We start from the raw sequence: 243,793 nt of genomic DNA on the forward strand, positions 1-243,793 counted from the left end.
TCGATATTGAGGAGCCATGCCTCCCAGCCTGCAGATGCTACAGCGGCTTGCAGAGTGTGCAGAAAAACAAGTATTTACTAACTTCTGAGAAACCTGGATTTGAATCCAACCCTTCTCTCTGGATTGTCAGTGAAAGAGTGGGTCTCCTCTCTCAGGAGTGAGCCCTTGGCCTTTCCTTGCTCCTCCACAACTTTCTGCCATAGATCAAAAGGCATCAACTTGCTCCTTCATGGAGCCCAAGGAAGTCAGGACAGATCCGTTAGTGAGGAGGGCACACCAGGAGCATTATCCCAGCAATAGCTGAAGGCTGAACGGGAGACACCTCAGCTGTGTAGGGTCGGATTGTAGGCTCTCAAATTCATGTCCTTCCTGGAATTTCTGAATGTGGCCTTATTGGGAAGTATGCCCATTGCAGATAGAGTTAGTTAAGTTAGGATGAGGTCATACTGATGTCAAGTGAGCCCTTAATCCAATATGACTGGTTTCTTTACAAGAAGAGGAAGAGACACAAATAGACATAGGGGAAGAATGTCAGGCAACAGTGGAGGCAAGGACTGGAGTGGTGTACCCACAAGCCGAGCAACGGCAGGCAAGGGTGGCCACCAACCTCAGAAACTGAGAAGCAAGGCCGGATCTACAACCTTGAGAGGGCACACAGCCCTGAGGATACCTTGATAGCAGACTTCTGGCCTCCAGAATTGGGAGAGAATAAGTTTCTCTTGTTTTAAGCCCCACAGTTGTGATGATTTGCTTCAGCACCCTAAGACACTGACGCATTCTTTATTCTTTAAGCAGCAAGATGAGCATAGACGAGCAACTTTGATGGATCATCCAGGCATCAGGTCTAGGCTGGGCTTTGAGAAAAGTGATTAACAAAATGCACAGTGTTTCTCTTCTCCTGATACAACTATACGGGGAAGACAGACACCAAATAAATAATCACGAATAAATCTATACTTAACAGCTTTCCTAGGAACTAAGATTAACCTCCCAAGAGAGTGTAACTGAGTTATGGGAAGCAGGGAAGCCTCCTGAGGCAGCGCCATCGTGCTGAGATCTGAGGGAGCAGGCGCCCGGGCAGAGGGGAGACTTACTCAGCAACACATGTGTTTGTGTCCTGTTGGGGTTTTGAATGCTGCCCAGGTAGTAGATGGAAAACACAAAGCCAGATGTTCTCCAGGTTAATACCAGGGGAAAGCTCTGTAGGCACACGAGCTGTGTGCCTGTGTGTGTGAATGTCCTAAACAAAGGAGCAGGATGCAGGGAGGAACTGAAACTTGAGAATTTGTTTAGAGCCCAATGACAGATAAGAGACTAAACTCATGGAGGCTACAGAGGCAAGTGGGGGAGAGGGTCTATAGGACAAGACCTCCCTATGTCTGCTTCCCCTTCATCCCATGGTCATGCACTCAGCACGGACGCTGAGCTGTCAGCAGAGAAGCTGCCCTTCCCAGCTAACATGGCCACACCCAACAAGTGCGCTACATGTAGGCACTGCAGGCACCTCTGCTCCCATCGTATCACAAGGAACCCTTTCTTTCAATCTAGCTCTCTGCCCTGCTGCTGCTGCTAAGTCGCTTCAGTCGTGTCCGACTCTGTGCGACCCCAGAGATGGCAGCCCACCGGGCTCCCCTGTCTATGGGATTCTCCAGGCAAGAACACTGGAGTGGGTTGCCATTTCCTTCTCCAATGCATGAAAATGAAAAGTGAAAGTGAAGTCGCTCAGTCGTGTCCAACTCTTAGTGACCCCATGGACTGCAGCCCACCATGCTCCTCCGCCCATGGGATTTTCCAGGCAAGAGTACTAGAGTGGGTTGCCATTGCCTTCTCCGAGCTCTCTGCTCTACTACTTGGTAAATACTGTTTATTCCAACTCATAAAAGCTGAAAGTAGGGACACCTTTATCCTTATTCAGTGCTCAGAGTGTAGTGTAGCACAGGTCTTCCTCACCACATGCCCTGAAACAGCAGCCCAGTTTAACACATAGTCATCTACTAGTGTTTTACAGATGATATTTACATCTACTGGTCCCCTTAGAAGTGTGACTGTGACTTATCACTCTATAGACCCAGACAGATAGCAGCTGAAACTTGTTTTCCATCTTAGCAGTCATAACATGTTTCCCCATCTCCTGGAAATAGGTAAAGTTAGTCCCTCCCCATCTAGGAAAACTTACACATGCAGATTTTGCTATGGCCTATTGAGAGGCTTCTCATTAGAGGCAGACGGGATTTTGCCCGAGGTTATGTTATGGTTAAATTATCACCAGTGACAAATCCATATCTATTGAGACTATGGACAAAAGACATGGATTTACAAAAAAACAGCAATCCTTCCCAAATCCCATATTAAAATGTCACACATCAATCTTCCCTCTAATCTTCCCTAAGCTTCCTGTCTGTGGACAGTAGCTCTCAGGAAAAAAAGCTATGTCTCTGCCCTTTTCTTTTACATGGAAAATCAAAACCAAAGCAGCACTGATTGCTCAGTCCTTTGAAGGAAAGAAACAATGGTTCACAATTTGAGGCTGCAGCTTTCCATGCAAAGGTGTGACGGCCTCTTCTCTTAAGCTCCTCTTTCATTTCTACATCTAGGAAATGGACACTACAGCACATGTCCGAGGCAGCCAGCGTCACTTCTATCTGGGTCTCCCTCCCTTCACTGGCCTTGAGGTGGCTTAATAGTGCCTGGCATGTTTCTCGCAATGGTTGTCTTACTCAGGGTCTTCCTGCACATCTGAAGCACTTGCCCCTAATTAACCCTCCCCTCACATGCCAGCCTTTCCAAAAAGACATTTGGTGTGCTTGTAGGCCATAATGAGGGCATCCCTGGTGGCTCAGTGGTAAAAAATCTGCTTGCAATATAGGAGACTTGCAAGGGATGTGGGTCCCATTTCCGGGTCAGGCAGATCTCCTGGAGGACGAAATGGCAACCCACTTCAGTATTCTTGCCTGGGAAATCCCATGGACAGAGGAGCCTGGTGGGCTGCAGTCATGGGGTTTCAAAAGAATTGGACACGACTGAGCGACTGAAGGACGACAGCAGTAAGCCAGGATGAAGGGGAGGCAGCCTCTTGTGTGCTCAGAGCACTTATCATACCTTGTGTGAACACTGATCGTTGGAAGCTTCTGAGGCAGGAGGCCCTGTAGTTCTTCTCACTGGGATGAACAACTTTCTTTTCTCCCCCAGCCCTGGTTCACACTTCAGAGTTGATGCCAGTATCTGAGTCCAGGGGATCCCCATTCAGGTAACCAAACAGACCGGGCAGCACTAGCCATCCCTCAAAGGGGAAAATAAATATCTTCAAATCCCAAAGCAGGAAAAACATCACTTGAATGTATAGTTACACATTCTTGCTGCTACTGCTTCTGGAAATAATTCTGCATTGTCCCTGATTCTTTACATCACTGGCTCCCAGTTTGGGATGTCAGACAAGTGATTCTGGGCCATATAGCCTAGCAGCAGGGAACCTGGAAAGGCAAATTTACAAAATGATCAGCTTGTATGAGGGTTGATTCTGGGCTAAGGGAGCCAATAATGGTGCACAAATCTTACTAGGTATCAGATATATTATAATGCTGTAGGAATCAGAACATAACAGCTTTAGGTGAGGAAAAGACAAATTAGTGAAAGGGAATAGAGTCCAAGAAAAAAGTAGCTCCTCTCTGTTCATGAAATTCTCCAGGCAAGAATACCAGAGTGGGTTGCCATTGCCTTCTCCAGGGGATCTTCTGGACCCTGGGATTGAACCTAGGTCTCCTGCACTGCAGGCAGATTCGTTACCATCTGAGCCACCAGGGAAGCCCACAAATGAAAAAAGAATAATGAAGTAAATAGAACTAGCAGAATTAGGTATCAACATCTGTGTAACAGATCAAAGATGGTTATAAAGTCCTTGATGCTCTTCCCATTGAGAGGCGGAGTCTCTGCTTCCACTTGTGAATCTGGGGTGGATTTTAACCGCTTTAACCACTAGAGGGCGGCAGGAGTGACGCTATGTCCGCTGTAGTCCTGGACGTTTAAGAGACTGCTGGCTGCTGCCTCTCTCCTGGAGCCCGGAGCTGTCGTGTGAGAAGTTTGATACCCTGCGGCAGACATGCTGTGAGGAAGTCCATGCTCACCACATGGACAGCCAGTGAGAAAGAGAGGTGGAGGAAGATCCTGGGTCAGCCCCCAGCTGTATGAGGCATCCTAGCTGAGTTCCCAGACATAATGGACCAAGAAGAAGTCATTGCTGCTATGCCCTGTCCCAATTTCTAATCCCATAATCAGACGATGTAGTAATAACAAATTATTTGTTTTGGCCACTAAGTTTGGAGATTAGCTTGCCATGCAATAATAGCTAACTGGAAGACTTTAGGGTAGGAGGGTAAAGTTAGACCTCTAGTCTATAATGCACTCCAAAGTTAGTTCCATAGGGATTTAAATAACTTAAAAAATAAAAGATTAGAATAAAATTAAGACTGACAGTTTACACTACTAGCGAGGAAGTGGGGAAATGGCCAGTTTCACACATTGCTTGTGAGACTGTGAATTCCCATGATTTTTTGGAAAGAAATACGGCCACATCTACTAAATCTATCAATTCTGAAAACCCAGCCTGTGGAAATCAAGGCCAGTGTGTAAGACTCTCTGTAAGAGGAAGCGCATCACAGCATCACTGACAGCAGCAAAATACCAAGACAACCCGAATGGTGGATTCAGCTGCACGACATCCACACCATGAGACAGAGCTGCGAGAAACAAAAAGGCTCGATCTGCGTTTAGGAACCCCGAAGGGTCTCAGACAATATTTTTAAAAATAGTTTCACAGTCTGGAAAATGGAAAACGGCAAATTTTTATAAAACTAACCATGCATTACCATACGACCCACATCTTTTCATTCCTGGGCGTTTTTCCAGAGAAATCAAACTCGTGTTCACACAGAAACCTGTACTCAAGGATTCATAGTAACTTTATTCACAGTAGCCCAAAACTAAAATCCAAACCAGATGTCCTCTAACAGGTGAATGTTAAACAAACAGTGGTCTGTCCATTCTATGGAATCCTACTCAGCAGTAAAGAGGAAGGAGCTATTGCGAGACCCTGGATGATCCAAAGAATTACGCTGAGTGAATAAAGCAATCCAGAAAGCTACTACACTGTAGGTTTCATTTATATAACGTTTTGAAATGACAAAATTATGGGAATAGAGGAGTTTACTGTTGCCAGGGGTTAGGGACTGGAGGAAGGTGGATGAAGTGTTGCTGCAGGGAGCATGCAGGAGGGAAGCGGATGTGCTAATAAAAGGGAGACAGAAAAGGATCCTGATGGTGATGAACTGCTCTGTATCTTGACTGTGGTGGTGGATACATGAACCTGCCCCGTGGTAATGTTGCACACCACACACACAGAGAAGTGCAAATAAAGCTGGGAGAAGACCCCTGGGTCATCCTTGGAGCCACTACCCCGGCTGTGGCACTGAGCAGCTTTGCAAGATATTACAAGATATCTCACAGTTTTGCAAGATATTACCGTTGGAGGAAAATGGATGAAAGATACACAGTACTGTTTACAAGTACATGTAAATCTATAGCTATCTCCATTAAAATTTTTATTAAACATGTTCTTAAAGTGCAACAACAGAATCTATAATAAATAAAGCTTTAAAATTAGTTTCAGAGATATTAAAGTGCCATCTTCCGATTTTAATAAAAACAAAGCAAAATTAAATCCCATAAATCTGAATTTGCATTGGAGAAGGAAATAGCAAGCCGCTCCAGTGTTTTTGCCTGGAGAATCCCAGGGACGGGGGAGCCTGGTGGGCTGCGGTCTCTGGGGTCGCACAGAGTCGGACACGACTGAAGCGACTTAGCAGCAGCAGCAGCAGCAGCAAGAGAAGGGGTGGAGAAGGTAATGGCAGCCCACCCCAGTATTCTTGCCTGAAGATTTCCATGAATAGAGCCTGGCAGGCTACAGTCCACAGCGTTGCAACAAGATTCGGACGTGACTGAAGCATCTTAGCACTCAGAAGAAGGGTGTGGATGACCTCAAACTGCTAAGGCTGATAACCTGAAGAAGTTGACCTGGAAGTAAAAAGGGAAGGATTGTTAACTTATCCTGTGACACGTCTCTGTGTTGACTATTGGGGTACATTAGGATGCATTCTTTGACGTGAAAAATTGGTATTTTAAAAGGCTAAATAAAAAAGCCATGAAAGCTTTAGGGAGAGAATTATTTACACAACTTTAGGGTGGGGGTGCCTTTCCACAGAAAGGAAGATTCAACACCCAGAATCCATAAAGGAAACAACTGTGTAATCTCACAAAAATTAAAACACATCATAAAGAAAGTTTAAAAAAAAAAAACAAGCATTTGGAATTTTCTAGCAAGCACAGGATTCATAGCCAAAAACAACTCTTACAAATCACACAAAGAAAACAATCTGATGGAAAAATAGGTAAAGGATTGGAAGAGACCATTAAGACGAAGGCGATGGTGCTGGATGCTCCAGGGGGCTCTTTCTTTCTTGGTTTGTGCAGACGCCAAAGGTCGAGCACAGCACCGTGGATGCCAACTACCCGCCAGGGCCCAAAGGCTGGGTGCAGAGCCTGCCAGAAGTGCTTTCTAATCACTCATTTCCCACCCACCTGCGAGGCAGAGGGAGACAGGGGCTCGGTCCTGGGCTGGTAGGGGCAGGGCAGGGCGGGATGGAGGAGTCTCCAGAAGAGAGTAAGCAAAAGAAGATCCGTGGGCTACCCAGGGTGTTAATCCAGTCTCTCCCGGAAGTTTCCTAAATGACAGCGAAGGAGGGAAAATAAGGTGAGGACAAAGAAACGGAGAGGAAGCAACAGAGACAAGAGCTTGGAACCCGGAAACCAGCTGCCTGAGTGGCCGTGATGCAGCAGATGTGAGAAGCCGGAAGCCTACCCAGGTGACAGGCGGAGCCTGGAAGCAAAGCAGGGTCTGCCAGTAAAGGATCAAGATCCAAGCGGCAAGTACTTCTGCAGGTGGTAATATGAGTGAAACCAAAAACAAAGGGCTAGTTAAAAAACAGTATGAGAATGTTTCGGCCCATGGTCCCTTGCCCTGATTTGTACAGGTCAGGAACTACTTCCCCGTTATCCTGGCAGAAGATGGGGCTCTGCTGTCTAGCAAGAGGGAACTGGGGGCTCTGGATTCAGGAGCCATGGGCGCAGATGCACGTGAGGGTACCAGGCTGACCACAGAGATAAAGTGAACGTGCTGAATGCTGAAACTCACACCCTATACCTCTTTCTCCTTGAGAACTAAGAACTCAGTGGGATTTTGGATGACTTTTCTCTTGGGGATACTGGGCCAGCCCAATAGAATCTATTCAGAACTGGCAATTCAATCCCTCACCCCCATCCAGTAAAATGGCCCAGACTAGTCTTTCTCCAACAAAGCCCCACCCAGACACACAGAACTTCCAATGTGTTTGTTACAGCCTTACTATTACATCAAGTCACAGGAGAAAACTATCAAACAGCAAAAAAGAACTTAGAAGAAACAGAGACACCTCAAAGAGTGGGGGAGAAAAAAATGATTAATATATGTAAATTACAAGTGCTATATCCAGGAAATAAGAAGATAATTCTTGTATCCATGAAATGAGTGAGCAGGATGCTTACAAAATAAAGATGGTTTTAAAAGAATCGTTCAGAATTTTTAAAGTGTTTTTGGAAATTAGCATGGCAAATATGTAAAACAAATTAGCATACAATAAGCTTCAACAGAAAGGTTAAGCCATCTTTCAAAAGACAAAACACAACCAAAGAGATGAAGCATAGGAGAGAAAAACTGCAAACTCTAGAGAATCAGCTCAGGAGGTCCATGACTATGAAGCAGAACGGGTTAGAAATGAGAACCAGAGAGAAAAAATTGGGAGGATGAGCTGGAGGGGTAGAAAATAATAAAAGAATATTTACCAGATTGTGAGTAACAATCATGAGTCTCCAGTTTGAAAACCCCCATGTGAAATGATACCCCACACCCGAGCAGCACAAGAATGAAATATCTGAAAGATTTCAGAGAGGAAACTGGCCTGAAGAGAACAGCCTCTGACTTCTCAACAGCAGCTCTGTGAGCCGGAAGGCAGTGGGTGACAGCTTCAGAGTCTGAGGGTCAAGCATCTCACCCAAGCTGCCAATAAAATGTGAGGGTAGAATGGCTAAGTTTTGCCTGAACAAACTCTCAAAACACTGTATTAACATAAAACGTTTCTCAGGAACCTCTTGGAGGAGGCAGTTCATCAAAACAGGAGAAAACCAAGAGACTCAACTCGGGGAAGTCAAAGGGGTGCCCAGGACCCCAAGACCATGAGGTGGAGGGGGTCAGTACAGGGAGTGGCCAGTCCACGCTGGAGAGCACATGAATCTGTACAAAGAGCAAGGAGAGCCTCCTTGAGCCCAGAGTCTACGAATGACTAGTAATCAAACACTAAACAAAGAGAAAGCTTGGCAACTCTTTATTCCAAGCAAAACAAAATGCTGTACAAGATAGGAAATGTGCTCTACATGGTTTAGCTGTGAATAATATGAACATAGTCATAACTACATAAAACCGAGTATTGATTTGGCCAAAAATCACGCTATAACTACCGTGACGGGAGGATGAAGAGAGTGTGCATTTGCAGGGGGGGAGAGGTGGAGGGTGGCTTTAGAGTGCTAAGTCCTCCTCTTCTATAGTCAGAATTCATCAAATAACATTTAAACTGGAAAATCAAGAAATGCAAGTCTAAGCATGTTATTTTAAAATTAGAAGGAAAGCACCAGAAGGATTCAAAGTGATGGCCTCTGGGGAGGAGGGTCGGCAGCGGGGAAGGCAAATGCTGGTTTTCATTATAAGTCATGCAGAACCCTTTAACTTTTAAAACTATGTACATGTATGACTTTGATAAACATAAATTAAAAAAAAAATCTACCAAAGAAACAACAAGGAAATGATTAAATGGGTGAAGTCAGCACATTTTGAACTTTTTATCCAACGAATCTCTAGTGAATGAAAAAGTCACTTGGGGCATTTGGGGCACAGACAGAAAGAAGCAGCAATCCAGAAAATTATTTGAAATCTTGTTTATAATCCTTAAAATTCATGCACAAGTTTCATTCTCCCTCATGATACATCCCTGCTTGTTTTTATAGTATGTGGAAGATTTTTTTTTCTTTTCTTCTTTCTCCTCTTCCTCTGAGTCAGGAACACACCAGGCTAGGATGACAGAGACGGACACTTGGTTAGCATAATAAGGTCCGGGGGCTGGCGTAGGGGAGCTCCAGGTGCCTGGAGGATTGCTCACCAGGGAGAGTGAAATGTCTGAGCATCTTTCCATTGCTCTCGGCTGAGTTTGACTGCTCTGCTGGCCCACACAGTCCCTCAGGTGGGCTGCCCCTCGATGTGACCATGTGATGGGGAGGATGCTGGCAGGTGCAGACAGGTGAGCACCCCATGTGGACTGCAGAGCTAAGCCTGCTGTCCATCAGCAGGGCCGCAAGGGTGCCATCGCTCATCCACTTCTCAGTTGATCTGGCCCCAGTGTCTCATTTCTCAGTTGGATGTGAGCAGAGGAGGAGCGTAATGGTGTGTTATTTATGAGTCCCTTAAAGCCTCAACAGCCATGTGTCAGGCACGGTGCCTGGTGCTTTATAAATGCAGCATGTCATTGGATCTCCACTTCTCTCAGGGGTCAGGATTAGTACCCTGTGAATCAGACCCTCGGCCTCTGTGATTCCCGGCCCCACTCTGTCTCCCCTGCACTGCAAAGCCTCCCAGTGGGTACAGGCACGATTGCCTCTAAGGGTCTGGTGAGGAATCACAGCGACATGGTTTGGTGTGAGGCCTTTGTCACCTGGAGAGCAAGGAGCAAATGCAGGCTCCAGCTTTGGTTGCTGAAGAACTGATGATGTCTTGACAGGGGACGGAGGCGGCCGTGGGGGCCCTGTTCCCTGCTGGTCTCAGCCCACACGTTCCCCTTAGATGATTTCATCCGCCGCATGGCTCCAATTACTGTCTATCTGCTCAGAGTTATGTCTCCAGCCCAGACTGCACGTGGGGGTCTGGCTACAAGCAGCCCATCTCACTCGGCAGATCCACAGCGACCGCCTCATCCTCATTCCCAGGTCTCCTCCACTCCAGCGTCCTCTGTCTCAGGATATAACCCCATATCTCTCTGATGCTGTCCCCTGTCTAAGAAGCTCTCCTGGCTCTGTCCATTTCTCTCTCACCACACTGGCCAACATGCTTTCCTGCCTCGGTCACTGCGGTGTCTCTTAACTAGTCTTCCATATCCACTCTTTCCCCTACCTGACCCATTCTGGGCATTAGCCAGGATAATATTTTCGAAACACAGTCCAATCATGTCCACCCCTCACTAAAGCCTTTTGAATATTTCTGGTCCATTTGGAGAGAAAGCAGAGCCCTGGTGCAGCCCCTGGCACAGCAGGGCTGGCCCTGCCCCTCCGCAGAGCCCTGTGCACAATCACCCGCTCTGGACAGCCACCCCCTTGCAACTTGAGCTGCAGCCAGACTCCTTCTCTCTGCACCTCAGAGCCCCAGCCCCTCCCTGCTCAGGGCCTCCTACAGATCTTTTTATTCCCCTGGCCTCTTGCTGCCGCTCTCTTGACCTGAGTGACTCCAACCACCCTTCAGGTCAGATGTCACTTCCTTGGGAAAAATGCCCTCATCCTGTAGACTATTTCGTGTCCCCCGCCCCCACCTCGCTCATTATTTCTGTGAAATACAGATAACTGAAGAAAACACTTATGGCTATTATGATTATTTCGGTTATTTTCATTTCTGGATGATGGTCTTTCTGCAGAATTATATTGTGACCCTAGGAATCTCTTCAGCCTGTTTCTTGACTATGTCCCTTGGGCCTCAGAGACCGATTAATAAATATGGATTGAATGAATTACTTAGAAGTGGCTTTTAAGCATAAAATCATGGAATATATTGTTTTTAACAGCTTTTTATTTTTTAGAGAGGTAGGTTCACGGCAAAATTGAGCCGGGAGTAATGTAGAGATCTGCCATGTGTTCTTGCGCTCATGTGCTTACCATCCCCATTATCGACACCCACCCCAGCAGAGTGGCACCCTCATTACAATCGACGAACCTATACTTACACATCTGTCACCCAAAGTCCATGGTTTACACTCGGGCTCACTCTTGGTGCTATACATTCTATGAGTTTGGACAAGTGTACACAGGCATATCGTGTTTTATTGCATTTCACAGATACTGTGTTTCCTACAAACTGAAGGTTTGTGGCAACTCTGCAATGAGCAAATCTATTGGTGCCATTTTTTTTCCAACAACATTTGCTCACTACTTGTCTGACATAGTTTGATGATTCTTGAAATACCTCAAACTTTCTGATTATTATTATATTTGTTGTGGTGATCTGTGACCAGTGATTTTTGATGTTACCGTTCTGACTCACTGAAGTCTCAGATAATAGTTAACATTTTTTAGCAATAAAGCATTTTTAATTAAGGTATGCACATTGTTTTTTATACATAATGTTATTGTACACATAATAGACCACAGTAGAATGTAAGCATAATTTTTATATGTGCTGGGAAACCAAAAAATTTGCGACTTGCTTTTTGCAAAATTTACCTCATTGCATTGGTCTGGAGCTGAATACACAGTACCTCCAAGGTCTGCCTGGAATGACATGCATCCACCATTGTCAGTCATCGGATCTTCTCTAAAAAGCCTCTGTGCTTCCCCTCTTCATCCCTCTCTCCTCAGAAGGCCCTGACAATTACTGATCTTTTTTTACTATCCCCTTTTCTACAATATCACTTTCCCTTTTCTAGGGTATCACTTGGTTAGAATCATACTGTATATACAAATTTTTGCCCATTTTTACTTGAGTTGTTCACTTTCTTACTGTAAACTTTTAAGAAGTCGTTGTATATTTGACATTGTCCTTTATCAGATATGTCTTTTGAAAACATTTTCTCCTAGTCAGCGGCATGCATTTTCTTACTGTTGTGAGAGTTCCTTGTATAGTGTACATAAGTCTTTTATTAGATATACCTTCCAGTCATAAGCTTGTCTTTTCTTTTTCTTGAATTATATTGATTTTTAAAGACAAAAATAACCTGAAACTATTTTAAGGAATTTATAAGAGATATAGATCCATAAAATATCTTCAGGCCTTCTCCCTCGCTCTTGAACCCAAGCACAAACACAGATTGGTACGTATTCCTCAACATGAGAGAGCAGGTTTGTCGGGATTACAGAAATGTCTTCTTAGCTCCCCTGGTGAAGCTGAATAACGAACATGGTCAAGTCCATCTCACCTGGCCTGCTAAGCCACTGTCATCAACTCAGGCTAAGGCTTTGGAAAGACTGAAAGTCCTTTGAATAGCGATTCCAAAGTGCACAGGGATGGCAATCCAAGATCAATGCCACAGGTGGCCTTACCTTCAAGCTAACAACACTTGTAAGCCAGGCTCTGAGTTTGCAGGAGCCCCTTTCAAGGCCCTGTGTTAGTCGCTCAGTTGTGTCCGGCTCTGTGACTCTATAGACTACAGCCTGACGGGCTCCTTTGCCCATGGAATTCCCCAGGCAAGAATACTGGAGTGGTTAGCCATTCCCTTCTCCAGAGGAGCTTCCCAATCTAGAGATCAAACCCAGGTCTCCTATATTGCAGGCAGATATTTTTACCATCTGAGCCCCCAGGGAAGCCCAATACAAAAAGTGAGATTGCCTTCTCTTTGCACGGGGGATGCCCCTTTGTCACGTACATCCCCACCCCCACTACGTGGCCCTGGTGGGACTCCAGGCATTTTCATATCCAGCTAAGGAGAGATTCAATTGGGAATACATTGTTTAAATTATAATTTAAGAAGGCATCTTAAAATGTTGCAATAAAACAAATAAGTTATTTGTACAAATAAATTTTTGTACTTAAATTTTTAATTAAGAAACTTAGAGATGAGGCATACTCACGATATAGAAAACAAACCAGTAGTTACCGGTGGGAAGAAGAATGCAGGGGCAGGAGAGCAAGAGGCACAAACTACTAAATAGAAAATAAGCTACAAGTAGGCATTTATCAGACAGCATGGGGAATATAGCCAATATTTGATAATAACTATAAATGGAGAGAAACTTTAAAATTGTGAATCACTATATTGTATATCTGTAACATATAAAATTATACAGAAACTAGACTTCAATTTAAAAAAAAAAGAAACTAAAAGACACAGATGTATAGAACACTCTTTTGGACTCTGTGGGAGAGGGAGAGGGTGGAATGATCTGGGAGAATAGCATTGAAACATGTATATCATATGTGAAACGAATCGCCAGTCCAGGTTCGATGCATGATACTGGATGCTTGGGGCCGGTGCACTGGGATGACCCAGAGGGATGGTATGGGGAGAGAGGTGGGAGGGGGGTTCAGGATGGGGAACACGTGTACACCCATGGTGGATTCATGTTGATGTATGGCAAAACCAATACAATATTGTAAAGTAATTAACCTCCAATTAAAATAAATAAATTTATATTTAAAAAAAAGAAACTAAGAAAAATATCACATTAAAAAATCAAATGGACTATGACAAGTTTTAAAGATGTGCAATGGAATCAATAAAAATATTGTTAATCATATTAAAATTTTAAATGTTCAGGTTTTACCATGAAGAGGAAGAGCTAATTCTCTAATGAAAAGCATAAATAGGGTCTTGGAATGTTGAAAGGAGTGAATTAAAAGCAGTGAATCCCAGGAAGATAATGGGAAGATATTTAAATTTCCTGCTGAATTCACTAAGACTGACAATGAAAAAAACACAAAATAGTGAAATGCGGCTATAACACGGACGAAGATGCGAATATCATCATCCAAAGACTATTTAAGAATAAAAACCATGCAAAAGCTTGCAATGCCCTAAAATTTTATTCCTCAGATACAAACAGAAACATAAAACAAATATTCCCCAAATCTGATAATATCCTATAATTTACATATCATTACCAGAGAGTTATGAAATTGAAAGCAATTTTTCTAAACTACTCAAACACTTTTACTATTTTTGATCAGCCAGGCTCTGAAGAAAGACTAAATTATCTTTTTATTATGACTATAGAAAATCATTGTCACGTGACGAGAACAAAGACTGCTCAGCCAAATGTAAGGAAAGTGTTATAGAAGGATGGCTAGAAGTGAGTCAAAATTATGTGTTTGAAGGGCTTAATGGTATTTATGTTATTTATCGCCTTTTAAAAATGTCTGATTTATTGTGATTCTGGTCACATTGGAAACGTTCATTTTTTAGATCTAATTTTGTGCTCATACTCCTGTGTTTTTTCTTAAAGAAGTTTCCCAAATTGAAGAAGAACTACTAGAACCCAGGTCTACCGTGACTGACATGGCCGGAATGGGGCTCACTTGCCCCCAGACTCGCCATCGCCTCAGTCTTTCGTGGGAAGTTGCCTGGTTGCCAAAGGCACACAGAGCCAACCTAAGAACCTGCAGAAGTGCAGGCTTTTCTACAGGAGGCCAGCTCTCTGTCCCTGACACTTGAGCAGAAGGACCCCTGCCAGGCAGCTCTGCGTCACGAGAGGATCGGATTGGCATCAAGTCACTAGATAACTAGGCACCAGGCTCACTTCTGAGTCATCTCCAGCCCTAATCCTTTCTTAAAGACTGGTGGTGGTACTATCACCCTCCTGGAGACAAAATAAAGTGGCTCACACTTTCTGGAAGACAAATTGGCAGGATATAGTCAACATGTTCACACCCTTCAGCCCTGTGATGCCCCTTCCAGGAATCTATGAACAGAAATGATTAGAAATGCAGGCAAATATGTCAGCAAAATGAAGCTCCCATGGCATTACATGGCACAATGGCGATATGATAGCAACAGTGTTTTAAAAAATTCCTCTCCTGTGTGCAGTTAGGTGTCTAGAACTAGAAGAAATTTACCAGAGTATTGCTAAAATGCTTCTGAGTGCTGCCATTTGTGATTGTTGATTTCTTCTTTATTTTCTATCTGTGTGTGTGTGTGTGTGTGTGTGTGTGATGAGCATAGGTAACTTTGATAATTAGAAGAACATGCTTTATTAAAATGAACCAGTCATAGAAGGAAATCAGACACCTACACTAAGAGACTTACACATCTGCTCCCACAGGAATGTCTGTCATCTGTCTTTCTTTAAAATAAATTTCTTTAGTCATCAAAAAAATGATGACTAAACCCATCTCGTTTCTCCAGGATACCTGAAGCCTTTGCCCACTTTGATTCAGCAACTCAGGTAAGTTAGGAGCCACTCTGCAAGATTCCTTGCTTCTAATGTGGGCTTTCCCCACTGTAGGTAACCTATTGAATGCAGCCCCCAGGCATACTCTTGGTCATCACTGTCACAGGAGTTATGGACATACCTGGATGGGAATGTCTAAGAGAATATAATCTGAAAATGTCTTTCAGCTGTGGCGTTCTTTAGACCTTACAAAGACCAGGAAGCAGAAAAAGAACAAGAGCCCATGTGATGGACCTCATTCCCCTCTCCGTAAAGTGAGGGACTGAGTTATTTCTGGGAACCTGGCTCTGCCCCTTTGGGTACTGCTATCACAGTGGTACATCATGGTAACTATAAAGCGAGGACATAGACTCCACCCCGTCCAGTGGGATTCTCATGGCTCCATTTTAGGTTGAATGGTTCAATATTATTCATCCCAAACTCAAACTAGCTTCTCTAGGCTGCTCAGTCTTTAGAAATAAGGCTGGGATTATGGAAATATATAAATTAAACATGCTGTACAGTTATAAGCTTTTAAACAGAAATAAGCAAGGGGAAAGGAGGCAAAAATCCTACGTGTCTTTGTGTGCCTGGTCCATGAATGGCACCTGTGTACGCGTGAGACGAGCCCATGAGCTGGCTCATCGCCCCTGAAGCCAGGGAGGAGATGGGCAAACACGGTGGTCAGAGCAGGGGTGGAGCTGGTGCCACTGGCTGGTCCTGCCATGGGCGCCTTTGTGCAAGGGCCAGCCATGAGGAGATTCTTCATGGGACTCAGGGCCATAGGAAGTCTTCACAGGTCAGGGGAGTCCTGGGGCCCAATCCCAGGAAGAAGGGGCTCCAGAGGGAAAAAGGGGGGCCCAGAGAGGTCAAGCTAGATGCACAGCTCTGCCAGGTACAGAGAAAAGCCAGGAAACCCCAAGGGCAGCGTGGGCTCAGGGCACTTTGAGGCCACCAGCCAGGTGCAGCCCGGGAGGAAAGCCCCCGGAAGTGGGTACCTGAACATGGTGTGGCCCACAGACCCTGTCCTGCCAAAGGCTCTGCACCCACACCCTCTGATCTCCCTTATCCTGGTATTCATACAAAAGGAGTTTCTATATGTCTACCCAGCTAGCAAAGGCCATGAGCAGCCACAGAAATGAGGTGAAACAGAGCCCTTCCAATGCCTGTAAGTTCTTTGATCCTTTACTCAGTGTTACTCAGGCCGGTTCATGACACAGGGAACCATCCACTGCAAAGGCTCTACCTCCAGGAAGCCTTGGGTGCCTCCTTCGAGCCTGCTTGGAAGAATGTCCGCATCACAGAAGGTTGGCCGATGTCTTGGAGAAGCTGGGGAAACTGAGATCCACGGGGGGAGGCGTACCACACAGTCCCAGCTGGCCAAGGCAGACTTGGAGGCAGCTGGAAACCACACTGAATAACCATGGTCTGTTTTGGCCACAACTCCCAAGAGGGCATTCCCCCCACCCCAACATGGCCTGCTCGTGGGCTTCCAAACCATCCACTTGGAAGCGCCCCCCCACCAGCATCTAGTGAAATGCACTCAGCGTTCCCAAGCACGGCCCCACCTTAACCGATTGGAGCAGCCCCTGGTCCAGGCCACACACAGCTGGGGGCAAGCCACTCCGGCTGGTGTGCTATGAGATGCCGGGAAATGGTCTGCAAAGCTCTGATATTTATTACTTTCCAAATTTATCACAGCTCAGTCTTCCAACACAGAAAAATATGGTTTTAATTTTGTCATCAATGCCTCCCAAAACCTCTGTCTGTGGGTCCTCAACAACAAGCCCCTCTCGGTGGGCAGGGCCTGAGACTGGGCTCAGACAGGTTGCCGAGCCTTCCTGCCCAGCCCAGCTGCTTCTGAGGACAGCACTGGCCTCGCCCGATCTTACTGGGCATCAGCAGAACCCACACAGCCCCCGCGGTGCTTTCCCAGATGCCTGCAGGCTGGCTGAAGCTTCCCTGGTGTGCTTTCCCTGGAGGGCAGGGATCTCCTAGCAGGAGACAGAGCTGCAATCATCATAAGGAGAGTTCTTGGACACCTGGAGCACGCCAGCATCATTAGTACAGGACAAGCCCTGACACAGGCCACGAGCCAGGCCTTGGAGGGGAGACGAGAGGACCAGCTGTTCTCAGGTCTTCAGTGCAGAGGGGTGGGCCCCCAGCTGCTCCCAAGTCAGGTCGAACCGACAGGTCCCAAGAAGCTCATTCAATTTCCTTTTCTTTCTTGATCTAAATCTATGTCTCCCTGTCTCTGCAGATCTCTGTCTGTCTCCATCTCTCACCTGTGTCTCCCTCTGTCTGTCTCTCTGTCTCTCTCCCTCTCCCCTTCTCGCTCAGTCTCTCTCTCCTGTCTCCTCCCCACCCCGTCACCTTCAGGCTCATCTCTGTGCCCGGGGTCACCTGGGGCCTGCCATGGTGGGTCCGGCTGCGTTGCTCAGCCCAGGCTGACCCAGCGCATGCCTCTGTTCCTGACACCAGGGAGCTCTTCTTGTGCTTCCCAGGCATGCCTGCCCCAGGGAACTGTGGAGCTTCTTCTCCACATTCCTGCCTCCCCCTCAGCTTGGGGTTAACAGCAGTTGCTCCCATGTCTGTTGTCTGTCCTGGAAGCTTGTGATCTATCTGGAAGCTTCTGGAAAGTTTAGGAGCCTCTTTCTGCCCTTTCCCTTCACCTCCCCAGAGTCAGTGGAGCATTCCTCCCTATCACTGTGACTGGGGTCACTCAGCTCCAGCCTTCTCTCCCCCAGAACGAGAGAATCAGAGGTTGAGCCACTCACAGGGTCCTGGGGTGGTTCCTCCCATCAGGGTTTCCAGCCCAAACCTGAATCATTAGTTCTGAGGTGGGGAAGCCCTCTCTCACTGCTCCCCCATTCACTCCCTACTCTACTCTGGACTGCTGAGACCAATGACCTTGGGCACCTGTCACCACCCCCATACTCCTCTCCAGAGCAACTAGGATCATAGATTGAGGGTCCTGGGGAGGGGCCAAGGGCTGGAGGAGGGCACCCCATCCATAGTGGGGGCTGCTAACAGAGTGGTCCAGTGGGGGACATGTAAGCAGTGAAGAGGGGCAGTACAGAGAGCAGTGCGGTCTGCAGGAGCCCTTTCCCCAACTACAGAGGCTGTCTCTTCTCTCGCAGTGTGGTTAGATCCTCCATTTTTTCAAGAGAAACTTCAAACCTGGATTTTTTGATAGCAAAATGTTGGGTGGGACATAACCAAAAATTTTTTGAGACGCACTCTGTAAGTGAAATCAAATACCTTGACTCGACAAATTTGACCTGCACACTACGTTTATGCCCTACCTCCGTTTGGTATCCCCTAACACCCATCCCCTAACCTCTAGACCACCCTGAGGATTGGCAGGAAGGCTCCTCACATATCCCACACTCTTCCTTTGCCCCCACCTGGGCCTCATGCCCTGTGCCCCAGAGCCATCGAGGTACTCAGATGCTCCCCACGCAGGGACCAGGACAGCCTGCAGCCTCCAGGCTGCTCAACCTGCCCTTGGCCTGCAGACCCCTGGGCTGCTCTTCCTGCCTCTCACCCAGCATGGCCGACCACAAACTAATCCAAGGCAGCAGGATGGTCCAGGGCACAGGGGGTCCCTGGAGGGCCAGGCTGCTGATGACATGCTTGCTTGGGTTTCTTTCCCCTTCTTTGCTGCTACCAAAGATGATGTTTAAACGCACAGCTATCTTCTGTCTCCACTCAGGCAACCAGGTCTGAGAGCCTGCCAGGGGCTGAGTCCCACAGCACTCGAAGCTGGTCCTGCCACGCACAGCTGGCCCCAGCGAGGCCTACCCCTCAGGTGGTGAGAAGCGATGTATGTGGGTCAGTTACCAGCTTTGCTGAGCTAAGGCTGAGTGGCCAGGGTAAGTGACTAAGCTCAACTGACCTTCATCTTCATCCATAAAACTCATGCTAGATAAAAAGACACAAAATTAGATACCATACTTAAATTTCGTCCCAACTTCCTAACTTGCAGAAACCCTGGAATAATAATAATGGTTAGCATTTGTTGATCCCTACTATGCGTGAGGTGCTGATGAGTGATTATGAGTGTCTCATCTAACCTTCACAACTGCCCTGTCAGGCTTTATCATCGCCCCACCCTACTCCCATTTCCCGTTTACAGTTGGAATTCCCAGCTCCAGAGAAGCTGGCTAGTTGTCCCTGGAAAGGCTCAGATTTGAAAGTTTAGTTTGTCTTAATGTTGACTCTAAAAATACCCAGGTAGGATTCGGGACCACCCCTGCTGGCTTCAGTGATCAGCCTCCATCCCTTCCAGCCCCCTGGTCCTAGGAGTGAGCCCCTCCCTGAGACTCTACCGTTGGTCCTGGGGTCCACCATGTGTGAGTTCAGCTGCCTGAGCGCCCCATGGCGGTGGTTGGCCTCAGCTCTTGGCACGGACCTGTGACCTTCTACCACCTGCCCCCAGCCACCCGGCTCATTCTTCCTGCTTGTGCAACACAGGCCTCGATCGTGGAACGCAGCCCAGCCAACTCTTATTCATCCTCCAGAACACAGTTCAGACAGACCTTCCACCGAAGCTGTGCCTGACAGCTCCCCCAACCCCCAGCCGAAGTGAACCCCTCCTCTGGGCCATCTGACACCCACACTTGCCTTGTTGGTGCATTCTTCATGCTGCATGCACTCCAGTGTTCTTGCCTGGAGAATCCCAGGGACGGGGGAGCCTGGTGGGCTGCCGTCTCTGCGGTCACACAGAGTCGGACACGACTGAAGTGACTTAGCAGCAGCAGCAGCATGCTGCGTGAGTCCACAATACAGTGAGTACAAAATTAGCAGAGGCCAAGCAGCCCCCTCCAGGTGTGACCTGAGGGTCCCAGCAGCGTTCCCAGGGCCCCATTCTTACTGTTTGCCACTCCCAAGAAAACCACACCCTGCCAGGCGGCCCTGAGGCCCCCAAATCTGGGAGGACAGAGGCCTGGGTGTCCTGCTCCAGAGAAGCCCCTGGCCTTCAGGCTCCCTGTTGCTCCTCCTGTGTGGATGGAGGACTTCCCTTTCTCTGACTTTATTTCATACACGCTTCAGATGCCTTTTAACAGGGACTGTCTGTCCCTTCCTCAGGGCTGAGAAGGGTTGAGGGGACCAGGAACCCCAGGCTGCTCCGGGTGCGACATCCTGTGGTATTATTAGCACAGGAGGCAATGAGGTGTGGACGGCTTGCCAGCTAGGACGGGAGTTAGATTACCATCCAAGCGATGCCAGAGATGGGCACCCACTCAAAAATGTAAAAGTATGTATTTCAGCTGTTGGAAGTGTTTCCTGGAAAGATTGGGGGGAGGGGCCACTCAGTGGCATAGCTCCCCCTGCTGGTCATGATGAAGATGACGCTTCAACCTTGGCCACAGGGAGAGACGAGTGGTGCACACATACACCACTTCACTCAATCACACACACATCCGTCTTGAGCACCCTGTGCCCACTGGCACCACAAACCAACCAGTCACATAGCCAACAAGTCTCTAAGAACCTACTGCATGCAGACACTGCCCCAGACTCACCGTGTCTGGGGTGCCCCCAGCCTTCACTCCCTGTCTTCACTTTGCTGTGGGGTCCCCTGGCCCTCCTCCAATGGCCCCCGCCCCACAGAACTGGCCCTCAGCCTCTTCCTTCAGGCCATCGCCCTCACAGAAGGAGGGCCTGGGGCCCAACTAGTCACCCTGCCTCTGCGGGCTTCTGCACTCCACCCCACACTCCACAGGCGTCCGCTGCTTCCTCCCAAGCCTTGAGGGCTCCCCATGGCAACTAAAGCCTTGCGTCCTGAGACCAGCCTGCTCACCGGCTTCCTACTCGCTCACTCATCCACCCTCCACTCAAACCGCAGCCCTGTTTCCTGGGAGCACCTCCTACCCACAACCTCACAGACACGGCTCGCCTGCCAGGCACGCCTACTTTATGCACCCCTCACAGCCCCCAGCCCTGCTGCCCGCAGACAGACTCACACCGCTTCTCTTCGCTGCTCTGTGCCGCGTGCGTCCCCCTCCTCTCACCTTTCTGCGTAAGACCCCTGCTCCCAGAAGTCCTTTTCCCTGACACCCTCTCATGCCCAGTCTCTCCCCTGAGCTCAGGGCTCTGCGGAGAAAGGAGGAACATGGGGCAGCATGAAGGTCCCAGGCCCCAATGCCCAGTTTCCCAGGAGGAGACTTTCAAAGGCACTGCATTCAGAGGGCAGTTGTTGGCCGCCAGGGCCCCTCATCCTGGTGGTGAGCCGGGCAGCCAGCAGGACCATTGTTCAGGCCTCAGCTGCTGGAGCCCCTTTTCCATTTGTAGAGGCAGTGGGAAAACGAGACCTTGAACCCAGAGGCCCAGGGGCGCGTTTGAGCAGCTCTCCTCAAGCAGAAGTTTCCCACATCGCCTTCCAGCTGGGGCGTTGCACCAGGCCCTCCTGCCTCCCCAGCAACGCCCGCCTCCAGCTTGCTTGGCCTCGGCACTGGGCCCATCAGAGCAGGGAGGGCTTGGGAGAGGTGGGTAGGTAGGAAGGTTTAGCAGCCTGGCCGGGCTCCTGGATGGTGGTGGTCCTTTCTGGCCCCCAGACCACCTCTTCCCATCACCCAGAGATACCTCAGCCTGCATGGGCTCGAGGGGTGCACAGAGCCAAAGTCCACATTACCGGGTCCCTTCCAAGCCACTGTGTGACCCCAGTCAAGCGAGGGGACCTTTCCTGCCCTGTCTCCTCACGCTCTCCCCACTAAAGCAAGCTGGGAGGGCCCACGTGGAGATTCAGAGAGCAATCTTGTGTACAGGCCCCAGAGCAGCATCTGGCACCAGCGAGAGCTCCTTCTCAGATATTTGCTTGCCCAAATCTGAGCATCCTCAGCACTCAGAGACCCCCACACCCAGGTGGAACGGGCTGCTGTCTCACTTTCCCCTCTGGGGGCTCTGTTCCAGCTACACTGGGGAGGCTGTGTCCTCAGCCCTTACAGTGCCCACTGCCCTTGGCCTGCGAGACTAGACGCTGGCTCTCTGTGTCCCCACTCTGAGCCCACCTCTTTGCTCTGGTCGCCCCAGCCCACTTGGCCACCCAGGACTTCCTCTGACAGGTTTGCCTCCAGCCCCAGGGTCTCACCTCTACACCCAGCCCCTCAGCAGGGCCAGGTTGCCTCAGCAACAGCTTGGCAGAGGGCAAGGTGGGGGCCTTTAACACACAGATGCCTTCTGTGTTACACTAAGGAGAGGGGACCCAGAACGTACTAGCAAATCAGCTTTCTTGTCCCCAGGCCCTTTTGGAGAAACGCTTTCTCCCATGGGATATCTTGGGACCCATCCCCCATGGCTGTTTCCCATTCAAGCTGTAACCTAGCCATCCCAGTGGGTCCTTGGGCTCCCTGAGCCCATGATTACATGGAGGCCTGGCTGCTGTGATCCTTGGAGGCTCAGGATCCAGGTGCCGAGAGCTCAGGGCCACCTCCTGAAGTTCTCTCTGCAACGGTTCCTCCCATCAGGCCTGCCACATGGGTGGCTATTCACAAGAACATAGCCAGGCTATTCCTGCCTGGCTGGTCCCAGGACCTCTGAGCCCACCCCACCTAGCCAGGATCAGGAGGCCCTGCGATAGGCTAGAAAACTGTGCTCCTCCAGGGTCACCTGTCACCGTGGGAAGTACCACCTGTGAGTGCCTGGCGCACAGTGGTGCTCATTAAATGCTGGGAAGTGTCCACCAACTTGAGGTCAAGCGGAGGAGTGAGACCTCCCTTGCTGGCTCGAGTCCCATCTGTGCCACGCCCACACGTGTGCCTGCCTCATCTAAAGCCGAGGAGGGAATTGCGTCCGGACAACTGGAAGGTTTCTCCCCTGTCCACGGCCAAGTGGACTGATGCCAGAGCTGCGATCCAGGGCATCCCTGCCAAGTTTCCAGGCTCTTGTCATATCCCCCTCTTACCCAGGAGGAAAACCCCTGCACGTTCTCACTTCTTCTGAGACAGATCAATTTGAAGAGAGTTGGCTCGCATCTAAGATAAGGCCTATTTTTTCTATACCTCTTTTGGAAGAGCGAACAAATTATTTTCCTTATTTTCAATGGGTTGCTTAGGATGGGCTCTGGGGCACACATTCCAAGGCACCTGTCGCTAAATCCCGGGGCTGGGAGGAGATAGTGCAAACTGCCAACTGCCGTGGGCTTTGGGATTAAAGAGAGAAGGAACCACTCAGGTTCTCTGTAGTCCAGCAGCAGCATCTTTCAGGAGATATGGCAGGGGTGCCCTGAATGTGCAAGCTGCAATGATGAGGCTGAAGGGCAGGTCTCCACTCAGCCAGGAGACCCTGTCTTGGGCCCATAAGAAATGCACCATAGGTCAAACCCACAGTGGGTAGAAGCAGAAGTGGGGTTTGAACCTAAGACTATCTGGTTTCAAAAATGCACTTATGAACCACTTTGGTTCACAGCCAGATGGTGCTCTCCCGGGCATCTGTCTGGCAGGCATGGGTACGGAGGCTGTGCTGGGCTGGCATGTTTTCATCCTGCCCACCTACAATGGACCGTTGATGTTCATGTCACAGCTCTAAAATATTATCACTGGAGGCCATGAGATTTCAGAAAGAACTTCCTTTCCAGAGCCACGTTGCTGTCTATAATTAGCACAAGTTTCCATAAGCATCAAGAAGAGGTGGGAACAGCTGCCCCACGAGCTAGGTTTGTTAATGTAAGGCATTCCTGGGGCTTCTGTGCAGTCCAGGCTGTGCTCTTCCATCCCTCCCTGCTTCCCTGGCCCCTGCCCTCAGCAGCCACTAGGCCCTCATTAAAGGATTAGCAACATCGGCTGTGCAATGCCTTGGCCGTGGACGCGAGAAATGCTGGGCTTTCTGCTCTGGCCCTTCTGCCCCTTATCAGTAATCCCTGAGCCATGTTTGTGCTGGAGAAATCATAGCAGGGCTTGGGCGGAAATTATGGACAATTGGTGTCACACACTAATTAAGCACTCCAGGGTCAAGCATCACGGAGGGGACCGGACTTCAACCTCAGTCCCTCTGCTAATGGGATGTTGAAAAGCACAGCTGGGGCTTCAGACTAAGAAAGCCCACTTTGCCAAGTGAGAAAGAGAAAAAGGTGATGCAGCCTGCTGTGCCTCAGGAAAGATGACAGGTCTTCCTTAACCAAGTCCAGAAGAGGGGCTCTCCTACCTGGACCCCATGCCTGGGTCACAAAGGATGCCACTGCCAGAGCCTAGCCACATGCTGCGAACACCACCACCGTCAGCGGCCCTCTCCTCTCAGTGCAAGGAGACTGGAGGGGCCCTGCGGGATATTCTCACGTTGATCACAACACACTTATGACCTAATAGGATACTTGGCGGAGAAGGCAATGGCAACCACTCCAGTGTTCTTGCCTGGAGAATCCCAGGGATGGGGGAGCCTGGTGGGCTGCCGTCTATGGGGTTGCACAGAGTCGGACACGACTGAAGCGACTTAGCAGCAGCAACAGCAGGATACCTGGGATAATTCTGAGGGTCTATATCGCTGTCATTAAAAACAAAACAGATTAAAATTCAAGGACAATTCTGAATAATGGGAACTAGCCAAACATACAGGGGAGAAATAAAAATGTAATCCTAAATGGCTTCTCTTGTTGGTTATTTCCCAGACTCTCAGCCCCCTAGATCATGAGCAACTCCATCAATATGATCTTCCTCTGTTCCTATACCCAAGAAGGGCAGGTGAAAGGTGAAAGCCTGGGGCCAAGTCAGTTGCTGAGCACAAATCCTTGCACAAGGGGTGAATAATACACCCAGGTATCAGTCATATCTCCTTTTGCCTCCCAAACTCACTCAGTCCTTCTTGTGACCGGGGGCCCTTGCTCGAGCCTCCTCCCAGCTCCCAGCCCTTGCTCTCATCTTGCTCTTATCTTGCTCCAGATCCCAGCTGAGGACAAACGGACAGAAGACTCCTTTGCTGATTGCAAAACAAAGGCTATAAATATGAGACCACTAAAGTTAAGACCTGGCAATATCAGCCTAGATGAAAGAGTTGGCATGAGCTCCTGCATAGAAAGTATTTATATGTTCAGGAACTAGCTCTAAAGTGTCCCATGGGCCCGGAAAATGTCCACAGGGCATAAGCAAGGATGAGCAAAGATGCTCACTTCCAGGACAAGGTAGCACGGGCAAGGGTCCAGCTCAGATCCCCTGCCCCACTCACTGTCCTCTGGTCAGGACTCCCAGTGGTGGCACTTCCGTTTTGGAGTGATGGTCAGCCCTGGCCCAAGACTTATCCCTACTCAATGCAGCCATGTGGCCAGCCTGCATCTACTGGCCCAGGATATTCTCCAGCCTCTTTCTAGACCCCTGTAGGAGAGACAGCGTTCAAGTTAGGCCTGCCTGTGGCTGGTGGTGCTTATGTGTCAGGGCAGATGGTCTATGGTACAATCCAGTCATTCTTGAGGAAACCTTCTGAACCCCTTTCTCTTCCTCCTGCCTGATCTCAAGCCCCACTTTTGTTGAACACGTTATTCAGCTTCTTTATCATCCAATTCAGCTTCCTCTGATAGAAGGGACCTCACTTTTATTCAACACCTACTATTTTCAGTCAACTAAGGCCTGCAGGTTGAATTCTGCCCACTGTCGTTTGTCAGTCAAGTTTTATTGGAACGCAACCAGGTCCATGTTTTGTCTTTGGGTGCTTTCAGGCTACAACGTCAGGATTAAGTATTTGCGACAAAGACCGTATGGCCTGCAAAGCCTAAAATATTTCCTATCTGACTCTTTACAGAGAAATTTTGCCAACTTTGTTCCAGGAAGTTTACAACAATGGTTTTGTTGTATCTTCATAGTCACCCTGAACACTAGACCCTGATTTCTATTTGGAGAGACGCCTCTGAAGCCTGGCAAAGTCAAGTAAAACCCACAGTCAGTAAGGAGGGGACACAAACCTCAGTCCACCACACTCTTGGCACTTGGCTTTTATTTTGTGTCTTTGGTAGAACAAGCTGAGGGTGAACAGTTGCCTTGGTCTTGTTTGGGCAGCTAAAACTATGGCTCACAAACCAGCAAAATGTCTGGTAGCAGACTCCAGCTTTTCTCCATGGAAATCTTAATTAAAAGAAAAAGATAAATGACCTCCTAATTATCTCCCAAGATGCCCAAATTAATCACCCAGATGACTAAGTCCCTCCTTTTACCCTTGGGTTTGTGACATAAAAGTCAATCAATCAATTAGCCCCTTTCGTTTTCCCTCTGATCCAGGTATTAGGCATTTGGACCCCAAACCAATTGGGTAAGGCTAGGCCACACACCCCTCAAAATCTTCTCCGGGAAAATCAGAGGATTCCCCACGGGCCATGAGACTCAGCCTGAGGAAGTTGATGGGGAAAGGGCCTTCAGGGCACCCAGAACCCTTCAGACCTTATCTTTAATCACCAGGGTCCCCAGAAAACATGTGAATTGACACCAGGCTGCTTCTCATTCTCTCAGCTGGCTGCCAAGCCTCTGGATGCCCTTTCACGCTTGGAGAACCGGCCTTGGCCTGAGGCTCAGGGGACGCAGGGCACAACCACCACTATCAAAACTGAGCAATTCACGCACAGCTCTTCAGCCTTTCTCCTCCCCGCCCATAGGCCATGTCCCCACACTCCTCCAGCCAGCAGTGGGAAAGGGCGGGGGCGGCAGCACGGGGCAGTGGGGCCAGCGTGGTGGCAGCAGTGGCCTGGGCCCACACCCTCCCAACCCACATGCCAAGGTCATGTAGCTGACCTTGGCAGCGCCACCTGCCTTGATTCCTACCTGTTCTCCAAGCCCATGCACCAGGCTTCTTTGGCCCTGGCCTGATCTCTTCCAGTAAATTCAACTTCTGCTGAAGCTGACTCAGGTCTGCAGAGAAACAACTTGAAGAGAGTAGATGTCTCTCCAAAGTGACACCAATAGTAACAGGTGGATCTGGGACTCAGTCCCCCAGCTTCTCTGGACTGAATAGGCCATGCCTTTCCTCCAGCCCACACTGCCTCACAAGGAGTCACACCACTTACTGTAGAACCTTAGGAACCGGCCACCACCCAGATAAGGCTGGGACTGTCTCATGTCCCTCCTCACTCAGCTCCCAGCCACGGCCTCCCTAACAAGTCTTTTCAGGTCCAGGGCAGCCTCTTGACCTAACTCTGGACTTCTCAGGAAACACAGTCAAATTTCTGGACTACCAGGTAGGTTCCAGAAATGAAAATGGAATTTTTAATCATGTTTGGAATGATGAAAGGAGGGATGGGCTTGGAAAGTACCAGTTAGCTTCAAGATCGGCAGCCTCACCCACGGGCAACAGCCACGGGAGGAGCTGAGTGGGGGATGGAATTCCTGGAGGGCCTGAGACCAAGACAAAGCGTGGAGAAAGCGAGCCTGTGGTGGCTTGTGGTCGTACTAGAGCAGCATGATCAGGGCTTGGCCACTGGGTGGGTTGTGCAGGTCGGGAGCTGAGAGTGACCTGGGCAGAGGCCACAGTGGCTGCATGAGACAATGCCTCTGGCTTGCACCCCAGCAGGGCCCCTGTACGCCAGGAGTCTTGGGACTTCGGACATTTATTTTTTTTAACCCTCTGAGCCTAAGTTGTGCGGACAGGACAGGTCTGGACTTTATATCGTTCCTCTTGCTCTTGTCCAGACACTGTGGTAGGGGGAAGGGTGGCATTCTGGCTTCTAAGTTTGGGAACCCATGGGCATTGATTTTGCTGTCCAAGGCCAGGCATCTGGGTCTATTGGATTTGACTATGTTCGCTTGGGGTGCTCCCTCAAAAGGTGAGCGTGACAGCCCCATGCTGAGTACTTCACATAATTACATGATGGATCAGACAGATATATTTGCTGGTCTTCTAATCATCTCATTTTTATATCACAAAAGTGAAAATAAATAGGCTTTTAAAAAAGAATTTCCTTATCTTTGCACAGAAACTTAAGAAATGATCACACTACCTCAGGCCTCCAAGTTGCCTTAAAATTTCTGTTGGAAACTTGAAAGGGGACTCGTAACATCCTTGTCAGACTGACCTGATTAACTCAACATTTTATTTAAATTGCAGTTAGCACCTGCCTCCAATTACTCGGCTCGGGGCAGAGAGCAGAGTTCTGAATAAATGCTTGGCCCCGTTTTTGCACACCATTACCCCAGGCGAAGGCCCGGCAGAGGAGGCGTCATCTGTCTTCATCAGGCCCGTGCTCCCACGCTCTGACAGCAGCTGCTCAGGCGGTACGAGGACCATCAGCCCTGGGAGGCCGAGATGCTAACGACAGCCTCCGAGGTGGCCAGGGAGCGATTTGTATTCATTACTGTTCCCCCCAATCACTGTCCCTAGGTTAACGTAGAGAACAGACCGCAAAGACAAGGAGGTGGGGAGGTTAATGACAGCAGTGATGCTGATGATGGTGATGGTGAGAGAAGGTGGCGGCCACCGACGCCAATGCCCATGAGCCCTGTCACTTCAGGGGCACCTGCCATGACCAGGTACCATGGCCATTGTGTGGTCCAGTTCTTCCCAGGTCACACCCACACCAACTCTGTGGGATTAGGTTCTTGGGTTCTCCTTCCATTTTATAGCCAAGAAAAGGAAGATGGGTGCGTGATCACTTCCCTGGACAAATTCAGCCATGTGTCTTGGCTTGGAAGCCCAACTGAAACTGCTTCAAAGCCTTGAGCGCTTGAGCCTGCCCCTCATCTTTTCCTGCCAGAAAGTGATCCCTGGGCCAGTGGGGCTGGCTTTCTGAGGTCACAGAGAAGCAAGTACGCTTGGTGACTCTGGTCACAAGCTGGCCCCTCAACCAACCACTTGTTTCTTGATTCAAACAAAGCCGATTGTTTAGTGTATTCAGTGTAGTTAGGGTGTGTGTGTGTGCGCGCGTGTGTGTAGCTGCATTTAGAGCTTCAACGCTGGGAAGGCTGTGGAATGAGTGAAAAACATCATGATTCATGAGAGCAACACAGGTTGGAGGCAGAGCTCTGCTTTCAACACTGTGACCTTGGGCAACTCACCCCTGACTAACACCTGCCTCAGAGCCATGCCCAGGAATGAAGCCCCAGGGCTCGACTCTACCACCAAGGGAGCAAAGATCTTTCTCTAATCTTCCAGGCCAGATTATGCACGTGAGGAGCCAAGCTTCCCATCAGCTTCAGAGTACCGCTGGCCCCACCTCCTATCTCTGCCCACCCTCTCCTCTCCTGACCCGTTTCCACTGACCTGGTTGCACCTTCCTTACCCATTATCTAGACCACGGCTGCTGAAGCAGTCTTGAGAAAATGCCCATGGTGCCACTTCCCTGCAGAAAGTCGTGGAAGAGCTCTTGTCTCCACCAGAGCAGAGCGAAGCAGGGCATGGGGCACGTCACCTCACCTCTGCCCCTACTTAGCCCCTGGCCTCCTCTTTGCTACTTCAGTCACACTGAACCACTGGAAACTCCACAAACCTGCTTGAGGGCTCCACCACCTGCACATCCCAACACCAACTACTCCCTGGCTTGGAAGGGTCTTACTGCTTTTATTTATCCATCAATTATCAGACAATATCTAAGCACTCTGTGCCCACCGCAACCCATCCACCACACCAACCCTAATACCATGCTTTCTGCCTGCTGTTTCCCGTGTCCATGTGTCTCTCATCACCACCAGTCTAGAGGGGCCAAATATAGGAACTGTGACACACACACGTCCGCATGTCTGCTCGGCACATGCCTTCTCAGGGCTCCCGGCTCCCGACTGGCCCTGGGCCACCCTTGCATCACATGCTGCCACTTAGCACGTTCACCTCAAAGCTGTATGAATGGCTTTGGAATTGCCTGTGCCCCCTTCTTCATCCTCAAAATAGTCACGGGATGCTTATCTCCCAGTTTCTGATTTCCTTTTAATAAAAAGGCCACTAAGCAAATATATCTGGAGAACCAGAACCATAACAAAGAAGCAAATGAATGGAAAGAAAATAGGATCAAGTCTGAAACCCTTGGCCCTTCATTCGGGGAAAGCTGTCCCAAGGTGCCCTCCCAGCCAAGAGCCATCCAGTAAGCTGTCATGACCACCACGACCAAGACCACAACCTGGACCACCTTGCCAGCCAATACTTGGTGTACAGCTGCCTGGAGAACGAGTCACAGAACCACCCCCTTCTCAGCGCAGAGGCAATTTCCAAGATCCATCGGAACCAGTTCCTGCAAGAAGGGCCACTTCTGTATTATCCCCTAAATGGAGTCCAGCTTCTCAAGACATCCCTGGGGGACGGGGTCCTGGGAGGGACTGCAACTCCACAGTCAGAAGGCTCCTTCAAAGTCTTGGCAGCCCCCTCCTCTGGCTGCCTTCTCCAGGAGGTACAGAGCCACCCAGAGGAAGTGCCACCAGGAAACAGACGCATCGGCTCCCTCCCTTTACCCTGCTGTGTGGGCAGCACCATCCACTCAGCCACTACACTGGGTGGGTTCCGGGCCCTTCTCTTTTTCTCTCAGGCTCTTCTGGGACACCACCTCTGTGGGGCCTGAGCGGCCCTGAAGAGGCCCCATGCCCTCATTCGAGCGGTTCCACCTCTATGGATACAGCGAGCATGGGGATGGGCTTCTGGCAGCCCTGATTCACACTGAACCTCGTCTTCATCCCCCGGCCCCACCCAATCAGAGGAGCAGAGCCTTGCTCCCCAGCCTCCACACGAGATGTCCCTGACCCTTTCACATCCTTGAACTCAAGCCACAGTAGATTTGGTGACGTGCAATGGTCTCAGGGGCTGTGCTTACAGAAGGCCCAGCCAGGGGCCCCTGCTCAGCTTATCCCTGACACTCCCGGGGGGTCCTCCCACCTCCCTCCACACCTCCAGCCCATCTCCTGTGGCGCCAGACCTGCATTTCAATCCAGAATTTCCAAGGGCCGTTCAAACTCACCATGTCCCAAACTGAACTCATTACTGGTTCTTCCAAACTCACTCCTGTTCCTTGCTCCAAAGAATGACATCACCACCACCCAGTCCCCTCGCCAGAAACCTGGGACTCATTTGAGATGTCTACCCCACCAGTGAGTTCACATTTACCTAATTTTTCTCAGCTCCAGCCACCCTCTGCCCTTCCCACTGCGCTTCCCCTAACTCAGACTCTCGTCATCTTTGGTCTGGATTATTCATGCACCAGCCTTCTAACCGGTTGAATTCCAATCTGGATCCCCTCCAAGTCACCCTCAACACAGTACTCAAGAAGCTGTTCCTAAATGTCCAGCATGGACATCAGTGGTTTCCCATACATTTCAAGGAAAGTAAACTTGCTAACCTGGCTTTGCGCCTGCTTCCCTAACTTGGTGCCTTTCTTCGCTTTCCCGCACTCTTAACTCTCTTTTTATTTCCCTATGACCCACTTTGTCCTCCACCCTCAGCACGGAGCACGCTGTAGGGAAGTGACTGTCAAACCTAAGCGTGCATCAAAAGCAACTGTAAAGGCCTGTTAGAGCACAACGCTGGGGCCGCTCCTGTTCACGGTTTTTGATGAGTGAGTCTGGATAGTATCTGAAAATCTGCATTTCCAACTTCAAATCTTCTTAGTGATGATGCTGGTGGCCACATTTATAGCAGCACTGCCCCAGGGCTTCAGCGAACACTCAGAAAGGACTCAGAAAATGTCAACTGAGTAAATGAGTTGCACACACGCTGACCAACTCAAGTTTTTCAGCCTATCACGAGGACTCTATTGATCAGGTCTTACACGTATAAGTAATCTGGGGTGGAATTTCTGAATAAGTTAAAAGAGACAAACTACATCATGCCCTCTCCACATTCTGGAGGGCTCATCTGAGTTTCTATGATTGGAGCCTTGCTGTGTGCCTGGAGGAGTCAATATCTTTCCCAGGCACAGGGATGGGAACTGGAGGGTCTAGGCCTGGGATCTGTGACTGCTTCCCATTACACCATTTGGAATTCTTTATAGACTGGAGAGCTTACAACAGCATCATCAAAACACGTTTTTGTGATTTTCCAACAGCCCTGATTCTTGCTACCGTGTCCTGTTCCCATTTCCAGCCCACTGCCAAGCTTGGAGGACAAAAGCCAGCAAGCCTCAGAGCTCTCAAATGCCCACAGCAGTCCCTTCTCATGGAGGGAGTCTGGAAAACAGGATGTGAAAGACCCAGAAAATGCCAGAGAAGGTTCTTTAGTGAGCCAGCCTGTAACCACACAAGCAGGAATTGTGCAGACACCATGCCTGCCAGAGTCACGATCAGTTTAAAGAAGACCTCAATGTCCAGAATAGCCATGCCAGCCAGGCAGGTCCCCTTGCTTCACTCATCATATGCCCTCAGTCCCAAGCTGGTCCACTTTGATTTTGAAACGGTAAACCTAACTGGAGGGACATCTGTTATCACATTCCTCAGTTTACCTTGACTCCAGGTGCTGCCAACCACCCTGGGACTTCACAGAGGGTGTGCGGGTGTGGCTGCTGTATCCATGGCTGCGTGTCCCCTGGGCACCACGCAGCAGTCACTGTGGGAACCCTTTCCCTGGCCTGAGATTTAGTGCTGAACCCTGGGCAAAGGGCGCTTCCCAGGTGGAGCAGTGGTAAAAACATCTGCCTGCCAATGCAGAAGAAATGAGAGACAAGTTCAGTCCTTGGGTCGGGAAGATGCCAATGCAGAAGAAACAAGAGACACAAGTTCAATCCTTGGGTCGGGAAGATCCCCTGGAGTAAGAAAGGGCAATCCCCTCCAGTATTCTTGCTTGGAGAATCCCCATGGACAGAGGAGCCTGGGGGGCTACAAAGAGGGGGTCGCAAAGAGTCAGACATGACTGAGTGACTGAGAACATGAGACTGAGCACTTGGGCAAGGGAAGCCCTCCCCAGGGAACTGTCTCCGTTCTCTCTCCCTCCTCCAGGTAACTCCAGATGACTCTACCACAGAAGGATGTGTTGCCCTTGTGCTCCCTGATTTTTCTCCCGTAATACTTGGGAGTTCACTTTGCCTCAGGATGGCACCTGGATCACACACCAGTGTGTCTGGAACATCGTCATGGAGGGGATGAATGAAGGCGGTGAGGTTGGTGAAGAAGGCTGCAGGCTTGCACCGTTCCAACACCAGCTCTCCACATTGATGGGGTGCCTACAATTCATTTCATTTCTGATGCTAACTGCCTAATGTCAGAGCAGACCCCACAGGATAAGGATAAGGACTTAGTCCCCCTGGACTTCCTCTGTTGCCGATGCCGGCCCCAAGTTGGCAGGTGTCCTTAGGCTACCCGCACTTCTGCTCAGCAGACCACACACTGGGGATTCTCGTGAACCACCCCCCAGATTTGATACTTTGCTAGAACAACACAGAGAACGTGGGAAAATCCTATGCTGCTAATACAGTTTAGAAGCCACAAATGAACAACCAGAAGAAGGGCACAGGACAAGATCGGGGTGGGGGGACGCAGGGGTCCAGGGGTCCCTCATAGCACGTCCACATGTTCACCAGCCCACAGACTCTTCAGGCTGCCTTGGTTCAGGATCTTTTCTTGGGGTTTCATCACATAGGGAGATTGAGCAAATCACTGCTCAGCCCCCCATGCCCACCCTCCAGGGGTCAGAACTGGTAGGACTGAAAGTTCTCAACCTCTAATCTCTTGCTTGGTCTTTCTGATGGCCACCCCCCCACCACCACCATCCTGTAACTCTCTTGAGGGCCCACCAGGGTGCCATGTGTCTCCGAGACATAATGCCAGGTACAGTCAAGGTGCTCTTTACAAATAACTAGAGACATTCCTATGCTCGGGAAATTCCAAAGGTTTTAGAGCTGTGTGCCGGGAACTGGGGGCAAAGTCCAAATGTATGTCCAAATTTATTTTACCTCAAGGCCCCAAAGACAAATGTCGGGGGCTTCCTTCCCTTGCAGGGTGACCTCCCAGGTCCTACCACAGCCTGCACGTTCCCACTCCTTGACCCCCTGGCAAGGCCCATCCAAAGCAGAGGCAGGAACCCCACTGTGGCTCATGGCTCAGATGCAGACCGCCCAGGCTGCTGGGATGCTGGGGCGGGGCACAGGCTGCAGAGGCAGGCAGGGGCCAGAGGGCCTGGGCCTTCGGGGCCTGGAGAGACGTGCTAAGGCGCCCCCACTTTAGATTCTAAGTGGCAAGCAGCCCTGGGAGCAAAGGTGCTTCAAGTGCAGAAAGGCCCCTTTCCTGCTGCGTGGGAACCATTCCTTGTGGGAACACGGAGCATGACTTCAGGACAGGTTCCCACTGAAGCTGTCTTGAGTGGAACTGGCAGTTAAAGCCTGAGAGAAGTGATCCTGGAGTTGGGACACCGACTAGGGAAACGTCCCCCTGTTCAGGCAGAGCGGTGGGGAACAGAGCGAAGGGACTGCAGTGTTTCAGTCAGAAAGCCAGGCATAGCTGGACAAACGCTGTCGGGGGTGGGCAGGCAGAGGGCACTCCAGGTATCCAGCATGGGGCTCTGTGACAGGCCCTGGGGACACAGAAGTGCGAAAGGAAGGGTGGCAGTGCAGCTTCCTTGCAGACAGGCTGAGGATGAGGAAAAGGGACACTGAGCTTGGGTGGACAGGGCCAGGGGAACAGAGAGCCTCACACGGAGACCTGAGCCAGGCGCTTACCCTCCTCCAGGGCAGTACGTGATCTTCTGTTGTCCGAGTGAGCCTGGGCGGCACCCTCCCCACCCTTCCTATGCCGTCCCTTCCTGGGGTAAGGTGGCTCCGTCATCAGGTTTCTCGCAGGAGTTAGCCAGGCAACCTGTCCTGCACACCTGGCTCAGAGGTGGGTGCAAATCAGGTGTTCCCTCCCCTCCTCCAGCAGTGCTTGCTCAGGCTGGGGCTGGGTCCTGGTCACCCACCCCCCTCTGCCCCCTGCCATCCAGCCACCTTTGCTCATCTCAGGCAACTCAGGGGAAACCTGGATTCCCTGACTAGGGGACTGCAGAGTCTTCAGAAACGCAGAGGGATCAGCCTGCCTCTCCCCCTCCCCCAGCCCCCACCCTCAAACTCCCCAAGAGCTCCTTCCCAGCTCCACTGCCTCTGAGCCCAGTCTGCCCGTGTGTGTCCCACTGGAAAGGGTCCTGCCTTGCTAGACTCAGGACTTCAGAACCGTGTGTCAGGGGCTTGAAGGGCCGCCCATATGGCAGGAACTAGCAGCTGTGGAAACACGCTGGGCAACCCTAGGGCATGCCCATGGCTTCTTCCCCTTAAAGAAAGAGGCCATTAATGTCCACTCACACTGCTCTGGGCTCACAAGCCCTACAGGCACTCCCACCCCAGGAGGCAGAGGAAGAGCAAAGCCCTGATCACAGAAGCCCCTCCGCCATCTGGCCTCAGTCTTCTCTTGGCCCACGACCCTCGATGCGCCCACAAGTTCCCTGCCCTGCCCCCAGCACAGCCCCCTCCACTGAGCCTGGAGCAGGACCAAGGTGGGGCCATAGGAAGAGACTGAAGGCAGTCCAGGTTTCCTTCACCTCCCGGCTGTGTGACCCTGGGCAGCTGCTGAACCTCTAAACCTCAGTGTCCTCACTGGACAGGTTATTTGTGAAGATCCAAATCAGTATTGCCTGAAAAGTGCTTTCCTGGTGCAAGTGAAGACTTCCTTCCTCCCTGAAATTAACAAGTGCAGCACTGGGAAGTGGACTATTAAGCCCATCCTCAAATAGAATTCGGGTGGGTCTGATGGCAGCAATTTCCAGATGAGGCTCATTTGTTGGCCACAGACTTCTGACTGGGAACACAGCTGGGAGCACAGACCTGATACGCCGCAGTCAGGACTCACCGGCTCTGGCCCTGAGCTGCGGCTGCACAGGCGCGCAGCGCCACCTCCTGGATATAGTTGGCACCACGCATCAGTGCGCAGCTTTCTGGGGTGGGTGTTCTAAGCACCCTCCTATCCCACCTCTCTCACGCGTGACAGGCACACATACACCATAGCGAACGCTTACCCCAACCCTTCCCCACACCTGCACACACACGCAGATGTTTCCCAGCCTGCCCCCTGCTGGGTCTCGCCTTGGGGCTGGCCATCAGCATCTGTAAAACAATGCTTCCTTTTTCTATCCAAAAACGGATTCTGGGACTTGTGAGGACAGCCAAAGTGTCTGAAAGGGAAATGGGGTGAGGTCACATTTGCTAAGGGCCTAGCACTGCCAGGCTTCAAGCCGTGACGTAGGCGTCACCATCACACAGAAAGGACGGCTTATCCAAGCCCACCCAGCCAGGGAGGGACTCCAGACACCGGGCCCTGCAGCTGATGCCGCCGCTCCTCTGAGCTCCAGAAATTACTGCATTTTCTAAAATGTTGCTAGGGAGCCTATAACTTCCTTCTTGAACTAATACTTTTATTTGTGCTTGGCCCAGCATCCTATTTTTGGTCCCAAGGTGATTTTCTAAGTGACAACAGAACCCCAATTCTCAGTGCTCATTGCTATAGCTGCCTTGTCCTCAGCCTCCTCCTGACAACGGGGTGTGAGTGTGAATGTGTACATGTATGTGGTTTGGTAAGTGTGTGTGTGTGTGTGTGTGGTTTGTGTGAGTATCTCCGAATGTGTGTAGGTATGTGTACATGCAGATTGTGATAAGTGTGTGGTATGAGTGTGTGGTGGGTGGGGTGGGGTTTATGGCACAAAGGCTGCAGTCAGAGACAGGTGGGGTCAAACCCAGCTCTGGCTCTGGGTATCCTGGGTATCCCATCTCCTTTGTGTAATTCCTCTCCTTGAACAGAAGGTGCCCCTAGTGATTTGCTTCTAATGAAGAGAATATGGGAAAATGATGTGATATCACTTCCAAAATTGTTACAAAAAAGACTCTGGGTTCCATCCTGAGTGCCCACTCTTGCTTTCTCGCTTCCTTGTTCTGAAGGAAGCCAGCTGCCAGGCCCTGAGCTACGCTATGGAGAGGCCCACGTGACAAGGAACCTCACAAGAGGGGCTTCAGTCAACAAACAGCACGTAAGTGAATGGTGCCAGCATCACTGGGCGAGCTCGCAGGCAGGCCCGCCCCAGTCGAGCCTTGAGATGATACCACAGCCCCCGGCAACACCTGAATGAAGCCTGTGAGAGACCTCAGCCAGGGGCCAGCCAAGCCACACCTGGATTCCTGCCGCACATAGCTGTGAGCTGATAAATGTTTAAGTTGCCAATTGGAGTGATTTGCTGCGCAGCCTTGGATAACTAACACCTGGACCTTTCCTTTGCCTCTCTAGTGCCAGTTTCCCTGCTACAAAATAGGCATTGGATCAGAGGACACATTTAGCACAGTGCCTGGCACGAAACAGACTCAACAAAAGTTTCCTTTTTCCTTTCCACACCGAAGCCTGGCTTGGTGTATTGCTCTCCCAAACAGCTTGAAGTGATGGAAAACTCTAAATCAGACCCTGTTTGGGGGCTGGAGGCTGATGGAGAGCCCACCTCTTCCCAGCTGGCGACTGGAGTGCAGACTGCCATCTCTGGAGAATCAGGACCTGGCAGCCCAGCCGCCAGGAGAGCAGATCTGATGGTGTCAGCATGGGCCTCCCTCCGCTGAGTGGGGCTGTGGTGTCGCCTCCAGCCACAGACGCCCTTGACCTCTGCCCTTACTGGAGGCAGCAGGACCCTCTCCAGGATGAGGATGGGGCCAGGGCTCCAGCACTCTGATGGTCTGCTGGGAGTCCCCTGGACCAGGTGCTAACAGCCCCACTAGCGGGCTGACTCTGCCTTTCTCCCAGGGAGCCCAGGGATGCACTCAGTCACCACCCACAGCTGTGGGAGGCACACCTGTCCAGCTTCTACTGCCCCAGCAGCACTCAGGCATCTCTAAGTCCCTGTCTGTCCTCCTGGCTAGAGTGGGAGAGTGGGAGGAAGCCTCCCAGCTTCCACCTCTGCTGCTGCTCTAAAGCAGCCCACTGGCACGCTGACCTGCGGCCTCTCTGCAGGCATCCCAGGACGTGGCTCTCCAAAACAGGCCCTGGGAGCCATGTTCAAGGCGGCTATTGGGTCTCCCCTTGTGCGCGCCTAGCCAAGCCCCTTTTCTCCTGTGGCCCCTCGGATCAGGTGCAGCAGCGGCACAGCTCTGCAAAGCGCAGAGAACTCGCCTCTGAGTCCCAGGCTCCCAGACGGGGCTCGCACCAGCTTCGTCCTTCCTCCCAACAAGAGGAGGAAGTGTTTGTCCTCTTTTCTAGATGAGGTTCAGAGTCTTTGGCTAGGTCACACAGCATGGGTGGCCCTTCTTAAACAGTCTTTGTTCCCCCAATTTTATGATACTCCTGGCACCTAGAGGCTGGGATTCTGCCCTCTCTCCTTGAATCTGGTCCTGGAATGGCTCGACCAAGAGAACGGGGCAGGAGCAATCCTGTGCCAGTTCTTCGGGTGGGCTGCAAGGAGCTGGTAGCCTCCACTTCTTGGAATGTTGCTCTTGGAACTCAGTCACCATGTGTGAGGAAGCCTGAGTGGATGCACAGGAGGAACCCAGACCCCGGGCCTCAGCTGCAGCCCGGACCCTGCCACCAGCCAGCGCCTGCTCATCAGCCACAAAATGAGACTCCTTTGAAGCTGACCCTTAGTCCCAAGTCAAGCTGCCCCTGCTGACACCTCCATGCGGAGTCCTGTCCCAGCTCGCCCTGCAGTGTCCGAGCTAAATAAACATTGGTCTTCAAGCCAGTAGGTTCAGGGTGACTTTAAGTAACAGATACAGCAAGAAGTGGTGAGCACAGCTCAGCTGACAGCAAGGTCCAGGCTTCTAGATTCCCAGCATGACAGGAATATCACCAAAATCAAACTCCACAGCTCACCAGGGGCCAGGAAACTCCTTTCTGGCTCAACCTGACCATTTCACCTCCAAGCCCTGTGGGAAGGGTAGAAGGCCGAGGTGGGCCTGAAGCCCCTTGCCCTGTACAACCTCTGTCCCTTGAGTGTGGGTAAGACTTGTGACTATGATGAAATACCCCTCCCTCGATGAAGTTACTTATATGGCAGAGGGACTTTACAGATGGCACTGAGGCTGCTAATCAGGTGACCTTAAGACGGAGACTTGGAGGGATCTCGTCAAACCTAACATAATTGCCTGGGACCTCTAAATGCGGTTTTCTCTGGTTGGTGGGAGACAAGGCACTCGGAGAGGTCTGACATGTAAGGGGGCTTAGGCATGAAGGAGGGGCTCCCTTGCTGAGAGAGAGGAGCAGGGGGCCAGGACCTGAGGACGGTTACTGTGAGCTTAAAGCAGAACCCAGATCGTGGCCAGCAAGAACATAGGGACCTCAGATGGAAATTCACAAAGACCTAAATCCTGCCAGCAACCTGAGACAGCTGGGAAGCAGAATCCGCCAAGAGCCTCCAGATAAGACTCTGGCCTGGTGATTTCAGTCTCGTGGGACCCTTGGCAGGTGACCCAGCAGAGCCCATCTATACTTCTGACCTACAAGAACTAAGATATGATAACTGGGTGTTCAGTTGCTAAATTCGTAGCCTGTTACACAGCATAGATAATTAATATACCCCATTCCTTTAGCTTCCAGACTCTTCCTTCCCTGGAAGTAGCCTTTCTTTCTTCACTGAAAATGGAGTGTCATGTAGGCCTTCAAGCATTGGCTGGGGTGGGGATCTACCCCACCTGAACCAGGGCCCCTGAACCAGCTCTCAGGAGTAAGTGGTTCCACGCATCGGTGGGTTCAGGCGTGGGCCCAGGATGGAACCCGTTAGTGTCCCAGGGCCAAGCCTCTGTGGCCTGGCAGGACCTCAGGGGATGGTAGCATCAAGTCCGCTGGCCTCCAGCTATCAGGCTCCCAGACTTCCTGTTAGGGTGACTAAGTCCAGCCTTAATTAGCTGGGCTCTGATGACCTGGACACTCCCAATTCCCTCATTTCCAGGACAATAATAGCTCCCTGTTCAAACCAGGCTTTCCTCCCAAAAGACCAATTTCAAACTCTTGGTATGGCTGATTTATTCTGCTCCCTGTCTAACTAATCCAGCCATGATTTGTCTCGTACCTTCTGTGAACACAGTAGCATTCTGGTCTGAATCCACAAGAACATCTCACAGCATCAGGACACTGGCATATGCATGGAGCTTAATGGGCTCAAAGCCTATTCCTTTCCTCCCCTCCTCTTGCCAGTCTGTACTCCCAGTTAGCAGACCACACACGGTTCCCATGCCCATTTTCCAGATGGGAATCCTGAGGCTCAGAGCACTAACCCAGAACATGACACTTAGCCTGCCACCCAGACAGGTTTCTAGTTACTTCATGTCAGTGCCATTACTTCTTAGGTTTTGAAGGACAGTGATTTTTGTCTTCTGTTACCAAGAAAGCCATCTCCATCAGAAAGAAGTGCCAGCCTGGCTGTCCACCAGAGTTTTCAGAGAACTGCCCCAACAATGATTCCAAGGTGGCATATTTATTTATCAGATTATGCAGGGGGATAGTGTTTGGATTCTCTGTCTACTAATTTTCTTATCTGTTTATATAGAAGTGAATTAAAATCTTACATTATGGTTATCGCTTTGCAATTTTTTATCATTCTGTTCGCTTTTGCCTTATGCATATTGATACAATATTGGTTTTGATACTCCAGGGCTATGCTATTCAAGAACATCCAGCTCATAATTGCAGACAATTATTTTAGGATAGTGAATTCCCATTACCCCCAAATGCCATTTGCCTAAATTCTATTGTATCTGTGATTAATATTGCTTCACCATCATTATTGAGGTTTACATATGCCTGATATGTGTATTTTTTCTATCCCTTAATTTTCTGCATAATTTTATTTCAGTTCTGTCGCTTGTAACAGCATATGGATGGATTTAAAAATTTTTTAACCTGATGGTATCTATCTTTTAATAAGTAAGTTAATCGGTTTGCTTTTTTGTGATTACTGATGTAACTTGGACTTACTTCAGCCATCTTATTTTATAGCTTCTTTTTTCCATACCTTCCTATTGCTTCTCTTTTTATTTATATTTTTCCTGCACAGGCAATTTTTGCTTTCTTGATGGTTTTGAAATGATGACATTTTTCTGTTCTTGCAGTTGTTACCCTGGTCTTTCCAATCTGTATCCCTGACTTACCTTCTCCTTTGAGCTGAGAATAATCTGCATTGTTATTCATCTCAATCCTTCCTCTCAAGTACAATACGGATCTTGCCAGGCTCAGCCACCCAGCCATGGAGCCCTTGTCTTCAATTGGTTATTTTTGCCGAAGTCAGTTTTACCTCTTATCCTGAGATATAAAATATGACCTTTAATTTTTATAATCAAAAGTGCATTATAGACTCTGACATGCGTTATAGATTCCATGCTGTATGACTGATGTGTTGTTTAAATTATTACCAGTTTCCTGGCCCAACAGATATTCTTAGTACTACATGTTCACATTTTCCTAACCATTAACTCTTGAGCCTTTTGAGATTCAGGGGAGGCCTGAAGCAAAGGCTTTTACTTCAAGAGAGGGGGGATGTGGTTGGGGGAGAAGTATTCTTATACCCAAGCGTGTCGCAAAGTGTCCTGTTCAATTTCAAAGCTAACACATCTGAAAACTAAAAAAAAGAAAATCTTGAAAGCAGGGTAACAGACATTCATGCGTATTAGACCATGCAAAGTGAGGGCTACATGCACTTTCATGGAGCAAAATTGGCCTGAAAGGGACCCTTGGGGTAGCGAAGACTTAGGTGAGCATAGAATCTTAAATAGTAAGAATCACTCCATCACCAGTCCCTCTGATGTAACCCTCATTGACCACAATCTGCTCCTACTTCCATCTCTCCCCAGTCCTCCTTCATCTGCTCTTTATCTCCCTAAAGATCACCCATTTTCTCATCCCACAAGTTCCGTTCGAAATCAGTTTCAGCTCTAAGCTCACATATGGTTCAAAATCCCTGGCTCTCCTGGCATTTTGCCATTCCCACCTTGCCAGGCTCCAGCACCGGCAGAGCCAGCACCTCGCTTCCCCTGTGCCCCTTGGTCCGTGCAGCGCAGAGAGGGAGGCTGTGGAACTGCACGCCTCGGCTCAGCAAGCCAGGCCTTGCAAACCTCCCGGGTCCCTTGAGGCTGCTGCATAACCCAGTTTTTCCTCCCTTGCTGGCCTCCAGCAGGTTCCTCCAGCAGCTGTTCCCAATCTTTCTCCTCTCTCCAAGCCCACACACGCACCCCCACTTCCTGAGGAATGAGCTTCGTAATTTATTGAGATTTCATCTGATAATGACGTTCTTACTTTCTCTCCCCTTTGCCTCAGAATGTCTCTATCTTCCCCCAGTGGGTCTTTATGGAGAAATAGTCTTCCTCTTTTCAAGACAAACTTTTCCTCCTGGACTCTGGATCCCTCACCTTCCTGATTCCTTCTTGACCTCTTTCCACATTTCTGTCTTATAACTTCTTTTTTTCTTTTTTAGCTTTACTGAGATATAATTCATATACAAAAGCATGCATATATTTAATTTATACATCTTGATGAATGTGGACATATGCATACTCCTGTGATACGATCCCACAACCACAGCACCAAGGCACTAAAAATACACATCACTTTCAAGAAAATTTCCTTGTGTTCTTTTTTTTCAGTAAGAATATAACATGAGATCAATCTTCTTTACATATTGTAAAGAGTACAATACTAAGGGGCTTCCCTGTTGGCTTAGTGGTAAAGAACTTGCCTGCAATGCAGGAGATGCGGGAGACCCAAGTTAGACCCCTGGGCGGGAAGATCCCTTGAAGGAGAACGTGTCAGTCCACTCCAGGATTCTTGCCTGGAGAATCCCATGGACAGAGGAGCCTGGCAGGCTACGGTCCATAGCGTTGCAAAGACTTCAACACAACTTGAAGTGACTTAGCAGCAGCAGCAGCACGCATACACACACACACACAATACTATATTGTTAACTAACAGGTAAGATGTTGTATAACAAAATCTCTAGAATTTATCATCTTGTATAATAAATTCTATACCCATTGAAAACAACTCCTCACCCCCTCCTACACCCCAGCCTCTGACAACCACCATTTTACTCTCTGCTTCTCTGAGGCTGGCTATTTTAGACGGCTCATATAAGTGGGATCATGCAGTGTGTGTCCTGTGACCAGCTTACTTCATGTGGCATAATGTTCTCTAGGTTCATCCACGCAGTCACAAACGGCAGAATTTCCTTTTTTAAAGATTCAGTATATACATATATATGATACATATCATTTCTTTGTCCATTCATCTGTTGATAAACATTTGATTTGCTTCCATATCATGACTATTGTGTATAACGCTGTAGTGGACGTGGGGATACAGGTATCTTTTAGGCTTCTTGATTTCATTTTTTTGGATATACACCCAGAGGTGAGAGTGCCAGATCATAGTTCTGTTTTTAATTTTTTTGAGCAATCTCTGTGTTGTTTTCCATAGCAGCTGTGCCATTCTACATTCCCACCAACATTGTATAAGCATTCCAATCCCTCCACATTCTTGCCAACATTTATCTTTTGCTTTTGCTAATTATCATCCTAACAGACATGAGGTAATATCCCACTGTGGTTTTGATCTTCATTTCCTTGATGACTGGGGATATTGAACACCTTTCCATACGCCTGGTGGCCATGTGTACGCCTCCTTTGGACAAATGTATACACAAGCACTCTGACCATTTTCTAATTGGATTATTGGAGGGGGTTGCTGTTGAGTTGAAGTAGATGTTTATGTTTGGGATAACCCCCTGTTAGATGGACGGTTTGCATGTATTTTCTCTCATTCCATAGGATGCCGTTTCACTGTTGTCTGCTGTTTCCTTTCCATTTTTCCACTTTGATAAAGTCCCACTTGTCTGTTTTTGGTTTTATTTCCTGTACTTTTGGTATCAAATCCAAGAAGTCATTGCAAAGACCAATGTCAAGAAGTTCCCCCCACCCCCACCAATGGTTTCTTTGAGGAACTTTATAGTTTCAGGTCTTACACTTACATATTTAATCCATTTTGCTTTGATTTTTATTTATGGCATCAAATAGAAGTCCAGTTTCATTCTTTTGCACGTGGATATGGAGTTTCCCCCGGAGAAGGCAATGGCACCCCACTCCAGTACTCTTGCCTGGAAAATCCCATGGACAGAGAGGAGCCTGGGAGGCTGCAGTCCACGGGGTCGCTAGGAGTCAGACACGACTGAAGCGACTTAGCAGCAGCGCAGTTTCCCCAGCACCATTTTTTTTAAAGAGACGATGCTTTCTCGCTATGTTTTCTGTCTTGTGACTTCTCTTCTTCTACAAAACTCAGGAAAACCGAGTTTACCCCCTTGAAATAAACTATGTCCTTAGGCTTGTTGCCTTTCGGATTCCTGCCCATCTCCATCCCAGCTTCTCTCCGTGATTCTAACGCTGAGCAGTGAGCTGTGCAGTCACCACTTCCCACTCTGCCTTCTGCGGCTGTGCTCACTTCCTTTGGCTTCTTCACGAATTGTTACTTTTGTAACTTTCCAAGTCTCAGTTTCTCTGATGTGACAAGTTCTCCCACTTCACATTGACCCTGTTTCCTTCTCACAAATCTCTAGGATTCTGCCGTTGACCCTCCTCTTTTGCTCCATATCACCTAGGATTCTCAATGAGGAGACACGGCCCTTTAAAACTTATCATCCAGACTGGGACACTTTGGAGAATTATAGAAATTACGTAGAGCAATAGGTGTCAGGAAGGACTGTCCTGGTCAGACTACCCATAGAGCTGTGTAAGGGTACTGGGACTTGTTTTAATCCGGTATGATAAGACACGCAGACTTGGAAATGATTGTCTTGAAAGACTTTGTTGTATCCACAGATCCCTAGAAACAGGAGACACAGCCTGCCATGTAGGGCCACCAGGGTCAATCAGGAGGCAGAGGAAGGGGGAAATTGTGGGCAAATGCCTCTATTGTGGTTTTCGTGGGAATGACTAGACAGGGCAGAATGAGGTTGCTTAGGATTGGCTAGTTTGAACAATTTTAGTAGTTCTGGGGCATGTTTCAAGTATGTGGCCCTGGGTGATTAGGGCAGATGGATACTGGCCCAAAGTGTGAGAACCACTGAAGGAGGTAGTCGGGTATGGGCCCTGGGCTGGTTGGTTTGCAGTTGAAAAACATACTCTCAGGTAGGTTGTTTACTACCTTTGGGAACTGGCAGCAAGGTCCCAAGGTGTCCAAGCATCAGAATACAGAAGCTAAAAGACAGGATCAATAACTTGATTCTGGGTTAAACAGTTACAGTTTTGCTGAACCACGACTTCTCACAGCTTTAGCTACCAAGGAGACTTTAATAAAGACAGTCCTCCCAAGGAGAGAAAAAGGGAGTTTGGAGGCTGTTTTTGGTTTTTGTTTGTTTGTAATTTCCTTGGCCTTTTTTCTCAGACTCATGGGATTGATGATTCTGAAAAGCACTCTAGTCTAAGAGCAATGCTCTCAGGAGGCTGTGGGGCAGGTGAGTCCTCCTGCATCCTGCAAGTCACATCAGCTGGACCAGTTCACTGGCGTGCAGTCATCCCCAGCCTCCAATTAAGGTGACCTTTATCCTGAGAAGCTAATATGACCCATCTGTTCCTTCTCTTTAGTTACCCTCGGGACATAAACTAAGCCAGCCCTTCCCCCTCATCCTTGGCTCCAGTCAAGCTGATTAGCTTGCAGTTTCCAGAATGCAACACATTTCTCTCTTCTGCTCCTTTTCTCATACTACTTGCTTCAACTAAAAAAAAATATACATATATATGAAGAGCATAATCTTAATATATATAAAATCTAATATATATAATCATATGTGTTCATCTGTATAAAGAACCGTATATATGAAGTTTGAGGTGCACATACATATGGAGATGTTCAGAAAAGGAAGAGAAAATGGACTCTGCTATGGACCCACATTTCAATATCCCAAAGTCCTGTATTTCACACCCACCATGTCTTTCTTGTCAACTTGCCCTCCTGCTAAACTCTCCCACTGTGTACAGTCCCCCTCACTCCAAGCAGATGACACTGCCCCTACTTTCCAGGAGGAGCCTTCTGGAAAGGTTCCAGGAGAAACTGTCTGGTACACAGCCCCCAGCTGAGCCCCTGAGCCCAGCCACTACCCTCCCTCAGCTCTCACCCGCCACCCTTGCTTGACTAGCTGCACTGGTCTCTCAATTCCCTGGACACAGCTCGCTCCCCCTGCATAGGCCCATTGCAGGCAGCTCTGTCTCTGCCATTTGCCACATCTGGTGGGCCCTCAGCAAACTAACTCTTATTTGCGCTGCAGATCTCAGCTCAGACGTCACTGCCCCCTTGTCACTAGCCCTGAACCCTAAGAACGGATCCCCTCCCTCTGTCACATTCTCCAGGCGCCTGCTTCCTTTCATACCTTGCATCTCCTCAAATAATCATCATGAGACGATGTTTAAATTATAGGCATTGTAATCTTCCTGAAGTGTTTGAAAGCACCGTGGGAACAGGCACCTATCTGCTTCTACTGCTTAGGCTGTCTCTGACACTTAAGAAATACTCAGTAATCTTTATGACATGAAAGAAAAGGAAAAGAGAGTAAGTCAATGAATTAATGAATGAAAGTAAAGTCTTTAATACCCATGTTGGAGAATCTTGATCTGATACGAAATAGAAGCTGTGGCCTGGCGGAGACTCCCTCCTTAACCAGACTGTAGCCAGGCCCCTCCGAGCTCTCCTCTGGACTAGGCCTTGTCTTTGGCTGGCAGAACCTAGGGTCATGTGCCGACAGACTCTGAATGGGATGAGGAGACTCGGGACCAAATTTTGGGACGAATTTATACTCGCTTACAGTAAACCCACCTGTCACGAACCCAAGATGGCCCTGGAGAGAGAGCCCTGGCCTCTTTCTGCCCCAGGTCTGGCTGGCCCTGGCCAAGCAGCCAGCCTGCCAGTTCAGAAGGTGCCTGGGGACCCGTGGAAATGGCCGTTCTCATGCTCTGGTAAGGCTGACTGGGAGTGGAGATGTATCAGGCTCCAAACCTCACCTTTCAAGCTTTCCTAGAACAGAGCCTCTGAGGCAAAAACACCTCCTGGTTGTTCTCATTCCCTAAACGGCTGTGTTTTATGATGTGTTAAGTTTGGGGGGAAAAAAGAAAATTCCTCCAGCTGTGCAGTTATCCCAGCTGAAGGCCTTGCAGGACGGTGATTTATGAACTGCTGAGTGCCAGCAGCGTGCTCAGCTCCACGAGAGAGCCCGAGAGGGGAGGCTGGGCCAGGGTACTGCACTGCACCCTGCTCAGCAGGTACGCCCTCCATGGAGACCCTTCAGCCTGAGCGGCCCCTGTGGGCTCAGGGCTCTCCGCACACTGGGACTGTCTCCAGGCCTGGGAAACTATTGGAGACCCTTCAGCCTGAGCGGCCCCTGTGGGCTCAGGGCTCTCCGCACACTGGGACTGTCTCCAAGCCTGGGAAACTACTGGCTATTCCAGTCACCCTGAGAGTCCAAGCCTGGCCTTGGTTCATGGCGCTTCTTTGGCTTGAGCGATGGCCTCCTGAGCTGAAGGCCCCGTGGGCAGCTGTTCCTGGCCTGGGGCCCTTGCAGCTTTGCCCCCCTCTCGGTGCCTGGGCCCCGGGTAAGCAGGGCCTGTTTGTCCTGGAGGCTGACCTGGCGACCTCAGAGCAGACTTGGTTTGCCAGCACCCCATTTCCAGACCTAGATGTGAGGGCTGCTGTCGGCCAGTTTCCTTCCCCAGGAAGCAGAAGGCTGTGCCAGTGGAGAAGGCTTCACAGTTGGCCTACCCAGCCGGTTTGGAGCTTTCTGGTTACATGGAGGGGAGCCAGGCCAGGCTTTGAGCAGAGTAATATCATTAGAGGTAACAGACTCTCCTAGATGGGCACACACTGTGACTGCTGGCAGGGGTGAGTGGGTGCCCTGTGGTGGGGGGATGACAAAGGTGGGACTGCCTTAGTGGCAGGAAACCATTTCGAGGTGGTTATAAAGGATCCAGGCAAACACTGATCCAACGGCCTCCCACCTTCCTTCTTTGATAGAGCACATCCCACCCTCTCAAAGCTAACTGTAGAAACTGCCTGTCATTCCAGGTCAGCCTTTACCAGGGAGCGGGCTGAGCAGCCCAGAGGGGTGAGAACGTGGGGCTTCCGGTCACACAGAAGCCACCTGAGTTCAAACAATAGGTGCCCTGGGCACTGTGGGCTCTGGGGGCCAGTGCTGCTGCCAAGTGGAAAATCAGCCCACACAGGAAGTGTCAGGGTGGCTGTGTTTCTGTCCAAAAGGAGGCTCATTGTCAGCTCCAAATCCAAGCAGAAAAGCAGGGAACCCTGAGCCCCAGTGAAGAGCTCAGGGAGTGCAGAGGGACGGAGAACCGTGGGGCCGGCTCTGGGTATAATTCCATGTGACTTAGAGTCTGCCTCTCCAACAAAGACCAATTAACCTCTCTTTCGGGGGTTCCTTTGAGCTTCAGATGGGGTAACAGACCGAAGCAGTCCCTGTGCTGGGATCTTGCTCAGCAAGGAGACACTGCTATCACACTCCAGGGTGGCTGTTGCTGCTCTCCCCGGCAGGTCACACAAAGAACAGGCTTTCAACTACATTTAAAGTTGGAATAAACTCACCTCTCTGCCTCTTCTGTCTTTTATGCAACCGCTCATTTAATTAACGCTTCGGGGCACAGAAAATACTTTAAGCACTGACAATACAGAGTGAATACAATGAAGTTGGAAATGTGTTAGACCAAGGTTAATCCAGAGGTGAGCAGTAAAATTATCACTCCAACAATAAACTTTTAATATTGTGGTCTGTTTTGGTTTTTTTTTTTCTTTTCTGTCCTCAGGTGGGATGGATTGTTTTGTAAGAGAAAAATCACATGGAAAATTAGAGCATAACAATTCTGAGAGGAGCTGTGTCTGTTCTAAGCCTGACCCAGTGCTGACCTATCCTCTCTGAAGGGACCCTGAGTTAGAAAGAAGTTGGGAAACAACCAAGAAACAGACAAATGACAGCTGATCCCAGCAACCGGGGCCTGCCAATTCTGGTACCCACCCTTCCTTTTCAGCAGCCTGGAATACAATGATGGCTTGTTCTCAGCTTGGATCTCTCAAGCCAGGAAAAGTCAGTACAAGGAACAGGCCTCAGGGTCTCACTACTGTCTGTGGAAAGATGAACAACCACTTCCACTTAAAAGATGGCCGTGATCCTCCTCTCGTAGCAGGAGGAACGACATATGCACCACACCCATGCGAGAGGACGCCTGCACTGCGCCTGTGCGAGGCCAGAAGCACACAGCCGGGCCGGCGTGGACAGTGTGCCGCAGCCAGCAGCAGGGTTCTGAAGGGGCCTGGTGAGCCCCTGTTCTGATGCAATCCTTGTTTTCCTTCTGATCATTCTCTGTGAGTGAGTCATGTCTTCCCAGGTTCCAGGGTGAAAAGGGCTCTGAATCAGAAGCTCACCTTCTTACCCCTGTTTCTGGGACGCACAGGGCTAGGCACTTTCAGCATACCCAAGCACTATGCATGTGGAGAGAAGACTCTGGGGTTGACCAACACTCTGACTTATCTTTAGCCAACAACCTTTGCTTTACCTGTTATCAACAGAAAAAGCTAAGCAAAAGGGAATCCCCAAGTCCAGAAGGATTCGCTTAACAGTGGTTCCCAAAATGCCTTATACAAAAGAGCAGCAGCAGTCAAGATGGTGGTTGTTGTTCATTGTTACCAGACTGCTTCTCTTGAGAGATGGTCTGGGAGATAGTGTCAAGTGTTATCTACTAACAATTCTAGTCTTTAGCACTGCAGCATGAGAAGGCAACATCTCTTTTCACTTCATGAAGAAGGAGAACTCCTGAGGGCCCTCTGTGACAGCACTAAGCTGCTTATTCACTTGGTTTCTCTAACAGTAAACGAGCGTTTGTGGTGACTGGCTTCACCGAAGCATTGGGAAAATGCACCCGAAAAATAAGGTATGGACATTCATTCACTCATTGAAATATATGAACTACTTGAAATTGAGGAGCAGGGACATACGAGAAGTCAGCGCCAATAAGGACAAGTTGAGAGGCAGCAGAGTGAAGTCCAAGCTTCCAGCCCTGACGATACCCACACCACCCTTGAGTGTTCACTGTAGACAGCAGGGTTTCCTGTCCAAGTGGAAAGGAGCGACCATGGGAAACATTCAAACACCAGAGGAGAGGAGACAGGCAACCAGCGGCTGAAGAACACCTGACAGATGAGAATCACGGACCCACAAAACAAGAATTAGAGGAGACAGAAGACCTCAGAGAGGAGGAGGAGGAGGAGAAAAAGGCCATGGGAGAACAACAGAAGTTTAAACGTGAGTACATGGTGCTTGGGGGAAAATTTCGTTTCTTAAACCCAGCCAACCCTTTTGTCTTCCTGCTGGTCTGGCCATTAATAAGTCAAATGGAACAATGAAATATGTTACCTGTCTGTTTGAATGAGAGTTATGTTTTCAACACAATAGCTTCCTCCATAACAACATTCAATGCTATGCGGTTAGGTGCATATCTACAAAATGTCTACAAATCTCTACAATATCTACAAAACCCTCCAAATGAGAAAGGAACGACATGTGAATTTTATGCAGACAAACATCATACTACACGAGAAAGACATTTTCAAATATTCCAGACATGGAATATAGAACTCATGAGCCCCTCTTGGGAAAAGCGATTGGAGGATAAATGCTAATAAATGCAATAGAATTCCTATGTAACCACTAAAGAGACAAAAGTAAGTTTTCTATTACAACCCAATATTTAATTCATTCATCCTTCTTCCTGTAATCATAATTTCATACCAAAGATCAAGAGAGATGGCACTTTCTGTGTGCAAGTCCTTCTTCTGGTCCATCTGATGCTAGTATACTAATCTGTACTATGGAACTCCTGCAGAATGAAGTTAGTCACTCAGTCATGTTCGACTCTTTGCAACCGCATGGACTGTAGCGCCCCAGACTTCTCTACCCATGGAATTCTCCAGGCAAGAATACTGGTGTGGGTAGCCATTCCCTTCTCCAGGGAATCTTGCCAACCCAGGGATCGAATCCAGGTCTCCTGCGTTGTACGCAGATTCTTTACCAACTGAGCCACCAGGAAGCCTATGGAATGCAGTATGTCCCAAGAACTCTTCTCGTATTGACTCTCATGGGACTGGTCTCTGTGGAATATGCCTAAGCATTTCTGGATAGTATGCTCATGTCATAAACCAATGCCTATGATACGAACATTGCTCCAGAATACTGACATTACATGCTAGGTATGCAGACAACTTTTCTGTTCATCCATTCTCCATTCATCTGACTTTTACTGAGAACTTACTCTATTTAGGCATCACACTCGGTAATAATGACTCAAAGCAGAGGAAAGCACAGTTGAGCCTATGACAGCTCATAAGAAAGTCATCCATCAATAGTTGTGATGTTGTGTTTGCTGTAGTATATAAACAAGCTGTGATATAAACAATCACTCTAACAGTCTAGGGGTGAGGGTGAGAAAAGTGTGTAATGCTTTGTAAGTCTGCACCTATTTCAAGGAGAGGGCTTTAAGTGCAATATGACACTGTCCCTTCCTGCTCTGCTCTGAAGAAAGGTGGGTGGTGGGGAAAGCAGAGAAGTACCAGGAGATCACACCTGCATGACACTCCATGCATCTGGGTGTGGACAACTAGGGAACTTGTGAGTGAGAATAGACAGAGAGGGCACTTCAGTTCAGTTCAGTTCAGTCGCTCAGTCGTGTCCGACTCTTTGCGACCCCATGAATCTCAGCATGCCAGGCCTCCCTGTCCATCACCAACTCCCAGAGTTCACCCAGACTCACGTCCATCGAGTCAGTGATGCCATCCAGCCATCTCATCCTCTGTCATCCCCTTCTCCTCCTGCCCCCAGTCCCTCCCAGCATCAGAGTCTAGTAGTGTACACTTGTGATTCTCCAGCAAAGCAGCCTACTCAGCAGGGTGCCCCCTGCCCACAGATCTACGGAGGCTCTCTCGCTGTCTCCCAGCATTACCGCTCAGGTTGCTGCACTTCCCCAGACGCCTTCCGAGTAGGACACCATCCTGGCCACAGGCACAGATCTAGCCCTGGCCTCGGTATTACAGTGATGAGCAGAGGCCTCTTTTCTTCTCATTTAATGAATCCCAGCAAAGGTGTATTCCCAGATTATTTGTTATTATTGTACTGCTTTCTATGACTTGCTTTTATAGCTTATCTTTTCATCAACATACTTCCCCTGAAGGTCAAGAGCCAGAGGAGATGTGAGTGACCCTGCTCAACCCCAGGCCTCCTTACAAATGCCTTACTCAGGCTCCTTGTCTCCGGCAGGAGCCTGGCAGTCTCTCTGCCCCCTCTCTCCCCCACAGGACTTGACCAGAGGAGCTAGGGGGTGGCCACTGTGGCCAAATGCCATCACTCAGCTCTGAGGGTAGCAGTTAGTGCCAGTGGGCAGAGACATTGTCTCCCCTTAGAGGTCATTAGAACACTCATAAAAATAAGCTGCTCACAGTAGTATGCCAGCTCAGGCATCCCGGGCAGGCCACAACAGACCCCGATGCTCAATGACAGGCCAGCTTGGACAGTCCCTAAGGGACTCACGCACCGTTTTGTTTTGTAGGGCCAGAACTGCTCAGACTCTGACTGCTGTGTCTCTTTGATCTGGCCCTTTGTTGCAAACAGCTTTAATGTTCTGCTTCATTTTCTGCTTCATACAGGCGGAATTCCCTGTAAACAAGCACCCTAACACTACAGTACTGAGCTCTTTAGATGTATTTTTTGAGAGAATAAAAACACTAACAGGCATTTCTGTGAAGTAAGTTTTCTACGTTGGATTTGTGAGAAGATTGGTTCTGGATTGCTGACATCCCAAGTGCGGATACTGAGCAGAAAGGATACTGTTTGAGAATATTAATGCTGTTCTATGGTGTATAATTAACCAAAGCCCTCAAATATCTAGAAAGAATCATCAGCAGTAAGGAAGGCATGATCTTTCCCGTGAAGGGACACTGAGTCATTTCCTTGAAGCTACTATCCAAGCGTGACTGTGTGGCGGACTCGGTTCCCCAGTTCCACAGCTCCCCAGCATTTCAGAAGACAAGTCCGAAGCAGCCCTTGACTTGTCGGAGGGCAGCCATGTCTTACTGTTAAATGAGCATTTCCTCTAACTTTGCTGCATCTGTTTGCTAGCAGATTAAAGCAATTCTCTTCGGTTCCTAGTTTGCTAAGAACTTTCTTTTTAAAAATCAAGTGGATATAAAATTTCATCAAAATTTTTTTCTGCATTTATTGAGCTGTGTGTAGGATTTTCCCTTTTAATCCATTAATGTGATGAATCACATTCATTGATTTTACATTGTTAAACCAATTTGGCATTCCTAGAATAAGCCAAATTTGATGATGATTCTTTTTATATTGCCATGAAAATTCATGAAAGACTTTGAAGTGGACCAAAAGGATTACTTGGTGTTCTCAATGGAGGTTATAATCCGTTTATATTAATAGTTATTGTAAAATATTGGCTATATTCCCTGTACTATAAATTTATTCTTATAGCTTATATTTTACCTAATTATGAATGATTTTTTAAATTTTTCCTGAGAACTAGGTTAGGGGTTCCCTATCATTAATTGATAAGATAAACACACATTTTGACTTGTGTATATTTTGTAATTAAAGTAATAATTACGCTGTCTTTAAACTGTCTTCTAACAGTTTTTTCCTGGGCTCAGTTTGCCGCCACTTTGTCTCGGATATGTGCATACATGTTCATATGTCAGACTGACCTGGTGAGTTCTCATAGTTCCTTTCTGGGTTTCGCTAGCAACGTTATGCTAATCTTTTTTTCTATCAGAGAACTGGATAAGATTGGAGAAATTTCTAATTATTTTTTTAGAACTTGCCAGTGAAGCCACCTACCTGGTTTTTATTGAGGAATGGTTCTAATTAGGAATCTGTTTCTTTGACATTTTAAACCTACTTACTATGAATTTCTATTTTGATTATTAGTTTTAGTATTTTTCTAGGAATCTGTCCATTTCAAGTGTATTGGCACAAACTTATTGATATGCTTTCATTTTCTTTTTTCAACATTTTTATTGAGGGATAATTGACATATAACATTATATGAGTTTTCAGGTATACAACAAAATGGTTCTGTATTTGTATATACTGCAAAATGATCACCAGAACAAGTCTAGTTAACATCCTTTACCATATGTTTAAATTTTTTTTCTTGTGATGAGCACTTTAAAAATCTACTCTCTTAGCAGTTTTCAGATAATTTATTGGTGACCATATTATTATCAATGGTCACCAAGCTGTATATTATATCCCCATGACTTATTTTATAACTGGAAATTTGTACCTTTGACCCCCTTCACTCATTTCGTCCACCTCCCAGCTATGGCTTCTGCTGCTGCTGCTAAGTCACTTCAGTTGTGTCCGACTCTGTGTGACCCATAGACGGTAGCCCACCAGGCTCTGCTGTCCCTGGGATTCTCCAGGCAAGAACACTGGAGTGGGTTGCCGTTTCCTTCTCCAATGCATGAAAGTGAAAAGTGAAAGTGAAGTCGCTCAGTCATGTCCGGCTCTTAGCGACCCCATGGACTGCAGCCCACCAGGCTCCTCCATCCATGGGATTTTCCAGGCAAGAGTACTGGAGTGGGGTGCCATTGCCTTCTCCGGCTATGGCTTCTAGTAGACACCAATCTGTTTTCTATATCCATGAGCTTGGTCTTTGTTTTGTTTCATTTTTTAGATTTCACATTTAAGTGCGGTCATGTAGTATTTGTCTTTCTCTGATTTATTTCACTTAGCATAATGTCCTCAAGGTCCACTCATGTTCTTGCGAATAGCAAGATTTCCTTTTTTGTTGCTGAATAGTATTCAGCATTGTGTGTATGTTTATCTGTGTGTGTGTGTGTGTATGTGTATCTCACATCTATATCCATTCATCCATCTATGGATGAACACTTTGGTTGTTTCCATATCTTGGCTATAGTAAATAATGCTGCTGTGAAGATGAGGGTACATATATTTTTTTCAAATTAGTGTTTTAATTTTCTTTGGATGAATACCTAGAAGTGGAACTGCTGGATCATAGAATAGTTCCATTTTTAACTCCTTAAGGTGTTCCCTTGTGGCTCAGCTGGCAAAGAATCCACCTGTAATGCAGGAGATCTGGGTTCAGTCCCTGGGTTGGGAAGATCCCCAGAGAAGGGAAAGGCTACCCACTCCAGTATTCTGGCCTAGAGAATTCTATGGACTGTATAGTCCACGGAGCGGCATGGCAGCTGGAGCTGCAGCTGCATGGTGCTTGAGCGGTGGCTGTGCAGCGCTGGAGTGACTTGAAGGAGATACCCCATGTCCAAGGGCAAAGGAGAAGCCCCAGCAAGATGGTAGGAGGGGCGAGATCACATTTAGAGTCAAACTCCATACCCACCAGAGTTGCTCAGAGGGCTCAAACAAACCTTGTACAAACCAAGACCCAGAGACCCCACAGAGACTGAGACAGAACTGTGTTTGGGTGTCTCCTGAGGAGGTACGGGTCAGCAATGGACTGCTGCGGGGGCAGGGGCTCTGGGTGAAGTAGACCTGGGTATGGCATAAGCCCTCTTGGAGGAGGTCACCATTAACCCCACAATAGATCCTCCAGAACTTACACAGGACGTGGGGAAACAGATTCTGGGAGGGTACAAACAGAATCTTGTGCAAATCAAGACCCAGGAGAAAGGAGTCGTGACCCCACAAGAGACTGACCCATACTTGCCTGTGAGTGTCCAGGAGTCTTGGTGGAAGCACGGGTCAGCAGTCGCCTGCTGCAGGGTTGGGGGCACTGAGTGCAGCAGTGCCTGCATGGGACCTTTTGAAGGAGGTCTCCATTATCTTCATTACCTCCACCATAGTTTGTCCAGGTCAAATAACAGGGAGGGAACACAGCCCTGCCCTTCAACAGAAAATTGGATTAACGATTTACTGAATATGGCCCCGCCCATCAGAACAAGACCCAGTTTCCCCCTCAGTCAGTCTCTTCCATCAGAAAGCTTCCATAAGCCTCTTATCCTTCTCCACCAGAGGGCAGATAGACTGAAAACCACAATCACAGGAAACTAACCAATCTGGTCACATGAACCACAGCCTTGTCTAACTCAATGAAACTATCAGCCATGCCATGTAGGGCCACCCAAGACAGACGGGTCATGGTACAAAGTTTTGACAAACATGGTCCACTGGAGAAGGTAATGGCAAACCACTTCAGTATTCTTGCCTTGAGAACCCCATGAACAGTATGAAAAGGCAAAAAGATAGGACACTGAAAGATGAACTCGCCAGGTCAGTAGGTGCCCAATATGCTACTGGAGATCAGTGGAGAAATAACTCCACAAAGAATGAAGGGATAGAGCCAAAGAAAAAACAACACCCAGTTGTGTGTGTGACTGGTGATGGAAGTAAAGTCTGATGCTGTAAAGAGCAATATTGTATAGGAACCTGGAATGTCAGGTCCATGAATCAAGGCAAATTGGAAGTGGTGAAACAGGAGATGGCAAGAGGGAACACTGACATTTTAGGAATCAGCAAACTAAAATGGACTGGGATGGGTGAATTTAACTCAGATGACCATTATATCTACTACTGTGGGCAGGAATCCCTTAGAAGAAATGGGGTAGCCATCATGGTCAACAAGAGTCCGAAATGCAGTACTTGGATGCAATGTCAAAAACAACAGAATGATCTCTGTTCGTTTCCAAAGCAAACCATTCAACATCATGGTAATCCAAGTCTACACCCTGACCAGTAATGCTGAAGAAGTTGAATGGTTCTATGAAGACCTACAAGACCTTCTAGAACTAACACCCAAAAAAGATGTCCTTTTCATTATAGGGGACTGGAATGCAAAAGTAGGAAGTCAAGAAACACCTGGAGTAACAGGCAAATTTGGCCTTGGAATACAAAATGAAGCAGGGCAAAGGGTAATAGAGTTTTGCCAAGAGAACGCACTGATCATAGCAAACATCCTCTTCCAACAACACAAGAGAAGACTTTACACATGGACATCACTAGATGGTCAATACCGAAATCAGATTGATTATATTCTTTGCAGCCAAAGATGGAGAAGCTCTATACAGTCAGCAAAAACAAGACCAGGAGCTGACTGTGGCTCAGATCATGAACTCTTTATTGCTAAATTCAGACTTAAATTGAAGAAAGCAGGGAAAACCACTAGACCATTCATGTATGACCTAAATGAAATCCCTTATGACTATACAGTGGAAGTGAGAAATAGATTTAAGGGACTAAATCTGATAGAGTTCCTGAAGAACTATGCACAGAGGTTTGTGACATTGTACAGGAAGCAGTGATCAAGACCATCCCCAAGAAAAAGAAATGTGAAAAGGCAAAATGGTTGTCTGAGGAGGGCTTACAAACAGTTGAGAAAAGAAGAGAAGTGAAAAGCAAAGGAGAAAAGGAAAGATATACCCATTTGAATGCAGAGTTCCAAAGAATAGCATGGAAATATCAGAAAGCTTTCTTCACTGATCAATGCAAAGAAATAGAGGAAAACAATGGAATGGGAAAGACTAAAGATCTCTTCAAGGAAATTAGAGATACCAAGGGAACATGTCATGCAAAGATGGGCTCGATAAAGGACAAAAATGGTATGGACCTAACAGAAGCAGAAGATATTAAGAAGAGGTGGCAAGAATCCACAGAAGAATTATACAAAAAAGATCTTCATGGCCCAGATAATCACGATGGTGTGATCACTGACCTAGAGCCAGACATCCTGGAATGTGAAGTCAAGTGGGCCTTAGAAAGCATCACTATGAACAAAGCTAGTGTAGGTGATGGAATTCCAGTTGAGCTATTTCAAATCTTAAAAGATGATGCTGTGAAAGTGCTGCACTCAACATGCCAAAAAATTTGGAAAACTCACCAGTGGCCACAGGACTGGAAAAGGTCAGTTTTCATTCCATCCCAAAGAAAGGCATGCTAAAGAATGCTCAAACTACCTTACAATCACAGTCATCTCACATACTAGCAAAGTAATGCTCAAAATTCTCCAAGCTAGGCTTCAACAATACATGAACCGTGAACTTCCAGATGCTCAAGCTGGATTTAGAAAAGGCAGAGGAACCAGAGTTCAAATTGCCAATATCTGTTACCATAGACAAAGCAAGAGAGTTCCAGAAAACCATCTACTTCTGCTTTATTGACTATGCCAAAGCCTTTGACTGTGTGGATCACAATAAACTGTGGAAAATTCTTCAAGAGATGGGAATACCAGACCACCTGATCTGCCTCCTGAGAAATCTGTATGCAGGTCAAGAAGTAACAGTTAGAACTGGACATGGAACAACAGACTGGTTCCAAATAGGAAAAGGAGTACATCAAGGCTGTATATTATCACCCTGCTTATTTAACTTATAAGCAGAGTACATCATAAGAGATGCTGGAATGGATGAAGCACCAGCTGGAATCAAGATTGCCGGGAGAAATATCAATAACCTCAGATATGCAGATGACACCACCCTTAAGCAGAAAATGAAGAACTAAAGAGACTCTTGATGAAAGTGAAAGAGAATTAAAAAGTTGGCTTAAAACTCAACATTCAGAAAACTTAGATCATGGCATCTGGTCCCATCACTTCATGGCAAATAGATGGGGAAACAGTGGAAACAGTGACAGACTTTATTTTCTTGGGCTCCAAAATCACTGCAGATGGTGACTGCAGCCATGAAATTAAAAGACGCTTGCTCCTTGGAAGAAAGGTATGACCAATCTAGACAGCTTTTAAAAAGCAGAGAGATTACTTTGCCAACAAAGGTTCATCCAGTCAAAGCTATGGTTTTTCCAGTAGTCATGTACAGATGTGAGAGTTGGACTATAAAAAAAGATGAGCACGAAGAATTGATGCTTTTGAACTGTGGTGTTGGAGAAGACTCTTGAGAGTCCCTTACACAGCAAGAAGAACCAACCAGTCCATCCTGAAGGAAATCAGTCCTGAATATTCACTGAAAGGACTGATGCTGAAGCTGAAACTCCAATACTTCGGCCACCTGATGCAAAGAACTGACTCATTTGAAAAGACCCTGATGCTAGGAAAGATTGAAGGCAGGAGGAGAACGGGACGACAGAGGATGAGAATGTTGGATGGCATCACTGACTCAATGGACATGAGTCTGAGTAAACTCTGAGAGTTGGTGATGGACAGGGAGGCCTTGTGTGCTGCAGTCCATGGGGTTGCAGAGTCAGACACGACTGAGGGACTGAACTGAATAGTCCATGGGGGTGCGAAAAGAGTCAGAAATGACTGAGCGACTTTCACTTTCACTTTAAGGGGCCTCCATGGTGTTTTCTGTGATGGCTGCACCAATTTACATTCCCATCAATATTTTACGCAGGTTCCCCTTTGTCCACATGCCAAAACTTATGTATCTCTTTGGTAACAGCCAATCTGCCAGGTGTGAGGTGGTGTTTCACTGTGGTTCTGATATGCGCTTCCCTGACGATTAGTGATGCTGAGCGTCTTTTCTTGGACCAGTAGGACATCTTGGGTGGAAAAAACGTCTGTTCAGATCATCTGCTCATTTTTTAAAAATCAGCTTCCTTTTTGGTTTGTTGTTACTTGTTTGTTATTGAGTTGTGTGAGTTCTTTATAAATTTTGGGCATTAACTCATTTTCAGGCATGATTTAGGAATATTTTATCTCTTCCTATAGGCTGCATTTTTCATTTCGTTGACAGTTTTCTTCGCTGTGCAGTAGCCTTTTAGTTTGATACGTCCTCACTTTTGTTTTTGCTTTTGTTGTCTTTACTTGGAGCCTGCATTTTCTTTCTGTAAAGTCTCCAGATTCTATAATAATTTTTTCTCCATTCATGCTCTTCATTATTTATGCCTTCTCTCAGCTTTCTAGATGTCTTACTATTAATAGAATCAATGTTGATCAAGCTATATTGATTCCCCTTATTATATATTTGTTATGTCATTTGTTTCTAGTCTTAACTTCCTCCAACTTTACTTTGGCTAATGTTGCTGTCCTTTAACTTCTTGAGATTAATGCTTGTTTATCTTACTAATTTTGCCCTTTCTTTCCTAACATATGTATCTAAGGCCACAAATTCCCCTCTAAATATTGCTCTAGCTCTCTCAAAAAAGTTTTTCAAGTTTCCTCCTAAACTTTGTCACTGCATCTTACAAGCTGATATTCTTTTGTTTTCATTCATTTCAAAATATTTTCTAATTTCTCTTTTTTGTTTGACTCATAAGTTATTTAGAAGTACATTGATAAATTTCCAAATACCTTGGAATTTTCAAAATACTTTTATATTGTTGATCTCCATTTAATTCCATAAACATATAGTTATTTTCCTTTTAATTATATTGAGACTATTTTTAACCCCAAATATAATCTGCTGATGAATATTCCACATGCACTTTAAAAACTGTGTGTTCTGCTATAGTTTGGTGCAGTGCTCTACAAATGTCAATTAGGTGAAGCAGGGTGATATTGCTCCACAACTTTTACAACCTTACTGATTTTCCGTCTACTTATTCCTATCAACTATTAAGAGGTAAAACCTTTAACTATAGTTGAAGATTTTTCTATCTTTCCACTTTTGTCAGTTCTATCAGTTTTTGGCTTCATATATTTTGAAGCTCTGGATTTGAAATGCCATTTTTCACATATGATATGTATTAAATGAAATGGGTTTCTCAGGCGGTGCTAGTGGTAAAGAACCTGCTTACCAATGCAGGAGACTTAAGTGATGGAGGTTCAATCCCTGGGTCAGGAAGATCCTCTGGAGAAGGGCATAGCAACCCACTCCAGTATTCTTGCCAGGAGAACCCCATGGACAGAGAAGCCTGGCAGGGACGATGATCAATAGGGTTGCAAAGAATCAGACATGACTGAAGCACCTGAACGTGCACACACATGCATTAAATATTCACAAATACATATGAGTCTATGGAGTCTATTTTTGACTATTTTGTCCCACTGAACCATTTATGTATCCCTATACTAGCATCACATTGTTTTAATTACTGTGACTTTGGACAATACCTTGATTATTGCTAAGGCAAACCCTCTCCCTTCCTCACAATTGATTTTTCTTTACAAAATATCATGGTTCATGCATTTATATTCATTCAGAATATCAGCATTGGTTGGTCAAGTTCCCGCTAAGTTTAATCTTCAGTATTTTATACATTTTATAGAATATATAGGATACATATCCCTATTGCTCAGAGATACTTTTCCCATTAGAGATATATATCCAAGGTTAGCTAACTTCTTCTTTAAAGGGTCATGATGATAAATATTTCAGACTTTATGGGCCATATGATCTCTACCACCTTGCCACTGCCATTGCAGCACAAAAGCAGCTACAGACAATATACAAAGAAGAACTCTATTTACAAAAATAGGCAATAGGTCAGATTTGGCCTGCAGGCTAATTTGCTGACCCTTGATATGCTACTGCTGCTGCTAAGTCGAGTCAGCCGTGTCCGACTCTGTGCGACCCCATAGACGGCAGCCCACCAGGCTCCCCCATCCCTGGGATTCTCCAGGCAAGAACACCGGAGTGGGTGGCCATTTCCTTCTCCAATGCATGAAACTGAAAAGTGAAGGCGAAGTCGCTCAGTCGTGTCCGATTCTTCACGACCCCATGGACTGCAGTCTACCAGGCTCCTCCATCCATGGGATTTTCCAGGCAAGAGTACTGGAGTGGGCTGCCATTGCCTTCTCTGGACCCTTGATATAGAGAAAGATTAATTTTTGGTGCATAGATATTTTTTATCCATACTTCATAATGAGTTTTCTAATACTATACTTGAGTTCACTATTTCTAGGTGGGCAAAATATCCAAACAAAAGATTATATGTTCCAATTTGCTAACATTTATGCCAATTATACCATTCTGCAATCTTATTGTGTTGGCTGGATAACTGTAGAGCAGTTCTCACTATAGTGCTAACAGGAGGTTCTGTTTTGTTAATCAGAAGACTCTATTTTTTCATCTCCAAATATGATGTTGCTTGCTAGTAGTATTTTTAAAATGTTGAGGTTTCAGATATGATGGTTACATCAGATATCTTTTAAAATTCCTTCTAATTCAAACTGTCTCATTATGAGGTCATTAGTATTGCTTTGTGATTGTGGCAATGGACAAACTGAGTGCTCCCCTGAATGACTCATTGTCCCATCATTGACCTATTTAATGAATACTTTCCAATCTTCTCGTTTAGTTACTTGAAATTCAAGACAACATTGAGGAAAATTAATTTTTTCTGGAGATTAAGAAAAAGTAAGTAGAACATGAAACTTATTTGTTTTAAAGTTATTTAAGCTGTTTTCCTTGAAATTTTTCAGTATAAATAAATCACTGAAATGACCTTTGAGTAACAATTGTAAACTTAATAAAAAATTCAATAGTCCTTTAGACAAATTGGGGGTGAAAGGTCTGCCGGGAGCCAGCATGAGGAGCTCCGCCCGTGGCAAAGGTCATGAGGAAGGAGGCTCGGCATACGCAAAGGCGGGATCGAGCCTCAGGAGTCCCCCTGGAAATTCTCGAGCATCTACCCCCAAAACCAGAGTCTGCCTACTTTCTGCTTTGTGCTCTCACCTACACCTCTGACTTTACGGGGGGCTGTCCCCCACTACCTCTCTCTGAAAAAAGAGTTAACTTACAGCTCCAGTTAATAATTCCTGGGTGTGACAGTGTTTCAACCTACAAACTCCTTTGGAAATCCTCTAGCCTGCCTGAATAGGTTTTTCCGGCCACATGTGATTGTTCAGAGCCTCCCAACTGTGAGAGGCATGAGGTGTTCTAAACTGTCTGAATACAGATTCCTTTGAGCAGTTAAAAGATTGATTAGAAATTGTATTGGTGAAGGGTTTTTCACTTGTTGGGCCAATGTTTGCTGCTAAGTTTCCATATCCCTTACCTGCTGTGTCCCTGGCAGTGTATTGATTAATATAATTGGTGTAAGTAGTAGCTTTAATGTTTGTAACCTGGGACCCTTGAGTTAATTCTTTTTCTTGTTATAGCCCACCACACCTTTGCCCTGTAGGAATGCAACTTTATCTAATACTTTTGGAGGGTGTCGCCTGACTAATCACCTTTAGAGAAAAATAAGTTTTCTGAAGAAAGGGTCTTAAAATGTTAACAGGCCTCCGGGCCAGAAGATGATGCAAATCACTTAAACTTTTGCATATGATAAGTTTGCAGGAAGAAAGCCTGGCTTGCTGCCTGACTCTACCCCTTCCCCCATTATCCTCTATGCATAACTTAAGGTATAAAAACTACTTTGGAAAATAAAGTGCGGGCCCTGTTTACCGAAACTTGGTCTCCCCATGTCGTTCTTTCTCTCACTGAGGCTGAGAAATTATTCAGCCTCTTTTCTCCACTGAATTTCCTCACTGAGCTATCCTTATTTAACCACTCTTTATATCTTTAATTAACATTTAAATAAGCTGTTGTTTCCTGATTGCTGATGCTGCCTCCCCTTCGAATTCCCTGGATCCACCGGGGCTGGACCCCGGCAAAGGTGCAAAAGAAAAATAAATTGGTGAGACTTACATGAGCATAAAATCTACATTTATTCCTGAAAAGTTCCGGTCCAATATATAAATTCACCAAGAGCATGTGATTTAAACTATATTTAAAGTTGAAGCTAATATGTACATATATGCTTATATTTAAATGTTGTAAAAGTTCCTCTAAATAAGCATTTATATACTCATATAGGTGTTAGTTAGGGCTTTCCTGGTGGCTCAGAGGTTAAAGCGTCTGCCTGCAATGAGGGAGACCTGGGTTCAATCCCTGGGTCAGGAAGATCCCCTGGAGAAGGAAATGGCAACCCACTCTAGTATTCTTGCCTGGAGAATCCCATGGATGGAGGAGCCTGGTGGGCTACAGTCCACAGGGTTGCAAAGAGTCAGACACAACTGAGCGACTTCACTTTCACTTTCATAGGTGTTAGTGGGAGTTTCATATTCATATCCTAAGGCAAAAATTGATTTATTATTGGCATAAAACTTTGTATTTCAATTAGTCAAAAATTTTCAATTTGGGATTCACTTCCCCAAAATGAAATAAAAACAAATGCAATTAGTATTTTCATATTTACTTATTTCCCTCAAAAACTAAAAATTAGTCCAGCTATAAAAATATGAGGCAGACATTAAAGAAGAGACATGTTTCCATCAAGAATTGTGGAAATTTTCTTTATAAGAACATTTCAAGGCCCAGATAATAAAAATACTTCAGGCAATACGTAGTAAATCTTTCAATTTAAATAATAGCATAGAATCCTTTTCATAAATATTACTGTACATTATATTTATTACTTTACTATGAGAGAAGAGAAAATTAGTAATATAAATATTAAACGCCAATCATCAAAATTAATGTTTACCACAGATTATTATTTACAAAAATAATGTAAATCGGCAAAATCAATTCATTTAATATAAATTACATTTCCAGCATTTAATTATTTTTAAAATGAGAAGTAGCAATTTTAATTCAACGTATTCAAGTGTTCATTCAGCTAAGGGAACAAAATAAGCTCTTAAAAATTCAAGACTTATGGGTTAATATTAGAAACCTTCTCAGTACAATGCAAAGACTTCTCTGATCTCAACTGAATTACATCATAGAAAGACATGTATCACTTGCTTTATAATCAAGTGTAACTGGTCACTAAAAGTCCTTGACAAAAATATCATTATAACTGTATGAGGCAAAGTCCTATAATAAGATGAATTTAATAATGGCCACATCTTTTGAAAAACAGAATATGGAAGTTTTCATTTTCACAACTACAAATTTGGTTCTCCAGAATCTGGTTCCCAAAGCCAACTTCTAAATGTCACGGCAGAGGTGGGGCAGTAATGGAAATAAATGATTTAATGGAACACTGAAGAAAAAAATAATCATCATAGATTTTAGTTTGAAAAATATATCTGGCGTAACAGATACCTGGAAGTACGTAATAAAGCTTATATCAAAGTTTATTGCCCTCTAAAGCTAAAGGGAAGAGATTAAGAGGCAAGTAAGATGTAATGTTTGCTTTTAACAAAGCAGACTAACATGTAAAGTGTTAGGGTGGGATAGGAAAGAACTCAAGAACGGGCAAAAATTTCCTCTTGGACTTTCTACATAAACATCTATTTTAGTTTTGGACTGTCCACCAGTGTGCTCAAGTGATGGAGAAGAGGAACTCTGCCCACCCATGAAAATTCCCAGACCTTGTCCAGCTGCTCTAGAAAGGCAGCTTGTCCTTTGAGGTCCCTGGGGCTCCACAGGAGTAGAGAAATACAGTGAAAGGGAATCCAATTTGCATAGAAAGTTGACCCTTTCTAACTGGGTTCTTTAGTGACTTAAGCTATTCAAATACCACCTAAAAGTACAGACTCTAGTTAAAAAACATGGATACGTATCTGTCTTGAAAATGCTTGTAAGAAATCATGATATAAGCTCATGATCTTGTGATCCTGAAAATTCTCAGCTCCCTCCAGCTGTCTTTCCAAATAAAATCTTAAATAACAGAGTTTAAATCCTTTACTGGGTTCTGTAATCTCTTCAACCAAATAGACGGAAGTCGTTTTACATAACTTTCATTTCATGGGAAAATATGGGAAGGTATTTGATATCACCTAAGTAAGATCAGTGGGTAAACACCATTTACCCCAAACCAAATGGCACTGCCTTCAGGGAACTGTCAGAAAGTCAAACGATATACCAAGAAAGCACATTTGTATAAGCAAAGCCCTTCAAGCACAGCTCGAACGTGTTCTTTAAGAGGAGGCTCCAAGCCACTTGCTTATAATTTCAAGTGTGAGGCAATAGTTCTTACTTTACAGTCCAAAGCTTCTGAAGAACTTCAAGCACAATTTTATAACAAAACATATACTGCTCCTAAACACACACACATGAAAACAATGGGATGTCAATTGAATACCAATATCCACTTTCAGAAAAGACATTTGTACTTGTTAACCACAAAGTGCCTAAAAAGAGTGCCTTAACCTAAAAAGAACTGCCTAAAAAAGGTTAACATTTAACCAAGACCTTCTTATATGAATACATTTTTTAAAGCATCAGGAAGATAAACGGTAATAATATAGTCTTTGGTCTAGAATTAGTTAACTGAACAGAGGGGAATCTGACTCAATATCAGTCTCTTTATACCTTCATTGGATGAATCAAATTTAAACTTTTTAAAGATGTAGCCTCAGATCTCTTAGGCAACCCTAGTTCAAAGGAAATACTTCATATCACTGAACATTGCCTTAAAAAACCATAAAAAAGATTTAGGGGTACCTGTCTGTTTTTATTATCCATATTCTCTTGACCCTTCAATAATTAGTATAACTAATACCTGTGATATTTATGCTATCTTTTTTATGACATGCCAATGACTGATACTTTAGTTGCAAATAAATGTCCTAAAATTGCCATTCATAAATTTATGGAAAATAATTTAGATATGTTACTTAAATAACATGGTATTATGGACTAAGCATGTGTTTGGGCATTAGGAGACTTCAGTTTCAGATTTGGCTCCTACACTTGCTCTCTGATAAAACAAACTTCATTGCTCTGAACTTGAGGTAGGTCATCAGTAATGTCAGAGCATAACTTATGTTTACCTCAAACAGTGAGAATTCAATGAAATTGTGTAGGTAAAAGAGCTTTACAAATTGTAACATGCTATACAATGTATGTTACAATGTAATATTCATCTTTATATCATTATTGTTCTTATGAGAATTTATGTGGCATGACTTACCTTTGTTTGGACCATTCCATGACGCTGTTCTCTCATTTGGCTCACTATATTCATGATGTCGAACTGTAACAGGATGACAGTAATTTTGTATTATCCAGAGAGGGGGAAAACACAAAACCCACAGATGCCTAAGGAGTATGCCATACTTCTTTCCAGTAAAAGATATCTCAAGATTTAACTGGCAAGTTCTCGTTTTCAGTCATAAGAGCATGTACTATGTTTAACCTAGTCTAGTGGATAAGGAAGACTTGTTCAAATGGGTTTCCAGGAAAAAGCAGGAAGCAATCATTTATAATAAGAAATGTTCTCCAAAAGAAATAACAACAAATTTGCCCCTGTGTATACTTTTCTGTTCTCCAAAGGGAGAACTTAAAGCAGCATTGTGATTCTGCAAGAGTCTGAAGCATAGAAAACCTTTTCTGGCCACAACAGTAACACAGCTGTTTCTCATATAAAGAGCCCTCTCAACTCAAATGGAGACCCTGAGCAGCAGCTGGCCCAACCCCAGATTCTGCACCTGTGCGTGGAGAACAGCACTGCCCAGTGTGGTCACCAAGCTGGGGCAGGTCTGCAAAAGGCTGTTGCCAGACCAGAGTGAGCTAAGTCCAGAAACTGGTAACAAGTGTTTAGAAAATCTTAATGGCAATCTGACAGTGGTGCCATGCCAAGCAGCCTCATCAGTGCAACAGGATATAGACCAGCTCAGGTGTTGTTCAACTTGCTTGAAAAGTCACACGTGGTGCAAGCTGAGGACCAGACATGTGCAATAAGACCACATGAAATTTAAGATTTGTCAACTGTCAACTATCATCCAAAAGCACATAAAAATCAGAGAAATGTTAAGTATGCCTTTATTTTTACAACTTTGTGTTACTATAACTTAAAAGTTTAATTACTCCTTTAAATATTTTTATATTGAAATAACTATAGATACATAGTAAGTTGCAAAAAATGTACAGGGATAGTCTGTGTATCTTTTCACCTAGTATTATACCAATTAGAGTATAATATCGAAACCAGGAAATTGACATTGGTATAATTTACTAGCCTTTTCATATTTTGCCAGTTTTACACGCAATCATTCGTCAACATAGGCATACATGTATTATTGTATACAAAGTTATCACACGTGAAGATCCATGTAACTGCAGCCACAACCAAGACGCATAACTATAGCACCATAAGCCTTCCTCCTGTTGTCTATTAGAACTACCCACCCGCTCCAACTGCCTCAACCCTTGGCGACCAGTAATCTGTTCTGAATCTCTACAGTTTTGTTATTTCAAGCAGATTACATAAAGGAATCATTTAATATCCAATTTTTTGAGACTTTTTGTTATTGCTAATTGCTTTGAGATTCATGAAAATTGAGTATATCAATAGTTCATTCCTTTTTGTTACTAAATAGTATTCCACAGTCGGAGAAGGCAATGGCACCCCACTCCAGTACTCTTGCCTGGAAAATCCCATGGATGGAGGAGCCTGGTGGGCTGCAGTCATGGGGTTGCGAAGAGTCGGGCACGACTGAGCGACTTCACTTTCACTTTTCACTTTCACGCATTGGAGAAGGAAATGGCAACCCACTCCAGTGTTCTTGCCTGGAGAATCTCAGGGACGGGGGAGCCTGGTGGGCTGCCGTCTCTGGGGTCGCACAGAGTCGGATACGACTGAAGCGACTTAGCAGCAGCAGCAGCAGTATTTCACAGTATGGGTGTGTTGAAGGACATCTAGGTTGTTTTCCAGTTTAGGGGGATGATAAATAGATGTGCTATGAACACATACATACAGGTTTTTACATGAACTGAAGTTTTCATTTCCATGGAATAAACACCCAAGAGTATTATTGCTAGGATTATATGGTAAGATTAGTTTAATTCTGCTTTTGTTTTTTTTTTCTAAGAAATTTAAAAACTACTTTCCAGACTGGATGCACCATTTTACATTCATTCCTATAAGCAATGGATGCTGCTGCTGCTCACTCGTGTCTGACACTTTGAGACCCTATGGACTGTAGCCCACCAGGCTCCTCTGTCCGTGGGATTCTCCAGGCAGGAATACTGGAGTGGGTTGCCACTGCTCCTCCAGGGGATCTTCCTGCCCCATGGATCAAAGCCATGTCTCCTGCATTGGTAGACAGAGTCTTCACCACTGAGCCACCTGTGAAGCATAAGCAATGTATAACTAATCCAGTTTTTTTCAAATCTTCATCAGCACTTGGTGTTGTCATTATTTTTTGTATTGGCCTTTCTAATCAATACCTAGTGATATTTCACCATGGTTTTAATTTCATTTTGTTGTTGTTGTTCAGTCGCCAAGTTGTGTCCGACTATTCTCAATCCCATGGATTGCAGCACGCCAGGCTTCCCTGTCCCTCAGCATTTCCTGGAGTTTGCTCAAACTCATGTCCATTGAGTCAGTGATGCCACCCAGCCCTCTCATCCTCTGTCACCCTTTTCTCCTTCTGCCTTCAATCTTCCCCAGCAACAGGGTCTTTTCTAATGAGTCAGCTGTTTGCATCAGGTGGCCAAAGCATTGAGCTTCAACATCAGTCCTTCCAAAGAGTATTTAGGGTTGATTTCCTTTAACATTGACTGGTTTGAAATCTCTTTGATTTCATTTACCTAAAGGCTAATGAAGTTGAGCCTCTTTTCATGTCATTGATTCATCCTTATCATTGAAACTTCATGTCTTTTACCTATTTTCTAACTGAATTGCTTGCTTACTTATAAGGTTTGACGTCTTTACAAATTCCAGGTGTGAGACCTTTGTTGGACATGTGGTTGCAAACAGTTTCTCTGAGTCTGTAGCTTGTCTTTCCATCTACCTCACAGGGTCTTTCACAGAACGAATTATTTTCATTGGCTTTCCCCCTAATATTAGCGACGGCAAAAATGTACGCTCTACCCGTTTTCAATACAACACTTGAAGCTCCAGGTAGTGCAGTGAGACCAGATAAAGAAATAAGAAGCAAATGCATTGGGAAGGGAGAGGCATGTCCCTGCTTGCGGCTGGGATGATCATCTATGTAGAAGATCTCAAGGAATCTAAAAACAGAACAAAGCAGGGCAAAACACCCTCTTAGAAACAAAAAGTGAGTTCAACAAGATCACAGGATACAAGATCAACATGAAAAAATCAACTGCACTTGTATATACATGTACATACAATGAACACAATAGTAAAAACACAATACCATTTACTGCTTGAAAGAAAATGAAATAAGATAAATCTAACAAAACACGTACAGAAGCTGTATGATGAAAATAACAAAATGCTGATGAAAGAAATCAAAGAAGATCAAAGAAGACCTAAATAAATTGACATACCACATTCATATTGGAAGATCCAACATAGTAAAATTCATCCTATCAAAATTCATCAAGCTTTTTTTATAAACATAGAAAAGCTAATTTTAAAATTTATATTGAAAGGCACAGACTTATAATAGCTAAACCAATTTTGAAAGAGAAAGAATCACTCTCCCTGTGTTAAGATTTCCTATATAGCTGCAGGAATCCAAAGTGTGGTATTAGCAAAGGATAGATACATAGATCAGTGAAACGGAATATGGAACTAGAATATTCAAAATATTCAAACTAAATGATTTTGAACTAAATATTCAAAATCATTTCTGACAAAGGTGCAAAAGCAATTCAGTGGAGGAAGAATAGCCTTTTCAACAAAGGAAACTTAACAGCTGGACATCTTTAGGCAAAAAAAAAAAAAAAGTGAACCTTGACTTAAGCCTCGCCCCTTCTAAAAACAATGAACTCAAAATGGGCTACAGACTTAAATGTCAAACATGAAACCATAGAACTTGAAGAAATGACATTGGAAAGATTCTTTGGGAACCCAGGCAAGGTGAAGAGTTCTCAAACTTGACACCGAAAGAATGATCCATGAAAGGAAATATGATACAAATTCAACTTCATTGAATTTAGAATCCATTGTTTCTTGAAAGTCTGTTTTATAATTTATATTTTAAGATTAGGCAAGTTATGGAAATAAATTTGTATTATTCATTTTTAACCTTAATTTACTGATAGCAAAAGAAGTGTCACTGGATTGTCTTCTCAAGAAAAGCACAGCTTTTCTGAATATAGCTTTAGTGGTTAACCAAATAATAATAATGGAAGTAACTGCAAAGAAATGAAGACCAAAAGAGTTCATGTTAATTTTACCTGGAATTATGATTCCTCATATATTGAGTTTTAGAGCCATTATTGACTGTGAAGTGCTAAAACCACACTTGTATTAACTGCAAAGATGTACTGGCTAACATAGCAAAGAAACACTTAAAATTTACTTGTCACATACAGAACAAAAGAAATAGGCTCCAAGACAAAAGAATTATTTTAAAGAATACTAAATTAAAAAGCTCATGTTCAATATTTCACATGAAACATATATACTTTGCAGACTTACAAAATTATGCTTTGAACGGCTAAGATTAAAAACACATACACGACAACCAGACAATGGTGATAGAAGTCATACTGAAAGTGTTTTATTGAAAATTTGGAGTGAAGGTGTGGCAGAAAAAGGTCAAGTTCCATTTTTCTAATGAAATCACAGTGTGACAAATTCAGGGACTGGCGAGTGACACAGAGCAGTACCAGCTCACAGAACAAAAGTAGCGAAGTATTTACCATCACAACCTATTGAATAAAAGATACTGCTGACATAATGACTCAGTATATGCGTGATTTGAACATGAAGTGATAAGAAAGAAGGATTTTTCCTTTTCTGTTTTATTACTGGCAATTACAACTAACTAATTTTAAATGGCACAAAATTGCTCACAAATATGGTTTTTCCAGTAGTCATGTATGGACGCGAAAGTTGGACCATAAAGAAAGCTGAGCACCGAAGAACTGGTGCTTTTGAACTGTTGTGTTGAAGAAGACTCTTGAGAGTCCTTGGACTACAAGGAGATCAAATCAGTCAATCCTAAAGAAAATCAGTCCTGAACATTCACTGGAAGGACTGATGCTGAAGCTGAAATTCCAATACTCTGGCCACCTGATGCAAAGAACTGACTCATTGCAAAAGAGTCCTCATTGCTGGGGAAGACTTGAGGCAGGAGAAGAGGACAGAGAATGAGATGCTTGGATGGCATCACTGACTCAATGGACATGAGTTTGAGCAAGCTCAGGGAGTTGGTGATGGACAGGGAAGCCTGGTGTGCTGCAGTCCATGGGGTTGTAAAGAGTCGGACACGACTCAGCGACTGAACTGAACTAATTTTAAATGGCATGAAATTGCAAAGTACGACATTGTCATCAAATGTAATTTGGAGCTTGAGTTTTGTGTAGGATTATGTTCTGGTCGTAGAACTGCAATGACAAGAAAACAGTCTGAGACAGTTACACAGATTAAAGAATTTATCCCAAATGTGAGTCAGTTCTAGTGAGGTGGATGAACCTAGAGACTGTTACACTGAGTGAAGTAAGTCGGAAAGAGGAAAACAAATATCATACGTTAACGCATATACGTGGAATCCAGAAAAATGGTACTGATGAATCTATTCGCAAAGCAGGAATAGAAACACAGCCGTAGAGAACAGACTTGTGGACACGGTGAAGGGAGGAGAGTTGGGACACGCTGAGACAGTAGCTCTGAGACATATGAATCACCATATGTAGAACAGACAGCTGCACGGGGAGCTGCTATACGACACAGGGAGCTCAGCTTGGTGCTCTGTGACAGCCTCGAACGGCAGGATGCGGTCGGAGGTGGGAGAGAGGTTCAGGAAGGAGGGTGCATATGTATGCTTGTGACTGATTCACTCTGTTGTATGTCAGAGACCAATACAACACTGTAAAGCAATTACCCTCCAATTAAAAACAAATTTTTAAAAACAGTCTTGCTACCAAAAAAACAAAAACCAAAGAACCCCTTCCAGATGAACCAGACAGTGTGTTTAGTGATAGGGTAAGTATTTTTGATTTTGTGAAGGTTAATGTGTTAAATTTTGGACTATTCACTTCGTTACATAATAATATGGTAACTGATATTTAACTGTCGCTGTATGATGAACAGCATGTTAGAGGGGAAAGTTCTATCAAGAATGTTTCAACTACAGAACAATCTCAGGTTTTCCTCAAGAGAAGAGCCAGCTTGTTCCCAGTGTTTTAAGGATTTTTACGCAAGCTTACTTAAAAATAAAACTGACTATAAAATAACAGTAAAAAGAAATAAAGTGTTATATTTTCTCAGATCTTCATATCCTTTAGAGTTATAACTGATAAACTAATCTTAAAATGTCGGTCACATGTGGCTGAAAGCAGCCTGCAGCACGTAGGACTCTGTGTGAGTTCCACGGCACACAAACCGGTCTGCATCCTGTTTACCAGACCAACCCACTGTCACGCTCGTGGATGTCTCTGAAATATATCAAACTGCTTTGAAAGTTTCTAAATGCTTACTCTCAATTTCAGAAAACTTATCTTTCTGCAAATAACAAACATTCACAGATTGGTACTGGTCTAAGACCATACTTTGAGTAGCTCTGGTGAACAAAATTTCTGAAAAGAGTAGAGATGGGCATCAGTAAGGATACTGGACATCTCAAGCCTCTATGAAAAGCCAATAAGGCAACACTGGATGCATTTCCTATTTCTGAACCATTTTCCATCAAATCTGCTGCTAAGTCGCTTCAGTCGTGTCTGACTCTGTGCGACCCCATAGACGGCAGCTCACCAGGCTCCCCCGTCCCTGGGATTCTCCAGGCAAGAACACTGGAGTGGGTTGCCGTTTCCTTCTCCAGTGCATGAAAGTGAAAGGTGAAAGTGAAGTTGCTCAGTCGTGTCCGACTTAGCGACCCCATGGACTGCAGCCCACCAGGCTCCTCCGTCCATGGGGTTTTCCAGGCAAGAGTACTGGAGTGGGGAGCACCCTTAATTGTAAAATACATCACTATTTTACATACTGCTAAGAAAAACACTGTTATTTAAGCTGATGGATGACTTATTATAAAGCACATTTTGAGTTTACAAAAGGTATAATGGCAGGGGAAAAAAGTGCTCTGTAGAAGCATAAAATACAATATTTATAGTTTTTACAATTTCTATAAGTTATATAAAATGAGAACAAATATAAACAAATTAATTATGATGAAGAACCTATAAAATAAAAATTATGCTAATGTATTTTCTATTAAAAGGATAAAACAACATTAATTACAGGAACAGGTAACATCAGATTCATACTACTGAAATTTTCAGCATTTTTTAGTATTTTTGTCATTTTTTGACCACCCAGTTTATATTCACTGTTTGTAATAAAACTCTCAGCTTGCTTTGGGAAACCGTTACTTTTTTATCCTCAGCCTTATAGCCTAGAGTAGTCCTGACTTTAATGGACCAGTATCTCCCACAGTGGTTAGTTTAAGGAAAGGGTTATAGCTGAATCACAAACAGGGAAATGCTAGGAGATACTGGCTCAAGCTTCTGAGAAGAAGAGACTTCCTCCGTCCTTTAGAAAGTCCCTGGTAGAGGCCATTTTTCTATCCCCGACATAATGCGACCTTAGGATGTAAACATGTAGAACTTATGCAACCCATTTGTTGTCATAGGGGTGGCCTGGTCACTGCTGGCGTATAACTGCATATAGCCTGAGAGAGCAGTGATTTAACATTTATGCTGATAATAAGATAACCGCAGAATTTGCCTATCAGGGCAAATGCCTCCCAGCCCTTGTTGCCTTTTGACTGAGCTGCCGACTTTCCTATTCCTTGGAGACACAGTAAGAGGCACCACCCTCCTCAGCCCAAGTGCCTGCTAAGTAAACAATGTCTTCCCTCACCTCGGCAGCACAGGAAAGCAGTTCAGTACAAGCAGGCCTTCTGGGGCACAAATCTAAAGTCATGCTCCCTAATTAGTCAATCTAAAGGTAACAGTAAAATCACTACATGTCTAATTCTTGTGTCTGTCTCTTAGCTGGTTCCAAATTTAGGAAGAAAGTAAAGAATTGTTAATGGTTGACTAACACCCAGCAATATTATTATCCTTATTTTATGTAAGAGAAAACTAGATTTCAGAGAAAATGAGCAATTTGTACAAAGTCACCAAAATCTAAAGTGTGTGGCAAACTAGCAGTCAGACCCAGGGACCTCTCATTAACTCTGAAGTCTACTTTTTTCCCCAATGTGCTCACATGCATGTATTTCTATTCATTAAAAACAGACACACCTTTGGGCCTTCCCCAGTGATCTACTGGTTAAGAATCCATGTTTTCACTGCGAAGGGCACAGGTTTGACCCCTGGTCAGGGAAGTAAGATCCCACATGCTGTGCAGGGCAACCAAAAAAATAAACAGGCACACGTCACTGACATTCTTTAACAAGACTCTAAAAACTGTACATGTGGGTGGAAGCAAGAAAAGAAAAATGGACTCATATTTACTGTACTCCAGACATTGTCTGAAGCCATTCATTTGCATTATCTATTTAGTTTAATCCTCAGAACCACCTCTAAGAACCTGCAGCCATTAAGTCAGAAGCAGGTATCGAAAGCTGACACGCTTTCTATTGACTCAGTTGCTCTTGAAGGCCAAATATTAGTCTCCAGCTATGAGAAGGCTGTTAGAAATAGTGTTTACTAACAGCATCAGTTTGGGTGCTTAATTCACACACTTACCGAAAAGTTCTTTTCAATGGCACAGAATACGACATCCACACACAGGAACACCCCTGTCCGGCCCACGCCTGCGCTGCAGTGGACGACGACGGGCCCTGTGAGGTGGCTCTTCCTCACATAACGAACGTACTTTATAAACCCTTCTGCTGAAGCAGGAGTGCCATGGTCTGGCCAGTTGGTGAACTGCAAGTGTTTCACAAAGTGACTAGCTCCCGTCTGTGGGGGCGGGGGTGGGGAGGGAGAGAGACAGGGAAGGGGAGAGAGAGAAGAGAGATTTATCAACTCTTCATATTAGAGAGCTTCTCTTAATTTCTAATATGCCACAAATAGTAATAATAATGGCCATATGGTAATACATTAATAAAAATAGGACTACTAACAGGTAACATGAATTTAGGACTTACTCTGGAGGAACGGTACCAAAGACTTCGCATGCATTATCTCATTTAATCCTCACATCAGCCCTGGGGTGGCAGACACTGTGTTATCCTCATTTTACAGATGAAAAAGTAAGAATTTGAGTGACTGATAGATGTATGCTAGGTCAGGAGGCTCATATGTTTAGAGCTGGGACAATAATGTAGTCCTTCCAAATCTAACGCTACCATCTTTCTTCTGCACCATGAGAATGCAGAAGAAACCAAACAAACCAGGAATCCAAAACAGAGTGGAAATGAGCTAACATGTTGGGAATAATGTAGGAAAGCAATATATCTTGGTTTCAATATTGTGATCTGCTGTGCTTAGTCGCTCAGTCATGTCCAACTCTTTGCAACTCCATGGACTGTAGCCCGCCAAGTTCCTTGGTCCATGGGGATTCTCCAGACAAGAATACTAGAGTGGATTGCCATGCCCTCCTCCAGGGGATCTTCCCAACCCAGGGATATAACTGAGGTTTCCCGCATTGGAGGCGGATTCTTTATTCTTCACCAGAGAAGCCCAAATATGATACTAAATTTAATTAAAACAGGTAGGTGCTGTCAAGATGCTTAATCAGGGTTTGATGGGAAGCAACCTCTTCTGGCAACCAGGACAGGGTGGTTAATGACCATGTGAGTAGACTTTGGTCCTTATTCTTTCGCTGAGCCCCCTGAAAGTGGAGTTATGGACTCTCCCAGGGGTTGACAGATAAGATGCTTTGAGTTTACCCATCATTCTTTCAGAGGGTTCACCCCTTCCCCAGTGTGGAACCCTCATTTTACTCCAGTGGGCACGCTTGTGAAGAAATTCAGGAAGGATTTCTCACTCCTTCTCTACTTCTCCTTAATGCACCACTTTTTCCCCCAAGTTCCAAATAAAAATACCATTTTCTATGGTGTTAGAAAATAGAACTCAAGTTTGAATCATTGGTACATGAAACTGGACGAGGCAAACGATGCTTAAAAATCGCGTGAAGGAACCAGTGAGGATAGGTCTCACTCCATCACGTATTTCAGGAATTAAACCTTTCCTACACTGTTGACCACTGAGAATCTGCACAAAGGTGGGCATCACTGCTTTCCTGACCCAGTACCATGAGGCAGATTCTTCAAACATTAGCCCCATGGTCTTGAGATCTGGGAACATCAGCCCAAAGGCCACCATTCTAGATCGCCTTGCCAACTCCACAGGTGGACCTGAACATTTGAATCTTTTCAGACAGATCGTTCCTCTGGGCCTCCCACCTGACCTATATTCTCCAAGCATGCTGTCCTTCTCTGCCACAGCACACATCACATGCCATTTAGAACTGGTGTCTTCCTTCCCCACTAGACTGTAAGTACTCTAAGAGTGGAGCCTGTGCCTGCTTTCTACCTCCAGCGTCTGACACAGTACTTGGTTCACATCGGGGAATCAAATGTTAGGAGAGGGAGGCCTCAGGCAAATCCTCGGGCATACAGAGCAAAGGCAGGGCCTCAGCGCAGAGCAAACGCAGGGCCTCACACGCAGCTAGCAAGCCCGACGTCAATGTCAAACACTGTTATTATTCTCGGCCTCCCTGGTCACACCACTGTGTACTCTGATCCTCAGACTCCTCGATTCTTTCTGTCTCTGTCCCGACTTTATCTTTTCAACATCTCCCTTCTCACTCAGACCCCCAGCTCCGTTCAGTCACTCAGTCGTGTCCGACTCTTTGCCACCCCATGGACTGCAGCATGCCAGGATTCCCTCTCCATCACCATCTCCCAGAGCTTGCTCAAACTCATGTCCATTGAGTCAGTGATGCCATCCAACCATATCATCCTCTGTCATCCCCTTCTCCTCCTGCCTTCAATCTTCCCCAGCATTAGGGTCTTTTGCAATGAGTCAGTTCTTCACATTGAGTGGCCAAAGTATTGGAATTTCAGCTTCAGCATCAGTCCTTCCAGTGACTGAATTCCTTTAGGATTGACTGGTTTGATCTCCTCAGGCCCCCATGCTACAGTGAACTCTTGGAAGGCATCATCACTTCCCTAAATGCTGCTTCTACTTCCTTGCCTTGCCTCCATGGGTGTTGCACTCTGCAGTTCTCTCTAATCCAGGCAACCTATTCTCCTGTGCTCCAGGTACTACAGAGTCTAGAGATTAGTTGCATTCTCCTTGCTGCCCAACACAATTTCCAACTCATTATTTCTTCTCCTTGTACAAAAACTCCACTTCTTTTTAAGTTTCATACCTCTTAACTTCGTCTTCTCATCACTGTCACCTTACCACAGATTCTGACAGGGCAAATTTGGGATCTCAACAGCCAAACCGACACGCTGGCCTCACATTTTTATTTCTCTCTTACAGAGGAGGCCATTCATGTCTTCTAGTCCTCACGGTGTGATTACTTCTTGGACTCACCATCACCTATAATGGCCAGTATCAAAAATCTTCCAGTTCTCAGATTCCAACATCATTTTCTGAGCAAAAACTCTTATGCTACTGCTTTATCTGTGCTTCACCTCCAACAATGTGACTAGATGGAATTCTGCCCTTGACGTCCTCTATTTCCTCCTAGCTGCTGACTCCATTCATCTCCCTAAGTTTAGACTTTATGACTGATTATCTAAATCATTCTCTTACCAAACTGTCAACTCCATTCATCCTTTGAATCTTGCCACATATCCTGAGCAACATCCCTCCCTGAATCAGTCCCATAATCTCTGTTCAGGAATCCCATGGTTAGGGAAAAAAAAAAAAATCACATAGTTGCATGTTTTATTGTTATTGCAAGTTATGGGTTCCAACCTCAGCACCTTCAGCAACCTTTTCCTGATCATTGCCTGTGCTCCAACCAACTTCTTCGGTGATGATTCCAAATCTCATCACTCCTCAAGTTTCCAATTTAACTCCCACCCCTTCACTCCTATAGAACACACGTATTACCTACTTGCTAATCAAATCCACTTAGAGCAATGTAACATCACTTTCTCTTATAACTCATTCCTTTGCTATTTTCTGAGTCTGTTAGAGCAAGACATGAATTGTTCTATGGATTGTTCTAGACCAATACTTCCCAATATTACTTTCTACAAGAATGCAGACGCTCTGTATCTGTGCTGCCCATGTGGTAGTCACTAGTAATATGTGATTAAACACTAGAAGTATGGCTATTGCAAGTGAGGAACTAAATTTGGTATTTTATGTAAGTTTAAATAATTTAAATCTAAAACAGTCAAATGTGGCTATCACATTGGACAGTATAATTTTTGAACACTCCTTATAAGTCACAAGTCATAAGTCATATAAAGTCTGCCAATTTTATCGGAAAAGCATCAAAGTCTTTGCTTTCTATCTAATTGCTAGTTGCCCTAAGTTGATCATATACCCTTCTTACTAAAATTCTTCAATGTCTCCTAATTATCTTCATAATAAAGTTTGTGCTCCTTAGCTGAAATCCAAAACATTTCATGTTCCGGCTTTCTCTACTTATTTTCTATAGCCTCATCTCAACTCTCATTTCTCCCTGGCATTTGAACTTTTACATTCCAGAAACTCTTAACTACCCACATCTCTCTGTACATATGCCCCATGCTATTTTATACCTTCATCATCTACTTACTGTTTTCATTTTTCTCACTTGGATAAATTCAGATGTCACCTCCTCTAGCAAATCATCTGTCCAAACCAAAAGAGAGCCTCCTTTCTGCAGCTCATACAGATCTCGGTATTACCATCCACTGAGCGCAGTAACTGCAAGGACCAGTGAGCGCCCCAAACAGCTGCTGCCACGCCCAGCCCAGTGATTATCAGCACATCTCGAGGACTTCATCACATCTGTCCCTCTCAGCAGAGATAGCCAAAGCACACCCCAGGATTAGGTAACTTCCAATACTCTTTCTCAACCGCCCCAACTCCCCTTTTCAATTATTTCGTCTCTCCAGTCAGAGTTTGGTTAGGCAGAAGAAATGGCATTGTCTTAGTTTCTGGTAGCAGGGAGAAGTAAAAACAAGTTACTTTAAACAAGTGTCCCCAGCTATGGCCCACCTTACTCCTAACTTCCTCTCTGACATGTGTGCATATATAAGGAAATATATATCTAATGCTGATTTTATTTTTTAACTTACAGACTTCTTGACAACTTGAAACATTCGAATGATGAAATACCGAAGTATCTGGTAGTTCTCCAGGAAGATACGACAGCTATTCAATTCCAAAGGTTTCTTCATAGAAATAGGCCAGTAATGGTGGCATTTGGTAACTCCACCTTCTTTCTCTTTGGTTATCATGGCAATAACATTAGAGTTATTTTCCCAAACCATTTGCCAAAAGTCATTCGTGGTAGTTGGCAGTGGCCCTTGGGTAGCAATATAGTAGTACTCTTCTCTAGAATTGGCTATTTTAATGTAACTGGCATTGATGTAGTCCTTGTTTTCTCCAAGAGGAACACGTGTTGAATCATCTATTACAAAACAGAAACATATAGTAGATAAAGGAAAAGCAGGATGTGCAATACACGCAGATTTCATGAAACCATTTCACAAAAGTAAATCTGTTTATCTCTTTGACTAATAGAAAAGATGGCATAGAAATTTCTAGCAATATACAATTAGAGTAAGGTTTAGAAAAAAATCGGTTTCTACTAAAAAGAGAAGAATGCCATCAGTATCCAGACATCTTGAGAGATTTCTGTTACATATGGCACAAGTAGGAATAGGCCAAGGGAGGTATCTCCTAGCCTATAACTAAACACAGCAAAGGAGGAGCTGTCTGAAGGAGCAAGTGAATGAATGGCGTTCTCCTACAAATCCAGAGAACCTGAAAGCTCAGAGCAGCAGTGGCCAGAAAGGAACAAATGTTTTTGGAAAAAAAAAAAAAAAAAGACTGGGATAGTTTATACAAATTCTAGGATTATTAGAATTCTATCGACTGCCTGCACACAGAGTGGCCATCTTTTGTGTCCATCCTCAGCTTTCACCGGTGAAGCAGCATGCTCATGAAAGCAGAAGTACTGTGGCAAAAGGATGCTACAAAGGGGACTTGCTCAAAGTATGGACGACTATTAACAAATTTGAGAGGGGAAAAGCCAATTACGTGGCTCAGTGGCCCGGGAACTCTCTCTTCACTCTACATGGACATCTGGAGCTCTGGTTCCACCACTGCTCCTACAGAGAGAATAAAAAGAGGATCTTTTCCTGCCATGCAGGGGTCTCACCAGTAGCCCCTCCCTGGTACTCAAGTCAGGAAGCCCGCTCATCTACCAAACACACTGTGACGAGATCTCTGAACAGGGCTTACACCAGTTCTGACAGAACCTTTCTCAAATTCAAAAATAGCAGACATAAATCTCTCCTTGTAAATATGAAGAGACAAAACAATCACTAGATATATAAAGATACCTAGTACTCCACAAAAGGATACCATTCTGAGAAATCACAGCAAATATCTTCCTTTCTATAAGAGAAGAATACTTTAAAAACTCTTATTTGTATTTTAAATAAAATCTCAGCAAACATTATTTTATTATTTAAAGGATGATATACATATATATGTCTGTTTATTGATATAAATTTGTTACATTATTAAATTACAAAGGAGGTAAAAGAGCATTAAAGTGAGATCTTTCATCATATATATGTATATATACATATATATCATATATAAGAGCTTCTCTGGTAGCTCAGAAGTAAAGAATCTGCCTGCCAATGCAGGAGATGTGGGTTCAGTTCCTGGGTGGGGAAGATTCCCTGCAGAAGGAAATGACAACCCACTCCAGTATTCTTGCCTGAAAAATCCCATGGACAGAGAAGACCGGCAGGCTGCTGGAAGTCCATGGGGTCACAAAGAGTCCGACACGACTGAGCACAACACAGCACAGCATTTATCCAAAGGCTAGTAGGGACTGTTTTATTATCTAAATTTTTACAGTGAATATGTACCGTTTTGTAGTAGGAAGTAACTTTTTATTTTCAAAGGGGGAATTTAATAAGTAAAAATTAAACAATCTAAAGTAATAAAAGCTTGCTTTCAAATAAAAAACACAATTTATCAATTAAAAATCCCTAAAGTGAGAAGAAAACAGAAAAACAAATTAGTGATTTAGAAAACAGCTTAAGGAATTTTCCCAGAACCAAAAAAAAAAATAGATGAAAAGAAGGACAATAATTATTAAAATACTGAAGGATGCAGAACATACAAAGGGAATATATAAAAGGAAAGGATTTCAGAAACAAACTATAGAACACAGGCATACGTCGGAGACCACATAGGTTTGGTTCCGGACCACCACAATAAAGGGACTATCGCAATAAGTAAGCCACATGAATTTTTTTGTCCCCTAGACATATAAAAGTTATGTTTACACAACACTGTAGTCTAGTAAATGTGCAATAATAACATTATGTTTATATAAAATGAAGTACATATTTTAATTAAAAAAATACCCTACTGCTAAAAAAAAGATGCTGACCATCATCTGAACCTGCAGCAAGTTGTACTGTTTTTGCGAGAGTAACGTCACAGTCGCTGGTCGTAGATCACTGTAACAGATACGATAATAATGACGGAGCCTGACACATGGCAGACATTACCAAAACATGGCACGGAGACATGAAGTGAAGAAATGCTGTTGGAAAAATGGTGTTCAACACAGACTTGTCACAAACTTTCAATCTATAAAAAAAACACAGTGTCTGCAAAGGACGATAAAGTGCAGCACTATAAGACCAGGTATGCTTGTATTCAGCAGGAAAGAAATAGCTCTGGCGGCCACAGGAGAAAGGTGGAGGTGGCGGTTTAGTCTCAGTTCCCCTCAAAGAGAATTTAGCGCAAACACGCAAGCCATGCATCACCTCATCTGAACTTCAAAACAGTCCTTTGAAGAGTCATATTATTATTCATGCCTTTCAGATAAGGAATATTTATTCAAAGCACCTAAGTCATTTGTTTCGTATTATGCGGCAATTCTTCTAGACTCCACAATCTACAAATAATTCCATGATTTGCTGCCCTTCAAGGAAGACTCAAGTTTTCAGGTGGAAAGTCCTTACCAAATACCAGATGCCATTAATGAAGAGAGCCACTAAGACCTTGAGACCAGCAGAGCACAAGGTCACAGCGACAGGAAGCAAAACCTGTGTTAGTGGATCACTAGCAGTAACTAGCGGTATCGGAGAAGGAAGTGGCACCCCACTCCAGTACTCTTGCCTGGAAAATCCCATGGGCGGAGGAGCCTGGTAGGCTGCAGGCCATGGGGTCGCTAAGAGTCGGACACGACTGAGCGACTTCACTTTGACTTTTCACTTTCATGCACTGGAGAAGGAAATGGCAACCCACTCCAGTGTTCTTGCCTGGAGAATCCCAGGGACGGGGGAGCCTGGTGGGCTGCTGTCTATGGGGTCACACAGAGTCAGACACGACTGAAGTGACTTAGCAGCAGCAGCGGTAACAGTGAGGCTTCCCTGGTGGCTCAGACGGTAAAGAATCTGCCTGCAATGCAGGAGACAGGGGTTCGATCCCTGAGGTGAGAGGATCCCCCGGAGAAGGGAATGGCTACCCATGCTACAGTCCATGGAATCACAAAGAGTCAGACACAACTGAGCCACTTTCACTTTCAGCTTTCACTTCAGAGGTGACAGTGACTGGGGCCACTCTCATCTCCATCCCTTGACTCCTGACTCCTGGCTGTGGCAGAAATACATCATGTATTGGACCCTAATTTGGAGCAAATATAACCTCTTGGCGAACACTGCTCCAGCCCTGTGAGGTACTGCCACCTAGCTGGCACTGTTACTGTGTCTACAAAAGGTCATTCCGTTGCTCTATCAAGCCAGCTCCCTTGGAATGAGGAGGAGTGTGTCAAGGCCAGTGAATTACATGATCATGGGCCCATTGTCACAAATAACTTGCCTCTAAGTGAGTTCCTTGATCAGAAGCAAGGCTGTGTGGACTACCACGATGGTGGTAAGGCATTCTTCAGGTCCATTTGGTAGATTTGGTAGAAGTTTGTATGCAGGGAAGGCAAATCCATATTGTGTCTATTTTAGACTGCAAAAAAGCAATTGTTCCTTCTATGACAGAAGCAATTCAATGTAATCAACCTGTCATCAGGTAGCTAGGGGGCTGGTCACTCTTGGAAATGCTGTCATCTTAGGGCCTCAGTGTCAGTCTCTGCTACTGGCAGATTGGGCACTCAGAAATGGCCATAGCAAGGTCAGCCTGGTGAGAAGTCCATGTTGATGAGTCCATGCATAGCCTCTATTCCTGCCAGCAAGTCTACTTTATTCATTAATCCATTGGGTAATGACAGGAGTATTTGGAAAGAGGCTGACTAATATCCACAGAATAGGTCATCCTATCCACTTGATTGTTAAAACCTCTTCTTAAATCACCCTTCAATGAACGTTCACAAAAGACACAAATATATTCATGTTTTCGCCCTTTCAGAGAGATCTATACACACTTATCTCTCCCAGATTTCCTTATGATCAACTTCCCAGTTATGTTTCTTCTAAGTCTCTGACAATCCAGTCAAACAACTGACTACAGCCCATGAATTAATAAAGATTTGTGCCTCTCGCCATTTCTGCTTCCAAGCAGAATGAACAACCAAGTACAGTGCTTAAATTTCCACCAACTGAGAGGACTTCCCTTCACCACTGTCTTTCAGGCATGTCCCAAAAGGCCCTGTGGAGCAGCTGCTAGCTACTCTTAGGTGCTGCCTGCATGGCACGCAGCCTGCATGGCATGCAGAGCCATCTGTTACCCGGGCCCAGTTCTCCTGTCCTTGGTCACCTGATCGTGGGGAACCTGTCATGAAGCCGCAGGTGCAGGCTGGGAAAGAGAAGGTCATGCAGCAGAAGTGGGGGATTTTGGCCACTTCGTGTAACTTATTTGTGCCTTCAGAGCTTTTAGGGGGATTATTTCAGTAGCTACTCTGAGTAGATGGGAGTAGAGGCAGTGAAGAAGACAGAGACTGGCTGAGAGAGAAAGCAGGCTCAATCTAGGCTAGCGGCAGTGGCAATCGAGATGCGCGAGGACTCCTGCGGTATTAAGAAGGCAGGATTGAAAGGACTTTGTGACCACTTTGGATACTGCAGCTGACGCGGGTTCTCTGGCTTGAACAAATGAGTGGTTAAACTAAACAAGATACAGGATAAAGAAGAAGGTCATTTTGTAGGAAGAAAAATGTTAATTTAATTTGGGAAAATTTTTTTGACTTTGAAAGGAATGTGAGGCATAAAAATGAGATTTCCACCCTAAAAGTAAAATTGTGTTGCTTTATTTCTGCTCTTTGGAAGGTCTGAGACAGATGAATCTGTAACTGGGTGGGAAAGAAACTAGCCCTGGAAAGCAATGAGTAAGTCTTTGGCAACGATCAAAGGGAAGCCTCCTGTTGGAGGGTAGATTGGCAGCTTCATTGTTCAGGACAAAGGATAGAAATAGCACCACCGTATTTGTGTGTCTAAACAAAATGATCAGGGAAGCTGGTAAGGGCTTAGGGTAGCAAAAGGGGAAGATGTCTCAGTAATAAACTTTCTGTTTTAGCTGCAACAATGCATAAGATGTTTTATTTTTTTTTAATTAATTTTATTTTCTTTTTTAACTTTACAATATTGTATTGGTATTGCCATATATCAAAATGAATCCACCACAGGTATACATGTGTTCCCCATCCTGAACCCTCCTCCCTCCTCCCTCCCCATACCATCCCTCTGGGTCGTCCCAGTGCACCAGCCCCAAGCATCCAGTATCGTGCATCAAACCTGGACTGGAGACTCATTTCATATATGATATTGTACATGTTTCAATGCCATTCTCCCAAATCATCCCACCCTCTCCCTCTCCCACAGAGTCCAAAAGACTGTTCTATACATCAGTGTCTCTTTTGCTGTGTCATATACAGGGTTATTGTTACCATCTTTCTAAATTCCATATATATGCATTAGTATGTTGTATTGGTGTTTTTCTTTCTGGTTTACTTCACTCTGTATAATAGGCTCCAGTTTCATCCACCTCATTAGAACTGATTCAAATGTATTCTTTTTAATGGCTGAGTAATACTCCATTGTGTATATGTACCACTGCTTTCTTATCCATTCATCTGCTGATGGACATCTAGGTTGCTTCCATGTCCTGGCTATTATAAACAGTGCTGCAATGAACACTGGGGTACATGCGTCTCTTTCCCTTCTGGTTTCCTCAGTGTGTATGCCCAGCAGTGGGATTGCTGGATCATAAGGCAGTTCTATTTCCAGTTTTTTAAGGAATCTCCACACTGTTCTCCATAGTGGCTGTACTAGTTTGCATTCCCACCAACAGTGAGAGAGGGTTCCCTTTTCTCCACACCCTCTCCAGCATTTATTGCTTGTAGACTTTTGGATCCCAGCCATTCTGACCGGCGTGAAATGGTACCTCATAGTGGTTTTGATTTGCATTTCTCTGATAATGAGTGATGTTGAGCATCTTTTCATGTGTTTGTTAGCCATCTGTATGTCTTCTTTGGAGAAATGTCTATTTAGTTCTTTGGCCCATTTTTTGATTGGGTCATTTATTTTTCTGGAGTTGAGCTGTAGGAGTTGCTTGTATATTTTTGAGATTAGTTGTTTGTCTGTTGCTTCATTTGCTATTATTTTCTCCCATTCTGAAGGCTGTCTTTTCACCTTGCTTATAATTTCCTTTGTTGTACAGAAGCTTTTAAGTTTAATTAGGTCCCATTTATTTTTGCTTTTATTTCCAATATTCTGGGAGGTGGGTCATAGAGGATCCTGCTGTGATGTATGTCGGAGAGTGTTTTGCCTATGTTCTCTTCTAGGAGTTTTATAGTTTCTGGCCTTATGTTTAGATCTTTAATCCATTTTGAGTTTATTTTTGTGTATGGTGTTAGAAAGTGTTCTAGTTTCATTCTTTTACAAGTGGTTGACCACTTTTCCCAGCACCACTTGTTAAAGAGATTGTCTTTAATCCATTGTATATTCTTGCCTCGTTTGTCAAAGATAAGGTGTCCATATGTGCGTGGATTTATCTCTGGGCTTTCTATTTTGTTCCATTGATCTATATTTCTGTCTTTGTGCCAGTACCATACTGTCTTGAGGACTGTGGCTTTGTAGTAGAGCCTGAAGTCAGGCAGGTTGATTCCTCCAGTTCCAGAAGGAACATACCACAACATAATAAAAGCTATATATGACAAACCCACAGCAAACATTATCCTTGATGGTGAAAAATTGAAAGCATTTCCTCTAAAGTCAGGAACAAGACAAGGGTGCCCACTTTCACCATTACTATTCAACATAGTTTTGGAAGTTTTGGCCACAGCAATCAGAGCAGAAAAAGAAATAAAAGGAATCCAAATTGGAAAAGAAGAAGTAAAACTCTCACTGTTTGCAGATGACATGATCCTCTACATAGAAAACCCTAAAGACTTCGCCAGAAAATTACTAGAACTAATCAATGAATATAGTAAAGTTGCAGGATATAAAATCAACACACAGAAATGCCTTGCATTCCTATACACTAATAAGGAGAAAATAGAAAGAGAAATTAAGGAAACAATTCCATTCACCATTGCAATGAAAAGAATAAAATACTTAGGAATATATCTACCTAAAGAAACTAAAGACCTATATATAGAAAACTATAAAACACTGGTGAAAGAAATCAAAGAGGACACTAACAGATGGAGAAATATACCATGTTCATGGATTGGAAGAATAAATATAGTGAAAATGAGTATACTACCCAAAGCAATTTATAGATTCAATGCAATCCCTATCAAGCTACCAACGGTTTCTTCACAGAGCTAGAACAAATAATTTCACAATGTGTATGGAAATACAAAACACCTCGAATAGCCATAAGATGTTTTAGAAGTAGTAATGCATAAAAACGGAGAAGGCAATGGCACCCCACTCCAGTACTTTTGCCTAGAAAATCCCATGGATGGAGGAGCCTGGTGGGCTGCCGTCTATGGGGTCGCACAGTCAGACAGGACTAAAGCGACAGCAGCAGCAGCAATGCGTAAGAACAGGGTTGAGGACTTGTGAAAAGAATCCTGTGACAGTGAGTAGATTTACCTGGGATAGAAGGCTGGACCTTCTTCATGACCTAAGATAACCAAGAATATGCCCAGGTCAGCCGGTGCTAGCTTCCGGAGCTCTTCATCATGGCCACAGGTCAAAACGGCTAACACTGAAAGCCATACAACCCACTTCTTACCTTTTATCAAGTGTAAATAGGAAAGTAATTAAAACCATTGTTAGCTTACATGGAAGAATATCTCGATATCTATTTTTGTCTCTGTTGTGTAGTTCATTCCCAGAGTGGAAAACAGCAGGCAGATTCTTAACTTCCAAAGCCTTTAAAAGGTAAGAAATATACGTAATATATTTACTATGACAGAAAAAAAAGGAGGGGAGAAAAAATATCTGTCTTTGTGTAGTGTTCATGATTCTCAAGTCCCTTTATGACATATCCTGATATTAAATGAGTATATGGTAAGTAAAGAAGTCAGAGCTCCACTGGAAAAGTCCTATATAAAATATCTCGGATTTGAGATATGAATCAGCAAGTTGCTTGATAAGGAAATGCTCAACTCTCTGGAGATACTTTTTCCCTTGAACTCCAAGATTTTTCGTTTTTCATTAAAATAAAAAGCCAATACAGAACATTAACTTCATAGGACCAACCCCTATATCTATCATTTTATGAATGAAAATAATAAAATAACAGAAACAAAATATAAATTCTCACAATTTACTCCTTGCCCCATGAAGAAATTAGAGTTAGAACACTAAAGAATTCTTCTTTTCAAAACTTTATTACCAACTGTGAATTCGACATTAAATGAACATTTAGTATGTACTCATCACTGTCCCACATTCTGCAGTACAACGATGACTTTGAAAATGGCTTTATACGTAAGAAGTTAACAGCAGCTAGAGAGGTAGCCACGTGATCAATGTAGAGACATGCTAGCATAAAGGACTAGACTGCACTCGAAGGCACGAAAAGGAAAGCTCCTCGAAGGAAAGCAGCACTTGAACTGAGCCTTCGAGGCTCAGAAGTTAGCAGCATGGAAATGGGTGTGTGTGAAAGGAAAGAAGAGGCGAATGGGTATCACACCAGGTAGGGGAACAGTAATAAAGGCATGGGTGTACACAGGTCCTCTTAGAAAACAATCAGCAGCATGGCAACACCAGCACAGGACGCAGGCACGCAGAACACAAGGGGACTCAAACTAACCAGGAAGGCCTCGTCTCACACACAGACGGAACTGGCGCGCACCCAGCCCTACCCTAGTTGAACAATTGCGGAGAAAGCCTGAGGGTGCACACTTTTGAAAACCTCTTCAGTAACTCTTGGGTAGCCAACTTGGCACTACCATAAGTTAATGTTGGCCACTACTGCAACGGAGAATGAGGATCCAGCTTTTAAGCTATAAGATAATATCAGGGCAGCACATAGATCTTGGTTAAAACCAAAATATTTACCACAAATTCCTGGGTGATTTCATATTCTGATACTTTTTTTTGTAAGTATTTTAAAATAATCCCTGATGGTTGACTGCTCCTGAGTATTGAATATTAATGGTCGAACTACAGCTAACTGAACTAGCTCCTTTTCAGAAACAATTTCCACACCTATTTTTACAGTTTAATCTTTCTACAAACCAATTCTAAAAGTAGTCTAGAAAAAAGCAATTGTAAAAAGAAGCAGAACAATTCTATAAAAGAAGAATGATGAGGGAAGACGAGCCTTAATCGATGGTAAAATATAATACAAAGCTATGTTAATTTTAAAAGTTTGGTACATGAATAAACAAATCAATTTTAAAAACCACAAAAATAAAATACATGTGGTGCTTCAGTATATGAAAAAGTAGCATTTCACATCCCTGAAGAGAAGTTGCGACAAGAGGATCATTGGACAACTGACTAGCTATAGAGTGTTGCATCCCTACCAAATATCTTATAACAAATCAAATGCTAGCTGGATGAAAGATTTATGCATTGAAAAAAATCACAAAATATTAGGGAAAAAAGCAAGAAATAATTGCTATGTTCCTAGATTGAAAGGGGAGTCCCTAAAGGATGCAGAAAACCCTGAAGCCCCCAGAAGAATGACATTCAACCATTAAAAATTAGCTATTTCTTCACAGTAAATGTACATGCATACACATGTAACACAAAAAACAAAGTGGAAAATTTTACCGTCTATACAAAACACGTACAAAGCGGGTAATTTCTTCATTATATAAACAGTTAATAATTGATAAGAAAAGGAATAAATAGAAAACTAGACAAACAACTGGAACTAGTTCACTGAAAACAAATATGAAAGGCTTAAAAGCATATGGAAAGCTATCTGTTCTCAAATTAAGAAATGCCAATTAGAATATCAACAAGAAATCATCTGTCACTTAAAAGATGAGTAAAGACCCAAAAATCTAACAGCACAAAATACTGGTTGTCTTTCCAGGAATTTGTTCTAAAGACTATGCATAGGAACACGAATGAAGAGGGGCAATGTTTTTCATAATAACAACATCTGTAATAAGCTAAATGTTCATCATAGAGGACTATTTAAAGAAAAAAAGTCTTCATTCATATAACTACCATGCAATACTTAAAAGAATGAGATAGAGCTATATATGCTCATAATATATTTAGGAATTATTTCTTATTGGAATTCTTTATAAAAGGAAAGAAAGAGCAAAATAATAAAGTACATGCCAGCAATTTTTCTGAAAGTTTATATGACAGATTTAATAGTGGTATAGGGAATCAAGAGAGAAAAAGAGACTTTATCTGTTTTATAACATTTTATGCTATTTTATTCTTTTACTATGTACACCCATTACTTTAGAAACAAATTTAATATTTAAAAATAAAAACAATATATTCAACCTGAAAAAAAAAGAACAGATATTCTCTGATCGAGAAGTAGAAAAACAAATCACATATAGACCTTGGTTAAAACCAAAATATTTACTTTAAATTCCTGGGTGATTTCATCTTCTGATACTTTTTTTGTAAGTATTTTAAAATAATCCCTGATGGTTGATTCCTCCTGTGTATTGAATATTAATGGTCGAACCAGAGCTAACTGAGCTAGCTCCTTTTCAGAAACAATTTCCATACCTAAGAAAGAGAAAAATTCACATCTCTAAGTTACTTATATATGTGTGAAGGGAGATTTTATTTTTATTGTTTTCTTTTAAGAAAAGAGTCAGCCATTTAAGAATTAATGAAATTTTATTTTTCCAGAGGTGAAGAGTCTATTATTACTTTTAAAGGAAGGGTCCTTATTTTGGAAAAATCATGACTATACGCCTTGAAATTACACAAAATCCACTATTCTTAGAAAAAAACTATTGCGTTATAAATAGATATGATAGACTGAGAAGTGATCTGTTTTATAATGTGACTGAGTGTATATATTGACAATTATGCCAAGGCAAGCAAGGCAAAAGAACCAGAGATCAAATTGCCAACATCTGTTGGATCATAGAAAAAGCAAGGGAATTTCAGAAAACCATCTATTTTTGTTTCATTGTCTATGCTAAATTCTCTGCATGGATCACAACAAACTGTGGAGGATTCTTAAAAAGATGGGAATATCAGACCATCTTACCTGCCTCCTGAGAAACCTGTACACAGATCAAGAAGCAACAATTAGAACCAGACATGGAACAACGGACTGGTTGCAAATTGGAAAAGGAGTACATCAAGGCTGTATATTGTCACCTTGCTTATATAACTTATATGCAGAGTACATCAGGCGAAATGCTGGGCTGGATGAAGCACAAGCTGGAATCAAGATTGCTGGGAGAAATATCAATAACCTCAGATATGCAGATGACACCAACCTAATGGCAGAAAGCAAAGAGGAACTAAAGAGCTGCTTGATGAAGGTGAAAGAGGAGAGTGAAAAGCTGGCTTAAAATTCAACATTCAAAAATGAAGATCACGGCAGCTGGTCCCATCACTTAAAGGCAAATAAATGGGAAACAATGGAAACAGTGACAGACTTTATTTTGGAGGGCTCCAAAAGCACTGCAGACAGTGATGGCAGCCATGAAATTAAAAGATGCTTGCTCCTTGAAAGAAGAGCTATGACAAACTTAGCACATTATAAAGTAGAGACATTACTTTGCTGACAAAGAGACATTACTTTTGCTGATACAGTCAAAGTTATGGTTTTTCCAGTAGTCATGTATAGATATGAGAGTTGGACCATAAAGAAGGCTGTGCGCCAAAGAATTGATGCTTTTGAACTGTGGTGTTGGAGAAGACTTGAGAGTCTCTTGGACAACAAGGAGATCAAATCAGTCCACCCTAAAGGAAATCATTCCTGAATATTCATTGGAAGGACTTATGCTGAAGCTGAAGCTCCAATACTTTGGCCACCTGATGCGAAGAGCCGACTTATTGGAAAAGATGCTGATGCTGGGAAAGACTGAGGGCAGGAAGAGAAGGGGGCAACGCAGGATGAGATGGTTGGATGACATCACTGACTCAATGGATGTGAGTTTTAGCAAACTCTGGGAGATACAGAGGGTGTCCCTGGTGGCTCAAATGGTAAAGAAGTGGGGAGATACAGAAGGACAGGGAAGCCTGGCATGCTGCAGTCTATGGGCTCACAAACCATCAGGCACATCTGAGTGACTGGACTAAAACAAAACACATACAAGACATGGACGGGAAAAAGAAAGAACTTTTGTCCTCTCTGGGACCAAGTGTTTAGAAGTCCCTGGATCCTGGAATCTGAGATGAGAGTATATGCAGAGTCTAACACACCTCTGACTCTAATTCTAAAACCGATCAAGCATGCACGTGTGCATACACACACACACACATCACGAGGATTAAGAGGACCTATATAATTGATAGTACTAAAATAAATGTATAACATACATCTCTATATGCTATATACAATTGTAAGTAATTTGGATGGCATCACCGACTCAATGGACATGAGTTTGAGCAAGCTCAGGGAGATGATGGAAGACAGGGAAGTCTGGAATGCTGCAGTCCATGGGGTTGCAAAAAGTTGGATATGACTGAACGACTGAACAACAACAAAAACAATAATGATATATTATACTACAGATACAGATCTATATTATATAGCTGTATACTTGTAACCAATCATAACAAAAGAGAATACATTCTATTTAATAGTACATATGAAAATTTTCTGAAAAACTAATGGTCTTTTAGGTCATGTCAATAATCTAGATTCTAAACATCTAAAATTTTAAAGATCATGTACACTGGCCAAAATGCCATAAATCTAGAAAGTCAGTATTAAAATAATTTTTTTAAATATAAATTTTGAGGGATTTCACTAGTGGTCTGGTGGTTGAGAATCTGCTTTCCAATGCAGGGGGTTCGATCCCTGGTTGGGGAACTTGGTTCCCACATGCCTCAGGGTAACTAAATCCACACACCTCAGCTACTGAGCCCAGGTGCCTCAACTAGAGAGACTGCACGTCACAATCTACAAAGTCCATGCGCTCTGGAGTCCATGCATCACAACTAGAGAGAAGCCTGGCGCCACAACAAAGATCCCACATGCTGCAACTGAGACCTAACACAGCCAGAAAAACAGAGAGAAATCCTGATACATAAAAGGGCTCTCATTTAAAAAAAAAAAAAACAGAATAATTCTGAGGTAAAATGCGTAAGTGAAATCTCTTTCCAAAGCCAAATCTTATAACAAAAATCAAGTAAATACCAGCAAAAATACACAAGAAGCAATTAAACAAAAGAACTGGCATAAAGAAGAGATAGAAGTTTCTAAGAATCTGCACTGCCATGAGAAACTCATCTTGTCTTGGACCCTATTATACCCAAAAGCTCTTTCTAGAGGCGAAAATGAGGAACTGTTGGTGGGGAGAGGCAGTCACAGAAATCCTAAAATTTCCCACAATTATCTCTAGGAAGCCTAGAAGTGAAGTCACTCAGTCGTGTCCGACTCTTTGCGACCCCGTGGACTGTAGCCTACCAGGCTCCTCTGTCCATGGGATTTTCCAGGCAAGAATTCTGGAGTGGGTTGCTATTTCCTTCTCCAGGAGATCTTCCCGACCCAAGGATTGAACCCAGGTCTCCTGCATTGTAGGCATATGCTTTACCATCTGAGCCACCAGGGAGTAGCCACTAGGAAGCCCAAGGAGCAGACAAAATTCCCATTCAAAGCCATTTTGATCATCTTCCATCCCCAACAGAAACACCCGTTTGGCTTCTCAATGTGTTCTAGCCTTGCTGGGAAAAAAACTGCTGAGAGAAGGCAGAGACAGTATTATGGTTTACTTTATTATTCATACCTATATTTTCTTTTTTCCCCACATATGATAATGTATAATCCCCCCAAAAAGCTATCATTTTACTTACAAAGTAACTGCTGCTGCTACTAATGCTAAGTCACTTCAGTCGTGTCCGACTCTGTGCGACCCCATGGACGGCAGCCCACCAGGCTCCCCCATCCCTGGGATTCTCCAGGCAAGAACACCGGAGTGGGTTGCCGTTTCCTTCTCCAATGCATGAAAGTGAAAAGTGAAAGTGAAGTCGCTCAGTCGTGTCCGACTCTTAGCGACCCCATGGACTGCAGCCCACCAGGCTCCTCCGTCCATGGGGTTTTCCAGGCAAGAGTACAAAGTAACTATTGTGCAACAAATTCAAATTAAGTAAATGAAGAAGCAGGTCATATTTACTCTATAAAAGTTGTTAAGAAATAAACAGCTCATTTTATTAAATTGGCATGTTTGCTATACTAAAATACTTAAAGAAAGAATAGATAGAAATGTAGCCTTTATTAATGTGAGGTATGGAACAGTTTCTTCATTTTTAAAGGAAAATCCTAGAAAATCATCTTTTTCCCTTTTGAAAAAGTTTTTCCTAGCTCTTTTCCTGCATCTCTATTAGAAATTTCTTTGTGCATACCTCTGAAATAGAGCCTCATCAAGAATCTGCTAATAAAACGGGATGAGGTCATACCCTGAAGTGCAGGATGGGAAGGCCCTGCAAGCTCTTCATCTTCACTGCTCGACTTCTGCTTTAGAAAGAAGCTACTGGTTTTCCGCAAGGTGCCGTCATTCTCACTAGAAAAGAAATTTATATTTGTCCATGGCTTAGAGAATGTACGTGTATTTAAGAGAGAATCTGATAATCTACATTAACTAGTCAATTGACATTCACCTCCATTTCAGTTCAACCACCCGCTTCCATTGTCAACCCCAGGAACTGGCCCAGTTTCAAAGAGAGAGTTCCAAAGTCCCAACGTCTGATCACAAACTCCAACTTTAGCTTTCACTTCGCTTGCAAACCAGCCACCTTAGATCAGTCCCCCTATTCATTTCTTTCGTGCTTTATCCAGGCTGCGGTAGAAGAAAAGTACGGGGGTCACCGGGCTTTCTAGCATCAGCGGAGAACCGTAAGTACGGGGGTCACTGGGCTTTCTAGCATCAGCAGAGAACCGTTTGGAAAACACTGGTGTGTCTACTCCGTTTACTCTACCACTCCTAATTTCTGAACTACCGTTCTCATGTGCTACCTTTCCCAATGCTCTGCCTTAGCAACAGTGCAGCCCCTTCCATGAAATGTAAGCCAGAAAGTAAGAACTTTTTCAACTTACTCTCTTTAAAAGTGTACACTTAAGTGCATCAACATTCTTCATTATTCCTTGTTTTCTCCACGTTCAGAATTAATCCTTTCAGGTTTTCACCTCTATGCTGTCTCCTCTGAGACACCTTTCTAAAATTATGTTTTCTTCAGTTCAGTTCACCTCAATTCCGTCGCTCAGTTGTGTCCGACTCTTTGCGACCACACGGACTGCAGCACACCAGGCTTCCCTGTCCATCATCAGTTCCCGAGCTTGCTCAAACTCATGTCCATTGAGTTGGTGATGCCATCCAACCAGCTCATCCTCTGCCGTCCCCTTCTCCTCCTCCCTGCAACCTTCCCCAGCATCAGGGTCTTTTCAAATGAGTCAGTTCTTTGCATCAGGTGGCCAAAGTATTGGAGTTTCAACTTCAGCATCAGTCCTTCCAATGAGCATTCAGGACTGATTTCCTTTAGGATTGACTGGTTGGATCTCCTTGCAGTCCAAGGGACTCTTAAGAGTCTTCTCCAACACCACAGTTCAAAAACATCAATTCTTCCACATTCAGCTTTCTTTATAGTCCAACTCTCACATCCATACGTAACTACTGGAAAAACCATAGTTTTGACAAGATGGACCTTTGTTGGCAAAGTACTGTCTCTGCTTTTTAAAATGCTGTCTAGGTTGATCATAGCTTTTCTACCAAGGAGTAATCATCTTTTAATTTCATGGCTGTAGTCATCATCTGCAGTGCTCTTGGAGCCCTCCAAAATAAAGTCTGTCACTGTTTCCATTGTTTCCCCATCTATTTGCCATGAAGTGATGGGACCGGATGCCATGATCTTAGTTTTTTGAATGTTGAATATTTTCTTAATATAACTAATTTCTCCCTACCTACAAATTCTTCCATATCGTAAGAATAGACATGAATCAACTGATTCTCTCTCATCTTAAAAATAAAAAACCCTTAAAAAACCCTTTAATCTTTCTATCTCCATCGAAATACTGTGCTATATACTCTATCAGGTTCTCAAATACCAGCCCACGTTCCCTTTCCACTTCCTTTCCACCTTCTCACTACTCAGTGTACTCACTTACGCTATCAGCTGGGCTCTTTTTGCACTTTCATTTGCAAGCCCATTTAGCAAAAGGCTCCTAATGTGATTTCTGGGTCTGCTCTCCAATTTCTGAGAAAACTCTCCCCTAAATGAAAATTTAGGTGGTGTACTTTCCCACCAACCTCAGGATAGACTCAGGCTCCTCACTGAACCCATAAATCCAGGAGGCTAATAGTCTCACCCTTGCCTACTTTTCTGTCCTCATCTCTATTAATTTCCTTTATGTACTTTATGCCTCAGCCTTAACAAAGTAAATGTCTTTCCCTTTTGTTTCTGTAGGTCATAACAGGTTCCTAACTCTTTGCTCCTCCCCCCTTTCTTGAGTTACTGTAAACATCCACTTTCTCCATTTCCTACCAGCTGTCTTTCAGCATCAAGCCTCCTTCCTGATAGATAACAGATAGATGGATGACTGATAGACAGATAGGAAGATGCAAAAAGACTCCATCTGTGCTTTATTTTCATTCTAACAGACTGAATAAAATGTGTACTCCTTGGTTTCACATATATTCAGTTCACTCAAACTATGGCCCACTTTATATTTTCTGTCTCTCATCTTCCCAAGCTTCCTGGAATTCCAAGAAACGTATATCCTATAACTCTTGACACATAACATTTCTCACCAATAATAAGATATTTTCACGGCTCCTTATTTTTACTCAAACTTCTTCCCACAGCTTGAAATTTTCTTCCCTTGTTTCACCTGCTGAATCTCTGTTTATTTAAGATCCTAAATCCAACCAAAATCTCTTTTCCTCAAAACAGCTGCTGGAGAACTCTCCCCCTTGCATAGTTTTTGTTTTCTGTACCCACAATCCTTGGACTCTGATTCTATAACAATATTTACTACTGTATTTAACTTTGTCTTTTAGGTGTCTGAGCCCCAACAGTAAACTACAGAACAAGAACTATCAATATTTTGTATTTGTATACAGTGCTTAGTATGTAATTAGTATCTAATAATTAGTATATATTAGTAACATATAATATTATCTCAAAACACTTTTGAATTAATGTTATTTATTATTCATTTAATGCATTTCTGAAAGTTGTTTATACAACTGTATACTATATACCTTATTATGCAGTGCTCTTCCAGTGACTGTAGCTAATATTACTTACAAATCTCTAAGAAAATATGACTCAATAAAATATTTTCTTATTTAATGTCTTTGTACATAACACCTAAATTAGAATATTTTATAAGCATTAAAGTTGCTGTTTCTTTTGTTTCTAATGGAAATTTACTTTTTCTCCAAGTTTTTAAATTTTTTCATATATAGTATTCACCATGATAATAGTTCCGTTTCTAGTATACATTATTTTCTTTCTGGAAATATGTAATGTCTTATAAAACTTAATTGTGTACTAAGCTTTACCTTACTTCAAGTACACTGCCCCATCCAAGAACTCAAAACACACTTACAAAGGTTTTGGAACTGGGTAATTGTTGAGATGATAGAGAAACTGAATTCTTTAGGAATACCTTTTTCTTGTGTTAATATCATATTTAAGAGATCATAAATACATCCTATTTCTAGATAAGTCAGATTGTACTTACTACAAAGTACTATATTTTTAAAATTAATCAAACATTTGAGGGCCGCTATTCAGCCTCCATCAAAGGTTTAGCTATGAATATGAATAAGCAGAAAACTTACTAAATAAGCATATTAGTTATACCTTTCAGCCTCGTCTTTAAACTGATCTTCAAAATCATCACTATGTTGGAAATCTCGAAGAAAGACTTTTAGCTTCCTTGAGTTAACTTCATTTTGAAAAACCTATAGGCGTATGAAAAAAATTATAGCTATGTTTTAGGAATCAATAGTTTAAGAGAAAATGATTTCTATAGCTTCTCATGATGAGCAATAAGGTCTTCAATAATAGAATTAAATCACAATCATGGTGTGATTTCTACTCTTAGAAAATCACTTGAAATGTATATCTCCCTTTCAATATTTTCCAATCCATCAAAACAGCATGTAGAGTACCATGCACATATAAATTATTTCTATTGAATCACCCAAGTTTTAATCATCCAAGTTATTTTCCAAAAGTTCATAAAAAGAAAGCTTATTTTTCTTAAAAAAAAAAAAAAAAGATTACTATTGCAGCCAAGAAGAGATTCTTATAATGAGTGCTTATTTCATTTAGCTTACTCAGATGACCATTATATCTACTACTGCGGGTAGGAATCCCTCAGAAGAAATGGAGTGGCCATGATGGTCAACAAAAGAGTCCGAAATGCAGTACTTGGATGCAATCTCAAAAATGACAGAATGATCTCTGTTCATTTCCAAGGCAAACCATTCAATATCACAGTAATCCAGGTCTATGCCCCAACCAGTAACGCTGAAGAAGCTGAAGTTGAATGATTCTATGAAGACCTACCGGACCTTTTAGAACTAACACCCAAAAAAGATGTCCTTTTCATTATAGGGGACTGGAATGCAAAAGTAGGAAGTCAAGAAACACCTGGAGTGACAGGCAAATTTGGCCTTGGAATACGGAATGAAGCAGGGCAAAGACTAATAGAGTTTTGCCAAGAAAATGCACTGGTCATAACAAACACCCTCTTCCAACAACAGAAGAGAAGACTCTATACATGGACATCACCAGATGGTCAACACCGAAATCAGATTGATTATATTCTTTGCAGCCAAAGATGGAGAAGCTCTATACAGTCAGCAAAAACAAGACCAGGAGCTGACTGTGGCTCAGACCATGAACTCCTTATTGCCAAATTCAGACTGAAATTGAAGAAAGTAGGGAAAACCACTAGACCATTCAGGTATGACCTAAATAAAATCCCTTATGATTATACAGTGCAAGTGAGAAATAGATTTAAGGGCCTAGATCTGATAGAAAGAGTGCCTGATGAGCTATGGAATGAGGTTCATGACATTGTACAGGTGACAGGGATCAAGACCATTCCCATAGAAAAGAAATGCAAAAAAGCAAAATGGCTGTCTGGGGAGGCCTTACAAATAGCTGTGAAAAGAAGAGAAGTGAAAAGCAAAGGAGAAAAGGAAAGATATAAACATCTGAATGCAGAGTTCCAAAGAATAGCAAGAAGAGATAAGAAAGCCTTCTTCAGTGATCAATGCAAAGAAATAGAGGAAAACAACAGAATGGGAAAGACTAGGGATCTCTTCAAGAAAATCAGAGTTACTAAAGGAACATTTCATACAAAGATGAGCTCGATAAAGGACAGAAATGGTATGGACCTAACAGAAGCAGAAGATATTAAGAAGAGATGGCAAGAATACACAGAAGAACTGTACAAAAAAGATCTTCACGACCCAGATAATCACGATGGTGCGATCACTGACCTAGAGCCAGACATCCTGGAATGTGAAGTCAAGTGGGCCTTAGAAAGCATCACTATGAACAAAGCTAGTGGAGGGGATGGAATTACAGTTGAGCTATTCCAAATCCTGAAGGATGATGCTGTGAAAGTGCTGCACTCAATATGCCAGCAAATTTGGAAAACTCAGCAGTGGCCACAGGACTGGAAAAGGTCAGTTTTCATTCCAATCCCAAAGAAAGGCAATGCCAAAGAATGCTCAAAGTACCGCACAATTGCACTCATTTCACATGCTAACATGGTAATGCTCAAAATTCTCCAAGCCAGGCTTCAGCAATATGTGAACCATGAACTTCCTGATGTTCAAGCTGGTTTTAGAAAAGGCAGAGGAACCAGAGATCCAATTGCCAACATCCGCTGGATCATGGAAAAAGCAAGAGAGTTCCAGAAAAACATCTATTTCTGCTTTATTGACTATGCCAAAGCCTTTGACTGTGTGCATCACAATAAACTATGGAAAATTCTGAGAGATGGGAATACCAGACGACCTGATCTGCCTCTTGAGAAATTTGTATGCAGGTCAGGAAGCAACAGTTAGAACTGGACATGGAACAACAGACTGGTTCCAAATAGGAAAAGGAGTTCGTCAAGGCTGTATATTGTCACCCTGTTTATTTAACTTATATGCAGAGTACATCATGAGAAACGCTGGACTGGAAGAAACACAAACTGGAATCAAGATTGCTGGGAGAAATATCAATAACCTCAGATATGCAGATGACACCACCCTTACAGCAGAAAGTGAAGAGGAACTCAAAAGCCTCTTGATGAAAGTGAAAGCGGAGAGTGAAAAAGTTGGCTTAAAGCTCAACATTCAGAAAACGAAGATCATGGAATCCGGTCCCACCACTTCATGGGAAATAGATGGGGAAACAGTGGAAACAGTGTCAGACTATTTTTCTGGGCTCCAAAATCACTACAGATGGTGACTGCAGCCATGAAATTAAAAGATGTTTACTCCTTGGAAGAAAAGTTATGACCAACCTAGATAGCATATTCAAAAGCAGAGACATTACTTTGCCAACAAAGGTTCATCTAGTCAAGGCTATGGTTTTTCCTGTGGTCATGTATGGATGTGAGAGTTGGACTGTGAAGAAGGCTGAGCACCGAAGAATTGATGCTTCTGAACTGTGGTGTTGGAGAAGACTCTTGAGAGTCCCTTGGATGCAAGGAGATCCCACCAGTCCATTCTGAAGGAGATCAGCCCTGGGATTTCTTTGGAAGGAATGATGCTAAAGCTGAAACTCCAGTTCTTTGGCCACCTCATGCGAAGAGTTGACTCATTGGAAAAGACCCTGACACTGGGAGGGATTAGGGGCAGGAGGAGAAGGGGACGACAGAGGATGAGATGGCTGGATGGCATCACCGACTCGATGGCCGTGAGTCTGAGTGAACTCTGGGAGTTGGTGATAGACAGGGAGGCCTGGCGTGCTGCGATTCATGGGGTCGCAAAGAGTCGGACACGACTGAGCGACTGATCTGATCTGATCTGAACACACTAATAAATTAAGATTATTTATCTTTATTTCTGTGCTTGTGTAATTTAATCCAGTAATTCTAGGCATGTCTCTGCCGTGAGACTTTGTGCTACTAAATGGACTTCAGTCCACACTGTTGACTTTGCACTGTCCTGTCCAGTACCCAGACCACTGGTAAATAAATTGAATATAATTAAAGGGAAAAAACACCTTAAAATAAGGAATAAGTAATCAATATTTTTGCCCTCAATTCTGCTTCAATTAACCCATTCATCTGACAGTTCTTTTCTGGGTCCAAATACATGGAGATACTGTCCTAAGTGGTACAGATAAAACACTGAATAAGAGGCATGATGTGTTCTGCCCATGTGAAATGCATACATTCTCATGGGGAAAGAGAAAATACACAAGCAAACATATAAAAGCTAAAATAATGCAGTAACAAAGTATGGTGATACTTAATCACCATGTACCTAAAAGATAGAAGGAAAGTTAGACAAAGAGACAGGAAAGCATCCTGACCAAAAGGAACAGCGGGTCCAAAGTCCAGAAGGCCGCCATGGTCCGGCCTCTGCCTAATTTTCCACCCTCAGCTCCCACCTATTTCTTAGGCAGCATCTCCAGCCATACACTGTGTTATGTCTTGTCATCTTTTTGAAGTGTCTTTTGATGATTCTTATTTTGTGAAACATTAATCCTTTCCCCTCTTCTTAGTCCATATTCATGTGTATGTGTTTTGCTTGATTCCACGAAATTTCCTAGACTTGAAATACTTCTTGTGGGTATGTATACACTTGTGGACATATATACAGCTGACATTCTAGAACATGGACCGAAGCACAATTAATTTTAAATACAAGCATATTAATGGTATAACTACCTAGAACTCTTATCAAGCACATTCGTTTTGCAGTATAAGTCAAAACATATCACTTATTAAGTTTTAACTTCACATAAATAGCCACTAGTGGAGGTGATGGAATCCCAGCTGAGCTATTTAAAATCCTAAAAGAGAAAAACAAACAAACAAAAAATCCTAAAAGAGGATGCTGTTAAAGTGCTGCACTCAATATGTCAGCAAATTTGCAAAACTCAGCATTGGTCACAGGACTGGAAAAGGTCAGAAGGGCAATGCCAAAGAATATTCAAACTACCCTAAATTGTATTCGTTTTGCATACTAGTAAGGTTATGCTCAAAACTCTTCAAGCTAAGCTTCAGCAGTAAATGAACTGAGAACTTCCAGATATACAAGTCGAGTTTAGAAAAGGCAGAGGATCCAGAGATCAAATTGGCAACATTAGTTGGATCATGGAGAAAATAAGGGAATTCCAGAAAAATACTACTTCTTCATTGACTACACAAAGCCTTTGACTGTGAGGATCACAACAAACTGTGGAAAGTTCTTAGAGGTGGGAATACCAGATCACCTTACCTGTCTCCTAAGAAACCTGTATGCAGGTGTAGAAGCAACAGTAAGAACTGGAATGGAAAAACAGACTGGTTCAAAATTGGGAAAGAAGTACAAGGCCGTTTATCGTCACCCTGCTTATTTAACTTATATGCAGAGTACACCATGGGAAAATGCCAGACTGGATAAATCACAAGCTGGTCTGGTTGGTGATGGCCAGGGAAGTCTGGCGTTCTGCAGTCCATGGGGTCACAAAGAATCGGACATGACTGAGTGACTGAACTGAGCTGCATCACTAGCCAGTCCCTGAATTCGTCACACTGTGATTTCATCAGGAAATGGGACTTTATCTTTTTCTGCCACACCTTCACCCCAAATTTACAAAAACAAACCCTTTCAGTACAACCTATCAGCACTGTCTGGCTGTTGCGTATGAGTTTTCAGTCTGAGCAGTTCAAAGCACTATTTTTCCTCTCGGAATAACCAGTTGTATCCGCACCATAAATTGAACAGACCATTCTATCCACAATGCCACTTGTCACAGAAGGAGTTCCCATATATGCATAGGTCATCTTCTGTAATCTCTAAGCAGTTTCATCTGTCTTATTTGCCACTTCCTAAATTACTACCACATTTCCTCAACTCTTAAGGTTTATAATGAGTCTTGATAATCTGCAGTTATCCCAGTTCTCATCCCACCACATACACACTTCGCCTTCCTTTCCTAATACTGCATATTTTTGGCCTTCTGTTTCCCCAAGTAAGTTTGATTCAGCTGATTAAATCTCTCTCTCCCTCACCTACAAACACACAAAATTTGAAATCTGTATTAAAACTAGGTTAAAATAACTTTGTAATTTAAATTAAGAAAAACTGTTATCTTCATTATATTAAGTTTTATTATCCATTAATATGACATGAGTTCAGTTCAGTCACTCAGTCATGTCTGACTCTTTATGACTCCATGGACTGAGGCACACCAGGATTCCCTGTCCATCACCAACTCCCAGAGTTTGCTCAAACTCATGTCCATCAAGTTGCTGATGCCATCCAACCATCTCATCCTCTGTCATCCCTTTCTCCTCCCACCTTCAATCTTTCGCAACATCAGGATCTTTTCAAATGAGTCAGCTCTTCACATCAGGTGGCCCAAGTATTGGAGTTTCAGCTTCAACATCAGTCCCTCCAATGAACATTCAGGACTGATTTCCTTTGGGATTGACTGGTTGGATCTCCTTGCAGTCCAAGGGACTCTCAAGAGTCTTCTCCAACACCACAGTTCAAAACCATCAATTCTTCGGCGCTCAGCTTTCTTCACAGTCCAACTCTCACATCCATACATGACTACTGGAAAAACCATAGCCTTGACTAGATGGACCTTTGTTGGCAAAGTAAAGCCTCTGCTTTTTAATATGCTGTCTAGGTTGGTCATAACTTTCCTTCCAAGGAGCAAGCGTCTTTTAATTTCATGGCTGCAGTCACCATCTGCAGTGATTTTGGAGCCCCCCAAAATAAAGTCTCCCACTGTTTCCACTGTTTCTCCATCTATTTGCCATGAAATGATGGGACTGGATGCCATGATCTTTATTTTCTGAATGTTGAGTTTTAAGCCAACTTTTTCACTCTCCTCTTTCACTTTCATCAAGAGGCTCTTTAGTTCTTCACTTTTTGGCATAAGTGGGTGTCATCTGCATATCTGAGGTTATTGATATTTCTCCCGGCAATCTTGATTCCAGCTTGTGCTTCTTCCAGCCCAGCATTTCTCATGATGTGCTCTGCATATAAGTTAAATAAGCAGGTGAGAATATACAGCCTTGATGTACTCCTTTTCCTATTTGGAACCAGTCTGCTGTTCCACGTCCAGTTCTAACTGTTGTTTCCTGATCTGCATACAGATTTCTCAGGAGGCAGGTCAGGTGATCTGGTATTTCCATCTCTTTCAGAATTTTCCACAGTTTATTGTGATCCACACAGTCAAAGGCTTTTGAATAGTCAATAAAGCAGAAGTAGATGGTTTTCTAGAATTCTCTTGCTTTTTCCATAATCCAGTGGATGTTGGCAATTTGATCTCTGGTTCCTTTGCCTTTTCTAAAACCAGCTTGAACATCTGGAAGTTCACGGTTCACATATTGTTGAAGCCTGGCTTGGAGAATTTTGAGCATTACCATGTTAGCATGTGAAATGAGTGCAATTGTGAGGTAGTTTAACATTCTTTGGCATTGCCTTTCTTAGGGATTGGAATGAAACTGACTTTTTCCAGTCCTGTGGCTACTGCTACATTCTCCAAATTTGCTGGCATGTTGAGTGCAGCACTTTCACAGCATCATCTTTTAGGATTTGAATTAGCTCAACTGGAATTCCATTACCTCCATTAGCTTTGTTCGTAGTGATGCTTCCTATGGCCCACTTGACTTCACATTCCAGGATGTCTGGCTCTAGGTGAGTGATCACACCATCGTGATTATCTGGGCCGTGAAGATCTTTTTTGTACAGTTCTTCTGTGTATTCTTGCCACCTCTTCTTAATATCTTCTGCTTCTGTTAGGTCCATACTGTTTCTGTCCTTTATTGAGCCCATCTTCGCATGAAATGTTCCCTTGGTATCTCTAAATTTCCTGAAGAGAACTCTAATCTTTCTCATTCTGTTGTTTTCCTCTATTTATATTTCTTTGCAACGATCACTGAAGAAGGCTTTCTTATCTCTCCTTGCTATTCTTTAGGCTAATAGAGTATTGCTGAGAGAATTCACTGATCATAGTAAACACCCTCTTCCAACAACAGAAGAGAAGACTCTACACATGGACATCACCAGATGGTCAACACTGAAATCAGATTGATCATATTCTTTGCAGCCAAAGATGGAGAAGCTCTAAACAGTCAGCAAAAACAAGACCTGGAGCTGACTGTGGCTCAGATCATGAACTCCTTATTGCCAATTCAGACTTAAATTGAAGAAAGTAGGGAAAACCACTAGACCATTCAGGCATGACCTAAATCAAATCCCTAACGATTATACAGCATAAGTGAGAAATAGATTTAAGGGACTAGATCTGATTGACAGAGTGTCTGGTGAACTATGAATAGAGGTTTGTGACATTGTACACAAGACAGGGATCAAGACCATCCACAAGAAAAGGATATGCAAAAAAGAAATGGGGCCATGCTTACACTTTGACAAGATCCCTCCCATCTCCAAAAAGACATGCTAAAAAACCATTTGTATATAACTCATTTGCTAAGAAAAAGTGACATCAACTGAGTGAGAAGTCCTACCATAATTTAAACCTGAGGTATACTTTAAGTCATGCTTCAAAATAAACTAGATTATATTTATCAAAGAAGCAAACTGTTCTACATAGCTGTAATTCAAATAAGGCTCACTCAGGACTCTAACATGTCTCTGATGGAATGAAATGTGATTTGGTTAACAATGCCAAGAAGGCACAAAGAGAAATATTTTAAATTATCAAGATGCCAGGTCTTTTTGGAGAGTGCTCTTTTTGTCCAATTAATATCAAAGAAAAGATTGGATACATTTTTCCAAGGAGCCTAAGTTAACTGTTCAGCACTACATATCCCAAAGATTTATGAGTGAAATTTGAAAATAGTCATGCTAAGAGATTGAAGCCTGGTTTCCAGTCTTTTTTATGTGACTTGAAGAGCTGTGTGATCACAGACAAATCATTTCAGCTCCCTGGGACTTAGTTTTTTCACCTTTAAAATGAGTGTTGGAATAAAAATTTATTTATCTATCTACTAAATCTAATCATCAACACACAAGTCTATGAAGTCTAGACAATTCCTAGGGACAGCATCATAACTGAAAGACTATCAACTGACTATAATACCAAATTAATTCATGAAATGTAAGCAAGGCAAATTCTAATAAAACTAGCTGATTTTCACAACATATTCTAAAAACACCCAGAAGTATTCTAAGATATTCTTTTCTAAAAGGAAACTTTAAAGAGTATCATAACTCATCCTACAAAAGTCAAGTCACAAAATACAGAGGAAAAATCCAAACTATAAAATATACTCAGTTACTCAAAAAAAATCATATACATTTTCTTTAAATAGATAACTTTGAAAAATTTTTAAAAATAAGATATACTCAGTTCTAGAAGGCAATCAAGTATGGTTATGTAAAGGATCTACTCGAGACAGTCCATGAAGTTTCTCACTTCCAAATATTTCTCCAAGTAGAAAATCATTCAGATCAGAGAGAAGTATCAGCAGCGAAACTGAGAACCGTGGATTACACTGAGAAAGACTGCCAGCCACAAAGGGGATGGCTGCTTAGATGTGGCCATCTTACATGTCCAGAGGAATGGACGGGCTTCTACATGAGGGAACAATCAAGCCACAGTGATGTTTTTCAAAGCAGGAGCATACCTGTCAGCCCTGGGTGGCAGTGGCAACCAAATTGGGAAAGTGGAGGAGACAGTTCCTGCTCTGGGCACTGATTTTTATCTCTATTAATTCTGGAACCTACTGGAAGTGAATATGAGGACAGCAACATGATTGAAGTCCCAAAGCTCCAATAGATCAGATAAGAAAAACGGGCAAGGCACCCACCAGATGAAAATGCATTTCCCTTTTCGTAAAGGACAGAAACGGTGTGGACCTAACAGAAGCAGAAGGTGTTAAGAAACAGTGGCAAGACTACACAGAAGAACTATACAGAAAAGATCTAGTGACCCAGATAACCGTGATGGTGTGACCACTCGCCTAACGCCAGACATCCTGGAGTCTGAAGTCAAGTGGGTCTTAGGAAACATCACTGCAAACAAAGCTAGTGGAGGTGACGGAATTCCAGGTGAGCTGTTTAAAATCCTAAAAGATGATGCTGTGAAAGTACTGCACTCAATATGCCAGCAAATTTGGAGAATGCAGCAGTGGCCACAGGACTGGAAAAGGTCAGTTTTCACTCCAATCCCTAAGAAAGGCAATGCCAAAGAATGCTCAAACTACCACACAATTGGACTCATGTCACACGCTAGCAGAGTAATGCTCAAAATTCTCCAAGGCAGGCTTCAACAGTACGTGAACTGAGAACTTCCAAATGTTCAAGCTGAATTTAGAAAAGGCAGGGGAACCAGAGATCAAATTGCCAACATCCACTGGATCACAGAAAAGCAAGAAAATTCCAGAAAACCATCTACTTCTGCTTTATTGACTATGCCAAATCCTTTGACTGTGTGGATCACAACAAACTGGAAAATTCTTATGGATATGGGAATACCAGACCACCTTACTTGCTTCCTGAGGAACCTGTATGCAGGTCAAGAAGCAACAGTTAGAACCAGACATGGAACAATGGACTGGTTCCAAATTGGGAAAGGAGTACATCAAGACTGTATACTGTCACCCTCCTTATTTAACTTATATGCAGAGTACATCATGAGAAATGTCGGGCTGGATAAACACAAGCTGGAATCAGGATTGCCGGGAGAAATATCAGTAACCTCAGATATGCAGATGACCCTACCCTTATGGCAGAAAGCAAAGAGGAACTAAAGAGGCTCTTGATGAAAGTGAAAGAGGAGAGTGAAAAAGCTGGCTTAAAACTCAACATTCAAAAAACTAAGATCATAGCATCCGGTCCCATCACTTCATGACAAATAGGGTAAACAGTGGAAACAGTGATAGACTTTATTTTCTTGAACTCCAAAATCACTGCAGATGATGACTCAGCCATGAAATTAAAAGACACTTGCTCCTTGAAGAAAAGCTATGACCAATCTAGACAGCATATTAAAAAGCAGAGACATTACTCTGACAACAAAGGTCGTCTAGTCAAGGCTATGGCTTTTCCAATAGTCACATATGGTTGTGAGAGCTGGACTATAAATAAGGCGGAGTGCTGAAGAACTGATGCCTTCAAACTGTGGTGCTGGAGAAGACTCCTGAGAGTCCCTTGAACAGCAAGGAGATCAAATCAACCCTGAATACTCGTTGGAAGGACTGACGCTAAAGCCGAAACTCCATGATTTTGGTCATCTCATGGGAACAGCTGAGTCATTGGGAAAGTCCCTGATGCTGGGAAACATCTAGCACAAGAGAAGAGGGTGTCAGAGGATGAGACGGCTGCTGGCATCACTCGTGCAATGACATGAACCTGGGCAAACTTCAGGAGACGGTGAGGGACAGGAAGGCCTGCTGTGCTGCAGTCCATGGGGTGGCAGAGAGTCAGACATGACCGGGTAACTGAACAACAGCAACAACACAGCCAACCAGCAGAGATCCCTCTCCTTCCAGGCTTACCTTATGATTCACTGGTCTAGGTGTCATCTCCTGACTCGATGAATGCAGGTCGTCGTGACATGATGAGTAATGCAGGTCTTCACAGCTTGATGAATGCAGGTCGTCATGACTTGATGAGGGAAGGTCATCATGAGGTGATACAGGCAAAGGTACACTCAGGTTTTTCATATCAGAGTCCTTTCCTCGATGATCTTCTCCTGAACAAAGAAAAGGAAGGAACTGATTAAATGTAAAGGGTTACAGAGGACAGGTTGACACTTAGTGAGAAAAGTGAAGTTACATGAGGGGAATTTTCATCCACTTTTCCATTTTAGAGTCACCTCATCTTAATCTATATTAATCACTTTTTTCCTTGCTTTTAAAAAATAACTTAGCAAACATGATCCTACCTCTAGGATTTTCCTCAGAAAGTGGATTTTTGAGCAGTCCCTTTGTTCCTGCTTCCATATTACTCAGTACAGGACTCTTCAGGAAAATTCTAAATATATACCACCTACAGAACCTATGCACTGGGATCTATAGAATTCAATTCTTCTGTGTTTCAGAGTCTATTTCTTGGATAAAGAATAGTGTGTTATGTAACTCTTATTTTTACATTTTGTATTGTTAATAATAAATCAGAAATATGTTAGTGTACATAGAAAGCTGTTTTAGACTTTATTGAAGAATGTCATATGAATCATCCCCACCACTATTGGCTTTATGTTAAGATTTTTGGTAATTACTCTGCTAATTTCACCCCACAGAATCTTTCATAGAAACCAAGGGAGTGATTTTTCTCTGATCTTAGAAGTGAGCACTCAGAGTACTGCTTCTTATGTCACAGTAAACTTAAACATTACGATTTAGAAATTTATAACATAGCATATTAAAAAATCAACAATAAAAATAAAGCATAGTAAACAAGTACAGTAAAATGGAAAAATGCATTTCTTAATGTGTCAAAAAAGGAAATCAAATAGAAATTATGAACTATAACATGAATTAACTTTCTAAGTATATATTAAGAAATATCAATGAAACACAACATATTAAAACTAATGTGAAGTGGCTAAGGAAGTGTTTAAAGGGGAAATGTATAGTTGGAAAAACAGTTTTTAAAAGACAGAAGAAATGACAAAAATGTATTTTGTATTCAATGACAAAGGCCAAGAATAACTGAGGAAACCTCGCAAAACAGAAAGATATCACAAAGAAAAATAACAAATAGAGAATAAGCTAACAAAACATAATAAGAATAATCAACAAAATCAAAAGTTGTTTCTCTGAAATCAAAGACTTAAAAATAGCAAATTTGTTTCACTACACCTTATAATAGCAAAAATGAAAAAAAAAAAGGCACAATCACAAATCCAACTATCATTTTAAGAGCTAATAAGAAAATTCAATTAGACAAACTTGATTAAATGGAAACTTTTATAAAATTATAAATTATCAAAATCTACTCAAGAACATACAGAAAGTCTGAATAGTATAACTATTTAGAAAGTTAAACCAATAATAAAATGTCTCACACCCTGGAGGAAAAAGGAATCTGGACCCAAACAGATCCCCAGATGATATTTTACCAAATTTCCAATGAACAAAAATCTTTTTCTTATGCAAACTGTTTTAACAAAAATGTTAAGTACTGATATTTCATTTATATTAAAAGGTTAGCAAATCCTGACATGAAAACAATGTATGTAAAATACAAGTAAGAAAATTATAAGTCAAATTCAAAAATGAACATAGCTGCAAAAGTCCTAAATAAAATACGACTAAATGATACAGTGGAAAAAATGCATGGATGAAGATTTATCTCAAGAATTCAAAGTACGCTCAGTTTCACAAAAATCTGTCAATGCAAAATGGCGTATTAACAAAAAGAAAGGACAGAAGTCCTATTATCATCTGAACATAAAAAAGTCATATGAAAAATTCAATAGTATTTCAAGGTAGAAACAGAAGAAAACTTCTTTAATTTATAGACAAGTTTATCTAATCAAAATATTGAACCAACATTATCCTTAATGGCAAAACTTTAGACACATTCTCATTGTTTTAAAGAAAATATAAGAAAGCCTACTACTTATTTAACATTAAAGACATAATGACTGGGGAAAAAGCAAGTAAATTGTTATCTGCAAATACTGTAATTGTCTACATAGAAAATTAAAGAGACTCCAAGGTCAAATACTAGTAAAAATAAGAAAGTCTGATGGAAGAGTTGACAAGAGATCAATAAATTAGGATCATTCATAGGCCAACAACCAGACACTGCAACTGCAAAGGAAAATGTGTCATTCACAGTAGCAATAAAAATACAAGGTAACTAGAAAATAGACCAAACCAAAAATGTATGGTGAAAATTGCAAAATTTTGTTAAAAGTTACAAAAATAGAATAAATAACCTATATTTCATACAAATGAAAACTCCTATCATAATAATGGTAAGTACCCTTTAAATTAAACCACAGATTCAATGCAAATCTGATAAATATTCAAGTAGGGTGTGTGGGGGTATTTGCGTGTGTGTGTGTGTGTGTGTATGTGTATGTGTGTGTGTGTGTGTAAACAAACTAGGAAACAGAAATCTAAGAACAGGAAAACCAATTCTGGAAAAGGAGAAGACTGGGTGTATTTGCCCTATAAGACAGCAATACTTACTATAAACTAAAGTCATCAAAACAGTGTGAATTGGTGAAAGGATGGGAAAGCAGGTCAGTATAAAGGAACTGAGATTCAAAAACAGTCCTGAGCCTGTAAGAGCATCTGCCATCTGATAACAAGGGCAGTGCAGATTAGAGTGGGGAAAGTACTAAAATAAATGCGGACAACACAGGAATACACAGGGTCATAAGAGACTATTAGCGGCAACTACATGCCAATAAAATGGACAACCTGGAAGAAATGGACAAATTCTTAGAAAAGTGTAACTTTCCAAAACTGAAACAGGAAGAAATAGAAAATCTTAACAGACCCATCACAAGCACAGAAATCAAAACCATAATCAGAAATCTTCCAACAAACAAAAGCCCAGGACCAGATGGCTTCACAGCTGAATTCTACCAAAAATTTAGAGAAGAGCTAACACCTATCCTACTCAAACTTTTCCAGAAAATTGCAGAGGAAGGTAAACTTCCAAACTCATTCTGAGGCCACCATCACCCTAATACCAAAACCAAACAAAGATTCCACAAAAAAAGGAAACTACAGGCCAATATCACTGATGAACATAGATGCAAAATCCTTAACAAAATTCTAGCAAACAGAATCCCACAACATATTAAAAAGATCATACATCATGACCAAGTGGGCTTTATCTCAGGATGCAAGGATTCTTCAGTATCCACAAATCAATCAATATGATACACCACATTAACAAATTAAAAGATAAAAACTGTATGATTATCTCAATAGATACAGAGAAAGCCTTTGACAAAATTCAACATCCATTTATGACAAAAACCCTCCAGAAAGTAGGCATAGAAGCAACATATCTCAACATAATAAAAGCCACATATGATAAACCTACAGCAAAATTATCCTGAATGGTGAAAAATTGAAAGCATTTCCCCTAAAGTCAGGAACAAGACAAGGGTGCCCACTCTCACCACTACTATCCAACATAGTTTTGGAAGTTTTGGCCACAGCAATCAGAGCAGAAAAAGAAATAAAAGGAATCCAGATTGGAAAAGAAGAAGTAAAACTCTCACTGTATGCAGATGACATGGTCCTCTACATAGAAAAACCCCAAAGACTCCACTAGAAAATTACTAGAGCTAATCGATGAATACAGTAAAGTTGCAGGATATAAAATTAACACACAGAAATCCATGCATGAGGCAGGGTGCTCAGGGCTGGTGCACTGGGATGATCCTGAGAGATAGGATGGGGAGGGAGGTGGGAGGGAGGGTCATGATAGGGAACACATATGCACCCATGGCTGATTCATGTGAATGTATGGCAAAACCACCACAATATTGTAAAGTAATTAGCCTCCAATTAAAATTAAAAATAAAAATAAAAAAATAAAGTATAGGCTGCACACCAGAAAAATAAAATAAATGAGGCTGGGACAATTGGTTTACCTACCATAAAAGAAGGATCATATCCCTTCCTCACTGCATAAGATCAAAAATCAAAATATACAAAAGAAAAGAGACTATTTTTATTATTTCCGAGTAGAGACAGATTTGGGAATCATGAAAGCAGAGTTTATATAAGAAAAAACTGATATTTGAATATTCATTTAAAAGATAGTATCAAAAAATAAGCATTTACTAGGGGAAAATGATATAACTGATGACAAAATTTATCTAGGATATATAAAGAATTCTTAAAATTCAATAAGAAGAGAAACCAACTATTACTGATTTGAGAATAGAGAAAATTTACCTCATGTCCTCTGGGAAACTCCTTTAACCACTAGAAAAAAAAAAAAAACTGAGCAATAAGATATGGTCCTCTGAATGCTGTGGGATACAAGTCTAACACTCCTGACAATGAATGTTAAAATTGCACCATAGCTCCCTAAAGCCCCTGACATTGGATATCACTGCCACCATTGCCTCATATCCAGATTTAAACAACAGTGAGATCTTCAAACCTAAGAAGGAGCTTCAAATGCTACAGAGGTCAGTTACATGGAAAAAAATGTCTAGAAGAATTATTAACAAGCAATTCATAGAAGAAGAAGAATTAAAGACTAATAAATGTATGAAAAACTGTCCACCATCAGTTAATAAAGAAACTGACTTTCACTTCTGCCCATGAGGGATTCAGTGCTGCAAAACTTATTCACAACCAGAAAATAGGACAAAAGTACATGTGACAACAACTTTCAGATACCGTAAGATAAGCCTGGAGTATCTTATCACACAAATCAAGTCATTAAACACTCAGAAAACAAAAGGATGGGTTATGTCAAAGAGACACAGGAGTCAGCCTGAAAGAGCTCCCAAGGGCCCAGACTGGAACAATTTGAACAAAGTAAATAACATAACTAGATTATAGTATAAATTATAAAATACATATGCACGAGTCCATACTGATATGCTGCTGCTAAGTCACTTCAGTTGTGTCCGACTCTGTGCAACTCCATAGACGGAAGCCCACCAGGCTCCCCCATCCCTGGGATTCTCCAGGCAAGAACACTGGAGTGGGTTGCCATGTCCTCCAATGCATGAAAGTGAAAAGTGAAAGGGAAGTTGCTCAGTCGTGTCCGACTCCTAGCGACCCCATGGACTGCAGCCCACCAGGCTCCTCCATCCATGGGATTTTCCAGGCAAGAGTACTGGAGTGGGGTGCCATTGCCTTCTCCGATACTGATATAAGCAAATTAATAAGTAAATAAGTAGGGGAGTAGAAACAAATCTTCTTTATAAGGCAATCCCAAATAATATACATATACTAATATTACTCCCTCCTCTAGGAGGTAAAGCTTCTTGCTCCCTTCCCACCTATGGGAGCAGCCTTATTTTTTGACCTCTTGAATATTGCTTTCCTCTTCTAATGCCACTGCCATTGTTCAAGTTGTCACCATTTGTCTTAATTACTGCCACTGCCTTTTAACAAGCCTGCTATTTTCACACTCACTATCCATCCAATACATCCTCAAGACTGAAATGAGAGACATGACAGATAACAGAAACAGACATATAGGAGTTCTAGATGTTGGCATTAACAAAGGCTTTTAAAGTAATATGTTTGTGTATAATATCATGTATGAAACGAGTCACCAGTCCAGGTTCGATGCATGATACTGGATGCTTGGGGCTGGTGCACTGGGACGACCCAGAGGGAGGGTATGGGGAGGGAGGAGGGAGGAGGGTTCAGGATGGGGAACACATGTATACCTGTGGCGGATTCATTTCGATATTTGGCAAAAGTAATACAATATTGTAAAGTTTAAAAATAAAATAAAATTTAAAAAAAATAAAGTAATATGTTTAAAGCATAATCAAAACAAATGAAAATCTACAAAAGGAACTGAATGAAAGATTTCTGTGGTTTAAAAGCAATACAATAGAAGCAACCTACAATAAATTCATCAAAAGAGGGACGGATAAAGAAGATGTGGCACATGTATAAGATGGAGTATTATCATCTTTATTACCACTTTTTACATCTTATTATATTTATTACATCCTATTACCGTTTATTCAGTTCAGTTCAGTCACTCAGTCGTGTCCGACTCTTTGCAACCCCATGAACCGCAGGACGCCAGGCCTGCCTGTCCATCACCAACTCCCGGAGTTCACTCAAACTCATGTCCATCGAGTCGGTGATGCCATCCAGCCACCTCATCCTCTGTCGTCCCCTTCTCCTCCTGCCCCTAATCCCTCCCAGCATCAGAGTCTTTTCCAATGAGTCAACTCTTCCCATGAGGTGGCCAAAGTACTGGAGTTTCAGCTTTAGCATCAGTCCTTCCAGTGAACACCCAGGACTGATCTCCTTTAGGATGGACTGGTTGGATCTCCTTGCAGTCCAAGGGACTCTCAAGAGTCTTCTCCAACACCACAGTTCAAAAGCATCAATTCTTCAGTGTTCAGCTTTCTTCACAGTCCAACTCTCATATCCATACATGACCACTGGAAAAACCATAGCCTTGATTAGACGGACCTTTGTTGGCAAAGTAATGTCTCTGCTTTTGAATATGCTGTCTAGGTTGGTCATAACTTTCCTTCCAAGGAGTAAGCATCTTTTAATTTCATGGCTGCAGTCACCATCTGCAGTGACTGTAGAGCCCCAAAAAATAAAGTCTGACACTGTTTCCACTGTTTCCCCATCTATTTCCCATGAAGTGATGGGACCAGATGCCATGATCTTCGTTTTCTGAATGTTGAGCTTTAAGCCAACCTTTTCACTCTCCTCTTTCACTTGCATCAAGAGGCTCTTTAGTTCCTCTTTACTTTCTGCCATAAGGGTGGTGTCATCTGCATATCTGAGGTTATTGATATTTCTCCTGGCAATATTGATTCCAGCTTGCGCTTCTTCCAGCCCAGTGTTTCTCACGATGTACTCTGCATATAAGTTAAATAAACAGGGTGACAATATACAGCCTTGATGTACTCCTTTTCCTGTTTGGAACCAGTCTGTTGTTCCATGTCCAGTTCTAACTGTTGCTTCCTGACCTGCATATAGGTTTCTCAAGAGGCAGGTCAGGTGGTCTGGTATTCCCATCTCTCAGAATTTTCCCCAGTTTATTGTGATCCACACAGTCAAAGGCTTTGGCATAGTCAATAAAACAGAAACAGATGTTTTTTTGGAATCTCTTGCTATTTCCATGATCCAGCAGATGCTGGCAATTGGATCTCTGGTTCCTCTGCCTTTTCTAAAACCAGCTTGAACATCTGGAAGTTCACCGTTCACGTATTGCTGAAGCCTGGCTTGGAGAATTTTGAGCATTACTTTACTAGCGTGTGAGATGAGTGCAATTGTGTGGTAGTTTGAGCATTCTTTGGCATTGCCTTTCTTTGGGATTGGAATGAAAACTGACCTTTTCCAGTCCTGTGGCCGCTGCTGAGTTTTCCAAATTTGCTGGCATATTGAGTGCAGCAGTTTCACAGCATCATCTTTCAGGATTTGGAAATAGCTCCACTGGAATTCCATCCCCTCCACTAGCTTTGTTCGTAGTGATGCTTCCTAAGGCCCACTTGACTTCACATTCCAGGATGTCTGTTACCGGCCATCAAAAAGGACAAAATAACGCCATTTGTAGCAACATGGAGGGACCTAGAAGCCCTTATATGAGGGAGGTGAGACAGAGAAAGACAGATATCATATGATATCGCTTATATGTGGAATCAAAAAAAGGGTACAGGTGAACTTATCTACAAGACGGAAGTAGAGCATGTAGAAAACAAACTTCTGGTTACCTGGCGATGAGTGGGGGAAGAGGCGAATTGGACGACTGAGGCTGACACACACAGACCACTACATACAGAGTAGAAAGTAATAAAGGCGTCCTGTGCAGCGCGGGGAAGCCCGCAGTGCTATGTAATGGCCCATACGGGAAAAGAATCCAAAAAGGAATGGATATACGTATAACTGACGCACTTTGCTGCACACCTACACAATATTGTAAATCAGCTATACTCCAATACAAATTTTAAAAATAATAAAGTAGTTTGGCTCTTGCTTCGTCTCTCTCTTATTTTGGATTTTAAATTCATCCATATGTTTAACTTTTCAATTTTACAAAGAATCATCTTTACTGGAGAAAAGAGGTAGTTCACTAAGTGGCAATAAAGAATAAAAGTATAAATTACTATAACAATGTAGTTTTTTTGAATATAGAAAAATACATTCAGAATCTGAAGAGTTCTACCAATAAACTATGAGAATTGCTAATTTTATTTTTATTTCTTTCAAGAAAGCACACCCAGTTGAGTCACTTGCATATTAATTTGCAAGTGTCTTAAGAAAATTAATGACAAATATTCTTTGTATACTGTTTTTTGTCCTTTGCCCAGACGCTAAAACAAAGTCATGGACTGCGTAGGATGTAATAGGAAAGAAGCTGAGTCAAATTATAATTTAAAAGATTCCTTTAAAATTTAAATTTCATCAGGTTCTCAAATAGAAGGTCAGAAGATAATTGATAGAATGGTGAGTGCACAGTTAGCTTAAAATGGGAAAAGTATCAAGCAGATTTTTTTTAAAAATCCGGTTACACAAAAGGAAATAAATAATCCTGGACAGTAAACACAGCAATGTAAATTAAAGGAAGCTCAAGGCATCATTTCAAAACAAGTAAATTAACCACAATTCTTTTTGCTATGATAACACCAAATGTGGTGAGATTACAGTATAACCAATATATTGCTGGTAGTGTGATATAAACTCTTCTAATAATAAAAAGTAATACAAAATTCAGATCCATTAGCTCAAGGATCCCCATCTGGAGAATTTATCCTAAAGAATAAATTGGGCTTCCCAGGTGGCGCTAGTGGTAAAGAGCCCGCCTGCCTATGCAGGAGACGTAAGAGATGCAGGTTCGATCCCTGGGTCAGCAGGATCCCCTTGAGGTGGGCATGGTGACCCACTCTAGTATTTCTGCCTGGAGAATCCCATGGACAAAGGAGCCTAACAGGCTACAATCCGTGGGACTGCAAAAAGTTGGACACGACTGAAGCGATTAGCACACATCCTAAAGAAATAATTCAATGAAAGAACAAAATCTATAAACATTATTAATAGATCAATAATAGTATTTATAATCAAAGCGAACAAAAACTGGAAACGACACCCATGTTATGGATAAGTAATATCACAATGAGAAAGCAAGGGGCCTCCAGGCCTTTCAGATTGCAAACAGGACCAGAATACTTGTGGAGTCAGACCTGCAAGGCTAAAGCGGCAGCCTGGCAGGGAACGCCCTTTGTAGAGCTCTGGCTTAAACCTCTAGCTGGAGGGAGCAACACCCACACCGATAACAGGGCGGCAGCGTAGAAGAGCAACCACAGGCTACGCTGAACAAGGAAGGAGTGAAAAAGGTACAAAAGAAATGTTGAAAACTGACGGCAAGCTCCTAATGTGTGAGGCATGCACGACAGTGACAACAGGGGTCGGCTGGGGACAGTCAGCCTCTAATCAAAACACTGCGTTAGTGTTATACACAAAATCCTCTTCTTTGTGTTTCTGTGCTTTTATATACTTTCTAAAGTACAGAGGTATTTCTGTAATACATATATAGTACACCTACAGTCAGAAATAAACATTACGTAATCAGAGTAAAATTAAACACAAGCGTCTAATCTTTGCTATTCTCAGCACGGTGGCTTGTTAAGAGATGCAGACTCTTGGGCCCCACCGCAGACCCAGTGAATCAGAATGTGCAGGTTAACATGTTCACAGGTGGTTCATACGTATTTGCAGTCTGAGGAGCACTGCCCTGACTCTCCTGCTCCCGCACCCGCCACAGCACAGTGCGTAAGAACCTACCAGACGCTGCTGTAGCATTTTCCGGCGAAGACATGCCGTCATTCCCAAAAGAGATGGGTAAAAGGCTTCTCCAGGTACTGAGCCTTGTGTTCTGAGAAAACAATTGTTTTTCACCTGGTCAAACATACAACGTAAAGGAATTTTAGACAACTCGAGTTCTCACAGTTTTAACATATTATTACTCATTTATTCAGTCACTGTTATTCGGCAAATTGAAGGCCGGGAGGAGGAGGGGACAACAGAGGATGAGATGGTTGGATGGCATCACTGACTCAATGGACATGGGTTTGAGTGAGCTCCGGGAGTTGGTGATGGACAGGGAAGCCTGGCGTGCTGCCGCCCATGGGGGCGCAAAGAGTCGGACACGACTGAATGACTGAACTGAACTGATTCAGTGCATTAATTCTTTTATGCCAAACTTATTCTGAATTAGGTGCTGGGGACACATTATTGAAGGATAAAAATTAAGTTCAGAGCCTGTCTTCAAGGAGTTCATTTTCAACCTATAAAACAGCCCTCACATAGGATAAACATTTTTTTCTTTTCTGATCTTTGCCGTAGTAGGCCTGTAAGATGATGTTATATTGTTCCTATTGGTTAAAATTTAGAGGGATTTTTTTTGTTTTGTTTTGGTCTGGAGACTTATAGTTTACTTGCCAATGAAATGAAGTGAAAGTGCTGGTTGCTAAGTCATGTCTGACTCTTTACCAGCCCATGAACCATAACCTGCCAGGCTCCTCTGTAGAATACTAGAGTGAGTTGCCATTTCCTAAGCCAGGGGATCTTCCCAACCCAGAGATTGAACTCTTATCTTCTGCACTGCAGGAAGATTCTTTCCATTCCACTACAGAAATAAGGTTACTATAACTGAACCTAAAAGTTATTATTTTGAAACATATATTTTAAAACTTTATGATACAGTATGTTAAGAATGATTATTTAAAACATGGAAGTAAGGCAAAATCATAGGTGGCATGTCCTTCCAACGTTATATGAGAATGGTGTTTAAAAGGCCCTCCCAAGGATTATTTAATAATATAAAGGGATTGTACTTTGTACAATTCATTATTTACTGTTGATTAAAAGTCCTAGACTTAGTAAGAATACATGTTAACCTATAAATCTTCATCCTGTAGGGATACAAATAATTTCCGTCTGGATAAAGAAAGATAATACCAAAGATTATCATTTATCGCCCTGTTGGACATAGACCAGGCTTTTAAAATCTGACCTAGCAATCTTCCTCTGACATTTGTTCAAAATACGTATTAAAACCTAGACCCTCGAAATGTTCTCAGAACCACCTTTGCCACGTTCCAGGCTGCTTCACTAATAAATAAATTGAATAAAATCCTTAACACGGTTTCATTTCAAATTTTAATGAGATACATTTTAAATTTTTTGAAACTTCTACTTTTATGAAGGGGCCGGGGGGTGGGTAGATTTCTTCTTTTTAAAAAGACATCAGGACTTCCCTAGAAGTTCAGTGGTTAAGACTCTACATTTCTAAAGCAGCAGACGTGGGTTTGATTCCTGGTCAGGGAACTAAGATCTCACATGCCATAAGGCCAAAAAAATAATAAAAGGACAGCAGTGGCCTTGTGACTGGTACTGAGGTGCTGGACATAAGTGATGAGCCTCCTCTGGAAATAACACTGAAAAGTCAAACATTTATTGTTAAATGAAACCCACCAAGAACGATGCCCAAGCTTCTGCCTCCCAAATATATGACCGAAAATATTTTAAACGATACAATCTTTATAAAAGTTTTTGAAGTATAGTTGGTTTACAACATTGTGTTAGTTTCTGGTGTACACCAAAGTGAGTCAATTATAAACACACACACACAGAGTATTTTCCATTTCACCTTCTTACAGGGTGTGAGTATAGTTTTCTGTGCTATACCATAGAAGCTTGTTGCTGATCTATTTTATAAACACTGCACTGTGCTCAGTCGCTCAGTCATGTCACACTCTTTGCAACCCCATGGACTGTAGCTTACCAAGCTCCTCTGTCCGTGGGGATTCTCCAGGCAAGAATACTGGAGCAGGATGCCATGCCCTCCTCCAGGAGATCTTCCCACCCCAGGGAATGAACCCAGGTGTCCCACACTACAGGCAGATTCTTTACCATCTGAGCGCCCAGGGAAGCCCATTTTATATATAGTGGTTTGCATCTGTTAATCTTAGACTCCTAATTTATCCCTGCCTCGCCCTCTTCCGCCTTTGGTAACCGCAAATTTGTTGTCTACGTCTGTGAGTCTGTTTCTGCTTATAAATAAGTTCATCTGTGTACCTTAGATCCCACAGACAAGTGACATTATGCATTTTTCTTTGTCTGACTTAACGTGATACAGACAAGTGACATCATGTATTTTTCTTTGACTTAACGTGATAATCTTTGGGTCCATCCATGTTGCTGCAAATGGCATTATTTTGTCCTTTCTTATGGCTGGACAGCAGCCCACTGTTTATATTTACCGTATCTTCCTTATCCATTCATCCATCAGTGGACACTTAGGTGCTTCCATGTCTTGGCTATTGTAAATAATGCTGCTATGAACACTGATATGCATGTATCTTTTCAAATTAAAAGTTTTCTCCAGATACATGCCCAGGAGTGGGATAAATAAATAAGTATTTTTGTAAAAATCAATAAGAAAACAAACCAATTCTAAAATAGGGAAAAAAGCAAAACTGACACTCTACCCAAGAATACGTACAGATGGCAGGGAATTCCCTGGCAGTCCAGTGGTTAAGAGTCCATGCTTCCACTTCAGGGGGCACAGGTTCGACCTCCAGTCAGGAAACTAAGACCCCATATGACACTCGGTATGGCCAAAAAAAAAAAGGTACAAATGGCAAACCAGCATATGAAAAGACGCTCAACAGCACATGTCACTCAGTTCAGTTCAGCTCAGTTGCTCAGTCGTGTCCGACTCTTTGCGACCCCATGAATGGCAGCATGCCAGGCCTCCCTGTCCATCACCCCTAGAGAACTGCAAAATAAAACTACAATAAGAGGTTAAGAGCTAACTATCAGAATGGTTAAAATTCAAAAACGTGACAATATTAAATGCTGGCAAGAATGCGGACTCACTGCTGAGAACACAAAATTACAGTCACTCTAGAAGACTATTTAGCAGATCCTTATAAAGCTTGAAACAGTGTTGCCGTATGACCAGCAATCGTTCTCCTAGGTATTTACCCAACTGATCTGCAACTATGTCCACACAAAAACATGCGTTCAAGTGAATGTAGTTGGTTTATTCATAATCAGCAAAAACTGGAAGTAATCAAGATCTGATTCAACAGTGGCATGGATAAACTATGGTATATCCACAATGAAATATTATTCAATGATAAAAAGAAATAAGCTATCTAGCCAGAAATAGACATGGAGGAATCTTAAGTGAATGTTGCTCTGGGAAAAAAAGCCAGTCTGAAAACGTATGATTCCAGATTGGCTGTATGATTCCAACTCTATGATAAGGCCTTTATCAGATATGTGTTTTGCAAACATTCTCTCCTAGTGTACAACTTGTCTTTATTTTCTTAACAATATCTTTCACAGAAATTTTTAATTTTAATAAAGTCCAGTCTGTAAGTTTTTTCTTCTTTCTTTTGGTGTTGTGTCTAAAAAATTCATTGCCAAAACCAAGGTCATCTGGATTTCTCCTATGTGACTGTGTCCTTTAAAGAGCTATTTTAAAGTCCTAACCTCCAGTCTCCGTGAATGTGAATTTATAGGGCATTTCCAGGTATACCCAGGTGAGGATGAGTTTCTAACCCAATGACTGATATCCTTAAAAGACGAGTGAAATTTGGACACAGATACAGAGGAAGAAATCCATGCGATAACAGAGGCAAAAATTGGAGTCAAATGTCTACAAACCAAGGAACTCAAAGATTACTGGCAATCATGAAAAGAGGGAGGCAAGGAAAGATTCTCTCATAGAGACTTTAAAGCCAGCAAGGCTTGCTGACAACTTAATTTCAGAATTTTGCCTCCAAATGTGAAAGAATGTATTTTTCTTTTTTTAAATCATCCAGTTTGTAGAATTCTGTTATGGAAAACCTAAGAAACTAATATATATTCTGGCACCAGAATGTTGTGCTGATGTAATAATTACCTAAAAATGTGGAATTAGGTAATGGGTAGAAGATGGAAGAGTTCTGAGGTACAGAAAGAACTTAGATTGCCTTAAAAACACTATTGACGCAAATACAAATGTTAGGGATTTCCCTGGTAGTGCAGTGGCTAAGACTCCAGCTCCCAATGCAGGGCACCCAGGTTCAATGCCTTGTCAGGGAACCAGGTCATACATGTTGTGTGGCATGGTCAAAAAAAAAAAAGAATTTAATTTTTTAAAATTAAAATATATAAATACAGATGTTAAAGGCAATTCTAGTAAAAGGGTTGGAAAGAAAAGAGGGGAATTTTAGAAAAAGAACATATCCCAAACATATAAGAAGTTTTACAACTCAAAAAGAAAATCAACACAATGTTTTTTCAAACGGGCAAAAAATTTCAAAAAAATAATTTTTTTTTACAAAGTAAAAATACAAATGGTACACAAACAGATGAAAAGATGCTCATCACCATTGGCCAACAGAAAAATGCAAAAGAAAACAATACTAAGATATCACCACATACCTATTTTTAGAATGGCTGAAATGAAACATATGCACACAAAACAATATAAAGTAGTTTTGGCAACAATGTGAAGCAACTGGAATGCTCATTACTGCTGCCTGGATCACTTATTACCCTGTTTATTTTCCTTAGAAGCACCTGTCATTACCTTAAAATTTGCTTACGTATGTATGGAATAAGTCAAAATTTATCTGCTTATATGTTTACTGTGTATCTCAGTCAATATAAGGACCATGAGGCTGGTGACTTGGTCAGTCTTGTTACCATTTTTGTCATCTCCGCACCAAGAAAGATGGCACAAACTGGGCACTCAAAACATATTTATTAAGAGGCAGAAAAGAAAAGAAAGGACACTAAGATAAGTGAACGTGTGGGGGAAGGAGCCAGTCACAGAGCACAGAGGACGACATGCTGTTAGACTGTACCCTATAGAGGACGACATGCTGTTAGACTGTACCCTATAGAGGACGACATGCGGTTAGACTGTACCCTACAGAGGATGACATGCGGTTAGACTGTACCCTACAGAGGACGACATGCGGTTAGACTGTACCCTACAGAGGACGACATGCGGTTAGACTGTACCCTACAGAGGACGACATGCGGTTAGACTGTACCCTACAGAGGACGACATGCTGTTATAAAAGAAGATGAATGCAGACCACCAGAAGGCTCCATGAAGAGGCCGTTAACTTCAGCTGCGTGTCAGAATTACCTGGAGAGCTTTGCAAAGTGCCGATCCCTACACCAGATCAAGTTGGGAACCACTGAGGAAACGGAGCCTAAACCACAGAGCTGCCTGCATCTGGGTGTAAATCTGGGACAAGTCACTTAACTTCCCTTTGCCCCAAAATTCTCACCTACAAAGTGGAAATAATACACACTTCCCGGAGTCACTGTCTAAAACTAAGACTACAGATAAAGTTCTCAGTAAATGATCATTCTCCTCCCCAGGGAAAACTTGATGAAATCTTCACTGCCCGGTGATAAATGCTAATTCAATCATTAACTTATTTCAGACAGTGCCTGAAGCCATGAAGTTAAAGACACTTGCTCCTTAGAAGAAAAACTATGAAAAACCTAAGCAGCATATTAAAAAGCAGTTAACATCACTTTGCCAACAAAGGTTCATATAGTCAAAGCTACGGTTTTTCCAGCAGTCATATATGGATGTGAAAGTTAGACCATAAAGAAGGTTGAGCGCTGAAGAATTGTTGCTTTCAAACTGTGGTGCTAAAGAAGACTCTTGAGAGTTCCTTGGACTGCAAGGAGATCAAACCAGTCAATCCTAAAGGAAATCAACCCTGAATAATTTTTGGAAGGATTGATGCTGAAGCTGAAGTTCCAATACTTTGACTACCTGATGTGAAGAGTCAACTCATTAGAAAAGACCCTGTTGCTGGGAAACACTGAGGGCAGGAGGAGAAGGGGCAACAGAGGATGCGGTGGTGCGATGGCATCGCCGACTCAATGGATGTGAGTTTTAGCAAACTCCGGGAGATGGTGAAACACAGGGAAGCCTAGTGGGCTGCGGTCCATGAGGTCTCAAAGAGTCAGACACAACGCAGCAACAGAACAACAATCATCAATTCGTATTTTTCTTTCTTACTTGATTATTAAATTGAACATCTGCATTGGGCACATTTAGAAATACAAACTTTTTTACTCTCCTGATAAGATGATGTCTGAGGCCACATGATTCTCAAACCTGGCTGTAGGTTAATTACCTAAGAAGACTTTTTTTTTTTTTTAATATCACTTGGCCCAAGTCAACTGACTTAGAATCTCTGGGGTGAGTCTAGAACATCAATATTTTTTAAAAGTTTAACTCAACAGTGATTTTAAAACACAGGACTGAAAAGCACTGATTTGCATTAATGATATCCCATGCTAACTGCACATAAGAATCATTCAGGGAGCTCTTAAAAAACAGATTGAGTCCAGAACCCCATCATGACTTACTGATTCAGAATCTGTGGATGTAAAGCCTATCATTTTGCAAAGCTTCATAAAACTCCCCCAATTATTCTGGTGCAGACCCACTGGGAACCTTTACTTTATGCCATGCATTCAGTCTCCCTGTTGTCCACCAGAAAACATCCTTTAGGACTTTCACTGGCCTCCTGTGCCAAGCCTGCTCAGTGGCTCTTAGTCAGCAGATGAAGTGACACATCACAGTAGGTCTTGATTTTACAGATCTTTTCAGAACATGTTCCTGTGATGCCCCTTGACCCAATCATTTACCACACACTGTGCCCAGCACTAGCTATATACTCCACTGTCCTTTCTAACCAAACCCCCATGAGAGGCTGCTGATCTGGTGAGGACAAAATGGAATCACATTACTCCCCAAGCTTTATTTCCCTCTAAATAGTATTGCAATGCCAGGACAAATTAAATGAATATCACTGGTCAGATGAATCTGAATGAAATCCAAGTTGTTCTCTGCACTGAGAAGAAAACTGATATGTTTGCTTCCCTCGGAGAGGTCATAAAAGTAGGGAAAACAAAGATGATCCCTGAGTTAAGAGCATTTCCAAGCTCAACCTAAATCCAGCAGCAGAAACCTCAGAAAATGATTTTAGGGGTGTCAGTCAGTACACACACCACCATGGCTGCGCTACCAGGCATTAATTTAAGTTTATTAAGTATATTAATTCATGTGATCCTCACAAGAACCTTATAGATAGGTATTATTATTATTCTTATTTCATGGATAAAAACAAAAAAAGGAACAGAGGTTAAATATTTTGCCCAAAGTCACATAGCTAATTGGTAGCAGTTTCTGAATCCAGTCAACCTGCTTCAGTCCATTATCTTGTCTACTCCACTAGTATGGTATAGATGAGTGATGGCTAAGTTCTTAGAAAAAAAAAAAAGTTGAAGTCTGCAGCAGAAACTAGATATCAGACCATGTGTACCCAGGGCAAGTTACTTAACGCCTCTGAGCCTACTTTTGCATCTGAAAAATAGAGATGATAATAGTACCCGCCTCGTTGAGTTGAGGTGACAATTCAACAAGACTATGCATATAATGTGCTTCTAGACAGTGCCCGGCACTTTTAAGAGCTGTCAGGGTCAGCCATTATTATTATCTGTATCATAATACAGCCCAAGCAGTCAGGGAGAAATTACAACCTATGAGGCTGAACATTTTCCCTGCTGATCTTAGATCTGTGGATTCCCATTACAGCAGAGCCAATAGAACAAGTAATAACAGACATTCACAAAATCTTACACTGTCACTGAGGAAAACCCCCAGCCCCTCCAGTCCAAGGTTATGAGTTGGTCGGAAAATGGAAAGCTCTATTTGCTACAGTTTGGCTGTTTTTAGAAAAACATGCTCAAGTATCAAGTTGTATAAATGTAACCACACCAGGAGCTACACTTTCAAGTAGCTGCAGACTGTGGTGGATGTTGGTTAGAGAATATGTCACAGGAGAAGATTCCCCTCTGGTGGTAAATGTCGTTTTCCTCAGTCACATTTGTATAAACAAAAGAAAAACAAAGTAAGGACTCAAACAGGTAACAGTCACCATATGCTTGCGACCATACTAAATGTTTTCCATGTATTACCTCACCTAATCTTCACAACACTTTTCCCACCCACAGGAAGCCAACAACCCCACTGGGTTAATCTCACTTTTAAGTTCATGAATACACATCCCAAACAGGCACTCAGCGCTGCCTAGCAATCCAATTCCATTTCCCTTAGTTCAGTTTCCCACTCTCCAGAAGGGCTACGTCACATGTATCTCCTAACGCCTCTTCTCCTCTCCCCTGCTGCCCTTACTCTCAGCCGGTGGCTGCCTTCATAGATTGTGCCTCTACCACCTGTCTGCATCTGTACTTTCCTCAGCTTCCCCTCTAGATACGATGGAATGTATTTTCCTATTCATTTCAAAGCCAACTGCTCACCAGCACTGGGGTCTCCTCTCTGAGGTATTCAAGTACTTCCCCTGAAACGTTCCCCTTTCTCATCTGCATCTCATCTGTTCCCCTTTCTATGAATTCAATCCCACGCAATGGCACCCCACTCCAGTACTCTTGCCTGGAAAATCCCATGGATGGAGGAGCCTGGTAGGCTGCAGTCCATGGGGTCGATAGGAGTCGGACACGACGGAGCGACTTCACTTTCACTTTTCACTTTCATGCATTGGAGAAGGAAATGGCAACCCACTCCAGTGTTCTTGCCTGGAGAATCCCAGGGACGGGGGAGCCTGGTGGGCTGCCATCTCTGGGCTCACACAGAGTCAGACACGACTGAAGCGACTTAGCAGCAGCAGCAGCAGCAGCACATAAATGGAGAAGCAATGGCACCCCACTCCAGTCCTCTTGTCTGGAAAATCCCATGGACGGGGGCACCTGGTGGGCTGCAGTCTATGGGGTCGCTAAGAGTCGGATGTGACTGAGCGACCTCACTTTCACTTTTCACTTTCATGCACTGGAGAAGGAAATGGCAACCCACTCCAGTGTTCTTGCCTGGATAATCCCAGGGACGGAGAAGCCTGGTAGGCTGAGTCCATGGGGTCGCACAGAGTTGGACACGACTGAAGCAACTTAGCAGCAGCAGCACATAAACATATTCTAGTTTCCCTTATCTTAAAAGAAAATTCCACTTGACTTTAAGACCCCTCTATTCTACCAAAGTTTTTCTTCTTAAAATGATGAAAATCCTCTTAAGTGCCAAACTATTCTTGCATATTCACCATGGATGGCCACCATCTCCCTCCGGCTTCCCTTCCTCTTCTCTATGTACACTCCCAACCTAGGTGGTCTCACCTAGTCCTTTAATTTAAATCCCACCTATGTGGTAATGATTCCAAAGACCGATTCTAGCCCTAAAATCCCCTAGGACTTTAGACTCAAATTTCCAATGGCATATTTGACATACCACCTTAAAAGTTGACTAGGTGGTTTATATTACATATGTTTTACCACAATGAAAAAAAAAATATACCAGGTGATTGACAGATAGAGTGATGTAGAGATGAAAAACAAGCATAGCTAAATATTAATAGTAGGGTCTAGGTGGTAAGCATATTCAATGTAAAATTCACTGTAAAATTCTTTCCAAGTATATTGTTCCTATGTTGTATGTTGGGGAAAAACCTATTAGGAGTCTCAACATAATATATTCAAAACAATCTTTGATTCCATCCACCTACAGCATTCTCCCATCTCATTAAATAGCAAGGCAAAAGCCCAAAACTCAGCCTTGAGTGGCTCTCTCCCACCTGGAATATAATTCTATGAAGGCAAGTCCTAGCACACAGGAGGTGTTCAAAAATACCTTGGAATTAATCATGAATTAATGCTCTGTTTCTCTCTAAGTCCTACAAGCCTCACTAGTCCTTGAGTGAGAATGGAGCTCTTGGCCTCCAAACCTGCCCAGCCCAAGGAGCAGAAACTGTGTCATAAGACCCGATTATGGCTTCTTACCAATCATAGCAGTTCCATGCTCGTCAGCGAGAGTTCAACGCCTTTCTTTACCACAGAACCAACGTGACTCCTGCCCCAAACCTGTGACACACAGGACCCATGACACATGTCACAGCACAGCTGGGCATCACACTGCCCAGGCTGTCTTCCCCCAAGGATTCAGCGGACTCTGACCTCACTTTGCCCAGGGCCTGCCCGAATCCAGCCCAAAAGACCTCTCTGGGGCCACAGTCCACTCTTCAGTGGGCACCAGTGGCATCTTCCTCTCAAGACCATTGGCTGGACCCAAGTCAGCCCTCTCACGCTCCTGTGCAGCAGCCCCTCTGCCCTCCCCCATGTCCCACCTGGCCCCCACTACCTGTCCTCACCTGGATCATACCCCGCCCAGCCTGGCCCCAACCGCCCCGCCCGCCAGCCTCCAGCCCCCTCCCTTGCCAGTTGGGTTCACGCGGGAGCTCTCCGGCCGGGCGAGATCGGTGCCATCCAATCCTGGAGGTTCCCGTGGGCCTGCGCACGGAGCCTCGCCCTGCTCCAGAGCCTCTGCTAGAAGTGCTTCCCTCTGCTGGCCTTCCGAAGCACTGCCGCGATCACCGCGGACCCGGTGATGGATTTCCTGTGGTCCCTGGTCCGCTCCCCTGTGTATGCTCCTTCCCAATGCCAGCAACTCTCTGAACTATGCCCACATCCACTGAACCACTGAGGACTGTGTTCTCTGGGGGTGACCGCCTGGTTCACACCTGCCCCTAAGTTTCCTACTGAGTTGGAGAGGAGCCAGGATAGGGTGCTGGTTTGCAGTGTCAGGATAAGGAAGGTAGTGTTTAGGCACTTCCGACAGGATAGACTATTGGAAAAGGAGTCACTAGCCTGTGCCAGAATGCGAGGTCATTTAGCTGCTAAGTCGAGTGAGACAGTTTCAGCTAGGGTGGTCAGTGTAGGGGGAATTCAACGTATAGACATTGTCTCAGTACTACAAGCCAGAATTGTTTTATCCTAACAAGAGCACCTCTCTTCATTTGGTCCTGACCAGAGCCACTCTAGTGAACCTAGTTCCTTAAGGCATGATGAGACCTGCCTCACTTAGCCCACAGCCTGATCCAAGGGAGCCATATCATTGAACTGAGCTGGAATTGAGCAAAACCGGTCACCCTCTGTCCCGGCATAGGGGTCAATTTCCTGCTTGGTGAGTCACAACAGCTGCCTACTCTCCACCAGAGGCCTGGCCATCCCTCCAATCTCAGGATAGGATTCCTCCTTAAAAGATGGGCTCCTGTTGGTGTTTCTGTTGTTTCTCCTAGTGTCTAATGCCAAAAGTCTGCGCACCATCACTGTTTCACAAATCTGAGCAGCACAGATGAATCAGAATGTTCTATTGATGTGTTCCTACATATTATATGGCTGTCATGGGGAAACACAGAGAGAAGTGTCACGCATGGCATAGGGAAATCACTGAATGGAGACTGAATGACCACTTGGTGGAAGTGGTCCCCGAGGTCTCATCCTGTCCCTCAGCTTTCTCTTAAACCATATCCTATTCCCAGTGGTTACATACCCAAGAGGCTGCTTCTGTTTTCACCAGTGAAAAATTTGAAGAATTATAAAGTTAGTTTTTCATCAAAATGTCTGCCATTCTTTGGCAGTCTTGCTATCACAAGTATTACAAGGAGTCTTGCAGGCCAAGATTTAAGTTCCTCCTTTGCTACTGAGAGGTCCCCTTTCTAGCCTGACTGAGGAGTTGGTTGTCCAACTCCGTGGACAATTGCAGAGCAACAGCTTGGTTGTCCCCTCCCTGCTGCCCCCAGATACTATCTTTTCATACCCTGCTCAGTTCCAGGTCCACTGTGGATCCCTCAGAAGCTCAACTAGTGTAGCAGCAGTGAGCAGCACAGAGGTGATGCAGATTCTGGAACCTCTGTCTGCCTTCCTGACCCTGGTCTGAGCACCCAGACTCCCTCAGGATGAACTCTGAGAGCCAGGCATACTCTGCTCTCCCCTGAACTAAGACCCATCTGCTCCTTTCAAGTGCAAGAATTTACTGCCCAAATGGCCACTCATCTCAAGCTGTGAGTCTCCAGACACAGTCAGAAAGGACCCTTGAGGGCCTCCCAGATTCCAGTAAACAGCTTGCACCCAGAACCTCAGGACCCAAAGTCATGTCTTCACAGCCCCTAAGGCCCATGTTCAAGTTCAGGGTTTTCTAAACCTTTCTTGGGGCCAGGGAAGAGCAGATAATTAAGAACAAGCAACGCTGACCAAAAAAACAAATCATTTCAGCCACACTGCCCTTCCACAGGCTCCCCGTGGTACAGACCTCTACTTTACAGCCTGGTTTATTTTTGGATGGTGCTCTTCACACCCAGCACCACCAAGTGTGAGTCAATGGGGACTGTGAGCTTGGAAGAAGCTACGGGCCTTTTCTGTGTGTTTCTATCTCTCTGTTCAGTCTTGAGATACTTCACATAAAAGACTCTATAAAAATAAATTGTGGAAAGTACAAGGCCAATAAAAATCCCAGTGGAAGCTGAACACTAGTTTATTTAAAAAGCCGAAGAACATGCACTTACCTCGTTCTGGATTCCCAGCTGCCTAGTTCCTGGGCCTGGCACATGGTCAATGCCCCATAAATATTAATTGATCGATCCATTAAGTTGGTTGCTCACCCATTTGCAGAGCAACAGTCTACCGCTCTGCTTGCACACACACACAAGCCTAAGGAGAGAGTCCTTAGGCTATGATGGGAGAGTTGCTAAGTTGGCGGGGGAGCCTGCCACAATGCCCTGCCTTCTACTTCCAGCTCTGCTTATTAAGAGTCAAATAACGATGTGGCAGGAAATGAATTGCAAACACTGCCAAATTCTAAGAGAGGAGCTGGACACATGCCTTTCAGGCTTCATGTATTTGGTCTTCTTGGTCTGTGCCAAGCCCTGTGCTTTGCAGCAAAAATCCAGATGTTGCCATCTTACTGCATCTTATTAGCTGGACAGAATAGGGTGCATGCAGAAGGCAACTTCTTTGTTCCTTTCTAATGTCTTTTGAACTCAGTGCTCAGATGCATTTTTCCCCGTGGGGTCTTGCATATAAAACCTTGGGCAGGTCTAACTTTGAGCACCCAGAATAGTCCTTTTCAGTGAAAGACTCCTTCTGACTTCTTATCTAACTCCTGGGCTCTCTCTATCTTGAGGCCAGAACTGCTTTGGGCTAGAAATTGGCATGGGAAATGGGCACTTCAGTTTCTCCTTTCTTACCCAAATTCACACCCACATTCTACCCTCCAGACCCAGCATCTGACACCTCTGCATCTGGAATCCAACACAGGGCCCTCTGCTGACTGTTTGTCCTGAGAAAATCCTGGGCTTTCCCTAAGAATTTCCCCAAGAATTCCTTTTTGAGACACCTCCAATGGCAGCTCCGGATCTTGGGTAATGTTGCCATTCGCCAGTTGTTTATAATGCCCTCCCTCTTTTCAAATGAAGAAAGGGCCACCTTCAGGTCATTCTGAAACTTCCTATAGAACACGCCCTGCCAATACATGAGCAGTCATGGCATGGTTGAAGCAGAGTAAAGAAGACCACTTTTCAAAATTAAACTTTTTTATTTTGAGATTATTGTAGATTCACATGCAGTTATATGAAACAGATGATCTCCTTACTCTTCACTCAGCTTGCCCCAATGGTAGCATCTTACAAAACCAGCAGGACATCACAACCAGGATATTGACATTGATGGATCCATCCTGTTGTTCAGATTTCTTTTGTTTTACTTGTACTCATTTTTATGTGTGTATTTTAAGTTCTATAAAACTTAAAATTTACATACATAATACTGTACATCAGCTGTGTTTCAATTTTTTGAAAAAGCTCTACATAATTTTATCATAGGAGTAGGTTCGTGTATCCACCACCACAGTCAAGATACGAAACACTCTATCACCATCAGAATGGCGCCCCTTTATAACCACACCCACTTCCCTCCTACCTGCCCCTCCTCCCCGCTTCCTCCTAAATCTAGAGTAACCACAAATCTATTCCCCATTTCTATAACTTTGTCACTTTAAGAATACTATATAAATGGAATCATGCTGTGAAAACTTTTGCGATTGACTGTTTTTTCAGCATAATTCCCTGGAAATGCATCCAAGCAAGTTTACTCCTCTTGGTGTGAATGTACAAAAGTTTGTTTAACCATTGACCTGCTTGAAGGGCATCCAGATTATTTGCAGTTTTTGGCTCTTACAAATAAAGTTGCTATAAACATTCATGTACACGATTTTGTGTGAATATGTTTCCATTTCTCTGAGATAAATGCCTAATGTGCAGTTGCCGAGTCCTATGGAAATTGCATATTTGTGTTTTTATAAGGAATTGTCAGTCTTCCAGAGTGACTGTATAATTTTATATTTCCACCAGCAATGTATGAATGCCCAGTTTATCCATATCTTCACCAGCATTTGATATTGTAATTATTTTTTATTCAACCATTCTGATAGGTGTATAAAGATATCTGTGGTTTGACTTTGCATTTCTCTAATCACTAATGAGATTTAACATCTTTTCATATGCTTCCTTGTCATTTATATATAATCCTCAGTGAACTATCTGTTCATTTGCTATTTTCTAATTGGATTTTTTATATTCTACTGTTAACTTTTGAGAGTTACATTCTAGATACTAGTCTTTTGTTGGATACATAGCTTGCAAATAATTTCTCCCAGTTTACAGTTTGTCTTTTCATCCTCATAATAGAAACTTTCACAGAGAAAAGGATAGATTTTTCATTTTTCCTTTTATGGACTGTGATTTTGATGTCAAGTGTAAGAACTCATTGCCTAGCCCTAGAACCCAATCCAGGGTTTCCCAGGTGGCACAGTGGTAAAGAATCTGCCTGCCAATTCAGGAGACACAAGGGATCCAAGTTTGATACCTGGGTCAGGAAGATCCCCTGGAGGAGAAAATGGCAACCACTCCAGTACTCTTGCCTGGAGAATCCTATGGACGGAGGAAACTGGAGGGCTGCAGGCCATAAACTCGCAAAGAGTTGGACACGACTGAGTATGCATGCAGCACAACAACACGAGAACCCAATCCTTTCCTTTTATTCTTCTAAAATTCTCACGGCTTTACATTTATATTTGACTCTGTGATCCATTTTGAGTTTGTTTTTGTTTAAGGTGTAAAATCAATAGGGTTAATGGGGGATTTCTGTTGTTGTTTGGTTGTGGTTTTTTTTTTTTTTTTTTTGGTCTATGTATGTTGATTTATTGAAAAGCCATTTTTTCCCCATTAAATTTCTTCTGTACCTTTGTCAAACATTAATTGGGAATACTTGTGCAGGGTTATTTCTCCATTCTTTATTCTGTTCCATTGAACTATATATTTATCTCTCTGATAGATTATACTGACAAAGTATAGATTATACTTCGATTATTGTGGCTACATAATAAACCTTATTATTTAGTACAGTGATTCTTCTCACTTCAGTCTACTTTTTCGAGATTATTTTAGCTGTTCTAAGGTTTGCACCTTTTCAGAACATTTTTAAAAATAAAAATATAAAATAAAATTTATAAAATGGATTTCAAAATAAACCTATCTATGTCTACAAAATGCTTTCCTGGGAATCTGATAGGAATCACATTAGACCTGTAAATTAATTTGGAGAGAATTGACATCTTTACCGTGTTGAGTTGGGAAGGCCATTTTTGCTCTGCAGTTTAGTGATGAATGTGGGTATGTTTGAGCAACCTAATACAAATAGTGTGCTGGCAGATAATAGAAGCTTAATAAATATTTTTGGCAGAAAGGAAGGATGGGAGAGCCTGGCAAAATCTTGAAAAGCTTGCATCAGTGGTTCCCAAATTTAGCCACACATACAATCCTCTGCTGACAGTAAAAGTACAGATTTCTGGGTTTCACCTCAGCCTATCCTGCTGGTTCCGACTCTCCAGGGTTGAGGCCAGTGGACCTCTATTTTTAACACTCTCTATAATTGATTCTCAGGTACAGTCAGGTTTGAGAACATACGATACAGAAACTAGACATGGAAGCAGTTTGCAGGCAATGAGCTGAGTCCCTTAGGACCACACTGTTCTTTTTGATATTTGCCCTGAAACAAAAGAAGTGGCAGCTGAAATCAAGTTCACTTAAGGCAAATGAACAAGTCCTTCAAGAAATATGGCTCAAAATGAGTAAACAGCCCTGGAGGGAAGGGGAAGGTCCTTTCCTATAAGGAGAAAGATTAAATTCATTTTGAAACTGTAGCCACCCATTTCTTTTTCAAAGACAAAATAAGAAACCAGAGTTCAGAAGACTGCAAGCAGTTGCAAAGTTGTAAATACTGTTATTTATTCACTGCATTGCCTACTTGATTAATCCCCTAACCTTGAGGCCCATGAAACTGTGCATTAGGGCCCCCAGGGAGCTGACTCCAGCCCCCAGAGCGTTGGAAACATGACTGTTCAGATGCCTGCAAACTTCTTTCCAGATAACCTATCAGACTTTTCTATTATAAAAGAAAGTGAAAGTGAAGTCACTCAGTTGTGTCCGACTCTTTGTGACCCATGGTTTGTTGTCGGCCAGGCTCCTCCGTCCATGGGATTCTCCAGGCAAGAATACTGGAGTGGGTTGCCATTTCCTTCTCCAGGGGATCTTCCTGATTGAACCCGGGTCTCCTACATTACAGGCAGATTCTTTACCTTCTGAGCCACCAGGGAATCCCTTATATTATAAAGAAAACAGGAAATTATAAATAAAATTACATAGAGAAGAGCTCATAAATTAAATTTTTAAGCACAGGTTCCTTTAAACCTTTGTCATTGTTTTTGTTTGTTCTTTCTCTCTGCTGCTTCAATTTTTTTTTCAGTGTAAAATTCATTACTTAAGTAATAAATATATAAAAGTAAAGGAATTTTTAACAAAATATTCCCCTAATTCCATCACCCAAACACTGGGCAATTTCTACTAATATTCCTTTGGTTCACCTTCCCTGCTCTTCACTGTATTCCTCTGTGTGCATACACACTTTTCTGTTGCTTTTTATTCAGTTCAGTTCAGTTCATTTCAGTTGCTCAGTCGTGTCCGACTCTTTGTGACCCCATGAATCACGCCAGGCCTCCCTGTCCATCACCAACTCCCAGAGTTCACTCAGACTCACGTCCATCGAGTCAGTGATGCCATCCAGCCATCTCATCCTCTGTCGTCCCCTTCTCCTCCTGCCCCCAATCCCTCCCAGCATCAGAGTCTTTTCCAATGAGTCAACTCTTCGCATGAGGTGGCCAAAGTACTGGAGTTTCAGCTTTAGCATCATTCCTTCCAAAGAAATCCCAGGGCTGATCTCCTTCAGATGGACTGGTTGGATCTCCTTGCAGTCCAAGGGACTCTCAAGAGTCTTCTCCAACACCACAGTTCAAAACCATCAATTCTTTGGCACTCAGCTTTCTTCACAGTCCAACTCTCACATCCATACGTGACTACTGGAAAAACCATAGCCTGGACTAGATGGACCTTTGTTGGCAAAGTAATGTCTCTGCTTTTGAATATGCTATCTAGGTTGGTCATAACTTTCCTTCCAAGGAGCAAGCGTCTTTTAATTTCATGGCTGCAATCACCATCTGCAGTGATTTTGGAGCCCAAAAAAATACAGTCTGACACCGTTTCCACTGTTTCCCCATCTATTTCCCATGAAGTGAGGGGACCAGATGCCATGATCTTAGTTTTCCGAATGTTGAGCTTTAAGCCAACTTTTTCACTCTCCTCTTTCACTTTTATCAAGAGGCTTTTGAGTTCCTCTTCACTTTCTGCCATAAGGGTGGTGTCATCTGCTTTCAACTAGCATACAATTTGGAGTTCTTATGTCAAACATTTTCCTAAGTTGTGACTTTTCAGTATTTACTTTAATTACTCTCTTGGCTGCATAATATTCAATAGTGCTAATATACCAGAACTGCTCTCTTTCACCATGTTGTCTTTAGTATTACCATATTTTATTCTATTACCATTTCTATTCTATACTTTTTTTACCAAAAACAATTGTTTTTATACTATTACTGATATATTCTAAGGCATTCCAGCCATTTTTAGTTTGTTGTTTTAATCAATAATAATGAGATGAACATCTTAAACAGACATTTTCTTTTTCTGAATTATTTCCTTGGGATAAATTCTCAGGAATATCATTGTTAGGTCTTTGGGCATAAGTATCTTTATGACTTTTGATATTTCTTAGAATACCAAAACCACCAAAATTTTGCCAAAATTGGATAGTATTTTTTTTAATTTTGCAAATGTGGTGGATGCAAATGTATATATTGGCATTCATTATTTTTTATTAGAATGTGTCTATCATTTGTATTTTTATCATATACATTGTCTATTTAAATACTTTATTACCCTATTATAAATTATAATGACCTTTCTAAATATTATAGATATTAATCTGTATTCACAATTATGTAAATGTTTCCCTATCCACTGCTCCTATTTTTGCATTAATTTTGTCATTGTTACTAAACAGAAGTTTTAACTTTTCCAATATTGTCAACTTTGCAATTCTTGTTTGTTATACGCTTTGTCTATTGCGGGCTACCAGAGAAAGTTACTATGCCTCTGTAGATCTGATAAAACCAGAGTCTATTTTCTACCAGTTTTCCTATGCTTGTTTTAAATCAAACCGTATGTAGTTTTCGTGGATGAAGTGAATTTGGAATCTAAGTCATCCCTTCCAGCTGTTTCAGTTCTGCCTGTGGAGCTGGCCTCTGCCCTGCCCTGAGGCCCTGACTGCCGTAAGCCCCCGTCACAGAGCACTCGGTGCTCCTTGGCTCACACTGTGGTCCACCAAGCCTGTTTCTTCTGTACACTTGAGAGCTCCAAGTTTCAGGACTTTAGTTTCGCTATGGTGGTGGCTATCTGGTAACAGTGGATCTGCCATTTCACTCTTCCTTTTTTCCTATAGGGTCCCGTCTTATTTTTCTTTTCTGTAATTTTTAGAATCAGAGCCCCAAAAGGAAAATGTTCTTAAAAGAATGTATAACTATTCAGAATTGCATGGGAAAAACACAGACAGATAACAAAACATATTACTCCCATGGCCTTTGAGCCAAGTCTCTCATCAGACTCCTTCAAGGAATCTGGGGGCACTTTGAATACCATGGAAATTCCTTCAACCAATGGAGAACCCAAAAGTACCAGCTGCAACAAATCATGTGTCCCAGAAAGTGTGACCAGTGCACACTTGTGGTACAGTGAGAATGTACCCTTTACTGGTTTATCTTGATGTGAGAGGTTGATTCTCAAATTCTTTCACCAGAGGAAGTCCCACTTTGAGCTCGCAGGGGCATGTGCATGCGCCTGCATTCACACACACACACACGCAGAGCTTTATTCAACATAAACCCCAAAACTAAAGAAGGTCGCAATCACTATTCAAAAAATGAGTTTCAGAAGTGACAGGCATGGTTTGTTTGTTTGTTTGTTTTGAAGTTACTTCTTAAGTGGGCCAGACCTTCCATCCCAGGTCACCTTCTCAGCTGGCCTCCTTCCTGATTGTAGAGTATGTGGGTACATTCTTTAGACCAACATCTGAGGCTCTTCCATGTGATCAGGGTCAGAAGTATGTCCAGGCAGAGACCCTTGGGTTCTGCCTCTGGAGACTGTCCTGCTTTTTCTGTTCACCTAAAACAATAGCAGCTTTTACTGGATTGCTTTGCCATTTGGCCAGCAGCCTTCCCTAAACAGAACAGTTCAATTGTCTTTTTAATCTTACTGGACAGCAGTGGTTTTTTTAGCCTCGGAAGAGAGAAGCAGGAGGACGCATGACATGTGATGGAAAGACGTCTGTGTTATACAAGTCCACGTGGACAGGCACATTCTAGGGGAAATGCAAAAATGCACCAAAAGGGTAATCAGACAGCAGAGGTGTGAATCTGCCCCTCATGGCTGCATGATCTAAGACAAATTAAATAAACCTTCTAAGCTCCATTTAAAAAAGAGGAATAAGAATACCACTCAAAGTTGAAGATTCAATGAAGTTATTTATAGAAAGTACCTATATACTATTACCGTCTTAATATCTAAAAGAACCAAATAAAATAATTTGTTACACAATTTTAAAGGATGCATGACTCCATCCATAAGCAAAGTCCCATTATACCCTCCAAAACGTCTCCGTACTTCCAGGATGAAAGAGAAAATGTATACAACAGAGACCCTTAACCTTTGGGAGATTTATTCTCCTGGAGAACTTGGAGAATGTTAAAAGTTACTTTTTCCAAAGATGCAGCAAGTCAACATTCTAACTGTAGAGCTCCCCACCTGCCTCGAAGCACACCTGTGGGCAGCTCCATGGAGCCCAGGCTGGGAACTCACGCCTTGAGCCTCACCGCCCACAGGCCCGCCTTCTGTCAGCAGGGAGAATAAGTGATCACGACAGGAGTTGGCTTAACTACACCCCAAGCCATCGTCCATCTGAGGGCTATTCAGGCACCCTGAATCTTGACATCTCTGCCATAAACCAGTGCTTCTCCTCACCCCAACTCACACCCCATGCTCGGGCACAAGCTCTTTGTCTACAAGGGAAAAAAGAAAGACAGTGTATTGAATGCACTAATAAGGCTGCATCATCTCACTGCTGTAATTTCCTCCTTTATGATTTATGATTAAAAGCAGCTAACACTTTTTGAGTTCTTACTACATGCCACACAGTGTGCTAAACGTGACTCAAATTGTCGTCTAGCACGCCCAGGAACAGCACGCGGTGGATTTCATTATCTCCACGTGGCAGTCAGCTAGCTGCATCTTAGATGCTTTAAAGGGGCTTCCCTTGTGGCTCAGCTGGTAAAGAGTTCGTCTGCAATGCAGGAGACCTGGGATCGATTCCTGGGTTGGGAAGATCCCCTGGAGAAGGGAAAGACTACCCACTCCAGTATTCTGGCCTAGAGAATTCCACGGACTCTACAGTCCATGGGGTTGCAAAGAGCTGGACGTGACTGAGCGACTTTCACTTCACTTCATTTCACTAGATGGTTTAAAGTCTCTTGCTGCAGGTCATCTAGTCAGTGAGTGGTGGAGCCTAGCTTGGAGCCGCGCTCTCATGACTCTGATCTCTGCCTCCTCCCTTCAGGGCACTGCAGATCTCCTAGGACATTCCGTAAGTACTGACACTTTCGGTCCTTAACTGTTTCCCCATGGATCCCCAAAGCATTGCTCACCCTATTTTCTTTAACTCTCCAGCCCTGAGGAGCCCCCTCTAGGAAGACTGCCCTCCATGTATAAGCTGCTCTCTGCTTGCTTTACACTTTTGTGAACCCATAATGCATCACTCCTCAGAGAAGGCAATGGCACCCCACTCCAGTACTCTTGCCTGGAAAATCCCATGGACGGAGGAGCCTGTTAGGCTGCAACCCATGGGGTCACACAGAGTCGGACACGACTGAAGTGACTTAGCATAGCATAGCATAATACATCACTCCTAAAGTTGTCAGAGTGTCCAACTTTCCCATAAATGGCATGCAGGGTCTTCAGAGCCTCCATGTCATCCTCTCTATTAACGTGTTGCTTCCTATTTCAGATAAGAGCCAGCCCATTTGTCATATTTGAATTTCAAATATCCACCCACCTTATCAGCTTGCCTGCCACTGTCCTTTGAGAGTCCAGTTCAGTCATTTGTGATGAAAATGTAGCTGGGACACAATATAAATGAAAGTGAAAGGCTGTGTTTCAATTATACCTAAATCTTCACAGCCAGTGCCTTGGTAAGTTTCAGTGTGTCATGAAAATGTGTTGATGCGAACGCTTCTTGAACGTTCAGCATTTTTCAAATACTGGAACTACCTGTGTTGTAGGCACATGAACAGAATTCGAGAGGTTAACCCTCTCTACTTGCAGCCTGACAGTTTTTGTGACACTTACTCCTCCCGTGTCTTCATCAGTCTGATCTGACTCCAGCCTGGTCATCCCAGCTTCTGGTAGCAGTTCGTGTAAATAGTTTGGCTTTCTTGATCAAGAAAGAGCTCACTGTGTTAAAACCACAGGGGCTCTTGAGAGGGGCCACATCACATGTCACCAAGACTCTTCTCTGAAATACACTTAGCCCACGGGAAGGCATAAGCGCACAAAGTAACCCACCGAGAGACAGCGCTGAGGAGGGACAGAGGGCCTGGCCGCGTGCTGCGGGCAGCAGAGGTCCATGAAGGGGCCCTGAAGTGGGAGGCCTGGGGCTGGATTCTGACTCCATCACTTACTTACTGATGACCCTGGGAAAGTCCTAAATGTGCCATCGGAATAGCGTGAAGTGTCAGGGCATAGGGCTGTCGCCTTGGAACATGGAATATGATACGTACCACGAAGAGGTGTGACCCCAGGGGGGAAGCAAGGGGAATGCTATAATGCCCATGGACCATCACCCAGCCAAAGTAGAGACGCGGACTCCCTCTAGAAGAATTTAGCCCAGCCGTATTCCACCCAGAGTGCTACCCACCTGAGGGGGCCCTCATCTGCGTCCTCAGCCTCCTCGAAGTCTTCCCACTTGCTCTCACTCTCATGGGACACTTCTGGAGGCAAAGACTGTGAGAAAGTACTCCAGGAACAGAACTGTGGTAAGGGAATGGTCCCTGAATCTGCCTCCAAACATTCTCCACAGGGTAGCTGGTCTGCCAGTGAAGGGTTGATAGTAAGATACACTTCATCCTTGGAGGTAGGAGAAGGGGTCCCAGGTGGATGGTGCATGTCCCGTTCCTCATTATCACTGTACAGTTCAGGACTAGAAAACAGAAATCCATGTTTCTTCCAGGGTTGATCACAAATCCCGCTCCCCACCTTCCCTTGCCTTCAGGATGCGGTCATGACATGTCACAGGCAACTGTCACAGGCTTCAGACAGTTGCTGCCAGAGCCTCCTCTGGGGCCAGGAGGTGAACAGTGGACAGGGTGCAGCCTTGACCTTGAGGAGTCCGTGATTTAATGAGAAGAGTAAGCGGTAAACAGATGTTACAATCAGGTAGTTAGTGCTACAGTACATAATGTTATGAGGGTGGGCGAGCTCCTTACTGAGTCCAGGAGATGGTGGGGGGACTCACTAGAGGACACGGATCAAAAGCAGAGCTCTGACCCGTCCTTCATATGGGAAGAGAGTCAGACCTCAGGCAAGTTTATTAACTTCTCTAGAGCCTCAGTTTTTTCATCTGAAAAAATGGGAAGGTCACAAAACTTATGGGAGTGTTGGAATGCTTAAGTTAAATAATTCTGATACAGCCAGCCATGGCTCCTGGTACAGGGTAAGTTCTCAGTAAATGGAGGAGGCCGTGATCACTACTATGATTATAGTTCTTTCAACAGAAGAATTAGATGGAAAGGGCCAAAGCAAGAGGCTCAGAACAACTCCAGCAGGTGACCTTCAAAGCACTTTGTGCAAATATCAGGTCCTTTTCTGAGCATTGCAAAAGTGCTTATTTGGAGAGGCAGCTAGCTGGAGTGACATTTATTCCCTGTGTGACATAGGAAGCAGGTGAACGGCGAGGCTCATTGGCGACGAAGATGCAGAAGCAATGGTGAAATAATAAGGCTTCCAGGGGTTTCCAAAAGTCACCACACACTCCTTTTTTGATTAGAAAGAGCAGTTCATGAAGATGACAGAGCATTTTGCACAGGGCTTCCAACATGCAAAGAAGGTGCTCAGAAAATATCTGTAGAGAGTCTGGTTAGAGAAGATGAGTAGGAAAATCTACAAGAAATGCAGACAGGTTGATCTTTGTACCAAACACACAAGTCCTTGTTTATCAGCCTCCTTACCCACACCCATATCAACAGGTTGGTTTTGTCAGTATCCCCTGCCCTCCCCTTCCCTTTCCTGCAATACGTCTTTCCCTTAAAATCAGCACTGGCAACTCCCTATAGCCAAGAACTCCCAAACACCCATACAGGTGGCCCTCCTTCTGGTAGAGCCAGAGTAGCTGTCTCAACCTGAGTTTTGCTGTCAAAGAGACATCCTTTCTGCTCATGAGAGATACAGGGTTCAAGTAAATGTGCATTTCATGTAAATATATACACACTCATGTGCTTAAAAAGGGACTATATTCTGTAAGGACATTCACTTTAAGGAAATATTTTAAAATCCCTAAGCACTTGAAGAACTTGGTTTAAAACCTTAAGCTACTCGACCAAATTGTGTAGAAAAATGTGTTTCTTTGTAAGTATAGGGAGGGAACATCATGGAAGCTTTACCAAAGGGCAGGAAATCCAGCCTGGTGCCCAGGCACACTCTGTCCCCCTCCCTCAACCCCCTCGGCAGCCAACCTGTCCCACCTTCCCTGCCAAGAAGCAGGTGGCAGCAGGGCCACGCCTGGCTGTCCGCACTTCACCTCCCACAACTGTGCTCCTCCAGTCTTTCTAATGATCTCCATGCTCTCCAGATTGGATCTGGGGCTCTACCTGCTGGCCCCACCAGGAGAGAGATCCAGGGAAGCCATCAGCCTGAGGGGCAAGAGGCAAAGCTGCTGGATGTCTGGAGAAGGGATGGTGATCTCCAGGGTGGCATTCTGGCCATTCTGGTGACACTCTTACCTCAGGGAGAATCACTGCCCTTCCATCCACCCTTCCACCCAGGCTCCCGACTGCTCTTGGAGCTCTGACCTGGGGTTTGCTTGTGGATGTGGGGAAAGAGAGGGGAGGCAAGAAGAGGCACAGGAAGTCAGATACTGTGTTGCTTTCTTTCTTGTTTTGCAGAGCCCTACTCCTGTGTGGCAGTAGTATGTGTACAGTGCGGTAAAAGAAGAGAACAGGGCGAGAAAAGTAGAATTTCGTCTTCTCCATGAACACTCTGCGTTTGCAAGGGTGCTGGTAGCCGCTTGACTGTGGAAAGTAACCACCTGGTAGATGGTAAGATCTGGCAGTTTGCTGGGAATTTCAATTGATTGGCATCTGTCTTTAGCTGGAAATGGCTGAGGAAAGAGAAGGAAAACTGACTGGTGTTGAGTTGCTGTGTGCCAGGCTCTGGGCTAGCGCTCTGCATGTGTTATTTCTTTTGAAGGCCACAGCACAGTTTGGAGTTACTGAGGTCTTCATTAACATTTGAGAAGCCTCAAGCTCAGAGAAATCAATTCGTCAGACACGCTAGTAAGTAGTAGAGCTGAAACCGAGGCTATATGATCAAGAAGTCAGTCATCGTTTTGATCTAAACCACTGAAAGAAAACTTCACTCGTGGATGCCAGAAGCAAAGAGGCAGTTACCTGGGGCAGTCGCTTCAGAACTGAACTGCGGACATTCAAGGGAGATCCACAAAGAACCACGATCCCACCTTGGAATCCTAATTCTGACGCTGCCCAGGAGCTGGGGGAACTGTGTCCAGAGATTGCTGGTCGTGTGCTATGGCTTTCCTTCTGTAGGGCGCAGCCACTAATTATGCGTGCTCTAAGTGCAAGCTAAGGCTCTCTTGGAAGAGAAGCTAACACAGTTGAATTTTGTTTGCTTGGCACAACACAGTATACTTTTAAACAATCCTATCTGGATGCTTCTAGGAAACACGCCTGGCTTCTGTCTGTCACAGATCGAACCCTGTCTAATTGCATTACCCCAGCTGCTTTACACTTCCTGTTACTACTAGTCCCTGTAGATTTGCCCTTATCAGCCTTCTAGGATGCCAACAGTTAAGAGCCATTTAGTGTCAGTGGGTTTATACAATGTCAAACATGAAGCATTGTTCCCCGTTGTTTGGCTGCTTTGTGCCCGTGCATCTAACTAACAACATGCCTAGGAGCAATATCGTACCCTCTCTCCATATCCGTACCCCTCTCTTTGCTCCTGACAGGTTTCTAAGCACCTTGGATACGTGTAGTAAGTACTCATCCAACTGAATGAAAGAGTTTGTTTTCGATCAGAACAGGACTGAGAAGGACTCATCCACCCACTCAGGGGTGGATGAGCACAAAAATGCAGACTAAGTTAAAAACAAATGGCTATTAAAATGAACATCACAGGGCTTCCCTCGTGGTCCGGTGTTAAAAATCTGTCTTGCGGTGCAAGGGACACCGGTTTGATCCCTGATACAGGAAGATCCCACATGCCTCAGAGTAACACACCCAGGCACCAAACTCCAAGCCAGCACTCTGGATCCTGTGAGCTGCTACTACTGAGCCCATGTGCTGCAGCTACTGAAACCCAACTGTCCAGAGCCCGTGCTCTGCATGAAGAGAAGCCACTGCAATGAGAAGCTCTGCACACCGCAGGAAAGAGTAGCCCCTGCCTCACTGCAATAGAGAAAGCCTGCGAACAGCAACAAAGATGCACCACAGCCAAAAAATACTATTAAATAAAGAGATCTTTTTTTTAAATGAAGGTTTCAGTCTGGTTTTGAAGATGTAGGGTTTTTTTTAAGCTTCTGTTGATTATGAAGCATCATATTAACTATAGAAATGATGATGCACACAACGGAAACTCTTTCTTATCACAAAGCTTCAGGAGGCCATGAGGGACGCAGAACAAAGGCTTGTATGCGAGGAAGAAATCCCAAGGCCTGCCATCTGTAGCCTGCAAGGATACTGGAGGACCACTGGGTGGGGTTTGCTTTCCCAAAATCTCACAGGTTGTGATTACCTCAGCTCCAGATTTCATGTTTCTCTTCTTTCATCCTCCTCTCTAAATGCCCAGAACCCTCCTGGCCCAGCAAGCATCTGAGCTATGTTATTAATTGTTTGCTTGTAATTTCTAGCAATGACATGCATACAATTTACAGTATGTCTGAAAATGGACTGAGCCTTACCTTCCAAGTCTCCTGATATCACAAACTGAATCACAGTTTTGCCTCAAATCCTTCTCCAAAGAGGTAGCCAATGTTGATGCCTCCATTTCTTGGTGAAGTCTGCATAGATGAGGGAAGGAATCCCGAGGATCAGTCAAGGAAGTGGCCCAGGGTCTCTCGGTGTCTTGGTCCCATTGTGCCTCTTGGGTGGCTTGTTGGAAAGACTCTGGCCGGAGACCCAGGCCCTCCCCTGTGTCTGGGGAGGCACTGTCCCTCCGGCTGTCCCCCTGATCCAGGCTGGGGCTCTGCTCCAAGTCAGTGCATGCTGCCCTGGAGAATTCTTTGTCTGCTGCGAGCACAGGTGTCTATTGAAAGAAATACTACGGATTATTGGATCCATGGTGCACATTGAGCAAAATCTAAGTGTTGCTTTTGTACCAGTGGGTACCACACTTGGTACCAATCCACCCCTTTTCCGTGCTCTTAAATGAGAGCCTAGCCTTGCTAGTTCTGTGTCCACCTCTTCTTCCTCGCACCCACTCGAACCAGGCTTCGGTCTCCATCACTCAACTGAAAGATATCTAATTAGGATCTCTAGTTACCTACATCTTTCTGAAGCCAAAAGATAATTCTCTGTCTTCATCTCTACCTCTCAGCAATGTTCAACATAATTGGACCCTCCTCCTTCCTGAGAATGTCCTTTACTCGTTTACTCTACTTAAACACTGAGTTTACCCTAAGCTCCACCTTTATCCGAATCACCTCCAAAACTCCTTCTCAGTCTCATGCGTTATCTCATTTCTTTGGGGTGTCGCATCGCTCAGCCCTCTTCTTGACTTTTTTGGTATTCCTCCCCGAGAAGATCTCATCAAATTTACAGCTCTCAGTGGCATTATCTGCTGGTAATTTCGAATTCACATTTTCCAGCCCTAGCAGATATCCCCATTGAATGCTCTATAAACATTTGTTTGCAGGCTATCAAGAACTGCTGCTTCTTTCCACGTACCTTAAAGTGCTCCCTCAAGCACATCCTGTCTCGGTAAGTGGCGCCACCTTCATTCATTCAGTTACTTGAGCCAACTCCACTCCCGGTCTTCACACCAATGTCTCGTCCAAAAATCATCCCATGGGCTCTACCTCCCAGAGTATCCTAAATCAGTCCTTCTTACAGCTATCTGGCTACAGCCCGAGCCTAAGACACCATATGTTACGTGAATCACTGCCAGATTACCTGCTCCACTCCATCTCTCCCGGCAACCTAAGTGACCTCTCCGAAGTGTGGACCAGATGAGGCCACATTTCCGCTTCACCCTTCATCCTCCCACCTCCCCAGCCCAGTGGCTTCCCATGGCAGCCAGGATGGGATCAGCACATTACCAAAACCTCCAAGCCCTACCTGATGCGGAGCCCAACCCCTCTACAACTCCTCCCCCTCCACAGTTTCCTTCATTAACTACTGTCCAGGCACAATCCTTATCTTTGTGTCCTTCAAAAATCTAGGTCATTCCTATCTCAGAGCCTTTGCACTTGCTATTCCTCCTGCCTGAAATGACCAACTCCAGATGTTTACAGAGCTGCCTCCTTCTCGTAACTATTCTAGTTCTAAACCAAAGTCTCCCTTTCTTGTTCTTCAATCAGAGCTCTGGAACCAAGCGAATGAATGAAAATTCTTCTTCCATGTGGCCCTCAGGTATGAGGAGAGAAGAAGCATGCCCACCATTCCTCGCCTCAAACCCTCTCCATTGGACACTTCTGGGTTCTCTGGTAGAAGCTCTTCTCCAGGACAGGACAACTGTTTCCCTGGCATTTACCAGATATCTGAACAAAGACACAGGGTACCAGCCCCTTGGCCTGCTGGTCTCTGAGTGTGTGAAATGTGACCCTCTCCCACCCCGTTCACTTGCCTAACACAAGTGCTGTCATCTACCTTCTTTCCAAACTAGCAGCTCTCTGCTTTCCTTCCTATAGCTCTTGTCTCACCAAAGTTGGTATAAAACGACCTCTTAGAGTCCAAGCATCAAGAATACGTGGGTCACCAAGTCCCTGTGCTGTCTCTACCAACTGTCACCCTCGGTGAAAAGTGACTGATTGTGACTGATAAGCCATGGACACGGCTTGTGCACGTCTCAGATGAGGCATCATGAGACCTAGAGAAGTTAGGCAAGTGCCCAAGGTCCTTGCCGCAAACATAGCAGGTACAGATGATTCCGGGTGTCCACGCAGACCCTCCTCCATGGGCGAGGTCTGCTGGTTGCTGGCAGCTCACAGCAAGCCCCTCCCCAGGAACTGTGCTCAGCTTAAGGGAACTGCCTCCGCCAAAGCTAGGCCCCTCCCTTGGGCAGCTCATACCCCAGTGCTGTTTGGTGCAGATAGCAAAGGTACAGGCTCTTCTGTTCCAGTTAAGGACAGCTCTAAGGGGCCATCTCAGCTTCAGAGTTCCCTCTGGGGCCAGCTGAAGCCCCTGTTGCAGCTGAAGCTCATTTACTTCCCCTTCCGCCCAGCCCTGCTTCTCTCACCCTCACAAGGGTGTCCCGAGAGCTGTCCCCGTCCACCTCGGGCACTCCAGTCTCTGTCACAGACTCTGTGTCCTGGAAGCTCAGCAGGTGGCAATGTGATGGGTAACACTAAGTGTCATCCTGGCTAGGCCGTAGAAAGTGAAAGTGAAGTCACTCAGTCGTGTCCGACTCTTTGAGACCCCATGGACTGCAGCCTACCACGCTCCTCCATCCATGGGATTTTCCAGGCAAGAGTACTGGAGTGGGTCGCCATTTCCTTCTCCAGGAGACTACCCAGATATTTGTTCAAATACAAATCTAGATGTGACTCTAAAGGTATTTTTTAAATGAGAGAGTTGTCTATAAATCAGTAGACTTTGAGTGACACAAATAACCTTCTATAATGTGAGAGAGCCTCATTCTGTCAGTTGAAGGCCTTAGGAGAAAAATGACTGAGAGCCCTAAGAAAAATGAGTCCTGCCTCTAGACTGCCGTAAGAGTCACACTGTGACATCAACTCTCTGCTAGATTTCCAGTCAGCCAGCCTATTCCACAGAATTTAGACTGGCCAAGCCCCACGACAGGGAAGCCTGGTGTGCTGCAGTCCATGGGGTCACAAAGACTCGGATACAACTGAGAGACTGAACTGAACTGAAGCCCCACGATTACCTGAGTCAGTTCCTTAATCTCTCTCTCTCTCTCTCTCCACACATGCACACACATATCCTATTTGTTATATTTCTCCCAAGAACCTAATACAGGCATCAACATAATAATCTGAATTTTCCAGATTCCAATGCCTGTCTTCTCTGCACCAGACTACACATGCCTAATCCATGTTTTAGAAGGGTGGACTTAGATCCTTCCTATTTTCCCCTCCATTTCATTCTTCAGAATGGAAATTCTTACCTCCCCTTTGTCTGGTTTTATATGCACTCTCCTTGTTCCTGGTTCCCCTCTCTGATGCCTGGCTGCCTCTGATGCCAGAGAACCCAGCTCTAGAAGTTTCTCAGTTAAGATTTAAGTATGTAATCAACTACGGGAAGACCTAAATATTGGGAGAGACAGAAGCAGGGAGAGGAAGGGAGAAACAGGGCCTTATGAGCTTGTCACAGACTCACTGAGGTTAGGGTGGTGAGCTACATTCCTGCCCCAATGAAATAAGATGGCATTGAACCCTATTGAAGGCAAAAGTCAGGCTTCTCAGGACCCACCAGACAAGAAAGGGGCGCCTGAAGATGATGCATGTGGAGAGAGCAGAGGGCAGCACCCCTTACCTGCCAGCCCTGGTCCATCTCAGGCAGCGCACCTGGAGGGGGTCGGCAAAGCAGGAGCGTGACTTCCTGTGAGGCGCCTCGAAGTAAATGGAGCACCTCCTACCAGAAAGCAAAACCTATGGTTAGTTATGGGGCTGGCCTGGCTGTGGGGGTGTCCTCCTCTGTGTTCCCCACTATCTCTCTGGCCCCTCCTCTCCCTACCTCGTTCTGTGTCTTGGCTGCAGAGAACTTTGGAGAGCAGGGCTGTGGGCCTGACTTCCCCAAATGCATGGATCTAAGGCCACAAAATGATGAGCCAATGCTGAGCTTTAAATGACCAAGGTCTGCTCAGGGCCTTTTCATAGCAGCGTCTGCCAATACTGATGCCTCTTCTTCAGAGAGAAAGAGTGATTCTAGCAAATGACTCTTCCCATCTCAATGTTCATTGCTTCTCTACCCGGCTCATATCAGGAGCTATGGGTCACAGAAACACCACCACTCCAATCTCTAAAGCCTGACCCTCAGCCCCAAGCTTTTGCCCAGGCTCAGCTCAGGCCCTCGGAACTTCTCACCTGTGACACTGCAGTGACCTCCCCTCTGCTCCCTGGCTCCTCCACCCTCACCACCTCCCTTCCTACACATTGCTAATGTGCAATCGTTTTAAAATGCAGATATCATCAGGTTCTTCTTCTGCCGAACCCCCTCTCTGGCTCACCTCACCCTCAGCATAAGCACAGCACCAAGAACCTGGGCTTACCTGCTGTCTCTCTCCCACTTTCTCCTCCCTGCACCCACATCTGTAGCTCCCACCATAGTGAACCTCTTGCTCCAAGCCATCCTCTCAAAGCCCCAGGCGTGAGGTTGCCTGAGGAGCTCTTCTTACCTAACTAGACCAGGACTTCTCAACATCTCAGCACTACTGGCACGTTGGGCTGAATAACCTCATTGTCTGAGCTGTCCTGTGCATGGCAGGATGTTGAGCAACATCTCTGATCTCTACCCACTAGATACCATTAGCTGTGACAACCACAAGCATCTCTGGGCTTCACCAAATGTCCCAAGAAGCAATTTCACCCCTACCTGGGAACCACTGATCTGGATCCTACTCAGTGCCCCCAGCTACAATGGACTGCCACAGAGGGGGCTCCTTCCCAGCTCCCTTGTGCAAGCAGTGGAGCGGGGCTTTTCTCTCTCACTTATTTCCTGCAGTGAGTGTTGTTCTTGTCTATCCCACCAGCCCCATGAGCTCTGAGACCCTACAAACTGTCTGTCTGTGTGTCTCCAGTTCCTCATACAGTTGCTGGCCCAGCAGCAGTTCTCAGAGGACAGTTCCTGGACCAGATGAAGGATGCAGGGCGGATGGAGACATCCCCCCTCTAATCTTGTTCCGAGGATTCTCCACCCTTCCCCATCCCTCCTTCATGCGCCTTGCTCTGTGCCCTGGAGGGGGACCTGCATCATGAGCTACAGAGAAGCTTTCTGCTGGGTTCAGCCAACGAGTGGGTGAGAAGGGGTCAGATCTGAGGAAGAGGGGGATGTCCAGGTTGGCTTTCCTGCCCATGCGGTTATCATGGAATCATGATATCTCTCAGCTAATTTCATAGCTCATGTCAGCGAGTCTACTTCACCCAGCTCACTCAGTTTCTGCACTTCGGTAACTGCTTCTACCCACTCCCTCTGGACCGGGGGGAGAGGGTCGATAACTGCATCCTCTGCTCTCAGCCCCAGGGCTCTACACTTTCCCTTGAGTTTCCCAACAACCTCCACACCTTCATTAAGCTTTCTCAAATGGTCCAATTTCTGCCAGGACCTTGACTGATACGTACAATATTTCACTGAGATGTTATGCCATAAACATCGTTGTTGTTGTTCAGTCAGTAAGTCGTGTCCAGCTGTTTGTGACCCTATGGACTGCAGCACGTCAGGCTTCTCTGTCCTTCACTATGTCCTGGAGTTCACTCAGATTCATGTCCATTGAGTCAATGATGCCATCTGACCAGCTCATCCTCTGCTGCCCTCTTCTCCTTTAGTGTCCACTTTTTGCCTTCTTTTTTATTACGTTTTTTATCATAAACACAACAACCTACACAACTCTACATGTCAAAGCTGTAAATTTAATAGAGAAATGGGAAAGAGAGCAGAAAAGGACCTACCGTGGCCCACTGAAACTTCACGCCCACTTCTGGGAGTGAGTGTTAGGAGACCTTTAGCACAGAAGTCAGAGTTTTATCTCGAGTTTCATTACAAACCTAACTCGAAACAAGGTTTACTCAAGGTCAGATACTTAAGAATTGAGATGAAAATTTTAACATGAGGATGTTCTGCCAGTTTCTGTCTTTATGTGATTCAAGCTCAGACTCCAGGTGTGATCTCCAGGAGCCCACAGTATTCCTCACTGAGGGTGGGTGGCCCTGAAGGGAACGTCCTCAGCCCACAAACCTTAGTCCACAAACAGGACTGCATCCCTCACGTCCTCCCACCTGGAAGTCCAGGCCTTCCGTGGACCTTCCATTCACAGCCAGGATAAGGTCACCAACTGCCATGGCCCCGTTCTCCTCTGCCGGCTGCCCAGGGAAGAGCCGCTTAATCATCACGAGATCACTCTTGAGGTGGCCGCGGTGCTCGCTCTCCATCTGCACAAAACTGAATCCCAAACCACTGGCATTCTTTTTTAGCTTGACTTCAAACTTGGGGCCTGTATCACGGGATGTGAATGAGATCCATCCTTCAGTAAATTACAGATGAAATTTGCCAGCCTCAAAATGCAAATTGTCAAGTAGATGAATTATTTCTGTTTTATGTTAAAAGATTTCACTTTGTTCACTTTTATACAGAGTCTATTATACATTTTATAGGTCAATGCCATCCAGTAGAAATATGTGAGCTGCATATGCAAACTACATATGTAATTTCAAAGTCTAACCCAACATATCTAACGTATTACCTTTTCAACATGCAATCAATGTGAAAAAAATTATTAATGAGGTATTTTACATTCTTCTTATGAACTAAATCTTTAAAACTGAGTATGTATTTTATCAGTTTGGATTGGCCACACCTCAAGTATTCAATAGCCACATGGGCAAGTGGCTATCATATTGGACAGAGTAATTATAGATAGCCAACAAAGTTATATGTAAAGATACAGTGTATAGCCATCTACAATAGACACATATCATTTAGTAGAACTTTTATCTCATATATTCCTGTTACCCTTTTAGAACCCCAGTCATCTTTTAGTGTACTTGAAAAAAACTTCTGGAATAACTAGACCATGACAATAATTATGGCCAACTCTATGAAAATGTTTTTGCTGCCATTTTGTTTGGCCCTATGAACTGACCATAGAGAAAACAACTGCTTCTGGGCACCAAGGTGGACACAGACTCAGGAACTTTCTAGTCTGGCAGCTGAAGAGGTCTCTAGGCCTCCCCTGGTCTGCCTGTACCACCCCAGTAGAGGGACAGAGCACTAATTTATAAACTCGGATTTGGGGCGAGAATGAAAGTGTCTGAAGCAATTAGGTTCGGGTGCGTCACATGACCAACTTCAGCAGCATCGTCATCTGACCACCGTAGCTCACTCTGAAGTTGGTTTCTCAAAGGCCCTCCGTGGAAACGGGCTTGTTTTACGCACACGCCTCCCCCTCCACCACGTGTATTCAACCTGACTTATGCCTTCAGAAAAATCTCCATAAAGGGGTTGAAGCTCCAAATCATGATATTTTAAGGGAATAAGTGTATTCCAGCAGGAAACAAACCCATAGGAAAGTCAGAAAGGCAACCCATCAGAAGATGTGCTACAGCGTCCCCGTAAACTGATCATGGGTTTGCTTTTTTAAATGCTAATAACTAGGCTAGGTTTCTGAGCACCTTCCTCTCCTCACCCACCTCAGCATTCCTCAGATTTTGCCACAAAAATCTTGGCTGAAATATGGACATTTGGTCAGAAAAGGCATGACCCTTTCATTTCAATTTCAACCCCAAACACTTATACACAAGCATTCCAGCAGCTGATCAGAAAACCTCAGAAGGCTTTGGGGCAGAATTATACCTGGTCATCATATTTTGGACACTGCATTTTTTTCCCTAGAAATATTTCATTAGATTGCCTTCCATCACATCAGAAAGTCGGCCCCATTATAACCACCACTGCTCATTATCTTTTGAGAACCCAGATGAAGCCTTCCTGCTTTCCCTTTGGAGATGACAATTCAAAAGCAGCACAGGATGACAGGACAATAGTAACACTCAACTCTCTCTCCTCTCACCATCTGTCGCCGAGACACTGCTTGCGGGCCTTCCAGGCAAGACTGTTGCCAAGGAAACAGCCGTGCACTCCTCTCCCATCCTGTCATTAGCAGAAGGACAATGCTGTGCAATCCTGGGGCCTCTTCTCTCTAAGACCAGTCTTGCAACCTAGAAGTGTGGGTGGATGAACTCAATTTACACCTCATATGGAAACCAGGAGGCTCTCCCTCCACATTGCAAATGCTTCATAATTTTTTTGATACTTCTAGTAGCTGCCTCATTTGAATCTCAAATCAAAATCTCCAATCTAGCCTATTTGTTGGGGTCCAGAGCCACATTTCCAACTGTCTATTGGACAAATGATCCTGGAAGTAATGCATGTACTTCCATTTCAGTATATTCAAGTCCAAATCATCTTCTCTGTCTCGCTCACCCTCCCTGCCCCTTCCTCATTCTGCCTAAAACACTCCTATTCTTGCCTTTGCTCTCTCAGAACCCAGACCTGTCCCTCAGCTAACCTCCCAGGGGCCACTCTTGCAGTAGCCCAACTCTCTTCCTTCCACCTTCCAAATACACATCTGGCTTCCAAGGCTTGCATGTTCTCCACCAGAAACATCCCCCACAATGTTCCCTTCTCCATTCCCTTCTCCCTTGCCAATGGCCAGCTGAACTGGAGCAAGTGCCCTCTCACTTGACGTCCTGGACCCTATCTCCTCTTCCTTCAGTCCATTCCCCTCAAGGTTATTGGTGGATTAAAATAAGACAGAGTTGAACGTGCAACACTCTTGATTAAAAGTCTCCAGTGTTTTCCATCACCTAAAATTCAACCCCTCGGGACAGTATCCCAGGTGGCTTAAGTCCATCCAGCTTCCCCCTTTATTTCTGGTTCAGTTTCCCACCCTCCTCCCCCACACCATATGCTCCCATTACCCAGAGCATGACCCCATCACCTGGAAGCTCTTGATTCTAAGCTTCCACTCAGGGAACCCAACCCTGCCAACATCCTCCTGCAGCAATGGTCATTCAGCACCAAGCCTGTGACCCCAGAGTGACAGTTGCTACCTGTCATCACCGCTAGTAGGTCGGCCAAATACATTCTCTGAGCACGCCCATTAGCAAAGTTCCAAAGAATACAGAATACTAATAAATGATGACTCTGTTTTCAAGATACGTCAACCATGGTCACCAAGACAAGTAAATCTCACCACAAACTAGAAGAATGCTTTGGGCGAGGAAGCAAAAGGAGGCCCTTCCTTGCCTCTATTTGCCAGAGGGGGTCCTAGGGGTTCTCTGCATTTCTGCCAATTGCTCAGTTGCCAAGAGGGAGACCCCAGCTCTCTGGCTTAGGACACTGTGGCAAGCAGAAGCTCCCACTCCCAGGTGGAGGATGGGACAGAGAACAATAACATCCAGATGCTGCCTGGATACTGCACAGAAAGAGAACTTTGAAGTTAATGCTCTGTGCATCCTGATTTCTACGTCATTGTTGTTAAAGGACCCCCAGGACAGTGTGTCCTATAATTACAAAAGATGATGGGACTGTCACGAACTTGGGGTGTGCTGGGGTGTCAGTGCATGCCAAGACCAGTGCTGAGAGGCCCTGAGAGCAGATGGAGGCATTGGCCAGCTACGGCTGGAGCTGAGGGTATGAGAGGACGGCCGGAGCCAGGCAGGAGAAACCCCTTCACTTCATCAGCTCAGTCCAACTGTCTGATTCCAGACTCTAGGCAAGTGACAGGAAGATTTTCAGGGCTCTCTGTGGGAGGTGAGCTTCCCTGCCTGGGAACATCTGCCTGCTCCCTCCTGACTTTGACACCTCCAGGGAAAGTGCTGCTGAAAGGTAGATGTGAAAGGAAAAAAAAGCAAACAAAAAAGAAAGTCGCATTTGTTTCCTGCCTACCACTCTCGCACCCAGAGGCAACTGCAGCTTCCGATGTTGCCAGGAAATCTCTGGAGGGATGGGAAGCCCCTCAGTAACCAGTAATGTTGCACTCACCTGTCCAGAGCCCTTGAGGCACTGCACGGCCTGCTTGTGGGTGAGGCCGCACAGACTCACTCCATCCACCTGCAAGAGCCGGTCACCTGGGAGGGGAAGATGTCATGTCCCCGAGCTCCTCAAACTGCAGGAAGAACTTGGGAGACCCTGCCCAGCACCTCTCCATGCAGCCTCAAGGAGGAAGCTGGGAGGAGCCCCGACTAGGCCTGAGTACTGGCCCCTATGAACACCTCCACACTCAGTGGTCCAGAAACTTCTGTCATTGGCTCAGCGTAGTTAAGCCAACTAACAAGCACGGCCTTGTCCTTTTTCTCAACTTCCCATGAGACTATTTTTGAAAGTTTTTGCAAGTCTCTTACAAGTAACATTCATATCTCCAGGACATTTTTTATTTCAAAAAAAGGTCAGGGAGACCCAGTTGATGCCAGGGACACTGAAATTCTAGTGGAAATGTATGTAGGTAAGATCTCAGTGCATTTTTTAGCTCCATTCTGGCCATTTTGGAGAGCAGTGAAAACTCTCCCCCTTCCTTCAGAGCAATGGGCTTGAGGAAGGCCAGATAGAAGGCTTGCTGGAGCACTACTCCCATGAAAGCCAAATGGCCACAAGCTTATTTAAAAATCTCATATTTTTAAATCACCTGTTTCCCAAGTATTTTGAGCCCCATGTTACGTGTCAGGTAGGTGGGCTTTTCCAGGTGAAGAGGCTGAGAGCTAGAGAGACAATCATTTGTACAGGAGAAAGAGTGAGAGTTGGGCAAGCCTTGCAGGCTGCAACCCCCAGGCCAGGGATCCTCACACCACAGAATGCAGAGCCCATCCCTCACCCTGCAGGATCCGCCCTTCCTTGGCAGCTGGCCCTCCGGGAACGATGGATTTCACATAGATACCTCCACAGAACACACTTGTGTTAATTCCTCCCTGGAAAATACAATAAAAAAAAACAACTCACCAGCCATTTGCTCCCCTCCTAAAGGGGCTTCCCCAACCTCCCTGACTCAGAGAACCCCCATCTGCCATGCAACTCTACCTATCATGTCCTATTTATGTGACACCATCTTATATATTCACTTGTTCGTTTAGGCTATATTATCCCCTGAGCAGGAAGGTGAGATGCTCATAAGAAGTATAACAATATGAGCTGGATGAGAGAGTTGTGCTGTGTCCAGCCCAGCACTGGCCCATGGCAGATGCTCAGAAATGAATCATATCAATGCTGCACTTTGTGTCTCCATAAGCAGAGACCAGCAAAGGTGGATACAGCTATGATCCAAAAGGCTGGTGCCTGGCCTGTCCCACACACTCATGTGTTGATCTGTGTATGCAAAGGTAGAATTCAACTACACAGCGTTCTGCAGTTTACTGTTTTTTTAACTTAACAATAGATCACTAAGGTCCATACCATCACTAGACAAAGACCTAACCCTTTTTCTTCTAGTTTTTCCATGCATGTATGTACACACGTATAAAGATTCAGTGGGGTTATATCATCTATGTACAATTTTTATCCTCACTCCTCCAGGGTCCGCCAGATGGAGCTCCAGAATCAAATGCAGTGTCCATGCTGAATAGAAGTCTTGCCAACCTGACTTTGTCCTGGCCTTGGACATGGGAGCATGAGGCCCCGCTGTGTCCCTGCTGCAGATGACTGGAGACAACCCCACCCATCTTCGGCTTGTGTCCCTGAATCCCCACCCTGCCACCCTCTCCTTATTGTCCAGTGTAACCTTAATCCCAACCATGCTCCTTGGAGTGTCTGCTCATCCCAAGCTTGTCATTAGTCCTGCAATTTCACCTTCAACTCCTATTCCTCACTGAGGCTCCCACAGATTTCCTTGGTTCATCACTTCTGGCGTGCTGCTTGTACCCAATGGGCACTGGGTTATTAGAGACTGGCATATGAGTGTAATGCCCACCAAGCTCCAGATGAACATCTTTCAACTATTTACTTTTCAAACTCTCTTAGAAATTCTTACAGTCACGCTGAATCCAAGTGTCCCATCTTCTTTAACCAGCTCCACAAAGTAAATTTCGCTGGCATTGGTTTCTGAAGGTGATGGAGGACAGGAAGAACCAGCACCCTGCACAAACAAACAGAAGGAGAGAAGGTGTGAAGGCACGGGCCCTGCCTGAGCAGATGGCATCTCTTACCTCTCCCTCACTCTCAGGAGATAGAGAAAAAAAATTGCACACTAAAATAATCATAAGTTTCAGGGTTGGGCCAACAGAGGATTCCTTGTATGAAACTTGGACTTGTCTCCTGGTCACTCCAGCCTTGTTTCCCAATCCACAGGACTGGAATGAGCGATCTCCTTCTAACAGTGAGTATGAATGATGCCTGATGCCTAACAAGGACTCAATCGATTCCCTTCTGTTTCTACTTGAGATGCAAATATTGTTATGAGAACTGAAGTCATTCAGACACTTCCTACACACGACACCATTCAAGTGAGGGCATGCTGGATACCAGACACATAGCAGCTGCCCCAGCAGAAGAAAACCTCGGGAGGATCTTCAGCCATGTCTAGCGAGAGTAGCTGCATGGGTCTCTACTCTACAGTGAGTGAACGCGTGAGGGAAGGACAGAAGAGAAAATCATCGACCTCATCCCAGGCATTCTGCTCAGTGCTGTGACGCATGATATGTTAAGTCATCCTTCCAATCATAACCTTAATTGAGCACCCACTATATGCCAGGTACTGTAAAAGTTGGGGAGGTGGCAGTGATGAGACACGCATGCCCATATCGAACACTTCTAATGGGGAAGGATCTTCCAATGAGCTGTGCCAAGAAGATGGGGCCACATACTCCCAGCCTTTTGTCCTATCTGCCTCCTTGACTTAGCTTCTTCTTGGTCTGCCTTGTCAGAAAATACAATTAGCACATAGAAAATAAATAGGCTGAAGTAAGCTAAAAAAAAAATCGTTGATACTAATATTTGGTCTTTGACTTTAGTTCCTGACACAGAGCTCTCAAATCCCTTGGAATTTTCTGGGTGAGGAGAATGTCTTTGGTTCTAAAGAGTGGACTCTGACTTCCTGTACAGTTTCAGGATGGGGACTGGTGACCAGAAAATCAAACCATGATTAGAAGCTTGGAACTTTCCACTCCACCCAACTCCCCATGCTCTGGGGAGGCAAGAGGAGCTGGAGGTTGAGCTAAAGATCCATCATGTCTGTGTGCTGAAGACTCCATAAACATTTTAAAAGTATGGGATTCATAGCTGCTGTGTTGATAAACGCATCTACGCAGGAAGTATGGCACACCCGCACTCCAGAGGGAGAAGATCGCGTTCTCAGGACCCTTCTAGACTCCATCCTGTACATGTCTTCATGTGCCTGTTTCCATTAAAAACATCCTTTACAGTAAATCAGCAATGGCTGATTTCCATTTGAAACTGAACCGTTTCTGAATGAAACTCTTTTCCTGGGTTCTGTGAGTTGTTCTAGGAAATTAACAAACCCAAGGAGGTGGTTACAGAGAACTCCAGTTTGCAGCCGCGTCGGACAGGAGTGTGGGTAACCTGGGACCAACGACTTGACTGTTATCTGAAGTGGAGCCGTTTCAAGGACCTAGTCCTTCACCTGTGGGATCTGGTGCTAATTCCAGCCCATTAGTGACAGAATTGCTCGATGTGGAAAATCCACAAAACTGGGGTCACGGTGAGATAAAGGAGAACAGAGGTTCATTCTAGACGCAGGGCTTTGAGGTGGAGTGAGCCAGAAGACACACAGCTGACAGCGCTCCATGGGGCCCAGAGCAAAAGGGAAAGAGATCTGTGGGGCAAGGAGCCCTTTCCATCAGTGAAACACAGCTGGAGGGTGGTGGCCCAGGATCTAAGGCAGACAGTTCTCTGCACCCCGAAGCCAGCCTTTCTCTTCTTCCTCCTTGGTGTGTTGTCAAGAGCAAAGCCAATGAGTTGCAGCCTGAGGGCCAACTAGAGGCCAACAATGCGAGAGGTCTGATTGTCCCTGCATTGGCCGCAGCAGCAGCCAGTCATTACCAGCCGCCGTTTTAATTAGTGGCCGGGGCCACTGAAACCTCGAACACTGGGCCCTGGCACTGCACGCGAAGTTTTCCCTTTTGCCTTTTACATTTTTCTCAATAACCATGTACTGTGAGCATTTATTTCCATTTTGAAGATGAGAAAACTGAGGGTCAGAGAAGTTAAGTAACCTCTATCCGCCTGACGTGGCAAATAGAGAACAAAGAACTTGTGAGCCAAGGCTGCTGGGCTCCACAGCCTGTTCTCTTTACTCCGGGCTCTAGAGTGAAGCAAGAGGATGATTACCTTTAACGGCAGAGCAGACAGCTGAGGGCTCAACCCGGGCATTACGCTCTGAGTCTGAGCCATTTCCAGTTCTTCGATATTTCTCTCCCGGTCTTGTGTGTGTGATGAAAGACTTCCCTGGTGCCCATTGCTCAGGCTGTCTGTAGAGCATACCCCTGAATTGGCTGTGCTGTTCTTCTCCTCGCTTGAGGTATTGCCACAAACACCTAGAAAAACAAGCCAAGAGGAAACTGACAGCCTGGAAAAAGGCTGGTGTCTCGGTGGCATTTCTATGTGGGGCACCGTGTTTTCCTCCAGTGATGGAGAGGTCTTTCATAGCAGCTGGGAGCTGGGTGAGTTTAGCACCTCACAAAACATGATGCATTCAGAGTAGAGGAAGGGAGGATTCTGGATGTGCTCTAGAAGCTTAGATAGAGCTCGTGTGACCCAATTATGAAAACGCAGGAGCAACGGACAGCTATAATGGCAGCTCCCCCTAACTAAGCTCTTGTCATGGGATGAGCACCAAACACACACATATATATGTATCTTTCCATCTGTTTTACATGCCCGCCAGGAAGGTGTGACCCCAGCTCAAACATAAAAAAGCAAAGTGAAAAGGATTAAATCTTGCCCAAGACCCCATAACCAGCATGCACTCTTAAAGCTGGCCTCTTCCAGGGTCCCTGCTGATCGCACCTGTAATCACCCTATGATCCAAAGACCAAAGTGTCCAGTCACTGGGAGCAGCTTTGCACTAACTGATGGTGGACTCCTTTCTGGTGAAGACTGGGCCACTGATTGCCTTTTACCCCATGTCTTACCCGTGAGCTGACATACAGCAGAGGAAAGAACCTGAAGAACCAATAGGCAAAACCCTGGGCAAGGTGATTCCCATTTCTGGACCTTGACTTCCTTCTATCTAAAATAGAAATAGTATCAACCACTTCGCAGGGCTGGTGAGGCTTAGAGATTACATACATACATATATAAACATGTAGAGAGATGGGGAGAGAGAGATTACAGCTTAGTACTTGGTACCAAGAGCCTGGATATGTGTATTTACTATTCATGCGTTAGTATCAGTGATTCAACTAGATCCCCGTATATACGAGGAAGGAACACAGTTAGATTTTCTTTAAATCTGGATATATAGACACATAAGTAAGTTTACGACTTTTGATACAGACTCATTACCACCCAAGAAAGTGCCCAAATCCAGTGAGTGAACTTAATTTAATGAATTAGATTAGAAGTTGTTCAATCCTAAAGGTATTCGGTAGAGAGTGGTGGAGCCACCATTCGGTAATGCCTTATTTCTGGCCATTTTATTCAGATTCTGCTGCCATTGTCCTCTGGCAACGTTGGCAGCATCTGTTCATTTTCTCCCGTACCCTCGACAAGAGATGAGGACAGGACTTACAATTGTATTAAAATGTCAAGCTGTGCAACGTATGTCCTGCCTAATGGAAATACAAGCTAGGAGACCTTCTACGGGTAATTAACTCATTTTATTGTAGATGGTGATGACTTCTCCTGAGAGAATGATACCTGTCTTGTTCCTGACCTCCAATCTAGAGCACCTCCCCCAGTAGCACCTCAATCACATAGAAACTCCTGGCGACCAAGCCTCTGCCCACAGTGACCAGCTGGAGTCTCTGTGAAAACATCTTCCTCCAACAAAGGCAGCAGCTGGGTCGAGGATCTCCAGCTGTGACCAGGCAGTTACTCACAGGTGACAGGTCCCCAGGATGAGAGTACGTGTAACTCAGAGGCACTGTGGCTGCGCTATCATCTAAAGTTCTAATGTGAGACTGTGATTTTGAGCCTCACAGATTTGGGGTGCCACCCTCCAATCCTAGCTGGCACCCTTAACACAAATGACTCCAGCTCACCTGCATTATGTTTCTCGATTTAAGAAAAGGATGATTTGATTTCTCCTTTCTGTCCCTCCTGTGGAACGTGTAGAGGGAAACCAAGGACAGCTAAAGTAATGTGGGAAGGACAGTGACAATATACAAAAGCCAATACAGCGGTGAGCTGCGGCTGGTATTTTGGAAGGGCTGGGCAGGCTCCTGGGTCAGCTCTAAACACAGGGTGAAAGGCATACGTCTGCGGCCCCAGCTTTGCTGCCTCTCCCACTCCCCGTAGCTGCTGGGCCCGGGGGGGCTGCGGCCCCGGGAAAGCCATCTGGGGATGGTGTGCACACGTGCAGGAATGAGAGAGATTTTTCGGTGGGCACAGCAAAGGGGCAACAACATTCAGGACCCAGCACTGCTGGCTGGTGTGGCTTGAAGCGTTGCTGTGCACGAGAGGGAATATACAAAGCTCCTTGAGCGCGAGCCTTGCTTTGCAGGCAGTCTGCTGGCAAACAGGATCATCCAACCAAAAAGCAGTGGAGGGCCTAGGTGACTGGGAGGGAAAGAGATGTTAATACGCCCCATCACTTCCATCAAGCCCCCACCAAATCTGCCCCAGATAAACATAGTAATATCATTTTTTGATAGTAGATAGTCGTATAGTTATCTAAAGGATGAATAAAAACATCTTAAAAAGAGAAAAACAAACCTTTACTCGATTGATCTGTAACACGCTAAGCCTTGGTGAAGTAAGAACAGAATGCTTGTTATGTGAGTAGCCCCCACCCCCGTCTCCTTCCCTTTTGATTGCCACACCTATGCCCCCAGCTATGCAGAAACCCCGCAGCAGCCACTTTCAATAAGGACTTGGGTGACAGAAAGCAGATCCTCCCTTCTCATGCAAGAAAACTGGCACCGAAACACGCAATGGCTGCATCTGATAAAGAACCAAGGCAGGCTTCCCCCGTTCAGCAGGACAAGCAACGGTAGAGCCTGTGCTGGCCCTGAAATTGTGGAGTTTATTGATTTGTGCCAAAGCCATTACCACGGGGAAAGTAATGAACAAGACCTCCATGACTTAAAACCCCAGTCCCAGAAGGTAAAGATGCACGCCTGAGAATAAAGAAGACTCTCCAGCTTCTGAAAGCAGATGAAGACATACCTTTTGACTGAGAAATGATTAACTCTATGTTGTCAGGAGAATTCTGAATCATTCTAACAGCCATATCGAATGTGAAGCCCTCCAGACTGATGCGATTCAGGGCTAGGATCTGCCCTCCTGGAAGAATAGACATCTCAATCATCCCATCAAGAAAATGAAAAAGAGCAATTCCTTAAAGCAGCATCTCTTGCAATTTAAAAAGACATACCTGGTTTGATCTTTTTGGCTTTTTCAGCTGGTCCCCCAGGTATAATAGAAGATATAAAGATGCCAGGATCCACTTTGCCTACATCTTCCCCCTCATTAATCACAAAACCTGTAGTCCAATTACATTAAAGAAGATGATGATGATTTTGCAGCTCAGAGAGGTTGGGTTATTTACTTGAGATTATGCAGCTGATATTTGTACCTAGGCCCTCTGATCTTCAAACAACTCTTTCTACTCTGCCATGATGCATGGAGAAAAGTAGATGGTCTCCCTTTCAGAAGCACGGCTAAAGCCCATCAATGTACATGGATTTTGCTCCAGTACATAATCAGAGATAAGAAAAAGATGATATTTAATCAAGTACTTTCTCTCAGTGCCTTATTTCTTGTAAGGTTATAATAAGGTTCTTAGGGGTCTTCAAATGTGGTAAATTGTAAGAGGTGAAAAATATTGTCTATTCTTCTCCATCACTAAGAATTTCAATATACTAAGATATGGTATTAGGTGAAAAATTGTTTTTCTACCTTGTTCTTAGATTTTCAAGATACACACTCCAAAATCTTATAGGATCTAAAAAGAAACTTTTGTCCCCAAAGTCCCATTACTCATTAGGGATATTTAAAGGGAAGAAAAAGAAGTGATCACTGAAAAAAGGCAAATTGGAAGAGGACAGGCAGGAAAAGGGAGTAGGAAAGTCTAAAGGGAAGATGGTACACACTTCCTTTCTGCCCAGAGAGAGAGAGACTGGGACTCCTCTACCGGGGGCCCTCTTACCAAAACCACGGTGTGGGTCCCGGCTCAGAGTCACATGCACAATTTCTCCATCTGGTTCAGCTATAAAGCTCCTTCTCCTGTTATTTCGTGATCCTAGATATGAAAATAAAGCCACACATTGTGCTTTTTCCCAAAATTATCTGAGATAATAATGCAAAGGGTGTGAACAGCATTTCACACACACACGGTTGTGCACGTGCATAATACTGTGCACCGACCACGGAGCACATACCAGATGAGCTCACTGGGCCAGCGGTGGCTCATCAAAAGCAGAGGAAGGCAGGGTGGGCCATGTGCTTGTTCTGCACGACTTATTACAGCTATTCTTTTTCTGCACTGGTCTTAGGATAAGACAGAATTTGAGCAGAGGTGACTTTGCTGACAGGGCTTCCCAGGGAGTACAATGGTAAAGAATCTGCCTGCTGATGCAGGAGATGCAGGAGACATAGGTTTGATCCCTGGGCTGAGAAGATCCCCTGCAGGAGAAAATGGCGACCCACTCCAGTATTTTTGTCTGGATAATCCCATAAACAGTGGAGCCTGGAAGACTACAGTCCATGGGGTCACACAGAGTTGGAAACGGCTGAGCAACTGAGCCTGTACAACCCTGCTGACGATGAAAGCCAGAACTGAAGTTGAGCGCAGAGATGACACAGCAAAGCCTTCCTCTTTGGCCCCTCACCACCAGGCGTGATGTGGCCTCAAAGTCCAGCGGAGGCACCCTGCAAGTTTGCCCCCAGCTTGGGTCTTGCAGGGGACTCAAGACAGAGCCTTAAGGGGCATTCCAATTCTGACCACAGAGCACATGGACAAATCCCCAAACGGTAACCCACCCCTCAAAGATTTCCACATCACGCCCTCCCACAGGGCACCATAATAGGACTGGCACACAGGTCATGTAAAGAGCCTCCTGGTGGTATTCCAGATTCAGCCCCCAGGCTTAATGCTCACAAATAATATACATATTCATATTTATCTAATGTATATTAATATCTTCATAACACAAATATCTTCTCTAACTCAGGAACTTTTATGTCCCACTGGGGACCTTCCTAGAGGATATATGACGAAGAGGGAGGCCTTCTGCCCTGATTGTGTTTTCTGATAAGAGAAAGTGAAAGTGTTAGTTGCTCAGTCATGTTTGACTCTTTGCAACCCCATGGATTGTAGCCCACCAGGCTCCTCAGTCCATGGACTTTTCCAGCCAAGAATACTGGAGTGGGTTGCCATTTTCTTCTCCAGGGAATTTTCCAGGGATTGAGCCCAGGTCCCCCGCACTGTGGGCAAATTCTTTACCATCTGAGCCCCCAGGGAATCCCCTTTCTGGTAAGTAGTGGGAGATGATATTCTGGGACTGCATGAAGAGTTGTAACAAAAATGAATGAAGCATTTTTCTAACCATGCCTCTCCATGGCAGGTATTCCTCACACTGGACCAGAGTGCTCAGAATCTTGGCCAGTGCTCACACATTTCAGATCAATGTGCCCAGCCCAAGCCAAAGGTGGACAATAAGGGCTCTTCTCAACCATAAGGACTTTTGAGATTAATGGAAAAGCAAAAAGACTGTGAACATTGTTGGAGAAGCAAAATGAAGTGATGGCAAAAGACTGAAAGCAAGCTTAACGGGTAAGGTTTCCTTTACCCCTGCTTGGCCGATGGTTGGCCTGTACCTGTGCGCATGCTCTGAGCAGGCTGCCTAGAGAGAAGGTCACAAGTTGTTGGCTTCTGAATCAAACAGAGGCGCTCCAGCTGCTCTCGGCCAAGGCAGGGGCTGTGGGGAAAGACAACAAGTTTAGACAAGAGGCCCCTGGGAGGCAACTTCCCACCATTCAGAGTATGTGTGGTGGTCCCATGCTCTATCGGTCAGCAGATCTCTAGATGCCATCAAAGGCTGACCTGGTTATTCCCTTTTCATGGAAAGTTATCAGTAACCTCTGATGAAAGAGATGGGAATACCAGACCACCTGACCTGCCTCTTGAGAAACCTGTATGCAGGTCAGGAAGCAACAGTTAGAACTGGACATGGAACAACAGACTGGTTCCAAAAAGGAAAAGCAGTACATCAAGGCTGTATATTGTCACCCTGCTTATTTAACTTATATGCAGAGTACATCATGAGAAACACTGGGCTGGAAGAAGCACAAGCTGGAATCAAGATTGCCAGGAGAAGTATTAATAACCTCAGATATGCAGATGACACCATCCTTACAGCAGAAAGTGAAGAAAAACTAAAGAGCCTCTTGATGAAAGTGAAAAAGGAGAGTGAAAAAGTAGGCTTAAAGCTCAACATTCAGAAAACGAAGATCATGGCATCCGGTCCTATCAGTTCATAGCAAATAGATGGGGAAACGGTGGAAACAGTGGCAGACTTTATTTTTGGGGGCTCCAAAATCATTGCAAATGGTGACTGCAGCCATGAAATTAAAAGATGCTTACTCCTTGGAAGGAAAGTTATGACCAACCTAGACAGCATATTAAAAAGCAGAGACATTACTTTGTCAACAAAGGTTCGTCTAGTCAAGGCTATGGTTTTTCCAGTGGTTATGTATGGATGTAAGAGTTGGACTATAAAGAAAGCTGAGCATCGAAGAATTGATGCTTTTGAACTGTGGTGTTGGAGAAGACTCTTGAGAGTCCCTTGGACTGCAAGGAGATCCAACCAGTCCATCCTAAAGGAAATCAGTCCTGGGTGTTCATTGGAAGGACTGATGTTGAAGCTGAAACTTCAATACTTTGGCCACCTCATGCAAAGAGCTGACTCATTTGAAAAGACCCTGATGCTAGGAAAGATTGAAGGCAGGAGGAGAAGGGGATGACAGAGGATGAGATGGTTGAATGGCATCACGGACTCAATGGACATGAGTTTGGGTAAACTCCAGGAGTTGGTGATGGACAGGGAGGCCTGGCGTGCTGCGTTTCATGGGGTCACAAAGAGTCGAACACAACTGAGCAACTGAACTGACTGACTGACTGATGTGAGTCATTAAGAGTTGTGAAAACCTGGCATTCATAAACTAAAAGTAGAGGAGATTACTGAGGACTCTGATTCAGCTTTCGATTGAGAAGGCCGGCTGCCATGCAATGTTGCCAGTCCCCTCATGGGCATGTCCACTAGTGAGAGAGTCAGTTCCTAGGCAGGTTGATAAGGAGTCTAGGGGTCCCCAAGGAGAGAGGGGTCTGGAATTCTCAAGGAGGAAGAAAGGACAAACTTTTTTTCTTTCTCCACATTCCTTAGGATTATATAACACTAATGTATCCTACCTGAGGACAGTCTCTGGATTAAACCTTCTGGCTAATTCTGTTATCTTAAAATGTAAATTATGGGAGGTCTTTACAACCTCCAGACATTCTTTGGATTATATAACTTCGTTGTTAACACTAGCAAGCGGGTAGTCTTTCTGCTCCCTTCTGATGCCTATGTCAGAAGCTTTCTCTATCTCCTTTATACTTTAATAAAACTTTATTACACAAAAGCTCTGAGCGATCAAGCCTCGTCTCTGGCCCCAGATTGAATTCTTCTCCTCCGGGGGCCAAGAATCCCAGTGTATTCGCGTGATTCAACAACAACCTTTCACTAGCAGGTCACTGGAAGGGTATTTTGCAGTCAAAGCATTCTCAGATGGCCTCGAGTCAGTCATGGCTTCTTTGAGCTTTTAATCTATCAGGTGAGCTGAGCTCACCGTCCCAGTCATCCCCAGCAGCGGGCTGGGCATGTAAATAACACAGTCTTGGAGGCTTCAGACCAGTCCAGATGAGTACCGTCAAGAGGAGAAGAATCAGCCAGCCAAGCCCTGCCTTAAATTTGTAACCCAGAAAATTGTGAAATAGAATAACGCGATGCTTGCTATTTTAAGCCACTGTGCTTTGGGGTTGTTCGTCACACAGTAATAGATAGCTTGGCTTCATCATTACTGATTGGGTTTGCAGTATATGGTGATGCATATTTGCATCAACAGATTGGGAGCCATAATTTTCTATGAATTGCTTTAAGATATAATATATGCATCACAATCCAAATCAACCACCCTTTCCTCTTGCTGAAACAGATGTATAACTCATTCCAAAGAACAGCTCCTGTAACATCTTCATTGCTCCTGTAACGTCACATGCTGCCTGTGAATCTGTGCTATTTTTATTGCACCATGTTAGTGCAATCCAACTGATAGGCTAGTTTAAAATGTATGGATCATTGTGTTATAATGTAGAGTTATGTTGATAAGCTCATTATTTTGCCTTGCAAATTAAATTACAAGTGATTCATCAACAAAGAAAGCAGCAGTAGTATAGCAGTTAGGAGTGCAGATTCCAGGGCCAGTTGTGTGTGTTCAAGTCCCAAAATGGGAGAAAATAGAAACTGCTCTGTAGGGTTGTGAAGGCTAAAGTCTTTGATGGATACAGTATTTAGAACAGTACCTGGTTCATGACAAACCTGAAAAGGTACTACAACTTGTTTATTTCGTTCTCATCAATTTCGTATCATCACCTAGCTCTTTCTCCGCCAAAAGATAGAGCAGCATAGCAGGGAGACACGGGATATCGGCCTTAGAGTGTTTAGCATAGATTTGGCCCACAGACAGCCTTCGGGAAATCTCTGTGGAATTAACTGGTAATTACCCAATGAACACGTACTTCCCTGAGACATCTGACCGCCTTTAAACAAGGTCTTCACGTAGGGATTGCTCCTGAGCACCAGGTACACGGCGGTTCAGGCCCAGAGAGCAGACGTGTCAACCCACCTGCCTCTGAGTCCTTGGGCCCTTGTCCCCTTGCTGGTGTCCATGGTGAAGTTATCCAGCGACCTGCGCAGCAGGCCCCCCGCGGCGTCCTCCAGCCCAGGTATGAACAGCGCGTTTTCTGAGCTCGACAGTCTCTGAATCCAAGTGAGTTGGTTGGACTGGGCCAGGTGTGCAAGACTCAGACTGGCCATTTGCACACACTTATCGGAGTCTGAAATGTGGCAGAAACAGATAAACATAAATACCCACAAGAATGATGCTGCCTCCATCACTCTCATGGCAGCAACACATCACAGGCCCCAGGTGCTGTCCTGGCTTTACTTTGTCTGCAGCGAGGGACCTATTTTTCCTCATGCTGGCTCGTGGAGCTGCTATGATGAGCCCTGAGAATGCCAAGTCTGTCTAGTTAGCACTCACTAAGGAAAGAAAACTCAGACACACAGGTAGGAAGAGACGGGATACCCTCCATGCCCCGGCAGCTGAAGGACTTTGAGGCACAGTTCACGGCAGTGTCACAGCGCCAGCAGAGCCTGGTGTAAAATTAACTGCCGCCACCCGTTCTGCTCGCTGCCTTTACAAACCATCCTCCAAACGTTAACAAATAGGTCTGCAGATTACCTGAGCTCCCAAGACTCCTCTCTGCCCTGTGGAACACAATCTTTCATCTTTACACAGCTTAGTTTCCTTACTAATAAGATTTAAGATCCAATTTTCTGAAATATGAATAGATCAGATGTGTTGTCTTCCAGTTTTAACAACGCCCTCCCTCCCTTCTTACAGAAAGAGGTAACAAATGGTTTTGATGAAATCCCTAACGTGAGCCCAGGAATGTGAGTGACTCTCACCACTTCCTTCGTAAGAAACTGGATTTGATAGATAGATTCCTTAACTTAACTAGGATTTATACAAAGTCCAGTTTGTAATTTGAAAAAAGAAAATGATGACTATGTTCTGACTATCAACAGATGGCACGACCCTGTTACGACCAAGAAGAAAAGAATACTCAGCACATGGCACTGGTGTGGCTCCAAGCTGTGTGTGAGCGCGTGTCTGCACTCGTATCTAAAGCAGTGAGGTGCCTTCAGTGAGAGCTTGTCCGTGAGCGTTTACTTCCTCTAGGAGACAATCCCCCTAACGCACAGCGGGCCTGGTTCACTGTCCGTACCGCACCCACTGAAAAAGGTAGCTCTTTTTTTCTTTTTGGCCGCACAACATGGCATGTGGGATCTTAATTCCCTGACCAGGATCAAACTTGCACCACCTGCAGGGATCGTAACCACTGGACTGCCAGAGAAGTCCCAAGGTAGCCTTTAAAAAATATTTTGGGGAAACGTTCTGTGTCTAGGAGGCACTCAGCACCATCATTCACGTACAGCAGGCAAGGGAGATGGAGAAGGAAATCGCAACCCACTCCAGGATTCTTGCCTGGGAAGTCCCATGGACAGATGGGGCTGCAAAAGAGTCAGACACGACTTGGCGACTGAACACAACAGGCAAGGAAGAAAAGAAGACTGAACGCAATTTGAATATGATACAGCAGCAATGGCAGTGATATCCACACTAGCAGCCCACCCGTCCTGTGTGCTTGTCACATGCCAGGCACAGTGGTAAGCATGTTATCTGTATTGTCTCACTTAATCCTCACAAGAACCCTGTGGGTTAGATATTATTATACCCATTTTATAGATGAGGAAAAGTGAGGCTAAGAGAGAGTTGACAATTTGCTCAAGGTCCCCAGGGCTTGTAGGTGGTAGAGCAGGACTCACTCAGCTGACTTTATAGCCCATACCAGAAAATGGATGTACCGAGGCCGTGGAGATGAAAACAGCACGGGAGATTCATCTGAGGCGTTTCCAGCCCCCTCCGATTGCCAAGGTCTAAAGGGACAGTGACCTTAACCTTAATTATGGTGGATATTTAATACTCACAGGGAGACACTGTAGAGAAAGAAAGTGATGACAGGGACTCAGCTCAAAAAGGTTTTGTGGGATTTCAAAGAACCCTATGTACAGAGGTTGGCGGTACGGGAAGAAGAGGTGTGCCCAAGAGAGGAAGGCTCCAGAAGGTAGCAGAGGAGTAAGATCACAAAGGGCCTGCATTCCCAGCAGAGTTCTGTCCCCAGCAGAAGATGGGGAGCATTGGTGCGCCAGAGAGGAAGCCACAAGGAATCAGAGAAAGGGACTAGGGCAGGACGGCGGCTGGTCACTGCAGGTCTGTGGAGTCTGACAGCCAGAAGCTTGCGGAAGGGCCACAAGCACCCCTGAAGCTTTCGGCCATCTGTCTGAAAGGACGAGAAAAGGCCTGTGGTCCCCCTCTGCGATGCTGACAGATTCTCTCTGATTTAATCCTGAATTTATGCACTTGTAGAAGCTCGGTGATTTTTCTCTCACCCCAGGGAATCAAATATAACTATAAAGTAATATGCTTGTTGAGACAATTCACAGAAGAATGACTAAGAAACATTTGGAAAACGTCCAGCTTCCCAACAGTCAAAGAAATGTCAAATGAAACAACACCAAGGAATCATCTCTCCCCATAAGTGAACAGAGATAAACATGATGATGTGTCTTCCAGCAAAGATGCAATGAAGCAGGCACGGTGATACTGGGCACGGGGATGGTGCTCAGAAAACCAGCAAAAGCCCTAAAACTGCCCCTGCTTTGTGTCCCAGATTTAAATGAAATCTAGCTTAAACAAATAATACAAGATACAAAAAAGTTTTTCTCCCACTGATGTTTGCTGCAATATTATTTATGATACTGGAAACTGAAAACCAAATATAAAATCAAAATAGAGGCACAATGAATTAAATGGTTGTATTTCCACACCAATTATCCATCCATTCATTCAAAAAGCGTGTGTTAATATTAACCGTCTCCCACTTGATACACCTCTGTTTCATGTTGGAACAGTAAAGGCGGGGACCCTCTCCCTACCCTCTGGGAACTCCCAGCTCACTGAAAGGTGGAGGCAGACACATCCACAAATCAAAGGGGCTGAGCACCACGCGTGAGAAGGTGGAGCCTGCACGAAAGGAGGAGCAGTCAGCTCCATCTGGGAAGGGAGCACAGAGGCGGTTAACTGGCAAGGACTGCAAGGAGCGGATTGTCCTTGAACTTATTCTTGGAGAATCAGACTTATCTTGGTTGTCTGAGCCTGGAAGAGCATGGCAAGTAGAGGCCATGCAAATATTAGATTCCCCAAAATTCCTATTATGGTCGAATCTGTAGTTTGAGAAAACAGTGTATTATGAGCAAGACAGGCTTAAAAGGACTAATTTTGCTAGTAAGCCTATGGAGTCTTTATAAATATTTTATGTTCATTGATATCAGGCAATAAAATAGATACGGATGATGTCTCACACTTTATTTTAGCAATAGCAGGTAAAACATAATTTACATTCATTATTTCTAGCTCCCTGGAAACATCATAGAAATGCTAGTCTGTGACTTCAAAGACATATTTATATATTTGTTTGGTTTTGCTGAAAATAATAGGCCACTTTTATTTTCTGTATTTGGTTCTGCATCTGAATGCTCAACAATTTTGTTTCCTATTTGATCCCCAACCCCAGGATGCCAGGACCCAGTGATGCAGCTCCCCTGTGAATTGACTGGTGTCAAACAAAACCACTTGGCATGCTACAGTCTATCGGGTCCCAGAGAATCGGACACGACCGAGCGACTGAAAACAAACAAAACCCCCACAAGCAGGAGCTGCCGTCACGAGTCACGTGGAGCCATGAACATCAGACATTCATTCTAGATGAGTGAGAACAGCATGTCCTGTTGGGGCACAGCACGAACCCGCTGGATGGGCAGTTGCTCAGTTGAGGACACCGAGGCCCAGAAAGGCAAGTGAGTGTTCACAGTCACGCAGCTAGTACCTGGCATAGCTCTGAGTCTGCTGGACTCCAGGGTCCACATTCCAAGCCTGGGGTTCATCTGCGTCCAGATCACCTGGGTCTTCACAAGGGCAGATTCTGACTCAGGGGCCTGAGACTCTGCCTTCCTAACTGGCTCCCAGGTGACGCACACACAGGGACCACTCTGGGAATATGAATGGTGAAAGCACTATATTATATTGCTCCCTTTTATAAATGAATAGGAAATAATGGTGAGAGCTCAACAGTAACCAGGATACACCCAGCCTTCAAGCCCAACTAGCTTTAGGCTGAGAACGTAGTGTGTACTCACCACTCGTAACTCCAGGAGAACTCATCTGAGCATTAAACCCATGCTGGGCGCAGCACAGGCCCAGCAGATATTTACAGGTCTTGACTGAATCAGCGACAAATGTGTGCTTTTTCCCAGTGACGCTGCTTGTGATGATGAACTTCTTCCGCTGCGGGGAACAAATGCGGACTTTAACACATTGACCATTCTCACCCATCCATCGAAGTATAACTATCCAGAAAATAACCAAATGCAGGAGCTGTCAGCTGGATACCAATGTAGGCATCCAGAAGGGTATGGCGGACATTGTCTGACTATGGCCCAATATTTTTTCTTAGTTTAAATACAACCCCTCTTTTTTCCCCCTTCATTCATAAATCAAATGTTTCTTTATTGAGCAATTGGTATCTGCCAAGGACTGTGCTAGGTGAAAAGAATATGAAATGAGCTCAGTACAGGCACTTCCCTCAGCAAGAAGTGAACATAATCTCCACGTGCGTCGGGAAAGGCCACTGAATATACTTATAGTTTGCATTGTCCAAACTCCTGGGCTTGGAAGGCAAAATCTCAGCTAGCAGGTTTATAGAAAAGATAAAATCACATCAGCAATCTCATGTTTTCATGCTGTTATGTGCCAGGTTCTGTTCTAAATCCTCTCTGTGTCTTAATTCATTTCGTCCTAGAAGCTACAGAATGAGAGCAGTCCCATCATTATCCTTATTCTACAAATGAGGAAGCGGACGGAGACGCCTCAGAATGCAGCAGGAACTGAGGTCATATCACCAAGAAACACTTCCTCAGCATTTATACCTTCAAGGCCCATGCGCAAAGGGATAATTTTTGTACCGCTCACTGAGATAAACTGGAGAGGAATATCTATCTGGGGCTATCTATATCGAGCTTCCAGGAAAAGATCCTTAATGTTTGCAATATATAACTCTAATAAGAACAATGAAATATACAGTAATAGAAATGCTATTAAATACAAATTTATATATAACTTCCAAATAAAATCTCTATTCTAGATATTTCATAAGAACCTTGAGCTTGCTCCTATAAAGATAACTTTATAAATACAGGTTTTATGCTTGAAAGGGCATTCTGAAACTCCTGCACTTCTTTAAGGCTGCTGCTGCTGCTGCTGCTAAGTCGCTTCAGTCGTGTCTGACTCTGTGTGACCTCACAGACGGCGGCCCACCAGGCTTCCCCGTCCCTGGGATTCTCCAGGCAAGAACACTGGAGTGGGTTGCCATTTCCTTCTCCAGTGCATGAAAGTGAAAAGTGAAAGTGAAGTCGCTCAGTCGTGTCTTACTCTTCACGACCCCATGGACTGCAGCCCACCAGGCTCCTCCATCCATGGGATTTTCCAGGCAAGAGTACTGGACTGGGGTGCCACTGCCTTCTCCGTCTTTAAGGCTAATCCCTTTTAATTTTTGATAATTGCCATTCCCAAGAACCTCCATTCACACAATCAAATATTAACAAAGGGTGACAACTGTTCATTACTTCCCTTTTAAAAAACTTTTTTTTACCATTAACCTAATTTCAGATAATTTAAGCATTCTCTAAATATCCTTTACTTTTATTAACAAATTAATGTTGAATCTATACTAATGTGAATGGATTTTGAATTCAACTGAATTATATCTAGTATTTTATATTTAATGCATTTTCTCAAACATTAATAGATGCTATCTAACTATCCTCACTAATTTTTTCCTCAGTATTCAAATTATAATGTCTAAACTCCACTGGCTGATCATTTTATCCATACTTTTCCAAAGTTGAATATTTGCTTAGAATCCATCTACTTTGTCAATATGCATTGATATGCTTATATACAGTCATGACAATTTTATATTAAATTCACTCAGGTATTAAAAATCTTAGATAAGTCATTTTCTAAAATTGAATAATTCTTCTTTAACAAATCTAAAAAAAGAGAATTGTTCACACGTGCACACGTATACACCACATCTTTCTTTCAGACCATAAACTCTTGCCAAACCATTGTGCTTTCGGACCCCAGTGCCCTAAGGTATTAAACACCCCAGAGAGGAGAACTGCTATCTCATTTCTTGGCATGAAGCTGAAAATAGTCTTGACTGTAGTGGTTTAGATTTTTTTTTCCCACTTTGATAACATCATTTAATGGGAAATCCATATCTTCAAGCCAACTTTCGCACAAGCAAACTGCTCCATGAATAAGATGATGAGTAACTTGAATCTCAGGGTTTTCAGCACAAACACAAAAAGTGTATTTACATCTGTGTTGTTACAGAATAAAAATACTTGGTGTTTCTGTAACATCATGCTTGTTTCAAAGCATGTTTTATCATTTCAAATATTTCTTCCCTTGTAATTTTATTGTTGTTCCTTTGCAGGCTCATTTATTTGTTTGGCTTGACACATCTTTGCAGGATAAGATTCTCTCAGACAGAGGCAGATGTGCCCAGCTAAGGAAGTTGAAACTCCAGACCCCTACTTGGGAAGGCCATTTCCTGGAAGGGACCCAGCAACAGCTTCCTGTGTTTTTATAAAATGTAGAAAGAAAGATGCTTTCACCACAATCAATTAAAATCACTGACTCTTCTTTCCACTGGAACTCAGTCTTATTTTTCTCACCAGAGATAACACTGCACGATGGAGAAGCAGACCCCGCTAAGGAGAAGCAGAAATGAATGGGGCTGCTTTCAATGTAGAGTTAATGGGATTTATTTACGTGATTTACAGTCTCTTCTGCAACAGTGTATTGCCAGCCATCCCAGAATATTCCTTCCATTGGACCAACTCACCCAAAATCTCAGCATAAAGACAGGACCAGTAATCATGTAAAATTGACTATGCCCTACAATAACCAGCCTCAGAAGTATGTGGCGTCAGCCCCAGAGAGGAATAAGATTTGAGATGCAGAGCCAGAGGCCAGTCTGCAGGAAACATTTTCAATCATCAGAAATGAAAACCTGTAATTTAATTCTCAAAAACATCGAATTAAGTGGAATTTTTATCCTATCAGGAATGTACTTTGTAATTGTACATATACTGCCTTATCAATACAGTGCACATTTTTTTCTTTTTCTTTTCTTGATGGGAATCACACAATATGAAATTTATTTGATTTTCCTGTGTTGGTAGCCTAGAAACCTGCAGTGGCGCTTCAAAGAGCAAGAATGTCTGTCGCAAAGCTGCATGTTTTATGGATCTCATCAACAATAAAAACAACTTTCAATCAGATGTGCTAGATTTCTCTTCTCTCTAGAAAAAAAGATATTACAAAAGTATCATCCTATGGAAAAGTACAAAGTGTGTGCCACCAAAACATTGAAAGAGAAAAAAAAGAATTATAGAGTTTATCCGGAAATTCACTAATAAGAATATTAACTTTTTACTTTGGGGATTTTGCAGTAGTTGATCTTTTACAATTCAAGAGTTGTGGTGATTAATTTTTTCATTCTACATGAGCAGTCACTTTAAAACCTTGTTTGTTTTTGGAAATTTGCATCCTTGTTTTTTAAAGAGAGCCCTACAAATGCTATATCCTCCCAGGCTTCGCGCATTTCTCTCCAGACATTTTTAACTACTATTAATATCCAAGAACAGTTATTAGCATGGGTAAGTTCATTATTTCACAATGAATGCTTTCGTGATTGAATAATCTTCTGAATTGATGTCTCTGTCACAGGCGGGCTGCCAATGTACCTACAAATCATATTCATTGTAAAAATGGCATTTTTTTCCTATTTCCTTGGCTACCTCTCTTCAGGATGACAAAACAAATGTTAGCAATTGTCTGAAGCATTCTGGCTTCCTCTAGTAATTAAGCTAATTTGAAACTAGCTTCCTAAGTCGTAGCATGAAGAGCTCAAGTCATTTTCTGTGTAAGATGCTGGGTTTGTGGCAAGCAGCTGGTGATGTTACTTCCCATGATGACTTTTCCATAAAAAAGGATATTTATGTTGAGGAAGAGACTGGTCATCAGAACATGGAAATCCTAATTAGTGACTGGGTGTTTTTAAGCTACAAAGTTTGTTCTGTGAACCAGATGACTTTCCAGCTTTAAACAAGAAATTCTTTGTGGTCATGGGGAAAACAAATATCTGTAAAAGTTAAACCAACTTAAATATAAAATACTTCAGGGGGCTGTTAAATTTATGGCTTCAAAAATTCTAGTTTTCAAAATTACTTGGTAGGTTGTCTGCACTTCTACAAATGTTTTAAAAGAAATTACACTGAGAATTGAGAATTTTGAACAATCAAATATGAGATAGAGAAAATAGGAAGTAATAACAGTATTGAATATTCAATAATCACGACCCCACTGTGGCCTGCCAGTCTCCTCTGTCCATGAAATTCTCCAGGAAAGAAAACCGGAATGGGTAGCCATTCCCTTCTTCAGAGGATCTTCCTCACCCAGGGATCAAAGCCTGGTCTCCTGCATTGCAGGCAGATTGTTTATCATCTGAGCCGCCAAGGAAGCCCTCATTGTGAGTCGGCTCTTCACATCAGGTGGCCAAAGTATTGGAGTTTCAGCTTCAACATCAGTCCTTCCAGTGAACATTCAGGACTGATTTCCTTTAGGATGGACTGGTTGGATCTCCTTGCAGTCCAAGGGACTCTCAAGAGTGTTCTCCAACACCACAGTTCAAAAGCATCAATTCTTCAGTGCTCAGCTTTCTTCACAGTCCAACTCTCATATCCATACACGACCACTGAAAAAACCGTAGCCTTGACTAGACGGACCTTTGTTGGCAAAGTAGTGCCTCTGCTTTTTAATATGCTGTCTAGGTTGGTCATAACTTTTCTTCCAAGGAGCAAGGGTCTTTTAATTTCATGGCTGCAGTCACCATCTGTAGTGATTTTGGAGCCCAAGAAATAAAGTCTGTCACTGTTTCCACTGTTTCCCCATCTATTTCCCATGAAGTGATGGGACCAGATGCCATGATCTTAGTTTTCTGAATGTTGAGCTTTAAGCCTACTTTTTCATCAAGAAGCTCTTTAGTTCTTATTTGCTTTCTGCCATAAGGATGGTGTCATCTGCATAGCTGAGGTTATTGATATTTCTTCCAGCAATCTTGATTCCAGCTTGTGTTTCACCCAGCCTGACATTTCACAGGATGTACTCTGCATATAAGTTAAATAAGCAGGGTGACAATATACAGCTTTGATATACTACTTTCCCTATTTGGAACCAGTCTGTTGTTCCATGTCCAGTTCTAACTGTTGCTTCCTGACCTGAATACAGATTTCTCAAGAGGCAGGTCAGGTGGTCTGGTATTCCCATCTCTTTAAGAATTTTCCACAGTTTGTTGTGATCCACACAGTCAAAGAATTTGACATAGTCAATAAAGCAAAAGTAGATGTTTTTCTGGAACTCTCTTGCTTTTTTGATGATCCAGCAGAGGTTGGCAATTTGATCTCTGGTTCCTCTGCCTTTTCTAAATCCACCTTGAACATCTGGAAGTTCATGGTTCACGTTCTGTTGAAGCCTGGCTTAAAGAATTTTGAGCACTACTTTACTAGCGTGTGAGATGAGTGCAATTGTGCAGTAGTTTGAGCATTCTTTGGCATTGCCTTTCTTTGGGATTGGAGTGAAAACTGACCTGTGGAAGTGCAGGTCAACAGTGGCCTGCTGCAGGGGCTCTGGGTGCAGCAGACCTGGGTATGGCATAAGCCCTCTTGGAGGAGGTCACCATTAACCCCACCATAGAACCACCAGAACTTACACAGGACTGGGAAAACAGAGTCTTGGAGGGCACAAACAAAACCTTGTGTGCACCAGGACCCAGGAGAAAGGAGCAGTGACCCCACAAGAAACTGACCCAGACATGGCCATGAGTGTCCAGGAGTCTCCAGCAGAGGAGTGGGTCGTCAGTGGCCCGCTTCAGGGCCAGCTGCTTCAGGCTGCACTTGGAAGACCCCGAGGGCAGCAGTGCATCATGGGACCTTTTGAAGGAGGTCGCCACTGTCCTTATTACCCCCACCATCGTTTGGCCTCAGGTCAAGCAACAGGGAGGGAATACAGCCCCGCCCATCAACAGAAAATTGGATTAAAGATTTACTGAACATGGCCCTGCCCATCAGAACAAGACCCAGTTTCCCCCTCAGTCAGGCTCTCCCATCAGGAAGCTTCCATAAGCCTCTTATCCTTCTCCATCAGAGGACAGACAGAATGAAAACCACGATCACATAAAACTAACCCAACTTTTCACATGGACCACAGCCTTGTCTAGCTCAATGAAACTATGAGCCATGCTGTGTAGGGCCACCCAAGATGGACAGGTCATTGGGGAGAATTCTGACAAAACATGGTCCACTGGCGAAGAGAAGGTCAAACCATTCAGTATTCTTGCCTTGAGAACCCCATGAGCAGTGTGAAAATTAATTGTAACTAAATTCAAATAAATGATGTTCAAATGTTATTTCAAACACTGTACATTTAATAGGTGTGTTATTACTGTAATTTTTTTTTAATGACTGACAAATGTTTTCACATCTGTAGTCCATGGGAGACAGGCCAGATGCCTCCCCACTATGTGTGCAAAGGGAAAATTAAAATAAAAGGAAAATGTTTCAAAAGCATGCAGACTCCATTGCACCTACTTCAAACTCTCCTTCCCCATCTGCCACTCCCAACCTTGCCACTCCCAAAATCAATAGATTCCCCAAACTAAAAGAACTTCACCCAGAGGGAAGGTGTAGTCCTTTAGGCTAGTGGCTGCCAGTGGAGGTGACAGGGGCCTGGGTGAAGGATGGCAGAAGAAGTGGCCTCCAGGGGACTCAAATCCCCTGGTAGACTTCTCCCAAACATGCCATAGTCAACGGAGTACAGGTTAGCTGACAGGCTGTGAGCTTAACTTCTTAGGAGAAGATCATCTGACCTATTGTTCCTTTAAAGGGGTAAGAGATCAAAGGAAAACAAAGCCGGGGTCATATCAACTGAGTGACACTCACGTAAGCCAAAATCTTTTCAATTTCTCTCCACTGGAACCGTAAAGTTGCAATTCGGCTGTTGTTTCTCACTTCGTATACGATAACACCCTTGGCACAGATCCCCAGAGCCATTTCCCCCTCCAGCCGTGTCTTCTCTGGAAGAACTTGGTACACCAGCACACCATATTCCGGGAGCTGCTGAGCGACCTAGAATGAGAACAAGGCCAATTAAGAAGAAACAGGCACACTGGTCTAAAATAATGGATTTCAAACCATTCCATGAGGAAAAAAAAAAAAACAAAACCTTAACAGATGTTCTGAAAAAAAGAGTAAGATTGCCAAATAAGTTTCAGAAACACTAAGCTACACATATCTCCTTACTACAGCACTTCTCTGCACCTCTAATATGATGGTGTTGTTATATTTTATTAATAGAATGAAGGAATCCTTCCCTAATGAAGTACCTTGAGACGCTAGGAACACTGATATTAATTATGAAAAGGATACCAGAAAATAATAATATCCTGAACAAGGTTGTAGAATTCAGACTCTTCTGAATCATCTCACAGGGATTTCTTTTTCTAAAGCCTACTGCAGTACTACTGATACAACCCGTTCATTTTACAGGGGGAAAAACTGAGGCCCAGGCACAGAAAGCAGCCTTCCAAATGATCAGCAGCACTATTAAAACAAGATAACATCCTGCAGAAAAAAGGAGCAATCACTGGCATTTCTCAGCATGTGGCAGTGATTGGGTGGGGTCCCCACAGTCCAAGATCTGTCTTCAGTTTTCCAGTTTAGGAGACAGAATTTTGTCAGGAACCTGAGGGTCAGTCAGAGTTGGGAACTGCAGCAGGCTAACCAAAATCTTCAGAGACTGGTGTGTAAACCTAATCCAGATATTCTTTTTTTATGTCTGAATGGTAATCATGTCTCTGTTCTGGTCTCTGCCATCTTCATCCTCACCTGGTAGACTCCAGTTCTTACTAGAAGACTGATGCACCTAGGCTCAAGGCAAGTGGGCTAAGAATGTGTACATGTGCTCTCCACACATTTGAAACTCTCTCAGAAGGGTTTCAGGGGTGAAATCCGGTGCTCATCCTACCCCAGAGCAGAGGGGACAAAATCCTGCCCAATCTCTCTCATCCTCACAAAACTGAGGACAAATTATGGCTTTGGAGAGCTCCTTTCTCGAGCCCTTTTCTGTCTTTTCTCCCTGTACTGATAAGTAATCTGTGCAGATAGGTCACACTGCCTACAAAACCTATAGCCTTTTGCATGATCTTGATTACATTTCTGCAGCCAGAATCTTGCTGTTTCTTTCAGCTTTGGAAAGAGCCTGTCATCGTCACTGTCATCGTCATCGTCTAAAACAGTATTACCAGACATCAGTGCTGAAATGTCCAATGGCCAGACTGAGCATGTGCCTAAAGTACGACAAAGCAGGGCCAACCCAAAACAACTGCATAAATTCTTTTAAAGAATTTGATGTGATATTTCTAAAAAAAAAATTAAAGCACTAAAATAGTCATCATTAGAATAGAATCAATAGAATAATAGAATATTCGATAGAATAGAATTCTATCGAATATTCATCATCAGTAGAAGATTCTATTCATCAATAGAATAGCCTCTATTAGACTTTCTTTTATTTTTTAAATTGTTTAGTTTTGATTTTAATTTTTAATTTTTTAATTATATAGAAAGGGATATGATATTGAAGTACTTGGACCCACAACATTTTTAAAATGGTTCAGTGCTGTTCTGTAACAGAGCAGGACCCTACGGGGCTTTCCTGGGACAGACTTCCTCATCCGGTCTCTTTCGCCTGCTTCTCGTTTGTAGAAAACCTTTATCTTCCTAGGCCTGCCCTTCTTTGACCTATCATTGCACTTCCGGGAATCTGTCCTAAGAAAATATACCAAATGACCAAGATCAAAACCCTTTGATCAGAGTGATGTTTGGTGCAGACTTCCAGAGTTGGGTTGAGAAAACTAGTTCCTTGCAATAAATGTTCCTAAAGGCCCCGCCTTATAGAGTACTTGGAGAAGGAAATGGCAACCCACTCCAGTATTCTTGCCTGGAGAATCCCAAAGCAGAGGAGCCTGGCTAGCTAGTTACAGTCCGTGGGGTTGCAAGAGTCGGACACGACTTAGTGACTAAACCACCACTTACAGGGTCCTACCTAAAAGGTATCCCCTAAAGGTAAGGGAAGCTGGTGGCTCAGAGGTAAAGAATCTGCCTGCAGTGTAGGAGACGCAAGAGATATCAGTTTGATCCCTGGGTCTGGAAGATCCTCTGGAGAAGGAAATGGCAACCCACTCCAGTATTCTTGCTCAGAAAATCCCTTGGATGGAGGAATCTGGTCCAGAGGGTCACAAAGAGTAGTACATGACTGAACAACTAAACACAAAGGTACCACCTTAAAAGGGATTATTGGGCAAGCTTTGCAAGGGATATTTACAAAGCATTTGTATTTGTCTGGGGAATGCATAGGTTATAATGCTAAGTGGGAAAAAATACAAGGTACAATCAGTATGACTTCAACAACAAAAAGAAAATATTTTAACAGCATATGGCAATCCCTAGTTATGTGGGAAAATGGCTCCATGGTTGAAGAAGTTTGGAAAACACCAAGTTAACCTTGAACAAGTTGTTCTGAGATTATATGCTAATATAGGTGTGAATCTTGCCAGCAGCAGTACTCAAACTGGACTCTCGCCAAATCTGATGAACTAGCAGCATTAGTCATCAGTGAAGCGCAGGCCAATAGGTGTCATCTGATAATGGAAAAGGGAGCCACCAGGAGCTATAATTAAATAATCCAGGAAATGTTTATTGGAGTAACTGGTCTCTGTGCTGAGTTCTGGGGATCCAAGGCCCTCTGGACATTTAAACCTGGAAGAAGGGACAAGAAATGAACAGAGATGTCTGTGATGTAGACTGTCAGCAGTATATGCCAACATTGTATAAAATGTTTCTAACCTTTGACCCTGTGATTCTACTCATGAGAGTCTATCCTTAAGAAATTAAGCAGAAATGCAGCTAAAGACATATGCAGAAAAAAATATGAATCTCAGTGTTGTTTAAAATAGTCCCATATTTACAATAATTTATGTGCCAAATAACAGGATACTGAGAAAAAATTTGGGGTACCTCATGTGTTGATTCAAAAGAAAGTTTCAATAGTGAGATGAGATTTAAAAACAGCCCACAAAACTGACTATATAATATAAATCCAGTTTTAAACGTAAGTGCATGTACACATGTGAATGCACAGACAAAAGAGGGAAGGATGAACACATACAAATGGATCGTGTTGTCTCATTGGGGAAGAATGAAGTGAAAAGTGAATGTGCATTCACTCAGTTGTGTCTGACTGCAACCCCATGGACTGTAGCCCAACAGGCTTCTCTGTCCATGAAATTCTCCAGGCTAGTATACAGGGGTGGATACCCATTCCCTTCTCCAGAGGATCTTTGTGATCCCAGGATCCAACCCAGGTCTCCTGCACTGCAGACGGATTCTTTACTGTCTGAGGCATGAGGGAAGCCTATTTGCGTGTGTGTGTGTGTGTGTGTGTGTGTGTGCGTGTGTGTGTGTATGTTAGTCGCTGAGACATGTCTGACTCTTTGCAAGCCCATGGACTGTAGCCCACCAGGCTCCTCTGTCCATGGGATTATCCCAGCAAGGATACTGGAGTGGGTTGTCATTTATATATATATATCTCACTTTGCTGTATATACTTGAAATTAATGAAGTATTGTAAATCAACTAATTTGAAAAAGATATCCCCCAAAAAAGTTTCCACATTTTTCCTTGAGTTGGTGGCTTCCTTTACAACTACTGGTCATCTTTCAATGAGAGGAAGAAGGGACACAACGAGCCAGGCACACTAAGCCAGGGCTGCGCAGAGGCCTGCAGACCCAAATCCTTGGCTTCTCTGCTGGCTCTGTGGTCCTGCACCCTCTCTCCACCAGAGGTGTGCTCATGGCTTTGAAGTCCTCACTTGTTCATTGTCAAGGGAATGCTGCACCCACTTAGCAAGGAACCGGAACAAAGGCTGGATTGGGGAACACACTGAGCGCCTTTCTCCCAGAGCTGCTCAAACGAAACACTCAAGTGTTTATACTGTACTAAGTGCTGCAGAAAGTTCCAAGTGACTGACCAAAAAAAATATAGCCCTCACCTCAGTAGTTCTGCTTTCAAAAGACTATCTCTATCAAAAGCTAGAAAACAGAATATTTTTGTCTCAGGAGACATTGTAAAAAGAAATATAAAAGCCCTGGAGTTCCCTTTTGAAACTGCTCCCCAACTCTAGAAGCCCCACCAGGGACATCACCCTGGGGATGCTCGGGGGCCTCCTCCCACATGTCTCTCCCCCACCCCCAGCTCTATCTGCACAGGCAGAGCGGCCAGCCCCTCCCGTCCTGAAGCAGAGTAACTGGTACTGTTTCTGTTGTCACTGGGCAGCTATCAGCTCTCACAGTGCTGCAAGCCTCTGGGTCCCCTTCTGTCCTCCCTGCAAAACTTAAACTCCCCAGAGGCAGAAAGCACGTCCTTCCTGTCTGTTTCCTGTAGTGCCTGGTCCACTCCGGGTGTTAAGTTGTGAACTGAGCAAAAGCTGTGCATTGGAGGCTCTGTGCACCAACATAAGAGACTTCGCTTTTGGCTCACACTCAAGTTTGCACTTCAGATGTCAAAAATGTCTCTACAGTAAATGTGGCCTGCCCCCACTCACAGAATATTGACAGTGTGAGCTCCAAGGTTGAAGAAAGGGCCTGCCACGCCCACCCTGGCCCAGTAAATCCTGCTCATTTGGGGGATCATCTCCAATGCCATCTACTTCCAAAAGTCTCGGGCCCTGTGCCTGTATCTCCCTGTGGCTCTGAGCACACCCAGCCCCAGGGAAATCTCTGGAGGGTATTGCTGACTACGTGCCCCCTCAAGAGTCCAAAGGCCTCACCCTCAAGAACTCCAACTCAGCATCCTCTCCCCAAAGCATGGGGCTCAGACGATGCATCTCTGAGACTTCGACTTGGGCCCGGAGAGCCGTCATCCTCTCAATGAGACTTGCAGGGATATAATCTTCAACTCGAAAATAGGCTTTGTTCTCTACCTGCTGGAAAGATGCAGAAGAAAAGGGACACAGCCAAGACAGCTTCTATAAGACTCTGAGCAGAACAGAAGCCTGTCTGCAGTCGCAACTCAGTTAGGGGCCCCGGGAAAAGATGCTCTTTTGAAGTGCCCACTGGATATCATATTCTACCATAGTAGAGATTGAGCCAAACCACGTAACAGAAACAGAAGGGAAAGGGGAAAGAAGCCACCTGTTTTTGACCCCCTTCTGTATGCCAGGAGGTCCCCAGAACATATTAGCTCTTTCTATCCTCCAGGTAATCGTAAGAGGACAGTATTATTATTGGCATTGCCAACATGAGCCAAATGAACAAGAAAGAAAGTCATTTAACAGAACTAAGTTCACACCATTTGGAAGTGACAGAAACAAAGCCCTCGCCCGTTCCGCAATGTCACGCCACTTCCCCAATGGCACAGTGAAACCCTGGCTCTAAAGCTGTGTTCCTATATATTCACTCAGCACTTCTATCTGCATGCACTACCAGCACACTGCCCCCTCTCTCAAGGGAGGCTTGTCTATGGCACCATCTCTTCACAACAAAGTGATCAAGAAGCGTCCCCCAAACAAGAGAAGATCTGGCACCAACAGCCCAGGCCTGAGCCTTCGGCGCCGACTCTTCTGGAAACCTGAGGCTGCAGCCCTGCTAACACTGTGGCTCGCCATCACTCACTTTGCAATACTGAGTTCCCTGGTACGGACTCTGGGGCACGGAGAGGTACACAGACATTTTGGAGGAGTGGTCTCAAGGTTCACAGGAAGGAGTGAGGAACGTAGAGCTTGGCAGATAGAGAAGCTGACCCTTCCCTGGTGTTCCTGAATTAGCCCATCCTAGTCTCAGGAAGCCAATACCAGCCTAATCTTGGGCAAGACGCAAGCTGAGGGCAACTGTCCATGGGGAAGGCAACTGGAAACTGGGAGCATCTGGCCTTTTCGGGGCTGGGAATGGGCACGTTGGTCTGATGAGGGGGTCTGACAGGAACGGCACAGCATCCACTACATCCCCATGTTCCTGGTCTGGCACAGGAGTCCCCATGTGGCTGGAGACAGAATCCTCCAGCCTAGGGCTGGCCCATGCCAGTTCTGAGCTCAGCTCAGAGGAAGAAATTGCTTGGTAATCCAGTACACAAAAAAGCGTTCAGAATGCTGTTAGAATGGCCCCTACCCAGAAACTGACACCAAATGCTGGCAAAATGTGGAAGAGCCGGAAGTCATTCAGTTACTGGTGGGAGTACAAGATGGTTAAACCTCTTTGGGAAGACAGTTCTTCAATTTTTTATGGAACTAAACACATTTGTGCCATATGATCCAGCAATCACCTCTTTGGTATTTACCCAAAGGAGCTGGAAACGCGCGTCCACACAGAAATCGGCACATGGGTGTTCACAGCAGCTTTATTCACAGCTGCCAAAACTCAAGCAAAAGAGGTCCTTCAGTTGGTGAGTGAATAAATAAACTCTGGAACATCCAGACAATGGAATATTATTCAGCACTAAAAAGAAATAAGTTATCAAGCTGAAAAGACATGGAGGAAACCTACATGCATATTACTAAGTGAAAGAAGCCAGTTTGAAAAGGCTATGTACTGTATGATCCCAACTCTATGACATTTTGGAAATGGCAGGACTATAGAGACTGTGAAAAGATCAGCAGTTGCCAGGGGTAGGGGAGGAGGGGGGGGGAGCACGGAGGAGTTTCAAGGCAATGAAAGTACTCTGGGGAATTCCCTGGTGGTCCGGTGGTTAGGCCACTGCCAGGGCCAGGTTCAGTCCCTGGTAGGGGATCTAAGACACTGTAAGCCACGTGGTGTGGCCAAAAAAAAAACCACTACTCTGTATGATTCTGTAAGAGTAGATATCTGTCATTATCAATTTGTTCAAATGTAGAGAATGTACAACACTAAGAGCGAACTCTAATAGTAACTGTGAACTCCGGAGGATAAGGATACATCAGTGCGTAGGCTTATCAGCTGCAATAAATTGGAATTGATAGAAGGAGACGATGGGAGTGGGGGAAGCGTATGTGGGGCCAAAGGGCACGTAGGGAATCTCTGCATCTTCCACCCAATTGTGCTAAGAACCTCAAACTGTTCTAAAACAGAAGTCTATCAAGCATTTTTTAAAATCATTTAGGACATTAAACATTTTTTAAAAATGTAGGAACTTTGACCCAGCATCCTTTTGCTAGAACTAAAGAAGTCAGATCAACAGAAGTCAGCGTGAAACTAAAAGAGCTCCAGCACCAGTATTTCTTTCTTTGTCATTTATTTTGAAAAGGAAAATTAGAAGCGACTGGAACAATAATAGTAGTGGTTATGCGCACTTCCATGGAGCCTCTAGGTGACGCCCACGAGCGAGAAAACAAATAAGAAAGCCAAGTTCCGGCCCTAGTGAGGCACGCCACGTGGTTATCCCAAAAGCTCATTAGGAAGGCCAAGGGAAGACATACTACTGAGTGAGAAAGCAGAATGCAAATCAAATGTGGCAACATTTACAACTGCATAAAATCCCCGTGTGTGATCAAAGGCTGGAGGAGAATGCACCCAGAGGAAATTTGTTCTGCTGCAATGATGTGATTAAGGAGATTTATTTTTGTACCAAACTGTCTTTGTCTCCCTTTTTAAAATGCAAATGTAATCATGTTACTTACTTCCCAGCTTACAATTCATCAGTGCCTCCAGTCTTTCACTGCAGTGGTTTCCAAATCATGTTTTTTCCCCCGGCACCAGAACCATTTATCAGACAAAATATCCACCCCTTAGAAGGGCACACGAGGTTCCTTCCTGGATCTGACTGGCAGCGCTGCCCAGCCTCGAGGCCCATTAACTAAGGCTGCCGTGAAATCCTTGCAGCTCCGGACGGGCCAGCCCCCTCCTCCTGCTCACTCAGTGACCCAGATGTAGGGAGAGGCCTGCACTCTGAGACCTCCTTATGCCCTTTGACATGCCCACTGCAGTGCTGGCACATAGGATAGCAGGGCCCTAGAAATGAGTCCCAACTGTGCTCTCACTAGCTTACCTAACCTCACAGAAGCACAATTCTTCAATCTGCCTGCCAGTGCCCAAGACACACTTTCGTTCCCTGATCCAGGAAGATCCCACGTGCCTCGGAGCAACCAAGCTCGAGCACTGCAATGACTGAGCCTGTGCTCTAGACCCCGGGGGCCACCACTGCTGAGGCCACGCGCCCAAACCACTGAAGCCCTCGTGCCCTAGAGCCCGTGACTTGCATCAAGAAAAGCCTCCACAGTGAGAAACCTGTGCGCTAGAGAGTAACCCCCACTCACCACAACGAGAGAAAAGCCTGCACGGCAGCTAAGACTCAGGAAAGCCAAAAACAAACAATTAAATAAAATTATTTTAAAAAATTTTTTAAATAAAATGCAACGGAAATAACACCAGCTTTGCAGGGTTGACACAGGCTTAGATGATGCAAGCAAGGAGCAAGCCCTCCATAAATTAGGGTTGAGCGAGTAGATGCCCAAATGAACGGGTATGTGTAATCTGTTGCTTTCACACACACGCATGCATGCACACAGGTGTGCAAGAAAGGGAAAAGGTCCGCCTTTAGGGGCCACATGGGGGCAGCAGAGAATACCTTGGAACCACACCGGTGGCCAGAGCAGAAGCAGAGGTGGTGAGACAGGATCTCAAGCAGGAGCTGAAGGTGAAGGGTGAGATCCAGGCTGAGGCAGAAACTAGGTGAGGCCAGTCAGAAGCCGGGCAGCTGATGGGCGCAAGGGGCACCAGAATGGGGTGCCCAGGGTGAGGTCTGGGCCCGGATTGCAGAACGTGTGGGAGGGTCTGGGCCTGTGTGCTCCCGGCTGCCTTCAGTGGACCTGGCCTACTGTTTCTGTCAACTCTCAGCATTATATCCCGGGCATCAGGTTGAAACTGTATGTCTGAATCCACAGACTGAAAGCTGGTCTTTGTTCTCCAGCAGAGCGCTCCTGGTCCAGGGCGGGGCAGGAAATCTCCAGCAGAGCGCTCCTGAGTCCGGGGCAGGGCAGGAAAACTTGCAAAGAGCAGCTGTGTCGCGGGGCCTCAGCATACATCACCACCTTCCACGCTTGCAGTAGTTCTGACCTACTCTTATCTCCTATTTCCATTTTGCAGATAAAGAGCTGAGACAGAGAAATAATGTCTAATGCCACGTGGCTACTTAACAAAAGAGGCAGGGTTTGGATCTCATTCCGTCTGACTCACAAACTCCTTCAATCTATAGAGCCTGCTAAGGTCAGCCCAACACTGCCCTGGGAGGCCACACTTCCCTGTCTGTAGGAGCCATCACAGGGCTGGACTAGAGGCTGCAGCAAGGATGGTGACTGTCGCCAGGGCACCCGTGGCTTACAGCACCCTCCATGTGCCTGGGCTGTTCTCCTCCCAAGACCCCCTCAAAGTAGCAGCACACGGGCAGAAGTGAGCAGGCCCAGGCGTGGATGGGACTCCAGCTCTAGAAGCGAGGAGACACAAAGGGGCTCCAAGCAGTGACAGGCCTGGAGTTTTGCCAAAGGGGCAGGGAGGGGCTATGTGGGCTAGGCTGGCCCTGGGAGACTGCCTGCCCAGGCAGGGGGTAGGGTGGGGACGTGCCAAGACAAGAAAGTGAGGTCTCAGTCCCTGTAGATGAAGTGGGAGCAGGAAAGTGAGGGTCAGAGAAGGCTGGGTGTTGGGAACTGAACTACATTTCCCTGACAAGCAAGGTGCTGACTTTCCTGATGGATGACTTTATCCACAGTGTTATCCAGCCAAGAGCCTGTACTCAGTTCATCCACCCACTCCTCAGATCAGTTGGTCTTAAGCAAACTCCCCATGTTTGAGGCTCTGCTTTGGCGTGAGGGAAACAGCAGAACAAAACAAACAAAATCTTTACTGTCTGGTGGATTCCATTCTAATGGAGAGACTGACAGCAAGACTGATAAGGAAATGGATACTCCACACCAGACGGTGAAAAATGCAAGGGGATAAAGAGGGACTTAGACGGCTCCAGACATAGAGGCAACTTCTGAAGATGTGCTGGGAAGAGAGCGAGATATTGGTGAAGCCTGAAAAATGGTTTTCAAACTGCTGCCTGTAATCCATGGGTGACCTGTGAGTGCTTCATAACCAGCACTTATAAATTAACTAGACTATAATAGGAAATACCAGTGTGTATCACATAAGTGCATCTTATTTCCTAAACTTTTGCCTCACTTCTGTTACATGGACACATGTGTACAGGTTGAGTTATAATGTTTGTCTTTTTTTTTTAATTGGGGTCATGGCACAAAACATCTGAAAGCCAGTGATGATGAGCCCAATAAATTAGTACATTACTGGTTGTAGGCAAGACTTTAGGTTAGAACTACCTTACAATGTATAAACTTGACCTGTTCATTTTTGTATCCCCCAGAGCCGAGCAAAGAACACTTGATGGATACTTGTTGGATGGATAGGTGAATGGATGGATGGGTGGGTGGGTGGGTGGGTGGATGCAGTTTACCCCAATCTCAGTGGTAGGTGCTAAGAACACAGGCTCAGTCTTCACATTTACAACAGCTCTCCAGTGTCCCATAACTGCCTCTCTAGTGACCCCACCCAAGGGCCCCTGATATCCACACCTACCTCCTCTGGGTAACTGCCAAATTCAGCCTGCAGAGCAAGGACCCCCAGCTGCAACAGCATCTCATCGCTGCAATACAGCTTCTCCTCCAGGATGTCTTTCCGAAGTTGCAGGTAAAATTGATGCCTTGTCCAGCTGTGCCTGCCAAAGAGATGCAGGAATAAAGGTTACCGGAACGCTGAGGACAAAGGAGAGCACTAAAGCCAGAGGGTTTCCTCAGTCTGCGAAGCAGAAAAAGGAGAGAAGATGGGATACAAGTCAGTGGAACCCAGAGGGCAATGCCAGTAAGGCAAGGGTGAGCTTGTCTATCCACACCGTGCCTCCTGTCACTTGTTGAGGGCTATTCTGTGCCCAAGACACAGGGTTACTCACTTCCCACCATATCCATGGAGATGTTTGTTCTTGTGGCTCAAGTAAGAAAACGAATACTTAGTCAGATGGTATGTCTAATAAGCAAAGGAATAGAGAGAGTGATCCAGTCCCAAAGCCGTGACCCTCTCCTCCCATCCTCATCACTGAGCTGCTGGGAGGTGGGCATGTTGGGGTCAGGGGAGAGAGAGCTTGACCTTGACTGGCATATGTTTGAAACAAAAGGGTAAAGCTTTCATTTTGACCAGGGCTTGTCCCCAAACACTGACTTTCCCCCCTTTTCTGTCATATTGGAACCCAGGAAAAAGAAGACCAGGTGCAGTAACTGTTGTAATGTGTGCACACATTAACTTGCCAAGCACTTGCCTACCCATTATCTCTAATGTCAGCCTGAACAGACATAAATGACCTAAGGAACAAATCAAGAAGTTTGCAGCACTCACTGGAGCAGCCCGTAGTGACTCACGAAGAACTTTATCCTTAGAAAGAGCACAAAGGCATTTGGGGAGCTCTTCTTCTGGGGCTGCTCACTCCAGCCTTCAGGGGCTATTTTGCACAACCTGGTTTCAGCATCCAAGAAAAAGAACTCTTTACCTGAAATGGAAGTAGAGAGTGTTTAGAGGGAAAAGCAGCCGGGCAGGCACCACGCTCAGACTCACAGCCCTGAGCTCTGCCCGAAGGGTGAGACAAGAGCCGACTGAGTATAGGAGAAGCAGGTTGTCTGGATTTAGTGCACAGGACCTCTGTCGGGTCCATGAGGGGCCAAGAAGAGGGAACAAAGACGAGAGTGCCAGTGAAAAGAAACTTAGCACCCAGAAAAGAAAGTATGAATGTTTATCTCAGAGGAGATATCACTTATCTGCCTCCCAGTGACCACCTTATCAGAAAAGGCAATGGCATCCCATTCACTCCAGTATTCCCGCCTGGAAAATCCCATGGACGGAGGAGCCTGGAAGGCTGCAGTCCATGGGGTCACTAAGGGTCGGACACGACGGAGCGACTTCACTTTCACTTTTCACTTTCATGCATTGGAGAAGGAAATGGCAACCCACTCCAGTGTTCTTGCCTGGAGAACCCAGGGATGGGGGAGCCTGGTGGGCTGGCATCTATGGGGTCACACAGAGTCGGACACGACTGAAGTGACTTAACAGCAGCAGCAGCAGCAGCAGACCACCTTATAAAAATAAAATTAGAAAGCACAGAGCTGAGCATTTATCCCATTTCTGTCTCGGGCGGGCGCTCTGTATCTAGCTGTGCAAGTGCAGCATCCTAGTCTTGGGCAGTTTTGTTAGAGGGCACAGATCTCGGGGACCTAGACATTGGGCTTCCCAGGTGGCACAGCGGTAAAGAATCGACCTGCCCATACAGGAGACCAGGGTTCAATCCCTGGGTCAGGAAGACCCCCTGGAGTAGGAAATGGCAACCTGCTCCAATACTCTTGCCTGGAAAATTCCATGGACAGAGGAGCCTGGTGGGCTACAGTCCATGAGGTCACAAAGAGTCGGAACAAATGTGTGACTGAGCACACTTAGCACACACACACCAAGACACCAGGGCTGCCTGAGGCATCAGGCCAGCTGTGGGCTACCTGGGAGCCACTCACCTTTCATGTAAGCCAAGCCAAAGTAGGTGAGCTCCCCAAGGCTGGCAAAGGATGCAATGGCACTGAAGACAGCTCCCACTGTTGATGTGATGTCACATTTCACCTCCAGGCACTGCCCGCTCAGCAGCACCACACAGAGGTCCCTGAGAGCCAAGTAGGACTTCGCTCTTTTGGTCTGAAAACAAGAACAGTATAAACCGTAACAATAACTGAAAGACGTGGAGTCTTTACCACGGGCTAGTGACTGTGCTCGGAGAAGGCGATGGCACCCACTCTAGTACTCTTGCCTGGAAAATCCCAGAGACAGGGGAGCCTGGTAGGCTGCTGTCCATGGGGTCGCACAGAGTCGGACACGACTGAGCGACTTCACTTTCACTTTTCACTTACGTGCATTGGAGAAGGCCATGACACCCACTCCAGTGCTCTCGCCTGGAGAGTCCCAGGGACGGGGGAGCCTGGTGGGCTACAGTCCATGGGGTCACGAAGAGTCGGACACGACTGAGAGACTTAGCAGCAGCAGCAGCAGCTACCGTGCTAACCACTTTATGCGTATTTTTTCATTTAACTGACAACCTAAGAGACAAGTATGTTTATGATTCCTGTTCAGCAGATTAGAAGCGAGGTTCAGAGATTGTAAGGGACCAGCCCAGAGTTGCACAGTTAGCAAAAGGCAGAACTGGACTCAAATCCCTGCTCTTTGCCAGGCTCTGCAGGGGCCAGGAAGGCTGGGGGGCCTCATGTAGAGGATGTCTCTCCCCTGCAAAAATCCCTGGGGCTCCACTTCCCAAGAGGACTGCCCAGGGCCACAACGGTGAGCCATACCCCCTCAGAGTAATGAACCATGCAGTACTGACCCCAGGTCAACGCAGAGCACAACAGAGAGACCTGGGCGGGCACCTGTCCAAGGAGGAGGGAGGGCTAGAGCTTAGCGGATTGCTGTGAACCGAGCAGTTGATCGGCAGAGGTGCATCCAAAGATGTGGAGCAGCGTGTGCCTTCTGGCCCTCGCCCTGCTCAGATTAATTCCAGATGCATCCGCCTCTGTAGCCCCACCCCGACCACTGTCACCTCCGCCGAGCCCATCGGTCGCACCGCATCTCTGCACACACTGCCCACTGCCCCTGGTGCCCTCCCCTCCATCCTCTCATGCCAGTTCCTACCAGGTTTCCAGGTCGGGCTCAGGACCTCTCGTCTGCAAGCTGGAGGGTTGAGCCACCCACTCCCTTCTCTGCTCCCCTGGTTCCTAGTGTTCAGGGGCCCTGCTCCCTAAGGACGAGGGCTAAGCATCCCCTGTGCCCCAAGCCTAGCCTGAGGCCTGGCCCAGACCGCCTCAGAATGTCTTCACTAAAAGACAGTCATGGATGGACACTGCGGATGGCTTTAGTTCCAGTGAGACCAAGCCTGCCACCACACCATGACCCTCCCACACCCGCGGCAGCTGCACTCCCCAGCACTGGACTGGGGACCCTGTGAGGTGGTATTCCCCCTGACCCCAGGCAGGGACGGCCACGGGGCACACTCTAAGCCACTCTGGCTCCTGCTCATCCGCACCTGTGTGTCCTGGTTGTTGTGTAACACACATGCCCATGCTTGAGTTTAATGCTTTGCAGTTGTCCTCTTGAAACTTGTAACGATTGTATGTTTGAATGTGCATTTTCTAAATGACGTCCCATTATGCACAAAGAGCTTGGATCCACGGCGGCCCTGCCTGCCCACCTCTGGTAGCGGGCTCTGGTAGCGGGCTCTGGTAACGGGCTTTGGCTGCAGCTTCTCTGTTCCCTGGTGCCCCGGCCCCTTCCAGTTTCCTCCTCCGCCTCCCTACCCTGCGACCTCTGCCAACCTTCACTCAGGGCAGCTACCCGCTTATATATTCCAACATCTCTCCCCTCCTCCCCGAGTGCTGGTTCAGGAAGGGTCCCAGTCAAACATCTCAGAGCAAGGCCGGCAGTGGCTGTACCCTCAATGGACTAACACCACCAAAGCTCTTTTCTTGAGCCTCGGGCGGGACAGCCTGTCACTCATCCCCAGCCCAGGTCTGCCTGGGTTGAGCCAGCAGACCAAGGGGAGGGAGATTGACTTTTCCTCTCCAGAAAATAAATGCATAAGGCTGGAACACAGACTCCGTGTGAAAAGGAATATCTGGTTTTTTTTTTTCATATCAAGAGATCTGGGGTGTGGAGCATTGCCTGGCACCTACTAGATGCTTCAACAATATTTCCTGACTAAGTAGGATGATGAAGACAGAGCTCGTCTGGAAGGACAAGCAGGACTTGGTGAGAAGTCACGGAGGTTTCTTCCAAAAGGGGAAGAGGATGCTAAAGGATGGATGTCAAGTAGCAATGTGACTTGGCAAGGGCTGGTAGGCTCCTGGAGGAGAGGGTAAGCCCCTCAGAACTTGATCAGCCTCGGGTACTGCTCAGCTGGCCACTCACCACCCTTCAGCCCGGCCCAGTCTAACCCAGAGGTTACCACAATTGATCCAGGCAAATACAAGGTCACCGGGGCCTCTCCAGCCATCAGGACAAACTCCGGCCTGGAGAACTGAGGAAACAGGCAGAGTTACTCTCAGTAAAGAAGAGAAATCAAACTCAAGTTCCATAGGGCTGGACTCCCAGCTTCAGAACTAAGCTTCTCCCATGGTTTCACCTCCTCCTACCCACTATCAGCCTTCCCTTCCCCAAAACCAGCAGGAAGCAAGTTCCAATCAGATGGGGTCAACTGCGCTGAGGCCCTAGCTAGGCTAGGCATCTCGGAGCAGATGTCTTAAACAGGTAGGTGTGGCTTTGGTGATGTTCTGGCTCTTCATTTGAGTGTCCACTTCATTTTAAGTGTCGTAATTCATGCATCACCATATAATCTCTTATGTATCTCAAAATTATACGACACGTTGTGTGTATAAATATATGCACCAAGAGTGTTTGAAAACAAAAATACTTTGGGATTTAGATTCAAAGTAAACATTTCACCTTGTTCTGGATGTTGGGTCGGTAGTGTGCCTGAGTATTTATTCTCAGTATCACAGTACTTCATGTTCATAGCACACCTGTGACCCAGGAAATGCCTTGATGCCATTATTATTTATACCCAGCCATCATCCTGTGGGGTGCACATTCTCAGCCCCTTTGCAAGAAGCGGAGGTTCCAAAAGGTTAAGAAATTCACCCAAACTAACACCAGTGAATCACAGGATTCGGTGGGCCTTTTTCTTTAAGATTTTTTTTTAATGTGGATCATTTTTAAAGTCTTTATTGAATTTGTTACAATGTTGTTTCAGTTTTATGTTTTACTTTTTTGGTGACAAGGCATGTGGGATCTTAGCTCCCCAACCAGGGATCAAACCCACATCATTGGAAGGTAAAGTCTTAACCACTGGACCTCCAGGGAAGTCCCTAGGTGGGCCTTCTAATGTGTCCCCCAAGGGTACCCATCAGGACTCCTGTCTCAAGAGGCCAAAAGTGCAGCCATGGGGTAATGCATGTCCTGAGAGAGTTGCTAGTATTATAGAAGCATTCGACCCCCATCCCTCCAAGCTCATGAGGACCTGAGAGTGGTCTTGGAGGGCAGCAGGGGCTGGAGCAGAATATGGCGCTCATTGCCACACAGGAGAGGATGTCCTGAGGCTATGCTGGGCTCCGCTCATCCCTAATTAGTTGAGCACATCAGGAAAATCTCTTCACAACAGAAAGACAAGCAGACAAAGCCTGCTGGGGGCTTCAGGGTCTGACATTCCCAAAGGGCTCCTGATGCTCAAACAGAAGGCCAGGCAGAGGCGGCCTCATCCGTGAACAGCCTGCTCTGGAGGGCTTGTCACAGATCCAGGGGTGCCTATCCCCATGGCCACTGTGGCCTTGTGTGGTTAGTTTTTCAGCTAATGTCAGTATCACACGTGGACGAAGGGGTGCTTTTTATCTAAACACTGAGAGCGGCTCTGACTGCTGGTGCCAGGGCTGTTTTGGGCAGAAGGTACAACCTGGGACCATGCCTGATCTCACCCTCCAGCCCGGGAGCTGGCCCCTCAGCAGAGACCAGACTGCCTGCCAGGAGTCTCGGGTCCCCGGAGCCATGAGCAGGGGCCCCCCGACATGGTCTCTCCTGTCAGCCTGGACTTCCCAGCGGGGCAAGCCGGGAAGCTTGAGCTCCAGCTCCCCACACCATCCAAACTCCCCTGCTCCTGTGCCAACCAGCCTGGAGAATCTCTCTCCCGAACTATCCCACCCACTCCTTTGCTTCCACATGTCACCTGTTCAGAAGGCCCTTCCAAGCATGTTCAGCCCCGTCAGCTCTCTGACCACCTCCTTTGTTCTGTCCCCACCGCACATCAACAGCTGTGAACTTCCTGAACGGTGGGACCTGGTACCTTCAACCTGCTATCCTACAGAGTTTATAGCAAGGCCACTCCATAACACCTATCGCCCTGGATTGCCAGGTTGGAGGTTATTTCAGTCCAGCTCTGTAAGTCTCAGCCCGGGGAGGCTGGCCCTCAGCAGGATCCTGCCCATTTTCATTTGCTGTGTCAGCCGCACACGACTCCTCTCTCACACCGCCTGTGGCAGTGCCCTTCGATCCTCTTTGCTCACCTTTCCCTTTCTTTGCAAAAAACCCCTTTGGGAAGGAGTTGCCGGCTGTGAGTTTTCCGGGAGAGCAGAAGCGGAGCTGAGCCGTCGGCCTTCCTGAAGGTCTGGGGGAACTTGAACTGGAAGGGCGCTGGCCAGCAGTCAGAGAAGAAGCAATAGTTAACAGTGGAAACAGCTTCCCTCTAGGCTGAACGGAGCCTAAATTCCTAACACGGAGTCAAAAGCTAAATAAATCATTGTTTTTAACACTGTGTTTTGTGGTTGTTTGTCGTGCAGCTCACGTAATGTAGACAGTCTCTATGTAACAGCACGCTGTTTCCAAACTGAGCCTAACTTGGTTCCTAGAGGACAGAGAACACCCTGACGGGACAACTGCCATCAGGTCCCTCGTCACCCCGAATCCAAATCTGCTTAAACGTGGCTTCCTCACCTGCCACTGGAACAGGGTCGGGTTGTCCTTGAAAAGCAAGAGACTTCTCATTAATAATCAAAAAGCCCCGGTGGCTCAGACGGTAAAGCATTTGCCTACAATGCCGGAGACCCGGGTTCCATCCCTGGGTCGGGAAGATACTCTAGAGAAGGAAATGGCAACCCACTCCAGTACTCTTGCCTGGAAAATTGCATGGACGGAGGGTCGCGACACGACTGAGCGACTTCACTTTCCCTTTTCTCATTAATAATCAAAAAGAGAAGAAGCAGGGTTCAGCCGCTCCCATGCCAATACCCAACCCCAAGCTCACAGCTCTGTGCCTACCTGTTCACAGCGAGGCTACAGCGACCGCGTGCTGAGGTGTTCAGTCCGGGCTCCAGGGAGCTCTGGGTCTCTGTGCTTCTCTCTGAAACTAACCAGACATCATAGTGAAAGGCGCCGGCAGAAGCAAATAGCACAGTTTTCTTGCATTAAGCAACTTAGGGTACGGATATCAGCGTCACGACTTCATAGCCGTGCGATGTTGACAAAGTTGCTTGAACTTTCTGTTTCCTCATGCAAAAACGCAAACAGAAATAGCAGTCACAGAGGGTGGGGGGAGTTTGGGAGAGATAAAGGCTAACAAGAAAGAGCACTTTGTTTTAGGGACGACAGACAGCAGCATCACTTTCTTTTTCGAATCCCACATTCAGTTGAAAAGTAGAGAACAGGAGAAGATTGGAAGATTATTCTAAACGCCATTCTTCCAACACACTTAGAGCAACAATAAAAACTATCTTTACAAATTGCTTCTCCTTTCATTCCGCCTAGAAATCAATTAAAGGAAAAATTTTCTTTCATGATGTTTGCTTAAATTTGTTTTTATCAACTCGGACAGTTAAAACTCAATATAAAAAGAGTCTACGTTGGCTATAAATAACTCAGCTAAATTATATCTCCAAGTGAAGCTTTCCTCAGGACACCGGAGGAGTCCTAAGCTCAGTCCCTTCTCTTCAGGGGCAACCTGGAAGAATGGGGCTTGCCTGGGCTTTCTCTGAGCCCACAGCATGGACGTCAGGCCATGAAACAACAAAAGGAGCAGGAAACGATACAGTGGATATCATCGGCCTACCCAGGGAAGGCTCAGGGTGCTGCACCCACCTCTGCAGCGATGCGCACACCCCAGAGCCCACGCCGCCTGGCTCTCACAGCTCGCTTGATGCAGCCTGTTCCTGAGCAGGTGGCTTCTGTCTCGCTGCCCAGAGGAGCTCTCCTCCACGGCCCTCCTCTCCACCTGACGGCCAAGTGCATCACACATCCACATCCCAAGGTCAAGAGGGAACACTTACATAAAGACATACAGCCTGGCTGTCAGTTTGAGTCAATGTGGAAGAGTCTGTCCTTCACACTGGGAGTCCAGCAAGGAGTACAGTAGCCACCAGGGCGGGCTCACCCACACGCTCGCCCACCAACCACACACTCGCCCCCACCCCCCAAAACCTGCCCACTCACGCACACCTGTGCCTTGGCTCACACGCCCCCACCACAGGCCAGGGTCTCCCTGATGATCGCCCTGTGCTTCCAGGACTCAGAGCTACATCGTCTCCACCTCTAAGCCTCTCCACCTCTGGCCTCTCCATAACCGCTGATACGAACGTCTTCTCATCAGCTCCCTCAGCACTTTGCTCACATCTGCCTCTATCACACCACATTCCAACAAACTCACTTGCTTGTCTGCCGCCTGCGACCTCACTGTGTGCTTCACACACCCCTGTAACTCACCTAGCTCGGTGCCCCGTTAGAGCTGAGTAAGTGATCAAAATCACTTCACAGTGTTCTGGTGACGATGCTGAGCGTCATCACAGTGTCCGTCAGGGCACAATGGCACACTGATGGAAGGCAGGCTCTAGTGTTTTTCAAATAAAAGAGCCCCTCCTTCGCCACTGAATCCTGCGGCTCAGTGGACAGGAGTAACGTGTTTACACCCCAAGAGAGAAGTTCAAAACAGGAGGACAGGTTGGGAGAGGCAGTTTTTGACTCTCTGTGGGCAGCTTCCCCAGCTACTCCCTGCTCTCCACCCACATGGCTCCTTGTTAGTCTTGGTCTCAACTCTCCAACACGCCCCCTACTAAAAGGGCAGCGCTGCACAGCTGGCACCTCACTTGCCCCACCTGAGTCCCAGCTCTGACCTGGCCTCAAGGGGAACCAAAGCTGGTCCGATTCCTGCTCTGGAGCTACCCGTGACACCAGGCTGAGGCCGTCTCCACCTGAGACCACCACCTTACTCAGCTTGACCCACCCACACATCCTTCCATCACTCCCTCTCCTAGGAGCACCTCCCCAATAACTGACTTGCACAAAAATGCCCTGACTTTGCTTCAGGGTCACCCAGCCTAAGCCAAATGCTTAGTATGTGCCAGACCCCTCGTTAGGTGCTGGAGAACACACAAAGGGTGCAACCACACAGCGTGGCAAGCAGCACAGCGAGACAACCACAGCAAGGGGCCCCCCTGCAGGCATCAGATGGCAGAGGAGACGGAGGGACCAGGGACCACGTGGCACAGGCAGCGAAGGCTTCTCATGTCAGGCCTAGATTTGAATTTTGACAAGAGAGCTAACTCATGGGTCATAAATATAATCATTTCAATGCAAAGAGGCTCTTTTAAAGATCGCAGAGGTCTTGGCCACATTAGAAATCTAGGCTCCCACAAAGGTCTTCACCAGCGCTGCCCAACAGAACTGCAATAACAGGAAAGTTCTGGATCCTCCCTGTCCAGCATGGCCCTCGCCAGCTGCAAGTGGCTAATGAGCACTGAAGTGTGGTAGGTGTGACTGAGGAATTGAATGTTGTATTTCCTTCTGATGAACTATAACTTAGCTCATTTGAGTTTTAACAGCTGCACATGGCCAGGGAAAGGCCCCAAGGTTGAAAAGCACAGCTCCACACTGACCTCAGAGATGGTGCCCAGGACCAAGCCGACTAGCTGTCTGACGTGGAGATTGGCAGAAGTTGGGTGGACAGCTGCTTCTTCCCAATGAATCTGACAAGCTTCCAGGACAGACTGCAGCGGCAGCCTCCTGCCAGGCTGGTCTTCGCACATGGTCAGCAAGATGGAGTGCAGGGGTTGGCAAAGCTGCAGGGGCTGGAGAGCGGGGCAGCCCTGTGAGAGGCTGACAGAGCTGCAGCCACGGAGGGCGATGTCCGGTCAGGCATGCCCGGGGACCAGCAAGAACGGATGTTCTCATTAACTAGACAGATGCCCACTCCTTCTGCGTGGCTACTTCACCGAGACCACAAAATGCAGAGCAATTATCTCTGCACCAGCTGTGTGCAGTTTTCTGCTCTCTAATCTGGAACGCCCTTTGGTGCTTGGGGAGCCCAAACACATGCTTAAAATCCCTACGAAAAACAGGTGCTTGACAAAGTGGATTTCTGCCTATGCAAGGACCCAGATCAAACCAGGATCAGCCTTTAACTCACATTCACTTGGGCAGCCTATCATTTTCTCAGATTATTTAGGTGGTGCTTACTGGGTCTTTCCCCTAGTATGTGAGCTCCAAGACCATAAGCACTGTGGCTTTTTCACTTTGGAATCACCAGTGGTAAGCATAAAGTAATAATTGTTGATTGAACTTCATGTCACATGAACTCATCAGGCAAAAGGAAAAATGGATATTTCATTAAACACTTTCCTCATGCGTTTAAGTGGCCACCATTTATATGGAAAGGGTGCCAAGTTCAGACTCACAATCAGATGTTTTTCTAACGCTCATCCACACTGCAAGTCATTTTTCAGATGAAGGCTGTTCTAGCATTTTCTGCCATGGAGCATCAGCTGTGAATTTCTATCCTCACATGGTTGCAGACTGCTGAGTCCTACACTCATACAGCACGTCCGAGGGCCTCTAACATGCCTAAACTGCACAGCTGCTTGAGATACAAGGTGGGAGACAGTCCCTGTCTTCAAGAGGTTCAAACTCTAATGGAGAAGATGGTCACTAAGAGACAAGCACAGTGCAGGGAGACAAGGGCTTTGATCTTGGGAAGTACAAGACAAGGTCATAACACAGAGGAAGGCACTCGGCCCATCATGGGGAGGGAGGAGGGAGATGGGGAAGCAACTTGAACTAAACATCAAATAGCACACTCGCATTGATTGGGAGAAAGGCGGGAGGTGAGCCACAGATGGAGGAAGCAGTGGGGGCAAAGGCTGGCACGTGTCTGGAAGGAAGGGGACCACGGGCAGAACCAGGCCCAGGGCAAAAGGACAATGCCCTTGTTCAAATGGCTCAGAACTTTAATGCAGAGCATTAAATCAAGTGTGGGGCCCTTGCAAGTGCAGTGTGCTATTATGTAGGCCACACACTCTGTGCTGAGGAGTGAAGTGCAACCCCCTGGGGAGTGGAGAGCTGTGAATAATTCCACAGAAGAGGAAGGTGGCCAGGTCTCTGGGAGCACCGGAAGCACTAGAATGTTGAACTGGAGAAGACAGGGGTGAGATGGAAAAAAGGAAGGGAGGAAGGAAGAGAGAAGCCAAACAGACTAGATAGAGTTCTCCAACGTGTATTCTCATCACACTAGTTTCCACAAAATAGTCATAGTGTCAGATGAATATTTACACATACAAGCAGACACGTATGTATTCTGTGGTCAAAATTTTTATAAAATGCTATGATAAAGCTTAAAAGTTTCTGCACTTTAAGCCTTCTCAGAGTCTCTAATAAACTACTCTGATAAATCTTCAAGAAGAAGACATTGTAGGGAATATTTTCCCAGATGGATTAAGCACAGAACCCTTTTTCATGGAAGCATATCACTTCAGTAAGGGCTGCTTTAAGAACTTTTCTATAAATTGGTATCTTCCGCATCTATAAAATTCTCTAGCTTCCTACTTCCCCTGGACTAGAGTGGCATATAAGCCTTATCTTGCTTGCCAATCCCAAATTGTGGCTGCCTGGAGTGCCATGTCGAGTAGGATTCTGAGGTTCTTTCTGGATTCAGCAGAAGCAGTTCTTTAAAATCAATTGGCAATCCTTCCTAGAACCCAGGAGGACAGAGTGATGGTGCATAGCTCAACAGATGTGGTCCCTGCCCTGGGGAAATAGACTAAATAAATCCAAAGACATCACCTGGCAAGACTTTGAGAATCCTGTTCACAGACCTGATTTGATGGAACGTGAAACCCTGCTGACCAGTAGAGAGTCATTCCCAAAGAATAGACATGCATCTATCCAAGAAAAAAAGCACATGATTAGATTTGTCATTTCTGTTATTCCATGGTCCTGTAAATGAAATATAATCTATTTTCATGTGTGGCAGACATTGTTGGCTGCCTAGCCTAACAACCATCTGCAACTCCTTTAAATATTGCTGCATCTTACTCTAGAGACTAAAAGTCTCAGTGACCATGACACTCATTTTTTGTGAAAGACATGAAGTAGGGGAATTCTGAAAAAGTTTGTTCTTTACTGTCAACAGGAACATGTGCATCTGGTCCCATTCTTTCCCCCCTTGTTTCTGTCTTGAACACTGATGTGATACATGGAATCGTGGCAGCCACCATGTGACCATGAGGCAACAAGCATAAAGCCAAATAGTCAACAGCGAAGGAGGATAGAATGAAAATATACAGCTTTAGTAAATGATGACATTCACTAAAGCTGATGACCAATCTCTTGACTTCTTGTTACATAAATAACTCATCTGTGGTTCCAGCCACTATATTTTAGGCTTTTTTGTTTCTTGTAGCCAAAACTGTCTCTACATGACAATCTATGACTCAGCCTGATTAAGAAGCATCATATGTTGTCAGAAAGCAGCATGGTATAACATCTCCATGGAAAAACAAAAATCACCACTGATTTGACATCCAGAAATAATCGATGCAGACATTTATTTTTAGAACCTTGGGCATGTGTGTGTGTGTGTGTATACACAACTAAGATCACATACATGTAAATATATATACATATAATATAATTATAATACATATAGTTAATTACTTTTCAAGTCATTAAGCTTCTACAGTTTCATTGTAATGCTGTCTTGTTTCATCTCCTCTCTCACTGGACATTTAGTTTGTTTCCAGTTTATCCCTAATGTCAACAATACAGATAAACATTGGTGCAGCTACATCAATCTTTACTCAAGCCTTGGGATACATTCTATTTGAGGATTTGTTGGGTCCTTTTAGGGTTCCTGCTACCTGCTGCAAGACCACTTACCTATAGTTCTTCCAGCACTTCCTTTTGAGTATTTATAATAAGCTGATTGATTAGGTAATACTACCCCCGCTTTACAGATATAGAACCTGGGGCTCAGAGAAGTTGACTTGTTCTCACCTAAGAGCTAATAAATTACTGGCAAGACAGCCTGGGAATTTTTAAAAAATCATTTAAAATTCATTAAAACATTTGTTAAATCCATTCTGCTTCAGTACTCCTTGGGGCTGAGCTGGGAGCTGGGGATGACCTGGGACCAGGCCCTTCCCAGAGGACAGGCCCAAGATGCTGCAGAGACAACATGTGCCTTACCTGAGATGCACCAAGCTGCTCATCATTGCTCTGTCCCTGTAGCAGTTCAGGGGCCTTGAAAGGAGCTGCCTCTATATGGGAAACATGGTCTTGGAAGGAAAGACTTCCGGTCGCAGAAAGCAAGACTGACCAGGGGCAGACCACATAGTTCGAGGAATCTGAAACCAAGGCAGTGATGGGGCTGTAGAGACAGGGCCACCATCTGGAGCACCATCTGTGGGAGTGTGCCCAGCAGGTGTCTTCCAAAACCCTCTCTGAGATGAACTGTAAGCAAGACCCAGGGAGTGGAAGGAATTCAACCCTGACACGTGCAGGCACAGGAGCATGTGTCACAAAATGTGGCTGCAGCAGTGGCTGGGAAACTAGTAAGCACATCCAAGTTCACAGGTGGCCCAAGAGTCTCAAGGCAAAAGGTAAAGAGCGATCAAATCGACTTGGAAATTAGCACAAGTCTTATTTCTCTGGAGTCAATTTAGAAACCAAGGCAGCTGGTCTTCTGAACATACTCTAGCTGTTCATTAAAGCCTCCAGGGCAGGGAAGAGGAGTGAAGACTAGGAGGAAGACGTAGCGGTAAGTACAGGTGCACAGCCTCCCTTCATACAGCACAGCCAGGGTCCTCACCCTGATTGCGTATGTGTGATCTCCCACATGGGGAAACTCCACCGCGGGCTGGCAGGAGTGTGAGCACTGAGTGTTAACACTCAAGTGTTTGTCCCAGTTATCAGTTCAGTGCCTGGAAACTGCAAATCCACGTTTCAATACCTGCTCTCTCCTTTGACTGCAAGAGTTCTCGCTTTCACTGCGAGAGTAATGTACAGCTTTCTCAGTAGAGGGCGCTGGAGAGACATTAAGGGAGGCGGGCTCTCCTGCTGTTTCTTTGGGGTTAGCGGCGTGTGCATGAAGAATGACGCTCTGCTCCTGCACACGCCCTGGACTCTGGGTCCCTAGGCCACCCCTCGGCCTGACCTTGTGAAGTGATCGCTTCGCAACCCTATCTCCAGAGACAGCAGGTTCCGGGCCTCCTGCAGGCATTAGCTCCTGGAGCTGTGGCTCATCTCTGCCTGCCCACATCCGGGGGGTCACCCTGCCCCCGTAGGCGATGCCTGTACCGTGAGTGTCCCGTGGCTGCAGACACCCATAGCCAGGTAGAGCAGAGAACTTCTCCATCATCGTGGTCTGCAAGCACAGCTCCTCCAGCAGATCTGAACCCCAACTTGGAGAGGGGGCTTCCCTTCAAAGTCTGTCCCTCACTGGGTATGCCCTCAGTCCTAGGAGACCATGTCAATCTTTCTCATATCTGACGGTTACTCCTCTATCTTAGTTTAACAATTCTTCATATTAACCTCCCCTGTTTAGACCACTGAGTGTGTGGGTTCTATCTACTAACGGTTGCAGCATCTGGCAGGGGATGATGTGGGAATGCCAGCCATCCCGGTGATTGCCCCCTGCCTCCTGTCTCTGATTCTGCCCAGGCTGCCCAGGTATTGGGAGAGCCCCATAGAGCTCCCAGCCTCTCTCTCCCTAAACACCATGTCTGGAAAGGCTACCGTACCAAGGCAAAAAGACTTTCTTCCAACTCTGTGTCATTCCATGGATCCAAGAGACAGGGCAGCCCTCCCAGAGCAGCTTCATGGGAGTGGGGTAGGGGTGTCCCGTGCCTGCTCAGTCTAATCAGCCTGTCACCTAGGACTGATGACACACCAGTAAGCTGTGTGGGAAGCTTCACATTCAACTCCCTGTGACTCAGCTGCCCCAGACACACTCTCTTACCATCACAAAGGTCCTCCAGGAGCCGCTCAGTTGCCAGGGACAGGAGGGACCAGATGTCCTCCTCAGATAGAGCTTCACCCCGGACCTGGAGGGCACTGGCCAGAGTCACAGAGGCCGGGCTCATACCTGCAAAGACACACATGTGGCAGAGCCCTGGCATCGTCCAGGAGCTTATGTGACCATGCCAGCCTGTGCGGAGTCCAGCCCCTCTGCAGCACAGCCCCATGTTTTGCCACGTGTCCCCAGGGCTGGGCTCAGGGCCAGGCACACAGGAGAAGCTAAAGAAATGTTCACTGGGAGGCTGGCTGGCTTTGGCGGGTTCTCAGTGAATGAGCACTTCAGTAAATAAATAAACTCCCAATTAAGGGTTAAGTCAATAAATGAATGAATGAACAAACCATGAGAATGGCTCCCGCTGAGCTGGGCATGCGCTGTCACAGAGAGCTTCCTGCTGGGGACTGTCTCTCGCCTGCTCCCCTCTCTGTCTGGGAAAGTGGGTTAAAAACCTTTTTTGCCTCCAGTACGTGATTCATGTCTGCTCCTCACTGGCTGCCACATGCAGAGTTGGATTTGGCTCCAGCAGCAGCCCTGTCTCTAACGATCACTAGCACCTGCCCAAAGGGCGAGAATCACTAGAAAGAATACTAAGCCCTGTGTTTTGAAAAGGTGCAGACTCACAAGAAGGCACGGGCCTGATTTGCTGGAGGAGGAGGTAAGGAAGGAGGCTCTCCTCTTCCCTCTCTCCTTAAATATACTCCTTTAAAGCTGACATTTAAATGTCTGTCCCCCTGACAAAGCTGCCACCCACTAATCTCCAACGTGGAGAGCCCCAGGTGCCGTGGCAGTGGGAAGAGGCCAGGCAGGCTTTCCCTAATCCATTTACGTCACTGATCTCCTCCACAGCTGAGCTCGGAGGGCGGATGTGCAGAGTTGGGGGTGGGGTGGGGAGCACGTTATTGCCCCGCCATCCCTCTATCCAACATGCTAATCCAAGCTCTCCACTTGCCAGCTGCTCAGCTCTCTACATATGCCTCTAAGACCAGCCTCCTGCAGCCTCAGGAAGAGAGATGGTTTCCCAGAAGAAAGTCTGGCTTGTCCATCTATCTATCCCCTGGGGCGAGAAGGGCATTGCAGCGGGACCTAGACGCTTTCTGTACGTGATGTTATTTATCACAAGGAATCTGTGAAGAGGAACTGTTGATCCCATTTACAGGCAGGAAAACAATCCAAGGGAACCCAAGAAAAAAATGATGGAATCAAAGCTGAAGTCCAGGCCCTCTCTTGTCTTTCTTTTCTTTTTTCTTCCTCCGACTTCTTTCACACTTTTCTTAGGACTCATGGACTAGGCATTCCCACTGTGCCACATTTTTCTAAATCTTTATAACCACAATGAAAGGCTGCTTAGTAAAGGAAAACCAATGGGACAAGATATTGATTCTCAAATAGGAAACGAGACCTCTGAATATCAAAATCAAATATCTCACACAAATATCAAATATGGTTTTTTCAAGTTATTTTATGACTAGAAGAAAATTGCATTAAATGTATAGAAAGGCTGCAGTCATTAATTAATACCATCTTTTCAATATGGTAATTGAATGGAGGAAGGGCAGACTTTTCAACAAATAGTACTGGATCCATCATGAAAAAAACTCACACATTATACAAAAATTAACACTAAGTGGATTATAGATTAATGTAGAACATCAAACTGTATTTTTTAGAAAAAATACAGATAATATTTGGATCTAGGACTAGGCAATGGGCTCTTAGACTTGATACCAAAAGCACAAGCAATGAAAGAAGAAATTGATACATTGGACCTCATCAAAATTCAAAGCTTTTGCCCTCAGAACAGTGCTGTTAAGAGAATGAAAAGACAAGCTAAAGACTGGGTGGAAATATTTGAAATACGTGTGAGGTGGTGAATGTCGCCATGTCTGCTTTTTCACTAGATATATCCTGTGGCAAAATTCTAATATCACCTTTTGAATAGCTGCAATTGAGCAGAAGAACAATATTTTGCCCATCACAGGTTTTTGTTCAGGGTTTTAAAATAAGGAGGCTGAAAGTGGGGAATTAGTGATTATTGCACATAATGTAGATGACACTTTCCAACCCACGTGAATAGGAGGAGCTAAATATATATGCTGTGTGTATCCACATTTGCAATTTACTACAAACCAAGCAGAGACAAATGAAAAATGCACACACTATGCAAAAGAGGGTAAGACAGGGACTTTCCTGGTCGTCTGATAGTTGAGAATCCGCCTTCCAATGGAGGGGATGTGGGTTCAGTCCCTGGCCAGGGAACCATGATCCCATATGCCACAGAGCAACTAAGCTCATGCTGCAACTAGCAAAGACCCAGTGCAGCCAAAATAAAAGTAAATACATTAAAAAAAAATTAAACGGGGGTAGGATAGTGCCTAGCACAAATAGGCACTATATGCATAAGTATTAACTTTTAGGATCATTACTGGGTAGCACCAACCCAATATTCATAGGGAATTAATACACTGTATGGAAATATTATAAAAGTTATTATAGTTATAGATGTTCTTAGATCCTAACAATTCTATATTAAACAAACCAACACATTGAAATTTTCCAATGTGTTAGCTGGCTGTCCCAATAGCCAGCTAAGAGGGTTTAGGCATCGTTGAATGAGATTTCTGCTCCTATTTTAATTTTGGAGCTTCCCTGACAGCTCAGTTGGTAAAGAATCCACTTGCAATGCAGGAGACCCCGGTTCGATTCCTGGGTCAGGAAGATCCACTGGAGAAGGGATAGGCTACCCATTCTGGTATTCTTGGACTTCCCTCGTGGCTCAGCTGGTAAAGAATCTACCTGCAATGTGGGAGACCTGGGTTAGCTCCCTGGGTTGGGAAGATCCCCTGGAAAAGGGAAAGGCTACCCACTCCAGTATTCTGGCCTGGAGAATTCCATGGATGGAAATGTATTTACCATCCTGTCTGAAAGTAAATTTGTTCACGTGGTAGGTTTGCCCTAAAAATTCATATGTTGTGTCTCCCGCAGAAGGAACACAGCACCCGCTATAGTCTTACAAAGGGCTTAAACCTGAGTCGGGTCAGGTCTCTGTATCTGACTGCCATCTTATGACCTTTAGAGGGTAAAGAAGATATTGAGCTACACAGAGAGTATGCCATCACAAAATCCATACTTGGGAAGCTGGGTCAGTCAAACTATCTGGGTTCTTCAGTAAATAAATTATGTAAAAAAGAAGGAAAAAAATAAGGGAGAGAGGAAGGGAGAAAAAGAAAGGAGAAGATGAGGTAATGGAGTGGCAAAGTTAAAAACCTCCACAACCCCTCTCCTCCATAAAAGCAGTGAAGAAACACGCAGCCTCGTAGACACTGTGAGGGTCAAAGCATAGTTGTAAGCTCTTTCAAAGCCCCATAACCAGAGAGTTGTCATTATCTGACCTGTCTGACAGTTCTTTGGAAAGCCCCTCTCATGATGTTTGCTTTTACTTAACCCAATTCAGAGTTTGCCCCATGCAAGCAGACTTTTCCCAGGGGACATTTCTCAAAACGAGTCAACAACAATTGTTTAACGTTGTACCTGCTGGAGGTAGCAATAACAGTTGGGCAAACAGCAAGCTAATTAAAAAAAGTCTTGAAGAAACTGGGAAGACTTCTCTGACATTTCAATGGCTAAGAATCCATGCTTTCACCATACGGGGTGTGGGTTCCATCCCTGATCAGGGAACTAAGATCCTGCATGCCATGCCGTGCCACCAAAAAAAAAAAAAAATTCTAAAACTGGGAAATGCAGTGACCTTATTTATCTTTGAAAAGCTGCAAAATATCCTTAGAGGCTAAAGGTCACATGTGTAGATAGGGCTGTGTACATGGCCAAGGTTGTAAAACATGAAAAGGCCCTAAACACTCACCTCTGGCTGACCATGAGACTCTGAGCAAGTCTAAAGTGAGCTAAGGCAGAGTGTCTATGCCTGACTCAGTGTTGAAGGCACGTTCTCACATCAAACAAAGCCCTTCATTGAAGACTGGGAGAATTGTTGGTTACAAGCCCTTAGAGAAATCCTTGTCCAGTCATTAGGTACCCTCTAAATTAACTGAGTGGAGACTTCAGCGGCCACACAGAACAAAGAGTAGAGACTTAGAAAGTTAATTCAGGAAAGTAAATAAGCTAAATGGCATACGGGCTATGAAACAGTCATCGTCAGCCTTTCGCCAGCATGCTGTGATGCCTCTGGGCTTTTCTCCAAGTTTTTCTAAGTGGTCTGGTGGGCGAGTCCATGCTACTGCTGTGTCATGGACTAAAGAGGGGGCTGTTAACTGCAAAAAGGATGGAGGGATCCAGCCATACAGATAAGCCTAGTCCCCCTGTCAGTGAGGATGCTTGGAGAAAGTGTCTAGCCAATGAGCATGCCCTAATGGGGGAGTTCCATGGCTGCACCCTCATCTCTCAAGCAGCTTGCTAAATCTCACCTCCACTGCCTGAGTCCTCTGTATCCACTCCATTCTCTGAAGACTTCTGTGGTCATGTAATAACCTAAAAGTCTCTTTTTCCACCTGAAACCCCGTTGCCCGTTCAGAAGTCTCCTAGGGCTCCCTTCCATAAGTTCTCATGCTGTAATGCATCTCTCCTGCCGCCTTCCAGCAGCCTCACACTGGGTCTAGCTTAGCACAGAAGCGCCATCCATGACTTTGCTCTTTAGTGCTTCTTCTGCCCCCTCACATGGGTGGCGGCAGCCCTGAGCTTCATCTGTGATGTTGTTCCCACACCCTTGCCTCAGCCATCCCTTTACTTAACAAATATTTATACATTATAAGCCCTGGCAACAAATAGAATAGTAGGTCCGATAGAACATCCTACCCTCGTGAGGCTTATATCCTAGGGAGGACGGGGTTGGGTGGAGGGAGCAGTCAATGAATAAGTAAACAGATAAAATTATTCCACAGAGAGAAGACTAGACAGAACAAATAGACAAGGGGATGCTCTACAGCATCCTGTGGTGTGGGGACACCTGCTGTTCAGTCACTCAGTCGTGTCCAATTCTTTGTGACCCCGTACATGGCAGCACTCCAGGCTTCCCTGTCCTTCACCATCTCTCTGAACTTGCTCAAACTCGTGTCCATAGAATCGGTGATGCCATCCAACCATCTCATCCTCTGTTGTCCACTTCTCCTCCTGTCTTCAATCTTTCCCGGCATCAGGGTCTTTTCCAATGAGTCAGCGCTTAGCATCAGGTGGCCAAAGTATTGGAGCTTCAGCTTTAGCATCAGTCCTTCCAATGAATATTCAGGGCTGATTTCCTTTAGGATAGACTGGTTTGATTTCCTTGTTGTCCAAGGGACTCTCAAAAGTCTTTTCCAACACCACAGTTCAAAATTATCAGTATTTATTTAATAGCTTGCAGCAGAAATGCAACCCAAGCTGCTGAGTATGGAGCGGAACTGAGGGAACGACAGTGCCTGGGGGCTAGAGTGTAACACCTTATCTTCTTGAAGCCCCCACGCAGAGATGGCTTTTCTCAAGGGCAAGGCTCACATCTGCCTCCCACCCCCTCAGGAAGAATCATGTCCGAGTTACCTAGACAGCTGCTGAGTGACAGTCACCAGTGCCAGCTGGCGGATCAAGGCAGCTACCTGAGGGTGTGCCTTGCTCATTTGTTGCCATGATATTTTACAGTGTTTATAAAGTGCTGGCTTCTAAGGAACTAAGGATCTCTACTAATCTTAATCACAGACTGACTGTGTAATGGCTTTTGAGCTATGGGATTTTAATCACGTTCCAATATCCTGGGCTCATTTCCCTCCCCTCCCTCACCCTCTGCCAAGGCACCAATGATGATCTCTGGCCTTGAAACATGTGTAGTTGGTATCATTCACAACCCTCTGCGATGCCCTAGAAGACACCCCTGTATTGGGACAGAACTTGGACCGAGGTGTCTGGAGTTTCAAAAACTACAGCCTAGGAATAGAGGGCATAAATGTGGAAGTGAGGGCAGCAGAGGAGACCTGTCCAGTGGGGACAAAGCACAGCCTCTGGTCTCACGGGGACAAGCCAGTGGGGGAATACACCCTCCAGGAAACTCTCCTTGTTACTTCAGATTCCTGGTTCCCCCTAACTTCCTCAGCATTCTTTCTCATTCTCACTGTCCCTAAAATGCTGTCCTTTATGACTCTATCTCAGATCCTCTAATAGTTTCCTGTGGCTGTAATGATAAGTTACTACAAACTTGGTGGTCTGTAGAAATTATTATCTCAGAGAAACCAGTTTCATGGGGCTAATACCAGTGTGGGCAGGGCCACACTCCCCCTAGAGGCTCTCAGGGAGAATCTGCTCCTTGTCTCTTCCAGTGTCTGTGGCTGCCAGCATTCTTTGGCTTGTGGCCACATCACCCCAGTCTCTGTCTCTGTAGTCACCTCACCATCTCCTCTTCTGTCTGTTTTGAATTTCCCTTTGCTTGACTCTTAAAAGGACATACGGGATTAGGGTCCACCTGGATAATCCAGAAAAATCTTCCCATCTCAACACCCTTCAACTTCATCACATCTGCAGAGTCTTTTTGCCTTGTAAGGTAATATTCACAGGTTCCACAGACCAGGATGTGGATAATTGGGGGATTGTGGGTGGAAGGAAGCATTATTCAGCCTACTATAGGTTTTTTCATGCAACAATTTCTATCTGTTGGCTAAAAACAGACTTGAGTTCGGGGAGGTTGAATCCCCAGCCAGGATATTGTGCTATGTGAGCTTGGGCACAGAGCACATGTGTGGCTTCGCTGAGCCTCAGTTTTGTCATCGGGGTAACAGGGTTAATCATGGCAGCTCCCTCATGCAACTGTTGGGGAGATTCTACCAAAGTGCTCTGTATGCAAAAAATGCTGAACCCATCTTATTTCCCTTCTCTTTTCATCTCTGCTCCAACCACCCAGAGAGGAATTTTAAGCATCAGGGCTGCTGAGCAGCTTCCAACTATGAGAGTTTTAAGCTATGGTGTTAATTGTTTCCATCTGTCTGCCAGGATTGAGGCACTATAAACTTCCCATTTTCAACCTTCACAAAAAGCCTAAAATATCTCAGTGTCCCCAAAATGACACCCCAAGGAGGGACCAGAGAAGGATGCGGGGCTCCCAAAGAATCAAAGCTTTCAGAATGATCCTTGTTTCTCTCCTCCCCTTGTTCCATGTGTCTCCCTTCATTCCTCTTCCTTTGAATGCTCATTAAAAACTATCTACCTGCATTCAGGCCAAAATCTGAGCAAAACTTTACAGAAGGCAAATGCCAGCTTCCCCTTCAGGAGGAAAAGACAGATTCTGCTTCATCTGGGCTCTGTTTAAAGAGGTAAAGGTCAGGGTTCTTAACCTTCCAGAAGTCTCCCAAAGTGAGCTAACCTGACCTCACAGACCCTGGCCTCCTCCCTGATCTAAATACTGGCTGCAGCACCCATGCAGTATGACCATGAATACATTGATTCTCAAAATCTTGTTCCCCTTATCCATGAAAGGAAGATGATGCTTCCCACCTTACAAGGTGGCTGTGAGAAACAGAACAAACAAGTGGAAAAAGCCATCCAGCAGGTGGCCTACCTTTTCCAGCGCTCCGAGGTAGAGTCTTGCCTTTCTAGACAAGAGAATGGATATCGATGTCCAGAAAAACTTCCAGAGCGTCTTACAGTAGTGGTACACCCATCTTCCACTTTACATACCATTTCCCCAGTATCTGCCACATTCACATGTTATCTGTCTTAATGAGACAAGTGTTTTGGTTTTGGTTTTGTGTTTTTTAACTTCATAATGTTTGTTTTATACTCCCTTCCCTGTTGGCTCAGATGGTAAAGAATCTGCCTGCAATGCAGGAGACCCCGGTTCGTTCCCTAGGTCAGGAAGATGGAGAAGGGCATGGCAACCCATTCCGGTATTCCTGCCTGGAGAATTCCATGGACAGAGGAGACTGGTGGGCTACAGTCCATTGGGTCACAAAGAGTCGGACATGACTAAACGACTAACACTTTTGTTCTCCAGGAAATCTTTCCAACCCAGGAATCAAATCCTATTTCCTGCATTGCAGGCAGATTCTTGTACCATCTGAGCCATCATGGAAGCCCCATTTTAGAAAGAAAATGTATAATATACTTAAAAGAAGTGAAACATTAGTATTATTGGACATAGAAGGTAATTATAACTAATTTTTTAAATCACTGAATGCTTGCTAGATATTGCCTTCCAAATTCTCTGAGCCCAAGACTTGATCTTTCACGGTAAAAGGAGCAGTTTGTTCAGGAAATGTGAAAGGCCTTTCATCCTGAACAGACTCTCTTCTTGACAGAATCTGAAGAATCAAAGTGAAATGTCAAAAACATAATTCAACGTTATTAACGCAGCTTGTGTTCCACCTCTGCTCTTTGCTCCTGTGTATCCTTTGGACCCTCGGTTACCCTTTTATACAGCCTCAGGACCAGTTATGATGCAATCTGTACTCAGAGGACACCAATTTTAAATACTTAAATCTGAGAAGATTTAGATACTTAAATCACCTTCTCAGTGTTGGTATTCTGCCAGTTGCTGAGTACACCTATTCCGATCACGTATTTCGAAACTGGGTAAAGACGCACAGGATGCATTAGGGCACCACGTCCACCAAACACTCTCACAGCAACAGCCAGATTAGTACTGATTGAGCAGCTGGGTAATACAGCCTAGCCAAGTTGACACATCATAGAGTAACCATACACCCATGATTAACATATTGTGTGCTGTGCTTAGTCCTTCAGTCACGTCCACAACTTTGTGACCCCATGGACAGAGGAGCCTGGCAGGCTACAGTCCATGGAGATTCTCCAAGCAAGAATATTGTAGTGGGTTGCCATACCCTCCTTCAGGGGATCTTCCCAACTCAGGGATCCTACCCAAGTCTCCTGCATTGCAGGTGGATTCTTTAACATCAGAGCCACCAGGGAAGGCAGATCAACATATTAAATACTCCTAAAAAGTTAACTCTGTTTTCAAAATTAGTTAAGTAAATTCCTTTGAACATTTGAACTGCATTTTAAACTTTAATACTTTTAATTAGGCCAAAGTAAATTTATAAACTTATCAGTCCAAGTCTTATATATATACATATATACATATATATATCTCTCTCTCCTATAAATGTAATGAATGTAGGTAGAATATCAAATAAAACAAGTTTTCTTAAACATTTCATATTTTTTTGCTGCTGATGCAATTGATATTATGTTTATAATTTCAAATTCTAGTCATCAAAGAGCAGTTGACAATTTTTGAATTGTGTCTCCCTTAAATTTCCACATGTAAACACCATATATAAACTTAACTAGTTACATTTGTATAATTTCATATTAAACCAAGGTTGTTGAGTGTTCTCTTATACATCATATTTTCTTAGATATTTCAAATATCTTAAATATATAAATATATTTCTTCATGATTACAAGGCTTATCCCTAACACAACATTACAAATATTAGTGCTCTTTGTCTTTCCAAACGTTTTTTTACTTCCCCAGTGAAGGCTGCTAGGTCTAAATATTTAATTTATGTATGAGTTATAGACAGAACACGTGTCGAGGTTTTGCAGAATAACTGGCTGAACTTCTAGCTTTGGGGCTTTTTTATTCTACAACACAACCTCTTAAAACTGGAAGTGAACACTTTTTCATGGTGTTTGTTGCATCAGTTGGATTCCTCACTGGCTCATTCTGACTCTTATTAAGTGCTTTATCATCCAAGTTACACCATTAAAACACTATGCTATCTTTATAAAGCTTTCTTATCTATCTCCTGTATCTACTTTATCAACCACTTCTCCACAGTGTTTTAACTTCCTACAGGTGGCTGAGAATACTCACAGCCCACCCCTGTCCTAACAGGCCTGTGCTTCTCAGGGCACATCACTGCCATGCAAAGTGAAAGCAAAGAGAATGAGAAGACCCCACGTGACCACAGTCAGGCCATGTTTGAACTCAGCCCTTATGGCACTTCGGCACTTTGTTTGGAAAGTGCCTTCTTCTATTTATTTGGAAATTGTTTACATTCTATGACAATTTCACAGCATATGAAAGAAAATTTGGCTTTGGTGGACTCTCTCTCATAATCAGCTCACTGAATAGAAGAAGAAAGCTCAAGACTAGAGTTTCTGTCCACAGAAATGCAGTGCCTTTAATAGTCACAGTTACATATTCCAAAGAAAGGACAAATCGTGCTATGATAAGTAAGTGGTTGTATTAACACCATTCCTCTGCCCTCGGCAGCTCCCTGTGAGCATTGCCCTCCTGGCTGAGACCTCGATGTAGGTGAGCAGGAAAGAGGGTCAATGACAATAACTTTCTCTTGTCCTCCAGACCACAGATTAACAATAATAATAAAGGCTACACATATCAACCCTGTAGCAAGAATTATAAACAGACATGCACACATAAACATTTATCAATAAGTAACTACATGCATGTATTGGGTGTGTGGTCAGTTGTGTCTAACTCTTTGCAACCCCATGGACTGTAGCCTGCCAGGCTGTACTGTCTATATTTTCCAGGCAAAAATACTGGAGTGGGTTGCCATTTCCTTCTCTGGGGGATCTTCCCAACCCAGGGATCAAACCCACGTCTCCTGCATCTCTTGCGTTGGCAGGCAGATTCTTTACCACTGAACCACCTGGGAAGCCCTATACATATATGTTCATGCATTTATAATTTCATTTAACCCACCTAGCAACCCCCTATAAGGTAGTTATTAATATCAGCATTTTTTCCCATTAGGAATCCAAAGCTCAGAGAACTGAAGTAACATGCTCAAATGCTCACAGTTGGTACATGAAAAAAAAAAAATTTAAATCAGGTCATTGAAGTCTAGTTAATGATATGCATGTTGAAGTGTTTAATGTCTGTAACTTTCTTCAAAATGCGTCAAAAAATAAGAAGAATTGATGGATTATAGAAGGAAGATTGGAGAAGGCAATGGCAACCCACTCCAGTACTCTTGCCTGGAAAATCCCATGGACGGAGGGGCCTGGTGGGATGCAGTCCATGGGGTCGCTAGGAGTCGGACATGACTGAGCGACTTCACTTTATTTTTTTCACTTTTCATGCATTGGAGAAGGAAATGGCAACCCACTCCAGTGTTCTTGCCTGGAGAATCCCAGGGATAGGGGAGCCTGGTGGGCTGCCATCTATGGGGTCACACAGAGTCAGACATGACTGAAGCAACTTAGCAGCAGCAGCAGCAGCAGCAGCAGAAGGAAGATTAAAGGACTATCCAATATCAAACCAACCCCCCACCAAAATAACTGAAAATCCTGGTTAACGGTTTTAAAATATATTTGAAGACATCAAAGAACTAATGGTACAATAAGGACTTGAGAATGGCAAAAATTAAAAATAATTCCCAGAATTGGTGAGAATGTTGGTTTACTGGAAGCTGGTACAATCACATTAGAATATTTATTTTAATGATCTACTAAATAAATACATGAGCTATGACCTTCTGATACTTATCTGAAATATATGTGTGTGTACAAGCACGTCCATGGCAGCACTATTTATAATAACCCCAAATGGAAACTATAGAGTTAGCCATCAACTATACAGTGGGTCAAATGTCACCTCTAACAATAAAATACTAGGCAGCAAAGGAAATAAACTATTTCTATAGCATACACCATGGAGAAGGAAATGGCAGCCCACTCCAGTGTTCCTGCCTGGAGAATCCCATGGACAGAGGAGCCTGGTGGGCTATAGTCCATGGGGTCGCAAAGAGTCAGATACAATTAAAGCAACTTAGCATCATAGCATACAACAACATGGATAAGTATCATAGATATATTTAAAGGAAATAATCTGAGTGAAAAATAATACAAGATTCTATTTACATAAAGTTCACAAAGTAGTCTAAGTGTTAGAAGTCAAAATTATGGTTATTTTTAGGGAGACGAGCATACTGACTTGAAAGAAAAACAAAGGAAGGGGGAATCCTGAAGTACTGTTAATGTCCCCTGCTGATCAGGATGGTGGTTACATGTGTGTGCTTACAGTATGTTATGTTTTAATTAAAAGTTATTAATTTCCAATATTCTGGGAGGTGGGTCATAGAGGATCCTGCTGTGATGTATGTCAGAGAGTGTTTTGCCCATGTTCTCCTCTAGGAGTTTTATAGTTTCTGGTCTTACATTTAGATCTTTAATCCATTTTGAGTTTATTTTTGTGTATGGTGTTAGAAAGCGTTCTAGTTTCAATCTTTTGCAAGTGGTTGTCCAGTTTTCCCAGCACCACATGTTAAAGAGATTGTCTTTAATCCATTGTATATTCTTGTCTCCTTTGTCAAAGATAAGTTGTCCATAGGTGCATGGATTTATCTCTGGGCTTTCTATTTTGTTCCATTGATCTATATTTCTGTCTTTGTGCCAGTACCATACTGTCTTGATAACTGTGGCTTTGTAGTAGAGCCTGAAGTCAGGCAGGTTGATTCCTCCAGTTCCATTCTTCTTTCTCAAGATTGCTTTGGCTATTCAAGGTTTTTTGTATTTCCATACAAATTGTGAAATTATTTGTTCTAGCTCTGTGAAGAATACCGTTGGTAGCTTGATAGGGATTGCATTGAATCTATAGATTGCTTTGGGTAGTATACTCATTTTCACTATATTGATTCTTCCAATCCATGAACATGGTATATTTCTCCATCTATTAGTGTCATTTTTTATTTCTTTCACCAGTGTTTTATAGTTTTCTATATATAGGTCTTTAGTTTCTTTAGGTAGATATATTCCTAAGTATTTTATTCTTTTCGTTGCAATGGTGAATGGAATTGTTTCCTTAATTTCTCTTTCTATTTTCTCCTTATTAGTGTATAGGAATGCAAGGCATTTCTGTGTGTTGATTTTATATCCTGCAACTTTACTATATTCATTGATTAGTTCTAGTAATTTTCTGGTGGAGTCTTTAGGGTTTTCTATGTAGAGGATCCTGTCATCTACAAACAGTGAGAGTTTTACTTCTTTTCCAATTTGGATTCCTTTTATTTCTTTTTCTGCTCTGATTGCTGTGGCCAAAACTTCCAAAACTATGTTGGATAGTAATGGTGAAAGTGGGCACCCTTGTCTTGTTCCTGACTTTAGAGGAAATGCTTTCAACTTTTCACCATTGAGGATAATGTTTGCTGTGGGTTTGTCATATATGGCTTTTATTATGTTGAGCTATGTTCCTTCTATTCCTGCTTTCTGGAGAGTTTTTATCATAAATGGATGTTGAATTTTGTCAAAGGCTTTCTCTGCATCTATTGAGATAATCATATGGCTTTTATTTTTCAATTTGTTAATGTGGTGTATTACATTGATTGATTTGTGGATATTGAAGAATCCTTGCATCCCTGGTATAAAGCCCATTTGGTCATGGTGTATGATCTTTTTAATGTGTTGTTGAATTCTGATTGCTATGATTTTGTTAAGGATTTTTGCATCTATGTTCATCAGTCATACTGGCCTGTAGTTTTCTTTTTTTGTGGCATCTTTGTCAGGTTTTGGCATTAGGGTATAGAATGAGTTTGGAAGTTTACCTTCCTCTGCAATTTTCTGGAAGAGTTTGAGTAGGATAGGTGTTAGCTCTTCTCTAAATTTTTGGTAGAATTCAGCTGTGAAGCCATCTGGACCTGGGCTTTTGTTTGCTGGAAGATTTCTGCTTACAGTTTCAATTTCCGTGCTTGTGATGAGTCTGTTAAGATTTTCTATTTCTTCCTGGTCCAGTTTTGGAAAGTTGTACTTTACTAAGAATTTGTCCATTTCTTCCACGTTGTCCATTTTATTGGCATATAATTGCTGATAGTAGTCTCTTATGATCCTTTTTATTTCTGTGTTGTCTGTTGTGATCTCTCCATTTTCATTTCTAATTTTACTGATTTGATTTTTCTCCCTTTGTTTCTTGATGAGTCTGGCTAATGGTTTGTCAATTTTATTTATCCTTTCAAAGAACCAGCTTTTGGCTTTGTTGATTTTTGCTATAGTCTCTTTTGTTTCTTTTGCATTTATTTCTGCCCTAATTTTTAAGATTTCCTTCCTTCTACTCACCCTGGGGTTCTTCATTTCTTCCTTTTCTAGTTGCTTTAGGTGTAGAGTTAGGTTATTTATTTGACTTTTTTCTTGTTTCTTGAAGTATGCCTGTATTGCTATGAACTTTCCCCTTAGGACTGCTTTTACTGTGTCCCACAGGTTTTGAGTTGTTGTGTTTTCATTTTCATTCATTTCTATGAAAATTTTGATTTATTTTCACAGCACTGTTTATAATAGCCAGGACATGGAAGCAACCTAGATGTCCATCAGCAGATGAATGGATAAGAAAGCTGTGGTACATATACACAATGGAGTATTACTCAGCCATTAAAAAGAATACATTTGAATCAGTTCTAATGAGGTGGATGAAACTGGAGCCTATTATACAGAGTGAAGTAAGCCAGAAAGAAAAACACCAATACAGTATACTAATGCATATATATGGAATTTAGAAAGATGGTAACAATAACCCTGTATATGAGACAGCAAAAGAGACATTGATGTACAGAACAATCTTTTGGACTCTGTGGGAGAGGGAGAGGGTGGGATGATTTGGGGGAATGGCATTGAAACATGTATAATGTCATATATGAAATGAGTCGCCAGTCCAGGTTTGATGCACGATACTGGATGCTTGGGGCTGGTGCACTGGGATGACCCAGAGGGATGGTATGGGGAGGGAGGAGGGAGGAGGGAGGAGGGTTCAGGATGGGGAACACATATATACCTGTGGTGGATTCATGTTGATATATGGCAAAACCAGTATAATATTGTAAACTTAAAAAATAAAATTAAATTTAAAAAAAAGTTATCTATAACAGAAAAAAAAAAAGTATTTTTAAACCATCCAACATGTTACATTTGCAAGAAAACTGACCTAGTGGACAATAATAAAACACTTGGGTATGGCTCCTACTAAAATAAATAAATAAATAAAATAAAAGTTATTAAAATATCAGGAGAATTTTAAATCTAGCATTATTGTTTCATTCATTCAGTCCATAAACATTGATTACTTGCCAGTTACATGAAAGACACTGGGGATATAGCAAATTCCTTTCTTCATGAAGTTTATGTTCTAGTGAGGAAGAAGGAAGAAAAATTAAATAAATGACTAAAGAAACAACAAACTATAAAAATAGAGTTTGGTAAGTGTTCTGCAAAGATAAAAACATGAATGAGAGTAAACAGCTAGCTTTTTTAGAGAGAGATTTCTCTAAGGAGGTAATATTCAAACTGAGGTCTGAACAACAATAAAGAAGTTAGCCTTGCAAAGATGGCAGAGGAGAATTGCTGACGGAAAACCTCATGGCAGTAATGAATTGGAACTGTTGAGGAGGGGGTTATAATATCTTAATACAACCTTACTAAAAGTTTCTGTTGAAATCATGATAATGTTAATGGTGCTTAATGAAAGACTTCAAATAAACAAATTGTTGACCCAGTGTTTGAAATCTCGAGGTTAGAAAGATAAGGGAGGAGATAAGTGATTTGCCTATGAGGTATTCCAAAATTTAAGTTGAATTTATATTTATGCTATAGCTTATTAAAAGGGAAGTTCTGAATAAGTACTTATTTGCTTTTATAGTTAGTCTATAATCTCTGTGACTTCTAACCTTGAAACTATGTATGCTTGGAAATTAAATCACAGTTGTTTGAAGGTTTGCCATAGAGAAGCATGTTTGTTTCACCCAAAAATAACAACAGTGTTTGCAATAGGAAGTTAGGTATGTCCAGTCCTGTAATAACTGATTCACTATAGTGAATAACTAATTCACTGAGACCTCTTTACACTCTCTGTATATCTATTAAAAATACATAGCCAAAGATGCTCTTAAAGGTAAAAATGTATATTAAAGCATTTGTCTTTGTGAAATTTAGGAATTTATTTGCTTTTATAGTTAGTCTATAATCTCTATGACTTCTAACCTTGAAACTAAGTGTGCTTGGAAATGTCTTTGTGAAATTTTGGAAATAATACAAGAGATTTTTAAATGGACTTTAAAATATTATGCAATACCTTATTCCTTCACAGGTCTCTAAGATGTGTGTGGGTGGTATTTCCAAGACCACACCTAGGTTCCATGCTTCAGGAGGAGGATTCAAAGACTCTGCATATAGTCCTCATCATGTTATTATTTAACGCAGAGAAAAAATACAAAGCAAAATTAGTGAAAACAAAAGGTAGATAAGGCAAATCCTGGGGGGGGGGGAGGCACAAAATTTCCAGAGTCCTTTTCCAGCTGTTAGAAAGGATGTGCTCGCCAACAATGAGTTGTAATGACATGAGTGAAATATAGTCAACCACGGAAGCTCATCACCCAAGGTTTTCACCGGGGAATGATCCCATATGCACCCTCTGCCTAGTATGTACCAAAATTCCAGAGTCCCAGAAGGAAAGCATGTTCTCGGCACAAATCATATTGTTTGCACCATCTAAGCACAGATAACCACTCTGATCAGTTAGGGTGGTGGAGACTTTCCTGAAAACTAAATTCCCAGACATCAGTTAAGGGCTAAACTTATAAGCAGCCTTTTCAAAGAATAGCAATCAGTCATGCTTGTTTTTTGTGTACATGAGGCTAATCTGGCTAGTGTACGACAGAGGCAAGACTGAGGAGGTAAACAAGTCACATCACAGAGGAGTGTTCAGGCCATGCTAAGGCATTTGGAATTTTTCCAAATAAAATGGTAAATTAATGAGGAGTACATCTGTCAGAGATCATCCAGGATAACAAAAAATTAGGTTTCTCTAAAGGAAAAAAGTTAATACAAAAAACTGACTGTATAAGTAATTGAAGAGTTAGAAAGTCCAGAGGGTGGTTAGGAAAACGTCCAGCACAGAGAGTTGCAAATATGACCAACATAATAGAATTCATACTTTTGAAAGATCACAGTAGCTGCAGGGTATGTGGTACAGTTGGAAGGCTCCAGCATTTTTCTAGTGTAAGTTCCAGAAGGGAATGGAAGGAGAAGAGAGGAGGACTATTTGAAGAAATAAATGAATTGCTGAAGATTCTCCAGAGTTTAAGAAATATGAGTCCTTAGACACAAATGGATAAATCAAAATAAAATCACACCTAGACACATTGCAGCAGCACTATAGAACATCAAAGACAAAGTCTCTATGTTATCAGATATAAAGGTAGATCATTTATAAAGCAATTATACTCGCCCTAGAAATTATCTTAACAGTAGCATATAAAGCTAAAAAAAAAAAAAAAACTTTAGGTTACTCATCTCAAAAATAGAAATCCAATCAATAGTTTCCAAATAACAGAGGATTATAAAAAAAAATACAAAAAAGTTTATCAATCCAACAGAAAGCAGAAAAAGGAAAAAATAGGATAAATAATGATAAATAAATAAAACACAAAATATGGCCAAATACATCGGTAATACATCAGAAATCAGTACATGTAAAAAGGTCAAATGTACCTACTAAAAGGCTGGTGCATTTACTCTGTTTAGCAAAAAACACCATTAAAGAGTAAAATGATAATTCAGAGGAGGAGGTGATATCTAGAATACATATATCAAAAAAAGCAATTTTATCCAGAATGTATTTTTAAAACTATCACAAATCAGTTTTTAAAAAACAGACCAAATAGAAAAAAAAGGACAAAACTTAAGCAAGCAGATTACAAAAGAGGATACACAAAAATGGCCAATAAACATATTAAAAAATGCTCAACTTTATCAATCATCAGAGAATTACAATTAGAATCACAATGAGATACCACTATACAAGTGTCAGAAAAACTAAATGAAAAAGACATAAAGTACCAAGGGTTGATGAAGATATAGAAGAACTAGGACTCTCCTACCTCATTGGCAGAGATATAAATTAGTGCTGAGTGCTCAGTTGCTAAGTTGTGTCTGACTCTTTATAACTCCATGGACTGTAGCCCTCTGGCTAGGCTCCGCTGTCCATGCGGTTTCCCAGGCAAGAATACTGGAGTGGGTTGCCATTTCTTTCTCCAGGGGATCTTCCCAATTCAGGGACTTAACCCACATCTCCTGTATTGGCAGGCAGGTTTTTTACTGCTGAGCCACCAGGGAAGCCCCATAAATTAGTACAACAATGAAAAAAAACTATCTGGCAGGGTCCACAAAAGCTACATATCCATGACGTCAAATTTCGACTCTTCATATATGCATGTCTTCATATGCATGTCTTCATATATGCATGTCTTCATATATGCATGTCCGAAAGGCATGCAGTGAATGGACATAGCAACAGTATTCACAGTACCACCGAACTGGAAACTACTCAAATGCCTATAAGCAATAGGATAGATAAATCTTAGTGTATACACCACATAATAAAATACTCAACGGCAAAGAGACTAACAAACTACAACTAAACGTACCTGATAAATAGAATGGTGAGCAAAATAAGCCATGCACAAGAGTACATTATCTGAGTCAATCTACAGTCATTTAAAAAGAGGGGTAAGGGGAGGTCAGTTATCAGTTAGAGTGGTGGAGACTTTCCTGGAAACTAAATTCCCAGAAACCAGCCAAGGGCTAAACTTGTAAGCAGGCTTTTCAAAGAATAGCAATCAGTCATGCTTGTTGTCTTTTGTGTACAGAGGCTAATTTGGCTAATGTGCGATGTAGGAGAGGTAGAACGGAACAAGATGAGGTTGAGGAGATAAACAGAGGTCATGTCCTAGAGGAATGCTCAGGCCATGGAAAGGCATTTGGAGTTTTTCCAAATAAAATGGTAAATTAATGAAGAATACATCTGTCAGAATTCATTCAGGATAACAAAAAACCATGAGAGGTCAGGATAGAGGTTACCTGGGATAGGGATCATGTTGGAAGAGGCACAAGGAAGGGTTCTGGTAATGGTGCATTTATCGATCTGCGTGTTGGTTACTCGAGTATGCTCAGTTTGTGAAAATGCATCAAGATGAGCACTTACGATTTTTGTACTTTATATATCTTTAATATCAAAAAGAAGCTCTTCTAAAACCTGAGTTTATCAGAGTAGAGGAAAAAGAAAACTCTGCTAAAATTGTTTAAAGGAAGCTATCTAAAATAGAGAAGTGGACAAGATAGAATTAAGCATAGTAGTTGTATGGAAGCACCAACCACAATAAAGCCATTAATAGCATAGCAATATTAATAAAGGACAGAAGTCAAACTTTCGTCAAACTTATGACCAAGAAAATCCTTAAAAAAATACCAATCATGAACTTAAATGTACCAAAAATACAACCAGAAAATCTAAAAAGAAAATATTGACAACATTATGCAGAGAAATTTAGAAATTGACAGTCATAGGAAGAGATAATAACATTTTTCTTAGAAATTTGTTAAGATAAAATAATAAAAATATTGAAGATAAACAATAACATGAACATATTTCTTCTAATACACTCCAATCAACAAACACATCTCTATTATAAAAATAACATGATTGGCAGATCGGGGAAATAAAGTCAATGTTATATGGAAATAAGATTGAAAAACCCTTCACTAGTCTTTTTCCTAGAGAAATTTCACACCAGCAAGTAATAACAAACGACATGAAGTAAAAGAACGGAATTCAGCAAGCTGATAGGCTACCGAGCTCCTATCCCCACTCATTTCCTGTACTTCATCTTCATTCACCGCGCTCTTTTACTCTGCTTCGGAAGTATTCTGTCTCAAAGTTTTCTCTGATCTTCGGGCAACATTAGCCAAATGTTGAACGCCAAACATTAAGCATGCAAAGTGGTTTGAAAGTGTCACAGAACCATGCTGTGACATATTTATTCTGGCAAGTGTAAGAGAAGACAAGTTTTAACAGTAAAAAAAGCATGAAATTCTAAATCATTTTTAAAAATTAAAGAACATAGGACATCCCTTGAGCTACTGAGTCAAGGGCATTAACATGCTTGCGCACAATTAGAGACAGTGTGAAAATAAAAGAAAGTTACTTAGCTGGAACAATTGATTGTTTTTCGCTCAAACAAAAATCTAAATGAAGATGAGAAGAATAATAAAGGCAATGGAAAGACCAAAGATCAAACGCAGATGTCATCAAGGGAAAACTCCACAATTAAAGAAAAATCCTCAGCAACATATAAAGACCTTTTCATTAAAGCTAAAATATTGCAAGTATATTATCCTCTAAGTTCACAGTGGCTGATTTAGTGGCTTCACACCTGGTATGTTCTCCACAATGCTAGGCTCCCTGGTGAAGCTGAAAGTGCAAAATAAGGAGCTGCAGAGACTTTTTACTCAGTATTAAAACAAAGAATAGTTGTATTATAAAACCCCTTTGAATAAAACAGTGTGGTATTCACATATGAACAGAGTAACAAAATATAAAATAAACCAAGTTGAATAAGAAAATTTACTCATTTAAACCAATGAGGAAAGATGCACTGACTAATGAACTGAGTTCAGTCACTCAATCGTGTCCGACTCTTTGTGACCCCATGAACCGCAGCACACCAGGCCTCCCTCCATCACCAACTCCCGGAGTTCACCCAAATTCATGTCCATCGAGTCGCTGATGCCATCCAACCATCTCATTCTCTGTCGTCCCCTTCTCCTCCTGCCTTCAATCTTTCCCAACATCAAAGTATTTTCCAATGAGTCCGCTCTTCGCATCAGGTTGCCAAAATATTGGAGTTTCAGCTTCAACATCAATCCTTTCAATGAACACCAGGACTGATCTCCTTTAGGATGGATGGTTGGATCTCCTTGCAGTCCAAGGGACTCTCAAGAGTCTTCTTCAACACCACAGTTCAAAAGCATCAATTCTTCTGCACTCAGCTTTCTTTATAGTCCAATGAACTGACTATTCAGTGGCTAATTAATAATATTAGGATAATAGTTGTTCATTTGGCAAAAATAAATTCAGATTCATACTTCATATCACACACAATATTTAAAATTAATTAAAGTACTAAGTATTATATATCTATATAGGAAAGAGAAAGAAAAGAGAGGAAGAAAGGGAGAGATTTAGGATATAATAATACTGAATTTATAAATGAAATGGTGAAAATCTTCTTTCTTAAACAAGATAAAAAATTAAAAATCCATGAAACACGAGTGATATATTGGACTACATTTTTTAAAAAATCAAGGTTTGGTATGGCATTTACATGAATTAAGTCTTAAAATATGCAACAGGCAGTCTTCCAGTTTCTGCTGCAGCATGTGACGAGCTTGGAAGTCATCACTCCCATTCTCACAATAAGAAAAAAAAGTGTCTGGAATCAGTACCAGGAAGGGAAACAGACTATAATTGACATGCTGCATAGGCTTAGGGTAGACTAGCTATCTTGACAGTTAAAAATTCTGCAGAGCCCCATCTTAGAGGAACCTCACATTTTGTGAGTTTTATCTCCAGGAGTCCCACTAGATTCTCGTGGGGAATATAAGAAAATCCTCTTATGCTTTCCAGCAGGAGAAGGAAAAACATAACCATTTAAAAAGAGGCCAAAAGCGTCCTGATCTCCTCCTCAAGGAAAACTACTTTAGGAGTCTAACCAAGATAAGGGAAGGGAAATACCCAAATCCAGTGCCTCCAGCCTGCCTGTCTCACCACAGGGGAGAAGGAAGCTAAGAAGAATGTGTGAAGGTCAGAGCCCAATGGAGCAACAAAGTTACTGAGATTGAGATCTAATCATAGGATTATGGAACATAGATTGTCTTCTGCGTTTCACCATCTGGACTTCCCAGCTGGAACTAGTGGTAAAGAATCTGCCTGCCAATGCAGGAGGCATAGGAGATGTGGGTTCGATCCGTGGGTCAAGAAGATAACCCTGGAGTAGGAAGTGGCAACCCACTCCAGTATTCTTGCTTGGAAAATTCCATGGACAGAGGAGCTTGGCAGGCTACAGTCTATGGGGTCGCAAAGAGTCAGACATGACTGAGCAACTACCATTACACTTCACCACCACATCAACAGGACTCCTGTATAAAAACAGAAGATGACAGCAAAAGGCTTGTATTTAAGAAGTCATTTTTAGAGAAACCCAAAACAACTGGGGAAAGAAAAGCAAAGATACTAGAAGTTGAAGCCTTAGACACCTATGGCTACACCAAATGGTGAAAACAATGTAAATCCCGGCCAGATTAATGTAAGTGCTCACACTAAGATCCTGATTACTCAATACACAATGTCTGGGTTTCAACAAAAAATCACCAAGTCATATATAAAAGCAAGAAAAAAATCAGTCTAAAGAAATCAAGCAAGTGATAGAACCAGGCTCAGGTAAGACGGAGCTCTTGAAATTACCATACCAGGAAGTACATAGTATTATAATGAAAGAGTCAATATTCCAAGAAAACATGACCATCCTTAATACGTATGTACTTCACAAGGGAGCATTCAGAATGATATTAGAATGGCCAATATCCAGAAGACTAACAGCACCAAACGCTGACAAAGATGTGGAGGAGCAGAAACTCTCATTCATTGCTGATGGGAATGCAAATGGTACAACCACTTTGAAAGACAGTTTGGGGATTTCTTACAAAATGAAACATACTCTTACTATGTGACCAGCAAGTACTTATCCAAAGCAGTTGAAAACTTACATCAATATAAAAACCAGCACACGAGTATTTATGATAGCTTAATTTATTATTGCTAAAACCTGGAAGCAACCAAGATGTCGTTCAGTAGGTGAGTAGGTAAATAAACCATGGTACTTCCAGACACTGGAGTATTATTCAGGGCTAAAGACAAGTGGGAATATCAGACCACCTGACCTGCCTCTTTAGAAGTCTGTACGCAGGTCAGGAAGCAACAGTTAGAACTGGACATGGAACAACAGACTGGTTCCAAATAGGAAAAGGAGTTCTTCAAGGCTGTATATTGTCACCCTGCTTATTTAACTTATATGCAGAGTACATCATGAGAAACACTGGGCTGGAGAAAGCACAAGCTGGAATCAAGATTGCTGGGAGAAATATCAATCACCTCAGATATGCAGATGACACCACCCTTATGGCAGAAAGTGAAGAGGAACTCAAAAGCCTCTTGATGAAAGTGGAAGTGGAGAGTGAAAAAGTTGGCTTAAAGCTCAACCTTCAGAAAACAAAGATCATGGAATCCGGTCCCATCAGTTCATGGGAAATAGATGGGGAAACAGTGGAAACAGTGTCAGACTGTATTTTTCTGGGCTGAAAATCACTGCAGATGGTGACTGCAGCCATGAAATTAAAAGATGTTTACTCCTTGGAAGGAAAGTTATGACCAACCTAGATAGCATATTCAAAAGCAGAGACATTACTTTGCCAACAAAGGTCCGTCTAGTCAAGGCTATGGTTTTTCCTGTGGTCATGTATGGATGTGAGAGTTGGACTGTGAAGAAGGCTGAGCCCCGAAGAATTGATGCCCTTGAACTGTGGTGTTGGAGAAGACTCTTGAGAGTCCCTTGGACCGCAAGGAGATCCAACCAGTCCATTCTGAAGGAGATCAGTCCTGGGATTTCTTTGGAAGGACTGATGCTAAAGCTGAAACTCCAGTACTTTGGCCACCTCATGCGAAGAGTTGACTCATTGGAAAAGACTCTGATGCTGGGAGGGATTGGGGGCAGGAGGAGAAGGGGACGACAGAGGATGAGATGGCTAGATGGCATCACTGACTCGATGGACGTGAGTCTGAGTGAACTCTGGGAGTTGGTGATGAACAGGGAGGCCTGGCATGCTGCGATTCATGGCGTCGCAAAGAGTCGGACATGACTGAGCGACTGAACTGAACTGAACTGAAGGAGAAGTGAGCTATCAAACCATTAAAATACATGGAAGAAACAAATGCATATTGCTCAACTAAGTGGAAAAAAATCTGAAGAGGTTACATACAGTGTCATTCCAATTACATGACATTCTGGAAAAGGCAAAACAATGGACACAGAAAACTACCAGTGGTTACCAAGGATTAGGGAGGAGGGTGGGATGAACAGGTGGAACAAAGATGATGTTTAGGGTCGTGAAACTATTCTGTATGACATTGTCGTGGTGGATACATGTCATTTTACATCTGTTCAAGTCTCTGGAACGTGTAACACCAAGTGACTCCTAATGTATACTATGGACTTTGGGTGATGATAAGTCAGTGAATATTCACTGGTTGTTACAAATCTACCACGCTGGTGGGGAATGTTGATAATGGGGAAGCCTATGCATGAGTGGCTTCCCTGGTGGCTCAGCTGGTAAAGAATCCGCATGCAATGCAGGAGACCTGGGTTCGACCCCTGGGTTGGAAGATACCCTGGAGAAGGGAAAGGCTAACCACTCCAGTATTCCGGCCTGGAGAATTCCATCGACTGTATAGTCCATGGGGATCTCAAAGAGCTGGACACGACTGAGCAACTTTCACTTCTTGCATGCCCAACAATGCGCCCCACAGAGGGGAATTCAAGATCGAGAAAAGCAGGCTACTGACTTTAGATAGTTAAGATGCAAATCAAAGGAATAATTTCAAGGAGCCCAGATGAAGAGGTATCTTGCATCTTCACATACATAGGTGCAGGGAAAATCTCTATATCTTCTCTCAGTTTTATGTGAACCTAAAATTTCTCTAGAATATAAAGTCTATTTTTTCAGTTTTATTTATTTATTTTACTTTACAATATTGTATTGGTTTTGCCATACATTGACATGGATCCGCCAGTTTAATGGGCAACAGACAAGAAGAGACACTTTAAGAAGTAGATACATACACAATGAATAAGCACATGGAAAGATCACCAGTTCAACATCATTGGCCACAAGAGGAAGGAAAATTAAGACTATAACAAAGTATCACTATCTACCTATTAGTAGAGAAAAAAGTTATAATACTAAATGCTGGTGAAGATACAGAGAAAAAATAAAAACTATCAGCAACCATAATGTCCTTCATCTGGTGAATGGTTAAACAAACTGTGGTGTGGCTACATCACATTATACTGTTCAGCAATGGAAAGCAGTCTGTTGATATCTGCGACCACTTGGATGGACCTCAAGGGCTTTATGCTGAGTGCTCCAAAAGGAAAGTCTATTAAAATAAAACAATAAAGTAGGAAAATAAAGCTCAATTAAATTTAAAATATAAAATAAAATAAATATCATGACAAAGTTCTTGGAATTGGCATTAACAAGTCAAGTTTCTGGTCCTCGTTCTCCAGATGTTCACTTCGGTCTATAAAAAGGGACGAGGCTTTATATCTAAATGTAACCATTTCTGCCTGACAGCCGAAGACAAAGAGTGATTCCTTTTGCTAATTGCATTACTCTGTGGGAAAGGGAAAATGTGAAGCAGAGAGAGGTTAAGTGTGTTGGGGGCAATGATTTGTGCATACCAGCTAGCTAGATGGAGTCTGCTGCCTCCAGAGGGGTCCAGGAGCCAGAGAAGTCTAGCAAGGTCCCTCTTCACAGAGACCTTAGTCCCCTCTTGTCTCAAAGTGACAACTAGATCAACCTCTGATGGACGGAACTCAGGCAGAACAGGGACTTTAGTGGGCTCCCAACTTAAGCTGAGAAGAGGCTCACCCTGTCACAAACTCTGCAAAATGAATACTTTGTTTTAAATATTCTTTTGGGGGTAAAGATACATCCTTCAGCCAAATTTATCCATCCAGAACATACCATTAAAAATAACACCCAGAGAGACTTCCCTGGTGGTCCAGTGGTTAAAGCTTTGTGCTGTCAACGCAGGGGGCATGGGTTCAATCCCTGGTTTGGGAACTAAGATCCTACATGCCATGCAGTGTGACCAAAAGATGTCTTAAAAATAACCTTTGGAAAAGACACAATCCTGAGGGAGGCGCCAAGATGGTGGAGAAGTAGGACGGGGAAAACACTTTCTCCCCCACAAATTCATCAAAAGAGCATTTAAACGTCGAGTAAATTCCACAAAACAACTTCTGAATGCCGGCAGAGGACATCAGGCACCCAGAAAAGCAACCCAACTCTTCGAAAGGAGGTAGGAAAAAATATTAAAGACAATAAAAGAGACAAAAGAGGGAGAGACGGAGTTCCGTCCCGGGAAGGGAGTCTTAAAAAGAGAGAAGTTTCCAAACACCAGGAAACCTTCTCACTGCCGAATCCGTGCCGAGCTTTGGAAGCACAGAGGGCAACATAACAGGGAGAAAAAATAAATAAACAATTAAAACTCACAGATTGCGAGCCCTACGGTAACTCCTCCAGCGGAGAAGCAGCGCAGACGCCTGCATCCGCCATTAGCAAGCGGGGGCTGGGCAGGGAGGCACGGCGTGGGCTGCATCGCTGAGAGTAAGAATCTGGCCTGAATACCCTGAGCACTATCTGAGCGAAATAATTTGGGCTAGCAAACCAGACTGTGGGATATCTACCATGCGAAAAGCCAGCCCTAACCTAAGACACCGCCAGCCCACGCACGGAACAAAGGACTAAACAGAGATAGCCGGCTGCAGACCTTCCCCCTTTGGTGACAGGCAGCCAGAGCCAGAAGGGGGCAATCGCAGCCCCAGAGAGACATTATCTATAAAACTGGCTTCTTTGCTAACTAAAACTTATTGGGGGTCTGGATGGTCAACATCTGCCTGAGAAGGTGCGCCGGTTTTACACCCAGATAACCAAGTGGCGGGGAGGCGATAAGTCGCAGCATTGGCGCTCACCAAACACCTCATCACCTGAGCTGCTCGGACCTGGGAAGAGCACAAAACGCAGGCCCAACTGAGTCTGCGCCTCTGAGGACTACCTGAGTGCCTGAACCTGAGCGGCTTGGACCTGGGAGGTGCATGCAACCCAGGGCCAGCCTCGGATTGTTCCCGGCGGAACAACCTAGAGCCTGAGCAGTGTGGGTAGGGAGGCTACACGCGCCGTGAGCGGGGGCAGACCCAGTGTGGCTGAGGCACTGCGAGCGCACGCCAGTGTCATTTGTTTGCAGCATCCCTCCCTCCCTCCCCACAGCGCGACTGAACAAAGAGAAGAAATACAGCTCCACCCACCAGAACACCGACACAAGCTTCCCTAACCAGGAAACCTTGACAAGCCACCTGTACAAACCCACACACAGCGAGGAAACGCCACAATAAAGAGAATTCCACAAACTGCCAGAATACAGAAAGGACTCCCAAACTCAGCAATTTAAATGCCCACCAAACCAAACAAAAGAGGAAGAGATAGGGAATCTACCTGATAAAGAATTCCAAATAATGATAGTGAAATTGATCCAAAATCTTGAAATTAAAATCGAATCACAGATAAATAGCCTGGAGACAAGGATTGAGAAGATGCAAGAAAGGTTTAACAAGGACCTAGAAGAAATAAAAAAGAGTCAATATATAATGAATAATGCAATAAATGAAATTAAAAACACTCTGGAGGTAACAAATAGTAGAATAACAGAGGCAGAAGATAGGATTAGTGAATTAGAAGATAGAATGGTAGAAATAAATGAATCAGAGAGGATAAAAGAAAAACGAATTAAAAGAAATGAGGACAATCTCAGAGACCTCCAGGACAATATTAAACGCTACAACATTCGAATCATAGGGGTCCCAGAAGAAGAAGACAAAAAGAAAGACCATGAGAAAATACTTGAGGAGATAATAGTTGAAAACTTCCCTAAAATGGGGAAGGAAATAATCACCCAAGTCCAAGAAACCCAGAGAGTCCCAAACAGGATAAACCCAAGGAGAAACACCCCAAGACACATATTCATCAAATTAACAAAGATCAAACACAAAGAACAAATATTAAAAGCAGCAAGGGAAAAACAACAAATAACACACAAGGGAATTCCCATAAGGATAACAGCTGATCTTTCAATAGAAACTCTTCAAGCCAGGAGGGAATGGCAAGACATACTTAAGATGATGAAAGAAAATAACCTACAGCCCAGATTATTGTACCCAGCAAGGATCTCATTCAAGTATGAAGGAGAAATCAAAAGCTTTTCAGACAAGCAAAAGCTGAGAGAATTCTGCACCACCAAACCAGCTCTCCAACAAATACTAAAGGATATTCTCTAGACAGGAAACACAAAAATGGTGTATAAACTCGAACCCAAAACAATAAAGTAAATGGCAACGGGATCATACTTATCAGTAATTACCTTAAACGTAAATGGGTTGAATGCCCCAACCAAAAGACAAAGACTGGCTGAATGGATACAAAAACAAGACCCCTACATACGTTGTCTACAGGAGACCCACCTCAAAACAGGGGACACATACAGACTGAAAGTGAAAGGTTGGAAAAAGATTTTCCATGCAAATAGGGACCAAAAGAAAGCAGGAGTAGCAATACTCGTATCAGATAAATTAGACTTTAAAACAAAGGCTGTGAAAAGAGACAAAGAAGGTCACTACATAATGATCAAAGGATCAATCCAAGAAGAAGATATAACAATTATAAATATATATGCACCCAACATGGGAGCACCGCAGTATGTAAGACAAATGCTAACAAGTATGAAAGGAGAAATTAAGAATAACACAATAATAGTGGGAGACTTTAATACTCCACTCACACCTATGGATAGATCAACTAAACAGAAAATTAACAAGGAAACACAAACTTTAAACGATACAATAGACCAGTTAGACCTAATTGATATCTATAGGACATTTCATCCCCCCCCCCCCAAAAAAAAAGACTGCTCACTATGGCAATTATTGAAGCTGACTTAGGGTGACATAGAGGCTTATTTCCCTTTACCCTTCTGAGTTCTTAGCTGAGGATCTCTGTAAGAAATGACAGAATAGCAGGACAAAATCAAACAGAAGTTTATTAACATAAAAAAAAATAAAATAAAATAAAAAGGAAGCAAATTCTAACACAGATTACGACATAGATAGACCTTGAAAATAGCTAAATGGAATAAGCCCAGTCACAAAAGAACAAGTACTGTGTGATTCCACTTAAAAAAAAAGAAAAAAAAAAGGGGGGGTACTCTTTCTACCTCTTTCTGATGTCTATGTCAAAAGCTTTCTCTATCCTTTCACTTTAAAAAAAAAAAGAAAGACACAGTCCTTAACTCTTGAGAGTCCCTTGGACTGCAAGGAGATCAAACCAGTCAATCCTAAAGGAAGTCAATCCTGAATATTCATTGGAAGGACTGATGCTGAAGCTGAAGCTCCAATACTTGGCCACCTGATGCAAAGAGACAACTCACTGGAATGTACCTTGATGCTAAGAAAGATTGAGGACAGGAAGAGAAGGAGGCGACAGAGGATATGATGGTTGGATAGCATCATTGACTCAATGGACATGAATTTGAGCAAACTTAGGGAAATATTGAAGGACAGGGAAGCCTGGGATGCTTCGATCTATGGAGTTACAAAGAGTCGGAGAAAACTTATTGACTGAACAACAACAGTTTATGGAAGAGTCAGTTCTGATGACTTGGTCTCAAAATCTTCCTCTTGAACGACACCAACCCACCATGAACTGGTACTTTCCCAGCATTCTATAAATCTCCTTTCACTACCTATTCACTTTTCTTCACTACCTACTCTATTTCCAATAATGTTAGGCTATTACAACCATTTAAACTCAAGGAAATATAAGCAGAAGTTCTACAATCAAGGCAAGAAAAATAAGGGCAATTAACTATACAGCTGCCTGTGACCAAGAATAAAATGAAAACCAAGTCTGGGGAAGGAGAGTTAGCCAGTCTCAGGAAGAAGAGTTTTGGGAGGAGAGCAACTAAAAACACTAACTTCAGGGCCTAAAAACCCAGAAGGAAAACAGGACTAGCAAATCATAGTGGCTGAGAGGGCAGGTTCAAAAGTCAGAGTTGGACTGACCATTGTCTGCCTTGGGCAGTTAATTTTCTCTGTGCGTGTATGCATGCTAAGTCGCTTCAGTCATGTCTGACTCTTTGTGACCCTATGGACTGTAACCTCCAGGCTCCTCTGTCCATGGGATTCTCTAGGCAATAATACTGGAGTAGGTTGCCATGCTGTCCTCCAGGGGATCTTCCTGACCCCGGGACTGAACCCACATCTCTTACGTTTCCCTCATTGGCAGGTGGGCTCTTCACCACTGATGCCACCTGGGAAGCTATGTGATGTTGGTTATCGTGTCTGACACACAGTATCGTCTCAAGAAATGGGAGCTGTTTATATTATTAACGGTGAGTAAACACTGATGGCAAGGGATAAAGCAGGGACAAACCTACAAAACTAACACTTGAGAACAGACGAAGCTCTATCAGTGGGGCTACAGGTGCCGTTGGCCTAAGCTGTAAACCCCATTCCTTGCAGCTCAAAGCATGGTTTCTCAGATGTAACAATATTGGCATCAACGGGGAGCTTGTTATAAATAGACTCTGGGCCTCCTCTAGTCTCCTGAGTCGAAATCTGCATTTTAACAAAATCACCAAAGATCACTGGGTGGTTCACAGCACATCACAAGCCATAAGCCCTGCTTGTTCCATTAGCTTGTTTGGAAGAACCAGTGACAAGCAGGCAATGGCTGTAGTCAACTAAAATGTGGAGGTATAATTGCTGTGTTAAGTAACCAAAGAGACCCCCAACTAGGGCTGGTCAATGTTCTGGGTGACTTGGGTAACTACTCTATCAAATCAAAGAGAAGGAATTTGGTGAAGGACTTATCAGAGGATAAGCCGAGGCCATGAACCAGGACCAGATGCTCAATGTCAATTAGGCTTCTGTGAACGCAAAAGGTAGGCTTCTGAAGACAAAAGCTATGGGTAAAAGAGACTTGCAAAAAAGGATAATGGGGGGCGGGCTGAGTGACCACCAGGGCCAGAGACTAGGGGGGTTGATAAGGGGAAAAGTGGTCAACAGGGCTGTTTTCATTCGTATTCCCATACACGCTGTGTGCCCTGCGCACACTTGCCTGGCCCACCAGCAGCACTTTCTCGGGTCAGCAAGTCCTTCTAAGCCAGCCCTCTCCTTCCTCCATAACCTTAACTTCAATGAGCAAGACTGACAGAGGCAGCGTGAGTGATGGACAGTCCTAGAGTCTTTCTGGGGAGGTTTACATTGCTTTCCAGGTATTTTTAGGCTAAAAAGAAGAGTAGCATTACATTCATTTTATAGCAGGGCAAAGTAAACACTCCGTTAAAAAATAAAAGGATTACTGCACAACAACTTGGCCAAACAAACTCCACTGAATGATGATGAGCCAGATCTGGGGCTTTAGATACAGGGAACTCAAAGAATAGGATCCCACCAGGGGAGTGAGCACCGTGTCTCTAGGCATCTGAAGAAGTCCGGCGACATTTCCTGAAGGCTGTAAACATTCCCCATCCTTCTCTGTTCTATATTTAAATCATAGTCCTCTTTCCATATTGGTCTTTCCAAAGAGTTCAGCCTTGACTTGCACCCCTGAATCCATTCCTGTATTTCCTGTTTTGATGAGTGATGTATTTGCCCGTAGAGAGAAGCAGGTATTCTTCTTAATTCCTGTCTTTGTCTCTCCTTCTATCCCTACTAATCATATTTCGCTCCCCATGGATTGTGCCTCTTTAAAACTTCCTTTAAAAATTTTTTTTAAATTCTCTTTTAAGACTTGTTTTTTTGATGTAGATCCTTTTAAAAGTCTTTACTGAATTTGTTAAAATATTGCTTCTGTTTTCTGTTCTGTTTTTTTGGCCGGGAGTCATGTGGGATCTTAGCTTCTAGTTCATTTCAGTCATTCAGTCACATCTGACTCTTTGCAATCCCATGGACTGCAGTACGCCAGGCTTCCCTGTCCATCACCAACTCCTGGAGCTTGCTCAAACTCATGTCAATTGAGTCGGTGATGCCGTCCAACCATCTCATCCTCTGTCATCCCCATCACCTCCCGCCTTCAATCTTTCACAGCATCAGGGTCTTTTCCAATGAGTTGGTTCTTCACATCAGGTGGCCAAAGTACTGGAGTTTCAGCTTTAGCATCAGTCTTTCCAATGAATATTCAGGACTGATTTCCTTTAGCTTCCAGACCAGGAAGCAAACCTGTACCCCCTACATTGAAAGGCAAACTCTCAACCACCGGACCACCAGGCAAGTTCCTCCTTAAAACTTTCTTGGATCCTGTGATGTGCTGAAGAATGTTCCTACCGACTAGTGAGAGCCAGCTATTAAATCCCCAGAAATTTTGCAAGCTGGTTGTTAAACATAGGTATAACAAAAAATTAAGTTATAGGAACTTCCAATTAAATAAATTATATTAATCATAAGCTCAAACCCACCATTTCCTAATTATTTTACTATATACTATACTGCAGTCTCTGCTCTCCTCCACGTATATGATAGAAATTACACATGATGGTGTATTAGTACTTATCTCTTCCAACTTCCTGTCCAGAGATAGAGCATTGGAAACTTAGAATTGGCCACAGTGGGGATATTTACACTGAAGAAATTAACAAAGACTGCAAATGAGGACTTGGTTTGTTGTTTTGTTGACTGTCTACACTGTTGACAAACATAAAACTCCAGTAAACAATGAATGTTACCCACTGCTGCAGCCACCCCGACAGCGGGCCCCGCAGAGGGGAATTCAAGATAGAGAAAAACAGGCTACTGACTTTTGGTAGTTAAGATGCAAATCAAAGAAGTAATTTCAAGGAGCCCAGAATGTTGCATCTTCACATACATAGAAAGGCACTAAAATCATTAACTTGAGATGTCTGATTTTTGTGTTTAGCAGTAATCTTTCGATGCTCAATTACGTGAGTGTTTATTTTTTTCTTTTCAGCAAAAACTCCTATGTGTCCCGGCTCCTCCCTTACCTCTTTGGAATAGTCCCCTAGAGCTATCTGAGAGGCTTCCTTCCCAGGCGCCGGTCCTAAATAATGCCCTCACATAAAAAATAAGGCTCAACTTTCAGGTTGTGCTTTTTTTTTCAGTCAACAAGACTTAAGAAAGTGATAAAAAAAATCAACAATGCATGTTAAAGCCAGAAGTATGTCATATCTGTAGCTATTATATTGAAAATAGAACAAAATTTGGGGAAATAGTCTTCCAGAATTCAAAACTGTTGTCCAATTCCGCACAAAAGTCATTCATGTCATTGACAATGAGTAGAAGCAACACATTCACCTTCATTGCTTAACTTTCTTCTTACTTGTCAGCGTAAACAAAAATATCAGTTAATGTTGAAACTACACACGTTGGTCAATTGCAAACATAGGCTGACAAAGGATACAAGAGTTCAGCAAAAATCAATGAATACATTCCTTGTGAATTCCTTGACTATACTGAATTAGCAGTAAAGAGTATTGTGTATTTTATCACTTGTAAATTGTGCAGTATACATCCTTCACATCAGTAATGTTTATAATGAATTTATATGTATATGAATGAATGTATATAATGAATATATATATATATATGCATGATTGGTTTTTTCAGTGTTAGCACCTGCTTGGAGGTTCTCGACATCCCCTTTCTTGTTTCCTTAGGTTAGGCTGAAAGTCGCTCAGTCGTGTCTGACTCTTTACAACCCCATGGACTGTAGGAATTCTCCAGGCTAGAATACTGGAGTGGGTAACCTTTCCTTTCTCTAGGGGATCTTACCAACCCAGGGATCGAACCCAGGTCTCCAGCATTGCAGGTGAATTCTTTACCAGCTGAGCCACAAGGGAAGCCATCGTTATTCCAAGGTCACTCTTCCCATACCCACATCACTACCAGAATAATCTTTCTAATATCTGTATGCAGTCATGACATCTCCGTCATTAAAATCACTAATGACTCTATAGGACCTTCTGAGTGAAAGACAAGCTACAGAAGGCCTTTCTTGATCTGCCCTGTTCACCTCTGCAGCCTTCTCTCTTATCAGATGCCCACACTCACACTTTACTCAAGTTATTCCAACCTGTTTGCTGTTCCCAGAATGTGCTTAGCTTATTCATGCCCCTGGACTTTTACATCAGCTTCCGGCTTTCCAGGTGGCGTTAGTGATAAAGAACTTGCCTGCCAACGCAGGAGATGTAAGAGACGATGGTTTGATCCCTGGGTAGGGAGGATCCCGTGAAAGAGGGCATGGCAACACACTCCAGTATTCTTGCCTGGAGACTCCTGTGGACAGAGGAGCCTGGCTGATGTAGTCCGTGGGGTCACAAAGAGTTGGACACGACTGAAACGACTTAGCATGCATGCACAGGCCTTTACATGAGGTTTGCTTTGCCTAAGATGCCTTTCCCCAACTCCTGCCCTCCCATCTCTCGCTAGTTCTCACCTAGAATTCAAACAGTGCTCAGTCAGCCCCTCTTCCAGGATCCCTCGCCTCTTCAGCACTTGCTACCACCACAAGCTATTGTGCAGGTAAACTTGCTGGCTCCTCCATTCACCTGGAAGATCTTCTGAGCAGAGAAAGGTATTCCCGACACCCTAGAACCTAGCATGGCACCCAGGAGACACGAGTAAGTGCTTCTTAAATTGATAAGGTCATAGCTTAGTTTCAGCTAATAGCCTATAGCAAACTGTGGGATTTAGCCAGGAGATACTCATCTCTGATTTCAGTTGTTGCTTTAACAACAAAGGTTGTTTAAAGTGTCAAAAAACTCAAAACTGAGTGTTTTTCTTTCCTTTAAGCATGCATATTATATTAGACGAATTATTGACATTTTTTCTTTTGTTCATTGTTTCCTAGACGTTACATAGACATGACTTGAGACTCTTTACCTTAAACCACTGACCTCCTGTAAGGAATAACTGCAACACTCATTCCTAGAAGATAGGGAGAGTTAGCATATACTGGGTTACTCTTATCCTCCAAGCACCTGCCTTCCATATATCACCTCAGGGATCTTCAACATTGCAACAAAGTGTGTACTATCATCACCAGTTAACAGGTAAGGAAAGAGTCTCAGCAAAGTTAAAGAGTTTGTTTCAGTTTAAACAGATGTTGAGTAGCAAAGTGGTGATTCAAACAAGGGTTGGTCTGACTCTAAACTCTCTGTTGAGCCCACTCTTTGTTAGGAACAAATGTACCTTCACTTGTTTTTGAATGAGTCCATGCCAGTAACCTGAAACAAGTAATACTCCAAACAACACTGCGAAGAGCCTTTAACACAAGGCCTAGCCCTGCTGAGCTCTCCTTATTCCCCACGGGTTTACCCTTCCCCTGATGCAGACTGATAGGAGAAAGTAAATGACGTCAAGAAGTACCTGCGTCCTGTGTCAAAGGCTGCGTCCAGAAAGTCTCCGTGACCGTCTAGGCCTTTATCGTGGCCCACTCTCCAAGGAGCAGGGGTGCTGTCTCTCCCCTGAGCTGCTTCTGCCGCCTGTGCTTCTGCCTTTGTTTACTGTTTGTTACTGAGCACTCGGTGGCCCAGCAACTGAGTCAACAAGGGCCCTTCCCTTTCCGGTGGCTTGGTCTCTGCCCTGAGCCCCGAGCAGCCTCTGGCCTATTAGCAGGCACAGCCACCCCAGCAGTCTGTGCCCTCAAAGCCAGTGATCCGAGAGAGCCTCTAAGAGCTCAACTGGATTAGATGCCACTGAAGGCGATGGGATTGCGGCTCAGCAGGAGCTGTGACCATAATGTCGCCTTATGTCCCGGTCCAATCAAAAAATGGAGCCCTGCAAGGAACCGGGGGCCGGCCAAGAACGGAGTCTTAGTTTCACTAACTCCGCCATTCTCCATGCCCTTTGGACCCGCACCACAAGAACAGAGAAACATCTGAGAACAATGAGAAATAACCTGGAGCTGCCAGTTAGAAGGCAAGAGAAATGTGACTGTGATTCTCAGATACACACACATAATAATAATAACAGGACAGGAGGAACTTTGGAGATGATGGATATGGTTACGGCATGGATTGTGGCAATGTTTTCATGGGTGTACAGTGATCTCTACAAGCTTCCAGTTGTATGTGTTAAATACAGACTGCTCTTTGTACATCAATCAGCCCTCAATAAAATGTTTGTTTTTTTTAAAGGAAGACTACAGTTGGAGAAAAGGAATTCTCACACTCTCTGGTTGCTGCTGCTGCTGCTAAGTCGCTTCAGTTGTGTCCGACTCTGTGAGACCCCATAGACGGCAGCCCACCAGGCTCCCGCGTCCCTGGGATTCTCCAGGCAAGAACACTGGAGTGGGTTGCCATTTCCTTCTCCAACGAGTGAAAGTGAAAAGTGAAAGCGAAGTCACTCAGTCGTGTCCGACTCCTAGCGACCCCATGGACTGCAACCTATTAGGCTCCTCCGCCCATGGGATTTTCCAGACAAGAGTACTGGAGTGGGGTGCCATTGCCTTCTCTGCACTCTGGTACTTAGGTTCAAAAAGGAGCCAGTAGACAGAGGGGAACACCAAGAATTGGTGTGACGTTAGCTCTGTAAAGGTAAAGGTGAGAGAGTAGACTGTCGGAGCCCTTCAAATAAAAGGCAGTTTCAAAATGGAGAGACTAAAAAAAAAAAAGGAAACCATGCATTTTACTTCATATAAAGACCAAAGCATATAAAAATGACATCAGATGAAACCCAGGACTAGGTGAGGGCGTGCCTGGTGAGCAGTCCCATATGCCAGGAGTGGGAATGTAGGTTAGTGCAACCTCTCAGTGGGGCATTGAGTGATAATTATTAAAACTGTGAATGCACATGTCATTCATAAACACAGCTGCAAGGAACTAACCTCATGAATCATTCTGTAAAAGTTCACTCAAGCATATAAAAAAGGATGCTCATCACAATGTTTTTTGTAATAGTGAAAAACTAAAAGCCACCAAAGTGTCAATCAATAGTGGACAGCTAAATAAATTGGAGTGCATACACAGTGGAAAATCAACTACACAGCAATGTCAAGGAGACAGGTATATCTATACGCACTGGCATTCAAAACTTGTCAAGACCTTTTAAAAAACAAAAGGTATGGAATAGGCCTGTATTATTCCTCTTATTGTAAATATGTACATAATATATATAAATATAAAATATATCATTTATATATAGTGCTATTTATGTTATGAGATGAGATGGCTGGGTGGCATCACCAACTCAATAGACATCAGTTTGAGCAAGCTCCAGGAGTTGGTGATGGACAGGGAAGCCTGGCATGCTGCAGTCCATGGGGTTGCAAAGAGTCAGGCACAACTGAGCAACCGAGCTGAACTGATGTATGTTATATATATTATGTACTCATATATATATATATATATATATATATATATATACTCTAGAAGGAATCACTAGAAGCTTAACAGTGGTTGCTTTGGGGTGTTTTGAGTTGTTATCATTTAGTCATTAGTTATTACTTATTCAAGGAAATTATTGTCCATTTCTGGGATTTTTTTTCTCCTTGTACCTCCTTGTGTTCTATTGCTCTACAAAAACTAATAAATATTATATAATGTTTTACAGAATTTATCTTTTTCCTGCTCAAGGCTACTAGTTTTCCACACGAGCTAGTAAAGCATGGTACAACCACCTTGTGCTGCTTCTCCCAAATTTGTTTGTTTCCCAAATTTATTTCCCCCAAATTCATCATTTGCAACCGTCTTGTGCTGTTTCTCCCAAATTTGTCAACTCATCAGATTTAAATTAGAACCTGATGAAATATAGATCTCCCAACACCTCCCCAGACCTGCTGAACCCTAATCTCTAGGGGAGAGCCAGGGACATCTGTATTTTAGCTAGCCCTAGGTAATTTTTATTTAGTAATTTATTCTGGTCAACCATGTACAGTTGAAGAAACTGAGGCTCAGAAAGAGAACATGAACTGCTCCCATCATGTGGCTGTTTCACAGTAGAGCAGACAGCAGCACGGAATCATGGATGCCCAAGTGTGGGCTGGTCTGCTTCAAGTCACCACCACATTCACATTTTTTGTTACCAGTGTTAGCACTCAGCAGTAATCCCCTTCTACAATTATCTCTGTTAAGATTT

General features: G+C 44.0%; 2 protein-coding genes and 1 long non-coding RNA gene across 14 annotated transcripts; all 3 read right to left on the reverse strand.

The window, feature by feature from the left end:
* Window positions 1-4,937: 4,937 nt before the first annotated feature.
* PTPN20 (protein tyrosine phosphatase non-receptor type 20) lies at window positions 4,938-129,560 on the reverse strand. 9 transcript variants are annotated; one of them, XR_009493277.1, is made up of 12 exons: window positions 129,162-129,558; window positions 119,064-119,177; window positions 109,134-109,330; window positions 98,294-98,394; window positions 94,889-94,992; window positions 90,882-91,030; window positions 88,156-88,246; window positions 80,021-80,355; window positions 75,510-75,725; window positions 66,871-66,933; window positions 41,207-41,357; window positions 31,766-32,771 (listed from the first exon to the last, which is right to left on the reverse strand). XR_009493277.1 is itself a non-coding variant. In XM_059882709.1 (11 exons), the coding sequence occupies exons 1-11, from the start codon at window positions 129,166-129,168 to the stop codon at window positions 6,031-6,033; spliced, it is 1,413 nt and encodes a 470-aa protein (XP_059738692.1). In that variant the 5' UTR covers window positions 129,169-129,558; the 3' UTR covers window positions 4,938-6,030. The 9 variants fall into 9 exon arrangements, 8 of the variants coding, with proteins under 8 accessions (XP_059738692.1, XP_059738696.1, XP_059738694.1 ...); XM_059882709.1 differs by lacking the exons at window positions 31,766-32,771; window positions 41,207-41,357 and adding an exon at window positions 4,938-6,066; XM_059882711.1 differs by lacking the exons at window positions 31,766-32,771; window positions 41,207-41,357 and adding an exon at window positions 8,636-9,208 and having other exon boundaries at window positions 119,064-119,154; window positions 129,162-129,559.
* On the reverse strand, window positions 26,161-31,729 carry LOC132344152 (uncharacterized). The gene is made up of 2 exons (XR_009493278.1): window positions 26,994-31,729; window positions 26,161-26,303 (listed from the first exon to the last, which is right to left on the reverse strand). It is a non-coding gene; the product is annotated as an uncharacterized lncRNA (long non-coding RNA).
* Window positions 129,561-132,730: 3,170 nt separating the features above from the next.
* FRMPD2 (FERM and PDZ domain containing 2) lies at window positions 132,731-241,207 on the reverse strand. 4 transcript variants are annotated; one of them, XM_010820735.3, is made up of 30 exons: window positions 241,085-241,207; window positions 205,983-206,108; window positions 204,212-204,369; window positions 202,840-202,905; window positions 200,629-200,820; window positions 198,839-198,971; window positions 198,023-198,110; window positions 197,272-197,398; window positions 195,165-195,236; window positions 192,697-192,871; window positions 191,537-191,687; window positions 190,727-190,865; window positions 184,957-185,112; window positions 180,012-180,197; window positions 173,082-173,229; window positions 168,886-169,096; window positions 165,820-165,920; window positions 164,150-164,242; window positions 163,376-163,483; window positions 163,168-163,284; window positions 160,168-160,373; window positions 157,853-157,957; window positions 156,704-156,797; window positions 155,878-155,963; window positions 153,902-154,049; window positions 152,112-152,326; window positions 149,653-149,751; window positions 145,902-146,245; window positions 141,627-141,908; window positions 132,731-139,019 (listed from the first exon to the last, which is right to left on the reverse strand). In XM_010820735.3, the coding sequence occupies exons 2-30, from the start codon at window positions 206,104-206,106 to the stop codon at window positions 138,911-138,913; spliced, it is 4,233 nt and encodes a 1,410-aa protein (XP_010819037.2). In that variant the 5' UTR covers window positions 206,107-206,108; window positions 241,085-241,207; the 3' UTR covers window positions 132,731-138,910. The 4 variants fall into 4 exon arrangements, with proteins under 4 accessions (XP_010819037.2, XP_015316573.2, XP_015316571.2 ...); XM_015461087.3 differs by lacking the exon at window positions 241,085-241,207 and having other exon boundaries at window positions 132,731-138,823; window positions 205,983-206,124; XM_015461085.3 differs by lacking the exon at window positions 241,085-241,207 and having other exon boundaries at window positions 205,983-206,124.
* Window positions 241,208-243,793: the final 2,586 nt, after the last annotated feature.

This window comes from Bos taurus, chromosome 28, assembly GCF_002263795.3.
Source record: "Bos taurus isolate L1 Dominette 01449 registration number 42190680 breed Hereford chromosome 28, ARS-UCD2.0, whole genome shotgun sequence".
NCBI lineage: Eukaryota > Metazoa > Chordata > Mammalia > Artiodactyla > Bovidae > Bos > Bos taurus.

Excerpts from the sequence above, each read along its gene's own strand:
- PTPN20 (XM_059882707.1), bottom strand. Across the intron at positions 98,395-109,133 it reads CTAGACCAGTGAATCATAAG|GTTTTTCAAAATGAAGTTAA; the intron begins GTAAGCCTGGAA and ends ATACGCCTATAG. Across the intron at positions 88,247-90,881 it reads AAATCACCCAGGAATTTAAA|GCTTTGGAAGTTAAGAATCT; the intron begins GTAAATATTTTG and ends TACCTTTTAAAG.
- FRMPD2 (XM_015461085.3), bottom strand. The coding sequence starts at position 206,124 with ATGTGTGTCTTTGCAGGTATGAGCCCGGCCTCTGTGACTCTGGCCAGT. Across the intron at positions 195,237-197,271 it reads TTTTGCAAAGAAAGGGAAAG|TTCTCCAGGCCGGAGTTTGT; the intron begins GTGAGCAAAGAG and ends CTGTTTCCTCAG. Across the intron at positions 180,198-184,956 it reads CTGAGTTGGAGTTCTTGAGG|GTCGCTCAGCAGCTCCCGGA; the intron begins GTGAGGCCTTTG and ends TTCTCATTCTAG.